The sequence below is a fragment of the Oncorhynchus kisutch genome, linkage group LG14 (genome assembly GCF_002021735.2).
Source record: "Oncorhynchus kisutch isolate 150728-3 linkage group LG14, Okis_V2, whole genome shotgun sequence".
In the NCBI taxonomy this organism is placed as follows: Eukaryota; Metazoa; Chordata; class Actinopteri; order Salmoniformes; family Salmonidae; genus Oncorhynchus; species Oncorhynchus kisutch.
This window is the reverse complement of record NC_034187.2, coordinates 42,914,214-43,202,571: the sequence shown is the minus strand read 5'-3', so window position 1 is coordinate 43,202,571 and position 288,358 is coordinate 42,914,214. Positions and strand designations below refer to the sequence as shown.

The 288,358-nt window shown below is 42.2% G+C and overlaps 2 protein-coding genes and 4 non-coding genes across 7 annotated transcripts; 3 read left to right on the top strand and 3 right to left on the bottom strand.

Moving 5' to 3' along the window:
- Window positions 1–90,491: 90,491 nt before the first annotated feature.
- Window positions 90,492–139,505, bottom strand: LOC109878139 (WD repeat-containing protein 43). The gene is made up of 17 exons (XM_020470356.2): window positions 139,262–139,505; window positions 137,917–138,051; window positions 136,968–137,089; window positions 136,226–136,346; window positions 128,833–128,951; window positions 124,288–124,390; window positions 123,810–123,874; window positions 118,795–118,954; window positions 116,807–116,893; window positions 115,066–115,188; window positions 112,433–112,573; window positions 107,976–108,094; window positions 107,568–107,631; window positions 107,219–107,332; window positions 101,663–101,726; window positions 94,764–94,822; window positions 90,492–94,552 (listed from the first exon to the last, which is right to left on the bottom strand). The coding sequence occupies exons 1-17, from the start codon at window positions 139,466–139,468 to the stop codon at window positions 94,412–94,414; spliced, it is 1,944 nt and encodes a 647-aa protein (XP_020325945.1). The 5' UTR covers window positions 139,469–139,505; the 3' UTR covers window positions 90,492–94,411.
- On the bottom strand, window positions 103,488–103,615 carry LOC116353502 (small nucleolar RNA SNORA71). Its single transcript, XR_004202935.1, has one exon. It is a non-coding gene; the product is annotated as a small nucleolar RNA SNORA71 (small nucleolar RNA).
- LOC116353519 (small nucleolar RNA SNORA15) lies at window positions 112,704–112,840 on the bottom strand. Its single transcript, XR_004202953.1, has one exon. It is a non-coding gene; the product is annotated as a small nucleolar RNA SNORA15 (small nucleolar RNA).
- Window positions 139,506–143,316: 3,811 nt separating the features above from the next.
- eprs1 (glutamyl-prolyl-tRNA synthetase 1) lies at window positions 143,317–229,757 on the top strand. 2 transcript variants are annotated; one of them, XM_031788435.1, is made up of 34 exons: window positions 143,317–143,425; window positions 151,196–151,280; window positions 152,259–152,358; window positions 154,732–154,888; window positions 155,408–155,553; window positions 155,801–155,898; window positions 155,976–156,102; window positions 156,381–156,573; window positions 161,036–161,207; window positions 165,005–165,238; window positions 165,508–165,592; window positions 167,201–167,260; window positions 186,201–186,311; window positions 194,891–195,027; window positions 195,405–195,612; window positions 195,852–195,964; window positions 204,414–204,522; window positions 205,032–205,388; window positions 209,166–209,381; window positions 209,835–210,053; window positions 210,271–210,498; window positions 210,749–211,011; window positions 214,765–214,816; window positions 222,139–222,348; window positions 222,569–222,641; window positions 222,912–222,991; window positions 223,234–223,335; window positions 226,357–226,512; window positions 227,219–227,416; window positions 227,545–227,718; window positions 228,211–228,371; window positions 228,550–228,628; window positions 228,756–228,820; window positions 228,981–229,757. In XM_031788435.1, the coding sequence occupies exons 3-34, from the start codon at window positions 152,341–152,343 to the stop codon at window positions 229,129–229,131; spliced, it is 4,752 nt and encodes a 1,583-aa protein (XP_031644295.1). In that variant the 5' UTR covers window positions 143,317–143,425; window positions 151,196–151,280; window positions 152,259–152,340; the 3' UTR covers window positions 229,132–229,757. The 2 variants fall into 2 exon arrangements, with proteins under 2 accessions (XP_031644295.1, XP_020325943.1); XM_020470354.2 differs by lacking the exon at window positions 143,317–143,425 and adding an exon at window positions 149,155–149,305.
- Window positions 226,695–226,832, top strand: LOC116353517 (small nucleolar RNA SNORA5). Its single transcript, XR_004202951.1, has one exon. It is a non-coding gene; the product is annotated as a small nucleolar RNA SNORA5 (small nucleolar RNA).
- On the top strand, window positions 227,938–228,074 carry LOC116353516 (small nucleolar RNA SNORA5). The gene has a single exon (XR_004202950.1). It is a non-coding gene; the product is annotated as a small nucleolar RNA SNORA5 (small nucleolar RNA).
- Window positions 229,758–288,358: the final 58,601 nt, after the last annotated feature.

Here is a 288,358-nt window from a genome sequence, read left to right as displayed (position 1 = left end):
AGAGAGGCTTTATTACTGTGAGTTTGGTACACATCCGGTGGATATTGAGCCGTTTATTATGTTCAACATAGGAGGGCCAAGCACAGGAAGCAGCTCTTTCAGTAGTTTAGTTGGAATAGGGTCTAGAATGCAGCTTGAAGTTTTAGAGGCCCATGACTATTTTCATCAATATGTCAAGAGACATAGTATTAAAAAACTTGTCTCCCTTGATCCTAGGTCCTGGCAGTGTTGTGCAGACTCAAGGCAACTGAGCTTTGGAGAAATACGCAGATTTAAAGAGGAATCAGTAATTTGCTTTCTAATGTTTGTGATCTTTTCCTCAAAGAAGTTCATGAATTTATCACAAATAATTTCCTTTCTTTGTTTTTAATAGTATTTGTAATTTACCCCTGAAAGTCATATTTTGCCATTCCATTGTGTGGGTTGTCTTACAGTTGATGTAGCTTGTGTCATTGGGGCTAATAATGATGTGTATTATTATTTCACTTTCCATCTCCATTTGTCTTTCCACAATCATCAATCTGTAATGATAGACATTTTTTTTAAATTTAACATCCACTCTGTCTGCACAGCTTCCCTGGCAACCACTGCAGCGGGAATGGCAAAGAAAGGGGTATATGCTGTGAAGTCTGCTTGACTGAAGCCTGCTTGACTGAAGCGGGATGCATGTGCCCGGCCTGCTTCAAGGAGTCACTAGAGCACGATGACATCCCGGCCGGCCAAACCCTCCCCTAACCCGGACGATGCTGGGCCAGTGTGTGCCGCCTCATGGGTCTCCCGGTCACGGCCAGCTGCCACACAGCCTGGGATTGAACCCGGGTGTGTAGTGACGCTTCTAGACCGCTGCGCCACTCTGGAAGCCCAATGGATTCACTTTTACATGATATCACATTGTGTTACTTTGTATTGTTATTTTTAAAGAATTCGGACAGGAGATGAGTGTTACAAATTGAACGAATCAATGCGTCCTTCACTCTGTAGGGTGGCCGTGTAACTATATTAGGCTTATGATGTCTCAACATTATTTCTCAACTTTATTTTTCATGAGTGAACATGTTGATCAATATTTTGGCTAGGCTGCCAAATTGTAAATGATCAAATACATTTCTGATCAATACATACTATTCGAGACATCTTGTCATTTAAAATGCAGAGGCACCAATAAATTGTCCAGTACTCCTATTGTATGCTGTTTTCATGTACATTCCCTTATTCCCTAAGCTTTTAAGGCTTTATTCCCTAAGCTTTTAAGGCTTTACTAATTATTGTGAAGTGTATCAGCAAACTGTATTCTGTAATTACTTACAAAACAATAGAAATGCAATTGTGCATTGCTGCTGTTTGTCTGATATCCAACAGTCCATGGTCAGCTCTGGTGACCATGACATAATGTTGCTGAGAAAATGGATTGAGTCATACTATTTAGGCTTGTTGTTTACCTTTTAATCAATGACATGTGGCCCATTATTTACCATGTTACCTGGCAACGATCACAGGGGTGCTTCAAAGAGCTGTCATTCAAGGTGAGCTCATGAATATAAGCTCCCCGCCCACTCAGCCTGTTCTTTCGGGCTTCCTGATTGTTAGAGATTAGATTAAGGCCAATATCATAAATTCTGAGCATTTTAATAGTGTAGAAATATAATGGGTGGTGTTGTGGTCATTCAAAGGTTATTTTTTTACTTGGGACATACATGTAGGAACACTGTGCGGGACCTTTAAAATGGGATAACTAAATTAATTTCTGGTTTCAAACAGTAGACAGGAGTAGACAGTGCTTCAATCAACCAAAATATAATATAAGTGAAAAATCTAAGGAACATCAAGAAAAATAGGTGCAACTCTCACTCACAATTTATATTTATTGGGATAGGCAGTTATGACAGAGAGGGAGAGAAAGGTAGATTGAATGGGACACATATATGAGCAGTGCTAACACATACTGAATATGTGCTGCAGGTTGCATTACCCACTAGATCAGCCTCGGGCACTGAAATGTCATGCTTTCAACCAAAAAAGTATAATAAAATAATCAGCTATTGTCCTGTATGGTTAAAAATGCTAGCCATTTTTTGGGAAATGCAAGAATCCCCCGTAAAAATTACTTGCACCCAGTTTCAGACCCCCAGGGGGTGTTTGTGGTGGGCCCACGCGGCTGTGTTTGACTGTGTGACTGGTCATCTTATTTCTCTGTTCAGGCTCTGAAAATAATAGAAAATGAAATGAAAAGACTGGCCAAGAGGGACATCAGAACAGAATGAGGCTGGTTGGATTTCTGTTAGGACTTTTACAGTGACTTGCGAAAGTATTCACCCCCCTTGGCATTTTTCCTATTTTGTTGCCTTACAACATGGAATTAAAATGGATTTTTAGAGGGTTTGTATTACATGATTTACACAACATGCCTACAACAATTTGATGATGCAAAACATTTTTTATTAGATAATACCAAAAAAATGAAAACTTGAGCATGCATAACTATTCACCCCACCCCCACAAAGTCAATATTTGTAGAGGCACCTTTTGCAGTAATTACAGCTACAAGTCTCTTGGGGTGTCTCTATAAGCTTGGCAAATCTAGCCACTGGGATTTTTGCCGATTCAAGGCAAAACTGCTCCAGCTCCTTCAAGTTGGATGGTTTCCGCTGGTGTACAGCAATCTTTAGGTCATACCCCAGATTCTCAATTAGTTTGAGGTCTGGGCTTTGACTAGGCCATTCCAAGACATTTAAATGTTTCCCCTTAAACTACCCATGTGTTGCTTTAGCAGTATGCTTAGGGTCATTGTCCTGCTGGATGGTGAACCTCCATCCCAGTCTCAAATCTCTGGAAGACTGAAACAGGTTTCCCTCAAGAATTTCCCTGTATTTAGCGCCATCCATCATTCCTTCAATTCTGACCAGTTTCCCAGTTCCTGCCGATGGAAAAACATCCCCACAGCATGATGCTGCCACCACCATGTTTCACTGTGGTGATGGTGTTCTCAGGATGTTGAGGTGTTGGGTTTGCGCCAGACATAGCATTTTCCTTGATGGCCAAAAAGCTCCATTTTAGTCTCTTCTGACCAGAGTACCTTCTTCCATATGTTTGGGGAGTCTCCCACATTCCTTTTGGCGAACACCAAACATGTTTGCTTATTTTTTTCTTTAAGCAATTACTTTTCTTCTGGCCACTGTTCCATAAAGCCTAGCTCTGTGGAGTGTACGGCTTAAAGTGGCCCTATGGCCAGATACTCCAATATCCGCTGTGGAGCTTTGCAGCTCCTTCAGGATTATCTTTCGTCTCTTTGTTGCCTCTCTGATTAATGCCCTCCTTTCCTGGTCCGTGAGTTTTGGTGGGTGACCTTCTCTTGGCAGGTTTGTTGTGGTGCCAAATTCTTTCCATTTTTCAATAATGGATTTAACGGTGCTCCGTGGGATGTTCGAAGTTTCTGATATTTTTTTATAACCCAACCGTGATCTCTATTTCTCCACAACTTTGTCCCTGACCTGTTCCTTGGTCTTCATGGTGCAGCTTCTGTGTTGGTTCTCCTTGCTTAGTGGTGTTGCAGACTCTGGGGCCTTTCAGAACAGGTGTGTGTAAATATACACTGAGATCATGTGACACTTAGATTGCACACAGGTGGACTTTATTTAACTAATTATGTGACTTCTGAAGGTAATTGGTTGCATCAGATCTAATTTAGGGGCTTCATAGCAAAGGGGGTGAAAACATATGCACTCACCACTTTAACATTTTACATTTTTTTAAACAAGTAATTTTTTTCATTTCACTTTACCAATTTGCACTATTTTGTGTATTACATGAAATCCAAATTAAAAATCCATTTAAATTACAGGTTGTAATGCAACAATATCCAAAAAACGCCAAGGGGGATGAATACTTTTGCAAAGCACTGTATGCTCTTTGCAATTCAATCGCTGGGCATTATGCAAAAAAATTATAACTTCACTCACTCTCTATTGAAATTCAGAAAGATATCATAGCCAGATTTCCAGAAAAAAGCAATTGCACATGTTAATTTTTTATTTCATTTTTTTTTTTCATAATCTCCAAATTTCAGCCCCTACCCATCTACTCCCCAGCCTATAATTGTTTTCGCTTCCAGTCATCGATTCATCCATCTTAAAAGGGGACACACCCACCTACACCATTCCTGTCTGCATTCCGCCATTCTTCTGTTGTACCAGTAAGGCCATGAACAATTCATTAGCTCCCTGACAACCTGGCATGTCAGATCCTTGAGTGCCGTAACCAAGGTGAAAGAGTGGGAATGAGAAGGGAAGGAGATAGAGAAAACATCTAGATAAGTGGAGATGGTGCAAGATACTTAAATGAATAGTCTAATTGCCTTATTAACTTCTCTGGCCCAAACATGCTAACATTAGAGGTCATCTAAATTGTTTAAGTTGAAGGTGAGGGAGAGCTGCCACAAAAATTAGGATAAACGAATATCTATATCTACATATAGTTCTCTGTATCACTGTTTCTGCGTTATGTTTCTGTATTCTGTTTGCAACGTGTTCCATGGCATGTGAAATGACCTGATTTAGGAACAAGAAATGCACTCCAAACAAACTATTCAGGTGTTACTGAAAGTGAAGACGGATGGAATGCATTTTTTACTTTTTACAATTAAATTTGTTACAATGAAAACAAATAATGTATGATTTATTGTATATCTAAGTACATTTCCAGAAGGAAGCTCAAGTCAGACAAAACAGTATTGGTATGTACGTGATGGCCATCACTCCACCTGTAACGGCCGTTGGTGGAAGAAGGTGAGGACCAAGGTGCAGCGTCGTACATGTTCATCTTTTATTCGTTGAACTGAACAGCCAAACAATAAAGAGAACAACCGAATCAGTTCTGTCTGGTGCAGATACAAAAACAGAAAGCAATTACCCACAAAAACCCAGTGGGAAAAGGCTACCTAAGTATGGTTCTCAATCAGAGACAACGATAGACAGCTGCCTCTGATTGAGAACCACACGGCCAAACAACAAAGAAATATAAAACCTAGAAAATGAACATAGAATACCCACCCTAGTCACACTCTGTCCTAACCAAAATAGAGAATAAAAACCTCTCTATGGCCAGGGCGTGACAGCACCATCTGGGCAGACCAATGCTTTTGACAGTGACGCAACACTAACGTATGTCGATGGTGTTACTAAATTATCTCAATGACATAACACTTACCTAAACTGAATGTACAAAACATTATGAACACCTGCTATTTCCATGACAGACTGACCAGGTGAATGCTTTGTTCCCTTATCGATGTCACTTGTTAAATCCACTTCAATCAGTGTAGATGAAAGGGAGGAGACAGGACAAAAAAATTGTTTTTAAGCCTTGAGACAATTGAGACATGGATGGTGTATGTATTCAGAGTGTGAATGGACAAGACAAACAATGTAACTGCCTTTGAATGGTAGTTGGTAGTTGGTGCCAGGCGCGCCAGTTTGAGTCAAGAACTGCAACGCTGCTGTTCTTTTCACACTCAACAATGTCCCGTGTGTGTCAAGAATGGTCTACCACCCACAGGTCAACCAGCCAACTTGACGCAACTGTAGGAACCATTGGAGTCAACATGGGCCAGCATGCCTTTGGAACGCTTTCGTCACCTTGTAGAGACCATGCCCTGACGAGGTTTGTTCTCAGGGCAAAAGGCTGGGAGTGCAACTCAATATGAGAAAGGTGTTCTTAATGTTTTCTACACTCAGTGTATGTCAATGGCGTTACCAAATAATTGTTTTGCGATTATATGGTAATCCATCGAAATTCACTGTTGAATTAATAGTATATGTGACACAACTGTGAAATACTGTGACCCACCAATTAGGCAGCGTGAATGGTCATCATAGCCAATCATGTTTCCCTTGCTAACCATTTCCCAGGCAATATGACAAGACTTTCTGAATTTTTTAAAATATTCTTTCTTCTCTCTTTCAGACGCACACATCAAGTCCAATTGTTCTCGGTACTGACTCCATATCTTGATTTCTGTCACAGGAACCTTCAACCTTATTTTCTCCTTCTTCTTTCCGTTACACAAGGGAAAACCTCATTTGAGAGCCACTGAAGGGATGAGTTGTGGACTATTTTCCTCCATAAAGCAGAGTCAAAACTACACAGTGGTCTCTCTTGTTGGTGAGATAAAGCCTGTACTCCAGTTCGTGATACAAGGAAATGTTGATAATGGCTTTCTTTTGATCTGTGGTAGAGCCTTACAAAATGGCCCAAATGGAAAATGTTCAATACTGTATACAGCACATTGATATGGATTGAATACACCAAGAAATGTAGTAATCATTTAACAGTGGCTATCGAATATGAATATGTATAGGTAACCCTTAATTACATTACTCGTTGCTGTTATGTACAGTATGTTAAAGTTTGTATCCCTCAAACTCAACTCTGGACCTCAAAGCCGGCAGGCCCAGACCTCGTAGGTTAAGAGTTGAATACCCATGGTCTATATGGTAAAAGCAACATATGCCTACCCTCAAATGTATATCTAATAAGCAGGAATTCAAGCATTACTAGATGATGGTATAGAACAGTGCTAAAGTTGACATAATACTCATAATTACAACTGAAGTGAAAATAAATATCAGATTTAAAATGTTCTTTACTGAGGGAGCACTGACGGCTCACACTCTGTTCTGGGTAGTTCTCTATCCTGTTCCACCCAACGCCACTCGCCTCCAGGTGTATCATTGTGTACTTTCCTCAATACTTTACTAAAAAACAAACCACAGACCTTAGACCTAGGATGTATCCCAAATGGCACCCTATTCCCTTTATAGTACACTACTTTTGACCAGAGCACTATGGGGCTATAGCAAACGAATACATTGGGGATGATTCCAAATGGTAACTAACATACAGTGGGGAGAACAAGTATTTGATACACTGCCGATTTCGCAGGTTTTCCTACTTACAAAGCATGTAGAGGTCTGTAATCTTTATCATAGGTACACTTCAACTGTGAGAGACGGATTCTAAAACAAAAATCCAGAAAATCACATTGTATGATTTAAGTAATTAATTTGCATGACATAAGTATTTGATACATCAGAAAAGCAGAACTTAATATTTGGTACAGAAACCTTTGTTTGCAATTACAGAAATCATACGTTTCCTGTAGCTCTTGACCAGGTTTGCACACACTGCAGCAGGGATTTTGGCCCACTCCTCTATACAGACCTTCTCCAGATCCTTCAGGTTTCGGGGCTCCAGGACCTTGAGTTGCTTCTTACGGAGCCACTCCTTAGTTGCCCTGGCTGTGTGTTTCGGGATGTTGTCATGCTGGAAGACCCAACCACGACCCATCTTCAATGCTCTTACTGAGGGAAGGAAGTTGTTGGCCAAGATCTCGCGATACATGGCCCCATCCATCCTCCCCTCAATACGGTGAAGTCGTCCTGTCCCCTTTGCAGAAAAGCATCCCCAAAGAATGATGTTTCCACCTCCATGCTTCACGGCTGGGATGGTGTTCTTGGGGTCGGACTCATCCTTCTTCTTCCTCCAAACACGGCGGGTGGAGTTTAGAACAAAAAGCTCTATTTTTGTCTGGATCATCCAGATGGTCATTGGCAAACTTCAGACAGGACTGGACATGCGCTGGCTTGAGCAGGGGGACCTTGTGTGCGATGCAGGATTTTAATCCATGATGGTGTAGTGTGTTACTAATGGTTTTCTTTGAGACTGTGGTCCCAGCTCTCTTCAGGTCATTAACCAGGTCCTGCCGTGTAGTTCTGGGCTGATCGCTCACCTTCCTCATGATCATTGATGCCCCACGAGGTGAGCCCCAGACCGAGGGTGATTAACCGTCATCTTGATCTTGACCGTCATCTTGATCTTGTCATCTTGTCCTGTAGCCCATCCCAGCAGTGTGCAGGTCTACAATTTTATCCCCGATGTCCTTACACAGCTCTCTGGTCTTGGCCATTGTGGAGAGGTTGGAGTCTGTTTGATTGAGTGTGTGGACAGGTGTCTTTTATACAGGTAACGAGTTCAAACAAGTGCAGTTATTACAGGTAATGAGTGGACAACAGGAGGGCTTCTTAAAGAAAAACTAACAGGTCTGTGAGAGCCGGAATTCTTACTGGTTGGTAGGTGATCAAATACTTATGTCATGCAATAAAATGCAAATGAATTACTTAAAAATCATACAATGTGATTGTCTGGATTTTTGTTTTAGATTCCGTCTCTCACAGTTGAAGTGTACCAATGATAAAAATTACAGACCTCTTCATGCTTTGTAAGTAGGAAAACCTGCAAAATCGGCAGTGTATCAAATACTTGCTCTACCCACTGTATATCAAAACTCACAGTCAGAAAGCATCGCCCTGCCGTCCAACACCAGCCTTGCCCAGTATAGTCTCTTCTTACTACTCCTCAGGGCACTTGCCGTTTGTCCGGTGTTGCCCAAAGTTTGTTCGCCAGGGCAGCCATCTCCTTCCTCTCCTTCTCCATCTGAAAGTGGAGTCGAAGGAGCACAGCAAGAGGGGCATGCCAATCAACAATGCTCACGTCACGAGCCATGGAAGCCGAAGACAGCGGCCTCCCGCAATGCAGGCTACACTCCCAACGAGAGGCCAAGAGCGGATACAAACAGCAAATAGTTTTGCCTCCCTGGAGCCTGATCTCTCTCCACCTACACCTTCGACGCTGGGGGTACCTGTGGCTACGGCGCGCTGTGCCTACTTCTGGATCAAGCAAGGATTTCCTCGTCCTTATCGTCAGCCATGATTTTGGGAAGCTCCATGGTAAGAAATGTGACTGTCCCTGGTGCAAAACAATGTGCTATCCTGGAACTTGAGTAAATTAAATTACTAAGCTGCTCAACACCAGGACATGGAAATCGATTATATCGTAGTCCATGTGGGTGTTAAAGACATTATGGGGAAGCTCTAAACAGTTGAAACTCAATTTTAAAGAGCTGATTGATTGTCTGCAAGGCACTAATAAAATACTTATCATATCTGGCCCTGTGCCCTCTCTGAATTGTGGCATTGAACGCTTTAGCAGGATTCTTTCTCTTCACAACTGGCTACTTGATTATTGCAGCTCAATGGGTATAATTTTTGTTGACAATTTCGATGCATTTTGGAAACAAAACACATTTTATAAGGAGGATGGGATCCACCCCAACAATTTGGGTTCCTGGATCCTTTCACAGCATTTGAAGGCTGCATTGAGACAATGACTTATCGATGACCCTAGCCCAGTTCAGATAATACCTAAGAATGTGCCGCCGAGTTGTAATAATGCTTCAGCAAATGTACATTATGTGACGTGGTGAGGTTGGACCCAGGTGCAGAGACGAGACCAGACGAGGAATCAGCGGTTAAGGATAAACAGAAATACTTTACTGATAAACAGTAGCCGCAGGATCACAGTACACAGGGGAAAAAAAATCATAAACACGAAGTCAATTCAACAATTCAAAGGAAACCAGAAAACACATATTTTAATAGGGAAATCATAATGAGTAATAGGACACACCTGAGTGTCATTAATGTCTCCAGGACGGTCTCTGCCACCCTCTGGTGACAGGTGGAACCATGACACATTATCCCAGGGACGTTGGCAGACACAATTTAAGTAACCTCATTTATGTACCTCTAACTGCTCAATTGCCTCTGTTGATCCTACAGCTATTGTATGCAGTAATCACGTACCTACGAACCAGAGTTATACTGTTAGCACTGAGGCGATGTGCCCTAGTAGGAAGTCCAGTGTTCAGCTCAAATATAAATAAATTCAGTATGTCTACCTCTGCTAAGCTTCCCAGTAAAGCAAAGAAGCATCCCAGAAAAGTGCAGAAAATAGATATTAACATAAGAAACAAGGTTCATATAATCAATAACTTGCTAGCAACAGATTATATTCATATTTTGACTCTGAAACGAATTTACATAATACCTTTGATACAGTGGTAGCAAAACATGGTTATAACATCTACAGAAAATACAGAAATGCCAACGCTGGAGGTGTTGTTGTTCATATTCAGAACCACATTCCTGTAAAGAGTAGAGAGGATCTCATGTTAAATGCTGCTGAAGTAATATGGCTGCAGGTTCATCTGCCTCACCTAAAGACCATTCTTGTGGGAAGCTGCTATAGACCACCAACTGCTAACAGTCAGTATCTGGATAATGTGTGAAATGCTTAATAATGTATGTGATAACAACAGAGGTATACTTTCTGGGTGATTTAAATATTAACTGGCTTTCATCAAGCTGCCCACTCAAGGAAAAGCATCAAACTGTAAACAGTGCCTGCAACCTGGTTCAGGTTATCAGTCATCCTACCAGGGTAGTTACAAACAGCACAGGAATGAAATCATCAACATATATTGATCACATCTTTACTAATGCTGTAGAAATGTGGTTTAACGCACTCTCCAAATCCATTGGATGTAGCGATCCCAATATACAGTGGTTCTTCCTTTAAAAGTTGCGTCATACTGCAGCACAGCTTGTGGGGTGCCGCAGATTACTATGGCACGTTATAAGGCTAGGCTTCCCGTTAGCGGGACAACTTCCGGTGAAACTGGAGGGCGCTCAATTCAAATAAATAATCATAAATATTATTGATTTTAAACATTTAGGTACATAGTACAAGTGTCTTATATCGGTTAAAAGCTTACATTCTTGTTAATCTAACTGTCTGATTTACAGTAGGCTTTACAGCGAAAGCATGGCATGCGATTGTTTGAGGACGGCGGCCCACATGAAAATATTTTTCCACCGGCACAGGTCTCATAAATTCACAAATAGCAATTAAATATTCACTTACTTTTTGAAAATCTTCCTCTGATTTGTCATCCCCGTACTGTTTCTATTTATTTACTTTTCTGCTCTTCTGCACACCAATATCTCTACCTGTACATGACCATCTGATCTTTTATCACTCCAGTGTTAATCTGCAAAATTGTAATTATTTGCCTACCTCCTCATGCCTTTTGCACACATTGTATATAGACCCCCCTTTGTTTTCTACTGTGTTATTGACTTGTTAATTGTTTACTCCATGTGTAACTCTTTGTTGTATGCTCACACTGCTATGCTTTATCTTGGCCAGGTCGCAGTTGCAAATGAGAACTTGTTCTCAACTAGCCTACCTGGTTAAATAAAGGTGAAATAAATCAAATAAAATAAAAAATCCAAAGGGTCCCAAGTACAACATGTACAGTCATGGCCAAAAGTTTTGAGAATGACACAAATATAAATTTTCACAAAGTCTGCTGCCTCAGTATCTTTAGATATTTTTGTCAGATGTTACTATGGAATACCGAAGTATAAATACATGCATTTCATAAGTGTCAAAGGCTTTTATTGACAATTACATGAAGTTGATGCAAAGAGTCAATATTTGCAGTGTTGACCCTTCTTTTTCAAGACCTCTGGAATCCGCCCTGGCATGCTGTCAATTAATTTCTGGGCCACATCCTGACTGATGGCAGCCCATTCTTGCAGAATCAATGCTTGGAGTTTGTCAGAATTTGTGGGGTTTTGTTTGTCTATCCGCCTCTTGAGGATTGACCACAAATTCTCAATGGGATTAAGTTCTGGGGAGTTTCCTGGCCATGGACCCAAAATATCGATGTTTTGTTCCCCGAGCCACTTAGTTATCACTTTTGCCTTATGGCAAGGTGCTCCATCATGCTGGAAAAGGATGCTTTACCGTTGGCATGACACAGGACTGATGGTAGCGCTCACCTTGTCTTCTCCGGACAAGCTTTTTTTCAGGATGCCCCAAACAATCGGAACGGAGATTTGTCAGGATTCACCTAACAGTCATGATTTGGGGCTGTACAAATGTTTGATGTATTAGAATAATTGTTTATGCTTATGTTATATTAATAGAAGGGGAGGGGTAATAAGACCCCTCCCTCCTTACATTTATAGGGTCCTGGACTATAGATTAACAATATATATATATATTCATTATATAGTTTTAGAATTGTTCCACGGTTGTTTGTTCTCTCTCTCTCTCTCTCTCTCTCTCTCTCTCTCTCTCTCTCTCTCTCTCTCTCTCTCATATATATAATGTGTGACTGAGACAGAACTCTGCAGGGAAGTGTGGGAGATAAGAGACTAGTTAGACATTCCACAATAAATCAGCTTTGGGGAGTGGATGTTTACTGCTTAGTTTAACACTAAAAGCCATTGTTTATATAGGGTTTTGGTCTCAGGAGTAAAAAGGTAATTACGTAGTCAGTGACATCACTAAGGCGGGACTTGAGTTTAATAAAACAACTTAAGAACTTTTGTTTGATGTAGAACTTACTCGGAAACATGCGTGCTATCTTCCTGATTGTCAACTTATGTCTGCAATTGCATTAATAAAGGCTTTTGAATTATTTAATTAAATATATTGTCATAATGCTAATTTCACCAATGAGCCAATGATGAAACGAATCCCAACAGATTCAGCAGAGAAATTGACTTTACCCCAGTCCTCAGCAGTCCAATCCCTGTACCTTTTGGAAAATATCAGTCTTTTCCTAATGTTTTTCTGGGAGAGAAGAGGCTTCTTTGCCTCCCTTCTTGACACCAGGCCATCTTCCAAAAGTCTTCGCCTCACTGTGCGTGCAGATGCACTCACACCTGAATGCTGCCATTTCTGAGCATGCTCTGTACTGGTGGTGCCCCGATCCTGCAGCTGAATCAACTTTAGGAGATGGTCCTGGTGCTTGCTGGACTTTCTTGGGCGCCCTGGAGCCTTTTTCCCAACAATTGAACCGCTCTCCTTGAAGTTCTTGATGAACCGATAAATGGATGATTTGGGTGCAATATTACTGGCAGCAATATCCTTGCCTGTGAAGCCCTTTTTGTGCAAAGCAATGATGACGGCACGTGTTTCCTTGCAGGTAACCATGTTTGACAGAGGAGAACAATGATTCCAAGCACCACCCTCCTTTTGAAGCTTCCAGTCTGTTATTCAAACTCAATCAGCATGACAGAATGATCTCCAGCCTTGTCCTCGTCAACACTCACACCTGTGTTAATGAGAGAATCACTGACATGATGTCAGCTGGTCCTTTTGTGGCAGGGCTGAAATGCAGTGGAAATGTTTTGGGGGGGTTCAGTTCATTTGCATGGCAAAAACGGACTTTGCAATTAATTGCAATTCATCTGATACTCTCCATAACATTCTGGAGTATATGCAAATTGCCATCATACAAACTGAGGCAGCAGACTTTGTGAAAATGTATCTTTGTGTCATTCTCAAAAGTTTTTGGCCACAACTGTAGTGTCATTTTGTTAGATAAAATCCTTCTTTATTCCCCAAAAAGTCTGTTTAGTTGGCACCATTGATTTGAGTAAACCACTCATTCAAAATGCAGAGAAAGGAATCCTTGTTAAAACAAGTCAAAATATTTAATCCTCAGATACCGTCACGCCCTGACCTTAGAGAGCCGTTATATTTCTCTATTTGGTTAGGTCAGGGTGTGATTTGGGTGGGCATTCTATGTTTTCTATTTCTTTGTTTTTGGCCAAGTGTGGTTCCCAGTCATAGACAGCTGTCTATCGTTGTCTCTGATTGGGAATCATACTTAGGCAGCCTTTATCCCACCTAATGTTGTGGATAATTATTTATTTTCTGTGTGTGCCACGGTTGCGTCACGTTCGGTTTCTGTTTACCTGTTTTGTTTGTGAAAGTGACACTTTATTCAAAGATGTGGTATTACATGCACGATGCGCCTTGGCTCATCTATAACAGGGAGTTTGAAGACAGTGAACGTGACAGATACCCTAAAATGTAATTAAACTATAATATTTCATACAGAAAGAAGTATGTTCAATAGGAAAACGATATTTGCAGGTGCGTGTCCTCTTCGTCGCGCACGCATACACGAATTTCCAAGTCTGTGTCGTTGTAGTAAAACTAATTTCTTCTTCGTTTTGGAAGAAACAAGCATGAAAAATTGAACAACAACTACTGATACCCATTGGAAGCCATAGGAATTGCATACTGGGAGCTAGATGACATTTTTTCCCTATACTTTCCATTGGAAGAGCATGGGCTCTCAAAAAAATAATTCTGGTTGGTTTTTCTTTGGATTTTCTCCTACCATATCTATTGTGTTATAGTCTCCTACATTATTTTTACATTTCTACAAACTTCAGAGTGTTTTCTTTGCAATGGTACCGATTTATATGCATATCTTAACTTCAGTGCCTAATCACACAGCACACTATCATGTCTACTCCCGCTCTTTCCCCTCTGGCACTCGAGGGCACCAGGCTGCCCTGCATCACGCACTCCTGCCATCAATTACGCACACCTGTCTTCCCTCGTCAAGCGCATCAGAGATATTGTATTCACCTGGACTCACTCATCACCTGTTTATTACCTCCCCAACATTTGTCAGTTCCCTGCTCTGTTTCCTGTGAATGCATTAATTGTTTTTTGTCTGTATTACTCGTTTGCTGATGCTGTTCCTGTCTCGTTCCATGTCCGTTCCTTATTAAATGTTTGACTCCCCGTACGCCTTTCGTCTCTCCAGCGTCAATTCATGTGACACATACAAGTCATCCATGTCTTTAAATACTGTCATGGAAAATCAGTACTGAAAGAGACTTTGTCATATCTTCAAACAATCATCGTTATTTAATATCGATTCATTTTTGCAATAATGAAACAGTCAACTGTTGGGCCGAGAGCCTAACTGAAAATGAAAATACAGATATTATATAAGACCTAAAAATGCTTAGTCAGACTGGTAAATTCCCATAAGCCACCTTGGTTATCTTCACAAAGGATTTATATCTTAAGACCAATGAGCATACTACATACTAAAATTACTTCACAAATAGTACATTACGCTAACATCAATAGGCTGGTGTATTGAGCTAATGATTCTTCTTTTATATCATTGTGCCAAGTCACAATTGCATCCCTGAATTCTCTACTGGATTGGAATTTTCCTGTCAGCAGGGAAATGCTGCCAAATTTGATCCATGATTTGATTTTTTCATATTCATGCCGAATTGGTAGAATGCTCGTATGCTTCTATTACTGTGAAAATCACATTTTCAGGCCTTAGGGGCAGTTTTCTCTAAATGTATTACCCTGACAGGAAAATCTGATAAGCGTTTAGACAGTCACATAATTATGTTACCTTATCTCTATCAAATGATCCATAAAGAGATCACCCTGAACCTACCTACATATATGTATGGGTTGTTTATCTCATTAAATTCACAGTATTACTTTTTCAGATCTCTAGTGATTGATGTTTACACACACATGTTTATTTCACATTCATTTTTTTATATCTTCACAGAATCAATATATAATGAAGGACATCTTATAGGTACTCACATTAATTAATCACGACGACTCTTCATCCATACACTCCCAGCGGAACCCAAAAACGTAAGTTTCCCGTACGCTTCCCTATGGGAATAATGCTCAACGGTTCTCTTGTCTTCCAGAAATTATAGACTAACATCAAGCACTTAATTAATAATCCCACCCCGTGATATCCTATCATGAACAGTGTTGAACGGAACCCCAAGATAACGCTACATATCAAAACCTATTATCCAACATTTAAATCAGCATATTATACACATTTCTATATCTTATCATCCAAATTTAAGATTAACACTTATTTTTACCCTGACAGAGTCTCTAATCACATTCACAAACATGGTACACACAGGGGAAATGAGACAGCGCTGTTTTTAGATTTGAAAACCCTGTCTATATAAACAGGGAAACCCATACCATTATCAAAATATTGTCACTCCCTGACCATAGAGAGCCATTGTTTCTCTATGGTATAGTACTGGGGTGTTCTAGTTTATTATTTCTATGTGGCGTTCTAGTTTTCATATTTCTATGTTGCTGTGCTTGATATGGTTCCCAATTAGAGGCAGCTGGTTATCGTTGTCTCCAATTTGGGATCATATTTAGGTAGCCTTTTTTCCACCTGTGTCTTGTGGGATATTGAATTTAGTTTTTTGAGTTAGTGTATGTAGCACCTCTGTATTCACGGTTCGTTGTTTGTTTCTTGTTTTGTTTTATAGTTTCACTTTAATAAATGATGTGGAACTGTAATCACGTTGCACCTTGGTCCTTCTCTACAAACAATCATGACAAATATTGCCTAATTAGTGGTCCCACAATGGGGAATTGTATCCACACTGGGATATCACCTACTACAAATTCTATGTTATAGATCATTTTATGTCTATCCAAATGTGCAAAACTACCTACAGAGTACCCATGTCTCCTATCTAATTATTTAACCTTTTTGGCATGGGGGGAGCATTTTCACTTTCGGATAAATTGCGTGCCCAGAGTGAACTGCCTCCTACTCTATCCCAGATGCTAATATATGCATGTTATTAGTAGTGTTGGATAGAAAACACTCTGAAGTTTCTAAACCTGTTTGAATTATGTCTGTGAGTATAACAGAACTCAAATGGCAGGCGAAAACCTGAGAAAAATCCAACCAGGAAGTGGGACATCTGAGGTTTGTAGTTATTCAAAGCTTGGCCTACCGAATACACTTTGAGATATGGTTAAAGTTGCACTTCCTACGGCTTCTACTAGATGTCAGCCGTCTTTAGAAACTTGAATGAGGATTCTACTATGAAAGAGGGGCTCATGAGACCTCTTTGTGTCAGGTGTCTGGCAGAGTGTCTTGGTCTCATGACGCGCGCTCCCGACAGAGTTACCTCTCATTCCAGTGCTTTTCTTCAGACAAAGGAATTCTCCGGTTGGAACATTATTGATGTTTTATGTTAAAAACATCCTAAAGATTGATTCCATACATCGTTTGACATGTTTCTAAAGGACTGTAACAGAACTTTTGAGTTTTTGTCTGGACGAAGTGCCTGCGCCTCATGAAGATGGATTACTGGGCTGAACACGCTAACATCAAGTGGCTATTTGGACATAAATGATGGACTTTATGGAACAAGTCAGTCATTTATTGTCGAACTGGGATTCCTGGGAGTGACTTCTGATGAAGATCATCAAAGGTAAGTCAATATTTATGGTGTTGTTTCTAACTTTGTTGACTCCAAAATGGCGGATATTCCTCTGGCTGTTTTGAGTACTGAGTGCTCTTCTCAGATGATGCTTTTTCCGTGAAGTTTTTATAAAATCTGACACAGCGGATGCATTAATAAGGAGAAGTCCATCTTTAATTCTGTGAATAACAGTTGTATCTTTTATCAATGTTTATTATGAGTATTTGAAAAAAAAAAAAATGAAAAATCACCGGATGTTTTGGAATCAAAACATTACTGCACGTAACGCGCCAATGTAAACTGAGAATTTTGCATATAAATATGCACATTATCGGAAAAAAAACATACATGCATTGTGTAACATGATGTCCTATGAGTGTCATCTGATGAAGATCATCAAAGGTTCGTTTTTAGTTTTATCTATATTTCTGCTTTTTGTGACTCCTTTCTTTGGCTGGAAAACTGGCTGTGTGTTTTTTGGACTTGGCTATGACCTAACATAATCATATGTTGTGCTTTCGCTGTAAAGCTTTTTTGAAATCGGACACGATGGGAGGATTAACATAGTGATATACAGTGGGACAAAAAAGTATTTAGTCAGCCACAAATTGTGCAAGTTCTCCCACTTAAAAAGATGAGGCCTGTAATTTTCATCATAGGTACGCTTCAACTATGACAGACAAAATAAATTTTTTCATTAATTTATTTGCAAATTATGGTGGAAATAAGTATTAGACTAGACTAACATAGGCATGTGAACAATTTCCCCCCTATCAAATAAACCCCCCCAATGAAAGAAAAAGACAAAAAATGCAGACAAGACTAAGATATAACAAATTCCAAACAGAAAATAGGCAGGTTAAAAGCAACATCCTATCAAAAAATATACATATAAAAAACAGTGCTTTCAAGAATTATAAGTGACACCTCCACACTCTTCCCTTGAAAATCAAATCAAATGTTATTTGTCACATACACTTGTTTAGTAGATGTTATTGCGGGTGTAGCAAAATGCTTGTGCAGTAAACGGTGCAGTAAAATCTAACAACTCGACAACAACACACAAATCTAACGTAAAGGAATGGAATTAAGATATTTTTTTCCCACCTTTATTGAACCAGGTAGGCTAGTTGAGAACAAGTTCTCATTTGCAACTGCGACCTGGCCAAGATAAAGCATAACAATTTGACACATACAAGAACACAGAGTTACACATAGAATAAACAAAACATAGCCAATAATACAGTAGAACAAAATAAAACAAAAAGTTTATATACAGTGAGTGCAAATGAGGTAAGAGAGTTAAGGCAATAAATAGGCCATGGTGGCGAAGTAATTACAATATAGCAATTAAACACTGGAATGGTAGATATGCAGAAGATGAATGTGCAAGTAGAGATACTGGGGTGCAAAGGAGCAAGATAAATAAATACTGTATTGGGATGAGATAGGTAGATAGATGGTCTGTTTACAGATGGACTTATGTACAGGTGCAGTGATCTGTGAGCTGCTCTGACAGCTGGTGCTTAAAGCTAGTGAGTCTCCAGCTTCAGAGATTTTTGCAGTTCGTTCCAGTCATTGGCAGCAGAGAACTGGAAGGAAAGACGACCAAAGGAGGAATTGGCTTTGGGGGTGACCAGTGAGACATACCTGCTGGAACGCGAGCTACGAGTGGGTGCTGCTATGGTGACTAGTGAGCGGGGCTTTACCTAGCAGAGACTTGTAGATAACCTGTAGCCAGTGGGTTTGGCGACAAGTATGAAGCGAGGGCCAACCAACTGGAGCGTACAGGTCGCAATGGTGGGTAGTGTATGGGGCTTTGGTGACAAAACGGATGGCACTGTGATAGACTGCATCTGTTGAGTAGAGTTTTGGAGGCAATTTTATAGATGACATCACCGAAGTCGAGGATCGGTAGGATGGTCAGTTTTACGAGAGTATGTTTGGCAGAATGAGTGAAGGATGCTTTTGTCACGTTCTGACCTTAGTTCCTTTGTTTTGTCTTTTGTTTTAGTATGAACAGGGTGTGAGTTGGGTGGGTTGTCTATGTTAGTTTTTCTATGATTTTCTATTTTTGTGTTTGGCCTGGTATGGTTCTCAATCAGAGGCAGCCGTCAATCATTGTCCCTGATTGAGAACCATATTTAGGTAGCCTGTTTTCGATTGTGTTTGGTGGGTGGTTGTTTTCAGTCTTTGTGTGTCTGCACCAGACAGAACTGTTTCGGTTGTTTCTTTGTTGTTTTGTTATTCAGTGTTCAGTTTACTTTATTAAAAAGATGAACACGTACGACGCTGCGCATTGGTCCTCACCTTCTTCCCACAACAGCCATTACAGAACCACCCACCAAGAAAGGACCAAGCAGCGTGGTAACGGGCAGCAGCAGCAGCGAGATCTGGAATATATTACAACAAGGGACGAAATAGAGAGGTGGTCGGTCGACCCAGAGAGAGTGACGGAGCCCACCTGGGATTCTCTGGAACAATGCGATGAGGGATACCGGCGAATGGAGTTGGCACGGCGATCAAGGAAGCCCGAGAGACAGCCCCAAAAATGTATTGGAGGGGGGCACCTGGGGAGTGTGGTGAAGTCAGGTAGGAGACCTGCGCCAACTCCCCGTGCTTACCGTGGAGAGAGGGACCGGGCAGGCACCGTGTTATGCCGTGAGGTGCACGGTGTCCCCGGTGCGTGTGCATAGCCCGGTGCGGTACATTGCAGCGCCTCGTATCGGCCGGGCTAGAGCCCCCCGCACCAGGCTGTCTCTCCGTCTCCTCCCTACAGGTGCTCCTGCCTGCCCAGCGCTGCCAGAGTCTTCCTCCTGCCCAGCGCTGCCAGAGTCTCCCGTCTGTCCTGAGCTGCAAGAGTCTCCCGTCTGTCCTGAGCTGCCAGAGTCACCCATCTGTCAAATCAAATCAAATTTATTTATATAGCCCTTCGTACATCAGCTGATATCTCAAAGTGCTGTACAGAAACCCAGCCTAAAACCCCAAACAGCAAGCAATGCAGGTGTAGAAGCACGGTGGCTAGGAAAAACTCCCTAGAAAGGCCAAAACCTAGGAAGAAACCAGGCTATGTGGGGTGGCCAGTCCTCTTCTGGCTGTGCCAGGTGGAGATTATAACAGAACATGGCCAAGATGTTCAAATGTTCATAAATGACCAGCATGGTCGAATAATAATAAGGCAGAACAGTTGAAACTGGAGCAGCAGCACAGTCAGGTGGAAGTTGAAACTGGAGCAGCAGCATGGCCAGGTGGACTGGGGACAGCAAGGAGTCATCATGTCAGTTAGTCCTGGGGCATGGTCCTAGGGCTCAGGTCCTCCGAGAGAGAGAAAGAAAGAGAGAAGGAAATAATTAGAGAACGCACACTTAGATCCACACAGGACACCGAATAGGACAGGAGAAGTACTCCAGATATAACAAACTGACCTGACCAAACAAATCTGTCCTGAGCTGCCAGAGTCTCCCGCCTGTCCTGAGCTGCCAGAGTCTCCCGCCTGTCCTGAGCTGCCAGAGTGGCCCGTCTGTCCTGAGCTGCCAGAGTGGCCCGTCTGTCCTGAGCTGCCAGAGTGGCCCGTCTGTCCTGAGCTGCCAGAGTGGCCCGTCTGTCCTGAGCTGCCGGAGACGCCGGTCAGCCAGGAGCTGCCGGAGCCGTCGGTCAGCCAGGAGCTGCCGGAGCCGTCGGTCAGCCAGGAGCTGCCGGAGCCGTCGGTCAGCCAGGAGCTGCCGGAGCCGTCGGTCAGCCAGGAGCTGCCGGAGCCGTCGGTCAGCCAGGAGCTGCCGGAGCCGTCGGTCAGCCAGGAGCTGCCGGAGCCGTCCGTCATGCCGGCGCTGCCGGAATCGCCCTTCACTCCGGAGCTGCCGGAGTCTCCCGTCCATCCGGTGCTGCCGGAATCTCCCATCCATTCGGGACCCGTGGCTTGCGTCCTCAATCCGAGGTCGGCGGCGAGGGTCACCGAGTTAAAGAGGGCACGGAGGCAGGTAGAGAGGCGGAGAAGGACTATGGTAGAGTGGGGTCCACGTCCCACACCAGAGCCACCGCGGACAGACACCCACCCAGGCCCTCCCCTATAGGTTTAAGTTTTGCGGCCGGAGTCCGCACCTTTGGGGGAGGTACTGTCACGTTCTGACCTTAGTTCCTTTGTTTTGTCTTTTGTTTTAGTATGGTCAGGGAGTGAGTTGGGTGGGTTGTCTATGTTAGTTTTTCTATGATTTTCTATTTCTGTGTTTGGCCTAGTATGGTTCTCAATCAGAGGCAGCTGTCAATCGTTGTCCCTGATTGAGAACCATATTTAGGTAGCCTGTTTTCGATTGTGTGTCTGCACCAGACAGAACTGTTTCGGATGTTTCTTTGTTGTTTTGTTATTCAGTGTTCAGTTTACTTTATTAATAAGATGAACCGTACCACGCTGCGCATTGGTCTCGCCTTCTTCCCACGACAACCGTTATAGCTTTGTTTGCGAAATAGGAAGCCAATTCTAGATTTAATTCTGGATTGGAGATGCTTAATGTGAGTCTGGAAGGAGAGTGTACAGTCTAACCAGACACCTAGGTATTTGTAGTTGTCAGAGCCGTCAGGCTGAACTGGCGAGGAGGTGCGGGCAGTGATGGGTTGAATAGCATGCATTTAGTTTTACTTGCGTATAAGAGCAGTTGGAGGCCACAGAAGGAGAGTTGTATGGCATTGAAGCTCGTCTGGAGGTTAGTTAAAGGTAATCTTGTTTTTAATCCCACCAAAGTGTCCGATTTTCAAATAGGCTTTACAGCAAAAGCACCACAAACGATTATGTCAGGTCAGAGCCAAGCCACAGAAAAATACAGCCATTTTCCCATCCAAAGAGAGAAGTCACAAATAGCACAAATAGAGATAAATGAATCACTAACCTTTGATGATCTTCATCAGATGACACTTATAGGACTTCATGTTACACAATACATGTATGTTTTGTTCGATAAAGTTCATACTTATATTAAAAAAAATCTCAGTATACATTGGCGCATTATGTTCACTAGTTCCAAAAACATCCAGTAACATTGCAGAGAGCCACAACATTTGACAGAAATACTCATTATAAATGTCGATTAAAATACAATTGTTAGACATGGAAACATAGATACACTTCTCCTTAATGCAAACGCTATGTCAGATTTCAAAAAAGCTTTACGGAAAAGGCAAACCATGCAATAATCTGAGAACGGCGCTCAGAAAACAAATAGAGATACCCGCCATGTTGTAGTCAACAGAAATCAGAAATAACATTATAAATATTCACTTGCCTTTGATGATCTTCATCAGAATGCACTCCCAGGAATCACAGTTCCACATTAACTTCCCTAGGGTAGGGGGCAGCATTCAGAATTTTGGATGAAAAGTATGCCCAAATTAAACGGCCTGCTCCTCGGGCCCAGAAGATATTATATGCTATAACTGGTAGATTTGGATAGAAAACAGTCTAAAGTTTCCAAAACAGTTAAAATAGTGTCTGTGAGTATAGCAGAACTGATTTGGCAGGCGAAAACCAGATAAAAATCCATTCGGGAAGTATTTTTGGGGGGGGTTTTCTAGTTTTCTATTCAATGTCATTACAGTATCCATTGATTTAGGACTCAATTTGAAGTTCCTATGCCTTCCACTAGATGTCAACAGTCTTCAGAAATTGTTTCAGACTTGTATTCTTATGAATGAGGGAGTAAGACCAGTCTGAATGAGTGGACCCTGAAGTGTCACAGAGCTTTTTCATGCGCAATCCCGAGAGAGTGTATTTCTTGTTTACCTTTTATATTGACAACGTTTTATTTTATTTCACCTTTATTTAACCAGGTAGGCAAGTTGAGTTCTCATTTACAATTGCGACCTGGCCAAGATAAAGCAAAGCAGTTCGACACATACAACGACAGAGTTACACATGGAGTAAAACGAACATACAGTCAGTTATTGTCAGATTTAATTATTTAGGCTAAAAACAACCTGGGGATTGAATATAAACATCATTTGACATGTTTCTATGAACTTTACGGTTACATTTTGGATTTTTTGTCTGCCTGTTTTGACTGTGTTTGAGCCTGTGGATTACTGAAGAAAACGTGTGAACAAGACAGAGGTTTTTGGATATAAAGAGACTTTGTCGAACAAAAGGAACATTTATTGAGTAAATTAATGTCTTCTGAGTGCAACCATTTGAAGATCATCAAAGGTAAGGGATTAATTTTATCTCTATTTCTGAGTTTTGTAACGCTTCTGCTTGTAATAATTTGTCAACTGGGCTATGTTCTCAAATAATCGTACGGTATGCTTTCGCCGTAAAGCATTTTAAAAATCTGACACCGTGTATATTCCAACCGGAGAATTCTTTTGTCTTCAGAAAAGCAAAGGAACGCAGCTACCTGTCATGTGAAATGCGCATGACCAGCGCGTGACTGCTGGCAGACCTCTGACTCATTCCTTTCTCAATCGGTCCCGCTTCACAGTAGAATCCTCAAACAAGTTTCTAAAGACGGTTGACATCTAGTGGAAGCCTTAGGAAGTGCAACATAACCAATATCCCACTGTGTATTCAATAGGGGCTGGGTTAAAAATCGACCAACCTCAGACTTCCTGTTTGGATTTCTTCTCAGCTTTTTGCCTGCCATATGAGTTCTGTTAAACTCACCAACATAATTCAAACAGTTTTAGAAACTTCAGAGTGTTTTCTATCCAAACATACTAATAATATGCATATATTAGCAACTGGGACTGAGGAGCAGGCAGTTTACTCTCGCACCTTTCATCCAACCTACTCAATACTGCCCCTGCAGCCATAAGAAGTTTTAATATGTATTTACCCTCATTGAATGAAATATCTCTTACACATTCAGAGAGAGAGAGAGCGAGAACCAGGCCCCAAAGCCTTTCTATGAACAAAATACATTTAAAAAACAGTCTTTCCTACACCAAAATAATTACATATAAACATGTATTATGTAGTAATGTGTACTAATTTGTTTAATAATGGGAATAAATTATATAAATGTTTAGTAAAGAAAAACAAAAACATTAGGTTTATAGTTTCATATTGTATAGTTAACGTTTTAATAATAGTTGAAATGGCTGCACTAAAGATTTAGAATAAAATAAAGCGGTTTAAAATTGTATTTACTGTTTTAATGATATCTCTGTCTCTCTCTGTATGTCTCCCCGATCTGTTTGTCTCTTTCTCTCTACACAAGAGCGCTTGGGTCTGAGGGGGAGGTGTGTGAGCGTGTGTGTGTGTGCATGCACGTGTGTGGAGGGTATTTGAAACTGGGCTGGGTCCAGGATGTCTCTAGCGGGGACCCAGCAACTCTTCTCTGGGCCATAACCCTCCCAGTCAACCAGGTACTGGAAACCCCTGCCCCGTGGTTGAACCCTCAGGAGGCATCTCACCGTGTACGCCGTATGGTCATCGATGTCACGGGGAGGAGGGGTGGGCATGGAAGTGGGACACGGGGACTGTGAGACACGGGCTTGATATGGGACACATGAAAGGTGGGGTGTATACGAAGGGTAATGACCTTGGAGATGGGGAAAGGGCCGATAAACCGGGGAGAGAGTTTTTGCGAGACTCCACCCGGAGGGGCAGATGCCGGGTGGAGAGCCATACCTTATGCCTGAGACAATACCGGGAAGCCGGGGTCTGATGGCGATCCGCTTGTCGTCGATACCTGGAGGTGGTCTTGAGGAGGGCCGACCGGGCTCTCCTCCAGGTATAACGACAGCGGTGGACAAACATCTGGGCAGAAGGTATGGCGACCTCCTCTTCCTGCTCAGGGAAGCTGTCTAAGGGAGATTGGCCGGTGGCAGAGCAGGGTACAGTGTTGCAGGCATATTCAACCCACACAAGCTGCTGACTCCAGGTGCAGGATGGTCTCGAGGTCCTGGTTGGCTCGCTCCGACTGGCCTTTGGACTCGGGGTGCAACCCAGAGGACAGGCTGGCCGACAACCCAATGAGGATGCCTTCCGAACCGGGATGAGAACTGAGGGCCACAGTCGGAGACCATGTCCACGGGCAGTCCATGGTTCAGGAAGACGTGAGCTGGGCTGTCTCTTTGGCAGAGGGTAGTTTGGGGAGAGGAATGAAGAGGGCTGCTTTTGAGAACCAATCCACCACGGTCAGGATGGCAGTGTTGCCATCAGATGGGGTAAGAGCCGTGACAAAGTCCAGGGAGATGTGAGACCAGGAATTGTGGGGGACAGGCAGACGTTGAAGGAGACCAGCCAGCCTCTAACGTCCATAGGAATGGAGAAGGGCCGAGTGGGGATGCTCAGCTAGGGTAGCGTCCAAAAAAACTCCCGTCGGCCCCAGAGTCAATGAGAACTGGTCTCCCCGCAGAAGAACGGCATGAAAAGGGGTGCGAGCAGGGGAAGCAGGAACGTTCTGCATATGGCCCACCAGAGGCATTGCTCCTATCAGTGAGCCTGGCTTCTTTAGAGGACAAGAGGACACAAAATAACCAGGGGTCCCGCAATAGAGACAACTTTGTGTCGATCCTGTATTGCCGTTCCGCTGGCGACAGCCCAGCTCTGCCTAGTGGCATAGGCTCAGGAAGCGTTGACTCGGCCGTCTTTGGCAGCCCTCGGGGCAGGTCGGGAAGCCTCGGGTCCTCTCAGCAACGAGACATCAGGAGCTTCTGGGTTGACTCAGAGGCAATGTGAGATCCCTGGGCGTGTTCCCGTAGTCGCCCATCGATTTGGATTATCAAAGCGATGAGGGAATTGAGATCTGTAGGTTACTCCCGAGCAGCAAGCTCGCCCGTGACCTCCTCCGAGACGCTGTGCAGGAACATATCAAACAGTGCTTCATGGTTCCAAGCACTCTCCGTTGCTAATATGCAGAAATCCACTGCATTCTCAGCCACACTTTATGAGCCCTGCCGAAGCTGGATTAGCCTCTGGCAGCTTCTCTCCCGGAGAACGGGGCGTAAAAAAAGATATCTTCATCTCTGCCACATATCCCACCAGACTAATGCATATGGCCAGCTGCAGTATGAACAGCAGTAGCCCAGGTGAGAGCCCTCCCGGATATCAGATGAGATTGGATTGCTCCAAGAAGGAGGATTGCTCTAAGGGAAGGAGGAATGTTAGCTCTCCGTGTACATTTAAGGGACAGCCGTGCTGCCCTGTTCTGAGCAAATTGTAATTTTCCGTGGTCCCCCTTTGTGGCACATGACCACACGACTGAACAGTAGTCCAGGTTGTGACAAAACTAGGGCCTGTTGGACCTGCCTTGTTGATAGTGTTGTTAAAACCTCTTAGGGATAGTGAGACGCTAGCGTCTCAAGTGGCCAATAGCCTCGGGAAATGCATAGCGCCAAATTCAAATAAAACGCGATAAAACTCAAACTTTCATTAAATCACACATGCAGGGTACTCAATTAAAGCTACACTCGTTGTGAATCCAGCCAACATGTCAGATTTTAAAAATGCTTTTCGGCGAAAGCATGAGAAGCTATTTTCTGATAGCATGCACCCCACCTGAACCACCTGAACGAGTTGTAAACATAAGAATTAGCGTAGCCTTGCGCTACACAAAACGCTGGAAAAAAATACAAAACATGCATTACCTTTGACGGGCTTCTTTGTTGGCACTCCAAAATGTCCCATAAACATCACAATTGGTCCTTTTTTTCGATTAATTCTGTCCATGTATACCCAAAATGTCCATTTATAAAGCAGGTTTGATCCGGAAACAAAAACAGCTTTCCAAAACACAACGTCACTACAAAACATTTCAAAAGTTGCCTATAAACTTTGCCAAACTATTTCAAACTACTTTTGTAATACAACTTTAGGTATTTTTAAACGTTAATAATCGATCAAATTGTAGACGGGGCAAACTGTATTTGATAGAGAAAGTAAACAAAACATGCTCCTTTTTCCCTCTTGCGTAACTATCAAAAGTGTAGTGTTGTTCCAGGATGTGCCTCTTCTTCGTTTCACCAATGATTAACTTCAACCCAATTCCAAAGACTGGTGACATCCTGTGGAAGTCGTAGGAACTGTAAAATGGGCACTATCTAATTTCCCTTGGCAAAGACAATTGAGGGAACTGTCAGAGGGGGAAAAAATATTCTGAACAGTTTTTCCTTGGGGCTTTGCCTGCTACATAAGTTCTGTTATAGTCACAGACATGATTGAACCAGTTTTAGAAACTTCAGAGTGTTTTCTATCCACACCTACTAATCATATACATATAATATATTCCTGGCATGAGCAGCAGGAAGTTGAAATTGTGCACGCTATTTATCAAAAAGTGGAAATGCTGCCCCCTATCTCTAAGAAGTTAAGAAGGCAGAGCAGCGCTCCCCATTTTAGCTACTGTTGTATCAATATGTTTTGACCAAGACAGTTTTACAATCCAGGGTTAATCCAAGCAGTTTAGTCACATCAACTTGCTCAATTTCCACATTATTCATTACGAGATTTAGTTGAGGTTTAGGATTTAGTGAATGATTTGTCCGAAATACAATGCTTTTAGCTTTTGAATTATTTAGGTTGAATTTATTCCTTGCCACTCATTCTGAAACTAACTGCAGCTCTTTAAGTGTAGTAGCTGACGTGTATAGTGTTGCATCATCTGCTTCAAAGCCAGTGGCAAGTCATTAGTAAAGATTGAAAAAAGTAAAGGGCCTACACAGCTGCTCTGGGGAATTCCTGATTCTACCTGGATTATGATGGAGAAGCTTCCACAAAATAACACCCTCTGTGTTCTGTTAGACAGGTAACTCTTTATCCACTCTATAGCAGGGGGTGTAAAGCCATAACACAAGTTTTTCCAGCTGCAGACTATGACAAATAATGTCAAAAGCTGCACTGAAGTCTAACAAGACCACCCCCACAATCTTTTTATCATCACTTTATCTCAGCCAATCATCAGTCATTTGTGTAAGTGCTGTGCTTGTTGAATGTCCTTCCCTATAAGCGTGCTGAAAGTGTGTCAATTTCTTTACAGAAAAATAGCATTGCATCTGGTCAAACAATTTTTTTCAAACGTTTACTAAAGGTTGGTAACAGGCTGATTGGTCGGATATTTGGGCCAGTAAAGGGGGTTTTACTATTCTTGGGTAGCGGAATTACTATTGCTCCCCTCCAGGCCTGAGGGCACACACTTTCTAGTAGGCTTAGATTGAAGATGTTGCAAATAGGAGTGGCAATATCATCTGCTATTATCCTCAGTAATTTTCCATCCAAGTTGTCAGACCCCTGTGGATTGTCATTGTTGATAGACAACAATACTTTTTTCACCTCTTCGACACTCACTCATGGAATTCAAAATTACAATGCTTGTCTTTCATAATTTACGCGAATGTGTGGTGTAAGCGTTTGTTGCTGGAATGTCATGCCTAAATTTGCTAATCTTGACAATGAAAAAAGCATCAAGTAATTGGCAATATCAGTGGGTTTTGTAATGAATGAGCCATCTGATTCAATGAATGATGGAGCTGAGTTAGCCTTTTTGCCCAAAATGTCATTTAAGGTGCTCCAAAGCTTTATATTATGATTCTTTATATAATTTCTTTGTTTCATAGTATAGTTTTCTTTTTATTCAATTCAGTCACATGATTTCTCAGTTTGCAGTATGTTTACCAATTGGTTGTGCAGCCAGACTTATTTGCCATTCCTTTTGCATCATCCCACACCGTACACATTTTCAAATCCACATCAATCCACAGGGACTTAACAGTTTTAACAGTCATTTTCTTAACCTCTCGAGGGTACGTGGGACGCTAGCGTCCCATCTGGCCAACATCCAGTGAGGTTGCAGAGCGCCAAATTCAATTACAGAAATGCTCATTATAAAAATTCAGAAAACAAAACATATTTTACATAGGTTTAAAGATTAACTTCTTGTTAAACCAACCACAGTGTCATATTTATGAAATGCTTTTCGGAGAAAGCATACCCAGCCCAGAACATACCTAGCCAAGCAGAAGCATTACAAAACTCAGAAATAGAGATACAATTAATCCCTTACCTCTGATGATCTTCACATGGTGTTAATCAGAAGACATTCATTTACTCAATAAATGTTCCTTTTGTTCGATGAATTCTCTTTATATCCAAAAACCTCAATTTTGTTAGTGCCGTTTTCTTCCGTTATCCACACGGATAATGGAATCCACAGGCTCAAACTCAGTCAAAAATCCTAATTGTAGCCGTAAAGTTCATTGAAACATGTCAAACGATGTTTATATTGAACTCTCAGGTAGTTTTTTAGCCTAAATGATCTATAATACTTCCCTACCCTAGAGAGGTTAATGGGTGCATGCTTAATAGTAACTGGAATAAGCTATTTCATACTGTAAATGTGTCAAGTGCAGCATCTGGTTGCTTCTCATTACACACCACAGACCAGCAAATATTTTTTATATCATCAACATAGGAATCACTACAAAATATATTGTATGACACATTTTATTAGGCCCAGCCTTTGAAACTTTGGTTTTCCTGGATATGGCTACACAGTGGTTCTTCCTTTAAAGGTTTTGAGCTTATGCCGCGACCGTTTGTGGTAGTTGGTGGCAGATTGCTCGTTCTGTCATTGTCAAATGTTAGAATGCTGACCTATCGGTAGTCTAAACTATGGCACAAATTCACTATCTTTTCGTAAATTAGTGGAGGTGTTTTCAGTTTGAGAGTCTCTCTTCTCTGAAACTAGAGTCCTGCATCAAGTAAAAAATTATGCTGGTTCTGGAATTGAGAGATATTTGGGTAAATACAATGGGGGAATTACACTTGACATGTGGAGTGAGGATTTTCTAAGAACAGGCACAGTGGGCTTTTGGTTTCTCTCTCTCTAAAGCCAGAAATAAATCATTCTAAATAACAAACTTTATTTACCACAGTGTGAAAGAGTGATAGCCCCTCTATATAAAGGGAGTTTCTGAAACACGGGGTCCTTCTTTGCTGATGTGAAGAAGAAACTAAATGAAAGAGTTCAGCGAGGATTTGTCAGCATAAAGCTGTGACTCCCTCATTCATGGCTTTGGATCAAAGTACCAACATTCTTTCTGATAGTCTTTAATAAAATAAATGTTTTGACTGTTCTGACCAAGTTAATCTGCTCATGTTGTGTGTGTTGAATTATTTGTGACATTGTGGTTACAATGAAGAATGTAAACAAGGTAAATAAAATAAATCCTATTCATAATGAATAATCAGATGTTTGCAAGCTAGATTTTTTTTTACTTACTACATTACGTATTGGATCACAAAAAAATATAACTTTTACATTACCATGTAGTTTACCAATAAAATGGACTGATGGGGATGTGGAAATTCTCGGTCTACATATCCCGAAAGAAAGAAATGATCTCACTCAAATACATTTTTATAGAAAGTTAGCAAAAATAGTTAAGATCTTGCTACCATGGAAAGGAAAATACAGGTCTATTTGTGGAAAAATCACCCTGATTAACTCTTTAGTCATATTCCAGTTGACCTATTTGCTTATGGTTTTGCCTACATCTAGCGACCTGTTTAAATTATATGAGCAAAAAATCTGACATTTGGAATGGCAAGGCAGCCAAATTAAAAGGGTCTATTTATATAATGAATTTGGGGTGCAGAAATGATTAAATATTAAAGCATTAGACCTCTCACTAAAGGCGTCAGTCTGTAACGGGATTCTTCCTGGGAAGGAGAGTCGGGTGGTTGAAGTTCATGTTTTTTAATAAGAACTAAACATGAACATAATACAAAACAATAAACAGGGAAAAACCGAAACAGCCCTATCTGGTGCAACAAACACAAAGACAGGAAACAATCACCCACAAAACCCAACACCAAACAGGTGTGTATGGTTCCGAATCAGAGACAATGACTAACACCTGCCTCTGATTGAGAACTATATCAGGCCAAACACAGAAACAGACAAACTAGACACACAACATAGAATGCCCACTCAGATCACACCCTGACCAACCAAAACATAGAAACATACAAAGCAAACTATGGTCAGGGTGTGACACAGTCATACAAAAGTTATACTTAAATCCGAACTGGTTCTCTAGCAAATTAGTAACAATGTCTCACCCCATGTTCAAGAATGGCCTTTTCCCTATTATTCAGATTACAACCACTCACTTTCTGTAAGGATCGACGCTGGAGATGAGAAGCAGGTACAGGGAGGGCACATTTAATGAAACAACGGACATGAAACAGGACAGGACAGCGCTTGGACTAGAAACACATAATGACATTAATGCTGACACCGGGAACAAACGGGGGAGCAGACAGAAATAGGAAAGGCGATCAACAAAGTGAATGAGTCCAGGTGAGTCCAGTGGGCGCTAATGCGTGTAATGATGGTGACAGGTGTGTGTAATGAAGGGCAGCCTGGCGACTTCGATCACCAGAGAGGGAGAGCGGGAGCAGGCGTAACACTTTCGCTTATTTGAAAATTAAATCATCCAAAATATCATTATTTTTAAACAAGCCATAGAAAGTTGGTTGCAATCTTAATTTAATCCACCAGAAAAGACAGAACAAATAATACAACAAATATTGCGGTTAAAGCTCTTTAGTGGAGATCAGACAGTTTTCATTTACAGGGACATTTGTGCGTTTTTGACCAAATGTAGGTCAGAACAAATAATTATTTCACTTTTATAATATTACTGTTGCTATTGTTATATGTAAATACAAGAAATGTGCATGTAGAGGGGTAACTTTCTTCACCAGTTCTCTTACCATTTTGTACAATTGTGTGATTAGCTTACCAGGTGGTGTAACTGTAATGTTAATTCTCTTGAGAGGAACTATGGTGTGTTATTTTTCTCTTATTGTCAATTGGGTATAGAGATTGTTAACATTATTGTTTAATGTAATATTGTCTATTGGATTTACATTGTAGTCATTTCTTTTATTGTATTCTTCTATTACTTTTATCCCGTTTCCCTCTGTACACACACAACATGTACAGTTGATGTCGTAAGTTTACATACACCTTAGCCAAAAACATTTAAACTCAGTTTCACAATTCCTGACATATACTCCCAATAAAAATTCCCTGTCTTAGGTCAGTTAGGATCACCACTTTATATTAAGAATGTGAAATGTCAGAATAATAGTAGAGAGAATGATTTATTTCAGCTTTTATTTCTTTCATCACATTCCCAGTGGGTCAGAAGTTTAAAACACTCAATTAGTATTTGGTAGCATTGCCTTTAAATTGTTTAACTTGGGTCAAAAGTTTTGGATAGCCTTCCACAAGCTTCCCACAATAAGTTGGGTGAATTTTGGCCCATTCCTCCTGACAGAGCTGGTGCATCTGAGTCAGGGTTGTAGGCCTCCTTGCTCGCAAACGCTTTTTCAGTTCTGCCCACAAATGTTCTACAGGATTGAGATCAAGGCTTTGTGATGGCCACTCCAATACCTTGACTTTGTTGTCCTTAAGCCATTTTGCTACAACTTTGGAAGTATGCTTGGGGTCATTGTCCATTTGGAAGACCCATTTGCGACCAAGCTTTAAACTTTCTGACTGATGACTTGAGATGTTGCTTCCATATATCCACATCATTTTCCATCCTCTTGATGCCATCTATTTTGTGAAGTGCACCAGTCCCTCCTGCAGCAAACCACCCCCACATCATGATGCTGCCACCCCCACATCATGATGCTGCCACCCCGTGCTTCACGGTTGGGATGGTATTCTTCGGCTTGCAAGCCTCCCCCTTTTCCTCCAAATATAACGATGGTCATTATGGCCAAACTGTTCTATTTTTGTTTCATCAGACCTGAGGACAATTCTCCAAAAAGTACAATCTTTGTCCCCATGTGCAGTTGCAAACCGTAGTCTGGCTTTTTTTAATGGTGGTTTTGGAGCAGTGGCTTCTTCCTTGCTGAGTGTCGATATAGGACTCGTTTCACTATGGATATAAATACTTTTATACCTGTTTCCTCCAGAATCTTCACAAGGTCCTTTGCTGTTGTTCTGGGATTGATTTGCACTTTTCGCACCAAAGTACATTCATCTCGAGGAGACAGAACCTGTCTCCTTCCTGAGAAGTACGACGGATGCGTGGTCCCATGGTGTTTATACTTGCGTACAATTGTTTGTACAGATGATCGTGGTATCTTCAGGCATTTGGAAATTGCTCCCAAGGATGAACCAGACTTGTGGAGGTCTACAATTCTTTTTCTGAGGTCTTGGCTGATTTCTTTTGATTTTCCCATTAGGTCAAGCAAAGAGGCACTGAGTTTGAAGGTAGGCATTGAAATACATCCACAGGTACACCTCCAATTGACTCCAAATGATGTCAGTTAGCCTATCAGAAGATTCTAAAGCCATGACATAATTTTGGGGATTTTTCCAAGCTGTTTAAAGGCACAGTCAACTTAGTGTATGTAAACTTCTAACCCACTGGAATTGTGATTCAGTGAATTATAAGTGAAATAATCTGTCTGTAAACAATTGTTGGAAAAATGACTTGTGTCATGCACTAACTGTCTTGCCAAAACTATACTTTGTTAACAAGAAATTAGTGGAGTGGTTAAAAAACTAGTTTTAGTGATTCCAACCTAAGTGTATGTAAACTTCCGACTTCCACTGTATTCTCTGGTTCATCATTAAACTCCTAGACTAGGCTTCTGTGTCTGTCATCACTTTTTGACCAGAGTCCGGTATCTGTTAATTTATGGCTAGGAGTCCCCCAAAAGGAACACCCCCTCCCATTCAGCTGAAAAGGTGGCGCGGGAAATTCAAAAAATATTTTTTTGAAATATTTAACTTTCACACATTAACTCCCAGTGGCCTATCCACAAATTAGAGAGCACCAGACTCCGTTTAAATAATATAACTTATTTTGAACGAAAGCCAGGAATGTGTAAGTCACTCAGCCCTATGCTGTTCCTGCTTCTGTTGCCTCATCATTGTCCTGTTGGTTATGTCAGACTGCACAATAATAAACATATACATTTAAAACCGTTTAAAAAAAATCCAATTCAATAATATATTTGTACCACTGTAGATGCTGTGGTTTTATTTTTAGAATATGGTTCTCAGTTTACATTAGTGATAGACAGCTGGAGGCATTTAAAAAACATGTTTTCACAAGTGTAGTACACTGTGAACTCTGCAAACAAACGTTTCCACTCCGAGAATGATAAATGACTGTAATTAATACATTAATTAAATATATTAGAATACAAAAGAAGCCATCCACCCATGATGGGCTATTAGCAGGACAATAGGAAAGGAGGGTAGGGGGAGCATTGTCTTTAAAGTCACTGCACAGTAGCCTAATGAACATGCATTTTGAAATAGTATTATAAAAAATCGAATTCAATAACATATTTCTACTACGGTAGATGCTGTTTTTGGTTGATGGCCAATATTATAAACAGTCAAATGCATTCGTGAATTCAATAGTTTTAGCTGACATGTTTTGGTTTATTCATTGTTGAATTTTTAAGGTTCCTTTCTCTTCTCTGTGCTGGAGTTCTTTTAAGAATATAAAAGAAGCCTTCGACAATAGACTCTTGCCGAGTTTAGGGACTTTAAATGTATTCATCAGTGTTTGCGAGGCATGTCACTTCTTCCATCTCTTTTGCATAGCCCACCACATGCACTGTTTTCTAACCACATCTGGATGGATCCATAGCGAATTACTAGGGGAATAAATATCACTGAATGACAGACATTTTGGAATAAAGTAGGGTAATGAAAGCAAGAAATTGTTAAGCATGCTATTAAAATTTTGGGATGAAAAACGTTCCCGTTTTAAACAAGATATTTTGTCACGAAAAGATGCTCGACTATGCATATAATTGACAGCTTTGGATAGAAAACACTCTGACGTTTCCAAAACTGCAAAGATATTGTCTGTGAGTGCAACAGAACTGATGTTACAGGCGAAACTCAGATAAAAAACCGCCTCATGCCAATGACTCCTTATATGGCTGTGAATGAGCTACGAATGAGCTTACGTTTTCCACGTATTCCCCAAGGTGTCTACAGCATTGTGACGTCTTTTTACGCATTTCCATTGAAGAATAGCCGTAAGGGACCATATATAGCAAGTGGTCACATGGTGTCTCCCGCAGAAAATCTTGCGTAAAATACTGAGGTAGCCATTTTTCCAATCGCTCCTTATAAGAAACCAATTGCCTCAACGAATATATTATCGAATATATATGTTAAAAACACCTTGAGGGTGGATCCTAAACAACGTTTGCAGTGTTTCTGTCGATATTATGGAGCTAATTTTGAAAAAAGTTTGGTGTTGTAGTGGTAGCATTTTCCGGTCGATTTCTCAGCCAAGCATGATGAACAAACGGGAGCTATTTCGCCTACAAAAATAATATTTTTGGAAAAAGGGAACATTTGCTATCTAACTGAGTGAAAGCTTCCGAAGTTCTTCAAAGGTAAATTATTTAATTTGGTTGCTTTTCTTATTTTTGTGAAAATGTTGCCTGCTGACAGCAGAGCCTAGCATAGCATTATGCCATGATAAACTTACACAAATGCTTGTCTAGCGTTGGCTGTAACGCATATTTTGAAAATCTGAGATGACAGTGTGATTAACAAAAGGCTAAGCTTGTGTTTGAATATATTTCATTTGCGATTTTCATGAATAGGAAAAGTTTCTAGGGTATTTATATCCGCAGCGTTATGCTAATTCGTTTGAGGCTATGATTACGCTCCCGGATCCGGGATTGCTAGTCGCAAGAAGTTAATGAAACTCCCAAAGTCATCCAATTGTTATAATAGGATTTGAAACAATAGCCTACCCGTGTGTGGTCAACTATTTCAGCACCTTTTTGTGCTGCTCTGAGACAAGCATGGGGACTGATCTTCATAAATCAATGAGATTTTTATATCCAATTAATCTCCTTTTGGGTATTTGTTAGTCTACAATTAGGGTGTGGAAATGTTAGGATTATTTTGCTCTTCCCTCACAGTCACCTAGGCCTACTCCCAACCGGTCACATTGTACAGTGGCATATATTCCTATTATTAAAAATGGTCAAATGAATTCCTCAATTCAATCGCTTTAGCTGACAGTTTGAGGTTTATTCATTGTTTAAATATTCAAGGCTTGAATGTATGTATTGTGGTAGCGTAATTACAATATTGTTATGTTTATGGACCAAAAGTTTGTTTTATGAAATAGAGTAAGGTTCTTAGGACTCTCTCTCCCTTTCAAAGTTGATTAAGTGATGGCTAGGCAAAAAAACCTGCAGCTGGCATTCCATAGATAAGATGTGGTGGGTGTCACCGAGAGCCTGGTAGAGTTGAGAACAATACCTCATTGTCTTATCTTCCTGGCATCTGGGAAACTATGCCGGGTTGGGGGTAAAACCAAGGTGGCTTATGGGAGTTTGGAACCAGTCTGACTAAGCATTTTTAGGTCCTATATAAAAAATAAATAAAAAATTCAGTTAGACTCTCAGTTGACGGTTTCATTAATGCAATAATTAATTGATATTAAATAAAGATGATTGTTTGAAGATATGACAAAGTCTATTTCAGTACTGAATTTCCACAAAATGTTTGGCGATGAGGAGATGATCTGCAATTTGACCGCTCATGAAGATCTATTTAACTTCTTAGAACTACCCCTCCCGGATCCGGGAGAATTGTCATCAACTACACTCATTTTCATAACGCAACGGACAAAAATTCTTACTAGAAAATATTCATGAAATCACAAGTGAAATATATTGAAACACAGCTTAGCCTTTTGTTAATCACCCTGTCATCTCAGATTTTGAAATTATGCTTTACAGCCAAAGCAAGACAAGCATTTGTGTAAGTTTATCAATAGCCTAGCATAACATTATGTCCAGCTAGCAGCAGGCAGCTTGGTTACGAAAATCAGAAAAGCAATCAAATTAAATCGTTTACCTTTGATGAGCATCAGATGTTTTCACTCACGAGACTCCCAGTTAGACAGCAAATATTCATTTTGTTCCATAAAGATTATTTTTTATAGCCGAAATACCTCTGTTTGTTCTTCACGTTTTGTTGAGAAATCCACCGGAAATTGCGGTCACGACAACGCCGGAAAATATTCCAAATTAGATCCATAATATCAACAGAAACATGGCAAACGTTTTTTATAATCAATTCTCAAGGTGTTTTTCAAATATCTATTCAATAATATATCAACCGGGACAATTGGCTTCTTAGTAGGAGCGAGAGGAGCAATGGCCGCCTTTGTCTATTATTTTTATGTTTGGAAAAATAACGTTCCCAAAGTAAACGGCCTATTTCTCAGGACCAGATGCTAGAATATGCATATAATTGGCAGATTAGGATAGAAAACACTCTAAAGTTTCCAAAACTGTCAAATTATTGTCTGTGAGTATAACAGAACTGATATTGCAGGCGAAACCCTGAGAAAAATCAAACCAGGAAGTGGCTTCTATTTTTAAAACTCCATGTTCCATAGCCCCCCATTGCTCCATTTAACACCATGTGTCTCACACACACACACAACCTTTGAGGGAAAGACAGAGGAACAGAGATTTCATTCATTGAAAGGTAAATACAATTTTCTTTAAAAATATTTAGTACATAAATGCATACATATTACAATTATTAAACAATACTACACTTTAGTACACTATACATGTTTATATACATAATTATTTTTTAATTGCTTTCTTCCAAATCCCAATCTTGAAGCTGTGAGCGCCACAGACAATGTCTCTTCCACGCTGGATCGTCAGGGCCTTCCAGGTTTTGTATGTTTTCTTTTCCATGATAGATCAACCTTCTTGCCATTAAGCCCAAGTTATGTCTTGAGGACAGAAGGGCTCATCTTCGTAAATGTTCACGATAGTAGAAAAACTGCTGTACTTGTTTCATCATATCAAGCACTTTAAAAAGAATCTCCCCACCTGAAGCTAAAGGCAAGCACAAAATAGTTGACCTCTGTGCATGCTTTGGAAGTTACATACTAACAGATTTGGTGGCATTGTCACTTTTGAGCCTGTACTATATGCGACTGAAGAGATTCTTATGGCTTACAAATCACCTCGCCCGCAAACTTCCCCTTCCAATAGGTATGCAGGCTGGGATGTTCCACCCAGGGCCTGTTTGATCTGACACAGAGCAAGTCTTATCTTAAGCCATTCTCTCATGCGAAACGCAGGAGAAAATTGCTTAAGATGGTTTGCCATTATGTCCCAGACATGAAGTACACAATACACCTAAAATTGGTCTAGGAGAAATGTTTTCTGTAGTTTATCTGTGTTAGACTCGGCATAGGGCAAGTCTAACACTTACTTATACTCAGGCAGACCTACCCCGGAAATTACTTTTTCATTATACAAGTGGTCACAAGATACACAGCAGCTCCATAAGTTCACTACAAAAAATCCCAACCGTTTCACATTTTTCAAACATATTTTCTTTCAGTTCAACAAGGTCACCACACATCAATCATCAGGCCATTACTTTTTTTTGCAAACATTTGCTTTACTTCGAAGAACAGCTGCACTATCACAGGACACAGATACAGATCATCAATCACTTTTTGACACATACCATCTACTATATCCTCTCTTGTAATGGTATTAAACATACCTGCATAGTGAGGTCCAAAAGTATTTTATATGATATATAAGGTTAAAGTGACTATAAGGTTAAAGTGCAGACTGTCAGCTTTAATTTGAGGGTATTTTTTGTACATAGTCCCACCATTTTACAGAACCAAAAGTCTGGACAAATTAACTTACATTATACAGCATGTGTATTGAAGTGGTCAAAAGTTTAGTATTTGGTCCCATGTTCCTAGCATGCAGTGACTACATTAAGCTTGTTACTATACGAACTTGTTGGATGCAAATGGTTTTGGTTGTGTTTCAAATGAATTTGTCCCCAATAGAAATGAATGGTAAATAATGTATTATGTCACTTTTATTGTAAATAAGAATATAATATGTTTCTAAACACTTCTACATTTATGTGGATGGTACCATGATTAAGGACAATCATGAATGAATCATGAATAATGATGAGTGAGACAATTAGAGGCACAAAGATCATGAACATCAGACTGGGAAGTTTGGAAGGGATATGAAAAGCCATTTCCTGGAATCTAATTGAAAATATCAAATGACCTTGAACTCGCCCCTCGAGATGTACAGTATGTCTGACAAAACACATCTCATGTTCGTCATTCACCAATTACATCTATTATCCAAGGTAACAGCATCCTTGGTACTACAACCTTTAGTAAGAGTATTAGTAATAGTAATTATTATACATTTTTTTATCATATCCATAAGGCACTCAGAAACGGAAAACAGTAGCGGTTGTGCAGAGGCTGTGTACAGAAGCACAAGTTCAGAGCTTGCCTATACTGTAGGAACAAAACTCAACCCTCTGCCCCTCTGCCCCTCTACCAGATAACAACTACTGTTTACTGTGGAATGGCCTTAAAGGGATAGTTCACCCTAATGAAAAAAAATATGTATTGGGTTTCCAAAGCAGGTAAACAAAACCAAAGCATGGATTGCTTACAGGATATGGACATTTAATTTCAAATGTTTTATTTTGGGTGAACTATTCCTATATTACTACTTAGTTAAAGTGTTAATATGCAAATACATGTGCTTTTTGTGTCACTATGGGTAGAGCTATGGTCTAGATGGGTGTATGTTCCAGGAAGCTATTAAAATGTGTAATGAAGGTTGATGAGAAATGAATGGGTGTTAATGGAGAAACCGAGCAACGGGGGTCAGGAAGGTAATCACATGGATATATCGCTCTGTTGTACAGAGAGGGGAAGTCTTATAAGTGAGATGGGGAATCCAGTATCTGTTCCGGAGGTGTTAGTGCCAGTGAAAGTGCAGGGCGCCAAATTCAAAATAACAGAAATCTCATAATTAAAATTCCTCAAACATAGAAGTATTTTACACCATTTTAAAGATAAACTAGACTAGTCAAGGATCATATCCACCTCTAACTTACCTGACACCCTAGAGCCACTTCAAATTTGCTTATCGCCCCCATAGATTCACAGACGATGCAATCGCCATCACACTGCCCTATTCCAACTGGACAAGAGGAATACCTATGTAAGAGTGCTGTTCATTGACTATAGCTCAGCATTCAACACCATAGTACCCTCCAAGCTCATCATTAAGCTCGAGGCCCTGTGTAACTGGACCCTGGACTGCCTGGCGGGCCGCCCGTAGGTGGTGAAGGTAGGAAACAACACCTCCACTTCGCTGATCCTCAACACCGGGGCCCCACAAGGATGTGTGCACAGCCCCCTCCTGTACTCCCTGTTCACCAATGACTGCGTGGCCACGCACGCCTCCAAGTCAATTATCAAGTTTGCAGAAAACAACAGTAGTGGCCTGATTATCAACAATGACGAGACAGCCTACAGGGAGGAGGTGAGTGCCCAGCATACAGGGAGGAGGTGAGTGCCCTGGGAGTGTGGTGCCAGGACATTAACCTCTCACCCAACATCAACAAACAGAGGAGCTGATTGTGGACTTCAGAAAACAGCAGAAGAAGTACCACCCCTATCCACATCGACAGGACCGCAGTGGAGAAGGTGGAAAGATTCAAGTTCCTCGGCATACACATCACAAAAAAACTGAAATGGTCCACCCACACAGACAGTGTGGTAAAGAAAGCGCAACAACGCATCACCGGGGGCAAATTACCTGCCCTCCAGGACACCTACAGCACCCGATGTCACAGGAAGGCCAAAAAATTATCATCAAGGACAACAACCACCCGAGCCGCTGCCTGTTCAACCCACTATCATCCAGAAGGTGAGGTCAGCACAGGTGCATCAAAGCTGGGACCGAGAGACTGAAAAACAGATTCTCTCTCAAGGCAATCAGATTGTTAAGTAGTCATCACTAGCACATTAGAGGCTGCTGCCCTATATACATAGACTTGAAATCACTGGCCACTTTAATAATGTTTACATATTTTGCATTGCTCATCAGATGTATGTGTTGTATTCTATTGTATCTTAGTCTATGCCGCTCTGACATTGCTCGTCCAAATATTTATTTGCCTGCCCCGGTCTGCTAACTGCTAGCCCCTGCTAACTGCTTGCTTGCTAGCCCCGGTCTGCTAACTGCTAGCTTGTTTAACCCCGGCCTACTAACTGTCAGCATCGGCCTGCTAACTGTCTGAATCGCAATGTTCCCAGTCAGTCCAACCACTCACTGGACCCATATGTTCACTTGGCTACGCATGCCTCTCTCTAATATCAATATGCTTCATTTGCTTTATTTCACTGTAGAGCCTCTAGCACTGCTCAATATGCCTTAACCAACCATGTTGTTCCACCTCCTACATATGCGATGACATCACCTGGTTTAAACATCCGTAGAGACTATATCTCTCTCATCATTACTCAATGACTAGGTTTACCTCCAATGTACTCACATCCTACCTTACCTTTGTCTTTACACTATGCCTTGAATCTATGCTATCGTGCCCAGAAACCTGCTCCTTTACTCTCTGTTCCGAACGTGCTAGACGGCCAGTTCTTATAGCATTTAGTCATTCCCTTATCCTACTTCTCCTCTGTTCCTCTGGTATCCCGGATGTCCTGTCTTAGGAAAACCACCAAAAACCCTGAAATCTCCATCGCTAACTATAACATTTTCCGCCAAGATAGAACTGCCAAAGTGGGTGGTGTTGCAAACTACTGCAAAGATAGTAATACAGAACTCTGCAGGCTATCGAAGTCTGTACCCAAACAATTCGAGCTTCAACTTCTAAAAATTCACCTTTCCAGAAACAAGTCTCTCACTGTTGCCGCTTGCTTTAGACCTCCCTCTGCCCCCAGCTGTGCCCTCAATACCATATGTGAATTGATTGCCACCCATCTATCTTCTGAGCTCGTGCTACTAGGTGACCTAAACTGGGACATGCTTAACACCCCGGCCATCCTACAATCCAAGCTTGATGCCCTCAATCTCACACAAATTGTCAATGAACCTACCAGGTACAACTCCAAATCAGTAAACACGGGCACCCTCATAGACGTCATCCTAACTAACTCGCCTTCCAAATACACCTCTGCTGTTTTCAATCAAGATCCCAGTGACCACTGCCTCACTGCCTGCATCCGTAATGTGTCTGCAACCAAACGACTTTCCTCATCACTGTCAAACGCCCCTAAAACACTTTTGCGAGCAGGCATTTCTAATCGACCTGGCCGGGGTATCCTGGAATGACATTGACCTCATCCCGTCAGTAGATGATGCCTGGCTATTCTTTAAAAGTGCCTTCCTCACCATCTTAAATAAGCATGCCCCATTCAAACAATTTAGAACTAGGAATAGATATAGTCCTTGGTTCACTCCAGACCTGTCTGCCCTTGACCTGCACAAAAACATCCTGTGGCGTTCTGCATTAGCATCAAACAGCCCCCGTGATACGCAACTTTTCAGAGAAGTTAGGAACAAATATACACAGGCAGTTAGGAAAGCCAAGGCTAGCTTTTTCAAACAGAAATTTGCATCCTGTGGTACTAACTCAAAAAAGTTCTGGGACACTGGAAAGTCCATGGATGTAACGGGGTTCTTCCGTCGAAGGAGAGGCGGACCAATACGCAGCGTGGTTGAAGTTCATGGTTTTTTAATAAGAAAAACTATACATGAACAAACTACAAAACAATAAATGTGAAAACCCGAAACCAGTCCCGTGTGGTACAAACACTGACACAGGAGACAATCACCCACAAAACCCAACACCAAACAGGCTACCTAAATATGGTTCCCAATCAGAGACAATGACTAACACCTGCCTCTGATTGAGAACCATATCAGGCCAAACACAGAAACAGACAAACTAGACACACAACATAGAATGCCCACTCAGATCACACCCTGACCAAACAAAACATAGAAACATACAAAGCAAACTATGGTCAGGGTGTGACAATGGAGAATAACAACACCTCCTCCCAGCTACCCACTGCTCTGAGGGTAGGAAACACAGACACTACTGATAAATCCAATATAATTGAGATTTTCAATAAGCATTTCTCTACGGCTGGCCATGCTTTCCACCTGGCTACCCCTACCCGGGCAACCCCCCGGCACCCTCCACAGCAACCCGCTAAAGCCCCCACCATTTCTCCTTTACCCAAATCCAGATAGCTGATGTTCTGAAAGAGCTGTCAAATCTGGACCCCTAAAAATCAGCCGGCTCGACTATCTGGACCCTCTCTTTCTGAAATGATCTGTCAACATTTTTGCAACCCCTATTACTAGTCTGTTCAACCTCTCTTTCGTATTGTCTGAGATTCCCAATGATTGTAAAGCTGCCACGGTCATCTCCCTCTTCAAAGGGGGAGACACTCTAGACCCAGACTATATCTGTCCTTCTAAGGTCTTCGAAAGCCAAGTTAACAAACAGATTACCGACCATTTAGAATCCCACCATACCTTCTCTGCCATGCAATCTGGTTTCAGAGCTGGTCATGGGTGCACCTCAGCCACGCTCAAGGTCCTAAACGACATCATAACCGCCATCGATAAGAGACATTACTGTGCAGCCGTATTCATCGACCTGGCCAAGGCTTTTGACTCTGTCAATCACCACATTCTTATTGGCAGACTCGACAGCCTTGGTTTCTCAAATGATTGCCTCGCCTGGTTTACCAACTACTTCTCTGATAGAGTTCAGTGTGTCAAATCGGAGGGCCTGTTGTCCGGACCTCTGGCAGTCTCTATGGGGGTGCCATAGGGTTCAAGTAAAATGAAATGCATGCTATTCAACCGATCACTGCCTGCACCTGCTCACCCGTCCAGCATCACTACTCTGGACGACTCAGAATACGTGGACAACTACAAATACCTAGGTGTCTGGTTAGACTGTAAACTCTCCTTCCAGACTCACATTAAGCATCTCCAATCCAAAATTAAATCTAGAATTGGCTTCCTATATCGCAACAAAGCATCCTTCACTCATGCTGCCAAACATATCCTTGTAAAACTGACCATCCTACCGATCCTCGACTTCGGTGATGTCATCTATAAAATTGCCTCCAACACTCTACTCAACAAACTGGATGCAGTCTATCACAGTGCCATCCGTTTTGTCACCAACGCCCCATACACTACCCACCATTGTGACCTGTACGCTCTTTTTGGTTGTCCCTCGCCTCATACTCGTCGCCAAACCCACTGGCTACAGGTTATCTACAAGTCTCTGCTAGGTAAAGCCCCGCCTTATCTCAGCTCACTGGTCACCATAGCAGCACTCACTCGTAGCACACGCTCCAGCAGGTATATCTCAATGGTCACCCCCAAAGCCAAATTCCTCCTTTGGTCGTCTTTCCTTCCAGTTCTCTGCTGCCAATGGCTGGAACGAACTGCAAAAATCTCTGAAGCTGGAGACTCATATCTCCCTCACTAGCTTTAAGCTCATGGATCACTGCACCTGTACATAGCCCATCTGTAAACAGCCCATCTATCTACCTACTTCATCCCCATACTGTATTTATTTATTTATCCTGCTCCTTTGCACCCCAGTATCTCTACTTGCACATTCATCTTCTGCACATGTACCATTCCAGTGTTTAATTGCAAAATTGTAATTACTTCACCACCATGGCCTATTTATTGCCTTAACTCCCTTATCTTACCTCATTTGCACTCACTGTATATAGACTTTTTCTTTTCTTTTGTTCTACTGTTTTATTGACTATGTGTAACTCTGTGTTGTTGTATGTGTCGATTTGCTATGCTTTATCTTGGCCAGGTCATACCTTGTCATACCTTGTGGGATTGGTAATAATCTGAGAAAGATGTAGGGAGTCCCATTCCTTTAGGACTTGGTCTGGTGGTTTAAGCATGTCCCATTTTAGGTCACCTAGCAGGGCAAATTCAGACTAAGAGGCCAGGAGAGAGCTTGGGCAGGTAGGGTACAGGCCGGTACCTTTGGAATATCTTTCTTGCCAAAAAAGGTTATAATCAGAAAGGTTAACATCAGTATTCAAAACACTCTTCCTGAACCATGTCTCAGTAATGACCAACACATCTGGATTGGAGCTGTGAACCCACACTTTCAATTGATCCATTTTCAGGTAATAAGCTTCTCATGTTAATGTGCAAAATATCCAGGCTTTTACGAGAGCAGAAATCAGTGAAGCAGATATAAGAGCACAGAATTGGAGCTAGCAACAGTAGATGGGCCAGGGTGTACATGCACATTTCCTGATATCATCAACAGTAATACAATCAAGGCAAGGCACAGAACAGGGAGAGCTCTGGTGTGTTGATTTATGACATCTGAATGTGCATCAGATGGCAACAAGATCATATGAAACAGCAATTTCATCAGGTAACATGAATACAAAGCCGGCGAGAAGTGGTGAGAATGGGATGGGAGGCCAAAAGTTAGTGTAACCAATAGAAGAGTCCCGAGTGGGGGAACAAACAGTGTGTCCCACAGTTGGGTAAATAAAGTTTGTAGTCAACATAGCATGCAGGAATCATGAGGAGTGAGGAGTCATGAGGAAAATATAAAAAATTAAAAAAGACATATTATTATATATATATATATAACAACTCGGGGCTAGCTATTGTAAGATCAGAGTCACCCGCCCCAACAGTGCCTGTGTGCTGGAGGTAAGCAAAAGCCTGGGTGTTTTCAGATTTCTGTTTGTTTGCCAGAGCATTTGCTAGATTGTTTGGGAATAACAATCCTTGGGTTTAGGAACCCGTCGCAAGACCCACTGGTTGATGCTTATTTATAAAACCCTCTTAGGCCTTACTCTCTTCTATCTGAGATAGGCATTGTAGACCACACTATTTGCCAAGATAGTTTATCTATATTTTTTGTGACTATTTATTTACCACCACAGAAGGATGCTGGTACTAAGACCACACTCAGTCAGCTGTACAAGGAAATAACCAAACAGGAAACCGCTCACCCAGAGGCGGCATACAAAGTTCTCCTTCGCCCTCCATTTTGTAAATCTGACCAAAATTCTATCCTCCTGATTCCTGCTTACAAGCAAAAATTAAAGCAGGAAGCACCAGTGACTCGGTCTATAAAAAAGTGGTCAGATGATGCAGATCCTAAACTATAGGACTGTTTTGCTAGCACAGACTGGAACATGTTTCGGGATTCTTCCGATGGCATTGAGGAGTACACTACATCAGTCACTGGCTTTATCAATAAGTGCATAGAGGACGTCGTCCCCACAGTGACTGTACGTACTGTGGCAGACCAAGGGGGTGGGTCAAAACGTTTACACAGATCAGACACGGACAGAGTAGGATTAGCTCAGTTTCAAAGGTGTTTATTAAAATAATAGTCTAATAGAAAAGAATATGTCTCCCCCAAGAGACCCTCTCCGGGATACCGTCTACTGGGCTCCGGGTCTTGCTGTATCCTCTGGGGATCAAAACTGAACTCCCTCCTGTTACCTCTGGCACTGTCCCCAACTATACGAGAGTCCTTTCCTCCCCCCATTCTCTCTCCTGTGTGTGGCCCATCTGGCAGCTTTATGGGACTTGTACAGCTGGTGAGCAATCGGCCCTTGATTACTCACCAATCCCCAATCAGCCCCAATTAGCCCTGGCCTGAGATCCCGTTGGGACCTGGCACGTCCAGCAGATGGAGCCATCACCTTGTGAGGTATACTCTGTCTGTCACCAGGCCTCAACAAGTCTCCCCATGGTGGCTGACCTGCTGTACACCACGGTACATACCCCAACCAGAAGCCATGGATTACAGGCAACATTCACACTGAGCTAAAGGCTAGAACCGCCGCTTTCAAGGTGCGAGAATCTAACCCGGAAGCTTATAAGAAATCCTGCTATGACCTCCGACGAACCAACAAACAGGCAAAGCGCCAATACAGGGCTCAGATTGAATCATACGGCTCTAATACTTGTCTTATGTGGCAGGACCTGAAAACTATTACAGACTACAAAGGGAAGCACCGCCGCGAGCTACCCAGTGACACGAGCCTACCAGAAGAGCAAAATCACTTCTATGTTTAATATTTTTTTTTTTTACCTTTATTTAACTAGGCATGTCAGTTAAGAACAAATTCTTATTTTCAATGACGGCCTAGGAACAGTGGGTTAACTGCCTGATCAGGGGCAGAACGACAGATGTGTACCTTGTCAGCTTAGGGGTTTGAACTTGCAAACTTCCGGTTACTAGTCCAACGCTCTAACCACTAGGCTACCCTGCCGCCCCTTGAGGCAAGCAACACTGAGGCATGCATGACAGCATCAGCTGCTCCTGGCGACTGTGTGATCACGTTCTCCATAGCCGACGTGAGTTAGACCTTTAACTTCTTTGGGACTGGGGGGCAGTATTGAGTAGCTTGGATGAATAAGGTGCCCAGAATAAACTGCCTGCTACTCAGGCTCAAAAGCTAGAATATGCATATAATTAGTAGATTTGGATAGAAAACACTCGGAAGTTTCTGAAACTGTTTGAATGATGTCTGTGAGTATAACAGAACTCATATGGCAGTCAAAAACTTGAGAAAAAATCCAACCAGGAAGTGGGAAATCTGAGGTTTGTAGTTTAATTGATTGCCTATCCAATCTACAGTGTCTATGTGGTCAAATTGCACTTCCTAAGGCTTCCACTAGATGTCATCAGTCTTTAGAACCTTTCTTCAGGCTTCTACTATGAAGGGGGAGCGAGTAAGGGCTGTTTGAACTAGGGGTCCGGAAGAATGCCATGAGCAAAGTGACGTGTGCGGCCGTGAGAGCGAGCTCAGTTCCTTTTCATTTCTAAAAACAAAGGAATTGTCCGGTTGGAAAATGATTGAAGATTTATGATAAAAACTTCGTAAAGATTGATTATATACATCGTTTGACATGTTTCTACGAAGTGTCATGGAAATGTTTTGACTTTTCGCCTGAACTAAGTGCCTGCGCCTTGTGAATTTGTGAACTAAACGAGCTAACAAAAAGGAGGTATTTGGACATAAATTATGGACTTTTTCGAACAAAACAAACATTTATTGTGGAACTGGGATTCCTGGGAGTGAATTCCGATGAAGATCATCAAAGGTAAGTGAATATTTATAACCCTATTTCAGAGTTTTGTGACACCTCTCCTTGGTTGAAAAATGGCTGTATGTTTTTCTGTGGCGCTGACCTAACATAATTGCATGGTGTGCTTTTACCTGAAAACCTTTTTGAAATCTGACACAGCGGTTGCATTAAGGAGAAGTTTATCATTAATTGTGTGATTAGCACGTGTATCTTTCATCAATGTTTATGATGACTATTTCTGTAATTTGATGTGGCTCTCTGCACTTTCACCAGATGTTTGTTTGAAACAATGCATTTCTGAACATAACGCACCAATTTCAAATGAGGCTTTTTCACATAAAGATGAACGTTATCGAATAAAACACACATTTATTGTCTAACATGGAGTCCTGGGAGTGCCATCCGGTGAAGATCATCAAAAGTTAGTGATTCATTTTAACGCTATTTCTGCCTTTTTTGCCCCCTCTACTTCTTTGAAAAATGGCTGTATGTTTTTCTGTGGCTAGGCGCTGACCTAACATAATCGTGAGGTGTGCTTCGCAGTAAAGCCTTTTTGAAATCAGACACTGTGGCTTGATTAACGAGAAGTTTATCTTTAAAACGGTTTGTAGTACTTGTATGTTTGAGGAATTTTAATTATGAGATTTCTGTTGTTTTGAATTTGGTGCCCTGCAATTTCACTGGCTGTTGGCGAGGTGGGACGCTACCTTCCCACAAATCCTAGAGAAGTTAAACAGCTTAACATTCACAAGGATGCGGGGCCAGACAGATTACCAGGACGTGTGCTCCGGGCATGTGCTGACCAACTGGCAGGTGTCGTCACTAACATTTTCAACATGTCCCTGATTAAGTCTGTAATACCAACATGTTTCAAGCAGACCACCATAGTCCCTGTGCCCAAGAACACTAAGGCAACCTGCCTAAATGACTACAGACCCGTAGCCATTAAGTGCTTTGAAAGGCTGGTAATGGCTCACATCCCAGAAACTCTAGACCCACTCCAATTTGCATACAACCCAGATCCACCGATGATGCAATCTCTATTGCACTCCACACTACCCTTTCCCACCTGGACAAAAGGAACACCTACGTGAGAATGCTATTCATTGACTACAGCTCAGCTTTCAACACCATAGTACCCTCAAAGCTCATCACTAAGCTAAGGATCCTGGGACTTATCACCTCTCTCTGCAACCGGATCCTGGACTTCCTTACGGGCCACCCCCAGGTGGTGAGGGTAGGTAGCAACACATCCGCCACACTGATCCTCAACATTGGAGCCCCTCGGGGGAACATGCTCAGTCCCCTCCTGTACTCCCTGTTCACCCACGACTGCATGGCCAGGCACAACTCCAACACCATCATTACGTTTGCAGATAACACAACTGTGGTAGGCGTGATCACCGACAACGACGAGACAGCCTATAGTTCGGAGGTCAGAGACCTGGCCGGGTGGTGCCAGAATAACAACCTATCCCTTAACGTAATCAAGACAAAGGAGATGATTGTGGACTACAGGAAAAGGAGGACCGAGCACGCCCCCATTCTCATCTACGAGGCTGTAGTGAGGCAGGTTGAGAGTTTCAAGGTCCTTGGTGTCCACATCACCAACAAACTAGAATGATCCAAACACACCAAGACAGTTGTGAAGAGGGCACGACAAAGCCTATTGGAAACTAACAAGATTTGGCATGGGTCCTCAGATCCTCAAAAGGTTCTACAGTTGCAACATTGAGAGCATCATGACTGGTTGCATCACTGCCTGGTAAGGCAACTGCTCGGGTCTCCGACCACAAGGCAATACAGTGGGTAGTGAGTACGGCCCAGTACATCACTGGGCTAAGCTGCCTGTCATTCAAGATCTCTACACCAGGTGGTGTCAGAGGAAGGCCCTAAAAATTCTCAAAGACCCCAGCCATTGTCTGTTCCCTCTACTACCGCATTGCAAGCGGTACCAGAGCGCCTTGTCTAGGACCAAAAGGCTTCTCAACAGCTTTAACCCCCCAAGTCATAAGACTCCTGAACAGGTATTCAAATAGCCACTGCTACTCTCTGTTCATCATATATGCATAGTCACTTTAACCATACCTACATGTACATACTACCTCAATTAGCCCGACTAACCGGTGCCTGTATATAGCCTCGCTACTGTTATAGCCTCGCTACTGTTGTTTTTCACTGTCTTTTTACTGTTTTTATTTCTTTACTTATCTATTGTTCACCTAATAACTATTTTTAACTTAAACATTGCACTGTTGGTTAGGGCCTGTGATTAAGCATTTCACTGTAAGGTGTACACCTGTTGTATTCGGCGCACGTGACAAATACACTTTGATTTGATTTGAAATCACTAAATTTGAACCTAATGTATTTATTTAAATGTATTGATTTCCTTGTATGAACTGTATTTTTGTTCAGTATAGGTAGTGCTGTGTTCTGCCGTGGCTGTAGGCGTTATAAATTAGAGTGAATTGGGTTTGTGTGGGTGTTGTTTGTGATTGATGTTTATATCATATGATGTAATGTTAGGTGGAACCTGATCTTGGATTCTTGATTTATGACCACAGATGTTAAATCTGGGATTAGGGACTGATTTCTATAGAAGGGGATTTGTAATACAAGAAGATTATGTTGCACATATTAACATATTTAAGCCGTACAATATTAATAGATAAAATATGCAAGATCATTGAAGATCTCTTGCACATATAAACATAATTCTGTCAACTGACACTGCAGAAAACAGTTTTTAAGAAGTTACATTGGTGATGGGAAAAGTTCTGAATTCCAAGACATACACCATCAAATGAACTGTCACTTTGCAGCTAGTCAAGCTTATGTTAGGAACAAATGCATAAAGGTCAAATGCTTAAAGGGGTATGGTTCCACACAAATACCAGTAGGTGCTATGAAAATATTACATTGTAAATATTATTAGATCAGTTTTGTAAGATCACAAAGGATATCTTACACACACAATTATATCCACCAATGCTGAATACATCAGTTTTCTAGAATTACATTTTACATCCCATACATATACTAGTAATTTAAATACAGTTTGCAGTAGCTTGGTGGTAGTTGAATTAAATTCAAATCTTGGTAGTGTTTTCAGCAGTTCACTACTTTTTTCCCCATGTAGCTGTGTAGATAACTACTGAAACTACTAATTACTTTGTTTGTTGCTAAAATAAAATATGTGTGAAGTAGGAAAGAATTAACTTTACCTTTCGGCATCAGAGCTGCCTAATTTTCACTTGACTTGAGACTCTGTTCCTGCAATTTGTGGTCTATTACATTTCAGATTTACAAATGATAATATTTCACAAAGTAGTTTGGATGTAATGAACTACCTTTTCAAAGTAACTTTAGTTAAGTCAAACATATTTTTCTTAAGGTTAGCTTAGTGGAGCTTAACTTCTTCCAGCGTGAAGTAATTGGTAGTTTGGTCAAATATGTTTTCAAAGTAGCTCCCACTAACTCTGACTATATATTAGATGACTCTTTCACAGACCTTCTCAAAGGCTCTCAACTTAGCATACCTTGTCTGGTGATGGTTGATGGGCTCCTCATTGTATTCAAACTGGTTGGGTATGTTAAGGCCCCAGAGCATTCACACAGTTTTCGGAATTTCACAGAGCCTGGGAAGTTAACAGAAAAGGAAAACAGATGCAATGTTATTTATGAAACTGTTATTTATAAAACTGATATGACATTGTTGTTACATCCGGCGCTGACAGAGATGACCGCCAGAGATGGTCCCATCGCTTCGCGTTCCTAGGAAACTATGCCAACCACCCAACCCGGGTGGTTGGCAAAACACAGGATCCGCTTCGGGAAAGTGGTATTCCTGGTCGTAATGATGGTGAGTTGACGTTGCTCTTATATCCAGTAGTTCCTCCTGACTGTATGTAATAAAACCTAAGATTACCTGGGGTACCAATGTAATAAGTAACACGTTCCCAGCCGGCGAACCAATACAACGACGCTGTAAAAGGGGCAGACGAAGCGGTCTTCTGGTCAGGCTCCGGAGACAGGCACATCGCGCGCCGCTCCCGAGCATACTACTCGCCAATGTCCAGTCTCTTGACAACAAGGTTGATGAAATCCGAGCAAGGGTATCAATCCAGCTTCACGGAAACATGGCTCACTCGAGACACGCTATCAGAGTTGGTACAGCCAGCTGGTTTCTTCACGCATCGCACTGACACAAACAAACATATTTCTGGTAAGAAGAGGGGCGCGGGGGGGGGGTATGCCTTATGATTAACGAGACGTGGTGTGATCATAACAACATACAGGAACTCAAGTCCTTCTGTTCACCTGACTTAGAATTCCTCACCGTCAAATGTCAACCGAATTATCTTAGATTATAATCACAGAATTCTCTTCGATTATAATCACAGCCGCATATATTTCCCCCCAAGCAAACACATCCATGGCCCTGAACTAACTTTATTTGACTTTATGTAAACTGGAAACAACATATCCTGAGGCTGCATTCATTGTAGCTGGGGAATTGAACAAGGCTAATCTAAAAACAAGACTCCCTAAATTCTATCAGCATATCGATTGTGCTACCAGGGTTGGTAAAACCCTGGATCATTGTTATTCTAACTTCCGCGACACATATAAGCCCCTCCCCCGCACCTCTTTTCGGAAAAGCTGACCAGCCAATAGACAGAAAACTGACCAGCCTATAGACAGAAAACTAAAACAGGAAGCTCCCGCTCTCAGGTCTATTCAACGCTGGTCCGACCAATCTGATTCCACGCTTCAAGATTGCTTCGATCACATGTATTATGATATGTTCCGCATTGCGTCAAACAACAACATTGACGAATACGCTGATTCGGTGAGCGAGTTCATTAGCAAGTGCATTGGCGATGTCGTACCTACAGCAACTATTAAAACATTCCCCAACCAGAAACAGTGGATCGATGGCAGCATTCCAGTGAAACTGAAAGCGCAAACCACTGCTTTTAACCAGGGCAAGGTGACCGGAAACATGACTGAATACAAACAGTGTAACTATTCCCTCCGCAAGGTAATCAAACAAGCTAAGCGTCAGTATAGATACAAAGTAGAGTCGCAATTCAACGGCTCCGACACAAGAGGTATGTGGCAGGGTCTACAGTCAATCACGGATTACAAAAAGAATACCAGCCCCATCACGGACCAGGATGTCTTGCTCCCAGACAGACTAAACAACTTCTTTGCTTTGAGGACAATACAGTGCCACGGACACGGCCTGCTACCAAAACCTGCGGACTCTCCCTCACTGCAGCCGACATGAGTAAAACATTTAAACGTGTTAACCCTTGCAAGGCTGCGGGCCCAGACGGCATCCCAGCCGCGTCCTCAGAGCATGCACAGACCAGCTGGCTGGTGTGTTTACGGACAAATTCAATCAACCCTTATCCCAGTCTGCTGTTCCCACATGCTTCAAGAGGGCCACCATTGTTCCTGTTCCCAAGAAAGCTAAGGTAACTGAGCTAAACGACTACCGCCCCGTAGCAATCACTGCCGTCATCATGAAGTGCTTTGAGAGACTAGTCAAGCACCATATCACCTCCACCCTACCTGACACTCTAGACCCAATCCAATTTGCTTACCGCCCCAATAGGTCCACAGACGACGCAATCGCAACCACACTGCCCTAACCCATCTGGACAGGAGGAACACCTATGTGAGAATGCTGTTCATCGACTACAGCTCAGCATTTTAACACCATAGTACCCTCCAAACTCTCCATCAAGCTCGAGACCCTAGGTCTCGACCCCGCCCTGTGCAACTGGGCACTGGACTTCCTGACGGGCCGCCCCCAGGTGGTGAGGGTAGGTAACAACATCTCCACCCCGCTGATCCTCAACACTGGGGCCCCACAAGGGTGCATTCTGAGCCCTCTCCTGTACTCCCTGTTCACCCACGACTGCGTGACCATGCACACCTCCAACTCAATCATCAAGTTTGCAGACGACACTACAGTGGTAGGCTTGATTACCAACAACGACGAGACGGCCTACAGGGAGGAGGTGACGGCCCTCAGAGTGTGGTGTCAGGAAAATAACCTTACACTCAACGTCAATAAAACAAAGGAGATGATCGTGTACTTCAGGAAACAGCAGAGGGAGCACCCCCCTATCCACATTAATGGGACAGTAGTGGAGAGGGTAGAAAGTTTTAAGTTCCTCAGCTTACACATCACGGACAAACTGAATTGGTCCACCCACACAGACAAGGTGGTGAAAAAGGCGCAGCAGTACCTCTTCAACCTCAGGAGGCTGAAAAATGGCTGTTGAATTGTTGCATGGCTGCAGCACCTCTTCAACCTCAGGAGGCTGAAGAAATTCGGCTTGTCACCAAAATCACTCACAAACCTTTACAGATGCACAATCAGAGCAGAGGTAGATGGCCTTCAGTAACTTGATAGTATTTAAAAACATTCACATCAAAACATTGGACCTTATTTTGTAGTGTAGTGCATCCTGTCGGGCCCCCCGGGACACCTACACCACCCAATCTCACAGGAAGGCCAAAAAGATCATCAAGGACAACAACCACCCGAGCCACTGCCTGCTCACCCGCTATCATCCAGAAGGCGAGGTCAGTACAGGTGCATCAAAGCTGGGACCGAGAGACTGAAAAACAGCTTCTATCTCAAGGCCATTTGTCACAAAGCCTGGAGTGGTGGGTGCGGAGACAAGAGCAGACAGCAGAGGATAATGGGGAAACCGGACTTTATTACGGCCTCCAATATTAACGCCCAAAAGAACAGGCGAATAATAAAAAATTGTCCAACCCAACACAGGGCACAAACAGACAGGAACACTACACGCAACAACCTCGAAACAGAAAACAAGCCTGCACAAAAACAGGCGGGCCTAACAGGCTTAAATAGTCCTGAAGCAAAACAAAATAAGAGACAGGTGCAACTAATAAGACATAACAAGGAGAAAAGGAAAAGGGGATTGGTGGCAGCCAGTAGACCGGCGACGACAACCGCCGAGCGCCACCCGAACAGGCAGGGGAGCCACAGTAAGAGAGGGGGAGGGGAGTCGTGACAGTAACCCCCCCCCCCCCCCCCCCCCGATGCGCGGCTCCTGCAGCGCGCCACCACCGGCCTCGAAGGCGACCCGGGGGGCAAGGCGCAGGGCGATCCGGATAGAGGCGGTGGAACTCCCTCAGTAGTGATGGATCCAAGATGTCCCCCACCGGTACCCAGCACCTCTCTTCCGGACCGTACCCCCCCCAGTCCACAAGGTACTGTAGGCCCCTCACCCGTCTAGAGTCCAGAATGGAACGTACGGTGTATGCCGGGAACCCCTTGATGTCCAGAGGGGGCGGCGGGGGACCTCACCTTCCTGCAGGGGACCAGCCACCACCGGCCTGAGGAGAGACACACCTTGTTTATCCTCCTCAGGACTTTAAGTGGCCCCACACACTGCGGCCCCAGCTTCCGGCAGGGCAGGCGGAGGGGCAGGTTTCGGGTCGATAGCCAGACCCGGTCCCCCGGTGCGAAAACGGGGACCTCACTGCGGTGCCTGTCAGCGCTCCTCTCCTGCTGTCCACCAGCTTGTTTTAGTGATTCCTGGACGGCTCTCCAGGTCTCTTTCGAGCGCTGCACCCACTCCTCCAGAAGTGGTACTAAACGCGGTCTTCCACTCATGTCCCTCCCGGATACACACCAAATTATACACACTCCTAAGGTCCAGTTTTGTGGAAAAAACGCACCCAGTGAAATGATTCCACCGCCGTGGCAAAGGGAGGTAGCGGGTAACTAAACCCCACTGTGATGGAATTTAGAATTCTATAATCAATGCACGGACGCAGACCTCCCTCCTGAGATCCCCAAAAATTTGAAAGCTGCCACGGTCATCCCCCTCTTCAAAGGTGGAGACACTCTAGACCCAAACTGTTACAGACCTATATTCATCCTGCACTGCATTTCTGAAATCTTCGAAAGCCAAGTTAACAAACAGATCACTGACTATTTCAAATCCCACCGTACCTTCTCCACAATGCAGTCTGCTTTCCGAGCTTGTTTAGGATATTGTTTAGGACCAACAAATGAGAGCGACTGGGGAATGGGAGTGGTGCTGGGGGCTACAGGGTCTGGGATAACCTCTACATCACCAGTGGAACAGAGGAGGAGTAGGATAAGGGTTCGGCTGAAGGCTATAAGAACTGGTCATCTAGTAAGTTCGGAACAGAGAGTAAAAGGAGCAGATTTCTGAGCGTGGAAGAATAGATTCAAGGCATCATGTACAGACAAGGGTAAGGTAGGATCTGAGTACAGTGGAGGTAAACCTAGGCACTGAGTGACAATGAGAGAGGTTTTGTCTCTAGAGGCACCAGTTAACTTCTTCAGAATGTGAAGGTCCCAAGCAGTACGACTGAGCTAACGTAGGCTAATGCGATTAGCATGAGGTTGTAAGTAATAAGAACATTTCCCAGAACATAGACATATCTGATATTGGCAGAAAGCTTAAATTCTTGTTAATCTAACTGCACTCTCCAATTTACAGTAGCTATTACAGTGAAATAATGCCATGCTATTGTTTGAAGAGAGTGCACAGTTTTGAGCATGAAAAGTTTTTAATTAACAAATTAGGCACATTTGGTCAGTCTGATACAACATTTTGAACAGAAATGCAATGGTTCATTTGATCAGTCTAAAACGTTGCACATCCACTGCTGCCATCTAGTGGCCAAAATCTAAATTGCACCTGGGCTGGAATAATACATTATGGCCTTTTTCTTGCGTTTCAAAGATGATGGTACAAAAAAAACTTTAAAAAATTCTGTGTTTATCTTTTACCAGATCTAATGTGTTAAATTCTCCTACATTCTTTTCACATTTCCACAAACGTCAAAGTGTTTCCTTTCAAATGGTACCAAGAATATGCATATCCTTGCTTCAGGGCCTGAGCTACAGGTAGTTAGATTTAGGTCATTTAAGCCAAAAATATAAAAAAGGGGCCAATTGAGGTCACCGCATGTGTGGGGGTGGAACAAAGGGGCTATCTGAGGCATATTGGGCAGAGCTGGGGGCTCTACAGTGAAATAAGACAATAATCACTAACCAAATAGGCAATAGACAAGGCATATTGACATTTGGGAGAGGCATGTGTAGCCGAGTGATCATAGGGTCCAATGAGTAGCAATAGTTGGAAAGTCAGGGAGCTAATTCAGCAGTCGCTTCTACGCTAGGCGAGCTGCAGACATGGCGATTCAGACATCTAGCAGGCTGATTACGTCGGCAGACCAGTCGTGATGGATCGGTGGACGGTCCAGGCTAATTGTCAAAATAGGTATTATAGGTCAAGAATTGGCTGGTGGACCTCTTCGCCTAGCCTGTAGATTGGCCTAACTCGAGGTTTGCTCAAGACTAACTGGTCCTTGCTTCCGGACAGAGACGTTAGCCAGGAGTAGCCACTCGGATTGTAGCTAGCTAGCTGCGGTGATCCGGTGTAAAGGTTCAGAGCTTGCGGTAGGAATCCGGAGATGTGGTAGAGAAAAAGCAGTCCGATATGCTCTGGGTTGATATCACGTTGTGCAGACTGGCAGGTATTGACCGAGCTGAGGCTTGCTAGTGTCTGAGTTAACGGTGAAGACCGCTAGCAATGACTAACTGACTACTAGCTAGTTGGCTGGCTAACTTCTGATGGGGGTTCCGGTTCTAAAGTATAAAAATAGCAGATCCATACCACATTGGGTGAGGTGGGTTGCAGGAGAGTTTATTCAGTCCATAGTTGGAAAGTGAGATTAAAATATATACGAAATATATACAGAAAAAAACGAGGAAGAAAACTATATTTACATGGGACAAGACAAAACACATGTCTGACTGCTACCCCATCTTGGATACTCGGTGGAGGTGGAATTGGTGGAAGAGGAATCATTTTCTGGGGCTGTTTTTCATGGTTTGGGCTAGGCCCCTTCGTTCCAGTGAAGGGAAATCTTCACGCTACAGTATACAAAGACATTCTAGACGATTCTCTACTTCCAACTTGGTGGCAACCGTTTGGGGAAAGCCCTTTCCTGTTTCAGCATGACAATGCCCCCGTGCACAAAGCGAGATCGGTGTGGAATAACTTGATTGGCCTGCACAGAGCCCTGACCTCAACCCCATCGAACAACTTTGGGATGAATTGGAACACCGACTGTGTCCAACATCAGTGCCCGACCTCACTAATGGTCTAGTTGAAAGCCTTCCCAGAAGAGCGGAGGCTATAATAGCAGCGAAGGGGAGAACAACTCCATATTAATGACTGTGATATTGGAATGAGTTCATCGACGAGCAGGTGTTCACATACTTTTGGTCATGTAGTGTACTTTCACAAGCTGTTTTGACTGGAACTAAGCGTATATGTAAGGTCATTTTGATTTTGAACATAAGTCACATGGTATAGAAAAGTACAATCTTAGGAGAGTACATGGAGAGCAATATCTCTGCAGATGATCTTTCTATAATGACCCACCCCACCGTACCTCTAATGGTATGGATAACTTATTATGTCTCCAGAGAAACCAAGATAAACTTTTTTTCCCTATTTATCAAATTACTATAGGCGAAATTAGGTGTTTTTGGATGGGGTCAGAATGACCCCAAAGCAGTTTATTTTGTTTATATTGATACAGAGATATTAAACAATGATTTGTATATCTGTTAATAACAAGTGGATTGGGTGCCTGAACATTTTGAAGAATTGAATAGTCCAAACTACACTACCCAAAATATCATTTTTTTTGTCCATTAAAATAACATCAAATTGATCTTAAATACAGTGTAGACATTGTTAGTGTTGTAAATGACTGTTGTAGCTGGAAACGGCTGATTTTTTATGGAATATCTAAATAGGCGTACAGAGGCCCATTATCAGCAACCATCACTCCTGTGTTCCAATGGCACGTTGTGTTAGCTAATCCAAGTTTTTCATTTAAAAAGGCTAATTGATCATGATAAAACCATTTTGCAATTATGTCAAGCACAGCTTAAAACTGGCCTTCTTTAGACTAGTTGAACTTCTGGAGCATCAGCATTTGTGGGTTCGATTACAGGCTCAAAATTGCCAGAAACAAAGACCTTTCTTCTGAAACTCGTCAGTCTATTCTGAAGATCTCGTACAACGCTGTGTACTACTCCCTTCACAGAACAGCGCAACCTTTCAGTTCCACCACCCACACATGCAATGCCATCACCTGGTTTAAATTATGTTTCTAGAGACAATATCTCTCTCATCATCACTCAATACCTAGGTTTGCCTCCACTGTATTCACATCCTACCATACCTTTGTCTGTACATTATACCTTGAAGCTATTTTATCGCCCCCAGAAATCTCCTTTTACTCTCTGTTCCGGATGTTCTAGATGACCAATTCAAATAGCTTTTAGCCGTACCCTTATCCTACTCCTCCTCTGTACCTCTGGTGATGTAGAGGTGAAACCAGGCCCTGCAGTGCCTAGCTCCACTCCTATTCCCCAGTCACTCTCTTTTGATGACGTCTGTAAACGTAATAGCCCTGGTTTCATGCATGTTAACATTAGAAGCCTCCTCTCTAAGTATGTTTAATTCACTGCTTTAGCACATTCTGCCAACCCGGATGTTCTAGCCGTGTCTGAATCCTGGCTTAGGAAGACCACCAAAAATTCTGAAATCTTCATCCCTAACTACAACATTTTCAGACAAGATAGAACGGCCAAAGGGGGCGGTGTTGCAATCTACTGCAGAGATAGCCTGCAGAGTTCTGTCCTACTATCCAGGTCTGTACCCAAACAAATTGAACTTCTACTTTTAAAAATCCACCTCTCTAAAAACAAGTCTCTCACCATTTGCCACCAGCTATGCTCTGGACACCATATGTGAACTGGTTGCCCCCCATCTATCTTCAGAGCTCGTGATGCTAGGCGATCTAAACTGGAACACGCTTAACACCCCAGCCATCCTACAATCTAAGCTTGATGCCATCAATCTCACACAAATTATCAATTAACCTAACAGGTACCATCCCAAAGTAGTAAACACGGGCACCCTCATAGATATCATCCTAACCAACTTACCCTCAAAATACACCTCTGCTGTTTTCAACCAATATCTCAGCGATCACTGCCTCATTGCCTGCATTCGTAATGGGTCAGTGGTCAAACGACCTCCACTCATCACTGTCAAATGCTCCCTGAAACACTTCAGCGAGCAGGCCTTCTAATTGACCTGGCCGGGGTATCCTGGAAGGATATTGACCTCATCCCGTCAGTAGAGGATGCCTGGTTGTTTGTTTTAAATGCCTCACCATCCTCACCATCTTAAATAAGCATGCCCCATTCAAGAAATTAAGAACCAGGAACAGATATAGCCCTTGGTTTTCTCCAGACCTGACTGCCCTTAACCAACACAAAAACATCCTATGGCGTTCTGCATTAGCATCTAACAGCCCCCGTGATATGCAACTTTTCAGGGAAACTAGAAACCAATATACACAGGCAGTTGCATCATGCAACACAAACTCAAAAACGTTTTGGGACACTGTAAAGTCCATGGAGAATAAGAACACCTCCTCCCAGCTGCCCACTGCACTGAGGATAGGAAACACTGTCACCACCGATAAATCCACTATAATTGAGAATTTCAATACGGATTTTTCTACGGCTGGCCATGCTTTCCACCTGGCTACCCCTACCCCGGTCAACAGCACTGCACCCCCCACAGCAACTCGCCCAAGCCTTCCCCATTTTTACTTCTCCCAAATCCAGTCAGCTGATGTTCTGAAAGAGCTGCAAAATCTGGACCCCTACAAATCAGCCGGGCTAGACAATCTGGACCCTTTCTTTCTAAAATTATCAGCCAAAATTGTTGCAACCCCTATACTAGCCTGTTCAACCTCTCTTTCGTGTCGTCTGAGATTCCCAAAGATTGGAAAGCAGCTGCGGTCATCCCCCTCTTCAAAGGGGGGACACTCTTCACCCAAACTGCTACAGGCCTATATCTATCCTACCATACCATTCTAAGGTCTTTGAAAGCCAAGTCAACAAACAGATTACCGACCATTTAGAATCCCACCATACCTTCTCCGCTATGCAATCTGGTTTCAGAGCAATACTCTACTCAATAAATTGGATGCAGTCTATCACAGTGCCATCCGTTTTGTCACCAAAGCCCCATATACTACCCACCACTGCGACCTGTACGCTCTCATTGGCTGGCCCTCGCTTCATACTCGTCGCCAAACCCACTGGCTCCAGGTCATCTACAAGACCCTGCTAGGTAAAGTCCCCCCTTATCTCAGCTCGCTGGTCACCATAGCAGCACCCACCTCTAGCATGCGCTCCAGCAGGTATATCTCTCTGGCCACCCCCAAAACCAATTCTTCCTTTGGCTGCCTCTCCTTCCAGTTCTCTGCTGCCAATGACTGGAACGAACTACAAAAATCTCTGAAACTGGAAACACATCTCCGTCACTAGCTTTAAGCACCAGCTGTCAGAGCAGCTCACAGATTACTGCACCTGTACATAGCCCATCTATAATTTAGCCCAAACAACTACCGCTCCCCCTACTGTATTTATTTATTTTGATCCTTTGCACCCCATTATTTCTATCTCTACCTTGCACATTCTTTAACTGCAAATCTACTATTCCAGTGTTTTACTTGCTATATTGTGTTTACTTTGCCACCATGGCCCTTTTTTGCCTTTACATCCTTTAACTCACCTCATTTGCTCACATTGTATATAGACTTTTTTCTACTGTATTATTGACTTTGTTTGTTTTACTCCATGTGTTGTTGTATGTGTCGAACTGATTTTCTTTATCTTGGCCAGGTCACAATTGTAAATGAGAACTTGTTCTCAACTTGCCTACCTGGTTAATAAGTACAGGTGAAATAAAAAAATAAAAAATAAAAACTGTCTCTAACCAGAATAGAAAGAGGAGTGGGAGGCCCCAGAGCACAACTGAGCAAGAGGACAAGTACATTTGTGTCTAGTTTGAAAAACAGATGCCTCACAAGTCCTCAACTGGAGGCTTCATGAAATAGTACCCACAAAACACCAGTCTCAGCATCAACAGTGAAGAGGCGACTCCGGGATGCTGACTCCAGGATACCTGAGAGGATCTGCAGAGAAGAATCGGAGAATCCCCAAATAAAGGTGTGCCACGCTTGTAGTGTCATACCCAAGAAGACACGAGGCTGTAATCGCTGCAAGAGGTGCTTCAACAATGTACTGAGTAAAGGGTCTGAATACTTGTGTAAATGTGATATTTCTGTTTTCTATTTTTCATCAATTTGCAAAATTTTCTAAAAACCTTCTTTTACATTGTTATTATGGGTTATTATGTGTAGATTGATGTGAGGTGGAAAAGGTGGAAAAAAGGTGGAAAAAACTATTTTATAAATTTTTGAATACGGCTGTGGGAAAAGTCAATGGGTCTGAATACTTTCCGAATGCACTGTATATAGTCAGTGTTAGGGGGAAAAATACTCCGAAAATATAGTTGACCAAACTACGAATGACTTCACGCTGGAAGAAGTTAAGCTACACTAAAGCTAACCTTAAAAACTAAAATTACTTTGAATGCAGTGAACCATTTTTTCAAACTACTTTGTGATAATGTATCATATCTATATCTGAAATGTCATAGACTACAAATTGATTGTGTTGAACTCGTATATTTAGAACAAAAGAAGTAGTGTGTAGTTTCAGTAGTTATCTACACTGCCACATTGGCAAAAAAAGTAATTAACTATTGAAAACACTACAAAGATTTTTGATTTAGTTCAACTACCACCAAGCTACTGCAAATGTATTTAACTTCCTAGTATTAGTGTTTGGGATGTAAAATGTAATCCTTAATTATAGAATACTGATGTATGCAGCATCAGTGGATATAACTGTGTGTGTGTGTGTGTGTGTGTGTGTGTGTGTGTGTGAGCGAGTGAGATCCTTTGTGATCTTAAAAATCTGATCTAATACAATTTTAAATGTAGTATGTTCATAGTACTTGCTGGTATTTGTGTATATACATACCTTTTTATATACAGTTGAAGTCAGAAGTTTACATACACCTTAGCCAAATACAGTTAAACTCAGTTTTTCACAATTCCTGACGTTTAATCCTAGTAAAAATGCACTGTCTTAGGTCAGTTAGGATCACCACTTTATTTTAAGAATGTGAAATGTCAGAATAATAGCAGAGTGAATTATTTATTTCAGCTTTTATTTCTTTCATCACATTCCCAGTGGGTCAGAAGTTTACATACACTCAATTAGTATTTGGTAGCATTGCCTTTAAATTGCTTAACTTGGGTCAAATGTTTCAGGTAGCCTTCCACAAGCTTCCCACAATAAGTTGGGTGAATTTTGGTCCATTCCTCCTGACAGAGCTGGTGTAACTGAGACAGGTTTCTAGGCCTCCTTGCTCGCACAAGCTTTTTCAGTTCTGCCAACAAATTTTCCATAGGCTTTGTGATGGCCACTCCAATACATTGTCCAATACATTGTCTTTGTTGTCCTTAAGCCATTTTGCCACAACTTTGGAAGTATGCTTGGGGTCATTGTCCATTTGGAAGACCCATTTGCGACTAAGCTTTAACATTGTCTTGAGATGTTGCTTCAATATATCCACATAATTTTCCATCCCTCATGATGCCATCTATTTTGTGAAGTGCACCAGTCCCTCCTGCAGCAAAGCACCCCCACAACATGATGCTGCCACCCCCGTGCTTCACGGTTGGGGTGGTGTTCTTCAGCTTGCAAGCCTCCCCATTTTTCCTCCAAACATGACAATGGTCATTATGGCCAAACAGTTCTATTTTTGTTTCATCAGACCAGAGGACATTTCTCCAAAAAGTACAATCTTTATCCCCATGTGCAGTTGCAAACCGTAGTATGGCTTTTTTATGGCGGTTTTGGAGTAGTGGATTCTTCCTTTCTGAGCGGCCTTTCAGGTTATGTCGATATAGGACTCGTTTTACTGTGGATACAGATACTTTTGGACCTGTTTCTTCCAGCATCTTCACAAGGTCCTTTGCTGTTGTTCTGGGATTGATTTGCACTTTTCACACCAAAATACGTTCATCTCTAGGAGACAGAACGCGTCTCCTTCCTGAGCGGTATGATGGCTACGTGGTCCCATGGTGTTTATACTTGCGTACTATTGTTTGTACAGGTGAACGTGGTACCTTCAGGCATTTGGAAATTGCTCCCAAGGATGATCCAGACATGTGGAGATATTGGCTGATTTATTTAGATTTTCCCATTATGTCAAGCAAAGAGGCACTGAGTTTGAAGGTAGGCCTTGAAATACATCCACAGGTACTCCTCCAATTGACTCAAATTATGTAAATTAGCCTATCAGAAGCTGTGTGATTTTCCAAGCTTTTTAAAGTCACAGTCAACTTAGTGTATGTAAACTTCTGACCCACTGGAATTGTGATACAGTGAATTATAAGTGAAATAATCTGTCTGTAAACAATTGTTAGAAAAATGACTTGTGTCATGCACACAGTAGATGTCCTAACTGACTTGCCAAAACTATAGTTTATTATCAAGAATTTTGTGGAGTGGTTGAAAAAGTTTAATGATTCCAACCTAAGTGTATGTAAACTTCCGACTTCAACTGTACATTTTACCTTTTTGAGGTTACATCATTAATCAAAATCCACTTCAACATGTCACCTCCTTTTTCCCATTAACAAAGGGGTCTAGAGAGGGCCTTTCTTGTCTTAACACAACAGCGAATCAACAATGTTTTTTACAGATTTAACCATTGCAAAGGCTTCTGGGGGTGATCTACTGTGTCCCATGAGTGAAAAGACCGTACAAAAACAGTACAACAATCTCCCCTATACTAATCACCCACAAACTGTCCCCTCCACTTCTGTTGAGTTGAGTGGTGTATTAATTTGCTTGTTAACTTGGAATTATGTTGTAGTAAGACCTGTCAATTACTGGCATGACTGAGTTCTTCACTGACTGCTATGTAACAGATTGGACATGTGATGGTGTACAGTATATATTTTAACATCAGAAATATTCCATCGCCAATTTAAATTCTTGAAACCTATGAAGAAATTATCAGAGCGGACCTTGTACTAACAGTTGTCTGGGTTCAGGTCGTGACGGACAAAAACGTTTCTTCGCTTTTCTGACAGTTCTTCAGTCTTATCTCCTTGGTATTTCATGATTGTCTTTCCTGCCTTGTTAGAGAAGCCAAATACTGCACAGAAAACAACCATGGTGATGAATCAACTAGTTTTAAGCACTGTTATCATGCAGTTTGGGGTAGCCACTCAGCTATTGTTGTCGGAAGAATTACTGTGACGTTCTTCCAACATGGCTGCCAGAAGGCATCGTACATCAACTGGCAACCCTCTAAAGCAGGGATGGGCAACTGCCGGCCCACTTTTGAAGGCCCTCATGGCAAAATGAGTAGAATTGCATTAAATTATTTATAAAATTGCAAAATCTTCTCTCTGCCCCATGACAAAATGTGTATAATTGCACAAAATGTAAATCTAAAACGTAAAAATGTTTTCTCCACTGTCAAGACGAGGGCCACTAAAATGTTTTGCTCACATGATGAATTCATGCCCCCACCCCCACCAAAGTTGCCAATCCCTGCTCTATACTGTTCAGAATCATTGTACCAGCCGCTGTGAAATATATTTTCAATAACCCAAAATATTGTATTTTTAGCTGTTTGAAGCTGATGTACAAAACCGAAAGTAAAATGTAACTTTAACTTAAGAATGTGAAGCATAGAAATATTGCACTTTTGAACAGATCTACCGCTTCTTTGACTTGCTTTCAATGACAATGATCTATAACTCACATTTCTATGTCAATTTGGTCGGGTCATCCAAAAAGTTACATATTGCAGTTTTAAAGGGCAATTCTGCCTCTATAGCGCCAAACCAGTGTCTACATATGTGAAAACAGCATGTTTCTATGAACTGTAGTTAAAACTTGTGGATGTCATGGAATATAACTTTTTATCTTTATATGTTTTACTACAACATGTAGAAACGCGCCATTTTCACATATGTAGACACTGGTATTGTGCTGGAGATAATGAAATTGAGGTTGAAAAGTTTCCTTTAAGAGTTGAGATGGGAAGCCAAATTGGTTAAATTCTAACAGATAATTTTCCAGAAACAGTCGATGTCACTGGCTGCAGTGGGAGGCCTGCCAAATCACTTAGATAAAGCTTTCAGAAGCTCTCCTTCAGCTCCCTGCTGGTCATCAGAAAAGGTGGACATTCCCATGCACTAGTCTCCAATGGAGTGTGCTACAATGTGACAGTGTAGTGCTAAGCTATACCCAGCGGGGAAAAACTGGTTGAATAGGTGCAGTTTTGCCCTCTGGGTAGTCTGCAAGCAGTAGCATCAATACCCCTCTTTAGAACTCAAATACTGTGGCGGTCTAGCGGTGCCAGCATGGATTTAAATCCCATTTATCTTTCAGCAAAAACTCTGTCTGATTTGGGGAAGTGACAATGAGACAAGAGATTCATTGAATATCACACAATTAAAAAGTAGGTGTCAAATGTAAACGTTCACAAAGGCGAGAATTTGATCATTGAGTTGGTCACCATCTGGCACCGGTGAGGATAATGTTTTGCGACTAAGGGCCAGTCGAACAGGCATAAACACCCACCTTGGATCTTGGAGAGGAGAGTCAAACGATTTAAATGAGGGGACAGGAGGAGAAGGAGGAGGGGAAGCATGGGTGAGCGGCTTGATGATAAAACATTATATTTATTGGAGGGAACAGGCATTAATCACTCCCCGCCAGGGCCCAGGGGCCAATAACGCGAGAATGCAACCCAGCGCCAAGGTACTCCAGCTCTGAATAGGAGGCGTGCGTGTTTGGTGTGGATGGGATTAAATCCAATGATTAGCATGCCGGGATTCTTATCAGCTAATTTAGAGGAGTGACACGCAAGCGTCGAGTGACTTCCTCCTCAGAGATGCATTCAAGCCTGTAGCCAACGGTGAAAGTAGACAATATCACACAAGGGGAAATAGACTGGAGATGAGAGGGTGTCAATGTCACTTCCTGTGCCATGTCCCCCATCCGTGGGCCACGGTTTCCCATCTCCGGCTGGCTAATTATCACATTCTTCTGTTATGTTATCATCTGCAAAGGTTGAAGGCGGTATTTGAAATTTGGCCCTCCGGTTAGGAACTCCAGAAGTGATGCTGTGTTATGCTGGCCTAGAGACAAATCCCTAAATAGCTGTGTAGGAAGTACAGTAAAATAAGACACTTTTTTTTAATAAAAGCCCCCAAAATGTTATTGACACCCTAGGAGGGAGATTTGTCAACTTCCTGAGGCGATCAAGCTGTCTCTTCATGAATAAGGAGAGAAACAGAGTAGCTTTGCCAGCACAAACATTTCTCTCCACTCCAAATCAAAAGGTGTCATCTGGCCCTAGAGCTTGATGTCAGCAGTTTTAGAGGTATCACGCCGTCCCTCAGACACCCTAGATCAAGACACAGCTTTTCCTACAGAAAGATACACCCTCGAAACGAAGGCGAGAGGGAAAGCAGTGGGAGGAGATATTTGCTATCCTTGCACCCTTTGATGTGAACCACAAGGTGTCTGTCTGCTTACTGAAGACTGTAATGACGTTCCTTCTTCTTTTTCTGTTGTTTTGTTCCGTGTTGCACAGGCTCACTGTGGCAAGCCATCAATGTAATAAGTACTCGGATTCTTGGGTAAATGATGCGTCTTGACATAGAGATCTGGCATTTACAAAATTACACTGATTGGCCCAAAGAGGGAGCTATAGTAATTAACCCGAGACACCCTAGACAGATCCATCTTGGCCCCACATTGTGTTTTTGTCACTCAAGCTGAAGGATAGACAGCAACCCGGTTCCCCCAAGGCAAAATATGACTCGGCTAGAACATAATGAAGACTCCTGAATCGAAGAGTTAACACTGTGTGTTCTCTCGTTCTCAGCCCCAACCTCAGCAATTATGTCAGGAACAGAGGGAGGAGGTGGGTGCCAGGTTCTGAACTAACTCCTCTGGGGGTAACCCTAAATCGCAGCAGTTAATCCTGTCAGAACCATTCAGGGTTCATTTTAAAATTCATTTCAGTCCATGAAAGAAATTTCTAAATCTCTTCACAGGTTTCTGTTAAAGATACCTAACAAGAGCACCTTTGGAAATGTCTCGTGATGATGGTGGAGATAGCTCGGGAATACTTTAATACAATTAGCTGCACAAAAAGCAGTGCAACCGTAAAGTGAAGTGTTCTCCACCTCCACCATTAGTCACTGAAGGTAGGCCTTGAGGGTTATCTAGAGTGGCTATCAACTCCACTTTTTCTCTTCACTCACATGTTTTGTGCAGACGATAACCTTTTCTCCACTTGAACACTCCGATCTATTCTGTTTTTCATCGAATGCAATAATACAAGTCAAGAAACTATTGGTTCTCTTGTTGCCTTGTGAAACTGCACTGTTGTACTGTATTGTGAATTGAACCAGAACTTTTCCTGTCAATAAGAGGAAGCATCACAAAAGTGACTTCAAAAACAGTCTAAGCAGTCTAATGTCAAGATGAGTCTCAATCCCACACTATCGGTTATGTAGATCCAGCCTTCAGAAAGTATTCATACCCCTTGACTTATTCCACATTTTGCTGTTACAGACTGAATTCAACATTTTCAGCGACTACAGCTGTGAGTCTTTTTGGGTAAGTCTCTAAGAGCTTTCCACGCCTGGATTGTGCAACATTTGTCTTCTTGGTAAGCGACTCGTGTAGATTTGGCTTTGAGTTTTAGGTTATTGTCCTGCTGAAAGGTGAATTTGTCTCCCAGTGTCTGGTGGAACGCAGACTGAACCAGGTTTTCCTCTATGATTTAGCCTCATCTTAGTTCCATTACATTTGTTTTTATCCTGAAATACTCCCCAGTCATTAACATTTAAAAAAAATACCCACAACATGATGCAACCACCACTATGCTTGAAAATATAGAGAGTGGTACTCAGTAATGTTTTGCATTGGATTTGCCGCAAACATAACACTTTATATTGAGGACAAAAAGTGAATTGCTTTGCCAAATTGTTTGCAGTATTACTTTAGTGCCTTGTTGTCAAACAGGATGAATGTTATGGAATATTTGTATTCTGTACAGGCTTCCTTCTTTTTACTCTTTCAAATAGGTTAGTATTGTGGAGTAACTACAATGTTGTTGAGCCATCCTTAGTTTTCTCATCTGACAGCCATTAAACTCATTGTTTTAAAGTCACCCAGCATTGGCCTCATGAAAGAAATCCCTGAGCAGTTTTCTTCCTCTCAGGCAACTGAGTTAGGAAGGATGCCTTATCTTTGTAGTGACTGGGTGTATTGATACGCCATCCAAAATGTAATTAATAACTTCACCATGTTCAAAGGGATATTCAATATCTGCTTTTTGTTGTTGTTGTTGCCATCAGGCATTGGAAAACCTCCTTGGTCTTTGTGATTGAATCCATGTTTGAAATTCACTGCTCGACTGAGCGACCTTACAGACAATTGTATGTGGGGGGTACAGAGAAGAGGTAGTCTTTAAAAAATCCATGCGACTTAAGTAACTTGTTAAGCACATTTTTACTCCTGAACTTGCTATACCAAAGGGGTTGAATACTTATTGACTCAAGACATTTCAGCTTTCAATTTTGTATTAATTTAATACAAATTAGAAAAACATAATTCAGGCTGTAACACAACAAAATGCAATTTAGCATGTACAATTTTTTCCCCCTCTGTTATCCTCCACAGGCAGCAGCGGTAAGACACCTTCTCTCCTCAGAAGTTATTTGCTGGAACTAATGAGCGCAGTTCGATTACAGGCTCAAAATGGCCAGAAACAAAGACCTTTCTTCTGAAACTCGAGAGAGCAAAAAAGTGGCTTGGCGTTTAGTTTTTAAATGGCTTTGATGAATGACTCATGCCCCAGTGGCTTCCACTGTCATTAGTTTGACCCCACATAGAAGTGAAGTCTTAAGAAAATGGAAAATGTATTTAAATCCTTTTTCATCAATGAGCAAATTGTTCATTCCCTGTAATCCTGCGTGCCGGGTCGATTAAATAAAATGCAACCTGGCGTGGTTAGGGCCGCAGGCATGTAGAAAGACACTTCAGATGTGTCTTGTGAGTCCTGTGGGTGTCCTAGAGAAAAAACACTGACATGTTCTAGATAGTCTCACCTTTGAACAGAGGGTCGTATTAGTGTGTAGCCCAAACTGTTCGGATGCTACAGACGATTTTGTGAGAAGACCTCTGTCACCTTTCACCGCAGATGCAGAAGTGTTACATAGGCGGAACCGGTGGATTGAGACTCATCCAATGCAGAAAAATCTCTAGCTTAAACTGACAGATTTTGATGTTTTTTTTGTATTATGCTAATTTGTTTTCCTGCGGGGTCGCGAACATTTACCTTATTAATGCGATTCAGCTAATAGAGTTAAACACTGTTCCCAGTATCCACTTCATTGGGTCTGAGTTTGTCGTTCCCAACTCAAGACCAATTACAACTGGGTCGTATTAATTTGGGCAAACCGTAGCAAAAAGATTTGCAACGCAAAACAAAAACGAGAATGAATATGAATGACCCTGCTGTCTGCAAAACTAGATGGTATAGCTCTATTTTCATGTTTGCATTAGATTGCTATAACAATAGCTCCAGGATTTACATTAGTTACAACTTGACCTTTATCTTATATGCAATTATTCCTTTGGGGAAAATCAAAATAGTCTACCTTAAATCTCTTATTTTTTTAAGTAATACTATAGATTTGTTCAAGTTTCAAAGTGATCCTTCTATTCATTTTAAGAATGAAACAACATTGACACCCAGTGGTTACTGTCAAAAACAATCATCCAATAAGTAACATCTCTGTACTGTAAACTACTTATTGTATTTGCCCTTGGCCTCCTCGAAACGTATTTAATGCAAATGGGTTTGACGTTATTAGAATGCAGGTCCAAAATTCAATCTCTCTCCTTTGCCTGGATGTGAAACTGAAAACCAGAAAGAGTGACAAAGTGAGTGACTTTAATGAATCAAGTGAAAACACCCAATGATTAAAAACATTGTTCAATGTGCCTGAGGATGGCACATACAATTCCTGTGCCTGGGTATGAATCCCAGGTCCTACCAATCCTACTCTGTCTCTCCTTGATTTCACAGGTGTCTGTAGAAAAAAACGTTATAATATGGAAGGAGAATGTGTGTCTACTCAACTCCTGCTGTATCCTACCAGGCAAAAGCCTCAATTACACTGAAGTACACATCATAAAGTCCAACAGTTGAGGGAGTGAGGAATTAAATCACAGAGCAATGGGCAACACACCCCTGCTGGGAAAGACATCCATACTAATGTCTTCAAATATCAACTCTAACACCCTGAAGAATAAGCAGGGAACAATCCTTTTAAATTTACATTTTGGGTTTAAAATAAAATCCCATCCCCTCACATGGAGGAGCATTTTTGTGGAACTTTGCATAGCAACTAAAATGTCCTGTGTGTCAGAAGAGTGCGTTAGCCTGCTAAGCCAAAGTCTAGACATTACCTTTGGGATTCAATGCAATTGTTCAGTAGTCTGGCTAACACCAAACTCAAAGTCTTCATGACTTCATAGTCTGGAAAGGCTGTTTTATGTTGTCGGCACGATATGTCGATAATGAAGGGGGCTGTGCTTTTTTAGTGATTGGTTCTCCTGTATGTATTTTTCACTCAAACACCCACATAGACAACTACACACAGCCACTGATCGCCGCTCCCTTTCAAGACAACTGTTGAATTTTCAAATCCAAACAACGTGAGGTCTCAACCCCCAGGAAAGGAAAAAAAATGTTTCAGAGAAGCAATCAAAGTTCAGCCCATTTCTCTGTGAATACTGCATTTACAATGGACTCCTGTCCAGACCAGTGTGTCACAGCTCTCTCTCGCTGTGTACCATGTGAGCTGCATCAGCCAGGCTAATTGTTTAGGTCTCAGGCTTGCAATGTTACTCATCACACCAGCATGCATGGTCACCGAACCACCTTGTTACACTAAATTCCCCTTTGACCTCTTCTCGTAGAAAGCCATCCAGGTCACGGCAGCAATGTGACTAACCTCTATTACACAATGGTTGTGGCAGATCAGTACTGATATTTTGCCCAATTATTGATAAAATATCAGATCTGATTGGTCAACAGGCCAATCAGTACTGATACTTTGCTCAATTATTGTAAAATATCAGATATGATTGGTCAACAGACCAATTAGTGGCAAAAGATCAGAATTGGGCTGCCTGTGCAAAGCTTAATAACTTTGCCTGTTAATCGGTTTCACAGCAATCTGAGCATGGAACGAGAATTATAGAATATGTTGATGTAAACAATGCTTTGACTATGCACATTTGTAGATAATTGTGTTTTGTTTGTCCAATGTCAAGACACTGTACGCATAGATCAGGGGCAGACTGGGACAAGAATCCACACCAGCCCACATCACTGCGCGCACCTCCAGTTTTATCCATAGTAACCAACCATTTGATCTCAATCAGTTTCATACAGTGTTGTTTCAAAGTAGCCTACATTGTTGTTTTGAATGATGTTCAATTATCACATTTTAGAGCAGCTGGTAATAACTGTAGCATACCTGTGTATTTTGCCTAGTGGCATGGCTGTTTTGGCCACCACATATAGTGGTGTTGTCTTACCGTAACGTTATACTATGCTATTATATTCGGTTCTGTTATGTAGAATAGACAGTGGAAAACACATTTTGTATTAAAACTACTCTGGTCATGGTGCTGACATTTTTGGAGTTAAAATGTAAGCATCCAACTCTCGGAGAGTTCTTTAAATGTAACTCCAATTGCCCATTTATTATCAACGTCATTTTGAATCAACTCCCTTGCCATTTTAAACTTTTCTGTGTTGTTTTGAATTCACAATCATTTACAGCAGAGTACATTTCTCTTTAAATGTACTTCTTTTGAGATATAATGTGTTACATTATGGTGGCTTGCAATGCGATATCCAATCTCTTTTGAAAGCGAACTTGCAGGAAGATATCCAGCACTCTTACATCACTTACAACTTGCATTGAGAGTGCCTATCAGAGTGGGAAGCAAATGCAGTGTATGAAGACTACCTACACCATGTGTACCACTATTAAGTCCAACAGCTTACAGATTGGATTCGTTTAGGAGATCTATGTGTTTTATCTTTGTCTATCATAAGATCAAAAACAATTGTTTAATTGTAGGCTAACTCTGCAAGCCTCCCTGCACAATCAATGAACAAACAGCATCGGCCCAGACTATATTGATAGAACATTTAGAATATAGCATAAGGTAACAATTCTATCCAGTATGCATAATAATACAGTCCACAATCAAAGGCCATTACTAGAATATGTTTAATTTTGGAGTATAGGCTAGACCAATGATTTTTTAAAGTTTATCTACCAAGCGTAATATGCAGTAGGCTACAAGGCTATGTAATGGATAACAGCACAATTATTATTTTAATTCAGTATATATAGGCCTATGCGTAAACTCTAATATGGGTATGGGTGTTCTACATGCAACGTCTGTTTTGAATGAATCATCACCTTTGAAAGCGCTCTCCATTTCGTTATGTTAGACTTTGAAACATCCACAAAAGCCATGCTTTCCACTCAGTTTCAACCTGTTGTTGAATTTCTTTCTTCAAATGTATCGATCACAGTGAGACAATGTAGCCTAACAGTGTGTTTTAAAACGCATTAAACAGATTTTCAAATGTATTTGCATTAATGTCTGAGTGGTTAGAGGGACAGAGGAGTGGGAGGCCCCGGTGCACAACTGAGCAAGAGGACAAGTACATTAGTGTCTAGTTTGAGAAACAGACGCCTCACAAATCCTCAATTGGCAGCTTCATTAACCTCTCTAGAGTAGGGGGCAGTATTTTCACATCCGGATGAAAAGCGTGCCCAAAGTAAACTGCCTGCTACTCAGGCCCAGAAGCTAGGATATGCATATTATTAGTCGATTTGGATCGAAAACACTCTGAAGTTTCTAAAACTGTTTGAATGATGTCTGTGAGTATAACAGAACTTATTTGACAGGCGTCACTCTCTTTTCAAAGGGTTTTCTATCTAAATTTCTAAGGCACTTGCTTGCAGTTCCTATCGCTTCCACTGGATGTCAACAGTCTTTAGAAATTGGTTGATGTTTTTCCTTTGAGAAATGAAGAAGTAGGGCTGTTCAGAAAGAGGGTCGAGTCTAGTGTACTGTTGTGGTTGGGGCACACAACCTGAAAGCTCGCTCCACTTTGTTTTCGTCCAGTATTGAACGCAGTTTTTCCCGTCTTAAATTTTATTGATTATTTACATTACAAATACCTAAAGTTGTATTAGGAAAGTTGTTTGCAATGTTTGGACAAAGATTACAGGTAACTTATTAGATATATTGTAGCGCGCATGTTGCGCGAGTTGGAACCAGTGTTTTTCTGGATCAAACGCGCCAAATAAATGGACATTTTGGAGCTATAACGACGGAATTAATCGAACAAAGGGACCATTTGTGATGTTTATGGGACATATTGGAGTGCCAAGAGAAGAAGCTCTTCAAAGGGTAAGGCATGAATTATATCGTTATGTCTGAGTTTTGTGTCGCGCCTGGCGGGATGAAATATGATTGTCTGTGTATGTATGATGGGGTGCTGTCCTCAGATAATCGCATGGTTTGCTTTCGCCTTTTTGAAATCTAACACCGTGGCTGGATTAACAAGAAGTTAAGCTTTATTTTGACATATTGCATGTGTATTTTCAAGAATAAATATTTACAATTCTGTAGCTTGAATTTGGCGCCCTGCACTTTCGCCCTGCACACCCTGCACTTTCACTGGATGTTGGTCAGGTGGGACGGTAGCGTCCCATCTAGCCTATCGAGGTTAAATAGTACCATCAGTCTCAACGTCAACAGTGAAGAGGCGACTCCGGGATGCTGGTCTTCTAGGCAGAGTTCCTCTGTCCAGTGTCTGTTTTCTTTTGCCCGTCTTAATATTTTATTGGCCAGTCTGAGATATGGCTTTTTCTTTGCAACTCTGCCTAGAAGGCCAGCATCCCGGAGTCACATCTTCACCGTTGATGTTGAAACTGGTGTTTCGTGGGTACTATTTAATGAAGCTGCCAGTTGAGGACTTGTGAAGCGTCTGTTTCTCAAACTAGACACTCTAATGTACTTGTTCTCTTGCTTAGATGTGCACCGGGGCCTCCCACTCCTCTTTCTATTCTGGTTAGAGCCAGTTTGCTCTGTTCTGTGAAGAGAGTTCGATTACAGGCTCATTTCTTTTTTTAATGTGAATCACATTTTCATTTGGTGTACCCCCGACGGCATTGCGTACCCCAGTTTGGGAATACCTGCTCCAGACAAAGCGAGTGCAACACTATCCGTAGGCTAGTTATTGGTTTCATAACAATACCTTGGAGGATCACATCTCCTCCAATGTGTTTTGAGAAGGTGAGGAAAGGGGATGTGAGGAATCAAGGAAATACAATCTAGATTCAACCTTGGACTCGAGACAGTGAATGACTCAAATTTCCAGGTGTTAATACACATAATACCACCATCCTGCCCTCGGGCCCAGCATTTAAATGGAGCTCCAGCAGTGCTAATTATATGTAAAAATGTAAACCATGGGCTCTCATTTTGCTTGTCACACCGGCGCCATTATGACCATAACCTCATCAATTTAGCTCCATCAGGATTTGAGGAAAAGGGATATTCAGCTCTCTGGTTAATATGCATGATATTTCTCTGAGTCATGTCCTTCCTCTCTGTGTCTCAAGGTGAAGGATAAGGAGGGGTGGGGGTGGGGGGAGTGAGTGTGCAATCACAGTGAAACTATATAATTTTAGTGTCATGCCACCAGATGGTCCATTTCAAAATGTCAAGTGGCGCTGCATGGAAAATGTCAGTTACACAGGCCAATTTATCTGGCATGACTACTTTCAAAGAGAAACAGGTGTTATTTTATTTTCTGGAAATGTGCTGTTATATCAGGGTAAAATTTCAAAGATTTTGCTGAGTTACAGTTCATAAAAGGAAATCAGTCAATTGAATTAAATGCATTAGGCCCAATCTATGGATTTCACGACTGGGCAGGGGCGCAGCCATCGGTGGGCATGGGAGGGCATAGGTTCACCCACTTGGGAGCCAGGCCGACCCACTTGGGGAGCTAGACCCAGCCAATTTGTTTTTTACTCCACAAAAGGGCTTTATTACAGACCGAAATACTCCTCCACACCCCCACCCCCCCTCTAACGATCCCGCAGGTGAAGAAGCAGCGCCTCTTCAACCTCAGGCTGAAGAAATTTGGCTTGTCACCAAAATCACTCACAAACTTTTACTTTTTCACCGCCTGGTACGGCAACTGCTCCACCCATAACCGTAAGACTCTCCAGAGGGTAGTGAGGTCTCCACAACGCATCACCGGGGGCAAACTACCTGCCCTCCAGGACACCTACACCAACCGATAAAAAATATAAAAACTTTATTTACCTAGGCAAGTCAGTTAAGAACAAATTCTTATTTTCAATGACGGCCTAGGAACAGTGGGTTAACTGCCTGTTCAGGGGCAGAACGACAGAGTTGTACCTTGTCAGCTCGGGGGTTTGAACTTGCAACCTTCTGGTTACTAGTCCAACACTCTAACCACTAGATGTTAGGGCAAAAAGATCATCAAGGACCACAACCACCCGATCCACTGCCTGTTCACCCCGCTATCATCCAGAAGGCGAGGTCAGTACAGGTGCATCAAAGCGGAGACCGAGAGACTGAAAAACAGCTTCTATCTCAAGGCCATCAGACTGCTCAACAGTCATCACTGCTATCTTTAAACGCCGTGTCTCCAGCGTGTTAGCGTAGCAACGACGACCCCACGGCTTCCCTGTTGTACACTGGACCCTATGATAACTTGGCTACATAGCTGCTGCCTGCTGGACTGTTCATTTAGCACGGTACTCCACTTTGTTTACCTTTGTTTATCTGTCGGCCCTAGCCCCGAACTCAGACCGTGTGTAGTTAGCCAACCCTCTCTGCCCATTCATTGCCATTTTACCTGTTGTTGTTGTCTTACCCATTGTTGACTAAGCTAGCTCTCCCAATCAACACCTGTGATTGCTTTATACCTCGCTTTATGTCTCTCTCAAATATCAATATGCCTTGTATACTGTTTAGGATAATTATCATTGTTTTAGTTTACTGCGGAGCCCCAAGTCCCACTGTACATGCCTTAGATACCTTCTATGTCCCACCTCCCACAGGGGGTTGAGGGGAGGTTGGGATGCATAGGTCACATCAGGATTAATATCATCAGAGGTCAAACATAAGACACCCAGTATAACCAGCGTGTCCAAAGATGCAACCTCTCTTATCACTCAGTGCCTGGGCTTACCTCAACTGTACCCACACCCCACCATACCCCTGTCTGCACATTATGCCCTGAATCTATTCTACCACTCCCAGAAATCTGCTCCTTTTATTCTCTGTCCACAACCCACTAGACGACCAGTTTTGCTAGCCTTTAGCCGTACCCTCATCCTACTCCTCCTCTGTTCCTCGGGTGATGTGGAGGTTAACCCAGGCCCTGCGTGTCCCCAGGCACTCTCATTTGTTGACTTCTGTAATCGAAAAAGCCTTGATTTCATGCATGTTAACATCAGAAGCCTCCTCCCTAAGTTTGTTTTACTCACTGCTTTAGCACACTCCGCCAACCCTGATGTCCTTGCCGTGGTTTAGGAAGGCCACCAAAAAAACAACTACAACATTATCCATTAAGATAGAACTGCCAAAGGGGGAGGAGTTTCAATCTACTGCAGAGAGCTTGCAAAGTTCTGTCATACTTTCCAGGTCTATACCCAAACGGTTCAAGCTTCTAATTTTCAAAATTAATCTCTCCAGAAATAAATCTCTCACTGTTGCCGCCTGTTATAGACCCCCAACACTGACATCTGTTAGTTATGCTATGGTTATAGTACCAACACAACTCTGTCATCTGTTAGTTATGCTATGGTTATAGTACCAACACAACACTATCATCTGTTAGTTATGCTATGGTTATAGGACCAACACTGTCATCTGTTAGTTATGCTATGGTTATAAGACCAACACAACACTATCATCTGTTAGTTATGCTATGGTTATAGGACCAACACAACTCTGTCATCTGTTAGTTATGCTATGGTTATAGGAGGACCAACACAACACTATCATCTGTTAGTTATGCTATTGTTATAGGACCAACACTGTCATCTGTTAGTTATGCTATGGTTATAGTACCAACACAACTCTGTCAACTGGGATATACTTAACACCCCAGCAGTCCTACAATCTAAACTAGATGCCCTCAATCTCACACAAATGATCAAGGAAACCACCAGGTACAACCCTAAATCCGTAAACATGGCCACCCTCATAGATATTATCCTGATAAACTTGCCCTCCAAATACACCTCTGCTGTTTTCAATCAGGATCTCAGTGATCACTGCTTCATTGCCTGCATCCGCTATGGGTCCACGGTCAAACGACCACCCCTCATCACTGTCAAATGCTCCCAAAAACACTTCCGCGAGCAGGCCTTTCTAATTAACCTGGCCCAGGTATCCTGGAAGGATATTGACCTAATCCCGTCAGTCGAGGATGCCTGGTCGTTCTTCAAAAGTAATTTCCTCACCAGCTTAAATAAGCATGCCCCTTTCAAAAAATGTAGAGCTAAGAACAGATATAGCCCTTGTTTCACTCCAGACCTGACTGCCCTTGACCAGCACAAAAACATCCTGTGGCGGACTGCAATAGCATCGAATATTCCCAGAGCTATGCAACTGTTCAGGGAATTCAGGAACCAATACACACAGTCAGTCAGGAAAGCAAAGGCTAGCTTTTTCAAATAGAAATTTGCATCCTGTAGCTCTAACTCCAAAATGTTTTGGGACACTGTAAAGTCCTTGGAGAACAAGAGCACCTCTTCCCAGCTGCCCACTGCACTGAGGCTAGGTAACACGGTCACCACCGATAAATCCATGATAAATCGAAAATTTCAATAAGCATCTCTCTACGGCTGGCCATGCTTTCCTCCTGGCTACCCCAACCCTGGCCAACAGCTCCGCACCGCTCGCAGCTACTTGCCCGAGCCTCCCCAGATTCTCCTTCACCCAAATCCAGATCGCAGATGTTCTGAAAGAGCTGCAAAACCTGGAACGGTACAAATCAGCTGGGCTAGACAATCTGGACCCTCTCTTTCTAAAACTATCCGCCGCCATTGTTGCAACCCCTATTACCAGTCTGTTCAACCTCTCGTTTTGTCTGAGATCCCTAAAGATTGGAAAGCTGCCACAGTCATCCCCCTCTTCAAAGGGGGTGACATTCTAGACCCAAACTGTTACAGACCTATCTATATCCATCCTGTCCTGCCTTTCTAAAGTCTTTGAAAGCCAAGTTAATAAACAGATCACTGACCATTTCGAATTCCACCGTACCTTCTCCGCTGTGCAATCCGGTTTCCAAGCTGGTCACGGGTCACGGGTGCACCTCAGCCATGCTCAAGGTACTAAACGATATCATAACCGCCACCGATAAAAGACAGTACTGTGCAGCTGTCTTCATCGACCTGGCCAAGCCTTTCGACTCTGTCAATCACCGTATTCTTATCCTTGGTTTCTCAAATGACTGCCTCGCCTGGTTCACCAACTACTTCGCAGACAGAGTTCAGTGTGTAAAATCGGAGGGCCTGTTGTCCAGACCTCTGGCAGTCTCTATGGGTGTACCACAGGGTTTAATTCTCAGGTCTACTCTTTTCTCTGTATATATCAACAATGTTGCTCTTGCTGCTGTTGATTCCCTGATTCACCTATACACAGACGACACCATTCTGTATACATCTGGCCCTTCTTTGGACACTGTGTTAATTAACCTCCAAACGAGCTTCAATGCCATACAACTCTCCTTCCGTGGCCTTCAACTGCTCATAAACACTAGCAAAACCAAATGCATGCTTTTGAACCGTTCGCTGCCCGCACCCGCCCGCCCGACTAGCATCACTACTCTGGACGGTTCTGACCTAGAATACGTGGACAACTAAAAATACCTAGGTGTCTGGCTAGACTGTAAACTCTCCTTCCAGACTCATATCAAACATCCCCAATCCAAAATCAAATCTAGAATCGCCTTTCTATTCTATTCTATTTATTTTTATTCACTCACGCCGACAAACTTACCCTAGTAAAACTGACTATCCTACCGATCCTCGACTTCGGCGATGTCATCTACAAAATAGCTTCCAATACTCTACTCAGCAAATTGGATGTAGTCTATCACAGTGCTATACGTTTTGTTACCAAAGCGCCTTATACCACCCACCACTGCGACCTGTATGCTCCAGTCGGCTGGCCCTCACTACATATTCGTCGCCAGACCCACTGGCTCCAGGTCATCTATAAGTCTATGCTAGGTAAAGCTCCGCCTTATCTCTGCTCACAATAACAATACCCACCCGTAGCACGCGCTCCAGCAGGTATTTCTCACTGGTCATCCCCAAAGCCAACACCTCCTTTGGTCGCCATTCCTTCCAGTTCTCTGCTGCCGGTGACTGGAATGAATTGCAAAAATCACTGAAGCTGGAGACTTACACTTCCCTCACTAACTTTAAACATCAGCTGTCTGCGCAGCTAACCGATCGCTGCAGCTGTACATATTCCATCTCTAAATAGCCCACCCAATCTACCTACCTCAGCCCCATATTGTTTTTATTTACTTTGCTGCTCTTTTGCACACCAGTATCACTACTTACACACAATCATCTGCTTATCTATCACTCCAGTGTTAATCTGCTCAATTGTAATTACTTTGCTGCTATGGCCTATTTATTGCCTTATCTCCTCATGCCATTTGCACGCACAGTAAAAAACTTTATTTCTGTCTATTGTGTTGACTGTAGGCTTGTTTATTCCATGTGTAACTCTGTTGTTGTTTCTGACACACTGCTTTACTTTATTTTGGCCAGGTCGTAGTTGTAAATGAGAACTTGTTCTCAACTAGCTTACCTGGTTAAATACATTTTTAATAAAATAAAATAAAAAATCACCTACAGAGGCTGCTGCCTACAATGGAGACCCAATCACTGGACACTAGTAAATGGATCACTAGTCACTTTAAACAATGCCACTTTTATAATGTTTACATTTTCTCATATCACATGTATATTCTGTATTTTATACCATCTACTGCACCTTGCCTATGCTGCTCGGCCATCGCTCACCCATATACTACATGTACATATTCTCATCCACCCCTTTAGATTTGTATGCGCATAAGGTAGTTGTTGGGGAATTGTTAGATATTACTGCACTGTTGGAACTAGAAGCACAAGCATTTCGCTACACTCGCATTAACATCTGCTAACCATGTGTATGTGACCAATAAAATTTGATTTTGATTTGAACGACAGATTTTTACATCAGCTCAGGGATTCGATCCAGCAACCTTTCGGTTACTGGCCCAACGCTTGAACCACTATCAAGTGACTCAAAATGTATTCACGTAGATTCTAACCATGGCGGGACCTGGACAATTTATATATAGCCTAGTTCTGAATTTGTAACATGGGTGGGATATAATCACTGGTGTGGCTTTGTGACAACCACAAGAGCGGCCGCTCACCGATTTGACAGCTCCACCTCAGTTACACCTCTGACATCGCCCCAGATGAAGACATTGATATGCTATGCAATTGTCGGTTACCGCTGGTTATCACTGATCTGCTTTAATCTTCGCCTTATGCCACGTTAGCGTGCTAGTCAGAACTAGGAAACTCTGAAATGTCCAACTGGTTGTTTACACGTGCCGCATTCAACCAGTTAGCAAGTCAGACATTTTTTTTCTTTCTAGTTCCGATTAGTTTGTGCCTGCATTAGTCTTTCAAAGATTGTCATTCATTGCACAGGGAAACAAAACCACACCTACCAATGGGAGGGATCCATTGACAGATGCTGGACAGCGGACAATGATCCACACAAAAATAATTCTGTGGGATGGGGCTGAAGAAATGTAACTACTGACCATCCATGATATCAAAATTATAGCGTTAACCATGTTGAAGCTATAGGGCATTCTAATTTGTGACAATTTCACAGTATTATTCCAACCTGTGTGGAAATATACAAAACAAAAGGAAAATCACATTTGACTGCACTGGGCCTTTGAAAAGGACAATCAGAAATAGATAAAATAGGCTGCATTGGACCTTTAAATGGGTAAAACTATGCATTATACATTACTTCAAGTTAATCACACAGGGGATCGAGTTTGATCACTTTGTAAAAGGAGTCTAGCTCATTATATATACTGTATATATACTGTATATATATATATATACACGTGTGTAAATAAAAATCTTACATATAGGCCTAGTTCACTTCATTTCACGTTACAAAAGGAATTTGGGATACCACCACATATGATGAATGACACACAGTTGAAGCACATTCAGATTTGCACTCCGCCTCCAGAGGTTTGCTCAGCTAAAAGGCCTTACAGGAATACATCAAGGTGCTCTTTAGAAAGCATCAATCTTCAGGTTTCTAGGTGGTATAATATGGCGCCGTGGGAGTTGAATCCCCACCAATGTGCTTTTCAGCCTTGTGGTATGAACGCTCGAAAAATCGTAGCTAGGTTTCCATCCAACTGGCAGAGATTTCTATCCAAATATTCAAAAATCTGCATAAAGAAAATCGGCACATTTAACCACCAAACGGACTTGATGCAGATCCAAAAAAAATTGTGTGCGATGTAGTGCACACAAGTTTTCCATATACTGAATCCAATCTGAAGTTCAATGTGTTTCCAACTAATCTTCAACTCCACCAATTATGCAAAAACTTGCATTAAATAGCAAATGTGCCCACTCTGGTCTTGGAATGGACGCTCTAGCAAACAGCTGGCAGATGTAGACCAGCCTACCCGCACTATATGAGATTGATAAATAAAACAGCAGTCAAGCATCAATCATGACAACAGAATAAGACCCTCAATATTTATTGGAAAGGAGCACCAAGATCAGATCAGTGCGCACTTTCAATTCATGCTAACTTATTTCATCTGTAGCCTAATAAACTGTACGATTTCCCAAGTCATAGTGGGAGGACTAAACACCATGTAAATCAAATCAAAATGTATGTCACATACACATGGTTAGCAGATGTTAATGCGAGTGTAGCGAAATGCATGTGCTTCTAGTTCCGACAATGCCGTAATAACCAACGAGTAATCTAACCTAACAATTTCACAACAGCTACCTTATACACACAAGTGTAAAGGGATGAAGAATATGCACGTAAAAATATATGAATGAGTGATGGTACAGAAAGGCATAGGCAAGATACAGTAGATGGTATAGAGTACAGTATATACATAAGATGAGTAATGTAGGGTATGTAAACATAAGTGGCATTGTTTAAAGTGGCTAGTGATACATGTATTACATAAAGATGGCAAGATGCAGTAGATGGTATAGGGTACAGTATATACATATGAGATGGGGAATGTAGGGTATGTAAACATTATATTAAGTGGCATTGTTTAAAGTGGCTAGTGATACATTTATGTACAAATGTTTCCATTATTAAAGTGGCTGGAGTTGAGTCAGTATGTTGGCAGCAGCCACTCAATGTTAGTGGTGGCTGTTTAACAGTCTGATGGCCTTGAGATAGAAGCTGTTTTTCAGTCTCTCGGTCCGTGCTTTGATGCACCTGTTTTGACCTCGCCTTCTGGATGATAGCGGGGTGAACAGGCAGTGGCTCAGGTGGTTGTTGTCCTTGATGATCTTTATGGCCATCCTGTGACATCGGGTGGTGTAGGTGTCCTGGAGGGCAGGTAGTTTGCCCCCGGTGATGCGTTGTGCAGACCTCACTACCCTCTGGAGAGCCTTACGGTTGTGGACGGAGCAGTTGACGTACTAGGCGGTGATACAGCCCGACAGGATGCTCTCGATTGTGCATCTGTAGAAGTTTGTGAGTGCTTTTGGTGACAAGCCAAATTTCTTCAGTCTCCTGAGGTTGAAGAGGCGCTGCTACGCCTTCTTCACCACGCTGTCTGTGTGGGTGGACCAATTCATTTTGTCCGTGATGTGTACGCCGAGAAACTTACTACCCTCTCCACTACTGTCCCATCGATGTGGATAGGGGGGTGCTCCCTCTGCTGTTTCCTGAAGTCCACGATCATCTCCTTTGTTTTGTTGACGTTGAGTTGGAGGTTATTTTCCTGACACCACACTCCGAGGGTCCTCACTTCCTCCCTGTAGGCTGTCTCGTCGTTGTTGGTAATCAAGCCTACCACTGTAGTGTCGTCCGCAAACTTGAGGATTAAGCTGGAGGCGTGCATGGCCACGCAGTCGTGGGTGAACAGGGAGTACAGGAGAGGGCTCAGAACGCACCCCTGTGGGGCTCCAGTTTTGAGGATCAGCGGGGTGGAGATGTTACCTACCCTCACCACCTGGGGGAGGCCCATCAGGAAGTCCAGTACCCAGTGTTAGGTTAGAGATTGTTAAGTTCATGTTTTAAGTATCCCTATATTTCTGTTATTACGGGGCTATCAAGCAGTCAAGAGTGCGCCTGCGCAGGGACTCTTGTTGTTGATGGACCTAGCCTTGAGTGTAATTGCTACCTTTGAGTGTGTTAATATGGTATAGTAAACTTTGTTCAACTGGAACCTTGTCGTTGTGTCATTTCGAGTTAACATTGGTAGCAGACGATGGCTAATAACTACAATGTGCCACCTCGCTTCGACGTGAAGAGGTCGTATGAAAGTTGGAAAAATTAACTTGGAATCTGGACACGCGTTACTAATCTGGACATGCAAAAGCAAGCACTTGTGGTGGTATTATCGCTCCAGGGAAGAGCGAGAGATACAGCACTGGAAATATCCGTTGAGGATTTGAACAAGGATGACGGTATGGGAACTTTGATCAGAGCACTGGATTCTGTATTTCTTAAAGAAGAGAAAGGCCATGCCTACAAGGCATATTCAAACTTTGACAGTGTTACGAGAGATATTTTGGTTGCAATGACGGACTACATTATTGATTTCGAACAGAGGTACAATAGGATGTGCAAGTACGACATGGTTCTCCGGGATGCAGTGTTAGCCTTCAAGTTGCTAGATACTGCCTGTCTAGATGGTAGGGAGAAACAGTTGGCTTTGACCGCTTGTACTGTGCTGACTTTTGCATCCATGAAGTCGGCACTAAAAATAATTTTTTGTGAAAAGACGTCTGCCGCGCCAATAACAGAATGCAAGTGAGTGATGCAGCATATTACACTGAGCAGCAGAGAAAAGTCGCTAACAAGTCACGTTCTCAAGACAACCAGAAGAGTGCGACATGTCCCGGCACAAATCCACTGGACAAATATGGAAGGAGATCAAAATGTGCTATTTGTCAAAGCACTTACCATTGGGTTAAAGACTGTCCTCATAAAAATGAACAAGTTAAACTAACAGAGGGAAATGTAAACACAGAGATAGAGCAGTGTAACATTACACTGTTTTCAAATGAATCTGCTTCTGATACTGAGATTTTTATAGTTGAATCCTTAGGATCTGCTGCGATTGACACTGCATGCACACGGACAGTGTGTGGTGCAAAATGGCTTGATAGCTATGTCAGTGAACTAAATATGAAAGAAGAACAAAATATGATTGACACACCAAGCAACAGAGCTTTCAAATTTGGAGATGGGAAAATTGTCCATTCTACCAAGAGAGTTAAGATACCAGCAAAAATTGGTCAGACTAAGTGTCCCGTTGACACAGAGGAGGTCCCTACAGATATCCCCTTACTATTAAGCAACGCTTCCCTCAAGAAGGCAGGGGCTGCACTAGACATTAAAAATGACATGGCAGTGATGTTTAAACAACCAGTGACTCTTGAACTTACTACCTCGGGCCACTATTGTGTAAACATTTGACAAAGACATCACACAGAGTCCATGCAAAAATGAGATTCTGACTGACACAGAGCACATGGAGATTCTGACAGTCACAGAGAACATGAACACAAAAGAAAAACACAAAGTCTTGTTAAAGCTTCACAAACAGTTTGGACATGCTACAGTTGACAAACTTCAGAAGTTACTCAGCAGTTCAGGGAATGATGAGAGAATTTCCATTCTACAGCAGGTAGTTAACAGTTGTGAGACATGTCAAAAATACAGTAAACCTAAGCCCAGACCAGCTGTTGGTTAGCCACTGGCTTCCAAGTACAATGAAACAGTGGCTGTAGATCTACATGAGTTAGGACCAAGTATGTGGTACCTTCACATAATCGACCACTTCACACACTTTAGTGCTGGAAGCATTGTGAATACAAAGAAACCCAGTGAAATTGTCAAGCACTTCATTCATTCCTGGATATGTGTGCATGGCCCGCCGCAGAAATTGTACAGTGACAATGGAGGAGAATTCAATAATAAGAAAATAAGAAATGGCAGAGAACTTCAACATGGAAGTAAAGACAACTGCTGCATACAGTCCATGGAGCAAAGGACTTCTGGAGAGACACAATCAAACACTCAGAGATCATGCTGAATGTGAAGCAAGACAATGGATGTGACTGGAACACAGCCCTAGATTGGGCTTTGATGGCAAAAAAATGTATGCAATGTTCATGGTTACAGCCCATACCAACTAGTGTTCGGGTAGAACCCTCATCTTCCCTCAGTACTGGTTGACAAGCCACCAGCACTAGAAGGGACCAGTGTGAGTGCATGGGTGGGACAGCACCTTTCAGAACTACATGCAGCGAGAAAAGCATTCACTGAAGCAGAGTGCTCAGGAAGAATTCGCAGGGCTCTGCGGAAACAGCTTCGACCCACCGATGAGAAGTACGAGACTGGAAACAAAGTGTACTACGAACGATTTGACTGTCAAGAGTAGAAAGGACCAGGAGTAGTCATTGGCCAAGATGGTGTGGTGATATTTGTGAGGCATCATTGTCAGGGTGCATCACTCAAGATTGCGGAAAGTAAATTATCAACAAGATGGAGGGGCGTTGCTGAATCAGTCTCCTAATGAAAATGACAAAAAGGACACAGTAACAGACAAACCTACCATATGTCGCATCCAATGATATGAACACTGAAACTGACACAGGAAATGAAGCTGAGACCTTCAACCATGCCACAGATAATACTGTTGAGCGTTCAAATGAGGAAAACAATCAACAACAGCTACATGTGTTATGACAACATGGTTGTTCCAATCTGAAAACTGGACAAACTGTTAAATACATGGACAGAGAAAGTAGTATTCCACATACAGCAACAGTCATTGGACGAGCAGGAAAAGCCAAAGGAAAACACCAGAACTGGTTCAACTTGCAGTACTCTGAACCAGCTACACTTTCTAGTACAACAGGGTCAGCTGACCTGTCACTTGTAGATAATCTCAGAATTGAACCAATGGAAAATCGAGAAAAACAGAATGACATTCAAAATGATGATGTACTTGAAACAAAGGACGTGTCATTTGACTCAGCTAAGCTAGGTGAGCTAAGTAAATTGGAGGAAAAATGGAGTGTTTGAGGAAGTCAAAGACATTGGCCCAAATTGTGTCTCAACAAGGTGGGTGTGTACCCTTAAGGATTCTTTAACTGGAATAGTGCCTAAAGCACGTCTAGTGGCTAGAGGTTTAGAGGAGGAGCTGGCTGCTACAGAACTCCCAAAAGACTCACCGACATGCGCCTCAGATTGCTGATGTCAGTGATCTGCCAGAAAAAAATGGAAACTTAATTCTATAGACATCAAATCTGCATTTTTTTGCACGGAACAGAGCTGTCAAGGGACATTCACATCCGACCTCCGCCCGAAGCGAAGGAACACTGTGGAAACTAAAAAAGTGTGTGTATGGCCTGGCAGATGCATTACTCTACTGGTACAACAACGTCAAGGCAACAATGCTGAATACAGGTGGAAGAATGTCACAAGTGGATCCTGCAGTCTTCTATTGGCTTGATCAAGGCTGCAATGTGACTGGAGTACTTGCCTGTCATGTTGACTTTATCTGGGGTGGCTCACAGACCTTTGCTACAACTGTGATTCCACATCTCAAAGCTGTTTTCCAGGTCGGCCGTGAGGAGCATGATAATGTTTATGTTGGCAGAGTTTATTACAGTTGATGGAACAATACTGATGCAACAGGAGAGCTATATCTTCAAGAGCTGTACAAAGGAATTCCCCTCTCTGTGGAATTGAAGCTGATCAATTGAGGTCAAAGATAGGACACATTTTATGGGTTGCTAGACAGAGTAGACCTGATGTAATGTTTGATGATTGCAACTTGGAATCTAACACAAAACACGCCACTGTACAAACCATTCATGAGGCAAACAAAGTGTGTGTAAACTGAAATCACAACAAGTGACTTCAAAGTTTTAGCATGTTGGAAAAGATGACTCTTTGAAACTAGTTGTCTTCAGTGATGCTTCGCTAGGGAACCTTATAGATGGAGGAGGCACACAAGGTGGACATCTAATCGTTTTAATGGGTGAAGGAGGAAGATTCTCACCTATCTGTCGGCAGTCAAAAAGGATCAGAAGGGTTGTCCGAAGCACACTTGCTGAAGAAACATTTGCTCTTGCGGATGGAATTGACAATGCGATCTTTCTTGCAACTCGGTTCTCAGAGCTTACCACTGGTGAGACAAAACGGCACATTCTACCTGTAGTTTGTGCCACTGACAACTACTCATTAGTTGATGCTGTGAAGTCAACCAAGTCTGTCACAGAGAAAAGACTTCATCTTGAGATCAGCAGCATCAAGGAACTTAATCAAGCACAGATAATCTAGCTTGTTGACTGTCTTGACTAAAAAGGAGCATCTGGTCTTGTGCTCCTACAGGCTCTCAGTAATGGAAAGTGGCAGCTTGAGTAATACAAATAAAAACTGTCACACAACCCATTTGTAATGGGGATCTTGAATAATACTTGGAAATTTAATTATGTTGTTTTAATTTGTCTTTAAAGAAAAGGGGAGATTGTTAAGTTCATGTTTTAAGTATCCCTATATATTTCTGTTATTACGGGGCTATCAAGCAGTCAAGAGTGCGCCTGCGCAGGGAGTCTTGTTGTTGATGGACCTAGCCTTGAGTGTAATGGCTACCTTTGAGTGTGCTCATACGGTATAGTAAACTTTGTTCAACTGGAACCTTGTCGTTGTGTCATTTCGAGTTAACACCCAGTTGCACAGGGCGGGGTCTACCCTCTGGAGAGCCTTACGGTTGTGGGCGGAGCAGTTGCCGTACCAGGCGGTGATACAGCCCGCCAGGATGCTCTCGATTGTGCATCTGTAGAAGTTTGTGAGGGCTTTTGTGAGTGCCCTCACCACCTGGGGGCGGGCCGTCAGGAAGTCCAGTACCCAGTTGCACAGGGCGGTGTCGAGACCCAGGGTCTCAAACTTGATGAAGAGTTTGGAGGGTACTATGGTGTTAAATGCTGAGCTGTAGTCTATGAACAGCATTCTCACATAGGTATTCCTCTTGTCCAGATGGGTTAGGGCAGTGTGCAGTGTGTTTGCTTCATCTGTGGACCTATTGGGGCGGTAAGTAAATTGGAGTGGGTCTAGGGTGTCAGGTAGGGTGGAGGTGATATGGTCCCTGACTAGTCTCTCAAAGCACTTCATGATGACGGAATTGAGTGCTACGAGGCGGTAGTCGTTTACCTCAGTTACCTTAGCTTTCTTGGGAACAGGAACAATGGTGGCCCTCTTGAAGCATGTGGGACCAGCAGACTGGGATAAGGATTGATTGAATATGTCCGTAAACACACCAGCCAGCTGCTCTGCGCATGCTCTGAGGACGCGGCTGGGGATGCCATCTGGGCATGCAACCTTGCGAGGGTTAACACGTTTAAATGTTTTACTCACAGTCGGCTGCAGTGAAGGAGAGTCCACAGGTTTTGGTAGCGGGCCGTGTCAGTGGCATTGTATTGTCCTCAAAGCAAGCAAAGAAGTTGTTTAGTCTCTGTCTGGGAGCAAGACATCCTGGTACGCAACGGGTCTGGTTTTCTTTTTGTAATCCATGATTGACTGTAGACCCTGCCACATACCTCTCGTGTCTGAGGCGTTGAATTGCGACTCTACTTTGTCTCTTTACTGACGCTTAGCTTGTTTGATTGCCTTGCGGAGGGAATAGCTACACTGTTTGTATCCGGTCACCTTGCCCTGGTTAAAAGCAGTGGTTTGCGCTTTTAGTTTTGCGCGAATGCTGCCATCAATCCACGGTTTCTGGATTGGTAATGTTTTAATAGTTGCTGTGGGTACGATGTCGCTGATGCTCTTGTTAATAAACTCGCTTGTAATAACATGACTCCCAAGTTTATGTCGATATGGTTATCAATATCTGCACATGGGCATTTCCACCAACACTTCTCGCATAATTACATTTTACTAACACAAAAAGATCCAACCAAGTCAGACAAATGATCTGTCCGCATTTATAAAATTGTACAAAAACACTTTACATTACAGCTGTCATGATTTAGTTTTTGTTTTAAATACGGTATTGTTTTACTTGCATGGAAACATTGCTATTGACAGTAATGCCCTGCAGGCTCTATCTTGAATCTTTTGTTAGTTCTATTTTCTGTGCCTTTCATCAGATTATCCTACATTGTAACGTGTGAAGAGATTTAAACTTTCCCACCTTTTAGTAGATTCAACTGTTGTAGTTTTCCACCTTCTGTCCTAATGGAGTATTTTTTAAATCTTGCTTTAGGTTATCTGCTCTGTAGATGACTAATGTTTCTCCTTATACACGTGCAACCCTGCTCATCTCAGCCCCAAATAGTACCCCTGTCAGGTTGTTTCTATTGTATAACTAACCCAAGGTTGCATTTTTTTAAATAACCAACCAGTAAATAGGAGGTCCAAAGAGCATAATTTATATCAATTCAACTTTTAGTCTGCCCACAAAGTGCAAAACTATGTCAAGGAACATTCAGTCAGTTGTATCTTCCTCTCAAGAAAAAGTAAAGTAGCAAACAGCTGAGTACAAGGAGAGTGATTTTCAATCAAATTTGTTGACCGATGTGTAAATGAACAAAATGAGCTGCAACCATTTTGAAAACCAATTAATTCACCTAATCGAGCAAAGTTAATTATTTTCTCTGGTCACCCTACAAGCTATGATTTTAAGCCGTGGAATGATCTCCATGCCCTGAAAAACTCATTGGACAAAAGGAGTGAAGGACAAACAGAAGAGGGTTGGGAGAAAAACGGTTAAGTTGGAGACTGAACTTAATTCAAGGATTCTGGTGGGTAGCTGGGGACGCCTACAAACACTGCAGCTTTCATACAGATTTACATTGCAAGGGGACATTATCTATTAGTCATGGTTGCATCCAAAATGGCACCGTATATAGTTCACTAATTTTGACCTGAGCACTACGGGCCAGAGGAAGTAGTGAGCTACAGTTTAAGTCAGAAGTACAAATATATTTGGCCAAGGTGTATTTCAACTCAGTTTTTCACAATTCCTGACATTTAATCCTAATAGAAATTCCCTGTTTTAGGTCAGTTAGGATCAGCACTTTATTATAAGAAAGTGAAATGTCAGAATAATAGTAGAGAGAATGATTTATTTCAGCTTTTATTTCTTTCATCACATTCCCCAGTGGGTCAGAAGAATACATACACTCAATAAGTATTTGGTAGCCTTCCACAAATTTCCCACAAAAAGAAATTGGGTGCATTTTGGCATATTCATCCTGAATCGCTGGTGTAACTGAATAAGGTTTGTAGGCCTCCTTGCTCGCACACAATTTCAGTTCTGCCCACAAATTCTCTATAAGGTTGAAGTCAGGGCTTTGTGATGGCCACTCCAATAACTTGACTTCGTTGTCCTTAAGCCATTTTGCTACAACTTTGGAAGTATGCTTGGGGTCATTGTCCATTTGGAAGACCCATTTGGGACCAAGCTCTAACTTCCTGACTGATGTCTTGAGATGTTGCTTCAATATAGCCACATAATGTTCCTTCCTCATGAAGCCATCTATTTTGTGAAGTGCACCAGTCCCTCCTGCAGCAAAGCACCCCCACAACATGATGCTGCCACCCCTGTGCTTCACGGTTGGGATGGTTTTCCCTTTTCCTCCAAACATAACGATGGCCATTATGGCCGAACAGTTCTATTTTTGTTTCATCAGACCAGAAGACATTTCAGCAGTGGCTTCTTCCTTGCTGAGCGGCCTTTCAGATAGATTTTCCCATAATGTCAAACAAAGAGGCACTGAGTTTGAAGGTAGGCCTTGAAATACATCCACAGGTACACCTACAATTGACTCAAATGATCAGAAGCTTCTAAAGCCATGATATCATTTTCTGGAATTTTCCAAGCTGTTTAAAGGCACAGTCAACTTAGTGTAAACTTCTGACCCACTGGAATTGTGATACAGTAAATTATAAGTGAAATAATCTGTCTGTAAACAATTGTTGAAAAAAATGACTTGTGTCATGCAAAGTAGATGTCCTAACCGACTTGCCAAAACTATAGTTTGTTAACTTTTTTGGGATAGGGGGCAGCATTTTCACTTTTGGATGAATAGCATGCCCAGAGTGAACTGCCTCCTACTCAGTCCCAGATGCTAACATTATTATTGAATAGAAAACACCCCAAAGTTTCACCCCAAAATGGTTTGAATGATGTCTGCGAGTATAACAGAACTCATATAGCAGGCAAAAACCTGAGAAAAAATCCAAACAGGAAGTGGGAAATCTGGAGGTTTGTAGTTTTTGAACTCACCCCTATTAAATACATAGTGGGATATTGGTTATGTTGCACTTCCTAAGGCTTCCACTAGACGTCAACCGTCTTTAGAAACTTGAATGAGGATTCTACTGTGATGTGGAGCCGGATGGGAGCTCTTTTGAGTCAGTGGTCTGCCTTCAGCCTCGTTCTCAGTCACGCGCTTTCACTTGAGAGGTAGCTGTCGTTCCATTGCTTCTCTACAGACATAGGAATTCTCCGGTTGGAACATTATTGAACTTTTATGATAAAAAAATCCTAAAGATTGATTCTATAACTTAGTTTGACAAGTTCCTTCGACCTGTAATATAACCTTTTGAACGTCTTGTCCGAAAGGACCAGATCGCGCATTTGGATTTGTTTACCAAACGACCTAACAAAAGAAGCTATTGGACATAAATGGACATTATCGAACAAACAGGCATTTATTGTGGAACTGCGATCCTGGGAGTGCATTCTGATGAAGATCAACGGTAAGTGAATATTTATAATACTGTTTATGAATAATGTTGACTACCCAACATGGCGGATATTTCTCTGGCTGGTTTGGGCTGAGCTCCGTTCTCAGATTATGCTTTTTCCGTAAAGTTTTATTAAAATCAAACACAGCGGTTGCAATTAAGGAGAAGTGTATCTATATTTCCATGTCTAAAAATTGTATTTTCATCGACATTTATAATGGGTATTTCTGTGAATTAATGTGGCTCTCTGCAATATCACTGCATGTTTTGGAACTATTGAACGTAACACGCCAATGTAAATTAAGATTTTTGGATATAAATATGAACTTTACCGAACAAAACATACATGCATTGCGTAACATGAATTCCTATGAGTGTCGTCTGATAAAGATCAAAGGTTGGTGATTAATTGCCATCTCTTTTTGTGCCTCCTCTCTTTGGCTGGAAAAATGCTAGGTTTTTCTGTGAGTTGGTGGTGACCTAAAAATTGTTTGTGGAGCTTTCCCTCTAAAGCATTTTTGAAATCAGACACTGGCTGGATTAACAAGAATTTTATCTTTAAAATGGTGCCTAATACTTGTATTTATGAGATTTGTATTTGGCGCCCTGCAATTTCATTGGCTGTTGCCGAGGGGTTCCGGACAGTCCTAGACAGGTTAACAAGAAATTTGTGGAGCGGTTGAAAAATGAGTTTTAATGACTCCAACCTAAGTGTATGTAAACTTCCGACATCAACTGTACGTAGGGAATATGGAGCCATTTGGATGCATCCCATGTCAGGCAACAAGGCCACCATTTCTCTGGAATAAGCAGTGGGGGGGGGGGGTCACACTTGATTTACACCCAGAACCACAGACAAAGTAGAGAAAGGAGGAGATTGGGACAGAAGCATGGGTCTTGAATCTCTGGAAAATATACAGCTTGGTTGTGGGGATAACACGTTCCCGCCTTTGTTGGCTGTCCCAGGAAAAGAATAGGCCTCTTTCACAGCCGGTCACACGCACCCACTGCCTGTCCATGTTTTTTGTAGAACCATTTATGTTCTGATACAATAAAAACAAAGCATGAAAATAAAAGTACAATCTCAGGTCCATTTTTGTGTGTTCATTTTGAGATTGTTTCCTTTGAAGAGCATCACTCTTCCTCGCTCTCGTTTCCCGGTTCCATGTCGGAATCACCGTTAGCTTTGGATTCCGTCCTCATGCCTTCCTCCGTCTCTTCTTCTCTATGCTCGTCTTCCATAGTCTCATTCTCTATGCCATCCTCCTCCCAGTTCTGCACAGACAAATTCCCAGGTCAACCCAACAACTCAGTAAAAGACCGCAGTTCACAAGTCAAACTAACAAACATAATGATCTGTGAGAATGTGTTTGTTCAAGAGCAAAAGCCTGCTTTACAACACCGCCATATAAACTTGAGTAGGCGTTTCACAACCCACCTGCATTCCTTCCCCCACCCACAGCCCCTTTGTCTCAGTACCACTTACATCAGAATCTTCGTCTGGAAGACCTTCATCGCCTGAAGCCTTGTCTTCATCAGAGGACGCTGTAGAGCGGAGGGACAAGACAAAAACCAGTCATTCACAAAGCCACAGTCGAGACACTTTACAGAAACACTTGACAGCTTTATTACATCAGAGAGACATGAATCATACCACAGAAAAGGGGGAGAGATGGCCAGAGAAATGGAACAGACCAGAGAGGTGAGGGAACTAAACTGTAAAAAAGCCCCTTTCTCTTAAATACTGTTGGGTGAAAAGTACATATTCGCATTTGAATTAGTTGACATTCAGGTCCTGTTCGCTTTGACAGCACAATTGAGCTAAAAACTCAGAGGCTGTGACGGGGGATCTCGACTGGGATATTAACATTTATAACAAAAAAAATCACTAAAAGACCACAAAATCAAAAGTGCTGGTCCCTACCATTAACAGGTCCTGATTATAAAAGGGATACAAAAATAATATATACCAGTGTTTTCCATTTGTGCCAGCTCCGTCTGTTACACACATTTTCAGCCGGCTACAGAAAAGTGATCAATTTCAGTAATACCCTTGACTACTTTGCTTTAAAATGTCAGCATGTCGATTTTTTTTTTAACCAAAAACACAACAGAGAACCTGGCCTACAAGAGTGATTTTTATCACCATCTCTTGAGTCGGAGGGTCCGGAGACTAGCACTTTACCCGAGGGTCCTGAGACTAGCACTTTACCCGGGGGTGCGGCTTTGCCTGGTGGCACTGAAATGAACATTTGAGGCCATCAAGCTACTATGCTCAGAGATAGTTGAAATGAAAACAAGGGTAGTTGCTACAATTGAGACTCGAATACATAAAGTTTCTGATACTTTAAAAGCAGATTTAACTATCCTACAAAACGAGACGGTCACAGCTATCACGTCACTCAAAACAGTTGCACACCATGACGATTGCAGCACTGGAGACCTCCGCTACCAGTGTCTCCGACCTGACTACCTCACTGGAGGCTGACATGAAACGCCTGGCTGTGGATCTGGGAAAAAAAAGGTACAGCAGGGCTGTGTGAGGTTAGAGGGATTTTCTCATCACAATAACCTGAGACTGGTATCGGTCCCAGAGTCGACAGAAATGCCTTGCGCCACGGATTTAGTCACTGGGCAACTGAAGGATGTTCTTGCCATGTACGAGACGCCCCTGATTGATCGTGCCCACCGGTCACTGCATCCAAGCCCCGGGACGGTGAGAGGCCCCCTGATATTCGAGTGCACTTTTTCCATGAGAAGATGGAGAATCTCGGACGAGGGAGCTGCTTCCTCACTTTAAAGTGCGGGACAGTGGGTTTAACGCCGCACTCTCAAAATGAGAAAACATGTTCTATTTAGGCTTGTACCTCTTTTGGGGAGGTATTGTCTGGGGTGAGGGGCAGGAGGTTGAATTGTTCAGTTTTAATGCCATTGTCTTTTCAGTGTTTTTCCCCCTATACCTTTTCCAAATACATTATTACTCTGAGACAAGTTATCCTGGGGTTTTTGGGTATTCATTGCTTTTCCACGCTATGCTCTAATGAAAGGATTGTATAACGGGAGTGCTCAGGGTTCCCGGAATAATACCATCAAGTACATTTCGTGAAACATCAAAGGGGCTAACAACCCTGTGACAGAAAAGCAGGTGATGACACATTTAAAGGGTTTGAAAGCAAATCTGGCATTTCTACAAGAGACTCACTTGAGGACTGGTGAGCACTTTCGGATTTGCAGGGACTGGGTTGGTAAACTGTTCAACTTAAATCAAGAGGTGCTGAAATTTTGGATGATGAATCTAACCCCTTTGTATCTTCTGAGGTAATTGCTGATCCTAAGGGACGATACATCATAGTAATTGGTTAACTATTTTCTATCCCTCGATTTGGCAAGTTTGAAACAATCGTTTACTTTTTGGAAGTGTCGATGTCATTAAAATGAATATGTTGGCCAAAGTTATATATTTATGTTAAAAACTGTTGGGATGGGGGGCAGTATTTTCATGTCCGGATGTTTCTCAGGCCCAGAAGCTAGGATATGCATATAATTGGCAGATTTGGATAGAAAACACTCCACATTTTCTAAAACTGTGACAATTATGTCTGAGATTAACAGAACTGATATGGCAGGCGAAACCCCGAGGACAAACCATCCCCACCAAACATTCAGCATAACACTGATTTCAACGGCTAATACTATAATTATAAGCCCAAGTTCTCCCAAATTGCAGTTCCTAGGGCTTCCACTAGATGTCAAGTCTTCAGAAAGAATTTCAGGCTGGTTTTTGGAAAAATGACCCAGAAATTGTAGTATTTCTTGGTGGCTCCCATTTTGGCTGTAGTGTTTCCAAGCGGGTGGAGGAAAGCGCGTTCTTTCTTATTTATTTATCTCCGTTAATGAACATACTATTCTCCGCCTTAAATGTTATAGTTTATTTGTGTATTAGGATACCTAAGGTTTGATTATAAATGTTGTTTGACTTGTTTTTGGATAAGTTTATTAGTAACGTTTGGGATTCATTTTGATGGAGGGAAACTGAGTGGATTATTGACTGAAGCGCGCCAGCTAAACTGAGTTTTTATGGATATATAAAAAGGACATTATCGAACAAAAAGGACCATTGTGATGTAACTGGGACCTTTTGGAGTGCCAACAGAAGATCATATCTGGCCCTCTAGGGGTCAGCACCATTCTCTCTTCACAACTGAAGGATTCTCTCTTCACAACTAGCTAAGTGATTATTGCAGCGCAATGGGTGAAACTTTTGTTGACAATTTCAATTCCTTTGGGAAAAAACACGTTTTACACGGATTGGATCCACCCAAATAATTTGGGTTCCTGGCTCCTTTCACAGCATTATAAGGCTGCATTGAGACAATGACTTATCAATGACTCAAGCCCAGCTCAGGTAACCCCTACCATTGTGACGCTGAGTTGTCATAATGCTTCAGCAATTGTACATTATACCAGGGGTGTTGGTGGACAATGTAAGTAACCAAATGTATGTCCCTTTACCTGTACCGAATGCCTCTGCTGATCCTACAGCTATTGTATGCAGTAATCATGTACCTATGAACCAGATTTATACTGTTAGCACTAAGCTGGTGTGCCCTATGAGGAAGTACACTGTGAGCAGCTCGCCCTGCACTAACAAATAACATATCTACTTCTGCTAAGCTTCCCAGCAAAGCAATGAAAATAATCAAGCATCCCATAAGAAAAGCGCTCAAAACAGTCCACGTTAAACATATGTAGCTCAATAATTTGCTAGTAACAGATAAAATTCATATTCTGCCTGTCTCTGAAACTCACTAAGATAATACCTTTGATGATGCAGTGGTAGCAATACAAGGTTATAACATTTACAGAAAATATAGAAATGCCAATTGTGGAGGTTGTGGTTCTGTTTCTATTCAGAACCACATTCCTGTAGCTAAGAGACGATCTCATATTAAATAATGTTGATATAATATGGCTACAGGTTAATCTGCCTCACCCAAAACCCATTCTGGTGGGATACTGCTATAGACCACCAAGTGCTAACAGTCAGTATATGGATAACATGTGTGAAATGCTTGATAATGTATGTGATATCAACAGAGGGGTAGACTTTCAGGGGATGATTTAAATATTGACTAGCTTTCATCAAGCTGCCCGCTCAAGAAAAAGCTTCAAACTGTAACCAGTGCCTGCAGCCTGGTTCAGGTTATCAGTCAACCTACCAGGGTAGTTACAAACAGCACAGGAACAAAATCATCAACATGTATTGATCACATCTTTACTAATATGACAGAAATGTGCTTGAAAGCAGTATCTAGATCCATTGGCTGTAGTGATCATAATATATAGTAGTAGACATATCTAGGAAAAGCAAAGTTACAAAGGCTGGGCCTAATATAGTGTATAAGAGGTCATAGAAGTGTTGTAGTCATTCCTATGTTGTTGATGTAAATAATATTTGTTGGTCTGTGGTGGGTAATGAGGAACAAACACACTGCACTTAACACATTTATGAAATTGCTTATTCCAGTTACTAATAAGCATGCACCCATTAAGAAAATGACTATAAAAACAGATATCCCTGTGGATTGATGAGGAACAGAAGAATGTTAAGGTTGAGAGGGATGAGGCAAAAGGAAAATAAGTCTGGCTGCAAAAGGAATAGGCAGAAACTTTATGCAAATTGACAAATCATGTGACTAAACTACACTATGAAACAAAGATAAATGACAAAGAATGACAGTAAAACGCGTTGGAGCGCCTTAAATAAAATTTTGGGGAAAAGGGCAAACTCGGTTCTATCATTCGTTGAATCAGATGGCTCATTCATTACAAAACCAACTGATAATTCTAACTACTTAAATCATTTTTTCATTTGCACAATTAGCTAACTTCGACATGACAGCAACAAACGCTGACACAACACATCCAAGTAAATCTGGACAAATTATGAAATACAATTATTCCTCCATCAACAATGACAACCGACCGAGGTGGATGGAAAATTAGTGAGGATACTAGCAGATGATATTGCCACTCCTAATCAGCCGGTTACCAAACTCAATGCTATTTTATAGTAAAATTGACAAACTTTTAGCATGCTTAAAGGAAAGGACATTCAACAAGCACAGCACTTACACAAATGACTGATTGGCTGAGAGAAATTGATGGTAAAAAGATTGTGGGGGTTGTTTTGTTTGCTTTGAGTAAAGCCAGTGTGTCCATGTATGCCGATGACTCAAGACTATACATGTCAGCTACTACAGTGAATGAAACACTTAAAGAGCTGCAGTTAGTTTCAGAGCAGGTGGCAAGGAATAAGTTAGTCCTGAATGTCTTAAACTAAACGTATTGGATTTGGGACAAAGCCTTCACTAAACTCCAAACCTCAACTAAATATTGTAATAAATCATGGAAATTGAGCAAGTTAAGGTGACAAACCTGCTTGGCGTAACCCTGTGTTGTAAACTGTCAAGGTCAAAACATATTTATACAAAAGTAGCTAAGATGGGGAGAAGTCCGGCTGCTCTACCTTCTTAACAGCACTATCAACAAGGCTGGTACTACAAGCCCTAGTTTTGTCTCACCTAGACTACTGTTCAGTCACCACAAAGAGGGACTTAGGAAAATTACAATTGGCTCAGAACAGGACTCTGGCTCAAAGTATAGGAGAGATAGACTTCATCACTACTTGTATTTGTGCGAGGTATAGACATGTTGAATGCACCGAGCTGTTTGGTTGAACTACTGGCAGACAGCTCGGACACCCACGCATACACCACAAGACATCTCTTCACAGTCCAAGTCCAGAACAGATAATATATACTTTTTAAAACTGATAAAAATACGCCTTATGGAACAGCAGGGACTGAAGCAACAAACATAGGCACAGACGCACACACACACACGATAACATACGCACTATACACACCATTTTTTTTTACTGTAGATGTGTGCCTTCATTAAGGCACACAGTGTGTTAAATCTGTGAATGTAATGTTTTTTAAAATTGTATAAACTGCCTTTGATGGACCCCAGGAAGAATAGCTACTTCCCTGGTAGGAACTAATGGGGATCCATTATACAAATAAACAAGGTTTTAGGGATGTTTTACGCTTGTTCGAAGGAAGAACACGATTGGCTCTGGAGCAGCATGTGTAGGCTACACGCTGTGTCTGTGTGGAGTCACTAGGGCAACGGGTCTGACGCCTGCTCTGAGAAAACTGTCGCAGGAGGGAGGGGGGGGGGGGGGGGCATCTTGTTAATTCAGCCACTAGCAGGTCAAACTGCGGGTCGAGTTAGATCGGAATTCTGCGTTTCTCACAGGATTTTTCCCCCTGCTCGGCATCACCGTAATGTTGTGCTTCAGTGTCATTCCACTCGGATGACAGTTCATGAACGGGCATTCTGTGCTCTGACTGATGTGTAGCTACTTCTCAGTGTAGCCAGCCGACTTTTCACCGGTAAAACGCAAGATTAACTTCAAGCAAAACATTAGGAACTGTATATAATACAGTTTATGATAAACATGCATAGTTTTTTTTTTTTTTTTAAGTGCTTTTTCATTGTAAGCTCATTTACCTGTGGCTGCCATACCAAATAGAATTGCACTTCTGTTGTCATTTGATGAAAATTAAGCAATTTTCTGCCGAATGAATTGACCTACTGTATTTTCTGTGAAGAAAAACTATAGTTGCATGTCCCAGATCACAATATTGAAGAAGGAAAAAAAAGTTGACTTTCAATATAAATCGCATCCCATGCCAAACAGCTGGACTCAGCAGCTCCCGCTCCCCCATTGTGCAATTTACAAACACCTGACTGGCTCAACTGTTCTGGGGAACTACGGTAAGCTTCATAATGTAAAATAATGTGGTAGGGGAAATGAATGTGATCTGCTTTAGCACCTAACCTTCCGTTCAAGTTGACTGCAGGTATTTACTCAAGTAGCTACAAACACTAAAATGCATTGAAAAACGGTCAGCAATAGTTCCAAAGGTATTGAAAAATCATCCCGTGGCTATTTCCAAATATACAGAATACCACCCAAGCCTACTACTCAAACCATATTTAGAAAATGTATTGTTCAGAAACATAAAATACTGCTAAATAGCCGACAAACATTAAAACATTGATATTTTGGCCATATTCCCGAGCCCTAATAGGAAATAGCTACCGGCCCTAATTATTTAATCAAAAGCCAATTTCTTATGCAGTTTTATACAGTGCCATAATGAGTAAGTTCGCTGGCTGCCCAGCAAAAGCTGTAGTCGTGATTTGGCATGCTGGTCAGGGTATGCAAATCCTAACACACCACCCCCCCAAATGCTCTCCTGCTTATCCGTTTTCAAATCATTGTTAACCAAGCAATATACAGTGAGACCTTACCGTCCTCGTAGACAAGCTTGGCCTTATGGTCCACGTCTGTGACACCACTGTCACCTGTCACCACCTGGGAGAGAAACACACTTTAGGAGGCAGCTGAATGGACAGTTTCATTTGTCCAATGAAGGCATTGTCCTGTTGAGCACAGGACTGCAGATTATCATGGGAAACACTGGCCTTGGCAACAATGCACCAGCACACAGAAATACTTGGTATATACTTCTAACCCTGGCAGTTGACCGGTCATTTCACGGGAACACTCGCAATGGCTGCCTGGTATTGTGATGCAATCTTTTTCAAGACAATATAGAAAGTTCATTCAAATGTTGTTAACTGAAGTGGCAATGCAAGCCTTTTTTGTAATGTTAGTTAAGTTGAATAAGAACACAGCATATTTTAAACACATATAGTGCATTCTGAAAGTAATCCGACAGCTTGACATTTTTTTACATTACAGCTTTATTTTAAAATGAAAACGTTTATTCCCCTCAATCTATACCCAATAGCCCATAACAACAACTGGGTTCAAAAATATTGCTCATGTATAAAATATCACATTTACGTAAGTATTCACACCCCTTTACTCAGTACTTTGTTTAAGCACCTTCGGCAGCAAGTGTAGCCTCGCATCTTCTTGGGTACAAGCTTGGCACACCTGTTTCTCCCATTCTTCTCTACAGATCCACTCAAAATCTGTCAGGTTGGATGGGGAGCATAGCTGCACAGCTATTTTCAGGTCTCCAGAGAGATGTTTGTCCAGCCCTCAAGGACATTGACACTTGTCCCAAAGCCAATCCTGCATTGTCTTGGCTGTGTGCTTAGGATCGTTGTCCTGTTTTAAGGTGAACCTTCGCCCCAGTCTGAGGTCCTGAGCAGGTTTTCATCATAGAACCCTCTGTACTTTGCGCCGTTAATCTCGTCTCCCAGTCCCCGCCGCTGAAAAAACCGTTGCTTTAGGGATAGTGCCAGGTTTCTTAGAAACATGACACTTGGCATGCAGACCAATGAGTTCAATCTTGGTTTCATCAGACCAGAGAATCTTGTTTCTCATGATCAGAGTCCTTTATGTGCCTTTTAGGAAACTCCAAGCGGGCTGTCAAGTGCTTTACTTCTGGGCACTACACAAAATGGCCTGGTTGGTGGAGCGCTGCAGAGATGGTTATCTTCTGGAAGGTTCTCTCATCCCCACAGAGAAGCTCTGTCAGCGTGACCATCAGGTTCTTGGTCACCTCCCTGACCAAGGCCCTTCTCCCGATTGTTCAGTTTGGCCGGGCTGCCAGCTCTAGGAAGAGTCTTCGTGGTTCCAAACTGTTTCCATTTAAGAATGATGTAGACCACTGTGTTCTTGGGGACCTTCAATGCTGCAGAAGTGTTTTGGTAACCTTTCCCGGATCTGTGACTCGACAAAACTCTGTCTTGGAGCACTTTGGACAATTCCTTCGATCTCATGGCTTAGTTTTCGCTCTGACATGCACTGTTTACATTTTTAAACATTTGCAAACATTTCTCAAAACCTGTTTTCACTTTGTTTCCTAAATCCCCCCACACACACACAACACCCCATAATGACAAATGTTATCAATTTTAGAATAAGGCTATAATGTAACTAAGATGTGGAAAAAGTGAATGGGTATGAATACTTGCAGAATGCATTGTATTTTACTTCCTGCTCTTATGGGTACACTCGCAATAGCCACCGGCCTACACATTATGCCATCATTGGCTTGAATAGGGACACCCGTTCTATTCATTCAATGGCAGCATATGCAGTCAGGTGCTGCAGTGTGTCAAATAAACTAGACAAATCATCAAATATCCTCTAAAAAGATGTATGAGAGAACCAGGGTTTGGTAGGGACAAAGGGCCCATCAAACACGGGAAAGGCTCTCATTTCACTGTTCCTGTACTATCAATGACCTGGCCACCAAAAAGGCCACAGTCACTTTCGACACAGGGTAGAAGTGACCTCACTGTCTTATCCATCTTAAGACGTTTCCCGAACATCTCCCTAGCCAGTTCCACTTATTTGAGCTATTGCAGTACTAACATCTTATTCAACTAGACAACCTATCATCAAAACCTTGATAGACTAGCAGTTGGAACACCCGTACTATTTGTAAAGTAAAATGAGTACGTAGAGTATGCTTACTGGTATGGATATAGTTAGTATGCCAAAAGTTCCCAGGTGTCGTACGAAAACAAGCAGTGTACACTACTGCCATGCTTTTGGATCCCAAAATACAATTCTCCAGGAAATGGGCATGGCTTCATAATTTTCTTTTTTTTTCTTTTTTAATGGAGGAAAATATGCAGCTGAAGTCCGACGAGAGCGGATACAAATTCGTTGCTTTAATTAACGACAAATGCTAAAATGTTGAGCAATGTAATAAATAACTTCTCAATTAAGTTACACGTTATGTTGGCTGACAAATGGTTAGCTACGCTAGTCTTACGAACCGCATAGCCCATCATTACAGCAGCTGCATGTAAACTCAGACAAAACAAAGTCCCCTTTTCAGGACCCTGTCGTTCAAAGATAATTCTTAAAAATCAAAATAACTTCACAGATCTTCATTGTAAATGGTTTTAAACACTGTTTCCCATGCTTGTTCAATGAACCATAAATAATTAATGAACATGCACCTGGGGAACGGGCATTATGACACTAGCAGCTTACAGACGGTAGGCAATTAAAGGTCACAGTAATGAAAACTAAGGGCACTAAAGAGGCCTTTCTACGGACTCAGAAAAACACCAAAAGAAAAATGCCCAGGGTCCCTGCTAATCTGCGTGAATGTGCCTTAGGCATGCTGCAAGAAGGCATGAGGACTGCAGCTGTGGCCAGGGCAATAAATTGTACTGTCCGTACTGTGAGGCGCCTAAGTCAGCACAACAGGACGGACAGCTGATCGTCCTCGCCGTGCCAGACCACGTGTAACAACACCTGCACAGGATTGGTACATCCGAACATCACACCTGCGGGACAGGTACAGGATGGCAACAACTGCCCGAGTAACACCAGGAACGCACAATCCCTCCATCAGTGCTCAGACTGTCCTCAATGGGCTGAGATGCTGGATTGAGGGCTTGCTGTAAGGCAAGTCCTCACCAGACATCACCGGCAACAACGTCTCCTATGGGCACAAACCCACCGTCGCTGGACCAGACAGGACTGGCAAAAAGTGCTTTTCACTGACGAGTCACGGTTTTGTCTCACCGGGGGTGATGGTTGGATAGGCGTTTATTGTCGAAGAAATGAGCGTTACACCGGGGCCTGTACTCTGGGGTGGGATCAGTTTGGAGGTGGAGGGTCCGTCATGGTCTGGGGCAGTGTGTCACAGCATCATCGGACTGAGCTTGTTGTCATTGCAGGCAATCTCAACGCTGTGCGTTACAGGGAAGACCTCCTCCTCCCTCACGTGGTACCCTTCCTGCAGGCTCATCCTGACATGACCCTCCAGCATGACAATGCCACCAGCCATACTGCTTGTTCTGTGCGTGATTTCTTGCAAGACAATAAGGTCAGTGTTCTGCCATGGCCAGCGAAGAACCCTGATCTCGATCCCATTGAGAACGTCTGGGACCTGTCGGATCGGAGGGTGAGGGCTAGGGCCATTGCCCCCAGAAACATCCGGGAACTTGCAGGTGCCTTGGAGGAAGAGTGGGGTAACATGTCAGAGCAAGAACTGGCAAATCTGGTGCAGTCCACGAGGAGGAGATGCACTGCAGTACTTAACTTCTTGGTGACAGGGGGGCAGTATTTTCACATCTGGATGAAATGCACGCCCAAATTCAACTTCCTGCTACTCATCCCTTCACGGGGAGAGGAGTTTATGTACGGGTTTGTTACTTGGCTACTAATGCAGCGAACTTGCCAGTATAGCATATTTAATATGTTGACTTGATTATTCACGTACGGTGTTCTTTGCTTAGCTAAGTGGTATTGTCATTGTGCGTTCTCAATGGACTTTGTTAAAGAAGTCTTAAAATGTATAGCTAGTAATTTGTTAGCTATGCTAACAAGCTATGCTAACAAGCTAACAAGAAGTCGCAAAGCAACAGCATGAACTTCCGGGAGGCAGGCGATGCGCCAGAACACTCAACTTAAAGAAAACTGTTTACAGTATACTAAAATGCACTAATAGTATGTTGTACAATTGAAGTCGGAAGTTTACATAGACTAAGTTGACTGTGCCTTTTAACAGCTTGGAAAATCCTAGAAAATGTCATGTCTTTAGAAGCTTCTGATTGACTCAAATTATGTCAATTAGACTACTGGAGGTGTGCCTGTGGATGTATTTCAAGGCCTACCTTCAAACTCAGTGCCACTTTGCTGGACATCATGGGAAAATCTAAAGAAAATCAGCCAAGACCCCCCAAAAAATTGTAGAGCTCCACAAGTCTGGTTCATCCTTGAGAGCAAATTCCAAACGCCTGAAGGAACCACGTTGTTCTGTACAAACAATAGTACGCAAGTATAAACACCATGAGACCACGCAGCTGTCATACTGCTCAGGAAGGAGACGCGTTCTGTCTCCTAGAGATGAAAAACGCTAATCAATCCCAGAACAGCAGCAAAAGACCTTGTGAAGATGCTGGAGGAAACCGGTATAAAAGTATCTATATTCACAGTAAAACGAGTCCTATATAGACGTAAGCTGAAAGGCTGTTCAGCAAGGAAGAAGCCACTGCTTCAAAACTGCCATAAAAAAGCCAGATGGCCTGGCCTGATGAAACAAAAATAGTACTGTTTGGCCATAATGACCATCGTCATGTTTGGAGGAAAAGGCGGAGGCTTGCAAGCCAAAGAACACCTTCCCAACCGTGAAGCACGGCGGTGGCAGAATCATTGTGGCAGCATCATTGTGGTGGCATTTCACAAAATAGATGGCTTAATGAGGAAGGAAAATGATGTGGATATAATGAAGCAACATCTCAAGACATCAGTCAGGAAGTTAAAGCTTGGTCGCAAATGGGTCTTCCAAATGCACAATGACCCCCAAGCATACTTCCAAAGTTGTGGCAAAATGGCTTAAGGACAAAAAAGTAAAGGTATTGGAGTGGCCATCACAAAGCCCTGACCTCAACCCTATAGAGAATTTGTGGGCAGAACAAAAAAAGCGTCTGCGAGCAAGGAGGCCTACAAACCTGAATTCACCCAACTTTTTGTGGAAAGCTTGTGGAAGGCTACCAAATACTAATTGAGTGTGTATTCTTCTGACCCACTGGAAATGTGATGAAATAAATAAAAATCACTCTACTATTATTCTATCACTCTACATTTCACATTCTTAAAATAAAGTGGTAATCCTAACTGAATTTTTACTAGGATTAAATGTCAGGAATTGTGAACAACTGAGTTGAAATATATTTGGCCAAGGTGTATGTGAACTTCTGACTTCAACTGTATATACTCATTAAGTATGTAATATACACTACGTTAGTATGGTTATTCAAACACAGCTTAGGTTTTTCTCTGGACCTGGTTTCCCGTGTAGAGTATTTGGTAGTAGCACTTGAATTAACTGTGCAGTGAAAACAACTAGTGCCAAGACGTACCTGTGTCATGAGCAGATAGAGCTTGCCGTGCAGCTTGGTCAGTTTGTGGAACATTTTGACTCTGCTCTCAATCATGTGGTACAACACTCCCAGCTGAGACACCAGGTCTGGCAACTGGTACGGAGATAGAACAAAAGCATAGATCAGTTTTTTTTTTAATCACTCCTCGTTTTGAGGAGGTATAAACATTGGTCCTGGGTCAATAATCTGACTGTATAAACTGTTGAACAAAAACAAAACTTAACTCTACAAATGTTTGTGAGCTAATGAGCTGATACATTCCCCAGAACAAACCATGTTTCAGGTTTGTAGTTAGCAGCTAGCTGAAGACACCCAAGGATAGACTCACCGAGGACAGGTAGGAGGTGTGCTGCATGAGAACAGCCTTGAGCCATCGCACCATCAGCACTGCCCTGTAGTACAAATGGGAAAAGGAGAAACTAGTTGAGTTGGGGTGAAGTTAGGTTCCCTTCAGGCAACAATATCAGGGTGAAGGGTTTAGGAATGATGCCTTCTACTAGATTTAACTAAAAACAATTGGGCCAGTAATGGTTCGAATCCTTGAGCGGACTTGGTTAAAAATCTACTAAGGTGCCCTTGAACAAAGCATTTAACCCTTATTGCTCCTGTAAATCGCTCTGGATAAGAACTTCTGCTAAATGACTCAAGGTAAATATAGTTGGGCTTTGTCTTGCATCAACGGGAATGTGAATATCATCAACATCTGATCATATCTGATCCGGGGGTGTTCACTTACGTGTATGGATGCCCTTGCATTCTCTTGGTGAGCTCTTCCACCAATGGCAAGACGGCAGGGATGGGTAACCGGGAAACGGTTTTCTTTATTAAGTTATCCTTCCGGGTCTGAAACACATTCTGTGGGGCAGAGGAGAGACCAATGTCAATGAACAGATTTCAGAGAAACCAAAAGTTGGAAGTGCTATCAAGTATGACAATTGTAAATGTATGTCACTGACAAAAAGCAGAAGGGTCAGGGATCTTACTGACCAAAAAACTCCATACCAATTTACCTTTATTCTATAAACTACAAATAAAGCGGAAGATCAAGATTGGATGGCTGAAACGCCACAAAAATGATGCGATGGGGGCGGTAGACATGCTTTTATGATTCTGAATGTCAGATACCAATTAGCGATGTGACAAATTTTAAAAAGGTTCAATATTTCAAAGTACCATTGTCATTTAAACATTTTTTAAATAACATTTACATGCATTCACAATTCAGATATGGTCCTGTGTATGACCACTACGTGGCAATGCAGTTGGATCTACAGCAGTCCTGGCAACCTACCAGTTGGTGCTCTCCTTACTGCTGTCCCCCACCCACTCAGCAACGATGGTATATTTTAGGATCTCTGTTGTGTGCCTCTCCTTGAAGTTCTCAGTAAATTGGGACTTCAAGTCCCACTTCTTAATGTGATGGATCACTGCAGTGATGCATGTCGGCATATTCATCAACGTCCAACAATGTGTTGTCACATCATTGTACAATTACTCCATCAGGGCCGTCACGTTTTTCTCAACATGGCATTTGTAGTCCGGTTCTAGATATACCATTAGGGTATTGAAGCGGACATCCTCAACCCATTGACGACGGCTATCAACTGCAATTCTGTAATCAGCACTATGATTTCTCACTCAGTCCCTTATCGGTCAGCAATGGTTTGTACAGCATTGCACCTGTACTGCCAATGTAGCTCATTTCGACTTCAAAAAGTTGGCATTTTCTTATTATAGTATTGTCATAAAGGACTTTGCTGCTATCGCTTTGCTGTCTCATTGCCATGTTTCAACTCAACGATAACGTGCAGAGTGCTTGATCTCCGTTGCAAACTATTTTAAAGATGCACATCTACTTACAGCATGGAGAATTAAGTACACTTGAAGTCAGAGGATTACATGCACCTTAACCAAATACATTTAATCCTAGTAAAAAATTCCCTATCTAGATCAGTTAGGATCAACACTATTTTTAGAATGTGAATTGTCAATAATAGTAGAGTGAATTATTTCAACTTTAATTTCTTTCACCACATTCCCAGTGTCAGAAGGTTACGTACACTCAATTAGTATTTGGTAGCGATGTTTAACTTGGGTCAAACGTGTCGGGTAGCCTTCCACAAGCTTCCCACAATAAGTTGGGTGAATTTTAGCCCATTCCTCCTCCTGACAGAGCTGGTGTAACTGAGTCAGGTTTGAGGTCCTCCTTGCTCGCAGACGCTTTTTCAGTTCTGCCCACAAATTTTCTATAGGATTGAGGTCAGGGCTTTGTGATGGTCACTCCAATACCTTGACTTTGTTGTCCTTAAGCCATTTTGACACAACTTTGGAAGTATGCTTGGGGTCATTGCCAATTTGGAAGACCCATTTGCATCCAATCTATAACTGATGTCTTGAGATGTTGCTTCAATATCTCAACATTATTTTTCTTCCTCATGAAGCCACCTATTTTGTTAAGTCCACCAGTCCCTCCTGCAGCAAAGCACCCCCACAACATGATGCTGCCACCCCCGTGCTTCACGGTTGGGATGGTGTTCTTCAGCTTGCAAGAATCCCCCTTTTTCCTCCAAACATGACGATGGTTATTATGGCCAAACAGTAGTTTTTTTTCTTCATCAGACCAAGGGACATTTCTCCAAAAAGTACAATCTTTGTCCCCATGTGTAGTTGCAAACCGTAGTCTGGCTTTTTTTAATGGCGGTTTTGAAGCAGTGGCTTCTTCCTTGCTGAGCGGCCTATCAGGTTGTCGATAAAGGACTCGTTTTTACTGTGGATATAAATACTTTTGCACTTGTTTCCTCCAGCATCTTCACAAGGTCCTTTGCTGCTGTTCTGGGATTGATTTGCACTTTGCGCACCAAAGTACATTCATCTCGAGGAGACAGAACGAGTCTCCTTCCTGAGAAGTATGACGGATGCGTGGTCCCATGGTATTTATACTTGCGTACTATTGTTTGTACAGATGAACATGGTATCTTCAGGCATTTGGAAATTGCTCCCAAGGATGAACCAGAAATGTGGAGGTCTACATTTTTTTCTGAGGTCTGGCTGATTTCTTTTGATTTCCCATGATGTCAAGCAAAGGGGCACCGAGTTTGAAGGTAGGCCTTGAAATACATCCACAGGTACACCTCCAATTGACTCAAATTATGTCAATTAGCCTATCAGAAGCTTCTAAAGCCATGACATCATTTTCTGGAATTTTCCATGCTGTTTAAAAGGCACAGTCAACTTAGTGTAGGTAAACTTCTGACCCATTGGAATTGTGATGTAGTGATTTATAAGTGAAATAATTATCTGTAAACAATTATTGGAAAAATTACTTGTGTCATGCACAAAGTAGATGCCCTAACAGACTTGCCAAAATGATAGCTTGTTAACAAGAAATTTGTGGAGTGGTTGAAAAAGTAGTTTTCATGACTCCAACCTAAGTGTATGTAAACTTCAAGTGTATTGGTGAAATTGTGCCGTTTCATTAGGATGGGGACCTGTTGGTGCAACGTTTCCCAAACACCTATTCAGCTGATTCAAATTCAAACTCATTATCCAGCATTGATCATTTGAATCAGCTGTGTAGTGCTAGAGCAAAACCAAAAATGTATACCCCAGGACAGTTTGGGAAACACTATGTTAGTGGTAGTTTTGTTTTGCACCGCGGGAAAAAATTATGATCCCAACATTAACATTTAAACATCACTAGCAACAATGACAAGAAGCTGCCGTGTGTGGAATCGTAGGTGGCTCATTTCAGCAAGTTCTTGTTACCATGTAATGTTGACTGACTTCATGTTAATGCTAAGATGGCAAAACTCCACTAGCTAGCTAACCAACAACTGAAGCATTTGAAAGACAGGTGCTCATTGTGCAAATGTCTTTACGTTCAATACGCATTGAGACTAAACACAGTGAATTTGGAAACCATTCAGACCACTTCACTTTTTCCACTTTGTTACGGTATAGCCTTATTCTAAAATGTATTAAATTAATTGTGTTCCTCAACCTACACACAATACCACAAAATGACAAAGCGAACATTTATAAAAACCACAGAAATAACTTAGACCTTTCGCTATGAGACTTGAAATTGAGCTCAGGTGCGAACTGTTTCCATTGATCATCCTTCAGATGTTTCTACAACTTGATTTGAGTCCACCTGTGGTAAATTCAATTGATTGGAAATTATTTGTAAAGGCACACCCGTCTACACAAGGTCCCACAGTTGACAGTGCATGTCAGAGCAAAAAACAAGCCATGAGGTCGAAGGAATCCTCCATAGAGGTCCGAGACAGGATTGTGTCGAGCCACAGATCTGGGGAAGGATGCCAAAAAATTGCAGCATTTTAGATCCCCAAGAAGAGGCCTCCATCATTCTTATAAGGAAGTAGTTTGGAACCACCAATAGACTCTTCCTAGAGCTGGCAGCCCAGCCAAACTGAGCAATCGGGGAAGTCCCTTGGTCAGGGAGAAGACGAAGAACCTAAATGGTCACTAACAGAGCTCGCCTTCCAACAGGACAACGACCAAAACAAAGCAGGACTGGCCTCGGAATGTCCTTGGAGTTGCTCAGCCAGAGGCCGGACTTGAACATAGATGTGCTTCGACACTCTCCATTCAACCTGACAGCTTAAGAGGATCTGCAGAGAATGGAAGAAACTCCCCAAATACAGATGTGCCAAGCTTGTAGCGTCATACCCAAGTAGACTCGAGGCTGTAATTGTTACCAAAGGTGCTTCAACAAAGTCCTGAGTCAAGGGTCTGAATACTTACCATGTTTATGTATCAGTTTCTACATTTGCAAAAATATCTAAACCTATTTTTGCTTTGCCATTATGGTGTATATTAATGAGGGGAGAAAAAAACAATGTATTAATTTAATCAATTTTAGATTAAGGCTGTTACGTAACAAAAGTTAAGGGGTCTGAATACTTTCCGAATGCACTGTAGTTTACATCTGTTTTGACCCCTAGTTGAGCACGCGTCGGTTTTGTTGCTCAAAGCATTCACTATAGTGACAAAAAATTATGTTTTGACATAACATGATCACTGGAGACTTGGGATATTACTAACCACCAAATCAGGGAGAGAAATATTTCATAGATCTTTCTTAACACTACAGGGATCTTGTGGTGTGTTGCAAGTGCCTTATCTGGCATATCGGAGCCCATATATTCACAAATAAAAGGGTCCGCTCACATTGAGGATGTTGGCGTCCTTGCTCTCCAGACCCTGCACCAGTAGCACCGCGAAGTTGTCCGTCTGCAGAGAGGGGGTTTCCTTGACTCCGCCCTTCTTAAGTGACAAGTCGATCTCTCCCAGTCGCTCCTCTATGGACATCTGGGGAGGAAAAAGTTGGAGTAGCAGTGGTTGGGTTAACAGCGAAGTAAATGACGCAAAGCACAAGCAGTTTGCTGTTAACAGATACAACTTGAGAGAAGGGCGATAGAGTATTTTATTTGCTGTGCTACAGTGTGTTCACTCCTCCGTTGACTGGCTAAGACACAGGATAGCACTCGGCCTTAATAAGAGAGGAGTGAAACAATACTTTTGCATGGTGTCTGACTGCATTTACTACTGACAGAGTAACACAGAATTCGTCCATGCCTAATGGCAGCAACAGGTCCTCTGTTGCTCAGTTAGTAGAGCATACTGCTTGCAACCAATGTTCCCTCTAAACAGTGAGCGGGCACGCAGCTCCCCTGAGACTTCCACAGAATAAATATCAGCCCGCACAGAGAAGCACAAGATGAGAGTTTCACCCCTCAGCTAACACAAGCAACATTTCCCTTGACTATGGGAAGTATGATCGAGGCAACAAGCCACTTTTCGGAGTAGGATTGTATTGCATTGACATGCAGGATACTGCAGGACGTGCAGTCTGTACTCTACACACCAGTGCCGCAAAGCCAAATCAGAGCTGCAGTAGGCCTATATGCAAACAGACCATTGCCATTCACTTTGAACTGGACTGTGTTCACAGAATGAGTGGTCATAAATAGATGGGCTTCTTTTGAGATCAGTGAGAGCTTTATTTAGCCACGTGTGCGCATTTGTTCATATCCTTTGCTAGTTAGCGAGTTATTAGCTTTATAGTCAGAAATGAGAAGTGATTGCTTACTACAAGAGCACAAAAAGACATATTTGAAAAGAGTCGGGTAAAGAGCTTTGTCTAAGGGGCAGTGTTGAATTTTGAATAAGGTAAGTAGCCAATAGGCAAAGGATAGAACAATTTGTCTGATTCTCATTAATATGTTGAGGAATTTTTTTATTTTACCTTTATTTTACTAGGCAAGTCAGTTAAGAACAAATTCTTATTTTCAATGACGGCCTAGGAACAGTGGGTTAACTGCCTGTTCAGGGGCAGAATGACAGATTTGTACCTTGTCAGCTCTTGCAACCTTTCGGTTACTAGTCCAACGCTCTAACCACTAGGCTACCCTGCCGCCCTCTCCCATAACCTTTTGACTTTATAGTGTTCCCAGAAAGCATGGATTGAGTCATTCTTAGTTTTACACTTAAGACATGACTCTGCTGTTGTTCTGTATAATTTGTTTATTTTGCCTCTTGTATAACACATTCAAAGTGATGTTTATTTGGATCGGTGAGGGAGAAATAACTTGTATTATTGGTCACCACCTGGATTATGGATGTCGCCATGACATTCCAATTAGCAAGCACAACGTCATGCCGGTGTAAATGACCAGTGCAATGGGGTTGTATCAAAGTGCATCCCACAGGGTAGCAGTCGCTTCACCAGGCATTTAATTCATATGTCGCTGGTGGCAGTGCTTAATTTATAAATCGTGAGATGCCGGAACAAACAGTGACCACAAGAGGGGGGTGACCTGGGGTGTGATATTATGGAGTTAATTTGGGAAAATGTTTGCCGTTGTAATGACTGAATTTTCGGGATTTTTTCTTAGCCAAACGTGATGAACAAAACGGAGCGATTTCTCCTACACAAATAATATTTGGGGAAAAACTGAACATTTGCTATCTAACTGAGTCTCCTCATTGAAAACATCCGAAGTTCTTCAAAGGTAAATGATTTTATTTGAATGCTTTTCTTGTTTTTGTGAAAATGTTGCCTGCTGAATGCTAGGCTTAATGCTATGCTAGCTATCAATACTCTTACACAAATGCTTGTGTAGCTATGAAAATCTGAGATGACAGTGTTGTTAACAAAAGGATCAGGCTTGTGAGCCAATATATTTATTTAATTTCATTTGCGATTTTCATGAATAGTTAGCTTGAGCTTGAGGCTATAATTACGCTCCCGGATACGGGATTGCTCAGGTTAAGCAGAGCGGTAGTTCCACTCTTGTCAGCAACTTACTTTGCCTATGCCTGCTGTTTATTGTATTTTAGTTTGTATTGCCATTTTTTTAAATTTGAATGTGAGTTTCTCACAATTCAGCATGCGGACGACATTTGTACAATATTCAGTAAAAAAAAAAGAAATAAAAATTCTCCTTATTCTACCATCTTCTCTAACAGTCTGCCCCCAGAACTAAGTCGTGCATCTGGGGCAACAGGTTGCCTAGTAATTAGAGAGTTGGGCCAGTAACCGAAAGGTTGCTAGATCGAATCCCCGTGCTGACATGGTAAGTCTGTCATTCTGCCCTTTAACAAGGCAGTTAATCCACTGTTCCTAGGCCGTCACAGTAAAAAAGAATTTGTTCTTAACTGACTAGCCTAGTTAAAAAATTATTATAAAATGAAATCTGCCACAACTAGACAATATTCATGTTCTGGGTTTCCAAGACAAATCTTCAAAAAGTAAAAGCGCCAACAGAGTTGAGAAGGGCAGGTTGAAAAGGTCAACATACCTCTTTGGTGTCTGTGCCCTTTTTCCTCTTCTCGGATCCTAAAGCTGCTTTGACCGGCGCTTGGTGACCGGGAAGACCAGGGACAATAACTTTGCTCTTGGCGTTAACTACTGGGGTTTTCACCTGAAAGACAAGAGCATGTATATTGAACAAAAATAAACAGGGCAACACTCAACAATTTAAGATTTTACTGACTTACAATTCATTTAAGGAAATAGGTCAATTTGAAATAAATGTATTAAGCACTTATCTATGGATTTCACATGACTGGGTATATTTGTCATACCTTCTAAAAAGAAAAGTTAAGTTTATTTAGCTAGGTTGTGGATTAGAAAATCAGTCAGAATCTATTGTGATCATTTGTCAAGGGAATCCCTGTGCATTCAAATTGCAATTGGTAAAATGCAATTGTGTTCGTTGCCTGTAGCTTAACCCTACCGCAATAATGGGGCACTCAGCAAACTGCTCGCCCACACGACGCCATACACGTGGTCCGCGGTGGTGAAGCCGGTTCGACATACTGTCAAATTCTCTAACAAGATGTTGGAGGCGGCTCATGGTAGAGAAATTAACAATAAATTCTCTGGAAAGAGGTCTGGTGGATATTCCTGCAGTCAGCATGCCAATTGCACGCTCCCTCAAAACTTCAGACTTCTGTGGCATTGTGAAAAAACTGCACATTTTAACCTCGTGACTAGGGGGCAGTATTTTCATTTTGGTAAAATAACGTTCCCAAAGTAAACGGGATATTTTGTCAGGACAAGATGCTAGAATATGCATATAATTTGACAGCTTAGGATAGAAAACACTAAAGTTTCCAAAACTGTAAAAATATTGTCTGTGAGTATAACAGAACTGATATTGCAGGCGAAAGCCTGAGAAAAATCCAATCCGGAAGTGCCTCATGTTTTGAAAGCTCTGCGTTCCAATGCGTCCCTATTGAGCAGTTAATGGGCTATCAACGAGATTACTTTTTCTACGTATTCCCCAAGGTGTCTACAGCATTGTGACGTAGTTTTTCGCCTTTATGCTGAAGAATACCCGTAAGCGGCTACATTGTGTAAGTGGTCACCTGATGGCTCTCAGAGTGATTCTCACGTAAAATACAGAGGTGCCCATTTTTCCAATCGGTCCTACTGAAAAACCAATTGTCCCGGTGGATATATTATCGAATAGATGTGAAAAACACCTTGAGGGTTGATTATAAACAACGTTTGCCGTGTTTCTGTCGATATTAAGGAGCTAATTTGGAATATTTTGAGGCGAAATTTGCGGTCGATTTCTCAGCCAAACGTGAAGAACAAACGGAGCTATTTCGCCTACAAAAACAATCTTTTTGGAAAAAAGGAACATTGGCTATCTAACTGCGAGTCTCGTGAGTGAAAACATCCGAAGCTCAAAGGTAAACAATTTAATTTGATTGCTTTTCTGATTTGTGACCAAGTTACCTGCTGCTAGCTGGACATAATGCTATGCTAGGCTATCGATAAACTTACACAAATGCTTGTCTTGCTTTGGCTGTAAAGCATATTTTGAACATCTGAGATGACAGGGTGATTAACAAAAGGCTAAGCTGTCTCTCAATATATTTCAAGCACAAGATGCACTTGTGTAATGATCATACAGTTTAGTTGGATTATCGTGAAACAAACACTTTCCATGTTGCATTTATACCAGAAACGAGCCCATGTCATTTAGACCAGACTAAAAGGCTGAAATGGCATCAACAGGGCATTACTACCTTGGAAACAGTAGTTTCCATGGCGATGGTGAGGGTGGTGTGGACATTGCGGGTTAGGCAGACGTGTCTCTCTGCTGTGTTCACATCCTATATGGGGGACAAGGGAAGGAACAAAATGTCAGTAACTGTATAAACATGTGGGTTTAAAAATAAAAAAAATCTATATACAGTACATTCGGAAGGTATTCAGACACCTACTTTTTCCACAGTTCAATTATAGCCTTATTCCAAAAGGGATAATATTGTTTTTTTACTCAAATCAACACAATAGCCCATAATGAGAGTGAACAGGTTTAGATTATTATTAAATGTTTTAAACAGAAATCACATTTACATTAGTATTCAGACCCTTTACTCAGTACTTTGAAGCAGCTTTGGCTACGATTACAGCCTCGAGTCCTCTTGGGTATGATGCTACAAGCTTGGCACATCTGTATTTGGGGAGTTTCTTCCATTCTTGTCTGCAGATCCTCTCAAGCTGTCAGGTTGGATGGGGAGAGCTGCTGCACAGCTATTTTCAGGACTCTCCAGAGATGTTCGATCGGGTTCAAGCACCAGTTCTGGCTGGGCCACTCAAGGACACTTCTGGAGCAAGTTCTCATCAAGGATCTATGTACTTTCCTCGATTCTGACAAGTCTTCCAGTATCTGCCACTGAAAAACAACCCTGCCACCACCATGCTTCACCGTAGGGATGATGCCAGATTTCCTCCAGATGTGACGCTTGGCATTCAGGACAAAAAGTTCAATCTGTTTCTCATGGTCTGACTGTCTTTAGATACCCTTTGGCAAACTCCAAGTGGGCTGTCATGTGGCTTTTACTGACGAGTGGCTTCCATCTGGCCACGCTACCATAAAGGCCTGATGGGTGGAGTGCTGCAGAGATGGGTGTCCATCTGGAAGATTCTCCCATCTCCACAGAGGAACTCTGGAACTGTGACCATTGGGTTCTTGGTCTTCCCCGATTGCTCAGTTTGGCTGGGCGGCCAGCTCCAGGAAGGGTCTTGGTGGTTCCAATCTTCTTCCATTTAAGAATGGAGGCCACTGTGTTCTTGTGGAACTTCAATGCTGCAGAAATTTTTTGGTACCCCTTCCCCAAATCTGTGCCTCCACACAATCCTGTCTCGGAGCTCTACGACAATTCCTTCGACATGGCTTGGTGTTTGCTCTAAAATGCACTGTCAACTGTGGCACCTTCTATAGACAGCTGTGTGCCTTTCCAAATCATGTCCAATCAATTGAATTTACCATAGGTGGAATCCAATCCAGTTGTGGAAACATCTTAAGGATGATAAATGGAATCAGGATGCATCGGAGCACAATTTCGAGTCTCATAGTAGAGGGTATGAATACTTATGTAAATAAGGTATATTTTTTGTATTTAAAATGTGTGTAGATTGAGATTTTTTGTATCCATTTTAGAATAAGGTTGAAATGTAACAAAATGTGAAGTGTCAAGGTACCTAAATACTTCCCGAATGCACCGAACAATAAAAATGTAGTATTTTATCTTCTGTGCTAAAAAATAATTTCTTGACTGGGTGAGGCACAGGACAGCATGTGCCATTAGCAAGGGAGCATGGTGTCTGACTGATTTACTGTCAGAATAACACAGGTAACATGTTTTCTGAACAGTCCATCATTGTGGTCGCAATTCATCTACGTCCATATTTCCTCTTGCATTCATTTTTCCCCCCGAATGTTCACATTTTCTAACTGGGTAGAAAGTAAAGTGTTCTGCTGAAACCAACGCAAAAACCAAAGTGAGACCAGGTCAAAGTGAGACCTGTACATTGACGAGCCACGGCTCAAACGACATTCAAGTCAGGAATATTGCTCGCCTAGTATCATCAGCCTAGACTTAATAAATAAAGAAGACAATCCTTTATTAGCTACCTGCACTACAACCTTGAGCTGTAAACGTCTACTTGACGGGTTACAGTTGAGTGTTGGAGAAAACACTATTCAATTGAACTGTGCACCACTCACCAATCTCTCCATGACGGGCTGCAGGTAGCTGCCATAGGCAAGCAGGAGGCTGCGTGTGTCTGCAGTGAGGGCCGCGGCCAACAGAGGAACGGGCACGGGGATGTCCTCAAGCCCAGACATCTGGACTGTACAGGAGGGGGACAGCGGCTTCTTACAAGGCCTACATAAAAGTAAAGGCGGAGAAGGGCATTTAAATAAACAGGGTCTTGTAAGTAGGGCACACCGTAACAAACTGGTGGGCAACAGAAAAACAAAATGGTTTCTTATTGGACAGGTTCCCCTTTCCTTCAATTTCATGCCTACTGAACACGACCTAGGTATCGGAAGTGTACCAGTGTTTTCCTACTAGCCAGCTATACAGTCAATTACAGAAATCGTGTTCAACTGGGTACCTTTTCCACGTAAATTAAGCAGGCTACTTTGCAATTCGCTAGTCAGAGAAGTCTGCCGAGCCCTCTCCAGCTAGAATGAACCTGCTGCCTCAGTTTGTATGATGGCAATTTGCATATACTCCAGAATGTTATGAAGAGTGATCAGATGAATAGCAATTAATTGCAAAGTCCCTCATTTCCATGCAAAGGAACTGAATCCCCCAAAACATTTCCACTGCATTTCAGCCCTGCCACAAAAGCACCAGCTGACATTATGTCAGTGATTCTCTCGTTAACACAGGCGTGAGTGTTGACGAGGACAAGGCTGGAGATCACTCTGTCATGCTGATTGAGTTTGAAGAACAGACTGGAAGCTTCAAAGGGAGGGTGGTGCTTGGAAACATTGTTCTTCCTCTGTCAATCATGGTCACTGGCAAGGAAACTCATCCGGAAAAAAGCTACCATCAGTCCTGTGTCATGCCAACAGTAAAGCACCCTGAGACCATTCATGTGTAGGGTTGCTTCTCAGCCAAGGGGGTGGGCTCACTCACAATTTTGCCTGAGAACACAGCCATGAATAAAGAATGGTACCAACACATCCTCCGAGTGCAACTTTTTCCAAACATCCAGGAACAGTTTGGTGACGAACGATGCCTTTTCCAGCATGATGGAGCACCTTGCCATAAGCCAAAAGTGATAACTAATTGGCTCGGGGAACAAAACATCAATATTTTGGGTCCATGGCCAGGAAACTCCCCAGACCTTAATCCCATTGAGAACTTGTGGTCAATCCTCAAGAGGCGGGTGGACAAAATCTAACAAATAACTACACAATGCGCAACGATAGCATGGCTATATAAATGAGGTGCCCGTGGGCCTCCAGAGTGGCGCAGTGGTCTAAGAAACTGCATCGAGGTGCTAGCTGTGCCACACTTTTTGCTAATTTATTACAAATGTAAATATTTACTTATGTAAATAAGTTATCAGCACCTTTGCTATGAGATTCAAAATTGAGCTCAGGTGCATTCCTGTTTCCATTGATCATCCTTGAGATGCTTCTACAACTTGGAGTCCACCTGTGGTAAATTCAATTGATTGGACATGATTTGGAAAGGCACACACCTGTCTATATAAAGGTCCCACAGTTGACAGTGCAAGTCAGAGCAAAAACTAAGCCATGAGGTCGAAGGAATTGTCCGTAGAGCTCCGAGACACGATTGTGTTGTGCCACAGATCTAGGGAAGAGTATCAAAACATTCCTTCAGCTTTGATGGTACCTAACAACACAGTCGCCATTATTAAATTGGAAGAACTTTGGAACCACCAAGACTTCTTAGAGCTGGCAACTCGGCCAAACTGAGCAATCATGGGAAAAGGGCCTTGGTGAGGGAGGTGACCAAGAACCCAATGGTCACATTGACAGAGTTCCTCTGGAGATGGGAGAACATTCCAGGACGACAACCATCTCTGCAGAACTCCACCAATCAGGCCTTTATGGTCGTGGCGAGACAGAAGCTACTCTTCAGTAAAAGGCACGAAAGGACTGATCAAGAAACAAGATCCTCTGGTCTGATGAAATCAAGATTGAACTCTTTGGCCTGAATATCAAGCTTCACGTCTGGAGGAAAACTGGCACCACCCCTACAGTGAAGCATGGTGGTTGCAGCATCAAGCTGTGGGGATGTTTCTCAGTGGCAGGGACTGGATAGACTGGTCAGAATTGACTGAAAGTGGCCCAGCCAGAGCCCGGACATGAACCCGATCGACAATCTCTGGAGAGACCTGAAAATAGCTGTGCAGCAACACTCCCCATCCAACCTGACAGAGCATGAGGATCTGCAGAGAAGAATGGGAGAAACTCCCTCAAATACAGGTGTGCCAAGCTTGTAGCGTCCTACCAAAAAAAGACTTGAGGCTATAATCTCTGCCAAAGTATTTGCTTTGCCATTATGGGGTGTGGCATAGTCAAAAAGAGGGTGCAAAAAGGGTCACTGCAGTCCTCATAGCCATTTAGCAGCCTTATGGCTTGGGGGTAGAAGCTGTTCAGAGCTTTTTGGTCCCAGACTTCGTGCTCCGGTAGCATTTGCCATATGGGTGGCTGGACTCTTCCTGACACCGCATGGTATAGAGGTCCTGGATGTACTGAGCCGTACACTACTCTGTAGAGCCTTGTGGTCGAATGCCGAGGAGTTGCTATGCCAAACGGGGATGCAGCCAGCCAAGATGCTCTCAATGGTGCAGCTGTAGAAGATCCGAGGGCACATGACAAAATGTTCAGCCTGAGGGGGAAGAGGTGTTGTCATTCCAACCATGTTGGTGTGTTTGGACCATGATAGGGCCTTAGACGTGGACGCCGAGGAACTTGAAGCTCTCGACCTGCTCCACTACAGCCCTGTCGAAGTGAATGGGGGTGGGTTCGACCCTCAGTTTCCTGTATTCCATTATAACCATATTTTGTCTTGTTCATATTGAGGGAGAGGTTGTAGTCCTGTCACAACACTGCCAGGTCTCTAACCTTCCTATAAGCAGTTTCATCGTTGTTCAGGCCAACCACCACCGTGTTATTGGCAAACATGGTGTTGGGAGTCGTGCACAGCCACTCAGTCGTAGTAGGTGAACGGAGTGCAGGAGGAGATTACGCATGCACCCGAGGGGCCTCATCCCTCCCTTTACAATTGGATCCTGTACTTCCTGATGGGCTGCCGCCAGGTGTTGAGGGTGGGTAACACATCCGCCACACTGCCCCTCAATACCTAGTGGCAGCCCATCAGGAAGTACAGGATCCAATTGTAGAGGGAGGGATTCAGTACCATGCACCTTAGTGATGAGCTTGGAGGGCACATTGGAGTTGAATGCTGAGCTGTAGTCAATGATGAGCATTCAGTTTTCCTTTTGTCCAGGTGGGAAAGGGCAGCGTGGAGTGCAATAGAGATTGCATCTGTAGATCTGTTTGAGCGGTATACTAATTGAAGTGGGTCCAGGGTTTCTAGGATGATGGTGTGAGCCATGACAAGCCTTGAGGCATTTCATGGCTACAGATGTGAGTGCACGGTGCAATAGGTTACCTTGGCAAAAGTACTGTCTTTCTTGGGCACAGACACTACTATGGTGGTCTGCTTAAAACATGCTGGTATTAGACACGGACAGGGAGAGGTTGAAAATGTCAGTGAAGCCACTTGCTAGCGCATTTGCAAAGTAAGTGTCCTGGTAATCCGTCTGGCCCTGCAGCCTTGTGAATGTTAACCTGTTTAAAAAGGTCTTACTCACATCCGCTAAGTAGAGCATGATCTCCGTCGTCCGGAACAGCTGGTGCTCTCACGTATGGTTCAGTGTTGCTTGCTTCAAAGCTAGCATAGAAGGCATTTAGTTAATCTTTTAGGCTCGAGTTACTGGACAGCTCTCGCCTGGATTTCCCTTTGTCATCACTGATAGTTTGTAAGCCTTGCCACATCCGACGAGGGTCGGAGCCGGTGTAGTTGGATTCGATCTTAGTCCTGTATTGATGCTTTGCCGGTTCAGGAATCAGGAAGATAGCATTATTGTCAGATTTGATAAACAGAGGGCAAGGCAAAGCTTTGTGTAGAGTAAAGGTGATCTTGAGTTGTTTTGCCTCTTGTTGAACAGGTGACATGCTGGTAGAAATGAGCCCAAACTGATTTTAGTATACCTACATAAAATCACTGGCCACTAGGAGGGCTGAGGAAAATATGTTCAGCGGGACCTTTAAGGGACAGGCCGTTACCGTCATAATATGGGCACACGCTTGTGTGATAAAAAAAAAAATCTCAGATTGCAACTGTCTGCTGCTGAGACGACATTGCAAGCTCAAACATTGAAAAGCAACCTAGCATGTGAACAGAACTATGTAACTGGCCAGGAAACAAGATAATGTCACACTAATAGTCTTTGTCAATTCAACCAAATACACCATGTGAGATTTGGACATTTTCTGTTTAACCACCTGCCAACGTGGCTGGAAATATACATTCTTAGCCTCCAATTACAAAACCTACCCACATTTGTAGGGTGTTCATTTCAAACCCTGGTTGCTAGTTGAAAATACCAATCTAGCAATAGAATGTACCAAAGGCCACCAAAATCAAGCTTGTTCGGCAAACATTTTGGGAATCTGGCTGGCTACTTTTTCTATTTGTCTGGCTACTCCATGCATTTGTGGAAAACACTGGTTTACCATGTAATAATGTGTACCAGCACTATAATTAGAGTAAATAAAATGTCAGCTGTCAGTACTATATAACAATCTAACTACTACACCAATTACGCTGTCTAACTACGATGTAACAATTTTATGGTCACTTGATGCCAAAGGATTTTCTTTACCCTACTATGAACATCACTCCTTTCCTGAAATTGGCAATTGTCATACCACTATAAGTGGTGGTGTGCCCATAGCAGGAACCAGCCTTTCCCTCTTTGAACGTTCTTTCTTTCCCTGCCAGATAATGTATAAGACTCAGTGCCATTAAAGTACTCCGCCTTGCCCAGTGACAGGGGAAAGGTGTGTTGGTATTGACTGCTAAATGGCTGTAAATTAATATGAGGATATGATCCTTGTTGTGCTAGAGGAATAAGAAGAGTCCGCCTTGCACAGTGACAGGAAGGGACAAGGTTTTAGAGACTAACCCGTTCAGAAAGTGCTCAAAGAGATGAAGTTGCCCATCCTTACACACAACCGCCAGCCTCACCGCCTAGGAGAAGGAGAAATAGCATTAGGCATGTGTCAGATGTCCAGTCCCAAATCACCCACCACAACCTTGCCTTAGACCCCAAACGCACACCCACAGTTTCTAAGGAATGTCTTGAACAAAGGTAGGCACTTATCAGTGAATCAATTTCGGTCAACAGCCCCTTTATTATTTTACAGAGGATACGCTCCATCCCCTCAGATCTCAATCTCACGGCCATTAGGTCAGGGCACAGTGTGGTAAGAAGGGAGTAGACGATGACGATTGAGAGAGCAGGGTGGAGAGTGAGCGAGTGATATAGATTAACTTCCACAGCCAGTGCTCCTGGGTCCTTCACTGGGGGACGTTTGGTAAACTGAAACTTGTTAGGTAAAACGGATCCCTACCCTACCTCCAGTGAGGCAAGGTCGACTCACCTCTTCCTTGCTGTTGGAAGTGAAGAGGTCAATGTGCTGGGGGTCGTCCGTCAGGGTGAAGGACACCACCGAGTTCTTGTCATTGCTATCCTTCTGGACTTGCCTGAGGGGTGGATAGACAGACATGAAGATGAAGCACACACACACCAGCCCAAAGACGAGCCATTTGGCTTTGCTTTTTTCAATTGTAAACTTAACCTTGAGTTCTTGGCAGCAAGTGACCAATACAAATCAACTGAAGACAAAAACATTTGTTAATTAGGGATGTAAAAATTAACGTTAATAACAATAGGGAAGAAAATATTCACCTTTTTAATTGGTACCTTTATGGGGTGCACTCAAATTCGCAACGGTTTAATAAAAATATCAAATGTCATTGCCTATCCTTGCAGGGGTCGCATTGCTCAAACAGAAAAGGAAAGAAACGCAGATCTAAAAAGTATTTTAGTGTAAATTCTGCTCGGCTTCACTCAGGGTTTGCTCCAAATGATGAATGTAAAAGGTCTAATTCCGTGCTTCAGTTGCACTTCTCCACTTGGAAAAAATATTTGCTCTCGTCATTGGATCACGAGATTCTGCTCCAGTACTTTCCAAAATGCAAGATTAACTTCAAGCAAAACATAAGGAAATGTAGCTGGCCCCATTCCTTCTACTATAAACTGTAGAAATATGGCCATGTATCATTTTGGCAAAAAATCAATTGCCTTTTCATTGTACGCCTATTTATGTGCGGTTGCTATCCAAATAGTGTTGCACTTTAGTTGTCATCTGATGAAGTACTTTCTGTCAAATGTGTAGCACTAATGTATTCTGTGTGAATAAAATCTAGTGACATGCCCCTAAACACTATTGAAGCAAAAAATAACATGACGATTGTTTTTTAGGTCTGCTTTTTGAAAGCTAAATGTGACAGCTGACTTATATGTAGCAATTTCACAGATTTACATTTTAGACAAAGCCTCATTAAAAGTAGGCTTATTTCTCCAATTAATACTACCGCAACTAATCGAATACTAACGTCCGTTTGGATAACCATGCCCATCCCTAGGCTGTAGTAGCATTGTGGCTAGGCTATAGATGTCTAAAGCATGGGGTTGGCAATATGCATGTGTTGAGGCTACCCTAAGGAGCTAATCAAAAACACATTTCAGAATTTGGGTTTCAATATCAATACTAGCTTAGTACTGACACAATACGATAAAGATAACACTACGAAAAATTTCATAGTAATATATACTGCACTTAATGTACAGAACATTATGAAAACCTGCTCTTTCAATGACAGACTGACCAGGTTAATCCAGATGCAAGACACCATACTTGTCACTTGTTAAATACACTTCAAAAATCAGTGTAGATTAAGGGGAGGAGACAGGTTAAAGGATTTTAAAGCCTTGAGACAATTTCAGATATGGATTGTGTATGTGTGCCATTCAGAGGGTGAACGGGCAAGACAAAAGTTAAGCACCTTTGAACGGTTGTAGGTGCCAGGCACACCGGGTTGATTTAAGACCTGCAACACTGCTGGGTTTGTCACCCAACCGTTTCTCGTGTGTATCAAGAATAGTCCACCCCCCAAAGGACATCCCGCCAACTTGACAACTGTGGGAAGCATTGGATTCAACATGGGCCACCGTCCCACTTGACACCTTGTAGAGTCCATGCCCCAACAAATTGAGGGCAAAGGTGGGGTGAACTCAATATTAGGAAGGTGTTCTTAATTTTTTGTACACGCAGTGTATCAAATATATGGGCAACTGGCCATCTGGAGAGCTAGGCCGCTGTCTAAGAGTCTAAGGCAATGCATCTCAGTGATAGAGGCGTCACTACAGACACCCTGGTTTGAATCCAGGCTGTATTACAACCAGCCATGATTGGGCGCCCCATAGGGCGGCACTATTAGCCCATCGTCGTCCAGGTTTGGCCCGTGTAGCCCATCTTTGTAAAAAAATTTTTTTTTATGTGATTACATTTTATCAATTTGAAAACATTTCTAAAAACATGTTTTGGTTTGTCATTATAAGGTAAGTGTGTGTAGATTGATGAGGGGGAAGACGATGTAATTGTTTTTAGAATAAGGCTTTAACGTAACAAAATGTGGAAAAAGTTGAAAGGTCTGAATACTTCCGAATGCACTGAAAAGGCTACTAGATTCACCGTAAATACCGTGCACGGCTCAGTTCCGCTAGCGCTTCATCTCAAATATATATTCTTTAGTGGTATCATTGTCTCTATACTCAAAGCTGACTAACTTCATTGGGATTGGGGCAGCATTTTCACTTTTGGATGAAAAGCGTGCTCAGAGTAAATGGCCTGCTCCTCAGTCCCAGATGCTAATATATGCATATTATAAGTAGTATTGGATAGAAAACACTCTGAAGTTTCTAAAACTGTTTGAATGATGTCTGTGAGTATAACAGAACTCGTATGGCAGGCAAAAACCCGGCTTGAAGATACAGTGGGAGATTGGTCATCCTACGGCTTCCACTAGATGGCAACAGTCTTTAGAATGTTGTTTCAGGCTTCTACTGTGAAGGGGGGCTGAATGAGAGGGGAATGAGTCAGAGGTCTGCCAGCAGCCACGAGCTCGTGATGCGTGGTAATGTGAAAGTTACCTCGCGTTCCATTGCTTTTCTACAGACAAAGGAATTCTCCGGTTGGGACATTGAAGATTTATGATAAAAACATCCTAAAGATTGATTCTATACTTTGTTATGTTTCTACGACCAGTAATAACTTTTTGGACTTTTCGTCCGACCTTTCCGCTGGACTTGCACGCGCATTTGGATTTGTTTACCAGGCGCCCTAACAAAAGTAGCTATTTGGACATAAATGATGGACATTATCGAACAAATCAAACATTTGTGGAACTGGGATTCCTGGGAGTGCATTCTGATGAAGATCAAAGTGAATATTTATAATGCTATTTCTGACTTTTTTTTAAAAATCCGACACAGCGGTTGCATTAAGGAGAAGTCTCTTTAATTCTGTGAATAACATTTGTATCTTTTATCAATGTTTATTATGAGTATGTCTGTAAATTGACATGGCTCTCTGCAAAATCACTGCATGTTTTGGAACTACTGAACATAACACACCAATGTAAATTAGAATTTTGGATATAAATTTGCACTTTATCGAACAAAACATACATGTATTGTGTAACATGAAGTCCTATGAGTGTCATCTGATGAAGATCAAAGGTTAGTGGTTAATTTTCATCTCTATTTGTGCTTTTTGTGACTCCTCTCTTTAGCTGGAAAAAATGGCTGTGTTTTTCTGTGAGTTGGTGGTGACCTAGCATAATCGTTTGTGGAGCTTTCGCTGTAAAGTCTATTTGAAATCAGACACTGTGGCTGGATTAACGAGAATGTTATCTTTAATGGTGTCAAATACTTTTATGTTTAAGAAATTTGATTTATGAGATGTCTGTTGATTTGTATTCGGCGCCCTGCAATTTCATTGGCTGTTGGCGAGAACTCCGTTCCCAGACAGGTTAACAGTACTTGTTTTAATAACTGTCTTCCCAACAATTATACTGAACAAAAATATAAATACAACACTTAGTAAAATTGTTGTGAGTTACAGTACAATCAGTCAATTTAAGTAAACTCATTAGGCCCCAATCAATAGACTTCACATAACTGGGCAGGGGTGCAGTCATGGGTGAAAAGGGTAGCAAGAGTGAGAGCCAGCAGAGCAACAGGGACAGGGCAGATATTGTCATTGCAGAAAACAGGTTAATGCACATTAATGTCGACCAAAAAATGGTTTTAAAAGCCAAAAAACTACAGGAACGTTGTGAAGCCTAATCACTGACATAAGCAAAATTGCTTCCGAAAAAGGGAGATGTAGGTCTTTGTAGGTCATTTTCACTTTATCAACCCAGCTGTAGTTAGTGTTGTCTATCAAACTGTATAGGCCACCGTGTTCTCTCCTCTGGCAACAGCCTGACTCACACCGACACACGCACTTGACGTAAACAGAGGCGCACATGTCGATAGCTCTAACATCTTCATAGTGCGCCGCAAGTATTACTTTGTTAAATTTTGTTGATTTTTTTTGCCGCAGGAGCAACAGTTAAGATGAGGCACAATATAATGGAAGCACTAATTATCTCTGCCATATGTTTAAATACCTTTGAAAGTGAAATGTAAGACTTAAGGCCTCTAAATCAGAGTTTAAGAAAGACTTTAAGGACCTGCAGACTTAAACTTTGATACAGATGATTGTTTCTATGTCCCTTACAAAGCATGCCTGTAACCCAATGCACTGCTTTTCAAATCTTTTAGTCCAAATTTGAGCAGATTCATAGCGATTAATATCGATTAAATACAGAAAGTCAAGCAATTATTTGTGACTAATTATTTTTAGATCATTTGACAGCCCTATTCTTTAAAGAATCAGGCTGTCGAGACAAATGACAGGTCTCATTTACAAAGGAGCTCCTTCAAACAAGTCACTTCAAATCACATGCAACACAATAAAACAACCCCCGTGTATAAAGGATCTACTGAGGAAAGCATTATGGCGGTCCGTTCTCACCACACGCTGATGAGTCTGTCGTGGGCCGCCCCGGACAGGAAGTAGAGGCCATTGCTGTCCGGGGGACGCGTGGTGGCGAAGCGCAGGTTCGTCACGGCTGTGGAGTGACCTGTGAACTTCTGATGAAAACAAGTGGGAGTTAGACATCTTAAAGACAGGGGGGCGTTTAAATAATTTCCTCCTCCTTGAGGTAATCACTGTTCTGGAACGTGTTCATTAGGACACAACAGAAAATGTTCTGCAACGAAGAGGCTTTGTTATCGGCCAAGTCCAGGTACTACCTCTGCATTTCTGTTTTGTTACCTACTGAACACACCCCAAATCTGACACTGCTGGAACAGTACTAGGGTGATAACACTCCCACAATTTGTCAACCAAGACTCTACAGTTCTTTCGGCCAATGGGTTGGTTGAAATTTTAAAACATGTATTTTTCCAAGTATAGACAACCTGTTTGAATAAAACCAACTCTATGTACCGTAATTTCTGGACTATTAAGCGCACCTGAATATAAACCGCACCAACTGATAAAAAAATATATATGTATTTTGTACATAAATAAGCCGCACATGTCTATAAGCCGCAGGTGCCTACCGGTACATTGAAACAAATGAACTTTACACAGCCTTTAAACAGAACACGGCTTGAAACAAAAATAAAGAGGCTTTCACAAAACACGGCTTGTAACAAAAATTCAACCGTAGCCTACCAAGAAAGTCATTGGTCACCATCTTCCTCCTCCTCCTCCTGTGCACTGAAACCACTGAGGTCATCTCCTTCGGTGTCGGAGTTGAATAGCCTCAGAATTGCTTCATCCGATGTTGGATCGTTTTCATTGTCGCTCTCGTCACTTTCATCCGGAGGCAAATTCCCCGCTGAACTGCCCTCAACAACACGCAGCAGTCCAGCCTTTCGAAGCCCGTTGATGATAGCGGATTTCTTTGACAATGCTCCACGCTGTCAGGACCCACTGGCAGACTTGACCATAAGTGGCTCTTCGCATGCGGCCCGTTTTAGTGAAGGATTTCTCCCCACTTGTCATCCAAGCCTCCCACTGAACACGGAGCGCCACCTTAAATGCACGATTTACACTGATGTCGAGTGGCTGCAAATACTTTGTTGTGCCCCCAGGAATCACAGCTGGAATTGAGTTTGTCCTCTAGATGGCTTCTTTCACAGAATCTGTTATGCGGGCCCTCATGCTGTCCAACACGAGCAATGCCTTGTTCTTGTGAAAGAATCCTCCCGGTCGCTTGCCGTAACACTCCGTCTGCCATTCATGCATTAGGCCTTCCATCATCCATCCTTTCTTGTTGACTTTCATAACAATTCCTCTCTGGAATTTTTCTTTTGGCATTGTCATGCGTTTAAAAATCAACATCGGTGGAAGCTTTTCTCCCGATGCCGTGCAGCTCAGAACACAGGTGAAGTGCGTTTTTTCATGTCCAGTTGTTTTCAGCGTGACGGATGATTCGCCTTTCCTGTTGACAGTTCGTGAGAGAGGCAGGTCAAACGTCAGAGGAACCTCATCCATATTTATGATGTCGTGCGGGCCGATGGAATGCTCCATCTTTGCATCAGTGAATTTGCGGAAGTTTGAAACTTTTTCCTCGTAGTCGGTAGGGAGCTGCTGACACAGAGTCAGTTCCTCACGCTGCTGTTTCCAACGTCTTATCGTTGACTCAAAGGCCAAGCTCCCGTGCAACAGCTCTATTTCCTTTTCCAACAGCCAGATCGATCGCCTTCAACTTGAAAGCTGCATCATATGCATTTCTCCGTGTCTTTGCCATGATGAGGGTGACAAAATGACTACCGTAATCAGAATGATGGGATGTTTGAGCGCGCTCGATTTACGTCACATTATGTGACAGTGCTCAGTCTTTTGGCGGCATGAATCTTGTGAAAGCGGGAAAAATCCATAAATTAGCCGCGTCATTGTATAAACCGCAAGGTTCAAGGCGTGGGACAAAAGTAGCGGCTTATAGTCCGGAAATTACGATAGGCTACTGAGGTTGTATGATGCTTTAAGCACTGCAATTCAAAGTGACAAATTAATCAAAAAGGAGCCTGAGATCAATATAACCTAACCAGAAGAAAAACGTGCTCCCGACCCAAACCACCTCCCGCTGCTGGTCTTAGCACACTGCCATTACGCTCCTGAAGTTGCCGATAATTGGTTATAGCAGCAGTTCGCAACCATGTCCATTCGGAATGCTAAGATATCTTACCATTTATACTGATCTGCGTGCCAGCACGAGGATCAATAAAAAAAATGTAATCTCAAAAATCCATTTCATATGGAGCAGTGGAGTAAACAACTGGTTAAACAATTCTAAATTAAAATGATTTAAAAAAAAATGCTCAACAGCTCATTGGTGATGTGAGTTAAATCAGAAATAGTATCAGATCCTTACTCTAGATGGACAGGAGCACTCCAAAACAACACATTGCTGCCACCCCCATGGCATAAGCAATTGTTTACTCCACTGCTCAAAAAAATAAAGGGAACACTTAAACAACACAATGTAACTCCAAGTCAATCACACTTCTGTGAAATCAAACTGTCCACTTAGGAAGCAACACTGATTGACAATAAATGTCACATGCTGTTGTGCAAATGGAATAGACAACAGGTGGAAATTATAGGCAATTAGCAAGACACCTCCAATAAAGGAGCGGTTCTGCAGGTGGTGACCACAGACCACTCAGTTCCTATGCTTCCTGGCTGATGTTTTGGTCACTTTTGAATGCTGGCGGTGCTTTCACTCTAGTGGTAGCATGAGACGGAGTCTACAACCCACACAAGTGGCTCAGGTAGTGCAGCTCATCCAGGATGGCACATCAATGCGAGCTGTGGCAAGAAGGTTTGCTATGTCTGTCAGCGTAGTGTCCAGAGCATGGAGGCGCTACCAGGAGACAGGCCAATACATCAGGAGACATGGCGGAGGCCGTAGGAGGGCAACAACCCAGCAGCAGGACCGCTACCTCCGCCTTTGTGAAAGGAGGAGCACTGCCAGAGCCCTGCAAAATGACCTCCAGCAGGCCAAAAATGTGCATGTGTCTGCTCAAACGGTCAGAAACAGACTCCATGAGGGTGGTATGAGGGCCCGACGTCCACGGGGGGAGGGGGTCGTGCTTACAGCCCAACACCGTTCAAGACGTTTGTCATTTGCCAGAGAACACCAAGATTGGCAAATTCGCCACTGGAGCCCTGTGCTCTTCACAGATGAAAGCAGGTTCACACTGAGCACATGTGACAGAGTCTGGATACGCAGTGGGGAACGTTCTGCTGCCTGCAACATCCTCCAGCATGACCCATTTGGTGGTGGGTCAGTCATGGTGTGGGGTGGCATTTCTTTGGGGGGCCGCACAGCCCTCCATGTGCTCGCCAGAGGTAGCCTGACTGCCATTAGGTACCGAGATGAGCTCCTCAGACCCTTTGTGAGACCATATGCTGTGGTTAGCCCTGGGTTCCTCCTAATGCAAGACAATGCTAGACCTCATGTGGCTGGAGTGTCAGCATTTCCTGCAAGAGGAAGGCATTGATGCTATGGACTGGCCCGCCCGTTCCCCAGACCTGAATCCAATAGAGCACATCTGGGACATCATGTCTTGCTCCATCCACCAACGCCACGTTGCACCACAGACTGTCCAGGAGTTGGCGGATGTAGGGAGGTCATACAGGCACGTGGAGGCCACACACACTACTGAGCCTCATTTCAACTTGTTTTAAGGACATTACATCAAAGTTGGATCAGCCTGCAGTGTGGTTTTCCACTTTAATTTTGAGTGTTACTCCAAATCCAGACCCCCATAGGTTGAAAAATTTGGTTTCCATTGATCATTTTTGTGTGATTTTGTTGTCAGCACATTCAACTTTGTAAAGAAAAAAAGTATTTAATAATATTTCACTCATTCAGATCTAGGATGTGCTATTTTAGTGTTCCCTTTATTTTTTTGAGCAGTATATATGTATATATGTATATATATATATGCCACTGCACCGCAATTTGTTTTTACATACAGTACCAGTCAAAGTTGACAAGTACTCATTTTTACTATTTTCTACATTGTGGAATAATAGTGAAGACATCAAAACTGAACACATAGAATCATGTAGTAACCCAAAAAAATGGCGTTAAATCAAAATATATATTTTATGTTTGAGATCATTCTTAGTAGACACCCTTTGCCTTGATGACAGCTTTGCACACTCTTGGCACTCTCAACCAGCTTCATGAGGTCGTCATCTGGAATGCATTTCCAACAGTCTTGAAGGAGTGCCAACAGGAGTGCAAACACGCTAAGCACTTGTTGGCTGTTTTTTATTCACTCCGCGGTCCAACTTATCCCAAACTGTTTAAATTGGGTTGAGGTCGGGTGATTGTGGAGGCCAGGTCATCTGATGCAGCACTCCATCACTCTCCTTCTTGGTCAAATAGCCCTTACACAACATGGAGGTGTTAGGTCATTGTCCTGTTGAAAAACAAATGATAGGATGGCATATCGTTGCAGAATGCTGTGGTTGCCATGCTGGTTAACCGTGACTTGAATTCTAAATAAATCACTGACTGTCACCAGCAAAGCACCCCCACACCACCTGCTCCATGCTTCACGGTGGAAACCACATATACGGAGATCATCTTTTCACCTATAGAGTTTCACAAAGACAGCGGTGGAACCATACATTTTTTTACATTTCTCCACCTGTCTAATAGCCATAGCCTGTGTTTCTTGGCCCAAGCAAGTCGTCTTATTGGTGTCCTTTAGTGGTTTCTTTGCAGTCATTTGACCGTGAAGGCCTGATTCACACAGTCTCCTCTAAACAGTTGATGTTGAGATGTGTCTGTTACTTGAACTCTGAAGCATTTCTTTGTTCATGTCTTAAAGTAATGGACTGCCATTTATTTATGTTTGCTTATTTGTGTTCTTGCCATAATATGGACTTTGTAACCAAAAAGGAGACTTACATTTCAAAACAATCTTTATTTAATTACTGCAGTAATGGAGCTTGTCAACAAACCACCCATAAATGATTAGTTGAGAGCCCAACGACAAGAGATACCATGGCCTTTTATAACAAAAACACCCCCTTCAGTCTACATGACAGATGTATGGAATGGGTAACAGGGTTAGGATTTGTATATTACTATCTGCTGTGAATTGTTAAGAATCTGCTGTACAAATGGTCCTTATTGTGTAGAGACCAGGGTCTGGCCCCAGAATCATCTCTTCCTGGCACTCAAGTAGAGAAAATGTAACTTAAGGCACACCTGTAAATTGAAATGTAGTCCAGGTTGAGGACTACCTCATGAAGCTGGTATTAAATATATTTGGATTTGCTTTACACTTTTTTACTTACTACATGATCCCATGTGTTATTTCATGGTTGTGATGTCTTCACTATTATTAAACAATGTAGTAAACAACCAAAATAAAGAAAAAACCCTGGAATGGGTACTGTAACTATTAAGGTACGTCATGGTCTGGAGAGGTGTGTCACAGCATCATCGGACTGGGCTTGTTGTCATTGCAGGCAATCTCAACGCTGTGTGTTACAGGGAAGACATCCTCTTCCCTCATATGGTACCCTTCCCGCAGGCTCATCCTGACATGATAATGCCACCAGCCATACTGCTCGTTCGTGATTTCCTGCAAGACAGGAAGGTCGGTGTTCTGCCATGGCCAGCGAAGAGCTCAGATCTCATTGAGCAGGTCTGGGATCTGTTGAATCGGAGGGTGAGGGCTAGGGCCATTCCCCCCAGAAACTTGCCTTGGTGGAAGAGTGGGGTAACAGTTCACACTGGTATATCTGGTGCAGTCAATGAGGAAGAGATGCACTGCAGTACTTAATGCAGCTGGTGGCCACACCAGATACTAACTGTTACTTTTGATTTTGACCTCGAACTTGTTCAGTTTGTCTCAGTTGTTGAATCTTGTATTCATATGAATATTTACACTTTTGCTGAAAACAAACCGTTGACATAGAGGACGTTTTTTTTGCCGAGTTCATACACAAACAACCTTATTTACAAAACTATCCTGACCATTTTCTCTGAAACTCAAAATCGGGTGCATCTTGTTTCCCATTGATCTGTCATAAGTTGACAGTGCATGTCAGAGCAAAAACCAAGCCATGGTGTTTAAGGAATTGTCCGTACATCTCCGAGACAGGATTGTGTCAAAACATCTGGGCAAGGGAAATATTTTTTTCTTCAGCATTGAAAGTCCTCACGAACAGTGGCCTCCATTCTTACACGGAAGAAGTTTGGAACCACCAAGACTCTTCATAGAGCTGGCCACCCAGCCAAACTGAGCAATCGGGGGAGAAGGGCCTCGGTCAGAAAGGTGACCAAGAACCCGAGGGTCCAGAGTTCCTCTGTGGAGATGGGAGAACCTTCCAGAAGGACAACCATCTGTGGCACTCCACCAATCAGGCCTTTATGATGGAGTGGCCAAGTGGAAGCCACTCCTCAGTAAAAGGAACACGACAGCCCACTTGGAGTTTGCCAAAAGAGACCAAATGGACTATCACACTATGAAACAAAATGCTCTTGTCTGATGAAACCAAGATTGCACTTTTTGGACAGAAAGCCAAAAGTCACATCTGGAAGAAACCTGGCACCCTCCCTACAGTGAAGCATGGGTGGCAGCATCATGCTGTGGAGATGTTTTTCAGCGGCAGAGACTGGGAGACTAGTCAGGATCGAGAAAAAGATGAACGGAGCAAAGTACAAAAATCCTTGATGAAAACCTGCTCAGTAGCACTCAGGACCTCAGACAGGGGCGAAGGTTCGCCTTCCAACAGGACACCGACCCTAAGAACACAGCATAGACAACGCAGAAGGATTCAGGACTTGTCAATGAAAGTCCTTGAGTGGCCTTGCCAGAGCCTGGACTTGAACCCGATCGAACATCTCTGGAAAGACCTGAAAATAGCTGTGTAGCAGCGCTCCCCATCCAACCTGACAGAGCTTGGGGGGTGGGATCTGCAGAGAAGAATGGAAGAAACTCCCCAAATACAGGTGTGCCAAGCTTGTCGTCATACCCAAAGCAGACTTGAGGCTGTAATCACTGCCAAAGTACTGAGTAAAGGGTCTGAAAATATGTACATTTGAACATTTTTTACATTTGCAAAAATATCTAACCCCCGTTATTCCTTTGTCATTATGAGGTATTGTATGTAGATTAACAGGGGGAAAAACAATTGCCCATTTTTGAAGGATGTAAAGAAAAATGTGGATAAAGTGTAGCTGTTTGAATACTGTCCAAATGCACTGTAAATGAACTAAAAGGTGAGGGTAGACCCTTGGTGTCAGTTCCCCTGGACAGTATCATGATGAATTCATGTGAATGAGGGCCATGTCACTGCTGGACAGGTCCCACTAACTTACCCGGTACACCTCCTTGGTCTTGAGGTCCCACATCTTGATGGTCTGTCCCGCTGAGAGCAGCAGTTTGCCATCAGGACTCACACACAGACTGGTCACTGACGCACGGTCCGCCTTCCACTTACTGTTGAGGAAAGTGACAATTAATGGGTCTTCCATAAAATAAAGAAACCATTCCTTCCGCCATATTGTTTATTGACGAGAGTGGGAGAGAGAAAATATAGAATTGGGGTGTCAATGGGCAGGTTTGCTGGGGGGCGGCGGCAATTACAGCTACACCACCCAAGGCAAAGGTTTACGAAATTCTAAATCAGCAAGTGCATTGATACAGATGCACAACTTATCTATTCTTCCCGATGCTTTGATTCCTCTGGGACATTTGCCTTTGTAAGCAGTCTGTTACCCACTGTTCTATACTCTACACCAAGTTCCACCTGACCTAACCAGGTCTAATGGCCTTTGAGTGGCTAGACCAATATTTTTCTTATTCTCCTGGATATATAAATTTACACAAGTTAGAAATATTAGGTTGATGCACCATAAGATTTCAAATACACTTTGATTGTGAATGTAGTCTGGTATTAACTGATTCCTACAGCGAGGGAAACCTCTGGTGGAGGACAGCCCTTTCAACTCCTAAAAAGGTGTTACTGCTAAGCCATAGACTATCGCAGAGAAATAACTTCTGAATTTAGACCACTTTGAGTGACTGATTTCTACAATCACAGAAGGGGAAGGTACCCACCAGCGGGTCTTGCTTGTCTGCAGGTCCCACTCTACGATGTAGGAGTCGTCTGAGCCGCTGTAGAGCAGGCCGTCCTCGGGGTGCCACTCAACACAGTTCACTCCCCCATTGTGACCTCCATCCTGGGAAGGAGCAGAGGTCAAATATGAGCTTTAATAATGCGAGAGAACATTTCACACCAAATAAATTCATACGGTTTACAGTTTGGACAGTATCAGACATTTCAATAATAATTATATATTACCTGAGATGCAAGGTTGATGACAAAAAAGTAATTGTGAAGTTACAAAACAAATCCCATGACTGTAAATGAACACATCATACAGGGACATATTTTCAAATAAATATCTCTTGAAAAGTTAAGGGCTGACAAGCTAAACAATTAGGGACTGTGTCAACAATGGACAAATACTAGGCTTTTCTTGCTTGGAATTTTCTTTAAGTCGATCTCAGCTCAATTGTCTGGGGCCAAGTTAATCTCCCCATTCATGTAAGAAAGTCATGGCCATCATGATTTTAGGGGAAATTATGATTTTGTACATGTATTAAACTGAGTGTGACCAATTCCAGTCCCCTTGCTTAGAAGATGTGGGGTCCTCCCTGGGATAATTGATATGTTGAAGGACTGAGAAGCTAAGTTCTGGTTACTTAGACATTACTCAAGTTTCCAATCAGACCCTGATTTTAAGGGAACAATGAAATTGTCGCCAATCTACACTGACATAAAAAAATAACCTCTCCAAAATGCATTTCATAGAAATCCATCGCAGTAACAGAACTTTAACCCGTGACTTGTCACTGCAGTCTTCTATAATACATATTTTTCAAGTACCATGTTCAACCACAAAGTCAACCATTTAGTTGCATTGCGCAAGCAACATTGAACTGAATACGATTTTTGGTACTTCCCAAATTGGCAATGAAAGTCATGCTACATCCCAGTCCTTACCAGTGTGCAGTGCAGTGCCCCCTTCACTGCGCTGTAAATTATAATGCTGCCCGCCACCGTTCCCAGAGCCAACAGATCCGCCAAATCCTCCACATGCCCTGCCTCTGATTTCCTCTTCTTCCTCCGAGGTCCCTCCTGAAGTAAAATAACACAGTTTAAGTCAAACAGGTTTTATTGACTTTGACACAGGACTTCAGTTTTCCTTTTCTGTTTCTAAGGCCTCGTCTATGGGTGGTCTGAATTTCCATAGCGTCGAAGTTTAAACCTTGAATTAACAAGAATCCGAAATAATGAGACAAGACTACAACATCAAAAGCATCTGCTAAATCACAAAAGTATATTGTTGTCAAAGACGTATGGTCACAAATCCCACAATGATACGTATGGTCACAAATCCCACAATGACACATGTAGACAATTGGCTAGCATCTAGCTACACTTTTTAGATGTAAAAATGTATCCTACCTAGAACTACAATGGGTTATTTGGTTCTTTCCGGTTCCAGGAACACTTCTCACCAAATAATTAGTTGGATTTAAAGGTTGAAAAACGAACCAAAAGGTGTTTTCCTACCGGTTGTTCTTAGAGTTGTGACAATTTAAGACTAGGAACATTGGCCGTGGAATGCTGATTGGGGGTACAATGCACTTTGTCATGCATACTTAAGCTAAATTTTCAGTGCTTAAAGAAATTGTCAATCAAATGTATTTACAAGGCCCGTTTTACACGTAGAGTCAAACTTATTTTGTAAAACTCAATGCTATTAAAATAATTACGTCAACCGTAAACACAGAACAATACACGACTAACTTCTATAAAGTAAACCATTGAGGTGGTAAAAATGAGGATTTGGAAGTCTTCATCTGCGTCATATACGGTGAATAGCTAACTAGAGGAGCTAACCTAACTAGGTACAGTTACCCTTTACGGTTCGCTAACGAGATAGCTAGCTACATTTAACGTGTTCGTATTTGAAATAAATTCCTCATTACTGGTGGTCCCTATATACATTTGTTATCCTGAAAAGTCCCTTTTAGGTAAGAATCATGACACCTTCAAAAAGAGACCTGTGGTAAATTTTTTGGGCGACCACCACGTGCGAAAAACATGTGCGTCCTACAGTACGGTTGCTGTAACGGACTTTAGCTCGTTGCTAACGAAGCTAACATGGTAAGTACTTTGCTACGCAGTCCACACAACATAATGGTAAACGACTAAAGATGATACTTCATAAGTATACATCTAATAAAGTAAATATTTTCATAAATACATTTTATCAAGTTATTACAAAGTGATCTCCTAGCAGGCTCACCCGGGCCTATGGCTATGCATCGCCCAAACATACCTTGGCGATTCGGCATGGTCCCCAAACTATGCAAGTACAAGTGGCACTCAAGTGGGCTGAAGGCACGTATTCTTGATGAAGTATTTTACTATCTGTGTTCCATATACGGAGTCTGCCATCTTGGGCAAATGAAGCTAGGTATTGGCGTGATTTTGGCGAGAAAACGCAGGGTAGACGCAACGAAGAATTGCATCCACCGTCCGCCATTATTGAAGCAATGCAGGCGTCTGCGTTACTTGCCAAGAACCACGTGTTATCATCCGCCGAGCAGGCGCGTTGGCGCATCAGTTTCATTGGTTACTTGAGATAATTGGGGCGTGGTTAAAATGATAGAAATTGGAACATTGGAACCACTAACCATGGCAATTTGACTGTTAAACTCATGGGTACGTTCTCAATGGCTGCCTGGTAATGTAGATTGTTAATTCAATGGACGCTAACTGATGTGGCTCATGCAATGGGATGTATTTTTTGTAACGGCAATTGAGTTCATTCAACAAATCACATTACAGGTTGATGGGTGTACTTCCTGCTTTTAGTTCTATGGTTCTTCGATATTACTTCCTGCTTTGCTTCTATGGGTACATGATAATAATAGACCTGCATTCCGGTCTGCAGCTAATTGTTAAATTACACTTTCCATCCTTACCTTTTTTTTTTTTCTTTTTTTTTTCTTTTTTATTATTAACAGCAAATCAATACATAAAGCACATGAGGGAACACAAGCATACATAGATTACAAATAATAGACAATCGAGCTAGGGGGTACAATATCACATTACAATTACACAAGGACCTTAAGGGACATGCATATACTTACAATTCTAACAGCTTTTTTGTTAGTAGAGCATTTAACCGTCTTAAAATACAGTTCAATTTCTTTTTGTAGGGTACGAAAATGTGGTTTTCTGTTTGTAAATTTACATTTGTGTATATGAAATTTGGCCAAAAGAATAATGAAATTAATTACATAAAAATGATTCCGCTTATTTCTATTGTATGTAAAGAATCCAAACAGTACATCTCTCCACAATAGTGTAAAATCTTCATAAATGTGTTCAATTATAAACCTACTGATGTCTTGCCACAGTTTTCTTACATGCATACAATGCCAAAAAAGATGCACAACTGTTTCTGGGTGGTCATTACAAAAGGAGCAATTTGAGTTGATGTTTTCCTTAAACTTCTTCATATAGTGGTTGGCAGGATAATATTTATGAATAATTTTAAAGGAAATTTCCTTAATTTTGTTAACAAGTAGGTATGTTTGTGGCAACATCCAAACTTTTTTCCAACAGATATTATCAATAAATCCATTCCAATAAGGCATGACATAAGGTATAGATACAACATCCTGCTGAAACAAGGATCGTATCGCTCTGTTGTTGAATGGACCAAAAGAGAAACAAATCTTTCCTACTGATGAGTCAACAGGGTCAATAGAAGGTAGGCTCTGAGGGTCAGGTCTTGACATGTTCCTGAATAACATAGCAACACCTGAGGGAATGGCATCTAAAACAATTGCAAAATCTTTAGGTGTTACAGGGACCTTGTAAAGTGATAAGAATTCTTTATAACTGAGTAAAAAACCCTCCATCCTTACCTTGGAAGGCCACTGTCTCTGCGCTGATGCCTGAGTGAGACAACGCTAGCTAGCCAATAGGAGCGAAGTATAACCGCCCTCTGAATAACGGGGCGTGGTTTTGGCTAAACTGCGAATGAAGAAAAAAGACAGACACAGTTCACCGATTATGCCATTTCTATTAATTATATATTTTTGGTTAGAATCTAAATTATGAAAAATAGGCTGAGATATGTGTTCAATGTGAAAGAAAGAACAGTGTTTTCAAAACTTTCATTTTATTATTTTAATAAACAGCAAATTAATACAGGAAGTACATGTGGGAACACAAGTACAGTTGAAGTCGGAAGGTTACATACACCTTAGCCAAATACAGTTAAACTCAGTTTCACAATTTCTGACATTTAATCCTAGTAAAAATTCCCTGTTTTGGGTGAGTTAGGATCACCACTTTAATGTAAGAATGTGAAGTCTCAGAATAATGGAGAATGATTTCTTTCATTTCTTTCATCACGTTCCCAGTGGGTCAGAAGTTTACAAACACTCAAATAGTATTTGGTAGCATTGCCTTTAAATTGTTTAATTTGGGTGAAACCTTTTGCGTGGCCTTCCACAAGCTTCCCACAAAAAGTTGGGTGAATTTTGGCCCATTCCTCCTGACAGAGCTGGTGTAATTGAGTTGGGTTTGTAGGCCTCCTTGCTCACACACGCTTTTTCAGTTCTGCCCACAAATGTTCTGTAGGATTGAGGTCAGGGCTTTGTGATGGCCACTCCAATACCTTGACTTTGCTGTCCTTAAGCCATTTTGCCACAACTTTGGAAGTATGCTTGGGGTCATTGTCCATTTGGAAGTCCCATTTGCGACCAAGCTTTAACTTTCTGACTGATGTCTTGTGATGTTGCTTCAATATATCCACAAAATTGTACTACCTCATGATGCCATCTATTTTGTGAAGTGCAGCAGTCCCTTCTGCAGCAAAGCATCCCCACAACATGATGCTGCCACCCCTGGGCTTCACGGTTGGGATGGTGTTCTTCGGCTTGTAAACCTCCTCCCATTTTCCTCCAAACATAACAATGGTCAGTATAGCCAAACAGTTATATTTTTGTTTCATCAGACCAGAGGACATTTGTCCAAAAAGTACAATCTTTATCCTCATGTGCAGTTGCAAACTGTAGTATGGCTTTTTTATGGCGGTTTTGGAGCAGTGGCTTCTTCCTTGCTGAGCAGCCTTTCAGGTTATGTCGATATAGGACTCGTTTTACTGTGGGTATAAATACTTTTGTACCCGTTTCCTCCAGCATCTTCAAAGTCCTTTGCTGTTATTCTGGGATAGATTTGCATTTTTCACACCAAAGTACGTTAATCTCTAGGAGACAGAACGCGTCTCCTTCCTGAGCGGTATAATGGCTGCGTGGTCCCATGGTGTTTATACTTGCGTACTATTGTTTGTACAGATGAAAGTGGTACCTTCAGGCATTTGGAAATTGCTCCCAAGGATGAACCAGACTTGTAGAGGCCAAATGTTTTTCTGAGGTCTTGGCTGATTTCTTTTTTTCCCATGATGTCAAGCAAAGAGGCACTGAGTTTGAAGGTAGGCCTTGAAATACATCCACAGGTACACCTCCAATTGACTCAAATGATGTCAATTAGCCTATCAGAAGCTTCTAACGCCATGACATCATTTTCTGGAATTTTCCAAGCTGTTTAAAGGCAGTCAACTTAGTGTATGTAACCTTCTGACCCATTGGAATTGTGATACCGTGAATTATTGGTGAAATAATCTGTCTGTAAACAAATGTAGGAAAAATTACTTATGTCATGCACAAAGTAGATGTCCAACCTACTTGGCAAAACTTTAGTTTGTTAACAAGAAATTTGTGGAGTGGTTGGATTTTTTTTTTTAATGACTCCAAACTAAGTGTATGTAAACTTCCGACTTCAACTGTATATGTTTGGGATGGCTGTGTGAGAATCGCATCAGTATTTCTCACATAACTAGAATGAGATTAACTTGTGATCTCACCCCCGCTCTGCTCTGATAGACATGAGCCTGAACTCTAAAGCGTTGCACTGAATCATTTATGTAGACTCTATGCTGTTGGCCACCAACATATTTGATCAACTTCCAAATTTTGTTTTACAAAAGAGAGAGAGTATCAGGAATCAAGGTAAGACCCAGATGCAGACCGTGTCGAAGTAACAATGTTTAATTCAGCCACAGGGTCAAAGGAACAGGGCAGACACAGGGTCAGTTCAGGCAGAGGTCGGAAGTCCAGAGGTGGGGCAAAGGTGCAGGCAGAGTGGTCAGGTGGGTGGGTCCAGGGTCCAAAACCAGGCAAGGGTCCAAAACCAGGATGATGAGAAATGCTGGTTGGCTTGACAAACAAGATGAACTGGCAACAGACAAACAGAACACAGGTGTAAATACACAGGGGATAATGGGGAAGATGAGCTACACCTGGAGGGGGGTGGAGACCATCACAAAGACAGGTGAAACAGATCAGGTTGTGACAGAGAGAGAGAGGCTTTTTGCACGAGTGCATAGGCCATCACCAACGAGTGAGCTGAGCATTATTGGGTGAGTCAGTGAAACTGGAATGCATTTTTAGGACTATAATTTCCTTCTCATTTTGTAGCTGACAATATGTCTCCACACACCTCGGCCTAGGCTAGTGATTGATTCAAGACAATATCGTTTTTACTGATCTTCGATTCTCAATTTGTCAGTTTCAAAGTAGCCTGCCATTTTGGTCATTGTGTGGTATGAACAAAAATTCTGCCAAAGTCTCCAGTCATGTTAAATTACATAAAATGCGTTAATAAAAGGCCAACATTTTCCCAGATATTATGCTACAAAAAAATGTACGCCCCGTGCAACTTCTGTCAGTGCCTCGCCTCTACTGCTCTATGCCTCAACGCAAATGCGATGATATGACTGCAATACTTGAATATAAATTTAAAGCATTTCAGAACACCCCAGGTCACCCCCCTCTTGTGGTCACTGTTTGTTCCTGCATCTCACGATTTATAAATTAAGCACTGCCACCAGCGACATATGAATTAGATGCCTGGTGAAGCGACTGCTACCCTGTGGGATGCACTTTGATACAACCCCATTGCACTGGTCATTTACACCGGCTTGACGTTGTGCTTGCTAATTGGAATGTCATGGCGACATCCATAATCCAGGTGGTGACCAATAATACAAGTTATTTCTCCCTCACCGATCCAAATAAACATCACTTTGAATGTGTTATACAAGAGGCAAAATAAACAAATTATACAGAACAACAGCAGAGTCATGTCTTAAGTGTAAAACTAAGAATGACTCAATCCATGCTTTCTGGGAACACTATAAAGTCAAAAGGTTATGGGAGAGGGCGGCAGGGTAACCTAGTGGTTAGAGTGTTGGACTAGTAACCGAAAGGTTGCAAGAGCTGACAAGGTACAAATCTGTCATTCTGCCCCTGAACAGGCAGCTAACCCACTGTTCCTAGGCCATCATTGAAAATAAGAATTTGTTCTTAACTGACTTGCCTAGTTAAATAAAGGTAAAATAAATCAAATATGGCAGTCATAACATTTTGTCAGCTGGTAATTTACAATTAACGTAAACAGGTTCAGCATCTCCTGGCTTCCCTGCATAGCTAACAAGTCACTGATGCAGACCTTTGGAACTTATAAATATTAAAATGTCTAAATACATTTAATATAGCCTACACCATCACAATAAACCCATTAGTTATTTTAGACAGGTCTAAAGAAACATGATATGAAGAAAATGTAGTCTATGTCACTAGAATAGCTTACTCTGAGTTATCCTTATGTTAGGCCCTGATCTGGCTATGCCATATGGCTGTGGGCTACACTAGTTAATTTAGCAGACAAGATTTGCTGAGAATTCCGTAGCAGTCCTGAATGGTGCAGCTGTCTAAGGCACTGCATCTCAGTGCTAGAAGCGTCACTACAGACACCCTGGTTCAATCCTGGGCTGTATCACAACCGGCCGTGATTGGGAGTCCCATAGGGCTGCGCACAATATGTCCAGAGTTATCTGCATTAGGGTTTGGCCGGGGTAGGCCGTCATCGTAAATAAGAATGTATTCTTAACTGACTTGCCTAGTTAAATTAAGGTTAAATATATTTAAAAAAAAAAAGTATAGTATGAGGAACACAATTAAACATAGCTAAATGAAACGATTTCTGAGGGAGTGCGCACATGCGGCTATTCTGTGTTAAGCGTTTAACAAATAAAGGTCCTTCTATATGCTTAATTTAGAGTTATTTATGCAACTTTAGTTGTGATACAAACATTGGGCAATATGTTTAGATATTTTATACATTCTAAGGCTGTATGATGAAACTCTTAATGATGATTTGAAAAAAGTTGCAATGGAGGGGAAAGGCAGTGGAGGGGCAAGCGGAGCGCTTCAACATAGTCCTTTGACTCCTTTCCATTCGGAAACTCCTGGTTGCCGCATCAAAAGTGCCTTTCATCTCGAAGTCTTCCTCCACAAAATGCTGGGTGCTAGCTCGAGCTTCCAGCAGCAGAATATCATTGATACTGTCAAAAGCCTCACTGAAGTCTAAGAAAACAGCACCCACAACCTTGTTATCAACTATTTCTCCCAGCCAATAATTTGTGTAAGTGCTGTGCTTGTTGAATGTCCTTCCCTATGAGCGTACTGAAAGTCTGTCAATTTGTTTACTGTAAAATAGCATTGTATCTGGTCAAACACTATTTTTTCCAAAAGTTTACTATGGGTTGGTAACAGGCTGATTGGTCGGGGGCACAAAATTAGCAAATATTTCTAAAAACATGTTTTGACTTTATCATTGAGGTATTTGTGTAGATTAATGAGAGAAAAATATATTTAATCCATTGTGAATTCAGGCTGTAACAACAAAATGTGGAATAATTTAAGGGGTATGAATACTTTCCGAAGGCACTGTATATTCCTTTCTCCTTACTCTTGTTTATATTACGGCTATATTCCCACTAATATACCTTTATGTAATTAATAATTTCTGTGTATTTTTCTGTCTTTATTATAATAATATTTAATTTGTAGATCGCATTTCCTATACTGAATGCACAAGTAAAGCTTGCTGTGGTTGTCTCCTGTGCGCAAATCTATTCACTATCAAGGCACAAGGCGAGACCCAGATGCAGATGGTTGGAGTCTTACAATGTTTATTAATCCAAAGGGGTAGGCAAGAGAATGGTCGTGGACAGGCATAAAGGTCAAAACCAGATCAGAGTCCAGGAGGTACAGAGTGGCAGACAGGCTCGTGGTCAAGGCAGGCAGAATGGTCAGGCAGGCGGGTACATAATCCAGAAAAAGGCAAGGGTCAAAACCGGGAGGACTAGCAAAAGGAATACGGGAAAAACACGCTGGTTGATTTGTCTAAACATACAATACGAACTGGCACAGGGATAAATACACTGGGGAAAATAAGCGACACCTGGAGGGGGTGGAGACAATCACATGAACAGGTGAAACAGATCAGGGCATGACATTCACGGCTGTAGTTTGAGCATATTTAATGCCTTTTATTTATGAGAATAAGCTGATACTGACCTTATTTCTGATTAATTTATGATATTGTAGCTTAATTAAATTTATTTATATTACAGTGTTTCTAATCCTAGAAAAATGAAAACACTTTTGACAGTAGCCTACCTAAAACATCCTTTTCTGCCTTTTAAGTCCTTCAAAATAAAAACGACATATCCTTATATTAGAAAGTAGAATATCAAGTAGATATAGGCTACTGTGTGTGGGGAAGGCTAAATAATTACAACAGAAAAGGCCCAATTAAAAGAATAGTGATAAGGGAAACAAAATAGAGAGAAGTCCGACATTTTAAAAAATCAACACAATTACGCTCTGCTCCTCGCTCCACACTCGCCCACTTACATGCTCTGACATTGGAAAGCAGCCATGCTTTAGGCTATCAAAGAACTGAATCATATTAATGGATGGAATCAGTGAATGAATGGTTGCAGCAACCATTACATGGTCTGACAAGCTGACAATTAATTTCTTCAAAAATTAAGAAGCAAGAGAGGGAGAGAGATTTCATTGTATTTTTTCACTTTCACTTAATCAGCTAGCGACTGCACATGGCTAGTTTAGCCTACTCAAACACCCAGCTCAACAGAGAGGATTGCTATGCTGGCTATGGCTATCCAACACTGAAACTCTTCCAAGGTAAGCTTTTGATTTGATTAATTTATTAGGGTGGCAGGGTAGCCTAGTGGTTAGAGTGTTTGACTAGTAACCAAAAAGTTGCAAGTTCAAATCCCCGAGCTGACAAGGTACAACTCTGTCGTTCTGCCCCTGAACAGGCAGTTAACCCACTGTTCCTAGGCTGTCATTGAAAATAAGAATTTGTTCTTAACTGACTTGCCTAGTAAAATAAAGGTAAAATAAAATTGCCATCGGGGCCCGCTTGTGCTTTGCACTACACTGCCTGATTGTAGTGGGTTCAGTCACACGTTAGTTCTAGTAGCTATGTTGACTTTAGCTAATATGGTGACAATGATGTAGGCTGTGTGGAGTGGTTATTGTATGAAGGTTTGGCTTGGAAAGTAGTTTTTTTTGCCTGGAAACAGGCAAAAAAATATCCACAAGCGAAGGGAAAAGGTGAGGGGAAGAGAGCGAGTAGATGCAAGAAGAAATTATACAACGAGCAAAGTGATCATGCTGTTTGCAGTGGTAACAATACTTGAAAGTACTACTTAAGTAGTTTGTTTGGGTATCTGTTTATATTTTTGACTACTTTTACTTCACTACATTCCTAAAGAAAATTATGTACTTTTTACTCCATACATTTTCTCTGACACCCAAAAGTAATTGTTACATTTTGAATGCTTAGGAGGACAGGAAAATGGTCTAATTCACACACTTACCAAAATAACATCCCTGGTCATCCCTACTGCCTCTGATCTGGTGGACTCACTAAACACTTGCATAATTTACTAATTATGTCTGAGTGTTAGAGCGTGCCCCTGGCTATCCGTAAATAGAAATATAAAATGGTGCCATATGGTTTGATTAATATCAGGAATTTGAAATAATTTATACTTTTACTTCTACTTTTGATATCTAAGTATATTTTAGCAATTACATTTACTTTTGATACTTAAGTAGATTTAAAACCAAATACTTTTTGACTTTTACTCTTGTAGGATTGTACTGGGTGACTTTTTACCTTAATAAAAATGACTAAAGTAGTCTTTATTTTTACTCAAGTATGACAATTGGGTACTTTTTCCACCTGGCTGTATATGTGGCTGCTATGAAACTGTCTGTCACCCACTCACCTTGATTACTCACATTTTTTTTTCTCTTGACCTGTGCACCTACAGTATGTTTTAAACGTGAATTTGTAGGCTAGGTTGTTGCAACCTCATGATGGGTATGGGGAAAATGTGAGTATTATGTAGTAGTCTAAACCTTTTGATGTTATATTGAGCTTGGTGAATGGAATATGGAGAACAGTTATCCAATATTTTATTTTTTGTAATTTTTATTGTACCTTTATTTTACTAGGCAAGTCAGTTAAGAACAAATTCTTATTTTCAATGACGGCCTAGGAACAGTGGGTTAACTGCCTGTTCAAGGGCAGAACGACAGATTTTGTACCTTGTCAGCTCGGGGATTTGAACTTGGAACCTTTCGGTTACTAGTCCAATGCTCTAACCACTAGGCTACACTGCCGCTGTAATAGAAATAAGGCCATGCTCATAAAAAAAAGAAGTAATCGTCCTCCCTCATCTTAAATGGCACCGACCGCAACAGAGAGTATAGCCGGCTGCATAGATTCCCTTTGGCAGTAAGATGCTTTCAATGGTAGGCTATTCCCGTGTGTTTTGTCAATAATTAGGCCTATTTGTGCAATAAATATGACTCATCACTCTTTATCACGAGCCTTGTTTTCTTTGATTTAAAATACGAACAGTAATAAAATGTGTGTAAAAATCATGACTGGATATTATACTGTCACAGATTATGTTTGGTTCTGTTTTATTGTATGCAAATTAAATATGATATGTCATTTGAATATCTTTAAACTGAAATGAGCTTTACCCAATTATTGGCTTTACCACACAATCCATGTTTTTGCTATTCTTTCATTAATAAATGTGATTTATTTATTCTGCCTCCACTTTTCTTTCTCTCCCACTATAATTTATTTATTTCCTAGGTCATGAAATAGTTGATGCATGATTTAAAGTAGTGGAACCTTTTCTTATCTAGACCAATTTCAAGGGGGTTTCAAAAGCCGTTGCATATAATCGAAAAGGCTAGGTGCTGCGTGGCCTTTGCTTGAGTTGATTGCTATCCGCGAGCAGGAAGGTTTTGAAACTGTGCGAGAACTTTCACGATCAGAAAGGGAGGAGAAAGCATGGCTTTAAACCTTACCATCAACAGCAGCAACCCTCCTTTAGGTATGCGTGGTAGTATTGTTTTTTTTTAAAGCTAAAACTAAAATAAATGGATAAGAATATTTGGCTAAAAGGAAGCTAACTTGCTAGCTTACGTTAGCATGTGCTGTCTGTAATGACCGTTTATTACAGAAGGCTGGCTAGCCAGGCTTATGTCGTCGTGGCACAAATAAGCTATCCCCAGGATGAAGAAGATGTATATTTGATGTAACCAATAGATCATAGCTAGCTAGTTATTTTAATGTATCATCGTATGTTGTAACGATATGTTGTAAATGCCAGCTGAAAAAGCCACAACAATACAGCTTATTATGTAGCTAGCTATCTGGATAATGTAATTATAACATTTGCTGCATTTATCTTGCAAGGTCTCAAAGCTAGCTACCTGGCTGCATCACTTTAGTCATTTCCCCTCATGATTCAAATGTTATTTTGTATTTTACTAAGGAGAGTTGTTGTGGCTTTGCAAGCACTGCACTCCATACCCCTGAACTCAAAAGCGCCATCCTGTGTGTCAGGCCGGTGTCACTGGCTGATGCAAGCGACATGAAAGAGTCATAAGGCAGCAGTGCTACGCTTTGAACCTTCTGTCTCCATAGTTTAATCATCCTTAAGCTAGCTGGACTGTCTTTAAACTGGTTCATGCATTCGAATCATTATTTTCTATTGCACTGTACAGTGTCTTCAGAAATGATTCAACATGTTATTAGACATTTTTGCAAATGTATTGAAAATTAAATACTAATCTAATTTACATAAGTATTCACACCCCCAACTCAATACTTTGTAAAAGCACCTTTGGCAGCGATTACAGCTGTGAGTCTTTCTGGGTAAGTCTCTAAGAGTTTTGTACATGTAGGATTGTGCAACATATGCCCATTTATTTGTAAAAAAATCGGGCTCTGACAAATTGGTTGTTGATCATTGCTAGATTACCATTTTCAGGGTTGCCATTATATTTTCAAGAAGATTTAAGTAAAAACTATAACTCGGACACTCAGGAACAGTCACTGTCTTCTTGGTAAGCAACTCCAGTGTAGATTTGTTTTAGGTTATTATCCTACTGAAAGGTGAATTAATCTCCCGGTGTCTGTTGGAAAGCAGACTGAACCAGGTTTTCCTCTATGATTTAGCCTGTTCTTCATGTCATTACATTTTGTTTTTATCCTGAAATACTCCCCAGTCTTTAATGACTACAAGCATACCCATAACATGATGCAGCCACCACTATGCTTGAAAATATGGAGAGTGGTACTCAGTAATGTCAGTTTGGATTTTCCCCAAACTTAACTTTGTCCTGAATACAAGTGTCTTGTTGCTAACAGGATTCATTTTGGGGAATATTTGTATTCTGTACAGGCTTCCAGTCTGACAATTAGGTTAGTATTGTAGAGTAACTACAAAGTTGTTGATCCATCCTCAGTTTTCTCCTATCACAGCCATTCAACTCTGTAACTGTTTTAAAGTCACTATTGGCCTCATGAAATCCCTGAGTGGTTTTCGTCCTCTCCGGCAACTGAGTTAGGAAGGACTCCTGTATCTTTGTAGTGACTTGGTGTACTGATACACCATCCAAAGCGTAATGCTCAGAGGGATATTCAGTGTCTGCTATTTTTTTACCCATCTACCAATAGGTATTTGTATTTTGTATTTATTATGGATCCCCATTAGCTGCTGGGGCTAGTAGCTTTAAATATATGCAAAAGTCAACAGACATTTGTCTATTGGTTTTGGGTGTCATCTGTATGTGAGAACATATAGTTGTGTGTGTTCAGTCTCTGGAGTATCACACATACAAACTTTGTATTTAGGGCTCTCTGTCAAGGAATGCATTGAATGCAGTGACAGGTGGGGTCATTCATTGCCAATTACATTGTGATTCCTCTCCTGCAGGGGCGCTGTTGACAGCAGAGCATGTGAAGGGCAGCGTGAACGTGTCTGTGGAGGAGGGCAAAGACAACAAGCTCTGTGTCTCACAGTGAGTACACAACAGCCACAACGTCTAGAAATGTCAGTTTCTTATCACGACAATGTGTCGTTGAGGTGTGAAGAGCTGATAAAGGAACTGTAATAGTAATACTTATTTTACTTACTTCTGTGCATGTTTCTTTACTACTATTTCATGCACTCATTTTTGTGTTCTCACTTTCAATCGTGAATGATAATTCCTCAAGTTTTACAGGCGAAATGTTCAGTCAGTTTAATGGGGTTCTGCATTATGATCTTCTTGAGCTATACAGTGTTTTGAAGTAGCCTAGATTGTTGTTTTGAATGATGTACAGTGAGCCAATTTTGAAGCAGACAGTGTTTTTTTCATTTTATATTATGTATATATATTATGTGTGTGTGTGTGTGTATATATGTATGTTTATATTAGAGGTCGACCGATTTATGATTTTTCAACGCCGATACCGATTTAATGGAGGACCAAAAACGCTTATACCGATTAATCGGCTGATTAAATCGCCCAATTTAATTATCGGCCTTTTTGGTCCTCCAATAATCAGTATCGATATCGGCGTTTAAAAATCATAATCATAATTGGTCGACCTCGTGTGTGTGTGTATGTGTATATACGTATGTATGTGTATGAGAAAGATGCGGTGATGCTTTTCTCTTACAGTAACGTTATGCTATTTTATAGTTGGATTTGTTATGGAGAATACTGTCATTATGTGGTCTTGCAGACATTGATTGGGTTTTGACATAACTTTAAACTAGCACGATTTGCCAGAGTAGCCTGTTCTCTATGAGTGGAGCAGAGACTGTGTAAAGTAGAGAATAAACACATGCGCACAACGTGATCTGCGTATGCACACAAGCTTCAGGATCTTTAGTTCAGCCAGATAAGAGTTCAGTCTGCAGCCACGCTGTAGGAAGTGTTTTTTATAAGGCTTAGCCTTTGCAACGATCAAGTGTGTTGTCTGTGGTGTTTCTCCCCATCTCGCTCCCTTAGGTCAGTGCAGTTCAGCGATTTGAACTCCATCACGCGCTACCTTGCCCGCCTGGCTCCCAGTCTGGGCCTGTACGGCTCCAACATGCTGGAACAAACTGAGGTGAGACTAGCACTGACCCCAACGCTTGGGCGTACCCAAAATGTACCCTGCATTATTAGCTTGAGCTACTGAATGGAAAACCTGAAGGGCAGAAGTAGTCCAGAGGCTGCACTCAATTCACTCAGAAAATCAACAGCTATTTAATCAATTTAAGGGACATAACACTCAAATCACAATTTGTCAGATGTTTTCCATCCTCAAATGGCACACAGTCGCATGGTGCACATTCCGAAATGCCATGAATCTAGTTACAGTGCTTTCGGAAAGTATTCAGACCCTTCCCCCATTTTGTAACGTTACAGCCTTATTCTAAAATGGATTAAATAAATAAAAATCCTCTTCACAATATCTGATAATAACAAAGCAAAAACTGTTTTTTAGACATTTTTGCAAATGTATTAAAAATGAAAACAGATACCTTTATGTACATAGGTATTCAGACCCTCTGCTATTAGACTCGAAATTGAGCTCATGTGCATTTTGTTTTCATTTAATATCCTTGAGATTTTTCTACAAGTTGATTGGAGTCTGTAGGAAACCTGGCACTATCCCTATGGTGAAGCATGGTAGTGGCAGCATCATGCTGTGGGGATGTTTTTCAGCGGCAGGGACCTGGAGACTAGTCATAGATCGAGGAAAAGATGAACAGAGCAAAGTAGAGATCCTGTATGAAAACCTTCTCCAGAGTGCTCAGGACCTCCGACTGGGGGTGAAGGTTCACCTTCAAACAGGACAACGGACCCTAAACACACAGCCTAGACAACCCAGGAGTAGCCTCGGGACAAGTCTCAGAATGTCCTTGAGTGGCCCAGGACTTGAACCTGATCGAACATCTCTGGAGAGACCTGGAAAAAAAATCTGCCTGACAGATCTTGAGAGGATCTGCAGAGAAGAATGGGAGAAACTACTCAGATACAGGGGTGCCGAGCTTGTAGCGTCATACCCAAGACCACTCGGGGTTGTAATCGCTGCAAATGGGGCTTTAACAAAGTACTGACTAAATGGTCTGAATATTTGTGTAAATGTGAGAGTTTATTTTTTAAACCTCTTAGAGCTCCCCCCTACTTTTTAAAATTTCTTTAAAAAACATTACATCAAAGTTGGATCAGCCTGTAGTGTGGTTTTCCACTTTAATTTTGAGTGTGACTCCAAATCCAGACCTCCATGAGTTGATAAATTAGATTTTCATTGATAATTTTTGTGTGATTTTGTTGTCAGCACATTCAACTATGTAAAGAAAAAAGTATTTAATAAGAATATTTCAATCATTCAGATCTAGGATGTGTTATTTTAGTGTTCCCTTTTATTTTTTTGAGCAGTGTATTGTGACAGACCAGCTAGATCTACTGTCTCCATTTCACTTTGGCCATTGTTGTGTGCCTGCCCTCCCCTCAACAGCCTCAAATAGGCTATTTCATTTCACAAATAATATTTTATATTATTAATTTCAAACAACGGCATTAGCATGAGAAGAACTTACCAGTCCAAAACTGTCCTCTCAGTTCCAAAAATATTCCTCCATTTGGGATTTGCTAAATGAATCGTCCTCGATCAATTTCTTCTAAAATTGTGTGTACATCTGTATATCTAGACTTAGATTTAGCTTTTCCTGACTTAGTCGCCATACTGATTGATATATTAACAGCTGAATATGCGCTTTACCAAAACAATGCTGTGTGCAACATGCGTTGCTCCTTCCGGTATGAATCGTCAATGGCGAATGAACCTCTTTACGCCGGAGTTTACTACATGGGTTGGTCTTCCAACACATAAACATGACATATTGCCGTTTACCTCAGCTCATTAGCTCTACCCAGCTAGATTTCAAGACGATCAGTGGTCATTGGGTTAAAATACAGTCAATCAATGAAACAGCGGGCAAATCATTGGTGCACAATGATGTCATTACTTGTTGTCTTCAAATCGGTTTCTTTCAGTCAATACGTCCCGCGAAATGACCCATCAGGTTTGTTTGTGTTACGATCTTCCTCTGTTTGCAATCCCAATGCTCATTGTTACAATGGTCTTTTGTTTGATAAAATCAATTTTTATAGCCTAACACGAAACATTTTGTGAACCGCTTGTGTCGTGAATTCCGTCTCATTCCATTTTCGCCGACACATTCGAGGTAAATACACACACAAAACGTTTCCAGTCATGTTTGGTTTCATTGCAATCAACTGGTTTGTGTTACAATTTTATTACATTTTAGAAGAAGGCTGTAACGTAACAAAATGTGGAAAAAGTCAAGGGGTCTGAATGCTTTCCAATTGCACTGTACATTTTTTTCAGTCAGAATGCAACTTTTTCTATGCCCACCCCATTCTTCCTCTGTCCCTCACTGCTTGTGTGCCTCTCTATTTTTCTTCCCAGGTGGACCACTGGCTGGAGTTCAGTGCTCAACGTGTGTGTGGCCAGTCTGGCCTGGCTGCAGCCCTGGGGGAACTGGACAAGGCTCTGGAGCTGCGCACTTTTCTCGTGGGCCACAGCTTGACCCTGGCCGACATCTGTGTGTGGGCTGCGCTCAAAGGTCAGTGTTTCTCCCACCATATCTTATGCCAGGGGAACTCAATTGATACCTTACGAGGTCTGGAACCTGCTGGTTTTATGTTCGACCTAATAAATAATTGCGCACACCTGGTGTCCCAAGTGTAAATCAGTCCCTGATTTAGAGGGGAACGATGTAGTGGAACTGGCTTCGAGGTCTAGAATTGAGTTTGAGAGTCTTAGGTAGTTTTGGCCTCCCCACTGGGCTTCTGTTGGTTTCAATTTAATGTGTTGATGTTTTCAGCCCTGAATGCTACTTTGTATACCTTCTCTTGTATGTCCTGTCATAAAAATAGATCTTGGGGAAAACTTGGCACTTTTGTCATTGTTCAGCTGATAAAATAGTCTTTTAACACTAAACTTGAAGATGGATGGGGTAGATGCAGCCAATGTTGCCTAGGCTTCTACAGTCTTGTAACCCAGATTCAAACAGAGTCCCGCACACTCTCACATTCTACTGCCCATCAGGACCTCTCTCCATCTCTCTCTCATCTGTGTATAGGTAGTAGCGAGTGGCAGTCGATGCAGACACAAGCTGGGGCCTTCTCCCATGTGGCTCGCTGGTTTGCCTTCCTGGGCTCCCAGGTGCCCTTCACCGCCGTGGGCCACAAGTACACCAACAGCAAGGCCCCCTCACGCAATTCCAATGTAAGTAACACAACTGCCAATGGTCAACTCGCTGAATGTCTCCTCCTTCCATTGAAAATACAAGATTCTGAAAATACAAAATTCTAGTTGTTTTGTGGCACAAGTAGTGAGCTAAGTGAATACACTGTTAAGAGTGGAGTCCTAATTTGAGATCTGCACACTTAACGCAAATGTTCACTTAAATCAAGCATTACTGCATTCTAATATCCCCTTGACTGTATCCCCCTCTCTATGTCCCTGTTCTCAGTCTGAGAAGGAGAAGCAGCAGGACGTGGGGAAGTTTGTGGAGCTGCCAGGAGCCGAGATGGGCAAGGTGGTGGTCCGCTTCCCCCCTGAGGCCAGCGGGTAAGGGGCAACTTCCCAAAGCAACAGTGATGTTCATTAGGAAAAACAGATATTTTGTACATGTCTCTTTTTCTCAGGTACCTGCACATTGGCCATGCCAAGGCTGCCCTGCTCAACCAGCACTATCAGGTGACCTTCAAGGGCAAGCTCATCATGCGCTTTGACGACACCAACCCTGAGAAGGAAAAGGAGGACTTTGAGAAGGTATCTCCCACACTTCAATCTTCTGAATTCATGTATAAACAATCCTGTGTGGAAACTGAGAATAGGCTACACATTAAAGAATATAAGACATTTTAGGAGAGAGAATGCTTTTATGTTCTACTATTGCCAGGAAGCATTATGTAAAAGCTGAATTACTTGTAAAAAAAGGGAAATGATTGCATGTCTGACCTACTAAAACAACCACAAGTATAAAATGGTTGGGATGAAACTTCAGAAAAGGGATCTAGCCAAATAATTTTCATTTGTGTCGGTCTCAGGTGATCCTGGAGGACGTGGCCATGCTGCAGATCAAGCCAGACCAGTTCACCTACACCAGCGACCACTTTCCCCGCATCCAGGGCATGGCGGAGCAGCTGCTGAGGGAGGGCAAGGCCTACATCGATGACACACCCCCAGAGCAGATGAAGGCAGAGAGGGAGCAGCGCACAGAGTCAAGCCACCGCAGCAACTGTAAGCGCAATATGAGTGGTGCGATAGCTGAATTCAAACTTGTCCCCTTGTCCGTATCCACCGCTTTAGATCTGAAACTGATTGGCTCTGAAGTTTCATATGCAGTGGTGGTTGGTGCCGTTTCAGATGAGGAAGGACGTTCATTTTTTTCATTATTTATCATGAGCATGGCCTTATTTCTATTACAGCATATTGGATGACTGTCATTCATATTCCATTCACAAAGTTCAATGTAACATCGATAGGTTTAGGCAACTACATAATACTCGAATTTGCCCTATAACCATCATGTTGCTACAACCTAGCCTATGAATGCAAGTTGACAACGTATGTGCTCACAAGTCGAGAGAGAAATTTGAGGTGACAGACATTGGCACCTTCAATACCTCATTGCACACGCTTGCCTGCAACTAGCTCATCTATGGTGTAATCATTAGTCCAACAGTTGCAGACAAATTTTATTGGACAAATTCTGGTATGTTTATCCCCGTTTCGTTCGCTTCCATTTTAAGAAACATTTTTTTTCAACCTAATCGGTGGCATGAATAGGAACAACCCTGATCATACATAAACACAGTTCACTTTCATAGGAGCCACATTTTATACCTTCTCCCATCTATGCACTCTCCTCTCACCTTTTCCCTTCGCTTGTGGACTTCAATGCAAAACACACATAAGCTAGGTGAAAACCTTTCCAAGCCAAACCATATCATAACCTCTACACACAGCCTATATCGTTGTCCCTATATCAGCTAAAGTAACGTTGTAGTCAACATAGCTAATAGAACTAATGCGTTAATAAACCTGCTACAATCATGCAGTACAGTGTACAGTTAGCAGTTATACCGGTGAAAGTGAAAAAAATACGAAATATCTCTTGCTTCTCCTTAACTTGTCTTTCTCTCTCCGAGTTAACTACTCACCACATGTTATGCCCTATAGCTTATTCTTTAACTTCTCTAGGGAAGGGGGCAGCATTTGGAATTTTGGATGAAAAGCATGCCCAAAGTCAGTATCCTAAGTCAGTATCCATTGACTTAGGTCTCAATTTGCAGTTCCTATGCCTTCCACTAGACGTCAACAGTCTTTAGAAATCGTTTCAGGCTTGTATTCTTATAAATGAGGGAGTAAGACCAGTCTGAATGAGTGGACCCTAAAGTGTCAAAGAGCTTTTTCAGGCGCATGTGCATTTCTTGTTTACCTTTTATATGGACAACGTTATTGTCTGGTTGAAATATTATAGATCATTTAGGCTTAAAAACAACCTGAGGATTGAATATAAACATCGTTTGACATGTTTCTATGAACTTTACGGATACAATTAGGATTTTTTTGTCTGATTGTTTTGACTGAGTTTGAGCCTGTGGATTACTGAAGAAAACACGCTAACAAAACGGAGGTTTTTGGATATAAAGAGACTTCATCGAACAAAATAAACATTTATTGAGTAAATGAATGTCTTCTGATTGCCACCATATGAAGATCATCAAAGGTAAGGGATTCATTTTCTCTATTTCTGAGTTTTGTAACGCTTCTGCTTGGCTGGTTACTGTTTGTAATAATTTGTCAACTGGGCTAGGTATGTTCTGGGCTAGGTATGCTTTCGCCGAAAAGCATTTTATACATATGACACCGGTTGGTTTAACAAGAAGTTAATCTTTAAACCTATGTAAAATATGTTTTTGTTTTCTGAATTTTTATAATGAGCATTTCTGTAATTTATTTTGGAGCTCTGCAACCTCACTGTATGTTGGCTAGATGGGACGCTAGCGTCCCACGTATCCTAGAGAGGTTAAGTACTAGGTATGTTCTCTGATGCTTTGGGGGAACAACATGTCAGTTCATGCTGCAAGAGCTATGATACTTTGGAAGACGTCCTCTGGAAGTTGTCATAATTACTGTGTAAGTCTATGAAACAGGGTGAGAACCAAGAACCTCCTAGGTTTTGTATTGAGGTCAATGTACCAAGAGGAGGACAGAAGCTAGCTGTCCTCCGGCTACACCATGGTGCTACCCTAAAGAGTGCTGTTGAGGCTACTGTAGACCTTCATTGTAAAACAGTGTCTTAATGAATTATTTGGTGACAGGTGAATATATTTAGTATTGTTTTATCTAAAAAGGATAACTTTTCAAATGTTTCAGTACTTCCTCCTCTGAGGAGCCGCCACTGTTCAGAGGGTATGTGGAAGTTATTACGACGTAACTTGCTCCATCATTCAGTCGCATTGACCCCAACATACATTTTGAGCTCTATACATTATTGAAAAGAGGTTCTAAGCTTCAAAACAATGTTTAACTTGTGCTTCAGCTCTCTAAATTGATGAAAATAAAACCTAATATAACTCAAACTGAAAGCATTTGCATTTTTGCGCAGCAAAAAAAAAAAGCACTACAGGTCATCTCTCCTCTCACTTATTCCATCATTTTTTTTAGACTGCAAGGTCTTCTCGCATTCATGGAAATGTAATGGGGGGGGGGGGCTGGAAATGAATTTATGAAAATAAATTCATTTCCAAAATCCAAAGTAACAATCAGTATCTGGTGTCGCAACCAGCTGCATTAAGTACTGTAGTGCATCTCCTCCTCATGGACTGCACCAGATTTGCCAGTTCTTGCTGTGAACTGTTACCCCACTCTTCCACCAAGGCAAGTTTCTGGGGGGAAAGACCCTAGCCATCACCCTCCGATCCAACAGGTCCCAGACGTGATCAATTGGATTGAGATTCAGGCTCTTCGCTGGCCATAGCAGAACACTGACATTCCTGTCTTGCAGGAAATCACACACAGAACAAGCATTATGGCTGGTGGCTTTGTCATACCGGAGGGTCATGTCAGGATGAGCCTGCAGGAAGGGTACCACATGAGGGAGGAGGATGTCTTCCCTGTAAAGCTCAGTGTTGAGATTGCCTGCAATGACAACAAGCTCAGTCCAATGAGGCTGTGACACTCCGCCCCAGACCCTGATGGACCCCCCCACCTCCAAATTGATCCCGCTCCAGAGTACAGGCCTCTGTGTAACACTCATTCCTTCGACGATTAACACGAACCCCTGGTGAGACAAAACCACTACTCGTATGTGAAGTGCACTTTTTGCCAGTCCTGTCTGGTCTAGCGACGGTGTGTTTGTGCCCATAGGAGACGTTGTTGCTGGTGATTGTCCGGTGAGGACCTGCCTTACAACAGGTCTGCAAGCCCTCAGTCTAGCCTCTCTCAGCCTATTGCAGACAGCCTGAGCACTGATGGAGGGGTTGTGCGTTCCTGGTGTAACTCTGGTAATTGTTGCCATCCTGTACTTGTCCTGCAGGTATGATGTTCGAATGTACCGATCCCTTGCAGGTGTTGTTACACGTGGTCTGCCACTGCGGGGACGATCGGCTGTCCGTCCTATCATCCTGTAGTGCTGTCTTAGGGGTCTCACACTACGGACATAGCAATTTATTACCCTGGCCACAGCTGCAGTCCTCATGCCTCCTTGCAGCATGCATGCCTAAGGCACATTCACGCAGATGAGCATGAATGTGCTTTCTTTTGGTGTTTTTCAGGCCTCTTTAGTGTCCTAAGTGTTCATAACTGTGACCTTAATTGCCTACCTTCTGTAAGCTGTTAGTGTCTTAATGACCGTTCCACAGGTGCTTGTGCATGAATTGTTTATGGTTCATTGAACAAGCATGGGAAACTGTGTTTAAACCCTTTACAATGAAGATCTGTGAAGTTGTTTGGATTTTTACGAATGATCTTTGAAAGACCGGGTTCTGAAATAAGGACGTTTTCTTTTTTTGCTCAGTTGATGAGCTCGTCCTTCCCAGTTAAGGGAGCCACCAACCTCCTGTGCTTTATATAGACTGGTGTGTTTCTAAGTCATGTCCAAACAATTGGATTGGCCACAGGTGTACTCATATCAAGTTGTAATGGACGATCAAAGGAAATTGGATGCACCTGAGCTCAATTTGGAGTCTCCTAGCAAAGGGGTGTCAATGCTTATATAAATGAGATTTCTTTTTCAATAATTTGGCAAAAATGTCTTAACATGTTTTCACTTCGTCATTATGTGTTGAGAATTTGTTTGTAAACCATTTTGAATTCAGGCTGTAACATAATAAAATGTGCAGTAAGTAAAGGGGTAAGAAAGCACTTGTTCCTTTGATCGTAGTTTGCTAGCTTGTCAGTTGACTTAGCAAGCCATGTACTTGTTTTGAAAGTTGGATCTCATCAGAGGATTTAAAATTGTACTTACACTTTGATGTTCAAATTAATTGGGTGGTTAGAAAACGTGGTGTTCTAGTGAATTCTGTTTTAATCCAAAAACAGACCATACTTTTTTAAATAATTCACTTTGCTTCTTCGTATCTAGGGTCCATTTGGAATTCAGTTGATGATGACTGTGATACTTAAAACCGCTCGCAGTCTTCACTCATCGCCTTTCCTCCTCTTTCTCCCATGCCTTTCTCCACCCCTCCCCCAGCGGTGGAGCAGAACCTAAAGATGTGGGAGGAGATGAAGGCAGGCACGGAGTACGGCCAGACTTGCTGTATGCGGGCCAAGATTGACATGGCCTCCAACAACGGCTGCATGCGCGACCCCACCTTCTACCGCTGCAAGAATGCCCCCCACCCCCGAACTGGCACCACCTACAGGTAGGGGGACACGGCACACTACGAAAAAATGTAGCAATTTATTACATTCATCCTCTATTTAAAATGTTTTATTTAAGTTTTATATAATCAGTCATGCTAAGTCATGCTGAGACCATGATTTCGTTTGCAGATGGGCCCTGCATGAACACATAATTTAACAATAATTACATTATACATTCGGAAAGTATTCAGACCCCTTGACTTGTTACATTACAGCCTTATTCTAAAATGGATAAAATAAAAAAATCCTCATCAATCTACACACCATTCCCCATAATGACAGTGAAAACCAGTTTTGACATTTTTGAAGATGTATTAAAAATAAAAACTGAAATGCATTACTTAAGTATTCAGACCCTTTGCTATGAGACTTGAAATTGAGCTCAGGTGCATCATGTTTCCATTGACCATCCTTGATGTTTCTACAACTTGATTGGAGCCCACCTGTGGTAAATTCAATTGATTGGACATGATTTGGAAAGGCACACACCTGTCTATACAAGGTCCCACAGTTGACAGTGCATGTCAGAGCAAAAACCAATCCATGAGGTTTAAGGAATTGTCCGTAGAGCTCTGAGACGGGTTGTTTCGAGGCCATCAATTGAATTTAACACAGGTGGACTTCAAGTTGTAGAAACATATCAAGGATGATCAATGGAAAAAGGATGAGCTTATTTTCAATTCTCATAGCAAAGGGTCTGAATACGTACGGAAATAAGGTATTTCTGTTCTTTATTAAATGTCTAAAAACCTGTTTTCGCCTTGTCATTATTGGGTATTGTGTGTAGATTGAGGCCATTTTTTAAATTTAGTCCATTTTAGAATAAGGCTAACAGAATGTGGAAAAAGTGCACTATATATCACCGGCTAATTTCTATTCTATAATGTTTGTTACTTTGGTTATGGTCATTTTAGTTTAATTCATTCAATATTTCAGTCTTGGACACATTGTTTGCAGAGTGCACAACCTATGCTAAACTTGAACAAGTTTAGGTTTATTTAATTCTATTTACAAGTTCTGTCAATGTTGACTAAGGACGTGCACGCATAGAAGTAGGCCTAAAGGTACATGGCCTGTGTGCAGTTGTAGGCATATAAATGTGCCCATTTGGGGATCTGATTGGCTTAACTCAACACCACTAATGACCTATGGAGCTTCTCAATGTAATGTTTTCTTCACCTCAAACAGCACGCAAACAAAGTTTGTTTTTTTACATCCATTGAGAATTACAAGAGTTCCTCAACTGGACCATGCTCTGATCATGCTTTATTTGTACTATTTTCTACATTGTAGAATAATAGTGAAGACATCAAAACTATGAAATAACACACAGTATCAAAAAAGTGTTAAACAATGTAAAATATACTTTATATTGCAGATTTTTCAAATAGCCACCCTTTGCCTTGACAGCTTTTGGCATTCTCTAAAACCAGCGTCATGAGGTCGTCACCTGGAATGCATTTCAATTAACAGGTGTGCTTTGATAAAAGTTCATTTGTGGAATTTCTTTCCTTAAAGAGTTTAAGCCAATCAGTTGTGTTGTGACAAGGAAGGGGTTGTATACAGAATATAGCCATATTTGGTAAAATACCAAATCCATATTATGGCAAGAACAGCTCAAATAAGCAAAGAGAAACAACAGTCAATCATTACTTTAAGACATGAAGGTCAGTCAATATGGAACATTTCTTGAACTTTGAAAGTTTCTTCAAGTGCAGTAGCACAAACCATCAAGCGTTATGATGAAACTGGCTCTCATGAGGACCGCCACAGGAAAGGAAGTTACCTCGGCTGCGGCGTTTAAGTTCTTTAGAGTTACCAGCCTCAGGAAATTGCAGCCCAAATAAATGCTTCACAGAGTTCAAGGAACAGCCACATCTCAACATCAACTGTTCAGAGGAGACTGTGTGACCGGCCTTCATGGTCAAATTGCTGCAAAGAAACCACCACTGCTAAAGGACACCAATAAGAAGAAGACACTTGCTTGGGCCAAGAAACACGAGCAATGGACATTAGACCGTTGGGAATCTGTTCTTTGGTCTGATGAGTCCAAATTTTTAATTTGTGTCTCCAACCGCCATGTCTTTGTAAGACGCAGAGTAGGTGAACAGATCTCCGCGTGTGTGATTCCCACTGTGACGCATGGAGGAGGAGGTGTGACGGTGAGGGGGTGCTGTGCTGGTGACACGGTCTGTGATTTATTTAGAATTCAAGGCACCCTTAACCAGCATGACTGCCACAGCATTCTGCAGCGTTACACCCTCCCGTATGGTTTGCGCTTGCTGAGACTATCCATTGTTTTTCAAAAGGACAATGACCCAAAACACACCTCCAGACTGTATAAGGGCTATTTGACCAAGAAGGAGAGTGATGGAGTGCTGCATCAGATGACCTGGCCTCCACAATCAGCCGACCTCAACCCAAATGAGAAGGTTTGGGACCACCGAGTGAAGGAAAAGCAGCCAACAAGTGCTCAGCATATGTGGGAACTCCTTCAAGACTGTTGGAAAAGCGTTCCAGGTAAAGCTGGTTGAGAGAATGCCAAGTGTGTGTGAAGCTGTCAGCAAGGCAAAGGGTGGCTAAGAATCTCAAATGTAAAATATATTTTTGATTTTAACACCCCCCCCCCAAAAAAAAAGTTGTTTCATAGTTTTGTCTTCTCTATTATTCTTCAATGTAGAAAATAGTACGTTTGCAATTTTCGAGCAATCGATTGGTCAAAAAACAGACTACTTTCAGTCCACCAAGATGATTATTTTTTGTCGGGGACAGCCCTGAACTGAAGATGGATTTCTCCTATCAGAGCCGTTAAACTGTATTAAAGTCACCACAGGCCTCATGGTGAAATCCCTGAGCGGTTTCCTTCCTCTTCGGCAAGTGTGGCTTGCTATAACAAAGGGGTCTTATCTGCTTTTAATTGTAATAAATTGGTAAATAATTCAAAAATATTATTCCACTTAGACATAATGTATTGTGTGTAGGCCAGTCACGACAAAATCTCAATTTCATTTGTTGCAAATTCAGGCTGTAATTCAACAAAATGTAGAAAATGTCAAGGGCTGTGAATAATTTCTGAAGTCGCTGTAGCGAGCTATCAAACGTAGACACAATACCAAAGTCAATATCAGTATATGAAGGAGCTAGTTGGCTTTAAAATCACCTAAACAAACTGCGCCGTCAATTTTAGGAGTCTATAATCTCTCCATGTTCAACCTGCAGATCGATGTACCCTACAGAGTGGTGTCTGATATTTACGAAGGCACCATGCAATGCACCCTAGACTGCAGTGGCAGACAAATAGGAGAAATGTGGTGGTAGGAATTTCACAAAAATATGATCAATTGCTCATTCGAGAGAAGAACACCTCTATCGTTATGACATTGGCCAATATTGAAATCTGACGTGTGATTTTTATCTAAAAGTCGTATTGCTGTTGACTTCCAGTGTAGTGATAGTGTCTTTATCGCAATACCGGCTGAATTTCTACCTGCTTGAATGACTATAGCTCAGATTAACATGAAATGACCCTGGGAATCGATGGAGCATCGCCCAGAGATGCACATACCCATTTTGATTGTTCTATTGTTTATCTCTTTCCTTTAACAGAGCTGATATACCAGGTGTGTAACATTCGCATACCAAAAGCACCCAGTTGTTCACATGGTCAGTGCAGCAGGTTACATTTAATAAAATGGTAGTGTATCACTCGCGACTCATGCCCTATTGCATGTCCTGTGTAGCAGCTCACTTAGGCGCGTAACAGGCTTCACACATTTACATTATATTTACCCCCCAGGGTGTACCCCACGTACGACTTCGCCTGCCCAATCGTGGACAGCGTAGAGGGTGTGACACACGCGCTCCGCACCACGGAGTACCACGACCGCGACGACCAGTTCTACTGGGTGATCGAGGCACTGCGCCTGCGCAAGCCCTACATCTGGGAGTATGCCCGGCTCAACCTTAACAACACGGTGCTCTCCAAACGCAAGCTCACATGGTTTGTCGACCAGGGTTACGTCGATGGCTGGTGAGTAAACCTAATACCCTTTCCATACGACAGGGTTATGTTTAGTACGGCTCACCGTAGCAACATTTTTGGCAATCCGTAAATTAATCTGTTTTTATTTGACAAGTACAGTTAGTACCATTCTGTTTTTTCCCTGCTGAAAACACCTGGAGATGATGGTCACTTCCCATTGCACTGATGGAGTAGATTTGTGATACCTGTTAGTAAAATAATCTTAATTCTTCATTGAAGCCCAGATCCAAATCAAATGTTTTTTTCTCCTGCCTCAGGGATGACCCCCGGTTCCCGACTGTCAGAGGTGTCCTGCGCAGAGGAATGACCGTCGAGGGCCTCAAGCAGTTCATTGCTGCCCAGGTGTGTGTGTTTCTACACTACATGACCATACCTGCTTGTCGAACATCTCATTCCAAAATCATGGGCAGTAAAAGTGATATCCTATGACGGGGCTACATTGAAAGTGACTGAGGTCCAGTAAGGTCATTCTACTGCCAATTTTTGTCCATGGAGATTGCATGTCTTTGTGCTCGATTTTATATACCTGTCAGCAATGGGTGTGGCTGAAATAGGCGAATCCTCTCATTTGAAGGGGTGTCCATATACTTGTATTTATAGTGTATCAAAAGGAATAAGGTTTTGAAGTGTCTGTCTTTATATCGAGGAGATATAAGAAAGCTCAGGAAATATTTAGGTTTTTCTGGACACATATAGTGCTTTCGGAAAGTGTTCAGACCCCTTGACTTTTTCCACATTGTTACGTTACAGCCTTATTCTAAAATTTATTCAATAATATTTTCTCCCTTTTTACTCATTATTCCTTGTTAATAAAACAAACGTATGCTTTCATTTTATTGAAATAACTATAATTTACCTCTCAATGACAAAGCGAAAACAGAGTTTTTGAAATGTTTACAAAGTGCATGTCCGAGCTAAAACAAGCCATGAGGTCGAAGGAATTTTCCATAGAGCTCAGAGACAGGATCATGTCGAAGGCACAGATCTGAAGGTCCCCATGAACACAGTGGCCATCATTCTTAAATGGCAGAAGTTTTTAACCTCTTAACTTTCATTAATTTGTGTGGGTTACCTTCAGATGAAGGTAGGGGGTAGTAGAGCAAAACATAGAACGCCATCGTGTTCGCGAGTGTCCCCTTTCCACGGTGGGGTCATATTAGTTTGTAACCCAAACGGTTCGGACGCTACAGACAGGAATTTGCACATCAGCACATCAGCGCCCAACTTCAGACGAGTCCCATGGGGCTTGTAGTCCAAACCGTTTGGATATAACAGATGTTTTCGTGAGAAGAATTTCTGGGATGTCTCATGGTCGAGCAAACAGCGCTGTAGCTCTGCCACCTTCCACTGTGGATGCACGACTTCAGTGTATGTGGTGGATTGAGATGCAGCCCATGCAAAAACAACTAGCTTAAACTGACAGATTTTGATGGGGATTTTTTTATTCTGTTACTTCAATAGACCCATAAGGCCCAGTGTAGTGATATTCCTGTGTTTTATATATATATATGTCCACAATGCCATTCTAGTGTAAGAGCTGTTTGAAAAGACTGCTGGAAATGTCATCCTGTTTTGGCCTGCCTTGTGTCATCACCAGGCGGTAAATTAGTTAATAGACCAATGAGAAACAGTTCCAAAGTATACTGCCAATAACAGCTAGTTTTCAGTTTTCCCCTCTCCACTCAGACCACTCCCACACAGTCCGAGCAAAATTCTTGCTTGAGAAATTTCTGTCTTATAAGAAACTATTTTTGTTTATTTTTGAGCACTTAAATTGAAAACAATCACATTCAGGGACTTGATTGTTACACAGATTTGATATGAGATTTTTTTTAAATGGCTGCGTTGGACCTTGTAATTAACTCTTATTGTCATGTATTTAGACTTTTAGACTGAACCTTTTATTTTGTGGTTGATTCCATCTTTGAAACCGTCTGTTCTTTTACCCAGGGTGGATCCAGGTCTGTGGTCAACATGGAATGGGACAAGATCTGGGCCTTTAACAAGAAGGTATGCATGCATGTATACCGATCTTCCCCTTTCTCTACACAATGATTTGGACTGATCATGATTGAAACCTGCCCCTTTGTAAATCCACTGCATGGGAGAAGCTCTTTTTAGATCAAGTCTAAGAATCCGCAAATGAAAATCAGTGGCATGCTGGCATTGCTGGTAGATTTGACAAGACTGGTGTTGTAGGTTTTAGGCATATTTATACACTATTAATGGTTTGGTTGCCTAAATTGGTTGGCGCAGAAACAAATGCACTAAATCCCTAAGGAAGCTTATAACATGCATGCACGCACGCACACACTTCGTTTCTCTGATAGCTCGCCTACTCACACCTTCTTTTTGTTTTATGCTATTCTTTTCCCGCTTTGCTTTCCCCCTTTTCCTCCCCTTGTCCCTTGCGTTCCTCCAGACCTGGGATAACTATAGTTTTAGCTATGCTTTGTGGAAAGTAACAATTTGAATACAGAGCCCCAAAAATTACAACTTTTTAAAACTATTGGAATACAGATCTCAGAAAGTGACTGCCTTTCCATACTATTTGAATACAGATCTGAGAAAGCACCTACTTTTTACAAATATTTGAATACAGATCTCAGAAACTACTGGATTGTCTGCCTTCAACTAATGGCAGGATTCTATCTGGAACTGCATGTTGAAGATAGAAATAGAATGAATAGAGCACACCTCACAAATACTATTCCAATCTCTCTGAAAGAAATGTATTGTTTAGATTAAATATGACTATATGAATATTTTGATGACCATTATCCTGAATGTCCATTGCCCTAGGTGTACATAATCAAGTTAAACCAATTATATTTTATGCCGATACATATAAATACATAGTGACACACAACTACTTAGATTCTTTTTCAACATGCCACTGAAAAGCTTGAAAGCTACAACTACTTTTATGATACACAACATGACCTAAAGTATGTGGACACATGCTCGTCGAACATCTCATTCCAAAATCTTGGGCATTAAGGGAGTTGGTCCCCCTTTGCTGCAATAACAGCCTCCAATCTTCTGGGAAGGCTTTCCACTAGATGTTTGAACATTGCTGTGGGGACTTGCTACTATTCATCCACGAGCATTCGTAAGGTCAGTCAGTGATGTTGGGGATTAGACCTGCCTCGCAGTCGGCGTTCCAATTTATCCCAAAGGTGTTCGATGGTTTTGAGGTCAGGGCTCTGTTCAGGCTGTAAGTTCTTCCACACCGATCTTGACAAACCATTTTTGTATGGACCTCGCTTTGTGCACTGGGGCATTGTCCTGCTGAAACCGTAAAGGGTGTTCCCCAAACTGTTGCCACAAAATTGGAAGTACAGAATCGTCGACTCATTGTATGCTGTAGCTTTAAGATGTTCCTTCACTGGAACGAAGGGGCCTAGCCCGAACCATGAAAAACAGCCCCAGACCATTATTCCTCCAGAGTCTAATGGTGGCGAGCTTTACACCACTAAACCCGACCCTTGGCATTCGCATTGTGGTCTTAGGCTTGTGTGTGGAAACCCATTTCATGAAGCTCCTGCTGAACAGTTCTTGTGCTGATGTTGCTTCCGGAGGCAGTTTGGAACTCAGTAGTGAGTGTTGCCACTGAGGACAGACCATTTTTACGGACTACGTGCTTCTGCGGTCCTGTTCTGTGAACTTGTGGCCCAGCACTTCGCAGCTTGTTCCTAGACGTTTCCTCTTCACAATAACCTCACTTACAGTTGACCAGGGCATAAATGTAATGACATGACTTGTTGGAAAGGTGGCATCCTATGATGGTGCCACGTTAAAAGTCACTGAGCTCTTCAGTGAAGCTTTCTACTGCCAATGTTTGTCTATGGAGATTGCGTGGTTGTGTGCTCAATTTCATACACCTGTCAGCAGAGGGTGTGGCTGAAATAGCCAATTCCTCTAATTTAAAGGGGGTTCTACCAACTTCTGTTGATATAGTGTACCTGAAAATGCTGCGGTGTTCTTGAATCAAACACACACTATATCTTTAAAGTGATAGTGGCACAAGTGAAAGTCACCCAGTAAAATACTCCTTGAGTAAAGGTATTTGGTTTTAAATATAGTTAAGTATCAAAAGTACATTTAATTGTTAAAATGTATCAAAGTATAAAGAATTTATCATTTTCCTGTCCTGCTAAACATTCAAAATGTAACGAGTACTTTTGGGTGAAAATGTATGGACTAAAAAGTACATTTCTTTTCTTTAGGAATGTAGTGATGTAAAGTTGTCAAAAATTAATAGTAAAAGTGCAGATATCCAAAACAACTACTAATGTACTATTTTAAAATATTTTTTACTTAAGTTGTTTACACCACTCCTCAGAATACAAGCTAACATGATTTTCAACCTACCTTGGCTGTAGTTGATTCAAGTGTTGGAATATTTAGTTTCTTTTCGACACTTAATATCCATATTGTGTGTATATACTGACATGTATTGTGACTGATAGATCCATACACACACGTGTTTTGAAATTAATGAAAGTTGTAAAGTATTTAGTCTGTAGGACCCCAGTAAGACTAGCTGTCTCTATTGGCGTCGGTTAACAGGGATCCTAATAAATCACATCAAATTGTTACTGTTGGCAGCATGTTGGCAGTTTTTGTTCATGTCTTATTACAACTGAAATTACTTTAAACAGTATTTTATTAGCATGTTACATAGTACTTTGGTAATTGTATCTTACTTGCGTAGTTTTTGTAAAGAGGAATAGTGACTTATTCCGCTTATATATATAATAACTCAATGTTATGCAATTTCCAAAGTCCTATGTAACAACATTGCTTTGTAATAATCGCAAAGTTACTCCACATGTATAAGAACTTCATGTCAAGTGTTTCTGTATTGCCTTTTGTCTCACTCATTATCAAAATACACACACACAGTTCAAGTTGGAAGTTTACATACAACTTAGCCAAATACATTTAAACTCAGTTTTTCACAATTCCTGACATTTAATCATAGTAAAAATTCCCTGTCTTAGACTAGTTAGGATCACTACTTTATTTTAAGAATGTGAAATGTCAGAATAATAGTAGAGAGAATGATTTATTTCAGCTTTTATTTCTTTCATCACATTCCCAGTGGGTCAGAAGTTTACATGCACTCAATTAGTATTTGATAGCATTGCCTTTAAATTGTGTAACTTGGGTCAAATGTTTCGGATAGCCTTCCACAAGCTTCCACAATAAGTTGGGTAAATTTTGGCCCATTCCTCCTGACAGAGCTGGTGTAACTGAATCAGGTTTGTAGGCCTCCTTGCTCGCTCATGCTTTTTTCATTTTCTATAGAGGGGAGGTCAGGGCTTTGATATGCCACTCCAATACCTTGACTTTGTTGTCCTTAAGCCATTTTGCCACAACTTTGTAAGTATGCTTGGGGTCATTGTCCATTTGGAAGACCCATTTGCGACCATGCTTTAACTGATGCCTTGAGATGTTGCTTCAATATATCCACGTAATTTTCATCCCTCATGATTCCATCTATTTTGAAGTGCACCAGTCCCTCCTGCAGCAAAGCACTCCCACAACATGATGCTGCCACCCACATGCTTCACGGTTGGGATGATGTTCTTCGGCTTGCAAGTCTCCCCCCTTTTCCTCCAAACATAACGATGGTCATTATGGCCAAACAGTTCTATTTTTGTTTCATCAGACCAGAGGACATTTCTCCAAAAAGTACAATCTTTGTCCCCATGTGCTATTGCAAACCGTAGTCTGGCTTTTTTGTGGCCGTTTTGGAGCAGTGGCTTCTCCCTTGCTGAGCGGCCTTTCAGGTTATGTCGATATAGGACTTGTTTTACTGTGGATATAAACACTTTTGTACCTGTTTCCTACAGCATCTTCTTAAGGTCCTTTGCTGTTGTTCTGGGATTGATTTGCACTTTTCGCACCAAAGTACGTTTATCTCTAGGAGACAGAACACATCTTCTTCCTGAGTGGTATGACGGCAGGGTGGTCCCATGGTGTTTATACTTGCGTACTATTGTTTGTACAGATGAACATGGTACCTTCAGGCGTTTGGAAATTGCTCCCAAATATGATCCAGACTTGTGAAGGTCTACAATTTTTTTCCTGAGGTCTAGGCTGATTTCCTTTCATTCTCCCATGATAAGAGGCACTGAGATTGAAGGTAGGCCTTTAAATACATCCACAGGTACACCTCCAATTGACTCAAATGATGTCAATTAGCCTATCAGAAGCTTCTAAAGCCATGACATCATTTTCTGGAATTTTCCAAGCTGTTTAAAGGTACAGTCAACTTAGTGTATGTAAACTTCTGACTCACTGGAATTGTGATACAGTGAATTGTAACTTAAATAATCTGTCTGTGAACAATTGTTGGAAAAATTACTTTTGTGATGCATGAAGTAATGTCCTAACCGACTTGCCAAAACTATAGTTTGTTAACAAGAAATTTGTGGAGTGGTTGAAAACGAGTTTTAATGACACCAACCTAAGTGTACAGTCGTGGCCAAAAGTTTTGAGAATGACACAAATATTAATTTTCACAAGTCTGCTGCCTCAGTTTATATGATGGCAGTTTGCATATACTCCAGAATGTTATGAAGAGTGATCAGATGAATTGCAATTAATTGCAAAGTCCCTCTTTGCCATGCAAATTAACTGAATCCCAAAAAAACATTCCCACTGCATTTCAGCCCTGCCACAAAAAGGACCAGCTGACATCATGTCAGTGATTCTCTCGTTAACACAGGTGTGAGTGTTGACGCGGACAAGGCTGGAGATCACTCTGTCATGCTGATTGCGTTCGAATAACAGACTGGAAGCTTCAAAAGGAGGGTGGTGCTTGGAATCATTGTTCTTCCTCTGTCAACCATGGTTACCTTCAAGGAAACACGTGCTGTCATCTTTGCTTTTCACAGGCAAGGATATTGCTGCCAGTAAGATTGCACCTAAATCAACCATTTATTGGATCATCAAGAACTTCAAGGAAAGCGGTTCAATTGTTGTGAAGAAGGCTTCCGGGCGCCCAAGAAAGTCCAGCAACCGCCAGGACCGTCTCCTAAAGTTGATTCAGCTGTGGGATTGGGGTAGCACTAGTACGGAGCTTGCTCAGGAATGGCAGCAGGCAGGTGTGAATGCTTCTGCACGCACAGTAAGGCGAAGACATTTGGAGGATGGCCTGGTGTCAGGAAGGGCAGGAAAGAAGCCACTTCTCTCCAGGAAAAACATTAAGGACAGACTACTATTCTGCAAAAGGTACAGGGATTGGACTGCTGAGGACTGGGGTAAAGTCATTGTCTCAATCCTCTTTCTGATTGTTTGGGGCATCAAGAAGTAGACAAGGTGTGCGCTACCATCAGTCCTATGTCATGCCAACATTAAAGCATCCTGAGACCATTCATATGTGGGGTTGCTTCTCAGCCAAGGGGGTGGGCTCACTCACAATTTTTCCTAAGAACACAGCCATGAATAAAGAATGGTACAAACACATCCTCAGAGAGCAACTTCTCCCAACCATCCAGGAACAGTTTGGTGACGAACGATGCCTTTTCCAGCCTGATGGAGCACCTTGCCATAAAGCAAAAGTGATAACTAGGTTGCTCGGGGAACAAAACATCGATATTTTGGGTCCATGGCCAGGAAACTCCCCAGACCTTATTCCCATTGAGAACGTGTAGTCAAGCCTCAAGAGGTGGGTGGACAAACAAAACCCCACAAATTCCAAGCATTGATTATGCAAGAATGGGCTGCCAGTAGTCAAGATGTGGCCCAGAAGTTAATTGACAGCATTCTAGGGTTGATTGCAGAGGTCTTGTACAAGAATGGTCAACACTGCAATATTGACTCTTTGCATCAACTTCATGTAATTGTCAATAAAAGCCTTTGACACTTATGAAATGCTTGTAATTATACTTCACTATTCCATAGTAACATCTGACAAAAATATCTATAGACACTGAAGCAGCAAACTTTGTGGAAATTAATATTTGTATCTTAACTTTTGGCCACGACTATATGTAAACTTCTGACTTCAAGTGTGTGTGTGTGTGTGTGTGTGTGTGTGTGTGTGTATGTATTTCAGTAACTTGAAATATTATTTGGTTTTCTGAGATGTATTCAAAATACATTGAAATATTGTTTTTTCTGAGACCTTTTATTTGAAAATCAAAGGAAATAGTTGCCTTTTAGTTAAGTTATAAATAACAGGGTAAAAACTGATGGACAACTATGAAAGCTCATACCAAGTTTATTCACCCGCTGGGTCATCCAGCTGCATAAGTCAAGCATATCCACACAGGCACGAGTATTTATGCTGAGATTCCTTCTCCTCATCTCTGAGCTGCCAATACATCTCTGTTGCTATACAGAACTTTAGTGATATCTGTTCTTCATCTAAACTGACCTCTGCCCAAGTTCCTCATTCCTCCCCAAGTCACGGCTGTCATGTTGACTTGTACCAGACTGTGGCTCTTCTCCCATATGATCCCTCATGGCTAACGATAACATACAGTGGGGCAAAAAAGTATTTAGTCAGCCACCAATTGTGCAAGTTATAAAAGTTTATTTCAATACTTTGTTATATACCCTTTGTTGGCAATGACAGAGGTCAAACATTTTCTGTAAGTCTTCACAAGGTTTTCACACACTGTTGCAGGTATTTTAGCCCATTCCTCCATGCAGATCTCCTCTAGAGCAGTGATGTTTTGGGGCTTTTGCTGGGCAACACAGACTTTCAACTCCCCCCAAAGATTTTTTATGGGGTTGAGATCTGGAGACTGGCTAGGCCACTCCAGGACCTTGAAATGCTTCTTACGAAGCCACTCCTTCGTTGCCCGGGCGGTGTGTTTGGGATCATTGTTATGCTGAAAGACCCAGCCACGTTTCATCTTCAATGCCCTTGCTGATGGTAGGCTTTGGTCCCAGCTCTCTGCAGGTCATTCACTAGGTCCCCCCGTGTGGTTCTGGGATTTTTGCTCACCGTTCTTGTGATCATTTTGACCCCACGGGGTGAGATCTTGCGTGGAGCCCCAGATCGAGAGAGATTATCAGTGGTCTTGTATGTCTTCCATTTCCTAATAATTGCTCCCACAGTTGATTTCTTCAAACCAAGCTGCTTACCTATTGCATATTCAGTCTTCCCAGCCTGGTGCAGGTCTACAATTGTGTTTCAGGTGTCCTTTGACAGCTCTTTGGTCTTGGCCATAGTGGAGTTTGGAGTGTGACTGTTTGAGGTTGTGGACAGGTGTCTTTTATACTGATAACAAGTTCAAACAGGTGCCATTAATACAGGTAACGAGTGGAGGACAGAGGAGCCTCTTAAAGAAGTTGTTACAGGTCTGTGAGAGCCAGAAATCTTGCTTGTTTGTAGGTGACCAAATACTTATTTTCCACCATAATTTGCAAATAAATTCATAAAAAATCCTACAATGTGATTTTCTGGATTTTTTTTCTCATTTTGTCTGTCATAGTTGAAGTGTACCTATGATGAAAATTACAGGCCTCATCTTTTTAAGTGGGAGAACTTGCAAAATTGGTGGCTGACTAAATACTTTTTTTGCCCCACTGTAACCTGACAGAATTTATAGGTTCAACATTCCCCTCTCTCCCTCAGTGACATGAATAAGGATTCTTCATATTTTCATGTTTAGAACTCAGAACCCATCATAGTAAATAAACTATATTCAACTACCTCAAGTATTTGAAAAGTTGGTATTTTCAAATAAACTACAAACTACAAAATCTTCTGCTAAGGTCTGCATTCTACACATCCTCTCAATTAATGATGTAGTTCTGCATAGCGCTATCAAATGTTAAATGTTTTCAGAGAAATTAACCTCAATTTTCTACTTACCTTAAAGGGCAACTCTGCCCTTTAAACATTTACACTATTATGAAGTATTTAGTGATGTCCTAGACAGTTTTAGTGTAATTTTATGATTTCATGTCTGACTGTTTAGTGATGAGCGAAATGACTTCTCTGATGTTTTCAAGTAGGATCCTTGAGATTAATAAATTTATGGACTGTCATATTCAGCTATTTACAGTGAATTCGGAAAGTATTCAGGCTCCTTGACTTTTTCCCCATTTTGTTACATTACAGCCTTATTCTAAAATGGATTTAATTGTTTTCATCATCAATCTACAAACGATACCCCATAATGACGAAACGAAAACAGGTTTTTAGAAATTTTCGCAAATGTGTTTATTTCTTCATTTAACCAGGTAGGCTTGTTGAAAACAAGTTCTCATTTACAACTGCGACCTGGCCAAGATGAAGCAAAGCAGTGCGACCAAAACAACAGACTTAAACAGGATAAACACAAGTACAGTCAATAACACAAAAAAAAATCTATAGACTGTGTGCAAATGAGGTAAGATTAGGGAGGTAAGGCAATAAATAGGCCGTATTGGCGAAGTAATTAAACACTGAAGTGATAATGTGTAGATGATGAATGTGAAAGAAGAGATACTGGGGTGCAAAGAAATTAATAACAATATGGGGATGAGGTAGTTGGATGGGCTATGTACAGGTGTAGTGATCTGTGAGCTGCTCTGACAGCTTGTGCTTAAAGTTAGTGAGGGAGATATGAGTCTCCAGCTTCAGTGATTTTTGTAATTCGTTCCAGTCATTGGCAGCAGAGAACTGGAAGGAAATGCAACCAAAGTAGGTGTTGGCTTTGGGGATGACCAGTGAAATATAACTGCTGGAGCGCATGCTACGGGTGGGTGCTGCTATTGTGACCAGTGAGCTGAGATAAGGCGAGACTTAGATGAGCTGGAGCCAGTGGGTTTGGCGACGAATATGAAGTGAGGGCCAGCCAACGAGAGCGTACATGTTGCAGTGGTGGGTAGTATATGGGGCTTTGGTGACAAAATGGATGCCACTGTGATGGACTGCATCCAATTTGCTGAGTAGAGTGTTGGAGGCTATTTTGTAAATGACATCGCTGAAGTCAAGGATCGGTAGGATGGTCAGTTTTACGAGGGTATGTTTGGCAGCATAAGTGAAGGATGCTTTGTTGTGAAATAGGAAGCCGATTCTAGATTTAATTCTGGATTGGACATGCTTAATGTGAGTCTGGAAGGAGAGTTTACAGTCTAACCAGACACCTAGGTATTTGTAGTTGTCCAGAGTAGTGATGCTGGACAGGCGGGCAGCGATCGGTTGAAGAGCATGCATTTAGTCTTACTTGCATTTAAGAGCAGTTGGAGGCCACGGAAGGAGAGTTGAATGGCATTGAAGGTCATCTGGAGGTTAGCTAACACAGTGTCCAAAGAGGGGCCAGGAGTATACAGAATGGTTTCGTCTGCGTCGAGGTGGATCAGAGAATCACCAGCAGCAAGAGCGACATCATTGATGTATACAGAGAAAAGAGTATAAAAAAACAACAGGTACCTTATTTATGTTAGTATTCAGACCCTTTGCTATGAGACTTGAAATTCAGCTCAGGTACATCCTGTTTCCATTGATCATCCTTCAGATGTTTCTACAACTTGATTGGAGTCCACCTGCGGTAAATTCAATTGATTGGACATGATTTGGAAAGGCGCACACCTGTCTATAGAAGGTCCCACAGTTGACAGTGCAAGTTAGAGCAAAAACTAAGCCATGAGGTCAAAGGAATTGTCCATAGAGCTCCGAGACAGGTTTCTGTCGAGGCACTGATCTGGGGAAGGGTACCGACATATTTCTGCCGCATTGAAGGTCCCCAGCAACACAGTGGCCTCCATTCTTATTGGATGATGCTAGGAACCACCAATACTTTTCCTAGAGCTGTCCACCTGGCCAAACTGAGCAATAGGTGAAGGGCCTAGGTCAGGGAGCTCCAGAGTTCCTCTGTGGAGATGGAAGAACCTTCCCAGAAGGACATCCGTCACTGCAGCACTCCACCGGTCAGGCCTTTGGTAGAGTGGCCAGACGGAAGCCACTCCTCAGTAAAAAGCAGCAGGGACTGGGAGACTAGTCAGGATCGAGGGAAAGATTAATGGAGCAAAGTACAGAGAGATCCTGGATGAAAACCTGCCCCAGAGCTTAGGACCTGAGACTGGGGCGAAGGTTCACCTTCCAACAGGACAATGACCCGAAGCACACAGCCAAGACAACCCAGTAGTGGCTTCGGGACACGTTTCTAAATGTCCTTCAGTGGCCCAGCCAGAGCCCGGACTTGAACCCGATCAAACATCTCTGGAGAGACCTGAAAATAGCTGTGCAGCAGCGCTCCCCATCCAACCTGACAGAGCTTGAGAGGATCTACAGAGAAGAATGGGAGAAACTCTCCAAATACAGGTGTGCCAAGCTTGTAGCATCATACCCAAGAGGACTCGATGCTGTAATCGCTGCCAAAGGTGCTTCAACAATGTACTCTGTAAATGGACGTGGCTTGATTCATGCGTCCTTCACAAAGACACATCTGCCCGATTCCAGACCTTTTTTTAAACCTTTTATTCAACTAGGCAAGTCAGTTAAAGAACAAATTCTTATTTTCAATGACGGCCTAGGAACAGTGGGTTAATTGCCTTGTTCAGGGGCAGAACAACAGATTTTTATCTTGTCAGCTCAGGGATTCGATCTTCCAACCTTTCGGTTACAAGTCCAATGCTCTAACCACTAGGCTACTTGCCGCCCCTTGCTGAAGCACCCCCAGATCATCTCCGATCCTCCACCAAATTTCACCAAATTTTGTGCGAGACCTGGAACGTCCTGCAAGCCACAGTGTCTTGCAACCACTGTGAAATTTGGTGAAGGATCGGTGATGATCTGGGCGTTCTTCAGCAAGGCTAGAATGTGTCAGTTGTCTTTTGTGAAGGACGCATGAATCAAGCCACGTACAAGGTTGTCCTGGAAGAAAACGTGCTTTCTTCTGCTCTGACAACGTTCCCCAACTTTTTCCAGCAGGACAATGTTCCATGCCACACAGCCAGGGCAATCAAGGTGTGGATGGAGGACCACCAGTTCAAGACCCTGTTATGGCCAGCCCAATCTCCAGACCTGAACCCCATTGAAAACCTCTGGAATGTGATCAAGAGGAAGATGGATGGTCACAAGCCATCAAACAATGCCGAGCTGCTTGAATCTTTGCGCCAGGCGTGGCATAAAGTCACCCAACATCATTGTGAATGACTGGTGGAGAGCATGCCAAGACCCATGAAAGCTTTAATTGAATATCAGGGTTATTCCCCCAAATATTGATTTATGAACACTTCCTAAGTTAACACAAGTATTGTGTTTAAAAATTAATATTAACTTATTTACTTTGCATTATTCGAGGTCTGACAACACTGCATTTTTTTTGTGCTATTTTGACCAGTTTATATTTTCTGCAAATAAATGTTCTAAATGGCAATATTTTTTGGGGGGAGAAATGTTGTCAGTATATAAATAAAATAATTTTAATTTTACCCAAACACATACCTATAAATAGTAAAACCAAAGAAACTGATAATTTTGCAGTGGTCTCTTAATTTTTTCCAGAGCTGTATACCCACAGTAAAACGAGTCCTATATCGACATAACCTGAAAGGTCGCTCAGCAAGGAAGAAGCCACTGCTCTAAAACGTTCGTTAAAAAAGCCAGACTACGGTTTCAACTGCACACAGGGACAAAGATCGTACTTTTTGGAGAAATGTCCTCTGGTCTCATGAAACAAAAATAGAACTGTTTGGCCATAATGACCGTGGAGGAAAAAGGGGGAGGCCAGCAAACTGAAGAACACCATCCCAACCGTGAAGCATGGGGGTGGCAGCATCATGTTGTGGGGGTGCTTTGCTGCAGGAGGGACTGGTGCTCTTCACAAAATAGATGGCTTCATGAGGAAGGAAAATAATGTGGATAATTTGAAGCAACATCTCAAGACATCAGTCAGGAAGTTAAAGCTTGGTCGCAAAGGGGTCTTCCAAATGGACAATGACCCCAAGCATACTTACAAAGTTGTGGCAAAATGGCTTAAAGACAACAAAGTCAAGGTATTGGAGTGGTCATCACAAAGCCCTGACCTCAATCCCATATAATTCTTTGGGGGCAGAACTGAAAAAGTGTGTGCGAGCAAGGAGGCCTACAAACTGGACTCACTTACACCAGCTATGTCAGGAGGAATGGGCCAAAATTCACCCAACTTATTGTGGGAAGCTTGTGGAAGGCTACACAATTTCCATGCAATGCTACCAAATACTAATTGAGTGTATTTAAACTTCTGACCCACTGGGGAATGTGATGAAAGAAAAAAAAGCTGAAATAAATCACTCTCTACTATTATTATGACATTTCACATTCTCAAAATAAAGTGGTGATCCTAACTGACCTAAGATGGGGAATTTTTACTAGCATTAAATGTTAGGACTTGTGAAAAACTGAATTTAAATGTATTTTGCTAAGGTGTATGTAAATTTACGACATCAACTGTATGTATGTCATAGCTAGGGAAAACATTTGTTCCTCCTTTAAGCTCGTGGTATCTGCGATGGGGAGAGGGTGTGTGTCGTGGGGAGGATTGACATACATGTACCCCTACCCCATCCTGCCTGAACTTTTTCTTGCCCTTGCTGAACCTCTTCTCTCTCTCGCGCTTCCTCATGTATTTGACATTGAACTGCATCTCACTCTTTCTATTTCCAAGCTGCCAATTAGCTGTATCAAGGTACTCTTCTTACTCCTCCACTCCCTTGCTTCCTCCCTCCACCACTTCATCTATGTGCTTTCTAGTGCTGCACAGTGTACCAGAACTAATGTACTTTTTCGATGTCAGAACATGAAAAATGGTTTTGTACTAGAATTGGTTTCTTTCGGTACTTTTATGAAATGTGTCAGGTTGTATACTGATTGAGTATACTGATTGAGTCAGCGCAGCTGTCCCCCTTTAGCACGAGCGCACCGCGCATATCTCTTGCCTGTTCCACTTGCTCATTGCTAGTGCTTGCTCTCTAACCTGTCCTGACAAGGAACCACTGCACTGGGATTCTGGGCTGTGTCATGTTAGCTCCACACTCCTTCTGCCTAGAAGTTAACACACTTGAGTAATGCACCTCGGCATGTAGAACTGTTATTTACTGTTCGCCAAACAATGTCCATAAAGCTAGAACACTTTATTTTCAATGCAAGAAGATACAGCTTTGGGGGCTAACTTTCCTTGCTAGCTTACAGCTAATGCTAAAATCAATTCACTACCCTAGTACTTTGATTGACCATAACGCAGAATATGCTGATTTTCATCTTTATTCACTTAGTCCCAATGAAAACTAACTCTGCCTCACATCTCCTTCACCGAACCAACTGACTCTGTGTAAAGCTTGTGAATGACATCATTCTGGGTTTGACAGTGTGTTCCCTTTTTTTGTTTGACCAAATTTGTATATATTTTTTTATTTTTTTGTTGTTGGGTGGGGGCTACAAGTACGCTACACAAACTCAAACAATCTCAAACGCAATTTGCATTGTCCTGTTGGCTGCCACTCAAAAATAAAAGTATTGATCATTATGATCATATTACCGAATAATAATAATAATAATAATAATAATAATAATAATAATAATAATTTTAAAAAAAGATAAATAAGTCTACAGTGCCTGTATAAGTATACAGAAAGTATTCACAGCCCTTTTGAAATTTTCCACAGTTTGTTGTATTTAAAATGGATTCAAGTGAGATTTTGTCACTTGCCTACACACAATACCCCTCAATGTCCAAGTGGAATTATGTTTTCAGAAATATTTATAAATTCAATCAAATGAAAAGTTGAAATGTCTTGAGTCAAAGTATTCAATCCTTTGTTATGGCAAGCCTAAAAATGTGCTTAAGTGGCATGGACTCAAAATAGTGTTTAACGTCATCTCTGTCACACATACAATTATCTGTAAGGTCCCTCTGTCAAGCAGTGATTTTAAAACAGATTCAACCCCAAAGACCAGGGAAGTGTTCCAATGCCTCACAAAGAAATGCACCTATTGGTAGATGAGTGAAACAAGCTGACGTTGAATATCCCTTCGAGCATGGTTAAGTTATTAATTATACTTTGGATGGTGTATCAATACACCCAGTCACTACAAAGAAGGCGTTACAGACTTATTCTAAAATGTATTAAATATTTTTTTCTCCATCAATCTACACACACAACCCCATAAAGACAAAGCAAAAACAGGTTTTTAGAAATGTTTGCAAATGTATTAAAAATAAAAACAGAATACATTTACATAAGTATTCAGACGCTTTACTCAGTACTTTGTTGAAGCACCTTTTGCAGTGATTCCAGCCTCAAGTCGTCTTGGGTTTGAACCAATATACTCATTCCAGGGTTTTTCTTAATTTTGTACTCTTTTCTACGTTGTAGAATAATAGTGAAGATGGCAAAACTATGAAATGTTTTTTTTTTCCGGATTGAATGACCTTCATGTCTTTTCTCTTTGCTTATTTGAGCTGTTAGTGCCATAATATGGATTTGGTCTTTTACTAAATAGGGCTATATTCTGTATACAACCCCTACCTTGTCACAACACAACTGATTTGGCTCAAACGCATTAAGAAGGAAATTCCACAAATGAACTTTTAACAAGGCACACCTGTTAATTGAAATGCATTACAGGTGACTACCTCATGAAGCTGGTTGAGAGAATGCCAAGAGTGTGCAAAGCTATCAAGGCAAAGTCAGTCAGTCAGTAACTGGTGTGTCCACCAGCTGCATTATGTACTGCAGTGCTTAAGTACTGCATCCTCCTCATGGACTGCACCAGGTTTGCCAGTTCTTGCTGTGAGATGTTACCCCACTCTTCCACCAAGACACCTGCAAGTTCCTGGACATTTCTGGGGGGAAAGACCCTAGCCATCACCCTCCGATCCAACAGGTCCCAGACGTGCTCAATTGGATTGAGATTCAGGCTCTTCGCTGGCCATAGCAGAACACTGACATTCCTGTCTTGCAGGAAATCACACACAGAACAAGCATTATGGCTGGTGGCTTTGTCATACCGGAGGGTCATGTCAGGATGAGCCTGCAGGAAGGGTACCACATGAGGGAGGAGGATGTCTTCCCTGTAACGCACAGCATTGAGATTGCCTGCAATGACAACAAGCTCAGTCCGATGATGCTGTGACACTTCGCCTCAGACCATGACGGATCCTCCACCTCCAAATCGATCCCGCTCCAGAGTACAGGCCTCAGTGTAACGCTCATTCCTTCGACGATATACACAAATCCGACCTTCACCCCTTTTGAGACAAAACCGCTACTCGTAAGTGAAGAGCACTTTTTGCCAGTCCTGTCTGGTCCAGCGACGGTGTGTTTGTGCCCATAGGCGATGTTGTTTCCGGTGATGTCTGGTGAGGACCTGCCTTACAACAGGCCTACAGGCCCCTCAATCTAGCCTCTCTCAGCTAATTGCGGACATTCTGAGCACTGATGGAGTAATTGTGTGTTCCTGGAGTAACTCGGGCAGTTGTTGCCATCCTGTACCTGTCCCGCAGGTGTGATGTTCAGATATACCGATCCTGTGCAGGTGTTGTTACACGTGGTCTGCCACTGCAAGAACGATCAGCTGTCTGTCCTGCCTCCCTGTAGCGCTGTCTTAGGTGTCTCACAGTACGGACATTGCCATTTATTGCCCTGGCCACATCTGCAGTCCTCATGCCTCCTTGCAGCATGCCTAAGGAACATTCACGCAGATGAGCAGGGACCCTGGTTATCTTCCTTTTGGTGTTTTTCAGAGTCCGTAGAAAGGCCTCTTTAGTGTCCTAAGTGTTCATAACTGTGAGCTTAATTGACTACCATCTGTAAGGTGTTAGTGTCTTAACGACCGTTCCACAGGTGTATGTTCATTAATTATTTATGCATGGGAAACAGTGTTTTAAACCCTTTACAATGAAGATCTGTGAAGTTAATTCGTAAAAATCCAAATCTTTGAAAGACCGGGTCCTGAAAAAGGGCCGATTGGGCCGATTCTTTTTTTGGGGGGGGCTGATTTTATATATGTATTTATGGGGGATTGGAAATGTTGCAGACAATTACAATACACCCCCCCCATTTTAGGTACTTACTCCACAACACTAACCTAAAAGCCTGTACAGAATTGAAAATAGTCCAAAACATGCATCCTCTTTGCAACAAGGCACTAAAGTCAACTGCAAAGAAATGTACTTTATATCCTGAAATCAAAGTGTTATGTTAGGGGCAAATACAACACATCACTGAGTACTGCTCTTCATACAGTGCATTCGGGAAAGTATTCAGACCCCTTGATTTTTTTTCCCCCCCACATTTTTTTGTTACGTTTCATCATTCTAAAAGGATTTAAATAGTTTTTTAAATTCATAAATTAGTTTGAATACTTATGTAAATATGGTGTTTCTGTTACTTTTGCTAATTTCTAAAAAATAAATAAATATCTAAACCTGTTTTTTCTTTGTCATTATGGGGTATTGTGTGTAAATTTGAGGATACATTAAAACAATTTTTAGAATAAGGCTGTTATGTACATCCTCTGCTGCCACACTCCCCATCCTAACTGTCAGAGCTTAAGGATATGTAGAGGAGAATGGGAGTAACTCCCCAAATACAGGTGTGCCAAGGTTGTAGCGTCATACCCAAGAAGACTCGAGGCTGTCGTCGCTGCCAAGTTCAACAAAGTACTGAGTAAAGGGTCCGAACACACTTCAGTTTTTTATTTATTTTTGTATATATTTTTTTGCTTTGTCATTATGGGGTATTGTGTGTAGATTGATGAGGGAAGTTTTAGAATAAATCAAATGTTATTGATCACATGGTTAGCAGATGTCAATGTGAGTGTAGCAATGCTTATGCTTCTAGTTTCGACAGTGCAGTAATCTAACAAATTCACAACGACTACCTTTTTATATACACACAAATGTAAAGATGTATTACCACTTGAGATTTTCTGGACTAAGAAATAATACATTTAAAAAATGAATTACAGCATAGTTTCCTAAGGACCTGAAGCAAGGTGACCTTCTCTGTTGGCGCCGTCTTAGCTGAGTGGGCGCCATCTTAGCAGACCGTAAGGCTGTAACATAACAAAATGTGGGAAAAGTCAAGGGGTCTGAATACTTTACGAATGCACTGCATCTGTGTGGTGGTTACACGTTTTGGGTATGCTTGTCATATGCAAGGACTAGGGATTATTTGGGGAATAAAAAAAAACAGAATAGAGCTAAGCACGAGTAAAATCGTAGATGAGAACCTGGTTTTCTGCTTTCCACCAGACACAAGTAGATTTAAGTCAAAACTGTAACTCGGTCACTCAGTAACATTCACGGTCTTCTTGGGAAGCAACACTAGAGTAGATTTGGCCTTGTGCTTCAGGTTATTGTGCTGCTGAAAGGTGAATTCATCTCTGTGTCTGGTGGAAAGCAGACTGAACCAGGTTTTCCTCTAGGATTTTGCCTGTGCTTAGCTCCATTCCGTTTATTTTTTTATCCTGGAAAAACTCCCCAGTCCTTAACAATTACAAGCATACCCATAACATTATGCAGACAGTACTCTGCTTGAAAATATGCAGTGTGTCACTTAATGTGTTGTTAACATGCTGACCAAACCGCCAGCCTTGTGTGTGCGAGCGTTGCAAAATAGATGTACACCTACATGTTATTCAAACATTTCATCCAAACTGCTCGTGTGGGTCTACAGGCTGCAAGTCCTACCTCTCCCGTCTACTAATTGGTTGTTTCGAGCATACTAAACCACGTGGGTGATTGATAGATGAATGTTGTCCGCATTCCAGTCAAGTTGGTTGCCAACCGCCGTATTAAATCCACAGAAGAAGAATGAACGAGGAGAGATTAATCAAAGAAAACTAAAAACTAAGTTTCCCCTTTTTATATGGGAATTCATTGTCGGAGTAGAGAACACGATTATGTGACTCAAGTTGGGTGAAATGTCTACCAAGAAAAAGCAAAAAACATACCGTACGCATTTCAGGTTAAATAACAACCCAACGTTTCTCCCAGGACGTATTAGATAGCAACCTCAAGCTAGCTAAATGTCCATGAATGTTTCGACCTGTCCCCCAACTAATATAGTTTGTTTAGGTATTTTAACCTGCGTCTGGTGGGGATAGACAAAATCAATGGGCCGCCCCCAGATGGTAAGTGTAGGCAACAACACATCTGCCATGCTAGTCCTCAACAAGGGTTCCCTTAAATGTACATGTTTAGTCCCCTACTGCTACTCCCTGTTCACCCACGACTGCGTGGCCAAGCACGGGGCCCCTCAGGGGTGCGTGCATGTCTCTCAACACCATCATTAAGTTTGCTGAACACACAACAGTGGTAGGCATGATCACTGACAATGAAAAGGTCTGGCATGGGTCTCCAGAGCCTCCAAGTTCTACAGCTACACCATCGAGAGCGTCCTGATCGGTTGCATCACCGCCTGGTATGGCAACTGCTCGGTATCTGACCGCAAGGCACTACATAGGGTAGTGCGTATGGCCCAGTACATCACTGGGGCCAAGCTTCCTGCCATTCAGGACCTTTATACCAGGAAGTGTCAGAAGAAGGCTCAAAACATTGTTCCCCCCCCCCCCTTTGTTTTTGCACTGTTGCTACTCGCTGTTTATTATCTATGCAGGGTCACTTTACCCCTACCTACATGACAACTAGGATCAATAAACTCCGATAAGCAAAACCTTTGGCACTGGAATATGTCTATCATGAAAGCAGGGCATTCTAAGGGTCTGTTTTGAATAGGCTACAGGATGTGAAAAATTGAAGGGACTTCACCTCCTCATGGCCATGGATGCAGATTTCCTTTCAGAATGGGTCTTCTTTTCCCCCTTGTCTGTGTTGTTGGCAATGCATACTGAAAACTGGCTTCTCAAACTACTTTCTATCCTTTTCTCTCTCATCCCTGCACTCCGGTCCAATTGAAATGTCCTGTGTTTAGTCAGGATATTGAATGAGAATTTCTGTCTCTACACAGGACACCATTGCAGTAATGAACCTCTCCCATGTGTCTGTAGGTTGTCGACCCAGTGGCGCCCAGATACACAGCCCTGTCAGGATCCTACTCTGTCCCTGTTGTCATCCCCGACGCACCAGAGGAGATGAAGATGGCCGTCAAACACCCCAAGGTACATTGACTGTTATTTCCACTCTTGTTTATGGAATGGCAACCTATTCCCTATTCCTGTACTACCAAAGCCTGGCCAAAAGTAGTGCATGGTATAGGGATTAGGGTATAATTTTCAAATCTAATTTTATTTGTCACATACACATGGTTAGCAGATGTTAATGCGAGTGTAGCGAAATGCTTGTGCTTCTAGTTCCGACAATGCAGTAATAACCAGCAAGTAATCTAACTAACAATTCCAAAACTACTGTCTTATACACACAAGTGTAAGGGGATAAAGAATATGTACGTAAAGATATATGAATGAGTGATGGTACAGAGCGGCATAGGCAAGATACAGTGGATGGTATCGAGTACAGTATATACATGTGAGATGAGCATGTAAACAAAGTGGCATAGTTAAAGTGGCTAGTGATACATGTATTACATAAAGATGCAGTAGATGATATAGAGTACAGTATATACGTATACATATGAGATGAATAATGTAGGGTATGTAAACATTATATTAGGTGGCATTGTTTAAAGTGGCTAGTGATATATTTTACATCATTTCCCATCAATTCCCATTATTAAAGTGGCTGGAGTTGAGTCAGTGTGTTGGTAGCAGCCACTCAATGTTAGTGGTGGCTGTTTAACAGTCTGATGGCCTTGAGATAGAAGCTGTTTTTCAGTCTCTCGGTCCCAGCTTTGATGCACCTGTACTGACCTCGCCTTCTGGATGATAGCGGGGTGAACAGGCAGTGTCTCGTGTGGTTGTTGTCCTTGATGATCTTTATGGCCTTCCTGTAACATCGGGTGGTGTAGGTGTCCTGGAGGGCAGGTAGTTTGCCCCGGGTGATGCGTTGTGCAGACCTCAATACCCTCTGGAGAGCCTTACGGTTGTGGGTGGAGCAGTAGCCGTACCAGGCGGTGATACATCCCGCCAGGATGCTCTCGATTGTGCATCTGTCGAAGTTTGTGAGTGCTTTTGGTGACAAGCCGAATTTCTTCAGCTTCCTGAGGTTGAAGAGGCGCTGCTGCACCTTCTTCACGATGCTGTCTGTGTGGGTGGACCAATTCAGTTTGTCTGTGATGTGTATGCCGAGGAACTTAAAACTTGCTACCCTCTCCACTACTGTTCCATCGATGTGGATAGGGGGGTGTTCCCTCTGCTGTTTCCTGAAGTCCACAATCATCTCCTTAGTGTTGTTGTCCAGATGGGTTAGGGCAGTGTGGTTGAGATTGCATCGTCTGTGGACCTATTTGGGCGGTAAGCAAATTGGAGTGGGTCTAGGGTGTCAGGTAGGGTGGAGGTGATATGGTCCTTGACTAGTCTCTCAAAGCACTTCATGATGACGGAAGTGAGTGCTACGGGGCGGTAGTTGTTTAGCTCAGTTACCTTAGCTTTCTTGGGAAATGGTGGCCCTCTTGAAGGATGTGGGAACAGCAAACTGGGATAGGGATTGATTGAATATGTCTGTAAACACACCAGCCAGCTGGTCTGCGCATGCTCTGAGGGCGCGGCTGGGGATGCCGTCTGGGCCTGCAGCCTTGCGAGGGTTAACACGTTTAAATGTTTTACTCACCTCGGCTGCAGTGAAGGAGAGGCCGCATGTTTTGGTTGCAGGCCGTGTCAGTGGCACTGTATTGTCCTCAAAGCGGGCAAAAAAGTTATTTTGTCTGCCTGGGAGCAAGACATCCTGGTCCGTGACGGGGCTGGTTTTCTTTTTGTAATCCGTGATTGACTGTAGACCCTGCCACATACCTCTTGTGTCTGAGCTGTTGAATTGAGATTCTACTTTGTCTCTATACTGACGCTTAGCTTGTTTGATTGCCTTGCGGAGGGAATAGCTGCACTGTTTGTATTTGGTCATGTTTCCGGTCACCTTGCCCTGATTAAAAGCAGTGGTTCGCGCTTTCGGTTTCACGCGAATGCTGCCATCAATCCACGGTTTCTGGTTTGGAAATGTTTTTATCGTTGCTATGGGAACGACATCTTCAACGCACGTTCTAATGAACTCGCACACCGAATCAGCGTATTCGTCAATGTTGTTGTCTGACGCAATACGAAACATATCCCAGTCCACGTGATGGAAGCAGTCTTGGAGTGTGGAATCAGATTGGTAGGACCAGCGTTGATCAGACCTCAGCGTGGGAGCTTCTTGTTTTAGTTTCTGTCTGTAGGCAGGGATCAACAAAATGGAGTCGTGGTCAGCTTTTCCGAAAGGAGGGCGGGGCAGGGCAGGGCCTTATATGGACACACCCTGACTAGATAGAAGTATTGCATTCTTATCTAGTGTTCAGCAGCCAAAGCATGATGTGTATATTACTCTGACAACGCTAAAATGGATAGTTCCCCCGCACAAGTCAAGTTGAGGTTATGTGATGAGTAGTAAATAATCAACCAACTAAATCTTACCATAATGAATAGCCTAACTGAGGGGTTTCAAAACTGCAGTCCACAATTGTATTTGTGACTCATTTCAGGAAACTAGGCGTATGTCGCGTGTCAGTGCTTCACAAGAAAGTTTTTTAAAAATCAAAACGTGTTTTTTTGAGGGGCAGAAATGCCTTCTGGAACATGTTAAATTACGAGCCTAGTTGGTTCAGCCACAGAAAAAGCCAACAACCTTCCCACTAGCCATGAGTGGCTGAGATAATGAGTGCCAAGAGATTAGTTTGGATTGGTCTACCATGTCGCACGCTTTTGTCTATTTGAACTGGTCAGTATGTGTAGGTAATCCTTTCTAACGCAGTTTTTAAAAACATATCACTTAGTAGAACTGCATACGTGTTGCTCTCTACTTTCTGCAGGACTGAGTTCTGAAATCAGTGGAATTAGAGTATGATAGCTGGAGAAAACACATGTCTCTGGATTACATCTTCAAACTAAGGGCAACCATGGCATCCGTGACAGTTTGAAGTGTCCATCCATGTTGTATAGGGGTAAGATAGTCAAGCTAGCTACATTTTCAGATATTACATGTTTCTAATTTTGTCAGTAATTTTAATTTCAGGTTGGTGTACTGTTAGCTAATGTTGGCTTGCTGGCTCGCTTGCTAATGTTACATGTATGATCTGTGTAGTCATATTATTCCTTTCTCAGAGCCATTTGCTTTGTTAGTTATATCCTAACATTAGCAAGCTAACATTGAACCAGGTTGGTTAGCTACCTGCAGATTAATGCAGGGTAATAATGTCATGAGTTGGGGTTATGGTTCTTTGTTTAGCTAGATACATGTCTAATAGACTCCACTATGCAAGTAACCATTTCAATAGATTGTTCACGATGTCACTGCAACAATTGTCGATAGACATAGCTGGTCATTTACTCTAGCTATCTACTCCGATTTCAGAGACCTTTCGCCTGAGTGTGTCAGAGCGCGTCAGAGCGCAGAATAACTGACATTGACGAACACTCAACACCAGTTGAATATGGCCGGTGTCAGTAAACGTTGGCAAAAAAGCATAATTTAATTGATGCCAGCAGCACAGTTACGGTCACCAACGCACTGGATAACATAAAAACAGCCTAACCAGCTCTGCGAGGGCAAGTAAAATGGTCAGTGAGATGTTCTCTCATTTGTGTCTTGAAGTAGCTAGCCAATGTTAGCCAGTTAGCTTGGGTGCTTGACTGCTGTTAGGACAGAACGCTCTGATCAATCCTACTACTCGGTCAGAGCGTCCAGTGTGCACTCTGAATGCTCCAAGAGTGAAACGCTCTGAGTTTTTCGAATGCCCAGAGCACACGCTGGCTGACACTCCAGATTAAATTTACGAATACACCCGAAGTATGAACCAGCTTTTATTCTTGAAATCTTTGGTTGTTTACATGGCATCACATGCAAATCCTTAGAGATAAGTGGAGCCAACGCTTAAGAGGAATAGCTCTCCAGTAGGTGTGCCAGAAATTTTTTCTCAGAATGTAGGTTATTAGTTGATCAACTTTCAAAGCAGAATTACTTTCCCATTTTTCCTCAACTGTAGTGTATGATATAAAAAAAATGTAGCTATGAGTCTCTACTTTTATCCAATTTCAAATTTTGCTGCATAAGACCAACTTGGTCGGTCACATTTTTATTTTGTGAAAAGTAATTATTTTATAAAAATCGCAAGCTGCAACAGAATACCATCGTGGATACTATTTTTATGTCTCTGCGTCCTGTATAAAGAAAGTTGGATGTAGTTTCACGAGCTAATAATAACCAGCACAACAATTGGAAGTCTTCAGGAACATTTAGAATGGTAGCCGGTCCTGTTCATCTGACTCTGGGGAAGTAGGTAAATGGCTTCATTGCCAAAATCTTAAACAATCCCTTTTAATATGGAGGAATGTTTAAAAAAAAAAAAAAAAAAGTTTTTAAATGTGTGATAAATTCTTGGGCAGGTCGTAAAAGTGGACATTTTTGGGATGGATAGGGAGCATGCAGAAAATCTATTGAACTATATACAGTGCATTCGGAAAGTATTCAGACCCCCTTTTCCACATTGTTACTTTACAGCCTTATGCTAAAATAAATGTTTTTCTCTTCTCATCAACCTACACACAATACCCCATAATGACAAAGCAAAAACACGTTTTTAGAATTTTTTGTAAAAAACTGATATCACATATACAGAAGTATTCAGACCCTTAATCAGTACTTCGTTGAAGCACCTTTGGCAGCGATTACAGCCTCGAGTCTTATTTGGTATGACACTACAAGCTTAGCAATCCTGTATTTGGGAAGTTTCTCCCATTTTTCTCTGCTGATCCTCTCAAGCTCTGTCAGGTTGGATGGGGAGCGTTGCAGCACTGCTATTTTCAGGTCTCTCCAGAGATGTTAGATCGGGTTCAAGTCCGGGCTCTGGCTGGGCCACTCAAGGACCTTCGGAGACTTGTCCCGAAGCCACTCCTGCATTGTCTTGGCTGTGTGCTTAGGGTTGTTGTCCTGTTGGAAGGTGAACCTTCGCCCCTGTCTGAGGTCCTGAGCGCTCTGGAGCAGGTTCTCATCAAGGATCTCTGTTCTTTACTCCGTTAGTCTTTCCCTCGATCCTGACGAGTCTCCCAGTACCTGCCGCTGAAAAACATCCCAGCAGAATGAAACATCCCCCACTATGCTTCACTGTAGGGATGGTGCCAGGTTTCCTCCAGATGTGACACTTGGCATTCAGGCCGAAGAGCTCAACCGTGGTTTCATCAGACCAGATAATCTTGTTTCTCATTGTCTGAGAGTCCTTTAGGTGCCTTTTGGCAAGCTCCAAGTGGGCTGTCATGTGCCTTACTGAGAAGTTGCTCCATGTGGCCACTTTCATAAAGGCCTGATTTGGTGAAGTTCTGCAGAGATGGTTGTCTTTCTGGAAGGTTCTTTTTACTTACCCTGTTTTCGCCCCAATTCCGTGGCGTTTTTGGACAATTCCTTTGAAATGGCTTGGTTTTTGCTCTGACATGCACTGTCAACCATGAGAGCTTTTTATATAGATGTATGTGCCTTTCCAAATCATGTCAAATCAATTGAATTTACCACAGGTGGACTCCAAGTTGCAGAAACAGTTCAGGGATAATCAATGGAAACAGGATGCACCTGAGCCCATTTTCAAGTCTCATAACAAGTGGTCTGGATACTTACTGTTTACATTTGCAAAAATGTCTACACCTATTTTCAATTTGCCATTATGGGTTATTGTGTGTAGATTGTTGAGGACAAACATGTAATTCATGCCTCTTAAGAAGGTCCCATCAACTGTCTGTAGGCTAGGCCTACTATATTTATTTCAGCAACTTTTCTAATATTAAGCACATTGCTTCTCTTTACAACAGCAGTATAGCCTACCAGGCTGGCATGAAAATGAACCACGGGAAAAGCGTCCTCCAATCACTATTTAACTGCATAGATGACATGTATTTTTACATGTCATCTATGATAATGGTCCATTCCAAATCAAAACAAATTTCACACATGTAAAGACGAGATTCAATCAAGAATAGTGTAATGGGTGACTATTAGCCTATCACTTGTGAATGCGCGCCGTTGCGTCCCCGATGTTTGCCGGTCACTTGTAGCCTGTGAGAGACCCGATCACTTGACAGAGAGCCATGTAAGTGAGAGGTGTCTCGGAACGCAGCCGGGAGAATGGAAAAAAGAAGAAACGCTGCTCTTGATAGTGTCACTGCATCGAATGGGGTTGAGTCGAGGGAAAACAAATAACTGCTACCAAATATAGCAATATGCATTTCATAAATATTCTAATAAAGTGTGTACCTAAAATGTATTAAACACGTCTGTAAAACCACTGAGGACATCGACCTACCAAGCAAGTTTTCATAAATTGACTGAGAATACAGTAGGAGCCTACAATAGGGAAAAACGTCAGCTTTCGTTCAGAAATGGAATGAAATCCTCAACAAATGTTATTTTTTAGATTTAATGCTATTAATTGTTGAACATGTGTCAAAGGAAATAAGAGGTTGAAGTCACACAGACTGTTTTTCTAGCCCGAAAACAAGGCTCCACAAAAGAAAATAAACGATGTAGGAGAGGCAAGTGGTCAAAGAGGGGACCAGGAACACAGGCCGTGGACACGGAGCGACAGCAGGACTCTGTTATTAACCTCTCCAAGAAAGTTCTCAGAAGCGCAAGTCTCAGTCGTATCTAAGGGCCTCTAGGACAGCTAATTCTGTCCTATAGTTAACAACTCCTCGATTAATACCTATTAGGTTAGTGGAACAAGAAGCCATGTCAGTATATATGAGAAAAACAAACCACATTCAGAAGGACCTCACTAGGACAGAAGATGAATCTTTCATTAGTTCATTGCCAAACCTGCAGACAAAAGGGGGTGCTATGGTCGTTTTAGACTACGAAAAATCCAGACACAATTCATTAATGAACGTTTCTATAGAGAACTGAGTTTTGATCCCACACAGGTGTTCAAAAAGGATAGGGCTCCAGATTAGCGCATATATTAAACAACTTTATCTCAAAACCTGAATATGAATACCTTTGTGCCATAAGTCCATGCCTGTACATTTTTCCGAAATGACACAAACCCAAGACACAAGGCAATTATCCAGACGACAGACCAGTGGTTGCAGGAATAGGCTCAATGCTAGAACCATTGTCGAACTTCATAGACTCTTTTATTAAATCTCATGTGCAAGCATTGCCGTCATATGTGAAAGACTATAAACTTCATAAACAAGATTTCACCAATAATGGGTTTAACAGAAGACTGTATTTTAGTCACATTAGATGTTGAGAGCCTATATACCAGCATTCCCCATTGGCCAAGCTTTGAAAAACTACAAACCTCAGATATCCCACTTCCTGGTTGGATTTTTCTCAGGTTTTTACCTGCCATATGAGTTCTGTTATACTCACAGACATCATTCAAACAGTTTTAGAACTTCAGTGTTTTCTATCCAATACTACTAATATTATGCATATATTAGCATCTGGGTTAGAGTAGGAGGAAGTTCACTCTGGGCATGCTATTCATCCAAAAGTGAAAATGCTGCTCCCTATCCCAAAAAGGTTAAGAACAGATTATTTTATAATGACGGCCTAACCCAGACAACGCTGGTCCAATTGTGCGCCGCCCTATGGGACTCCCGATCACGGCCGGTTGGGATGCAGCCCAGGATCGAACCAGGGTCTGTAGTGACGCCTCTAGCACTGAGATGCTGCGCCACTCGGGAGCTTTGTGGCAACAGTTTGGGGAAGGCCCTTTCCTGTTTCAGCATGATAATGCCCCTGTGCACAAAGCGAGGTCCATACAGAAATGGTTTATCAAGATCGGTGTGGAAGAACTTAAAGCCTGAGTCCTGACCTCAACCCCATCGAACACCTTTCGGATGAATTTCAACGCAGACTGCGAGCCTGTCCTAATCACCCAACATCATTGCCGGACATCACTAATGCTCTTGTGGTTGAAAGCCCCTGCATCAATGTTCCTACATCTAGTGGAAAGCGAGTAGAGGCTGTTATAGCAGCAAAGGGGGACCAACTCCATATTAATGCCCATGATTTTGGAATGAGATATTTGAGGTGCAGGTGTCCACATACGTTTGGTCATGTAGTGTGTGCATATTATAGCATATTTTATAACTAACAATCAATTAGACAGTCAGAGAATTGCAAATTCCAAAAACTGTGCATTCAGTGCACATGCCTAGTGATTTATGTTTGAGCAGAGGAACACAGCATCAGCCATGGCAAAATGCATAGAATTGCAGGAAATTAGCTTAACGCCGTTTTAATGTCCTTTATGCCACCAAGATACCTTTTCCAGCTAATACTGTTAGAATTTACACATTCTCTTCCAATGAACTATGGAATCAAAATAATGAAATTATCTTCCAAATGTATTAATTTTAAAATGTTGTTTACTTATACTTGCCATCATTTAACTGATAATAAGACGAGACATATATTTCTGCTAATTTCTATATGATGGGTGTTGCCAATTTGCCTGGGTGGGGGTCCCTGGGCAAGAAAAGTTTGAAAACCCCATGCCTTACCAATATACCCAAATAAACTGCCAAACCAACCAAATATAGTCAATCCAACATAACATCAGCAACTAAACCTGGCAAACGTATTTTTTGAACCCTCCCAGAACACAGAGGTGGGTATGAAGGCTGTGTGGTACGGACCCAGGGTGCTGGTGGAGGGGGCGGACGCAGAAACCTTCACCGAGGGAGAGACGGTCACCTTCATCAACTGGGGCAACATCATCATCACCAAGATCCACAAGTAAGTTTAATAGATTTTTGGACGTGCAACTTTTTACAGGAAGTTAATCAAGAGGGCTTGCCTTGGCAAGTGTTCACCCAGTCCTAGAAAGATACATTATCAGTGCAGCAGTGAAACACCATATTGAACTAATCTAGATAAGTTGTACTGTGGCTCTCCAGAAGATGGGATCACAACTAGGATCACTGGCATAGATACACTATGTAACTCGTCTCTCTTTCTCTCTCTGTCTTCTCGCTCTCTGTGTGTGTAACTGATGTATCGCATTAAAAAGGCTTAAGTTAAATTTTACCAAATGTAGAAGGAATAAAGAAGAAAATAAATCTCAATTCCCTAACTATTATCCCCTCATCTCTCTTTATCGCGGTATGATCCAGAGATCCCAGAGGTAAGGTCACCTCCCTGGAGGGCAAGCTGAACCTGGAAAACAAGGACTTCAAGAAGACCACCAAGATCACGTGGCTGGCCGAGACCCCCCACGCCCCCCTGCTGCCCACAGTCTGTGTCAACTACCAGCACCTCATCACCAAGCCCGTCATGGGCAAGGAGGACGACTTCAAGGAATACATCAACAAACAGAGCAAGGTGGGTGTGTGAATGTGGAATGGTCAATCCTGTGGGTGTGTATGTGGGGGGGGTTGTCTATGCAGTGTGTGTGCATGTGATGTGATGTGTGCTAAACTGTTACAAGAAGGGCTTAAGTAGTTAGTAAAGATCATTATTATGATTAGAGCAGATATCATTGACCAGTATGAAGAATCACTTGTAATCCTTCCTGAAGACTGAACAGGGTTCCCCTCTCTCCCATCCTTGCTTTTTCTCAGCTGGAGGAGAAGATGCTGGGAGACCCATGTCTGAAGGACCTGAAGAAGGGTGACATCATCCAGCTGCAAAGGCGGGGCTTCTACATCTGTGACCAGCCCTACGAGCCAATCAGGTTTGTCCTATCTTCTCTGCAAGGTCTTCATGAATCTTTACCAGTTTACCAGAGGGATGCGTGGGTGAATGGTGAGTTTAATGGATAGAAGGATGGTTGGATGCAGACCTGGGTTCAAATGCTCTTTTGAAATACTTTGAGCTTTTGCTTTACGCTTCCTGGACTCTCAGATCGGCAGGGTTTGGGGATTGTTCTATTGGTAGGGTTTTAGGTGATTCGACAAACATTGGACACTAGGAGAGAAAGAAAAAAAAGAAAAGAAACAGCTGTGATAAAATCAATTTTCACTACATGTCAATAATGTGGTCTCAAAATACATAAATCATTTGAGAACATGAATGTGGAAGTTAACTTCTTACGGATAGGCGGGACAGTTGCGTCTCACTTTGGCAAAAAACAGGGAAAATGCAGCGCGGCAAATTTAAAACAAATTATGGTATAAAATCAAACTTTCATTAAATCACACATGTAAGATACTCAATTAAAGCTACACTCCTTGTGAATCCAGCCAACATGTCAGATAAAAAAATTAAAAAAGACTTTTCGGCAAAAGCTATTATCTGATGATAGCACCAGCAGTAAACAAAGGGGATAGCATATTTCAACCCTGCAGGTGCTACACAAAACGCAGAAATAAAATATAAAACATGCATTTGATGAGCTTCTTTTGTTGGCACTCCAATATGTCCCGTAAACATCACAATTGGTCCTTTTGTTCGAATAATTCCGTCCATATATATCTAAATGTCATGCACGCTGACACAGTTGCCAGTTGGGCGGTGTTCCCTCCGACACATTGGTGCGGCAGGCTTCCGGGTTAAGCGAGCAGTGTTTCAGGAAGCAATGCGGCTTGGTTGAGTTGCGTTTCAGAGGACACACAGCTCTCGACCTGCACCTCTTCCGAGTCCGTACAGGAGTTGCAGCAATGGGACAAGACTAACTACCAATTGGATATCAAGAAATTGGGGAGGAAAAGGGGAAGATATATATATCCCAATACTGTATGTTATGATATTTACACAATATGAGGCCAAATGTAAAGCAAGTGACGTGCTAAGAACATTCAATTCTGGGGGACAGCCTTTTTTAGGAAACGTGAAATCGGTGTCTTCATATTCGAGATTAGTATTCCTCACCAGAGTAAGATCGATGTGACATTTTATTGCCAACAAGTATGGGGAAGTCCTGAGGGTAAAACCTTTTTCCTTCGCTTCTGTCCAACAGATGTTTTCAGAGACATAGAAAAACATAGGAGGTTACAAAGTAGAGCTTCGTAGCTACATTTTGGTGTGTGGCTTGTCAGGGATTGTTCTAAATTCACTGTAATGTTAATTTTCTTTTTATATATTTTTTTATTATGAACTCAAATACAAAAAAAACATAAATATACAAATAACAGTACATAAATCTAACAGACAGGGGTATTACATATCAAGATTCAATTTCAATTTGTTAAATACTTTTATGGTGCGTATTGCTTTTTTGTTTTTACATTTACTGATAATTTCAAAATAATATTTCAATTTTACCTTAAATAATGTGAAAGGGGGTTTGTTCTCTGCCCACTTCATTTTATGGACCAAGAATCTTCCATGAAAGATAAACAAGTTAACAATGAAAGTTAAATCGGGTTCCATATCATTTGGTTCAAAATAAAACATATCAGGGTGCTACATATTACCGCTTTTCTAAAAAAATGAGGTTTATTCCTCCATATGAAGTTAAATAATTTAGTATCAACCATTTTAGTTACTGACAGAGGCAAGGGAGGTATAAACTAATCTGGACAGACTTTCAGATTTTGACAAAAGTACACGTCCAGATAAAGAAAGATCTCTTAATAACCAGGAGTTAAATCTCATTCCAAATTTCTCTACAATAGGAGAGAAATTTAAGTTGACCCGTTCTGATCTTTGCTAACTGTAATACCAAGATATGTGATCACATCTTTTACAAGGATATTACATACTGAGTATCAGTTGCATCTTTTCAACTCAAATAATTTACATTTCCTAATATTCAGAGATAAACCTGATACATATGTGTATATGTGAAGGCAGTAATACACTCAATAGCTTTCTTGACTTCATTATGATCTTTCAAAAACAAATTCTGGTGTCGTCAGCCAATTGTGAACATTTTATCTCTTTGTCTTGTATCTGAATACCCCCTAAAACTATCCTTACTTATATGAAGTGCCATAACTTGTGTGACCAATAAAAATAAGGAGAAATTGGGCTCCAAATTCACATGTCACCACCCGTTTTCAAGATGAGATGCTAGTTAGCTGTGCAGGGGAGTTTTTTTTTTTTTTTTTTTACCCTTTATTTTACTAGGCAAGTCAGTTAAGAACAAATTCTTATTTTCAATGACGGCCTAGGAACAGTGGGTTAACTGCCTGTTCAGGGGCAGAAGGACAGATTTTGTACCTTGTCAGCTCGGGGATTTGAACTTGCAACCTTTCAGTTACTAGTCCAATGCTCTAACCACTAGGCTACCCTGCCGCTGTTTGCTGAGGTAACACTATTGTGCCAGCGGCAAATGTTGTGATTGATGGTTTAATTTTTTCAAGTGTAAACTACCAGAATTCAGTAGCTACAGACCTACAATCGATAACAGAAATACCAGTGAATTGAAAATGTGTCCCATCTATCTTGCTGTACAGGTGGCAGGCAAGCAGCTCAATCTAGTCTCAGCCTAGGCTAATTATTTGATGGAGATGGTGTAGTTTATCCTCTCATCAACAGCAAATATAACATTACAATGTAACACAACTCAGGTGTAGGCCTACCTTAGAAGTAATCTATGTTATTAGACTAGAGTATCCTTCTGAGTTATGTTGTATTCAGTACCAGCACAGCCTAACTGATATATAGCCTAACTGTTAATAATAGGTAAATAGTTAACCTGCTTTTTGTTCAAGATTATTTCATCCCAATTATATATACTCTATCACCCCTGGTACGTGTTCAAGGGTGTCCCCTTGCTCCATAGTGTAAACATTCTTCATTGCTTAATCATATGGCACTGTACACTTTATTTATTATATTTTCTTTATTTTCCTGTACATCAGTACAGAACCAGTCAACAGTTTGGGCATACCTACTCAAGGGATTTTATACATTGTAGAATAATAGTGAAGACATCAAAACTACAAAATAACACTTATGGAATCATGTAGTAACCGAAGAATAGTTACACAAATCAAAATATATTTTGGGTTCTTCAAAGTAGCCACCCTTTGCCTTCATGGCAGCTTTGCACACACTTGGCATTCTCTCAATGAGCTTCATGAAGAATGCTTTTTTTTCAACAGTCCTGAAGGAGTTCCCACATACTACTACTAGGGTGTATCGCTGCAGAATGCTGTGGCAGTCATGCTGGTTAAGTGTGCCTTGAATTGTAAATAAATCACTGACCGTGTCACCAGCACAGTACCATCACACCACCTCTTCCATGCTTCACGGTGGGAACCACAAATGCGGATATCATCCGTTAACCTACTCTGCCTCTCACAAAGACACAGCGGTTGGAACCAAACATCTTAAATTTGGACTCATCACACCAAAGGACCGATTTTCACCGGTCTAATGTCGAATGCTCTTTTTTCTTAGCCCAAGCAATTCTCTACTTTCTTATTGGTTTCCTTTAGTAGTGGGTTATTTGCAGCAATTTGACCATGAAGGCCAAATTCACACAGTCTTCTCTGAACAGTTGATGTTGAGATGTGTCTGTTACTTGAGCTCTGTGAAGCATTTATTTGGACTGCAATCTGAGGCTGGTAACTCCAATGAACTTATCCTCTGCAGCAGAGGTAACTCTGGGTCTTCCTTTCCTGTGGCGGTCCTCATGAGAGACAGTTCCATCATAGCACTTGATGGTTTTTGCGAGTGCACTTGAAGAAACTTTCAAGGTTCTTGACATTTCCCGGATTGACTGACCTTCATTTCTTAAAGTAATGATGGATTGTCGTTTATCGTTGCTTATTTGAGCTGTTTTTGCCATAATATAGACTTGGTCTTTTAACAAATAGGGCTATCTTCTGGATACCACCTCTACCTTGTCACAACACAACTGATTGGCTCAAATGCTTTAAGAAGGAAAGAAATTCCACAAATGAACTTTTTAACAAGGCACACCTGTTAATTGAAATGCATTCCAGGTGACTACCTCATGAAGCTGGTTGAGAGAATGCCAAAAGTGTGCAAAGCTGAACAAGGCAACAGGAGGCTACTTTGATTTTTTTTTCGCTTACTACATTTTCACAGTTTTGATGTCTTCACTATTATTCTACAATGTATAAAATAGTAAAACAAATAAAAACCCTTGAATGTCCAAACTTGACTGGTACTGTGTGTGTGTGTGTGTGTGTGTGTGTGTGTGTGTGTGTGTGTGTATAACTGTCAACACACACACAGACATCAACTGTGATAAAACACATATGGAATCATGTAGTAAGCGAAAAAGTGTATATAAAGCTTTTACCAATGCTGCTACTGCTCATGTTTGCACAGTTACTGTACACTTATGACCATATAAGTCACCCTTGCTGCACTGAGTACCATATTAATAATGCACCGAGATACTGATATTTGATTTGTGAGAGAGAGAAACGCCCCCGTTGGTGTGTGGGGAGGGCTTAATTTTTCTGGTCTTAATGCCCTGACAAAAATTAGCTGTCAACTTCCTGATGGCGATTTAAGCTAAACTCGGCAAAAAAAGAAACGTCCCCTCACTGTAACTGCGGTTATTTTCAGCAAACTTCACTTTTGTAGATATTTTTATGAACATACGATTCAACAACTGAGACATAAACTGAACAAGTTCCACAGACATGTAACTAACAGAAATTGAATAATGTGTCCATGAACAAAAGGGGGGTAAAAATATAAAGTAAGTCAGTATCTGGTGTGGCCACCAGCTGCATTAAGTACTGCAGTGCATCTCCTCATCATGGACTACACCAGATTTGCCAGTTCTTGCTGTGAGATGTTACCCCACTCTTCCACCAAGGCACCTGCAAGTTCCCTGACATTTCTGGGGGGAACGGCCCTAGCCCTCACCCGCCGATCCGACAGGTCCCAGACGTGCTCAATGGGGTTAAGATCCGGGCTCTTCGCTGGCCATGGCAGAACACTGACATTCCTGTCTTGCAGGAAATCACGCACAGAACGAGCAGTATGGCTGGTGGTATTGTCATGCTGGAGGGTCATGTCAGGATGAGTCTGCAGGTAGGATACCACATGAGGGAAGTGGATGTCTTCCCTGTAATGTACAGCGTTGAGATTGCCTGCAATGACAAGCTCAGTCCGATAATGCTGTGACACACCGCCCCAGACCATAACGGGCCCTCCACCTCAATCTATCCCACTACAGGCCCCGGTGTAATGCTCATTCCTTTGACGATAAACGCGAATCCGACTGTCACCCCTGGTGATACAAAACCGTGAAGTGAAGAACACTTTTGGCCTGTCCTGTTTGGTCCAGCGACGGTGGGTTTGTGCCCATAGGTGGCATTTTCCGGTGATGTCTGGTGAAGACCTGCCTTACAACATGTCTACAAGCACTCAGTCCAGCCTCTCTCAGCCTATTGCGGACAGTCTGTGACTGGAACGAATTGCAAAAATCGCTGAAGTTGGAGACTTTTATCTCCTCTCACCAACTTCAAACATCAGCTATCTGAGCAGCTAACCGATCGCTGTAGCTGTACATAGTCTATTGGTAAATAGCCTACCCATTTTCACCTACCTCATCCCCATACTGTTTTTATTTATTTACTTTTCTGCTCTTTTGCACACCAATATCTCTACCTGTACATGACCATCTGATCATTTATCACGCCAGTGTTAATCAAAATTGTAATTATTCGCCTACCTCCTCATGCCTTTTGCACACATTGTATATAGACTCCCCCTTTTTTTTTCTACTGTGTTATTGACTTGTTAATTGTTTACTCCATGTGTAACTCTGTTGTCTGTTCACACTGCTATGCTTTATCTTGGCCAGGTCGCAGTTGCAAATGAGAACTTGTTCTCAACTAGCCTACCTGGTTAAATAAAGGTGGGGGGGGAAAAAAGAAAAAAAAAGTCTTAGCATTGATGGAGTGATTGTGCGTTCCTGGTGTAACTCGGGCAGTTATTATTGCCATCCTGTACCTGTCCTGCAGGTGTGATGTTCGGCTGTACCGATCCTGTGCAGGTGTTGTTACACGTCGTCTGCCACTGTGAGGACAATCAGCTGTCTGTCCTTCCTCCCTGTAGCGCTGTCTTAGGTGTCTCACAGTACGGGCATTGCAATTTATAAAGTTGACTAGAATACAGTATATACATATGAAATGAGTAAAGCAGTATGTATACATTATTAAAGTCAGCAGTCATTCCATGTTTATGAATGTAGGGCAGCAGCCTTTAATGTGCAGGGTTTAGTAACTGTGGTAGCTGGCAAGTGATTGCTATTTAACCTTCTGGGATATGTGGGACGCCAAAAGCCAGGGAAAATGCAGAGCGCCAAATTCAAATAAATTACTATAAAAATCTAGCTTTCATTAAATCACACTTGCAAGATAGCAAATTAAAGCTACACTTGTTGTGAATCTAGCCAACATGTCAGATTTCAAAAAGGCTTTTCGGCGATAGCAAGCGATGCTATTATCTGAGGATAGCACCTCCGTAAACAGAGAGATATCATATTTCAACCCTGCAGGCGCGACACAAAACGCAGAAATAAAAAATATATTCATGCCTTACCTTTGACGAGCTTCTTTTGTTCGTACTCCAATATGTCCCATAAACATCACAAATGGTCCTTTTTGTTCTATTAATTCCGTCGATATATATCCAAAATGTCCATTTATTTGGCGTGTTTGATACAGAAAAACACTGGTTCCAACTTGCTCAACGTGACTACAAAATATCTCAAAGGTTACCGGTAAACTTTTCCAAAACATAATCTGTGTTCAATACAGGAAGAAAACAAACCGAAGCATTCTTTCTGGTCACGCGCCTCTATCTAACAGTACACTTCAAGTGGCCCTCGTTCAAGATGGCCGTACTTCTTCATTACACAAAGGAATAACCTCAACCAATTTCTAAAGACGGTTGACATCCAGTCAGGAACTGCAATAAGGTCCCTTAGAAATCTGGATTCCCAATGAAAACCCATTGAAAAGAGAGTGACCTCAAAAAAAAAATCTGAATGGTTTGTCCTCGGGGTTTCGCCTGCTAAATAAGTTCTGTTATACTCACAGACATGATTCAAACAGTTTTAGAAACGTTAGTGTTTTCGATCCAAATCTACTAATATTATGCATATCTTATCTTCTGGGGATGTAGCAGGCAGTTGAATTCGGGCATGCATTTCATCTGGACATGAAAATACTGCCCCCTGTCACCAAGAAGTTAACAGTCTGAAGGCCTTGAGATAAAAGCTGTTTTTCAGTCTTTCAGTCCCAGCTTTGATGCACCTGTACTGACCTCACCTTCTGGATGGTTGCAGGGTGAACAGGCCATGGCTCGGGTGGTTGATATCCTTGATGATCTTTTTGGCCTTCGAGTGACATCGGGTGGTGATACAGCCCGACAGGATACTCTCAATTGTGCATGTGTAAAAGTTTGTGAGGGTCTTAGGGGCCACGGCCTCAGCCTCCTGAGGTTGAAGAGGCTCTGTTCTGCCTTCACAACACTGTCAGTGTGGGTGGACCATTTAAGATTGTCAGTAATGTGTACGCAGAGGAACTTCAAGCTTTTCACCTTCAACACTGCGGTCCCGTTGTTGTGGATAAGGCTGTTTCCTGAAGTCCACGATCAGCGCCTTCATTTTGTTGACGTTGAGGGATAGGTTATTTTCCTGGCACCACTCCGACAGGGCCCTCACCCCATAACATAACAAGGATTTAATGATATGACTACCCTACCTTAAATTATTGGTTTTAAATTATTGTAATTATGTATACCGTACTGCCTCATTGATTGAACATTTGCATAATATTGCAATTTATTTTCATACATTTTACTTTTATTTGACTCAACTCTTATCTCCATCAGCCCTGAAAATATCATAACAATATGAAAGCCCTATCTTGAGATATTGGACATAAACGTGTTGAAATCAAGTATCCAGGCAGGTGACTTGGTGCCAATTTTCACTAGGGATTAACATTGACCAGTCCGCTGACATTTTCCGATCACTTGAAAACAAGCTATCTCAGCGTAAGTCTTGTTCTCATGAAATTAAGAACCACTGTTTCATTTTAGCCCCTAACACCCTGCTACTGGCTCAAATTCTAGTCAAGGTCAATCAAGAATATTATTATTCAAACTAAGATTTGAACCCAGGTGTGGTTGGATGCTCCTTTTCAAAATAGTTATCACAGTGACTCTGTGAAATTAAGTCCTACTACATTGTTCCAGTGTGCCTGCATGAGTAATGTTACGCTGGTGTTTTGGCCCAGTCCCTATAGCTGTAAGGAGAGTCCTTGTGTGCTGCTGTACATCCCCGACGGCCACACCAAGGAGATGCCCACCGCTGGCTCCAAGAGCAAGAGCCAGGCTGCCACCACAGTGAGTATTGTTACCTACCCGTATACTAGAGTTATACTGCATTAGGGAAGGAGAGAGGAACTAACTACAGGCTCATCTCAATAATCTAAAGTCTAGTTTTCTCCTCCCCTTCATCTGCACTGATCCAAAGATATAGGATGGCTGATGCTCACCAGACAATTTTCTATCAACTGTCACGATCTTTCTGATTAATGCAGATAGGAGTGGCAGTTGTTGGTCAAATAGAGCTTGAATCACTTTACATTTTTCAGATGCACCCTGTATTCTTATATATTAATGTAGAATTGATTATTGTACAGTAGCTTGCAAAAGAATTCACCCCCCTGGCATTTTTCCTATTTTACAACCGGCAATTAAAATTTATTTTTGGGGTTTTGTATCAGTTGATTTACACAACATGCCTACTACTTTGAAGATGCAAAATATTTTTTATTGTGAAACAAGCAAGAAATAAGACACAAAAAACTACTTGAGCGTGTATTCTAACTCCTTGTCTCCTCTCCTCTTAGCCTGCCTCCACAGCCAAGTGCAAAACCACCCCGGTCTCTGCCCCAGCCCCCCCTACCGCTAGCGACGCCAGCACCGTTTTCACCTGCATCGTGGCTCAAGGCGAGAAGGTGCGCGATTTGAAAACCACCAAGGCCCCTAAGGAGGAGGTGGACAAAGCGGTGAAGGAGCTGCTCTCACTCAAGGCCCAGTTCAAGCATCTGACTGGCCAGGACTACAAACCAGGCATGGGCCTGCCCGCTAGCTCCGCCCCTCAGAAGGCAGCATCTCCTTCTTCTGACTCCGCCTCCTGCCCCTTTGCTTGCGTCACCCAGCAGGGGGAGTTAGTGAGGAAGCTTAAATCCGAGAAGGCTCCCAAGGTTTGAGTCTATTTTTCTGTTGTTTATCATTTGGTGCAGAAACACCCCTAAAAAACTGACATGAAATGCTATTGTATCGTTGCGGTAACATTTTTCCAGATTTGTAGCTACTGTACATGTTTGGAATTTGTCTCAGTACGTACATGTGATAACAGACAATCTTAGACACCCACTGGCCTGGTTATGACGAAACTTTAGTGAATGATTCATCTTGCCATAGACCCAGAATGTTCTGAATTACACTGCTATTTTCAGGTCTCTCCAGAGGTGTTCGATCGGGTTTAAGTCCTGTCTCTGGCTGGGCCGCTCAAGGACAGTCAGAGACTTGTCCCGAAGCCACTCCTCCGTTGTTTTGGTTGTGTGCTTAGGGTCATTGTCCTGTTGGAAGGTAAACCTTCGCCCCAGTCTGATGTCCTGAGCACTCCTGAGCAGGTTTTCATCAAGGATCTCTCTGTACTTAGCTTCGTTCGTCTTCGAATGAAACACCATTATGCTTGGTAATATGGAGAGGTGGTACTCAGTAATGTGTTGTATTGGATTTGCCCCAAACACAACACTTTGTCTTGTGGGAACGTAACAATACAAACTCAATATGTTGCTCACAATCACATGGACAACCAAAACAAGAAGGGGTGAAAAAGCCACTTGTAAGGGGTTCTAAAAGACTAACTAAATGGAAATACCCTCAACTTAGGATAAGGTATAAAAATACTATTTAGCAGTTTTATTTATGGCTTGGGGGTAGAAACGCTCTCGGATCCTGTTGGTCCGAGAGCCGATGCTCTGGTACTGTTTGCTGGAGGGTAGCAGAGTGAACAGTCTATGGTTAGGGTGGCTGCAGTCTTTGGCAATTTCTCAGGCCTTCCTCTGTCACCGCCTGATATAGAGATCCTGGAAGGCAGGGAGCTCAGCCCCAGTGATGTACTGGGCTGTCCGCACCAACCTCTGTAGCACTTTGCGGTTAATGGCGATTTATTTGCTGTACCAACTCATGATGCAGCCAGTCAAGATGCTCTCTGGTGCAGCTGTACAACCTTTTGAGGATCCAAGGGCCCATGCCAAATCTTTTCAGCATCCAGAGCCTTAAGTGATGTGGACGACAAGGAACTTTCAGTTCTCGACCCGCTCCACAACAGCCCCATCAATTTGGATGGGGGCGTGCGCTACCATCGTTTCCTGTAGTCCACGATCAGCTCCTTGCACTAACTAACATTGAGGGAGAGGTTGTTGCCCTGGCACCACACTGCTAAGGCTCTGACCTCCTCCTTGTAGGCTGACTCATCACCACTGGTGATCAGGCCTACAACCGTCCTGTTGTCAGAACTTGATGATGGTGTTGGAGTCGTGCGTGGCCAAGCAGTCTTGGGTGAACAAGGAGTACAGGAGGGGACTAAGCACACACCCTGAGGGGCCCCAGTGTTGAGGATCAGTGTGACGGTGTTGGTGCCTAACCTCACCACGTTGTGCCGGCCCATCAAGAAGTCCAGGATCCAGTTGCAGAGGGAGCTGTTCAGCCCAGGGTCCCTAGCTTTGTGATGAGCTTGGAGGGGACTGGTGTTGAACGCTGAGCTGTAGTCTATGAACAGCATTCTCAGTTATTTTCCTTCTTGCATTGGGTCTGGGATGATGTTGTGTCATGAACAGCCTTTCATAATTACAGATGTGAGTCCTACAGTCGATATTAATTTTGTCAGGTTACCGTTGAGCTCTTGGGAACGGGGACAATGATGGTCAGCTTGAAACATGTTGTGATGACAGACTAGTACAAGGGGAGATTGAAAATATCTGTGACGACAGTTGCCAGCAGTTCTGTGCATGCTTTGAGAACGCACCCTGGTGTTCTGTCTGGCCCGGCTGGGCCTTGTGATTGTAAACCGGCTTAAATGTTTTGCTCACATCAGCCACAGAGTGAGATCACACTGTCATCTGGGGAAAAAATATGCTTTCGAGCAAGGCATAAAAGACATTTAGCTGGGAGTTCTGCTTGACTGTTTCCCTTTGTTATCCGTTATGGTCAGCAAGCCCTGCCACATATGACGAGCGTCTGAGCCGGTGTAATAGGATTCCGCCTTCCTCCTTTATTGTCCTTTTGCATGTTTGATGTCTCGTCGGCGGTCGTGGCAGGCTTTCTTGTATTCGTCCATGTCCTGTTCTTTGTAAGCAGTAGCTCTATTCTTTATGCCAGTGAAGATATTGCCTATAATTCATGGCTTTGGATACCTTCTTATAGTCACTTTGGAGACAACATTGTATATGCACTTACTGATGAAGCCTGTGACTGTTGTGGGAACTCTTCTATGCTATTGGTTGAATCCCGAAACATATCCCAGTATGTACTAACAAACAGTCTTACTTCATCTGACCACTTCCTTATTGATTGCATCACTGGAACTTCCTGTTTGAGCTTTTGTTTGTAACCCGGAAGCAGAAGAATGGCAGTATGGTATGGTCAGAGGTGCCGAAGGGAGGAAAAGGGACGGGTCTAGAGTGTTAGTGGCCCTAGTGGCGCAGGATACGTGTTGGAAGAAGTAAGGTAGGACAATTTACAGTCTCCCCGTGTTAGTCTCTGCCCACCAGAAACACTGCCTCTGGGTGAGCCGTTTCTTGTTTGTTTATGGCCCCATTCAAATTTCTTTGAGTGCCAGGGTGGTGTTTGTTTGTGGAGGGATGTAGACAGCGGTGATAATTATAGATGAGAGTTTACAATGGGGTATTCTATATCAGGTGAGCACAAGCTTGAGATCTCCTTCACACTGGAAGCAGCACGTCAGTTGTTATTTATGAAAATACACTCCACCTCCTTTCGACTGCCGCTTCAGTTCTTTCCTGCCTCTGCTGTCCTTTCCTGCCGTTGCATGGAAAATCCACTGAGTACTACTTGCATAGCATCATCATCCAACCACGTTTCAGTAAGACATGTAATATATCAGCTTTGCTTGAAACATGTCGGTATTACAGACTGGGCCAGGGAGCAGTTTACAATGTCAGTGAAGACCCTTGCTAGCTGGTCAGCGCATGCGCTGAGTACGCATCCTGGTAATCCGTATGGCCCTACGGGCTTGTGAATGGTAACCTGTTTTAAAGGTCTTACTTACATCGGCTACGGAGAGTGAGACCACACAGTTGTCAGGAACCGTCTAATGCATGGTTCAATGTTTGCCTCGATTAGCGTCAGAGCCGGTGTAGTCCGATTCTATGTTACTCGTGTATCGATTTATAACTTCACATAACGCACAAACAGGGGCACACCTCTTTTGCACCACATCTCCCAATAGAGCAACAAAAAAAAGATCTGGCTCCAAAATATATATTTTGTCATGATTCCTCTCGTCCATCCTGTTGCTAGCGGTCCTTTTTAGGGAGGGGGGGAGGGCGCGCCTGCAATGTTAAAAAAAATGGGGGGGGGGGTAACGATGTATCACATTGTTTTATGGGTACTTTGTCACGATTGGCTAAAAATCGCCCAACCCTATTGTGAGCTATCAAGTTTTGATTTCCAACGAGAGGAAAAACACTTTTTTTCTCTCTCATTGATCCACAGTTCAGTTTAAATAATTGTCCAGGGTTGCTGCATAATTTGTGGGGGACGACATGTTTACTGTTGGCTTGTTTTTAATTGATTACATTAGATTTAGAATCCTGAGGTGAAATAGCCGCCACAATTGTAGTTCCTCCAAGTAGAACATTGCAAATGTGTTTCTTTGTTTTGAGGTTTTCCTGCCGAAAATATATGATACATTTATTTTTTATACTCTCTCTCTCTCGTGTTCTCTCCAGGACCAGGTTGATGCTGCAGTCAAACAGCTGCTGGCTTTCAAAGCTGAGTTCAAACAGATCACAGGACAAGAGTACAATCCAGGGATGATCCCTCCTGATGCTGCCCCAACCAAGAATGCCCCCACTCCCTCATCCTCCTCTCCCTCAGGCCTATATGAAAGTGTGACCAAACAGGGAGACACTGTTAGGAAGCTTAAATCTGAGAAAGCACCCAAGGTAAGGTGGAAAAGTGTTCACTAACACTTTACTTTAACCCTGCAGGTATTGGATGTTATTATGAGGTTGTAATGGACTCGTCACTCCTATTTATTTATTTAACCTTTATTTAACTGGGCAAATCAGTTAAGAACAAATTCTTATTTTACAATGACGGCATACCCCGGCCAAACTCTCCCCTAACCGGGACGACGCTGGGTCAATTGTGCGCCACCCTATAGGACCCCCGATCGCTGCCGGTTGTGATACAGCCCGGGATCAAACCAGGGTTTGTAGTGACGCCTCTAGCACTGAGATGCTGTGCCTTAGACTGCTGCACCATTCGGGAGCCCGTTATTTATGTATTATCTCTGTATTTGCTCCAACTGTTCATAACTGCTCTATACATTTTTAGCTCCTTCATCCCTGATTTCTCCTCCCTAACCTCTGTATTTGATCAATCGCTCCACAAAGGACCAGGTTGATGCTGCCTTGAAGGAGCTCTTAGCCTTGAAGGCAGAGTACAAACAGGCGACAGGTCACGACTACAAGCCAGGAGCTGCCCTAGCCCCTGCTCATGCCCCAGTCCAGAGCAACCCAGCCCCCACAGCCACTTCTGGCTCAGGCATCTATGAGCGCGTGACTCAGCAGGGTGACCTGGTGAGGAAGTTGAAGACCGAGAAGGCCCCCAAGGTGAGACCAACAGGAAGGGATGATAGGTTGGCATACATTAGGCACGCGTTGGATAAAATGCTTCATAAAATATTGAATGGACATCATGCCTGCTCTATTGAAACATTTCTATCGGCAAAATTCTTTATTTTATAATATGAACAGCTTTATTAATTCATTTTTGGTAGTTTAAAAGAAAGTGACATGAACCCTTTTATCTTTGTCCCCTCCCTCTCAGGACCAGTTGGACACCGCTGTCAAGCAGCTGCTGTCACTCAAAGCTGAGTACAAGCAGGCGACTGGCCAGGACTACAAACCAGGCGTGGCCCCAGCTGTCAGCCCTGCCCCTGTTCAGGCTAGCCCCGCCCCCCAGGACCAGTCTGGTTCCTCCCCTCAGGCACTCTTCACCCAGGTTGTCCAAAAGGGGGAGCTAGTGAGGAAGCTGAAATCAGAGAAGGCTCCAAAGGTAAGTGGGATTTCGTTTCACTTTGCAAACCTTTGACCAAAAATGCTGAAAACGTGTTGGCGAGAAGCTATTCAGATGAGGAATACTGGAGTTTTTGTGCAGGTACCTAGTACAGCTAACTATAAATAATAACAACAATTATTAATCAGATTTAAGTCTTTATATTGTGATTTAGGGATAACCCTAATTGCTAGTAGATTGATGAAAATGCCACAGGCAGACCTCATAACGCAATATAAAATGCCACCAGGACCAGGTGGACTGTGCCGTGAAGCAGCTGCTGGCCCTGAAGACTCAGTACAAGGCCCTCACCGGAGAGGACTACAAACCTGTGGCTGCCACTGGAGCCTCGAGCAGAGAGGACAAGAACCGCAAGGACCGAGAGAACAAGTCTGAGAAACAGGCAGGAGGAGGAGGAGGGGGGAAGAAGCAGCCAAAGGGAGAAAAGGGCAAGGAGGCCTCGTTGGGAGGCACAGGGGGAGGAGGAGATAGTGGTCCCAAGAAACAGACAAGGTGAGAGAGCGGGATGGATGGATGGAGGGGAGGGCACAGGGATGGATGAATAGAAATCATTGGTACTTTAATGGAGTGAAGATTTGAAGATGGCGGGATAGATGACAGAGATGGAGAGAGAGAGTGTTGAACATAGGTGGTGTACTGCTGAATGGATGTGGTCCTGTATGATCAGTTGGTAGAGCTTGGCACTTGTAACATCAGTGTAGTGGGTTCGAATCCTGCTGAGGTCACCAGTAAGAAAATGTATGGCAGCAAACATAATATTCTTACCTGTATGATTTGACCTGCTGCACAATAAGCTCAAAACATTGCTCCTATAAATGTTTCAAATTGTTATCGCACACAGTGGAATACCGTCAAGGCCTTCAATGCATTCAGAGGAGGCCTAATAATATTTTAAATTGCGTTATTGAAAATTACTTGTGAAAATTCATTACTTTGTCTGATGTGGAAGGGAAAATGAAAAGTGGAATAGCTATTCAATCAGGATCTGGGGAGAAGGCAGAATTTTGGAATGACAGCATGATTAGCCAAGCCAACTTTTTGTTTTGTATTATATATATATTTTTTGTGCTTGCTCCGGGATGGAAACGCTAGCCAGGAGTGGTCACCCGGGATTGCGGTTAGCTAGTTGCGAAGATCCAGATGAAAATGTTTGTGCTTAGTGGGACTATCATTGGCTTTTCAACAAGACAATGACCCAACACACCTCCAGGCTGTGTAAGGGCTATTTGACCAAGAAGGAGAGTGATGGAGTGCTGCATCAGATGACCTGTACTCCACAATCACCCGACCTCAACCCAATTGAGACGGTTTGGGATGAGTTGGACCGCAGTGTAGACATTGTTAATGTTGTAAATTACTATTGTAGCTGGAAACGGCTGATGTTTCGTGGAATATTTATATTTAATATATTATCGAATAGATATTTGAAAAACACCTTGAGGATTGATTATAAACAACGTTTGCCATGTTTCTGTCGATATTATGGAGCTAATTTGGAATATTTTTCGGCGCTTTCGTGACTGCAATTTCCGGGCGATTTCTCAGCCAAACGTGAAGAACAAACGGAGCTATTTCGCCTACAAAAATAATATTTTTGGAAAAAAGGAACATTGGCTAACTAACTGGGAGTCTCGTGAGTGAAAACATCCGAAGCTCATCAAAGGTAAAATATATATTTCTGATTTCCGTGACCAAGTTACCTGCTGCTAGCTGGACAAAATGCTATGCTAGGCTATCGATAAACTTACACAAATGCTTGTCTAGCTTAGGCTGTAAAGCATATTTGGAAAATCTGAGATGACAGGGTGATTAACAAAAGGCTAAGCTGTGTCTCAATATATTTCACTTGTGATTTTCATGAATAGGAATATTTTCTAGTAATATTTATGTCCGTTGCGTTATGCTAATTAGTGTCAGTCGATGATTACGCTCCCTCATGCGGGATGGGTAGTTACTAGAGGTTAACAATGTCTACACTGTATTTCTGATCAATTGTATGTTATTTTAAATGGACAAAAAATGTGCTTTTCTTTCAAAAACAAGGACATTTCTAAGTCACCCCAAACTTTTGAAAGGTAGTTTGTGGGAACTCCTTCAAGACTGTTGGAAAAGCATTCCAGGTGAAGCTGGTTGAGGAATTCCAAGTGTGTGCACAGCTGTCAAGGCAAAGGGTGGCTATTTGAAGAATCTACAATTTTTTAACACTTTCTTTGGTTACTACATGATTCCATATGTTATTTCATAGTTTTGATTTTTTTGTCTACACTGTTATTCTACAAGGTAGAACATTTTAAAAACAATAAAGTAAAACCCTTGATTGAGTAGGTGTGTTGCCAAGAAAACTCAAATGTATTAGTCTAAAACTAACTTTGAGTTATCGATTAGACTCCCCTAGCAAACAAACTAATCGAATCAGTTGCACTCATCACTGATGTTCTGTTTTTTATGTTTTATTGCAGCTTGAATGCTGTGAAAATTGTTAAGTTAAGTTAGCTAGCTAAAAGTTTGGCCTTCAACCTTTTTGGCTCAATTATGAAAAGTTAACAACGCATTACAAAGTGTATCGATAGTTTTTTTGCTTTAGCTGATATTAATTAAGTGCTGTAATTGCGTGGTTGAATGAGCTGGGAGTGTAGTGCATTTTAAAGAATGATCTCATGCATGTAATGGTGGTTTGGGATGGCAGGCTGTGGCCAGATGAGGTTGTCGCGTGCGTGTGAACGCTAAAGAAAATTGGACTAGACTCTACCACACTATCTACCAAGAGTTTCAGGTGACCTGTTCATTGACTACAGCTCAGTGTTCAACACCATAGTGCCCACAAAGCTCATCACTAAGCTATGGACCCTGGTACTAAACACCTCCCTCTGCACCTGGATCCAGGATTTCCTGACGGGCCGGCCCCCAGGTTGTAAGGGTAGGCAATAACATATCTGCACCCTGATCCTCAACTCAGGGACTCCTCAGGGGTGCGTGCTTAGTCCCTTCCTGTACTCCCTGTTCACCCACGACCGTGTGGCCAAGCATGACTCCAAAACCAAGTTTGCTGAAGACACAACAGTGGTAGGCCTGATCCCGACAACGATGAGACAGCCTATAAGGAGGAGGTCAGATACCGGGCAATGTGGTGCCAGGACAACAACCTCTTCCTGTGAGCAAGACAAAGGAGCCGATCCTGGACTACAGCAAAAGGAGGGCCGATGACACCCCAATTCACGTTGAAGGGGCTGTAGTGGAGCAGGTTGAGAGTTTCAAGTTCCTTGGTGTCCACATCACCAACAAACTAACATGGTCCAAACACACCAAGTCAGAGGGCACGACAACACCTTTTCCCTCTCAGGAGACTGAAAAGATTTGGCATGGGTCCCTAGATCCTTAAAAAGTTATACAGCTGCACCATTGAGAGCATCTTAACGGTTGCATCACCGCCTGGTATGGTAACTGCTCGGGATCTGACCGTTAGGCGCTACAGAGGGTAGTGCGTACTGCCCAGTACACCACTGGGGCCAATCTTCCTGCCATCCAGGACCTATAGACTACTACACTGCTGCTACTTGCTGTTTATTATCTATGCATAGTCACTTTTACCCCTACCTACACATTGACTCGGTACCGCTAAACCCTGTATATAGCCTCGTTATTGTTATTTTATTGTAACTTTCTATTACATATTTTACTTTAGTTTATTTATTAAATATTTTCTTTGCTATATTTATTGAACTGCATTGTTGGTTAAGGGCTTGTAAGTAAGCATTTCACGGTTAGGTCTACACCTGTTGTATTTGGCGCATGTGACAAATAAAATGTGGTTTGATTTGAGCCGGGCAATATGGAGTTGTGCCAGAGAGGGCTTTGGCTTTGTAAATGTAATGAATTACATAGGCTATTTGGCATGATGATTAACTTAGGAGCCATGCTTCTGAAGGCCAAGGCCCAATAGGCACAGTCCGCTACTGATCACACAAAGTAAGCCAAATGCAAAAAAGCACAGATCAGAGAAGACTTAAAACTCACTATAATCTGCACTGTGATTTAATTTGAAAATGTACTTGGGTAACATTGTAGGTTCTAAGGAGCTGATTATTTAACCTGGGTTAAGTAAAATGAACAATGCAAGGCATTGGATAACATGCCTTCCCATCGATTTCACATTTATTGGTTATTTATTGGTTATTTATTTATTTATTGGTCATTTGCTCATGCAAAATATCACCCTAATGATGTATGTGTCTTTTCCTAATTCAGACTGGGGCTGGAGGCTAAGAAGGAGGAGAACCTCGCTGATTGGTACTCTCAGGTGAGTGTGTATGCGTGTACCGTACATACAGTGCCTTCAGATAGTATTCACATCCCTTAAACTTTTCTACATTTAGTGGTTACAAAGGGGGATTAAAATGGATTTATTTGTCATTTTCTGTCAATGATCTATCCAAAATCCCTATCAAAGTGGAAGAAAAATTAATGTTAGAATCACCATTGGCAGCAATTACAGCTGTAATCTTTACAGTCTTTCCACACCTGGATTGTGCATCATTTGCCCAGTTTTCTTTAAAAAATTATTTGAGCTCTGTCACCATTGGTTGTTGATCATTGCTAGACAACCATTTTCAGGTTTTGCCATAGATTTTCAAGCAGATTTAAGTCAGAACTGTAACTCTGCCACTCAGGAACATCCACTGTCTTCTTCAACTCCAGTGTAGATTTGGCCTTGTGTTTTAGGTTATTGTCCTGCTGAAAGTTGAATTCTTCTCCCAGCGGCTGGTGCAAAGCGGTCTGAATCAGGTGTTCTGAGCATATCTATTTTATCCTGAACAATTCCCCAGTTAATGATTACAAGTATACCCATAACATGACGCATCCACCACTATGCTTGTAAATATGGAGAGGAGTACTAGTAAGGTTTTGAATTGGGTTTTCCCCAAACATAACATTGAGGACAATCAGGGGAGAAGGGCCTTGATCAGGAAGGTGACCAAACATAACCTTGAGGACAAAAAGTAATTTGCTTTGCCAAATTTTTTGCAGTATTACTTTAGTGCCTTGTTTTGCAACAAGGATGCATGTTTTGGAATATTTGTTTTCTGTACATGCTTCCTTCTTTTCACTTGGTCATTTAGTTTAGTATTGTGGAGTAACTACAATGTTGATCCATCCTCAGTTTTCTCCTATCACAGAGATTCAACTCTATTGTTTTAAAGTCACCATTGCTCTCATCGTGAAATCCCTGAGCGGTTTCCTTACAGACACCTGTGTCTTTGTAGTGACTGGGTGTATTGATATTTATTTCTGATCCAAAGTGTAATGTTAAATTCCTGATTTAAGTTTCCCTATTTCTGTTATTACGGTGCTATTACTCAGTTATTAGTGCGCCTGCGCGGGTGTCTCTGTTAATGTACTTCCGGCGCCGACAGAGATGGCCGCCTCGCTTCGCGTTCCTAGGAAACTATGCAGTTTTTTTACGTGTTATTTCTTACATTAGTACCCCAGGTCATCTTAGGTTTCATTACATACAGTCGAGAAGAACTACTGAATATAAGAGCAGCGTTAACTCATCATCAGTACGACCAAGAATATGACTTTCGCGAAGCGGATCCTGTGTTCTGCCTTTCACCCAGGACAACGGAATGGATCCCAGCCGGCGACCCAAAAAACGACTTCGTAAAAGAGGGAAACGTAGCGGTCTTCTGGTCAGACTCCGGAGACGGGCACATCATGCACCACTCCCCAGTATACTTCTCGCCAATGTCCAGTCTCTTGACAACAAGGTTGATGAAATCCGAGCAAGGGTAGCATTCCAGAGGGACATCAGAGACGGTAACGTTCTTTGCTTCACGGAAACATGGCTCACTGGAGAGACGCTATCGGAGTCGGTGCAGCCAGCTGGTTTCTCCACGCATCGCGCCGACAGAAACAAACATCTTTCTGGTAAGAAGAAGGGCGGGGGCGTATGCCTTATGGCTAACGAGACGTGGTGTGGTCACAAAAGCATACAGGAACTCAAGTCCTTCTGTTCACCTGATTTAGAATTCCTCACAATCAAATGTCGACCGCATTATCTACCAAGGGAATTCTCTTCGATTATAATCACAGCCGTATATATTCCCCCCCAAGCAGACACATCGATGGCTCTGAACGAACTTTATTTGACTCTTTGCAAACTGGAATCTATACATCCTGAGGCTGCATTCATTGTAGCTGGGGATTTTAACAAGGCTAATCTGAAAACAAGACTCCCTAAATTTTATCAGCATATCGATTGCGCAACCAGGGCTGGCAAAACCTTGGATCACTGCTATTCTAACTTCCGTGACGCGTATAAGGCCCTGCCCCGCCCTCCTTTCTGAAAAGCTGACCACGACTCCATTTTGTTGATCCCTGCCTACAGACAGAAACTAAAACAAGAATCTCCCACGCTGAGGTCTGTTCAACGCTGGTCCGACCAATCTGATTCCACACTCCAAGACTGCTTCCATCACGTGGACTGGGATATGTTTCGTATTGCGTCAGACAACAACATTGACAAATATGCTGATTTTGTGTGCGAGTTCATTAGAACGTGTGTTGAAGATGTCGTTCCCATAGCAACGATTAATAGCGTCCCCTGAGACGTCTGCGTCCCACCCAGCCATCTGGAAATGCAATTGCGCTACGCTAAATGCTAATAGCACTCGTTAAAACTCAAACGTTCATTAAAACACACATGCAGGGTACTGAATTAAAGCTACACTCGTTGTGAATCTAGCCAACAAGTCAGGTTATTAAAATGCTTTTCGGCGAAAGCATGAGAAGCTATTATCTGATAGCATGCAACACCCCGAAATACCTGAATGCGACGTAAACAAAAGAATTAGCGTAGCCGGCGCTACACAAATAGCAGAAATAAAATATAAAACTTTCATTACCTTTGACGAGCTTCTTTGTTGGCACTCCTATATGTCCCATAAACATCACTATTGGGTCTTTTTTTCGATTAAATCGGTCCATATATACCCAAAATATCCATCTATGGAAACTGTGTGATTCAGAAAAAAACATAGTTTCAATACGCAACGTCATTTTTTTTAATTAAAAAAGTTGACGATAAACTTTCACAAAACACTTCGAAATACTTTTGTCATCCAACTTTAGGTATTAGTAAACGTTAATAATCTATCAAATTGATCACGGGGCGATGTGTATTCAATAGCTCCACGTCTTCAAATCATGTTCCGAAATCTCTCTTCCAAAACTTCCTGTCGGAGACCGGTTGGAAAGTGGTCTCTCTTCTTCGTTTGACCAAGAAACAACGTCCAGGCAATTGACAAGACTGGCGACATCGTGTGGAAGCTGTAGGACTTGCAATCTCAGCCCCATTTAATTTGGTCTCCCATAGACAATACATGCAAGTGGCGCATTGATATTTTTTCCAGTTTTCAGTGATCAGTTTTTCTTGCGCTTTTCGATGAAACACACGCTCTGTTATAGTCACAGCCGTGATTTAACCGGTTTTAGAAACGTGAGTGTTTTCTATCCACACATACTAATCATATGCATATACTATATTCCTGGCATGAGTAGCAGGACGCTGAAATGTTGCGCGATTTTTAACAGAATGTTCGAAAAAGTAGGGGGTAGGCTTAACAGGTTTTAAAACATTCCCAAACCAGAAACCGTGGATTGATGGCAGCATTCGCGTGAAACTGAAAGCGCGAACCACTGCTTTTAATAAGGGCAAAGTGACCGGAAACATGACCGAATACAAACAGTGTAGCTATTCCCTCCGCAAGGCAATCAAACAAGCTAAGCGTCAGTATAGAGACAAAGTAGAATCTCAATTCAACGGCTCAGACACGAGGTATGTGGCAGGGTCTACAGTCAATCACGGATTACAAAAAGAAAACCAGCCCTGTCACGGACCAGGATATCTTGCTCCCAGGCATACTAAGTAACTTTTTTGCCCGCTTTGAGGACAATACAGTGCCACTGACACGGCCTGCAACCAAAACATGCGGCCTCTCCTTCACTGCAGCCGAGGTGAGTAAAACATTTAAACGTGTTAACCCTCGCAAGGCTGCAGGCCCAGACGGCATCCCCAGCCGCGCCCTCAGAGCATGCGCAGACCAGCTGGCTGGTGTGTTTACGGACATATTCAATCAATCCCTATCCCAGTCTGCTGTTCCCACATGCTTCAAGAGGGCCACCATTGTTCCTGTTCCCAAGAAAGCTAAGGTAACTGAGCTAAACGACTACCGCCCCGTAGCACTCACTTCCGTCATCATGAAGTGCTTTGAGAGACTAGTCAAGGACCATGTCACCTCCACCCTACCTGACACCCTAGACCCACTCCAATTTGCTTACCGCCCAAATAGGTCCACAGATGATGCAATCTCAACCACACTGCACACTGCCCTAACCCATCTGGACAAGAGGAATACCTATGTGAGAATGCTGTTCATCGACTACAGCTCAGCATTTAACACCATAGTACCCTCCAAGCTCGTCATCAAGCTCGAGACCCTGGGTCTCGACCCCGCCCTGTGCAACTGGGTACTGGACTTCCTGACGGGCCGCCCCCAGGTGGTGAGGGTAGGCAACAACATCTCCACCCCGCTGATCCTCAACACTGGGGCCCCACAAGGGTGCGTTCTGAGCCCTCTCCTGTACTCCCTGTTCACCCACGACTGCGTGGCCACGCACGCCTCCAACTCAATCATCAAGTTTGCGGACGACACAACAGTGGTAGGCTTGATTACCAACAACGACGAGGCGGCCTACAGGGAGGAGGTGAGGGCCCTCGGAGTGTGGTGTCAGGAAAATAACATCACACTCAACGTCAACAAAACTAAGGAGATGATTGTGGACTTCAGGAAACAGCAGAGGGAACACCCCCCTATCCACATCGATGGAACAGTAGTGGAGAGGGTAGCAAGTTTTAAGTTCCTCGGCATACACATCACAGACAAACTGAATTGGTCCACCCACACAGACAGCATCGTGAAGAAGGCGCAGCAGCGCCTCTTCAACCTCAGGCGGCTGAAGAAATTTGGCTTGTCACCAAAAGCACTCACAAACTTCTACAGATGCACAATCGAGAGAATCCTGGCGGGCTGTATCACCGCCTGGTACGGCAACTGCTCCGCCCACAACCGTAAGGCTCTCCAGAGGGTAGTGAGGTCTGCACAACGCATCACCGGGGGCAAACTACCTGCCCTCCAGGACACCTACACCACCCGATGTTACAGGAAGGCCATAAAGATCATCAAGGACAACAACCACCCGAGCCACTGCCTGTTCACCCCGCTATCATCCAGAAGGTGCATCAAAGCTGGGACCGAGAGACTGAAAAACAGCTTCTATCTCAAGGCCATCAGACTGTTAAACAGCCACCACTAACATTGAGTGGCTGCTGCCAACACACTGACTCAACTCCAGCCACTTTAATAATGGGAATTGATGGGAAATGATGTAAAATATATCACTAGACACTTTAAACAATGCTACCTAATATAATGTTTACATACCCTACATTATTCATCTCATATGTATACGTATATACTGTACTCTATCATCTACTGCATCTTTATGTAATACATGTATCACTAGCCACTTTGTTTACATACTCATCTGATATGTATATACTGTACTCGATACCATCTACTGTATCTTGCCTATGCCGCTCTGTACCATCACTCATTCATATATCTTTATGTACATATTCTTTATCCCCTTACACTTGTGTGTATAAGACAGTAGTTTTGGAATTGTTAGTTAAATTACTTGTTGGTTATTACTGCATTGTCGGAACTAGAAGCACAAGCATTTCGCTACACTCGCATTAACATCTGCTAACCATGTGTATGTGACAAATTAAATTTGATTTGATGGACCTGGCCTGAGTGCAATGGCAACCATGTATTGTGGAAATACGGTTTAGTAAATGTTGTTAAACTGAAAACTAGTCGTTGTCATAACTTCATCATGCTCAAAGGTATATTCAATGTCTATTTTTATTATTATTTATATGTACCCATCTACAAATGTACCCATCTACAAATACAGTGCATTCGGAAAGTATTCAGACCCCTTGACTTTTCCACATTTTAAGTTACAGCCTTATTCTAAAATGGATAGACTTTTTCCCCCTCATTAATCTACACACAAACATCTTTGGCAGCGATTACAGCCACAAGTCTTTTTGGGTATGACGCTACAACCTTGACACACCTCTATTTGGAGTTTTCTCCCATTCTTCTCTGCAGATCCTCTCAAGCTCTGTCAGATTGGATGGGGAGCGTTGCTGCACAGCTATTTTCAGGTCTCTCCAGAGATGTTCGATCTCGTTCAAGTCCGGGCTCTGGCTCGGACATTCATAGACTTGTCCCGAAGCCTCTCCTGCTTTGTCTAAGCTGTGTGCATAGGGTCCTTTGTCCTGTTAGAAGCTGAACCTTAGCCCCAGTCTGAGGTCCTGAATGCTCTGGAGCAGGTTTTCATCAAGGATCTTGCTGTACTTTGCGCCGTTCATCTTTCCCTTGACCCTGACTAGTCTCCAGTCCCTGCCTCAAAAAAACATCCCCACAGCATGACGCTGCCACCACAATGCTTCACCGTAGGGATGTTCCAGGTTTACTCCAGATGTTACGCTTGGCATTCAATCCAAATGCTTATCTTAATTTCATCAGACAAGAGAATCTTGTTTCTCATGGTCTGATAGTCCTTTAGGTGCCTTTTGGCAAACTCCAAGCGGGCTGTCATGTGCCTTTTTACTGAGGAGTGGCTTCCATCTGGCTACTCTACCAAAAGGCATGATTGGTGGAGTGCTGCAGAGATGATTGTCCTTCTTGAAGGTTCTCCCATCTACACAGAGAAACTCTGGAGCTCTGTAAGTGACTATTGGGTTCTTGGTCCAAGGCTTGGTTCCCTGTCCAAGGCTCTTCTCCACCGATTGTTTTGTTTCGCCAGGCGGCCAGCTCTAGGAAAAGATTTGGTGGTTGCAAACTTCTTCCATTTAAGAATGATGGAGGCCACTGTGTTCTTGGGGACCTTCAATGCTACAGAAATGTTTTGGTTCCGTTCCCCAGATCTGTGTCTTGACACAATCCTGACTCAAAGCTCTACAGATGATTCCTTCGACCTCATGGCTTGGTTTTTGCTCTGACATGCACGGTCTTGAATCTGTGTTTGAAATTCACTGCTCAACTGAGGGACCTTACAGATAATTTTATTTGTGGGGTACAGAGATGAGGTAATCATTCAAAATCTTGTTGAACATTACTATTGTGTCCGTGCAACTTATTATGCAACTTTTTAAGCACATTTTTACTCCTGAACTTATATAGGCTTGCCATAACAAAGGGGTTGAATACTTATTGCCATTTCAGCTTTTAATTTTTTATACATTTTTATTTTATTTTTTAATTTTTCAAAACATTATTCCACTTTGACATCATGGGGTATTGTGTGTAGGCCAGTGGCAAAACAATCTAAATTAAATCCATTTTAAATTCAGGGGGGGGGGGGGATCAAGGCCTGTAAATACTTTCTGAAGGCACTGTATATGAAAGTGATGTTTTTTGTTTGTTTACCAGTCAATGTTTCCCTTCACCACCTCACCCTTAACTCCGCCCTCCACCTTCCCTCCAGGTGATCACCAAGGCAGAGATGATTGAGTACTATGACGTGAGCGGCTGCTATGTGCTGCGACCCTGGTCCTACTCTATCTGGGAGTCTATCAAGGAGTTCTTTGACCGCGAGATCAAGAAGCTGGGTGTGGAGAACTGCTACTTCCCCATGTTCGTCTCGCAGGCTGCCCTGGAGAAAGAGAAGTCCCACATAGCTGATTTTGCCCCAGAGGTGTGTGTATTGGGGGGGGTGATGGGTGTTCTGACATCTTGTGGTGAGATGTGTTTTCAGTGTGTATCGAGCCCTATTGGAAATCCTGGTCCTCGCTTCTCCAGTGATTTTGTGTGTGTGTGACACCACCATTTTGTCTTTTTGGAAAGCTCAAGAAGATCTTCTTTTAAAATCATTTGACACATTTGTAGTTAACTGTGTTTGTGTCTTCTGGCCTCAGGTTGCCTGGGTAACACGGTCAGGGAACACTGAGCTTGCCGAGCCCATCGCTGTCCGACCCACTAGTGAAACTGGTAAGAGACACACACCTTCCCACCTTCTGTCAGTCCGTAAGGTTAAACTTGATGCATTGAATTTCCAGATGCTTTTCTCTGTCTCAAAAGCTTTATTGTATGGGTGTATATCATGACTATATTTTTATCCATGATGCTCACCACTTCTACCCGGTCTTTCTTCCATACAGTTCTAAATGTACGAATTGACACTGACCCATAGGGTTGGGCGGTATCCAGATTTGAATCCTGTCATAAAGTTCCTGTACCACCTCTCTCTTCTTTTTACAGTGATGTACCCTGCCTACGCCAAATGGGTCCAGTCCCACAGAGACCTACCGATCAAACTCAACCAGTGGTGCAACGTTGTGGTCAGTGTCCACTCCACTAATGATAATTGTCATATTCACCATCATCATTTGGGGTCAATTCCAGAAAGAAAAATCTTCATTGGACGAGCCCAAATGTACTTAAAAATGGAAGACGCCTAACCATGGCCAGTGTTTCCACTGTCTTTTGGCAGAACCCTTTAGGATACCTTAACAGAATGGATCCAGAGTTTTACTCCTTCTCTCGTTTTCTCATTTATTTAATTTTTCATTTTCTTCCTCAGAGGTGGGAGTTCAAGCACCCCCAGCCCTTCCTAAGGACCAGAGAGTTCCTGTGGCAGGAAGGACACACAGCGTTTGCCACCAAGGAGGAGGCCGCGGAAGAGGTAACCAGGTCAATTTATTTTCAACTGTCCATGAGACTAGATCTTACTTTTCTGTCTTGAATGTTGAGTTTGGACTTGTCATGTCTGGGGAGTGCATTCAAACAATGGTAAATGTAACATCCAATAGGAAAGCACTTAGCCCGCTAGCAACTCTGCAAAGTTTGCATGAATGTTTATTTGGCTGTAGGCTAATCACCCACCTATTTGCAAGCAATGCGTGGGTGGAACTAATGGAATCTGTTTGCTAGCCAGCAAAACTAGCTAGCTAGCTTGCTTCACCTACCAGTAGTAGACAGAGCTGGCTTTCGTTATTATTATCCGCTCAACTAGCAAGGAAATATTCTCAATCCCTTGCTGAATGAAAATCCGTCACAATTCCAATTTTCATTTAGAAGTTCAAGCTAGCAACATCAAATCCTGCACATCATCAGCTGTTGCACACAGACAGACGGATTGACAGCCAGGAGCCAATATTATTAACCGTTCCAACATGCATTTGTCAGCTAAATAACACTTTTATTCTTTATCACTCTAATTTAAAATGAGTCTCGTTTGTAATTCTAGGGATATAGCTAGATATATGTATTGTTGAGTGTTGCTGTGGTCGTGGATGGATCAGAAGAAAAGAGAACGTGCAACAGAGAAATGATCAATAGGCCTATGTGTCATAGGAAACACTGTCACCACTGATAAATCCACCATAATTGAGAATTTCAATAAGCATTTTTCTACGGCTGGCCATGCTTTCCACCTGGCTACTCCTACCCCGGACAACAGCACTGCACCCCCAACAGCAACTCGCTCAAGCCTTCCCCATTTCTCCTTCTCCCAAATCCATTCAGCTGATGTTCTGAAAGAGCTGCAAAATCTGGACCCCTACAAATCAGCCGGGCTAGACAATCTGGACCCGTTCTTTCTAAAATTATCTGCCGAAATTGTTGCCACCCCTATCACTAGCCTGTTCAACCTCTCTTTCGTGTCGTCTGAGATTCCCAAAGATTGGAAAGCAGCTGCGGTCATCCCCCTCTTCAAAGGGGGGGACACTCTTGACCCAAACTGCTACAGACCTATATCTATCCTACCGTGCCTTTCTAAGGTCTTCGAAAGCCAAGTCAACCAACAGATTACCGACCATTTCGAATCTCACCATACCTTCTCTGCTATGCAATCCGGTTTCAGAGCTGGTCATGGGTGCACCTCAGCCACGCTCAAGGTCCTAAACGATATCTTAACCGCCATCGATAAGAAACATTACTGTGCAGCCGTATTCATTGATCTGGCCAAGGCTTTCGACTCTGTCAATCACCATATCCTCATCGGCAGACTCGACAGCCTTGGTTTCTCAAATGATTGCCTCGCCTGGTTCACCAACTACTTCTCTGATAGAGTTCAGTGTGTCAAATCGGAGGGTCTGCTGTCCGGACCTCTGGCAGTCTCTATGGGGGTGCCACAGGGTTCAATTCTTGGACCGACTCTCTTCTCTGTATACATCAATGAGGTCGCTCTTGCTGCTGGTGAGTCCCTGATCCACCTCTACGCAGACGACACCATTCTGTATACTTCCGGCCCTTCTTTGGACACTGTGTTAACAACCCTCCAGGCAAGCTTCAATGCCATACAACTCTCCTTCCGTGGCCTCCAATTGCTCTTAAATACAAGTAAAACTAAATGCATGCTCTTCAACCGATCGCTACCTGCACCTACCCGCCTGTCCAACATCACTACTCTGGACGGCTCTGACTTAGAATACGTGGACAACTACAAATACTTAGGTGTCTGGTTAGACTGTAAACTCTCCTTCCAGACCCATATCAAACATCTCCAATCCAAAGTTAAATCTAGAATTGGCTTCCTATTTCGCAACAAAGCATCCTTCACTCATGCTGCCAAACATACCCTTGTAAAACTGACCATCCTACCAATCCTCGACTTTGGCGATGTCATTTACAAAATAGCCTCCAATACCCTACTCAACAAATTGGATGCAGTCTATCACAGTGCAATCCGTTTTATCACCAAAGCCCCATATACTACCCACCATTGCGACCTGTACGCTCTCGTTGGCTGGCCCTCGCTTCATACTCGTCGCAAAACCCACTGACTCCATGTCATCTACAAGACCCTGCTAGGTAAAGTCCCCCCTTATCTCAGCTCGCTGGTCACCATAGCATCTCCCACCTGTAGCACACGCTCCAGCAGGTATATCTCTCTAGTCACCCCCAAAACCAATTCTTTCTTTGGCCGCCTCTCCTTCCAGTTCTCTGCTGCCAATGACTGGAACGAACTACAAAAATCTCTGAAACTGGAAACACTTATCTCCCTCACTAGCTTTAAGCACCAACTGTCAGAGCAGCTCACAGATTACTGCACCTGTACATAGCCCACCTATAATTTAGCCCAAACAACTACCTCTTTCCCAACTGTATTTAATTTTAATTTATTTATTTATTTTGCTCCTTTGCACCCCATTATTTTTTTATTTCTACTTTGCACATTCTTCCATTGCAAAACTACCATTCCAGTATTTTACTTGCTATATTGTATTTACTTTGCCATCATGGCCTTTTTTGCCTTTACCTCCCTTCTCACCTCATTTGCTCACATTGTATATAGACTTGTTTATACTGCATTATTGACTGTATGTTTGTTTTTACTCCATGTGTAACTCTGTGTCGTTTTATCTGTCGAACTGCTTTGCTTTATCTTGGCCAGGTCGCAATTGTAAATGAGAACTTGTTCTCAACTTGCCTACCTGGTTAAATAAAGGTAAATAAATAAATAAATAAAGACTTGGAGAAATCTGACCTGCGATCTGTGAACAAAGCTACTGCACTTATCATTTGTAAAACTGTCATTTGAATCACTTTGAAGTGACCCAAATGGCAAATCTTTCATCTCTACATTTATAGATGTATAAAACCATTTTTCTCCCTCAACATACCTTTTGACCCCCCCCCCCCCCCCCCCTTAGTCTTTTAATAAATACTGACTCATCTTCTCCCCGTCTGTGCATCTGTCCAGGTGTTACAGATCCTTGACTTGTACGCACGGGTCTACGAGGAGCTGATGGCCATCCCTGTGGTAAAGGGCAGAAAGACAGAGAAGGAGAAGTTTGCAGGAGGAGACTACACTACCACTGTGGAGGCCTTCATCTCTGCCAGTGGCAGAGCCATCCAGGTATAGGCTGCCGCCACATTTGGATTTTGTACCACAAAATTCTGGATTGAGACAGTTGTTTAATGGGTGTAGGTGTAAGCAAAATGTATGAAGGTGCTATAAAATTGCTGGAGACTTCATCCATAAGTGCTTATATCCATCACGTTAATTGAATTAAAACCCACCTCAAGTATTTGAAAGTCTACAGCTTTGTCAAATTCAGCGCTTCCTTTATAATGGACCGCACTGGCCAAAATGTCTGCCACAGTGAACCTGTAGTTAATGGGCCTCACATCCCATTTTCCATGGATGATGGGGATAAATTTGTACTACGGACAATAGGGCCTATTCGTTGATTTCAGATTTTTCCTGTCTCTTTTCCTAGCCCTTTGTAAGCAATCTATAGGAAGTTCTCCTAAAATGGCTAGAGCCTTCAACAGTTCTTGTCCATGGTTAATTCTGGCCTAATAGAAGACCTGGGGAAACTTGGCCTCTTAGTCGAAAAACCAAACCAAAGACACTAGCTTGTAATGCAGTTTTATAAAGAACAGTGAAATACTCTATCAGCAAAACAACCTCTTAGGCACACATTTATTGATGCTTAAGTAAATGTTTCCTCTTCCTCTCAGGGTGCCACCACCTTTCTATCATCAATTCATCTGAATGTAAAAATATGATTCATAAAATATATATAAAAAAACAAGTTGAATGGTTCTCTTCCTCTCAGGGTGCCACATCCCACCACCTGGGCCAAAACTTCTCCCGGATGTTTAACATCGAGTTCGAGGACCCCAGAAAGCCGGGTGAGAAGCAGCTAGCCTACCAGAACTCGTGGGGCATCACCACCCGCACTATCGGCGTGCTCACCATGGTACATGGGGACAACATGGGCCTGGTGCTGCCCCCCAGAGTTGCCTGTCTCCAGGTATGTTTTGATCTACATTTTGATTCCACCTTAATAACGACTGCCTGGCAAAAGGTAAAGAATTTCACCTTTTATTGGCCCTAGTCAAATTTTAGAACCCTGCAATTTCTCCTGCTCTCATCTTCCAGGTGATCATCATCCCGTGTGGCATCACAGCCTCCCTGCCTGAGGCTGAGAAGGAGTCTCTGCTGGCCCAGTGCTCCAAGTACCTGGCCCGGCTGCAGAGGGGAGAGACCCGGGTAAAGGCCGACCTCCGAGACAATTACTCTCCCGGCTGGAAGTTCAACCACTGGGAACTCAAGGTAAAGCCACCACTCACGGTCTTGTGTGGCTCAGTTTGTAAGAACTGGCTCCACAACGTCAGGGTCGTGGTTTCGGTTGTCACTGGAGTCATACACTAAACATTTTGCACTCACTGTACTGTATGTCTCTTTGGATAAAAGTAGATCTTAAATGGTGTATATTATGATTATTATTGTTGCAATAATCCCCAGAACCCTTTCTAGGGGCATTAGAAAGTTTGCAGCCTTGTCTCATTCAGTGCTTCCTCTAAAATGGACCGCACTGGCCAAAATGGCTGCCACAGTGAACCTGTAGTTCATGGGCCTCATGTACATTTTCCATGGATGTTGGGGATAAATTTGTACTACTGACAATTGGTTGATTTCAGGGATAAACTTCTCATCATTCCAATTGAAAGGAAATGTCTGCATCTCTATACTCTCTCTCTCTTCTTCGCTTTCTTTCTTGCTCTCCATCCTCTCTCCACCCCTCCTTCCATCCCTCTCTCTCAGGGCGTGCCCATTCGCCTTGAGGTGGGTCCTAAGGATCTGAAGCAGGGTCAGTGTGTGGCCGTGAGGAGAGACACGGGGGAGAAGATCATCCTGCCCGAGGCAGACACCGAGAAGAGACTCATACAGCTACTGGAGGACATCCAGACCAACCTCTTCAAGAGGTATGCATATGCTGATCCACACACACACCAACTGGAGGAAATCAAGGGCAATATCTTGTAACACCCACAATCCCTCTCATTCTCACTCTCTCGCGCTCTCTGAGCTACTGCACAGGTGCTAACATGCACGCGCACACACACATAGTGTGACTAATATGCCTCTTCCTCTGTGTTGCAGGGCATCGGACGACCTGAACAAACACATGGTGGTAGCAGACTCTATGGAACTGTTCCAGAAAGACCTGGACCAGGGCAGGGTGTGTTACGTTGAAGTTTGTTTCTGTTAGATTCCCAATCATCAGATGAATCGTGTCCATGTCTGGCTGGCTTAAGTAATATAAATGAACTGACTTACATGTATTTGTTTTATGTTGATAACCACAGATTGTCCAGATCCCCTTCTGTGGAGGCATCGAGTGTGAAGACTGGATCAAGAAGACCACTGCCAAGTAAGACTCACTCAAGTACCACTCAATGACTGAGATGCATGCTAACATTCACTGACTATACCAAACATTAGGAACTCCTCCCTAACACCTTCACATCAAGATGCGTTATCTGCTCTAAGTGAAGTGTTACCGGTGCCCCTCTCTCTCTCCCCCTCTGCAGGGACCAGGATCTGGAGCCCGGTGCCCCCTCCATGGGTGCAAAGAGCCTGTGTATCCCCTTCAATCCCCTCAAGCCCCTGCAGCCGGGTCAGATGTGCGTCAGCGGCAAGGAGGCCGCACAGTATTACACCCTGTTTGGCCGCAGCTACTAAATACAGTCTTAAGTGGCTTTCTCTCCTCGATCTGGGATATGAGAAAGAAGCGGATAGGTGAAAGAAAATACTTGTGAACAAAGATTTGTTTTCACCTATCATGCGCTTTCAAATCAGCAGAGATGGAGAAGAGACGAGGAGATGACGTCTCTTTAGACTATTGAGATATACCCAGAGTCAACACCTTGTAGTGTGTTCCTTTCCTTTTGACCCTAACCTTGCAATGGTGGCCCAACCCCTCAAGATTGACAAGACACTCTCCATAGTCAGCTATTTTCTCCCACTAGCCCCAAATGTAACAAAAATGACCCTTTATACCCAATGACACAATCTTTATATTTTTGTCCCTTTCTCACTCCCACCCTACCTTATCTCAGGACCTTTCCCAGGTAGAAAGATGACATGGTACTCAGGCAAGATGTTTCCCACCAACTGAACTGATATCGTAGCTATTGGGTGTGTACTATAGGTGGGTGGTGGGTGGTGACATTTGTCCCCAGTACAAACTCATAGGAATACTGCATACAACATGGAATAAGGAACTATCACATGTAATTACCTGTACTCTTGAGTTCCTCTAACGCAATTCTAAAACTTTTCTATAATAAAGGGATTCTCAAATTCCACTGTATAGGCATTATCATTTGAGAGCTGTTTTTACCTGTACATTATCTGCACTTAATCTGTAAAGGGGGGATTGTGTTGATGATCGTCCAAGCGAGTGCACACATCAGGAGGAAGAGGGACTTGTTCAGGTGCGGACAGGACAGAAATATTTGTTTTATGTTCAGGTGTGGAAAGTGAAACTGTCCACTTTCCCAGGGTTTTTATTCACATTACAAATGAATCAGTGATTCAAAAGTCAGGCAATCAATTGAGTTTTATTTTACTATTGTAGGATACAGTAATTTTTACCTCCAATATAATTGATCATGCACAATGATGTGCCAAATATGATTTACTGCATTGTTATAGATCAGGTATTCCCAAACTGGGATACACGCAATGCCGTCGGGGGTACGCCAAATAAAAATATGATTCACATTTAAAAATATTTTTTATTAGAATAATTCTAAACATTTTCAAACAGTCCAATTACATTTTTGAACGGGGCTGGCTATACATTTGGGTGAGGTTTTTTTCTCGCCCGAGTAGCCTTGTTTCACTGCGAAAAATAAAATGAAACCATGTAGTGCAGAGAGAAATAACAACACTATGTCAAATACAGGTAGCCTAGTCAAATAATTAACATCCAATCACATTAACTGTTACTCTCGCGGGAATTCCACTAACGGTACATATGTAGCCAAACGTAGCCACTGCTCATTCCGTTTGCTCGAAAATGAATAAATGGTTAAAAACTAAAATAGGCCCGCGTCCATAGACACATACCAGCTCTACTGCTACTACCGGCAGAATATAATAATACCTGCATCTGTCGACGACACAAGTTGTTCTGCTTCCACGAGCACATCCAATGCTAGCATCAGTAATTCTAAATGTGTTGTTAGCCCAGCTAGCATAGACACTGACAGTTGTGAATCTGATGCAGCTGAAGAGATACTGCCCCCTTTCCCGGCAAAGCACCGAACAACAGACGGGGACGTTGGACCATCAAAGAGGCACAAATATGATGAGAAATAAACTCAGCAAAAAAAGCACCGTCCTCTAACTGTCGACTGCGTTTATTTCAGCAAACTTAACGTGTAAATAGTATGAACATAAGATTCAACAACAGACATAAACTGAACATGTTCCACAGACATGTGACTAACACAAATGGAATAATGTGTCCCTGACCAAAGGGGGGTTCAAAATCAAAACTTAACAGGCAGTATCTGGTGTGGCCACCAAGTGCATCTCCTCATGGACTGCACCAGATTTGCCAGTTCTTGCTGTGAGATGTTACCCCACTCTTCCACCAAGGTACCTGCAAGTTCCCAGACATTTCTGGGGGGAGCGGCCCTGTCCCTAGCCCTCACCTTCCTATCCAACAGGTCCCAGACGTGCTCATTGAGATCCAGGCTCTTCGATGGCCGTGGCAGAGCAGTGATATTCCTGTCTTGCAGGAAATCACGCACAGAACGAGCAGTATGGCTGGTATTGTCATGCTGGAAGGTCATGTCAGGATGAGCCTGCAGGAACGGTACCACATGAGGGAGGTGGATGTCTTCCCTGTAATGCACAGCCTTGAGATTGCCTGCAATGACAACAAGCTCAGTCCGATGATGCTGTGACACACCGCCCCAGACCATGACGGACCCTCCAAATCGATCCGACTCCAGAGTACAGGCCTCGGTGTAACAGTCTGAGCATTGGAGGGATTGTGCGTTCCTGGTGTAACTCGGGCAGTTATTGTTGCCATCCTGTACCTGTCCTGCAGGTGTGATGTTCGGCTGTACTGATCCTGTGCAGGTGTTGTTACACGTGGTCTGCCACTGTGAGGACAATCAGCTGTCTGTCCTGTCTCCCTGTAGTGCTGTCTTAGGCGTCTCACAGTACGGACATAGCAATTTATTGCCCTGGCCACATCTGCAGTCCTCATGCCTCCTTGCAGCATGCCTAAGGCACATTCACGCAGATGAGCAGGGACCCTGGGCATCTTTCTTTTGGTGTTTTTCAGAGTCAGTAGAAAGGCCTCTTTAGTGTCCTAAGTTTTCATAACTGTGACCTTAATTGCCTACAGTCTGTAAGCTGTTAGTGACTTAACGACCTTTCCACAGGTGCATGTTCATTAATTGTTTATGGTTCATTGAACAAGCATGGGAAACAGTGTTTAAACCCTTTACAATGAAGATCTGTGAAGTTATTTGGATTTTTTTTTTTTTTTTTTGCTGAGTTTATCGACTACATATACTAGTTAAATATAAAATCCTCCCTTGGCATAATCAGACTTACAATATTATCGATACATAAGCCTAAATTACTTGCACTGCTGTCTCAGTGTCTAATCCTCCCAACATAGCTGCATAGCAATAAACAGATCTGTCCTCTGTGTTAGCTAGCTGATCAACTTCACGATTAAGTAATAAAAGTATTTAAAAATAATCAACCTTGTTAACGTGGACTGAAGGGCATCAAGTCCAGGATTATCAGAGTTCAGAAGCCAAGCGCAGTCATTTAGGGTCTGTTTGCAGCAGATAAGGAAGTTCCTTCTCTCCGTCTTCATTTGTGGTGTTGTTGCTTCAAATTGACTGAACACTGATTATTGAAAGGAGGAGCTAGGGAAATTGGCAGTTAAATTCGCATTTTAAACAGTGCGTTAAGTTGGCGCGTGTAGGTGTATATTTAGTAGCTGTAGGTGTTTAATGTGACGTGTGCAGGACCGCTTGCAGCCGTTTATTTAGCACATGTTGGACCGCATGCCAGCACATTTGCACGAGCTTATTTGACGCGTGTAGGCGTTAACTTAGCGCGTGAAGTTAATTTTGCGCCTGCACCTGTTTACTTTACACACATAGCATTAAAAAGATCGCGTTTTGACTACGTGCTTTATGACCCAAATGTCGTTCCATAGTTAACGTGCGTGCAAGCAGTTGCTCCCGATGTGCCACTTGAGTACACTGCAGCATCCACCGAGAGGCTCTTGCTGCCAAGAGAATGCCTGACAGCTTGAAAGACATTTTGGGCACTACAGTGAAAATGGTTAACTTTGTTAAAGCAAGGCCCATTAAACTCTCGTGTATTTTCTACACTATGCAATGATATGGGCAGCGACCATGTAACGGTTTTACAACAGCAGCGCTGGTTATCAAAGGGAAATTGAGAGACGAGCTTAGTTTTTTTACTGACCATCATTTTCACTTGTCTGACCGCTTGCATGATGACGAGTTTCTCACACGACCTGCCTATCTGGGTGATGTTTTTTCTCGCCTGAATGATCTGAATTTAGGATTGCAGGGACTGTCCGCAACTATATTCAATGTGCGACAGAATTGAGGTTATGATTAAGAAGATGGAGCTCTTTGTCTGCATTAACAAGGACAACACACAGGTCTTTCTTACTGACAATGTCAAATGTGATATAGCGAAGCACCTGAGTGAGTTGGGTGAGCAATTACGCAGGTACTTTCCCTGAACGGATGAAACTAACAACTGGACTCATTATCCCTTTCATGCCCTGCCTCCAGTCCACTTACCGATATCTGAACAAGAGAGCCTCATCGAAATTGCAGCAAGTGGTTTTGTGAATATTTAATTTAATCAGAAGCCGCTGCCAGATTTCTGGATTGGTCTGCGCTCAGTATCCTGCATTGGCAAATCGTGCTGTTAAGACACTGATGCCCTTTGCAACCACGTACCTATGTGAGAGTGGAATCTCGGCCCTCACTAGCATGAAAACGAAATGCAGGCTCAGAAAAGGTGTGTAGAAAAGGATTTAAGACAGACTCTCCAATACAACCCAACAATGCAGCGTTATGTGCATCCTTTCAAATATGCCCTTCTCATTAACCTGGGGTGAGTTATTCACAATTTAATGAACAAATAAAGTTTTATATGTAAGATGGCTAAATAAAGAGCAAAATTATTGATTATTATTTGTGCTCTGGTCCTATAAGAGCTTTGTTTACTTCCCAAGAGCTGGGTTGTGACAACTCGCACTCATTCTTGTGTTTAATAAATGTGTTGTGTTTGTGTGTGTGGCAGGCTTACAATGATGGCAACAAAAAAAACATTTGAGTGCATTGACCCTGGTGCTAGAGGGGGTATGCAGCTGGAGGTTGAATGTTTGAAGGGGTACAGGACTAAGTTTGGTTACCACTGTTATCGGCAATAATTGTCTATCCAGCAGCTGATCTGTCGTCAGTATTGTATGTTCATGCTGTTGAACACACAACACACATTTTTTTTTTTTTTACCAGATGCAGTACTTTTGAGATGTTTGTTTTTGTCACTCCTTGAAGTGATGTAACGTCATAAAGCACTTGGCGGAAAGTTCTGTGTGTTTTGTCTCATATTCTGAACAATATGAAAGCTCAATGTGATTCCTTGTCTCATATTCTGAATCCACATGTTTCCTTGTCTCATATTCTGAACGATATGAAAGCTCCACGTGTTTTCTTGTCTCATTCTGAACTATATTAGAGTGAAGACACTTGTCTACAGATCACTATTATATTCTCTACAGATCAAAGCCACACAATGGTATGTTATTGTACTATTTTAATAAGATATTTGAGTAGAACATTTCAAGGTAGTCTTTCTTATCACATAGGGAAATGTGTTTGCATGCAGGCTTAAAATGAAAAAACACACTCTAAAAACAATCATTAAAAGACTGGGCCGGTTTCCAGGACAAATTAAACCTAATTCTGAGCTAAAATGCTTGGTCAAGGACTACGTAGGTTTAATCTGTCCAGGAAACATTAAGCCCAATGTGTTTATCTTCACAATAGAAAGCTTTAATGGTGCCACGAGTAGTCAGTGGTGTAAAGCACTTAAGTATAAATACTTTCAGGTACTACTTAAGTTATTTTTTGGGGTGTCTACCTTACTATTGATATTTTAGAAAACTTTTACTCCACTATATTCCTAAAGGAAATACTGTATGTAAAGGTTAGACATGTTAGTAACAAGTACTCTCAGAAAAAAAGGTGGTTCTTCGGCTGTCCCCATAGAAGAACCCCTTTTGGTTCCAGGTGAAGGTTAAATAAATAAAAATGTAACTGCAAACTGGGTTTCACTGCACTCTGTATCGGCATACAGAAAACATCACAAAGAAACAGTGGATGTTTCATAATACCCATAAAACCTAGTAGTCAATCATGGAAATGGTTTTAATATTTTTTTCCCTTGGATTTTGAAACCACTTCAAATAAGATCTGTGTTTCATGTAGGCTTTCCCTGGAGTGACGTTTTGATAACCGTGAAAATATTAGACAAGGTGACTTTTGGCTCGATTTACTCTGATTCTAAAATGCTAATTCGCTTCAAAGTACAATTCCCTGTTCGTGCATGTCCTCTCCAGCTGACACCTTTGGTGGCAGCTGGGCCTGTTCCATGCATAAGCAACAAAGGCGGTTGCTTAGGGCTCCCAGCCGCTAGGGGAACTCAGTCTGGATCTCAATTTACTATTGAGAGAAAGAATAGTTGATAAAATACACTAGGTGCAATTTCAAAATGTAGTTGTGCATCAAAAGTTTTTATCTTGTTTTTGTCAGTCACAGACATGTCAGTTACAATACCATCAGTCCATTTATATTTTCCAATGGGGATATACATTTGGATTTTTTCTCGCCTGAGTAGACTTGTTTCACTGGCATTTTTTTTTACAAATTGGGATTTAAATGGATTTTAATTGTATTTATTTTCATGATCTACACAAAATACTCAATTTTTGTTTGTCTTTTTAAGATTAATAAAAATAAATAAAAAACACTATCTTCATTAGATAAGTAGTCAACCCCTGAGTGAATACATGTTAGAATCACCCTTGGCAGCGATTACAGCTCTGAGTGTTTTTGGGTAAGTCTAAGAGCTTTGCACAACTGGATTGTACAATATTTGCCCATTTTTTTTGTATTTTTTTTTTACTCTTCAAGCTCTGTCAATTTGGTTATTGATCATTGCTTGACAGCCGTTTTCAAGTCTTGCCATAGATTTAAGCCAATTTTAAGTTACAACTGTAACTACAGTAGGCTCCTCAGGAACATTCAATGTCGTCTTGGTAAGCTAGTCCAGTGTATATTTGGCCTTGAGTTTTAGGTTATTGTCCAGATGAAAGGTGAATTTGTCTGTTGGAAAGAAGACTGAGCCAGGTTTTCCTCTAGGATTTTGCCTGCACTTATTTTCAGGAAGGAACCATGGTTACGTACCAAGGGTTGTGTGGGTGGGTGGTCAAAAGTAGGGGCAAAACAAACAGCCATCAATCTACTGTAATACACTCGTTCAAACAGGCGTCGCTGCGTACTCACGCTTATAAATCGAATAATTCGCACACACCACGTTTCCCCCTGGAAATTTCAGACTATAGGCGGCATACTCTCTTCTAACGGCCGTGGTGCGCAATGAGTACAAACAAAAATACTTTCGTGGCACTGTCACAACATAAGAGAACTGGGGTTGTTTGAGTCCCTGTCAGTCTACCCCCCTATTTCGCTCCAATGTTCTGCTGCGTAGCCTAAATCGGTGTATAATGGCAACTATTGAATACAGGGGCGCAACGTTGGTTTTAGAAGTGGGGGAACCTAATTATTTGTTTCAGTCAGATAAACGCTTCATACAGCCTACCCGACCGCTCGGAGGCATCCGCATGGTCCTAAAGCACACCGTTGCCTGGTTTTGGGGGTGAACACTAGGGGGAACAAACATTTAATTTCAGGACATGTTCGTTTTGATATTTCAACATGCGTGTGTCCTTATCGCGTCTGGTGGGGATGGAAAAAATCAATGTGTAAGTTGGCGCACGCGAATGGATGCGTGTGCCCGTTCTAGTCACCATGTGAGGTAGGTTTAATATGAAATACTTGGTCAACTCCAGCAGATTGATACAACTCAAACTCAAAACAAGGAAGCCATGCCTAAATGTAGCTAAATCTGACCCTTGTCAATTTTACTTGGCTCATCGCGCTCTAACAACTCCTTGTGGCGGGCCTAGCACCTGCAGGCTGACTTCGATCATCAGTTGCACCATGGGATGCTGGCCTTATGGCTTTTTCTTTGAAACTGCCTACATCTGACTGGTCAATAAAAATAAATGATTAATGGGCAGATTGATGGGCAAAATAACACAGACACTGGACAGAGGAACTCTGCCTAGAAGGCTAGCATCCCGGAGTCGCCTCTACACTTGACGTTGAGACTGGTGTTTTGCGGGAACTGTTTAATGAAGCTGCCAGTTTAGGACTTGAGGTGTCTGTTTCTCAAACTAGACACTAATGTACTTGTCCTCTTGCTTAGTTGTGCACCGGGGCCTCCCACTGCTCTTTCTATTCTGGTTAGAGACGCTGTTCATTGAAGTAGTACACAGCGTTGTACGAGATCTTCAGTTTCTGGCAGTTTCTCGCATGGAATAGCCTTCATTTCTCAGAATAAGAATAGACTGATGAGTTTCAGAAGAAAGTAATTTGTTTCTGGCCATCTTGAGCATGTAATTGAACCCACACATGCTGATGCTCCAGATACTCAACTAGTTTAAAGAAGGCCAGATGTATTGCTTCTTTAATCAGAACAACAGTTTTCAGCTGTGCTAACATAATCGCGAAAGGGTTTTCTAATGTCAATTAGCCTTTTAAAATGATAAACTTTGGCTAACACAACGTGCCATTGGAACACAGGAGTGATGGTTGCTGATAATGGGCCTCTGTACGCCTATGTAGATATTCCATTAAAAAAATCTGCAGTTTCCAGCTACAATAGTCATTTATAACATTAACAATGTCTACACTGTTTCTGATCAATTTGATGTTATTTTAAAGGGCAAAAAAAATGTGTTTTTCTTTCAAAAACAAGGACATTTCTAAGTGACCCCAAACTTTTGAAAGGTAGTGTATAATATTACAAAAGCGGAAGGTAATTAAAGTGCAGCTTAACTTGATTGTGTTTGGCAAAGAACCCAATATTAAACATATGAAGACGTGCGCTTCAGCTCAACTCAAGCCATGGTGGAGCTAAAACTGGGTTTGATGGACAACTTCACAGCGGTTGGCATCCAATAAATGTTGCATTAAAACCACCTACTAGACTGGAGAGTAACTCCCTTTTCTGGAAAAAAGGAAAATAAATCACCACACAACTCCACTATTTAAACATACACCACCGGTCAAAAGTTTTAGAACACCTACTCATTCAAGGGTTTTTCTTTATTTTTAAAAAACTATTTTCTACATTGTAGAATAATCGTGCAGACATCAAAACAAAGGGTTGTCATCAAGGCAAAGGGTGGCTGTTTTGAAAAATCTAAAATATATTTTGATTTAACACATTTTTGGTTACTACATGATTTCAAATGTCTTCACTATTATTCTACAATGTAAAAATAAGAAAAACCCTGGATTGAGTAGGTGTGTCCACACTTTTGACTGGTACTGTATGTAATGTGTTTTGAATTGAAATGAATGTTTAGCAGATATGTTTTATCCTGTTTTGGTGTCCCACACCTGGGACCTGTGTAATCCAAGATGGTGTAGCAGTGGTTTGTCGTCCTCTCGTTGACTTTTTGTGTCTTTTGTGTATATTTCAATCTAATTTCTATTTTTATACGAAATATACCTTCCAGTAACCTGCCTCACTCAATGTGACACGGATCCGCTATTTAAAATTTAAAAAATTAAAAAAGATATAACCAGAACCCCCATCAGAAGCTAGCCAACAGAGGCTAACCAGCTAATTAGCTACTAGCTATTTAGTCATTGTTAGCCACTGCTAGCGGCCTTTACCTTCTGCACAGGCACCAACCATTGTTTTTTGCCTGGATAATACCTAACAGCCTCGGACTGTTTTTCTTCACTACAACGCCGGATTCCTGCCGTAAACCCTGGACCATTACTCCTGATCATCACAGCTAGCTAGCTGCCACCGAGTGACCCAGCCCCGAAGCTAGCCGTGCCACCACGACTGGTCCGCAGACGTAATTCCATCCGCTGTGCCCTCTACCGGCTGTTGCCGGACGTCGGAACAGACGCTTCTACTTTCCCAGGCTCCGAACTTTAAACGCTGTGTCTCCCGCGTGCTAGCATAGTAACGACTATCCCGCGGCTTTCCTGTTCCATCTATTGCTGTTCACTGGACCCTATGACCACTTAACTACATAGCTGATGCCTGCTGGACTGTTCATTTATCAGAGTACTCCATTTTGTTTATTGTTTTTGTTCATCTGTCGGCCCTAGCCCCGAACGCAGGCCTTGTGTGTAGTTACCCGACCCCCTCTGCCCATTCATTGCCATTTTACCTGTTGTTGTTGTCTTAGCTGATTAGCTGTTGTTGTCTTACCTGTTGTTGTCTTAGCTAGCTCTCCCAATCTACACCTGTGATTCCTTTATGCCTCACTTTGTCTCTCTCAAATGTCTATGCCTTGTATGCTGTTGTTTAGGATAGTTACCATTGTTTTAGTTTACAGTGGAGCCCCAAGTCCCACTCTACATGTCTCAGATTCCTCCTTTGTCCCACCCCCCACATATGCGGTGACCTCACCCAGTATAACCAGCACGTCCAGAGATGCAACCTCTCTTATCACTCAGTGCCTGGGATTACCGCCACTGTGCCTGCACCCCACCATACCCGTCTGCACATTATGCCCTGAATCTATTCTACCACGCCCATCTGCTCCTTTTATTCTCTGTCCCCAACGCACTAGACAACCAGTTTTGATAGCCTTTAGCCGTACCATCATCCTACTCCTCCTCTGTTCCTCAGGTGATGTGGAGGTTAACCCAGGCCCTGCGTGCCCCCAGGCACTCTCATTTGTTGACTTCTGTAATCGAAAAAGCCTTGGTTTCATGGATGTCAACATCAGAATCCTCCTCCCTAAGTTTGTTTTACTCACTGCTTTAGCAAACTCCGCCAACACTGATGTCCTTGCCGTGTCTGAATCCTGGTTCAGGAAGGCCACCAAAAATTCGGAGATTTCCACACCCAACTACAACATTATCTGTCAAGACAGAACTGCCAAAGGGGGAGGAGTTGCGATCTACTGCAGAGAGAGCCTGCAAAGTAATGTCATACTTTCCAGGTCCATACCCAAACAGTTCGAACTTCTAATTTAAAAAATGTATCTCTCCAGAAATAAGTCTCACTGTTCCCGCCTGCTACCGATCCCCCTCAGCTGCCAGCTGTGCCCTGGATATTATTAGTAGATTTGGATAGAAAACACTCTGAAGTTTCTAAAACTGTTTCAATCATGTCTGTGAGTATAACAGAACTTATGTAGCAGGCAAAACCCCGAGGACTAACCATTCAGAATTTTTTGTTGTTGTTGATGTTACTGTCTATTCAATGAGTCTCATTGGGAAACGAGATTTCTAAGGTGCTTGTTTGCAGTTCCTACCGCTTCCACTGGATGTCACCAGTCTTTGGAATTTGGTTGAGGTTATTCCTTTGTGCAATGAAGAAGTACAGCCATCTTGGAACAGGGTAACGTTATGTGTACTGTTTGAGAGTTGCGCAAGACTTGAAAAGTAGCGTTAGTTTGTGATCCTCTATTGAAAACATACTCATCTTCAATTTGATCGATTTATTAATGTTTAAAAATATGTAACGTTTATTACAAAAGTAGTTTGAAATGTTTTGGCAAAGTTTACAGGTAACTTTTGAGATTTTTTAGTGACGTTACGCAAATTGGAAGCTGTTTTTTTTCTGGATCAAACATTTTGGATATGTATCGATGGAATTAAACGAACAGAAGTACCATTTGTGATGTTTATGGGACATATTGGAGTGCCAACAAAAGAAGCTCGTCAAAGGTAAGGCATGATTTATATTTCTGCGTTTTGTGTGGTGCCTGCAGGGTTGAAATATGCTATTCTCTCTTTGTTTACTGTTGTGCTATCATCAGATAATAGCTTCTTATGCTTTTGCCGAAAAGCCTTTTTGAAATCTGACATGTTGGCTGGATTCACAACGAGTGTAGCTTTAATTTGGTATTTTACATGGGTAATTTAATGAAAGTTTGAATTTTATAGCATTTTATTTGAAATTGGCACTCTGCATTTTCCCTGGCAATTGGCCAGGTGGGACATTTGCGTCCCCCCTATCCCAGAGAGGTTTTAACTAACCTCCAAACGAGCTTCAATGCCATACAACACTCCTTCCATGGCCTCCAAGTGCTCTTAAACGCTAGTAAAACCAAATGCATGCTTTTCAACCTTTCGCTGCCCGCACCCGCCCGCCCGACTAGCATCACTACTCTGGACGGTTCTGATACGTGGACAACTACAAATACCTAGGTGTCTGGCTAGACTGTAAACTCTCCTTCCAGACTCATATTTAACATCTCCAATCCAAAATAAAATCTAGAATCGGCTTTCTATTTCGCAAAACAAAGCGTCCTTCACTCACGCCGCCAAGCTTACCCTAGTAAAACTGACTATCCTACCGATCCTCGACTTTGGCAATGTCATCTACAAAATAGCTTCCAATACTCTACTTAGCAAACTGGATGTAGTCTATCACAGTGCAATCTGTTTTGTTACCAAAGCCCCTTATACCACCCACCACTGCGACCTGTATGCTCTAGTCGGCTGGCCCTCGCTACATATTTGTCACCAGACCCACCTATAAGTCTATGCTAGGTAAAGCTCTGCCTTATCTCAGCTCACTGGTCATGATAATAACACCCACCCATAGCACGTGCTCCAGCAGGTATATCTCACTGGTCATCCCCAAAGCCAACATCCCCTTTGGCCGCCTTTCCTTCCAGTTCTCTGTTGCCAGTGACTGGAACGAATTGCAAAAATCGCTGAAGACTTATTTCCCTCACTAACTTTAACTTCTCTGGGATATGTGGGACGTGTCCCACCTTGCCAACAGCCAGTGAAATTGCAGGGGGCCAAATTCAAAACAACAGAAATCCCATAATTAAAAGGCTTTACGACGAAAGCACACAAAACGATTGTTAGGTCAGCGCCTTATCACAGAAAAACACAGCCATTTTTCGAGCCAAAGAGAGGAGTTACAAAAAGCAGAAATAGAGAGAAAATGAATCACTAAACTTTGATGATCTTCATTAGATGACACTTCTAGGACTTCAACTTCTGGCGCCGAAAGAGATGGCCGCCTCGCTTTGCGTTCCTAGGAAACTATGCCGTTTTTTTTTTTTTTTACAAAACAAAACAAGAAGCTCCCGCGCTCAGGTCTGTTCAACGCTGGTCCGACCAATCTGATACCACGCTTCAAGACTGCTTCGATCAACATTGACAAATGCGCTGATTCGGTGAGCGAGTTCATTAGAAAGTGCATCGGCGACATTATACCCACAGCAATGATTAAAACATTCCCAAACCAGAAACCGTGGATTGATGGCAGCATTCGCGCGAACCACTGCTTTTAACCAGGGCAAGGTGACCGGAAACATGACCGAATACAAACAGTGTAGCTATTCCCTCCGCAAAGCAATCAAACAAGCTAAGTGTCAGTATTGAGACAAAGTAGAGTTGCAATTCAATGGCTCAGACACGAGGTATGTGGCAGGGTCTACAGTCAATCACGGATTACAAAAAGAAAACCAGACCCGTCGCGGACCAGGATGTCTTGCTCCCAGACAGACTAAACAACTTCTTTGCTCGCTTTGAGGACAATACAGTGCCACTGACGCGGCCCGGTACCAAAACCTGCGGGCTAGCCTTCACTGCAGCCGACGTGAGTAAAACATTTAAATGTGTTAACCCTCTGTCAGGAGAATTCTATACTCCTGTTCATTTACCAATTCAATTAAGTTACCCTTAGTCTGTTATATCAGGATTTGTAAGATACTGATAGAAAAGGAAACGGACAGAGGCCCAGTCTACCAAAGTTAAATGTTTATTCACGGGAACGTTCTGAAGTCAAGAATACAAATCAATTCATTTTATACTGACTTCTTACGCCCACACATACACACAAACATACATACACACAAACATACGCACACACATACACACAAACATACGCACACACATGTCCTGATACACACATACTGTCTTTCTCACTTCCCAGCCGACAGAGATAGTGACTTGAGACGTACTCCCCGTTCTCTCACAAATCTCTAGTCAGGTCGGCACCAAGCTCAGACAGTCTGTGTTTAGAATACCATAAAGGCATATTGTTTCACCCTAATTCTGACTAGGACTACACATTTATTGATGATGATTTCATACATTATAATCAATTCCATACAATTATTTGTTTCAGGGCGGAATATTCTAATCATTCAATTAACAGACAATTATCATCTATCACTTTATCCTTGCAGGTGGAACTGAGAAGCTGTGAACTGTCAGCGCTCTCTGAGTGGAGGGAGGTCGTGAAAGGGGTGTGATGGATCTCTCATGTCTTCGAGGAGTAAAATGATGGCTTCCTATCTACATTCTGTTAAGGTCACCAACCATGGCCAAAAATGTGAGGGTAGAGCTGGAGAGCAGAATGTCAAAATATAGCCATCGGCATTGTGCTCACTCAAGCTCCTTCTCTAGCTCTTTGGTGCTACTGACAAGCTGAACATCACCATACACCAGCACAGCGTACTTGAATACATGAGCCCTTGTAATATTCTTATAATATTCTTATAATTCACATACTGTAAATCAGCACCATGTCACCAGGTCAAATTTCTGGTACATGTAAATGTTCTTGGTGAAGCTTGTTCTGATTTTACGGCCCATTGTTACAAAGTTATTTACAAATAGAAGCAACACAGCAACATAACAATAGTGTACCGCATCAGCCTACATATCATGGAAATGACCTCACTAGGAAGTCATAGCAATAATCAGTGGAGTAGGTTTTTAGTGTGTTACTGGCTAAGGGTGTGAAGCTTATACTGAAACATGCCTTGGCTGGATGGGAATAATGTTAAGTCAGTATCATCTGCCATGGGCCTTGCCTTGCATGTAATCTTGTATTATGCCTTAGTGATTTCTTAGCTGTTTATGGTACACTTCTCATATGAATTCTGTGAAATGTATACTGATCCATAGATAACACTGAATTAGGATGTGTCCTAACCTCTCTAGGGTAGGGGGCAGCATTCAGAATTTTGGATGAAAAGCATGCCCAAATGTAATGGCCTGCTACTCGGGCCCAGAAGATATGATATGCATATAACCGGTAGATGTGGATAGAAAACACTCTAAAGTTTCCAACTGTTAAAATAGTGTCTGTGAGTATAACAGAACTGATTTATCAGGCAAAAACCTGAGAAAAATACATTCAGGAAGTAGTTTTTTTATTATTGGTTTTGTAGTTTTCTATTCAATGCCATTACAGTATCCATTGACTTAGGTCTCAATTTGCAGTTCCTATGCCTTCCACTAGATGTCAACAGTCTTTAGAAATCGTTTCAGGCTTGTATTCTTATAAATGAGGGAGTAAGACCAGTCTGAATGAGTGGACCCTAACTTGACTAGTTTTTTTCAGGCGCATATGCATTTCTTGTTTACCTTTTTATATTGACGACGTTATTGTCCGGTTGAAATATTATAGATCATTTAGGCTTAAAAACAACCTGAGGATTGAATATAAACATCGTTTGACATGTTTCTATGAACTTTACAGATACAATTAGGATTTTTTGTCTGATTGTTTTGACTGAGTTTGAGCCTGTGGATTACTGAAGAAAACACGCTAACAAAACGGAGGTTTTTGGATATAAAGAGACTTCACCGAACAAAAGGAACATTTATTGAGTAAATGAATGTCTTCTGATTGCCACCATATGAAGATCATCAAAGGTAACGGATTAATTTTATCTCTATTTCTGAGTTTTGTAACGCTTCTGCTTGGCTGGTTACTGTTTGTAATAATTTGTCAACTCTGCTATGTTCTGGGCTAGGTATGTTCTGGGCTACGTATGCTTTCGCCGAAAAGCATTTTATAAATATGACACTGTGGTTGGTTTAACAAGAAGTTAATCTTTAAACCTTTGTAAAATATGTTTTGTTTTCTGAATTTTTATAATGAGCATTTCTGTAATTGAATTTGGAGCTCTGCAACCTCACTGGATGTTGGCCAGATGGGACGCTAGCGTCCCACATACCCTAGAGAGGTTTTAACAAGTGTCATTCTGTTCTTTGGACAAAGAAAATCATGAATTCTTCCTGATCAAAGAGAGGTTTATTGGAAAAGGGAATGACCAGGAGAGGGTCGCCTCCGTTGTCTGAGGCAGCCACCAGAACTGGACTGTCGGAGAGTGTGGAGGAGGTAAGGGTCATTTAATGTTCTGTTTTGTATTCTGTGAACATAAGAAAGGGTTTTGTCTCTTTTTGTAATATCTCTCTGGGTTTTGGGCAAAACATTTGGCTTCGAACTACTTCTGAAACTTCCTATGGCCTTAATGATGATTCACCTTTTACAACAGCCTACGTCATCAGAGTGCGCAGCTGAACAATGTATGCTGGAAACACTCAGTTTGTTATTTTTGACTAACATTCTGCGATGTGGAAACCTGCACCTTCATCATTGGGAGTACATGTGTCTGTGGTCGCAGGGCCTACTCCTACGATTTCAAAGTTGCCAACCTTCCGTCCCTGCTGTGGATCGAACAGGGCTTCTCCATCTGTCGGAGGCCTGCACCAGGTGCCGGGAGCAACGAGCTCAAGTTATCCTGCCTCTCGCTCGTCCATAAAGGGTTCCCCAAATCATGTGAAGCGTGGGAGTGGGCGCATTTCCTCGTCCTTCTTGCCAGCTGTGATTTTGGGCAGCTCCATGGTAAGCAATGTGACTGTTTTAGCATCAGGAACAATGTCCTATCCCGTAGCTCAAGTAAATTACATTACTAAACTGCTCCCCAATGTACTACAACAGGACATCGATTCTATCGTAGTCCATGTGGGTTTTAATGACATTTTGAAAGGCAGCTCTGAACAGTTGAAACTGGATTTTAAAGAGCTGATTGTTGGACACTAATAAAAGACCCATCATATCTGGCTCTGTGCCCTCTTTGAATCGTGGCATTGAACGCTTTAGCAGGATTCTTTCTCTTCACAAGTTTTTGATGACAATTTCGATAGCTTTTGGAAACAAAACACATTTTATGAGGAGGATTGGATCCACCCAAATAATTTGGGTTCCTGGATCCTTTCACAGCATTATAAGGCTGCATTGAGACAATGACTTATTAATGATCCAAGCCCAGCTCAGTTAATCCCTACCATTGTGACGCTGAGTTGTCATTCTTCAGCAAATGTACATTATACCAAGGGCGTTGATAGACACAATGTAAGTAGTCAGATGTATGTTCCTCTAACTGCCCTGAATGCCTCTGCTGATCCCACAGCTATTGTATGCTGTAATCATGTGCTTATGAACCAGATTTATACTGTTAGCACTGAGGCGTTGTGCACTAGTAAGTCCAATGTGTGCAGCTCATCCTGCACTAACATAAATAACATGAGCATATCTACTTCTGTTAAGCTTCCCAGTAAAGCAATGAAAATAATCAAGCATCCCAGAAGAAAAGAGCTCAAAATAGCCCACGTTAACATATGTAGCTTAAGAAACAATGTTCATGAAATCAATAATTTGCTAGTAACAGATGACATTCATATTCTGACTTCTGACTTCATATCTCTGACACTGACTTAAATAATACATTTTAATGCTACAGTGGTAGCAATACAAGTTTTTAACATTTACAGAAAAGAGAAATGTCAATGGTGGAGTTGTTTATATTCACATTCCTGTAAAGCTTAGAGAGGATCTCATGTTAAATACTTTCCGTGTGATTATAAATGTTGGCTGGCTTTCATCAAGCTGCCCACTCAAGAAAAAGCTTCAAACTGTAACCAGTGCTTGCAACCTGGTTCAGGTTATCAGACAACCTACCAGGGTAATTACAAACAGCACAGGAATAAAATCATCAACATGTATTGATCACATCTTTGCTAATACTGCAGAAATGTGCTTGAAAGCAGTATCTAGATCCATCGGATGCAGTGATAATAATATAGTAGCCATATCTAGGATAACCAAAGTTCCGAAGGCTGGGCCTAATGTAGTGTATAAGAGGTCATACAAGAAGGGTTGTAGTAATTCCTATGTTGTTGATGTAAAGAATATTTGTTGGTCTGTGGTGGGTAATGAGGAAGAAACAGACTACGCTTGACACATTTATGAAATTGCTTATTCCAGTTACTAATAAGCATGCACCCATTAAGAAAATCACAAATGAATAAAACCCTGTGGAAAATTGTATGGTTTAGGGATGAATCAAAATGAATGGCAAATAAGTTGGGTTGCACAACCAATTGGCAAACGTAATGCAAATTGACAATTATGTGACAACTGAATAAAAATAAGAAGAAACTACACTATGAAACAAAGATAAACGACATAAAAAATGAAAGTAAAAAGCTTTTGGAGCACCTTCGATTACATTTGGGGATAAAAGGCAAGCTCAGCTCCATCATTCATTGAATCAGATGGCTCATTCATCACAAAACCGACTGATATTGCCAAGTGCTTTGCTAATCTTGCCAATTAAAGAATTATTAAACTTAGGCATGACATGCCAGCAACAAACGCTGACACTACACATCCAAGTAAATCTGACCAGATTATGAAAGACAAGAATTGTAATTTTGAATTCTCTAAAGTGAGTGTGGAAGAGGTGAGAGAAATTGTTGTCTATCAACAATGACAAGCCACCGTGGTCTGACAACTTAGATGCAGAATTACTGAGGATAATAGTGGACGATATTGCGCCTCCTATTTGCGATATTTTAAATTTAAGCCTACTAGAAAGTGTGTACCCCCAAGCCTGGAGGGAAGCAAAAGTCTTTCCGAATAATAAAGCCTTTTTTTCTGGCTCAAATGGTGGACCAATCAGCCTGTTACCAACCGTTAGTAAACTTTTGAAATTGACAGACTTTCAGCATGCTTTTAAGGAAGGTCATTCAACAAGCACAGCACTTACACAAATGACTGAATATTGGCTGGGAGAAATTGATGATACAAATATTGGGGGGCTGTTTTGTTAGTCTTCTGTGCGGCTTTTGACATTATCAATCATAGTCTGCTGCTGGAAAAATTTATGTGTTATGGCTTTACACCCCCTGCTATATTGTGTATAAAGAGTTACCTGTCTAACAGAACACATAGAGTGTTCTTTAATGGAAACCTCTCCAACATAATCCAGGTACAGTCAGGAATTCCCCATGGCAGCTGTCTAGGCCCTTTCTTTTTTCCCAGACTTTACTAACGTCATGCTTTGAGTAAAGCCAGTGTGTTTATGTATGCGGATGACTCAACACTGTAAACGTCAGCTACTACAGCAACTGAAATGACTGCAACACTTATCAAAGAGCTGCAGTTAGTTTCAGAGTGCGTGGCAAGGACTAAGTTATCCCTACAAACCCTAAACATCAACTAAATATTGTAATAAATAAAGTGGAAATTGAGCACGTGGAGTTGGCTAAACTGCTTGGAGTAACTCAGGATTGTAAACTGTCATGGTCAAAACATATTGATACAGCAGTAGCTAAGATGGGGAGATGTCTGTCCATAATAAAGAGCTGCTCTACCTTAACACTATCAAAAAGGCAGGTCCTACAGTCCCTGATTTTGTCACACCTGGACTACTGTTCAGTCATGTGGTCAGATGCCACAAAAAGGGACTTGGCTCAGAACAGAACAGCACAGGTGGCCCTTGGATGTACACAGAGTGCTAATATTAATAATATGCATGTCAATCTCTCCTGGCTCAAAGTAGAGGAGAGATTGACTTCATCACTACTTGTATTTGTGAGAGGAGCTGTCTGTTGAATGCACGGAGCTGTCTGTTTGAACTACTGGCAGACAGCTCGGACACACATGCATACCCCACAAGACATTCCACAAGAGCTCGCTTCAGTCCCCAAGTCCAGAACAGACTATGGAAAGCGCACAGTACGACATAGAGCCATGACTACATGGAACTCTATTCCACATCAAGTAACTGATGCAAGCATTAGAATCAGATAAAAAAAAAAGATAAAACAGCGGGACTGTTACGCAACACAAACATAGGCACAGACACATGCATAAACACACACACGATAACATGCGCACTATACACACGAGCGCACATAGATTTTGTAATATAGATAAAACATAAATGGGGATCCATAATTAATACAAATATAAGACATTCATTGAAAGCATCCTAACCTTCTGCTTCCTTGTGTGGTATGGTTCGGCAGCTTCAAGTCTCAAAGCATACCATCACTCTACAAAACAAGAACCATCCATAAATCCAGACAATTTTACTAAGACACACCCACTACCAACTGCTGCTGTCAAGTCGAAGGTTCAAAACCTCACTCTGTAGAACAAACAGGGCACACAAGTCATTCATATCAACCAGCATCAGGTTTCTAAATCCAGTAAGAGTAAAACCGTTACCTACCACTACAGTATACCTCTATCTATTTGTCTGTCTGACCTTGTCTTGTGAAGTATGTCCTGTGATATTCGGACTATTGGATTCCCTTACCTGGTCCCAATGCACCTGGTCCCAATCACTTCCCCTTGGCTAGCTATCAGAGGGTCATGACTTAAAATTCCTGAAAAAATAACATGCAATCTGAATCTTATCCTCTGCTATTGTGATAATAATGATTCTTGTGTTATTTAAACTTTTTCCACTTGTTATTTGTTTTTTTGCCTCTAGTTTCATATTGTGACACAATACAGACAATTCATAGTATGTAAGGGCTCCTTTTCCAATCATCTGTTCGATAAAAAGCTAAGTTGGTGGAGCGATATTTTTGTGTCTACTCTTAAGACATTTATATGCAAGTACTCTGATTTGAAAATGTGATGCAGTATTGCTTACTATTATCTTCCTATTGTTTCCCCTATAATTGGTTATGGAAGGAAAGAACTGGGCCAAAGTCAAGCTGTCCCTTAAAATAAGCTCCACAAATGCAATGTGTCAGCTTACAACCTGTTTGAGGGACCACCTTAAAGCAAAAGGTTTGTGCAGGTTTGGCATTATTTACCTGTTTGCAATTACAAGAGCAAGGCGGGGATTCAAGTATTGTGGACTGTATGCATTTCTTATTATTTCTAGATGAATTATCAGAGGGGTTTCTCTTCAGAACTTTATGGGTCTAACAACAAATTCTGAAGTCTACTGACTCCATCTAATATTTTTTACTTTGTTTCAACAACTAAATGTTTTGTTGTTTTAATACCTTGATAGACTAGATCGATAAAACAATGTCACTGACATTGTCATGCTTTCTGTTGGATGTCAGGAGATATGTCAGGTACACAGGGCAAATGGCAGGCATTCCCACCACCCTCAAAAGCCCATTACAGTGAGGAGGCAGACAAGCAACAGGCAGGAGGTCAGGAGTTGAAGGGGAACCTGAAGGCATTAAAAGTCAGATTATTTAAGATGAAATCAATGGTGGCAATATATAGGGTCACAAAAGTAAGTCATGACATTTTTTAACTTTAAAAAAAGTTATGTATTTGAATTTGTTAGTTACAGGCATTTTTCTTATGGAAGGATTTCAGTCTTTCGCTTACTCTTTTCATATAAGCATTTTAACTTTCCTCTTCAGTCTATACTTCAGTCAAAGCATCCTTCACTCATTTTTATTTTATTTATTTATTTCACCTTTATTTAACCAGGTAGGCTAGTTGAGAACAAGTTCTCATTTGCAACTGCGACAACACAGAGTTACACATGGAGTAAACAATGAACAATAAACAAGTCAATAACATAGTAGAATAAAAATGTATATACATTGTGTGCAAAAGGCATGAGGTAGGCAATAAATAGGCCATAGGAGTGAATAATTACAATTTAGCAGATTAACACTGGAGTGATAAATTATCAGATGAACATGTGCAGGTAGAGATTCTGGTGTGCAAAAGAGCGGAAAAGTAAATAAAATAAAAACAGTATGGGGATGAGGTAGGTAAATTGGGTGGGCTATATACCGATGGACTATGTACAGCTGCAGTGATCGATTAGCTGCTCAGATAGCAGATGTTTAAAGTTTGTGAGGGAGATATGTCTCCAACTTCAGAGATTTTTACAATTCGTTCCAGTCGCAGGCAGCAGAGAACTGGAAGGAATGACGGCCAAATGAGGTTTTGGCTTTAGGGATGATCAGTGAGATACACTTGCGTGCTACGGGTGGGTGTTGCCATCGTGACCAGTGAACTGAGATAAGGCGGAGCTTTACCTAGCATAGACTTGTAGATGAACTGGAGCCAGTGGGTCTGGCGACGAACATCTAGCGAGGGCCAACCGACTAGAGCATACAGGTCGCAGTGGTGGGTGGTATAAGGTGCTTTAGTAACAAAACGGATGGCACTGTGATAAACTACATCCAGTTTGCTGAGTAGCGTATTGGAAGCTATTTTGTAGATGACATCGCCGAAGTCGAGGATCGGTAGGATAGTCAGTTTTACTAGGGTAAGTTTTGCGGCGTGAGTGAAGGAGGCTTTGTTGCGAAAATAGAAAGCCGACTCTAGATTTGATTTTGGATTGGAGATGTTTGATATGAGTCTGGATGGAGAGTTTGCAGTCTAGCCAGACACCTAGGTACCTATAGATGTCCACATATTCTAGGTCGGAACCATCCAGGGTGGTGATGCTAGTCGGGCGTGCGGGTGCAGGCAGCGAACGGTTGAAAAGCATGCATTTGGTTTTACTAGCGTTTAAGAGCAGTTGGAGGCCACGGAAGGAGTGTTGTATGGCATTGAAGCTCGTTTGGAGGTTAGATAGCACAGTGTCCAAGGAAGGGACAGAAGTATACAGAATGGTGTCGTCTGAGTAGAGGTGGACCAGGGAATCGCCCGCAGCAAGAGCAACATCATTGATATATACAGAGAAAAGAGTCAGCCCGAGAATTGAACCCTGTGGTACCCCCATAGAGACTGCCAGAGGACCGGACAACATGCCCTCCGATTTGACACACTGAACGCTGTCTGCAAAGTAGTTGGTGAACCAGGCAAGGCAGTCATTAGAAAACCGAGCCTACTGAGTCTGTCAATAAGAATATGGTGATTGACAGAGTCGAAAGCCTTGGCCAAGTCGATGAAGACAGCTGCACAGTACTGTCTTTTATCAATGGCGGTTATGATATCGTTTAGTACCTTGAGCGTGGCTGAGGTGCACCCGTGACCGGCTCGGAAACCGGATTGCACAGCGGCGAAGGTACGGTGGGATTCGAGATGGTCAGTGATCTGTTTGTTGACTTGGCTTTCGAAGACCTTAGATAGGCAGAGCAGGATGGATATAGGTCTGTAACAGTTTGGGTCCAGGGTGTCTCCTCCTTTGAAGAGGGGGATGACCGCGGCAGCTTTCCAATCCTTGGGGATCTCAGATGATACGAACATACCCTCGTAAAACTGACCATCCTACCGATCCTCGACTTCGGCGATGTCATCTACAAAATAGCCTCCAATACCCTACTCAATAAATTGGATTCAGTCTATCACAGTGCCATCCGTTTGGTCACCAAAGCCCCATATACTACCCACCACTGCGACCTGTATGCTCTCGTTGGCTGGCTCACGCTTCATACTCGTCGCCGAACCCACTGGCTCCAGGTCATCTACAAGACCCTGCTAGGTAAAGTCCCCCCTTATCTCAGCTCGCTGGTCACCATAGCAGTACCCACCTGTAGCACGCGCTCCAGCAGGGATATCTCTCTGGTCACCCCCAAAACCAATTCTTCCTTTGGCCGCCTCTCTTTCCAATGAAACATGGAACACGGTGAAGCCCCAAAATTGACCTCGCGAGAAGCCTATGTTTCAGACCCAAGGAAGTGGATGGCTGCAAACTTTCTACTTTTAAACTTGGACAAAACAGAGATGCTTGTTCTAGGTCCCAAGAAACAAAGAGATCTTCTGTTGAATCTGACAATTAATCTTGGTGGTTGTACAGTCGTCTCAAATAAAACTGTGAAGGACCTCGGCGTTACTCTGGACCCTGATATCTCTTTTGATGAACATATCAAGGCTGTTTCAAGGACAGCTTTTTTCCATCTACGTAACATTGCAAAAATCTGAAACTTTCTGTCCATAAATGATGCAGAAGAATTAATCCATGCTTTTGTTACTTCTAGGTTAGACTACTGCAAAGCTCTACTTTCCGGCTACCCGGACAAAGCACTCAATTAACTTCAGTTAGTGCTAAATACGACTGCTAGAATCCTGACTAGAACCAAAAAATTTAATCATATTACTCCAGTGCTAGCCTCCCTACACTGGCTTCCTGTTAAGTCCAGGGCTGATTTCAAGGTTTTACTGCTAACCTACAAAGCATTACATGGGCTTGCTCCTACCTTTCTGTCTGATTTGGTCCTGCATACCTACATGTACGCTATGCTCACAAGACGCAGGCCTCCTAATCGTCCCTAGAATTTCTATGCAAACAGCTGGAGGCAGGACTTTCTCCTATAGAGCTCAATTTTTATGGAATGGTCTGCCTACCCATGTGAGAGACGCAGACTCCTCTGTCTCAACCTTTAAGTCTTTACTGAAGACTCATCTCTTCAGTGGGTCATATGATTGAGTGTAGTCTGGCCCAGGAGTGTGAAGGTGAACGGAAAGGCTCTGGAGCAACACACCACCCTTGCTGTCTCTGCCTGGCCGGTTCCCCTCTCTCCACTGGGATTCTCTGCCTCTAACCCTATTACAGGGGTTGAGTCTCTGGCTTACTGGTGCTCTTTCATGCCGTCCCTAGGAGGGGTGCATCACTTGAGTGGGTTGAGTCACTGACGTGATCTTCCTGTCTGGGTTGACGCCCCCCTTGGGTTGTGCCGTGGCGGAGATCTTTGTGGGCTATACTCGGCAGTGTCTCAGGATGGTAAGTTGATGGTTGAAGATATCCCTCTAGTGGTGTGGGAGCTGTGCTTTAGCAAAGTGGGTGGGGTTATATCCTTCCTGTTTGGCCCTGTCCGGGGGGTATCATCGGATGGGGCCACAGTGTCTCCTGACCCCTCCTGTCTCAGCCTCCAGTATTTATGCTGCAGTAGTTTGTGTCGGGGGGCTAGGGTTTGTTATATCTGGAGTACTTCTGTCTTATCCGGTGTCCTGTGTGAATTTAAGTATGCTCTCTCTAATTCTCCCATCTTTCTCTCGGAGGACCTGAGACCTAGGACCATGCCTCAGGACTACCTGGCATGATGAGTCCTTGCTGTCCCCAGTCCACCTGGCCGTGCTGCTGCTCCAGTTTCAACTGTTCTGCCTGCGGCTATGGAATCCTGACCGGACATGCTGTTTTCAACTCTCTAGAGACAGCAGGAGTGGTAGAGATACTCTTAATGATCGGCTATGAAAAGCCAACTGACATTTACTCCTGAGGTGCTGACTTGCTGCACCCTCGACAACTACTGTGATTATTATTATTTGACCATGCTGGTCATTTATGAACATTTGAACATCTTGGCTATGTTCTGTTATAATCTCCACCCGGCACAGCCAGAAGAGGACTGGCCACCCCTCATAGCCTGGTTCCTCTCTAGGTTTCTTCCTAGGTTTGGGCCTTTCTAGGGTCTTTTTCCTAGCCACCGTGCTTCTACACCTGCATTGCTTGCTGTTTGGGGTTTTAGACTGGGTTTCTGTACAGCACTTTGAGAAATCAGCTGATGTACGACAGGCTATATAAATACATTTGATATGGATTTTGATTTGAATGACTGGAACGAACTACAAAAATCTCTGAAACTGGAAACACTTCTCTCTCACTAGCTTTAAGCACCAGCTGTCAGAGCAGCTCACAGATTACTGCACCTGTACATTGCCCATCTATAATTTAGCCCAAACAACTAGCTCTTCCCCTACTGTATTTATTTATTTTGCTCCTTTGCACCCCATTATTCTACTTTGCACATTCTTCCACTGCAAATCTACCATTCCAGTGTTTTACTTGCTATATTGTAATTACTTCGCCACCATGGCCTTTTTTTTGCCTTTACCTCCCTTATCTCACCTCATTTGCTCATATTATAAATAGACATATTTTTCTATTGTATTATTGACTGTATGTTTGTTTTACTCCACGTGTAACTCTGTGTTGTATGTGTCGAACTGCTTTGCTTTATCTTGGCCAGATCGCAATTGTTCTCTGGCAAATGCCAAATGTCCTGCACGGCGTTGGGCTGTAAGCGCAACCCCCACCTGTGGACGTCGGGCCCCCTTTCCACCCTCATGGAGTCTGTTTCTGACCGTTTGAGCAGACACATGCACATTTGTGGCCTGCTGGAGGTCATTTTGCAGGGCTCTGGCAGTGCTCCTCCTGCTCCTCCTTGCACAAAGGCAGATGTAGCGGTCCTGCTGCTGGGTTGTTGCCCTCCAACGGCCTCCTCCACGTCTCCTGATGTACTGGCCTGTCTCCTGGTAGTGCCTCCATGCTCTGGACACTACGCTGACAGACACAGTTAACCTTCTTGCCACAGCTCGCATTGATGTGCCGCACTACCTGAGCCACTTGTGTGGGTTGTAGACTCCGTCTCATGCTACCACTAGAGTGAAAGCACCGCCAGCATTCAAAAGTGACCAAAACATCAGCCAGGAAGCATAGGAACTGAGAAGTGGTCTGGTCACCACCTGCAGAACCACTCCTTTATTGGGGGTGTCTTGCTAATTGCCTATAATTTCCACCTGTTGTCTATTCCATTTGCACAACAGCATGTGAAATTTGTCAATCAGTGTTGCTTCCTAAGTGGACAGTTTGATTTCACAGAAGTGTGATTGACTTGGAGTTACATTGTGTTGTTTCAGTGTTCCTTTATTTTTTTGAGCAGTGTATATAGTTAAAGGAAAACATGGCAGTTAAGAAGAAATTTAGTCTCAGGAAGGTTTTGTGAATCTGGCCCCTGATCTTTCCATGACATAGACTGACCAGGTGAATCCAGGTGAAAGCTAGGATCCTTCATTGATGTCACTTGTTAAATCCACTTCAATTAGTGTAGATGAAGGGGAGGAGACTGGTTAAAGAAGGATTTCTAAGCCTTGAGACAATTGAGCCACGGATTGTGTATGTGTGCCATTCAGAGAGTGAATGGGCAAGATAAAAGATGTGAGTGCCTTGGAACGGCATATGGTAGTAGGTGCCAGACACAACAGTTGTGTCAAGAACTGCAACGCTGCTAGGTTTTTCACGCTCAAATGTTTGCTGTGTGTGTCAAGAATGAACTGTGGGAAACATTGGAGTCAATATGGACTAGCATCCCTGTGGAATGCTTTTGACACCTTGTCGGGTCCATGCCCTGATGAATTGAGGCTGTTCTGAGGGCAAAAGGGAGCAAGCCATTTGGCTATATGGAGAAATCATGTGGCACATTGGAACGAGTCACAATTGAAAGTTATGGTGTAGTTTCAATGCACTGCTGGAATGGGTTAAGTGTATATTCGATTCATTAAATAATTTATCGATACACTGGGTCACATTTATTTGGATAGGTTCTCTACAGATGGTCATACTATTAATAAACGATGTGTTAATAAGCAACTGCTGGCTACAGTTCGAGTTAGGTTTGTATGCTGAATCCTTTCAGCAAGTTAATGAAGCAATATCGTCTGTCTGTCACGCCCTGATCTGTTTCACCTGTCTTTGTGATTGTCTCCATCCACCTCCAGGGTGTCACCTGTTTTCCACATTAGTCCCTGGGTAATTTGTCCTGTGTTCCCTGTTTGTCTGTTGCCAGTTCGTCTTGTTTGTCAAGTCAACCAGTGTGTTTTTCCATGCTCCCCCCCCTCCTCCTCCTCCCAGTTTTGACCCCTACCTGCCTCTACTCTGAACCTGCCACCCTGACCATACTGCCTGCCCTGACCTCGAGCCTGCCTGCCATACTGTATCTACTGGACTCTGATCTTGTTATGATCTTTTGCCCGTCCAGGACCAATATATTTTTTTATGTAATTGTATTATTGGAAACGTGAGAACTTGTCTGGGAATGTTTTATGTTTTTGTCTCTTTGGGTTGGGGGGTGTATGGGCGGAATTTTTTTCTGTAATTGTTGATTGTCCTGTATTGTTGTGAAATTGTTAGATATTATTGCACTGTTGGATCTAGAAACAAGCATTCTGCTACACCCGCAATAATATCTGCTAAACATGTGTATGTGACTAATAACATTTGATTTGATTTGAATGGTTAATATAAATAGTGAAAAGAACTGGAGCAATAATCGAACCCTGTGGGACACCTATTGCTATGTCTAGAAATCCTGATTTAACACCAAGAAGTACACACTATGTTCTGTCTTTTAAATAATTCTCAGACCATCTACAAGCAGCCTGATCTGAGCCAATCGTAGAGAGTTTCTGAATTACTAAGGTGTGATCCACAGTGTCGAATGCCTTGGACATGTCAATGAAGAGGGCAGCACAGTGTTTCTTCGTATCTAAACAATTCATGACATAATTTAAAACCATAGAAGTCTCAGAGATGGTACTATGACCTGGTCTGAACCCTGACTGTTTTACATTGAGAAAATATGTAGCAGTTAAAAGGGATAAAGCTGAGTATTAATCAATGATTCCAGGATTTTGGCTAGGGAAGAGAGTTTGGAAAAAGGACAATAATTATTTAGATCACTCGGGTCGCCACCTATGTATATGTAGAGGAAGCACCTGGGACGCACGCCTTCCAAACTCTAGGGATAGTACTTAATATAATTGTCAAGTTAAAAATACAGTGGGGCAAAAAAGTATTTAGTCAGCCACCAATTGTGCAAGTTCTTCCACTTAAAAAGATGAGGCCTGTAATTTATCATAGGTACACTTCAACTATGACAGACAAAATGAGAAAAAAATATCCAGAAAATCAAATTGTAGGATTTTAAAAAACTACATTTGCATTATGGTGGAAAATAAGTATTTAGCGCCTTAACTGTTTTCCAAAATTTAGATGGATCACCAGCAGAGTCAGTGATAGAACGTAGGAAGTAGCTTGATTTAGACTTACTTTTTACTAAGGACGTGCATGTATTTCTCAGTTGCCTGAAAAGCTGCCAGTTCATAACAGCATCAGTTAGTCTAGCCTTGGCCAAGGCATGCTTTCTTGTTCTAAAGCTATCTGAGAGTTCTGAAGAAAACCAGGGATTTTATCTATTTTTTTAGTCTATAGCGTTTAAAAGAACCATGTTTAACTACCATTGATTAAAAAAATAGATGAAAATGATAGGGGGCTAATTCAGGGCCAGGTATACACTTGGAGGAAGGTTCAGAAAAGTACAAGTCATGCTTAAACACTTGGGGAGAAACATTTTTAAAATGTCCCTTCCTGATAATACAGGGATCAGAATTATGTTGTCTAGTATCTCTAATACAGGCCATAAGACAATGATCACTAAGGTCACTTGCAAACACACCAAAAGACATAGACATGTACAGTGGCTTGTGAAAGTATTCACCCCCTTGTAGAGCCACATTTTGCAGCAATTATAGCTGAAAATCTCTTGGGGTATGTCTCTATAAGCTTGGCACATCTAGCCACTGGGATTTTTGCTCATTCTTCAAGGTAAAACTGCTCCAGATCCTTCAAGTTGGATGGGTTCTGCTGGTGTACAGCAATATTTAAGTCCTACCACGGATTCTCTTTTGGATTGAGGTGTGGGCTTTGACTAGGCCATTCCAAGACATTTAAATGTTTCCCCTTAAACCACTTGAGTGTTGTTTAGCAGTATGTTTAGGGTCATTGTCCTGCTGGAAGGTGAACCTCTGTCCCAGTCTCAAATCTCTGGAAGACTGAGGCAGGTTTCCCTCAAGAATGTCCCTGTATTTAACGCCATCCATCATTCCTTCAATTCTGACCAGTTTCCCAGTCCCTGCCGGTGAAAAACATCCCCACAGCATGAGGCTGATGGCGTTAAATACAGGGAACACGGATGGTGTTCTCAGAGTGATGAGAGGTGTTGGGTTTGCACCAGACATAGCGTTTATCTTGATGGCCAAAAAGCTACATTTTAGTCTCATCTGACCAGAGTACCTTCTTCCATATGTTTGGGGAGTCTCCCACATGCCCTTTGGTGAACACCAAACAAGTTTGCTTATTATTTTCTTTCAGCAATGGCTTTTTTTCTGGCCACTCTTTTGTAAAGCCCAGCTCTGTGGGGTGTGTCCTATGGACAGATACTCCAATCTCCGCTGAGGAGCTTTGCAGCTCCTTCAGGGTTATATTTGGTCTCTTTGTTGCCTCTGATTAATGCCCTCCTTGCCTGGTCTGTGAGTTTTGGTGGGTGGCCCTCTCTTGGCAGGTTTGTTGGGATGACATATTCTTTCAAATTTTTTAATAATGGATATAAATGGTGCTCTGTGGGATGTTCAAAGATTTTGATATTTTTTTATAACCCAACCCGGATCTGTACTTCTCTACAAATTTGTCCCTGATCTGTTTGGAGAGCTCATTGGTCTTCATGGTGCCCCTTGCTTAGTGGTGTTGCAGACTCTGGGGCCTTTCAGAACAGGTGTATATATACTGAGATCATGTGACACTTAGATTGCACACAGGTGGACTTTATTTAACTAATATTGTGACTTCTGAAGGTAATTGGTTGCACCAGATATTAATTACGGGTTTCATAGCAAAGGGGGTGAATACGTATGCAAGCTCTACTTTTCCATGTAATATATATATATATATATATATATATATATATATATATATATATATATATATATATATATTTTTTTTAAACAAGTTATTATTTTTTCCATTTCACTTCGCCAATTTGGACTATTTTGTGTATGTCCATTACATGAAATACAAATAAATGTCAATTTAAATTACAGGTTGTAATGCAACAAAATAGGAAAAACACCAAGGGGGATGAATACTTTTGCAAGGCACTGTACTTATTGGGGTTATTTGTGAGAATTAAATCTAATAATGAGGATCTATCTTGATTTTTCATATTTAACCAAGTGGATTTGGTAATTCGCCGGGTTAGGATCAAAACAAATGTTCTTAAGGTTATCTGAGATCGATGTCAGCCAGTCCAGGTTAAAGTCACCTAAGCCCAACAGTTCAGATAATAGAAAAGGTTTTAAATGCTACTAGTCACATCAACTAAAGCATCAGGAGGCCTATACACTCCAGCAACAAACACATGCCTAAGTGTTACTGTTTATTTGTTTTCTCCAATTAGGTAAGGGGTAGTAGAGTTTGTAGGAAATAATAAAGTAAAAGATATTTTAAAAACTTGTGTATATATATATATATATAACTGTAACTAACATACATTTGTGCATCGCACTATTCCGTACAATTTACCTTATTTTAACGCTCAAAAACGTAATACTAATTTGAATACCATTGTAAATGTCACGGATCCCTCGAACTTTCATTATGCACACCTGCCCCTATTCCCACTGATTAGAACTTGTATATGTGTGCCCTTTGGTTTCCATTGGGCTGTCCATTGTTGTTACAATGTCCGTTGGTGCTGGGAGTTTTGGCTTTCATGCCTTTGTGGATTGAACAGATGATTACGGGTCTCGTCCCGTGTGTTAATCATTGTGTGCATGTGTTATTTATTCGAGGTACTCCTCAATCTTTTGTTTTGGGTTTCTACCCTGTGGTTTGGTCTTCGTCCCTTTACACGGCACACTGTAATTTGGGCTTAATAAAAACCCATATTAAGCATTCCTGTGCCTGTCTCCCGAATCATTCTTACCAACGTGACAGTAAAGCACAATTTCCCCCCTTTCCAGCAAAATCAATGACGAGACCTTCATGCTGCCAGTCTCTGCATGATTGAAGAAGGCAATCTTTAAAAAAAAATGATGGGTGGGGAAGCGAAACCTACTGCGTGATAGTGAAAGGGGAGATATGTTGTGTGGGGAAATAGCTTTTTTTCACCTGATCTGTCCAACTTATCACCTCTAAAATGTAAAGAAAACACTATAAAGAGTTTATATAATGTGTCATTGCATGCCTATTTAAAGGTTTGTGTCGAATCAGGTTTTTAGGGCGGCGCTAAAGTTATATTCAGAAATTAACAGCGGCTGTAGCGGCTTTTGAGAGTCAAGATGGCTTGCAGTGGTGACACAAAAAATGAATGCATTCAGTTGTACAATTGACTAGGTGTCCCCCGTATCCTGTCCCTTTCTTGTTTATAATCTGCGAGAGAAGTGCTCCACCTGGTGGAAAGAGTCTGTATGACACAGAATGAGTAGCATAATGCATACGTTACGTCATGACACATCACAATTTAACGTACATCGTCAGAGGGATCAGAATTTTCAACTTTTCTCCAATACTATCGCACCATTACCATGTCAATCAACGATTGAATAGAAACGTAGTTCACACCCCGGATTTTGATGCCAACACAGTCGCTACAGTCCCATTTAGTTTTCATTGCTGCCTTGTTTGAATGACGCGGTTGCGCAAATTTGTACAGAATGGGGTTAGTCACCGTTGTATATACAGTTGAAGTCAGAAGTTTACATACACTTAGGTTGGAGTCATTAAAACTCATTTTCAACCACTCCACAAATTTCGTTAACAAACTATCGTTTTGGCAAGTTGGTTAGGACATCTACTTTGTGCATGACAAAGTAATTTTTCCAACAATTGTTTACAGACAGATTATTTCACTTATAATTCACTGTATCACAATTCCAGTGGGTCAGAAGTTTACATACACTAAGTTGACTGTGCCTTTAAACAGCTTGGAAAATTCCAGGTAGTCATGTCATGGCTTTGGAAGCTTCTGATAGGCTAATTTGAAATCCTTTGAGTCAATTGGAGGTGTACCTGTGGATGTATTTCAAGGCCTACCTTCAAACTCAGTGCCTCTTTGCTTGACATCATGGGAAAATCAAAAGAAATCAGCCAAGACCTCAGAAAAAAATGTGTAGACCTCCACAAGTCTGGTTCGTCCGAGTTGAGGGAGACCCGTGATCTTTACACCAGCAAAACAAAATAGTTTGCACTACACAACAAGGAAATTGTGGATTTACTAAACCATAAATGAATAGGTTATTAGTAGGTTAAAATATTCTAGTCACAAACAAACGACTTGACATTTCAGCATCTGTGTACCCGGTGTCTGAACACCCTGAGGAAAACAGCGTCAGTGTAGAAGCTACAGCATCTACGTACCCGGTGTCTGTACGCCCTGAGGAACATCGGGGACAGTGGCTCAAAATGATTTGAGAGTTTAATATAACGCTGCAAAAAAAATACGTAATTCTGGGGTGCGGGTCTCTTCCTCCTCCTGGATCCAAACACACCTCATTCAGGCCCGCCAAGGGTAGAGCTGATAGCATCCGACTTTTGGCTAGGTTCAGAAGGCCATAAGGTGGGGAAATGCTCAAAATCCATTACAGTCATCTCTTTGAAAAGAAGCATCAACAAATTCCTTATTCAAAATTAAACCCTCATCCAGATGTTTAATTTCCTCAAGTAAAGTAATGATCATCTTCTTGGCAGAATTTAGTTTGTGGCATTTGACACAGATTAAGTTTTCAGAAAAGTCCTTCACTGGGATGACTGTGAACATGACCTTATGGTCGGTAATAGAGTCAAAGTAGTTTTCACTGCTTTGTGTAGAAGCAGGAGAACACCCTTTACTCAAATCAGCCATTTTGCTTGCTAGCCAATAGGCTACTAAAAGGATCCAGGGACTAAATCTAGCGGTCCCACCACTGTGGCTAGCCACGTCACTGGGTCAAAAATAAATAATAAAAACTGTATATAAAATACTAGATATAAAATAATTACAGTTGAAGTCATAAGTTTAGATACACCTTCGCCAAGTACATTTAAACTCAGTTTTTCACAATTCCTGACATTGGAGTAAGAATTCCCTGTTTTAGGTCAGTTAGGATCACCACTTTATTTAAGAATGTGAAATGTCAGAATACAATTAGTGATTTATTTCAGCTTTTATTTCAATATTCCCACATATCCACAAGCTTTAACTTCCTGACTGATGTCTTGAGATGTTGCTTCAATATATCCACATAATTGTCCTACCTCATTATACCATCTATTTTGTGAAGTGCAACAGTCCCTCCTGCAGCAAAGCACCCCCACAACATGATGCTGCCACCCCCGTGCTTCAAAGTTGGGATGGTTTTCTTCGGCTTGCAAGCCTCCCCCTTTTCCCTCCAAACATAACGATGGTCATTATGGCCAAACAGTTTTATTTTGTTTTATCAGACCATAGGACATTTCTCCAAAAAGTACAATTTTTGTCCCAATGAGCAGTTGCAAACCGTAGTCTGGCTTTTTTATGGCAGTTTTGGAGCAGTGGCTTCTTCCTTGCTGATAGGCCTTTCAGGTTATGTCGATATAGGACTCGTTTTATTGTGGGTATAGATACTTTTGTACCCGTTTCCTCCAGCATCTTCACAAGGTCCTTTGCTGTTGTTCTGGGATTGATTTGCACTTTTCGCACCAAATACGTTCCTCTCCTTCCTGAGAGGTATGACGGCTGCGTGGTCCCATGGTGTTTATACTTGCATACTATTGTTTGTACAGATGAATGTGGAAGGTAGGGTTTGGGTTAGGTAGGCCTTGAAATACATCCACAGGTCTCTAATGATGTCAATTAGCCTATCAGAAGCTTCTAAAGCCATGACATAATTTTCTGGAATTTTCCAAGCTGTTTGAAGGCACAGTCAATTTAGTGTCTGTAAACTTCTGACCCACTGGAATTGTGATTAAGTTAAATAATCTGTCTGTAAACAATTGTTGGAAAAATTACTTGTGTCATGCACAAAGTAGATGCTAGTTTGTTAACAAGAAATTTGTGGTTGAAAAATGTTGTGGTTGAAAAACGAGTAAATGACTCCAACCTAAGTGTATGTAAACTTCCAAATTCAACTGTATATAATTATCAGATAATTAAAGTTATTCACTAAAACCGTTTGTCAGAGAACCACCATGGCAGCATTTATCAGCTGTTTGAATATGTTCTGCAATTTATTTCGGAGCAGCACAGACGCACCCAGGTGAAAAGCGTGTTGGCTCAGCCTCACACTGCCCAAGAGAAGCATGTCCACTTCAAAAAGCCCCAGCTCTCGCTGGCAATACAAAATACCATTTTGTAGGTCGGCCTGTACAAGGTGCCTCTCCTCCACTGCCCTAAGGCACATGTTATGCAGCATCATTGCACACTGCCTTGCCCAGAGCAGACTGTCCCCCAATATGTTGGACACCTGGCATCAGACTCGATGGTCTTGCAGGAGAACGTGAGGCGATTTGTTCCTTCCATAGTAGGTGTTGATCTGCTGTTTTATTCTCTCCGACGTCCGCTTGATTTTACTGGAGAGCCACACGCACAGCAATGGTTTTCCATCTGAAAAACAATTTTACGAAATGGTAATGAAAATCTTGAAGTTTGATAGAAATCTTTCATATAGTTCAAAACACCTGGGTGAGTAAGACTTGGATAACAACAGCAGTGTGATGCCAGGGTGTGATGCAGTGTTCAACAACACTGAATTGGCTGCAGTACCTGCATACTTTCTGCCACAATAGAATGAGCGCACCAGGACCAGCCTATGGATTGTAGCCAGCAGACAGAGTCATCTTAGTCTGCAGACATTCCAAAATTGCTGCACAATGTTGAAGAAACCAGCATACAATCCAGTTTCTCTTGTCCATGGCCTTCAACCTTTTCTCCAGGCTGAAACAGATTTGGCAAATCTGACCATAATTCTATCCTCCTGATTCCTGCTTACAAGCAAAACATTTAAGCAGGAAGCACCAGTGTCTGGATCAATAAAAAAAAACAGTTGCCATACCAGGCAGTGATATAACCCATCAGGATGCTCTCGATGGTGCAGCTGTAAAACCTTTAAGGATCTGAGGACCCATGCCAAATCTTTTCAGTCTCCTGAGGGGGAACAGGTTTTGTCGTGCCTCCTTCACGACTGTCTTGGTGTGCTTGGACCATGTTAGATTGTTGGTGATGTGGACGCCAAGGAACTTGAATCTCAACATGCTCCACTACAACCCTGTCGATAAGAATGGGAGCATGCCCCGTCCTCCTGTTCCTGTAGTCCACAATCATCTCCTTAGTCTTCAACATGTTGAGGAAGAGGTTGTTGTCCTGGCACCACACGGTCAGTTCTCTGACCTCCTCCCTATAGGCTGTCTCATCGTTGTTGGTGATCAGGCCTACCACTGTTGTGTCGTCAGCAAACTTAATGATGGTGTTAGAGTTGGGAGTAAAGGAGGGGACTGAGCACGCACCTCTGAGGGGCCCCCGTGTTGAGGATCAGCGTGGCGGATGTGTTGTAAACTAACCTTACAATCTGGGGGTAAACCATCTGGAAGTCCAGGATTCAGTTGCAGAGGGAGGTGTTTGGTCCCAGGCTCCTTTGCTTAGTGATAAGCTTTGAGGGCACTATGCTGTTGAACGCTGAGCTGTGGTCAATGAATAGCATTCTCACATAGGTGTTCCTTTTGTCCAGGTGGGAAAGGGCAGTGTGGAGTGCAATAGAGATTGGATCATCTGTGGATCTGTTGGTGTGGTATGCAAATTGGAGTGTGTCTAGGGTTTCTGGGATAATGGTGTTGATGTGAGCCATGACCAGCCTTTCCCATGCATTTCATGGCTACAGACGTGAGTGCTACGGGTCGGTAGTCATTTAGGCAGGCTACCTTAGTGTTCTTGGGCACAGGGACTATGGTGGTTTGCTTGAAACATGTTGGTATTACAGACTCAGACAGGGAGATGTTGAAAATGTCAGTGAAGACACTTGCCAGTTGGTCAGCGCATGCTCGTTGTACACGTCCTGGTAATCCATCTGGCCCAGGGGCCTTGTGAATGTTGACCTATTTAAAGGTCTTACTCACAGCGGCTGCGGAGAGCTTGATCCCACAGTCGCCCGGAACAGCTGATGCTCTCATGCATGTTTTAGTGTGACTTGACTCGAGGCGAGCATAGAAGTAGTTTAGCTCTTCTGGTAGGCTTGTGTCACTGGGCAACTCTCGACTGTGCTTCCCTTTGTAGTCTGTAATCGTTTGCAAGCCCTGCCACATCCGACAAGCATCGGAGCTGGTGTAGTATGATTCGATCTTAGTCCTGTATTTATGCTTTGCCTGCTTGATGGTTCTTCAGAGGGCATAGCAGGATTTCTTATAAGCTTTTGGGTTAGAGTCCCGCTCATTGAAAGCGGCAACTCTACCCTTTAGCTCAGTGTGAATTTTGCCTGTAATCCATGGCTTCTCGTTGCTGTATGTATGTACAGTCACTGTAGGGACGATGTCCTCAATGCACTTATTGATAAAGCCAGTACTTGTCAATGCCTTATGAAGAATCCCGGAACAAATTCCAATCTGCGCTAGCAAAACAGTCCTGTAGTTTAGCATCTGCTTCATCTGACCACTTTTTTTTTATAGACCGAGCCACTTGTGTTTCCTGCTTAAATTTTAGCTTGAAAAGGCAGGAATCAGGAGGACAGAGTTATGGTCAGATTTACCAAATGGAGGGTGAGGGAGAGCTTTGTACACGTCTCTGTGTGTGGAGTAAAGGTGGTCTAGATTTGTTTCTCCATCTGGTGGTACATTTAACATGCTGATAGAATTTAGGTAAAACTGATTTAAGTTTCCCTGCATTAAAGTCCCTGGCCACTAGGAGCGCCGCCTCTGGACGAATGTGTTCCCATGTGCTTATGGCGGAATAACGTTTGAGTGTTTTAGTTGCCAAACCAAATTTCTTTAGTCTCTAGGTTGAGGAGGCGCTGTTGTGCCTTTTTCACCACACTGATTGTGTGGGTGGACCATTTCAGTTTGTCAGTAATGTGTATGCAGAGAACTTGAAGCTTTCCACCTTCTCCACTGCGGTCCCGTCGATGTAGATAAGGGCGTGTTCCCTCTGAGTTCCTGAAGTTCACACTAATCTCCTTTGTTTTGTTGATGTTGAGTGAGAGGTTATTTTCCTGCACCACACTCTGAGCCCTCTCCTCCTCCCTGTTGGCTTTCTCGTCATTGTTGGTAATCAGGCCTACAACTTGTTGTGTTGTCTGAAAACTTGATGATTGAGTTGGAGGCATGAGTAGCCACACAGTCATGGGTGAACAGGGAGGACAAGAGGGGCTAAGTACGCACAATTGTGGGGCCTCAGTGTTGAGGATCAGCGAAGTGGAGGTGTTTCCTACCTTCTCTACCTGGGGGCGGCCCGTCAGGAAGACCAGGACCCAGTTGCACAGGGTGGGGTTCAGACCCAGGGCCTCAACCTTAATGATGAGCTTGGAGGGTACTATGGTGAGGAATGCTGAGCTATCGTCAATGAACCGCATTCTTACATAGGTATTCCTCTTGTCCAGATGGGATAGGGCAGTGTGCAGTGCAATTGCGATTGCATCATCTGTGGATCTATTGGGGCGGTAAGCAAATTGAAAGGGGTCTAGCCTCTTTTGGATCCCTTAAGCGCGAATACCGCTCGAATCCCGTTAGCGAGATTGATTTGACAACATCCAGTGAAATTGTAGCGCGCCAAATTCAAACTACAGATATATCAAGTGTAATACATCAAAATTAAGCTTAACTTCTTGTTAATCCAGCTGCTGTGTCAGATTTCAAAAATGCTTTACGGCGAAAACAAACCTTGTGATTATCTGAGGACAGCACCCCGCATACAAACACATGAAAAAAGTTTTCAACCAGGCAGGTGCGACACAAAAGTCAGAAATAGCCATATAATAAATGCCTTAACTTTTGAAGATCTTCGTTTTGCAATCTCAAATGTCTCAGTGACACAATGAATGTTCGTTTTGTTCGATAAATTCCTACTTTTACTCAATTTATTTGGCCCGTTTGATTCAGAAATACACCGGTTCCAGCATGACTACAAAGTATCAAATAAGTTACCTGTAAATTTGGTCCAAACATTTCAAACAACGTTCCTAATCCAACCTCCGGTATCCTAAAATGTAAATAAACGATAAAATTTAAGACTGAATAAACTATTTCTAATACAGGATAAAAACAACGTGAAGCGCACTCCGGTTCATGCGCAACAAAAGCCCTTCAGAGTGACACCTACAAAGAACAGCCCTACTTCAAACAATTTCTAAAGTCTGACATCTAGTGGAAGCCATAGGAACTGCAATCTGGGCCGTAATAAATCAGGTCTCCCATAGAAATCCATTGGAAAACAGTGACCCCAAAAAAATAATTCCCTGGATGGATTGTGCTCAGGGTTTCTCCTGCCAAATCAGTTCTGTTATACTCAGACATTATTCTAACAGTTTTAGAAACTTGAGTGTTTTCTATCCAAATATACAAATTATATGCATATCCTAGCTTCTGGGCCTGAGTAGCAGGCAGTTTACTTTGGGCACGCTTTTCATCCGGACTTGAAAATACTGCCCCTTATCCCAGAGGCTAGAGTGACAGTTAAGGTAGAAGTGATATGATCCTTGACTAGTCTCTCTAAGCACTTCATGATGACAGAAGTGAGTGTTACGGGCGATAGTCATTTAGTTCAGTTAACTTTGCTTTCTTGGGTACAGGAACTATGGCGGCCGTCTTGAAACGTGGGGACAGCAGACTGTGATAGGGAGAGATTGAATATGTACATAAACACACCAGCCAGCTTGTCTACGTATGCTCTGAAGTTTGCGGTTAAGAATGCCGCCTGTGAGGGTTAACAAGATTTAATGTCTTACTCACTTTGGACAACGGAGAAGGAGAGCCCACAGTTGTTGGTAGCGGGCCGCGTCGGTGGCACTGTGTTATCCTCAGTGGGCGAAGGTGTTAGTTTGTCCGGAAGCAAGACGGTGTCTGGTTTTCATTTTGTAATCAGTGATTGTCTGTAGACTGTGCCACATATGGTTTGTGTCTGAGCCGTTGAATTGTGACTCCACTTTGTCTCTATACTCACATTTTGCCTGTTTGATTGCCTTGCGGAGGGAATAACTACTATGTTTGTTTTCTACCATATTCCCAGTCACTTTGCCATGGATAAATGTGGTGGTTCGCGCTTTCAGTTTTGCTGGAATGTTGCCATCTATCCACGGTTTCTGGTTTTAACAGTGGGTACAACATCTCCTATACGCTTCCTGATAAACGTATAATTGGAGGCTACCCGGAGCATATCCCAGTCCGCTTTTATCAAAACAATCTTGAAGTGTGGATTCCGATTGGTCAGACCAGCATTGAATGGTTCTTAGCACGGGTACTTCCTGTTTGAGTTTCTGCCTATAGAAATGGAGGAGCAAAAGGGAGTCGTGGTCAGATTTGCCAGGAGGAGAGGGGGAGGACCTTGTATGCGTCCCGGAAATTGGAGTAGCAGTTGTCAATGTGTTGATAGAACTTCGGCAGCCTATAGAGGCCATGCAATTCAATACTCATCTTTAAAACAAAAGTAATTTAGCTCAAAATAATTCATATTAACAAAGTAAAGAGGGACTAACAGTACAGATAGACAGCTATAAAATATGTACCATAGAGCCACATAATACAGAGGAAAAACTAAAAGAAATGGAGGAAATTATTCAAGAAAGATTAAGTGTAATATATTATGAAAATAAAGTGATCTGGATGGAATATGGGGAAAAAGGCACCAAATAACCCTCTGGATTACAGTCAAATTATGATAAATGTGCTATATTACATATTAGATCACAAAAAAATACAACTTTTACATTGTGTAGTTTACCCAAAAAATTATCACAGTAAAGTGGACATGGAATTCATATCCCCAAAGAAAGAAAATTATCTCACTGCAATACATTTTAATAGAAAGTTATCGAAAATAGATAACACCTGTCTATTTGTGGAAAAATCACCCTGATTAGTCATATCCCAGTTTACCTATGAGCAAAATATATTCAGTTTTATTTGGAACTGCAAACCAGACAAAACAGGCCTATTGATATAATGAATATGAATGCGGAGGACAGACATGATTAAATATTAAAGCATTACACCGCTCACTAAAGGCATCAGTCATACAAAAGTTATACTGAAATCAGAACTGGTATTCTAGCAGATTAGTAAGAATGTCTCAAACCATGTTCAAGAATGGCCTTTTTCCATTTATTCAGATTACATCCTCTCAATTTCAGTTATTTGAAAATGAAATAATCTCCAATAATCGCTATTATTAAACAAGCCATAGAAAGTTGGTTGCAATTTCAGTTGAATCCACTAGAAAAGACAGGACAAATATATCAAATACTATGGTTGAACTCAAATATACTAATTGATTTAAAAAAAGGTTGGAGAGGCCACCTGTTACCCAGACTGATACGAGATGTCAGCATCCCAAATGGCATCCTATTCCCTACATAGTGCACTACCAGGGCCCATACATTCTTAGAATTAGTGGCGACTAGATGAACCCTGGAGAGCCTCAAGGAAACATTGCTAGTCAATGGTTCATATCTTCACCTTTGGTTAGTTGAGGGGTTCATGGAGGAACCTTTAATGGATTTATGTAGCAATGGTTTCCTGGAGGAGTCTTTATGATAAATATTTTTTGGGCCACCTGTTAACAGATGAACAGGAATGAATGACATTTACTTTGTTATCACATGTCAAGGTTGAACACTGACAGTTTTGTAGAGTTCTCTAAGGGAAGCCATGGCGAGTCTCTGCGTCGCTTTACTCAGATTGGTTTGCTCTTATTTGTAACTGACTGTTACAGTCCCCATTGATGGCTGAGGCATTATGTTAGACGCCTCTGAAGAGGGAACGCAACACCCTGCTACAACTCAATTCTCCGTGAAGCGAAAGAGTTATGGACTGTAGGTGTGAGTAAGGATGACAAAAGGCAGAGAATTTACCGTTTACAAGGAATTTATTTCTTCACACGGTAATATGGGGAAAAGGGTCTGGACGGAACCAAAGCAAAGAAAGTAAATCTCAAAGCCCCCTCTCCTACCTTACTACCCACTACTTACCTAATTTAGCACCACCTGGTGCACTAACCAAAATACAGGGGGTGGTCCGCCCAGGTCTTACCTAGTGTGCCTAGACAGTGAATATACTACGGGAAAATGTATGCCCGCTGGCCTCGTGCCTAAGCACTCCCTAGGTGCCTTCCCCTTCCCCCCTGGGAACAAATGAAACAGAATATCAAACAATCCACTTCACAACAAAACTGAGAAAAAACTAAATCAGGCCATTAAAGAAGCTCTAACAAAGCAACAAACACAGAACATACCAAAGCTGCTACCAACAACAACTAACATAGTACAAGACCAACACGCTATACCCCTCAGCCATCAACCTCCTCTCTCTCAGCAATGATCTATATCACAATCAATGTCTCTCCCCTGAACAACAGAACACTGGCTTTTATAGCTTCAGAAGGCATTGGAAATTGGAGACAGCTGCGTCCTGACGAGGGGGCGGGGTCAGCTCCAATTAATCGTGGAGTCGACCAATCAGCTGCTGGGGGATTTCAGGAAGCCATCTCCTGAAACACTCAAATACACAAACTTCAACACAGAAACTGGGGAATGTAATACTGACTGCTCATGATTTCCTGGTCTCTTGGGGATATATTGATCTATTGATTTTAAAGGATCAATTTAAACTATGTTGTCTGTCTTCTACATGTAATTACAGTTTTGACGGTACAAAACGGAACTACTATCTCCCTACGCGCCCTATAGGTATGCAAATACGCCTCCTAGTACCTTTTGATCGCCAAAAAACATTTGACCGCTAGTGGGTGCATGCTATTGTTGTTTCTGACACATTAACATATTTTGAGGCATGCCTTGCAAGCAGCTATATTTGTTGTACTTATGAATGAGAAAGCTATACAAATTGAACTCCTATGTGGTTATTAAAGTGCCCCATCAACCTGTATAGGGGACAGATTGTAGAGGCAGTCAGTCTAAGTCCTCAAATAGTTGAGAATTTTGCCATGTCCTTCAGGTCTGTTTTGCCCTGTAGTTGCTGCCAGTATGGAAGCCTTTGCGAAGGCCTCTAGAACTGCAAGTGATATAAAACAACAAATATTCATTATTAATGTATTGTAATGTGTAAACAGTGTGTAAACTGTGTTACCTAGCAGCCAACCTGCATGCACCAATCGCTTGTAAAGTAAAATACTGTGAGATACAAACCCCTTTCCTCAATTAAATGTATTCCTCCATTCATAACGATTACAGTAGCGGCGATTTTTTTTTTTTTTTTACAGTATAAAACAGTCCATTTTAAGGTATTGTACTGTGTCATTACACAGTACTGGCTTTGATACCATATTTATATTACAGTAGGTGTACTGTTACTTGTCACTGAGCTGCCTGTAAACTGTTGTCAAATTCACAGAAACCTCTTGACAGTGTGGGGCCACAGCTCTAACCTTTGGACCCTGTTGTCTTTTTAATTCTAATGAGGTCAACTTTGTACATTTTTTTACAGATTTTTAACAGATTTATACATGTTAAGTAACATTGATGCACTGCCATTAGACAAGGTTAGCTATCACACTTATGTTGTGCATTAAAGTGCATAATGCAAAGCTCAGTACTCATAATATTGTGTTTATAATGCATTATGAAGAGGGTATTCATAGGACGTGTTACCTCAAGTTTAGTTAACTTTTAGAGGACTCTCCTTGTTAGCGGCATGGAATTTCTGCTTTGTTTTCTGCTCTCATCTCTCGGTTGTAGCATGTCAATAAAATCCCACAAATCACGTATTGGATATATGGCGAGTAGATTTGCCCTAGATTTGCAGTAATCAAGTATCACTCAATTTTCAGGCTCTATGCCAACACAATCTCTACTTAATTAGGTTTAATTGTTAACAGCGGTGTCGTTTCACTATAAAAGGAGCCACCTGTAGCAGCATGAGTGTTGCCTTATTATGTGTATGAGAGCTAGGTACTTGAGTCCACACACTTAAATATCAAAGGTGTTTTTCAAAGGAAGGACATTCCTTGAGGACAGGATCAAAGTATTTGCCTCAGGGCACCTGTAATTATTACGTTATACTTTTCAGAGATGATCAAAGATAAATACCTAGCCTACTGACAAAACTAACAGAACAATATAAAATCAAACTTTATTTGTCACCAAATACATCAAATCTAGACCTTACAGTGAAATGCTTACTTACAAGGCCTTAACCAACAGTGCAGTTCAAGAAGAGTTAAGAAAATATTTACCAAATAAACTAAAGTAACACAATAAAATAACAATAACGAGGCTATATACATGGGGTACCGGTACCAAGTCAGTGTGTGGGAGTACAGGTTAGTTGAGGTAATTTGTACAAAGTTAAGTGACTTTGCATCGATAATAAACAGCGAGTAGCAGTAGTGTACAAAACAAATGGGAGGGTGTCAATGTCAATAGACCGGTGGTCATTTGATTAATTGTTCAGCAGTCTTATGGCTTGGGGTAGAAGCTGTTAAGGAGCCTTTTGGTCCTAGACTTGGTGCTCTGGTACCACTTGCTGTCCGGTAGCAGAGAAAACAGTCTATAACTTAGGTGACTGGAGTCTCTAACAATTTGGCTTGGCCCCAGTGATGTACTGGGCCATACGCACTACCCTCTGTAGCACCTTACGGTCAGATGCCGAGCATTTGCCATACCAGGCAGTGATTCAACCGGTCAGGATGCTCTCGATGGTGCAGCTGTAGAACTTTTGGAGGATCTGGGGACCCATGCCAAATCTTTTCAGTCTCCTGAGGGGAAAAAGGTTTTGTTGTGCCCTCTTCAAAACTGTCTGGTGTGTTTGGACCATGATAGATGGTTGGTGATGTGGACACCAAGGAACTTGAAACTCTCGACCTGCTCCACTACAGCCCTGTCGATGTTAATGGTGAGCTGTTCTTTGTCTTGCTCACATTGGGCGAGAGGTTGTTGTCCTGGCACCACACTGCCAGTTCTCTGACCTCCTCCCTATAGGCTGTCTCATCATTGTCGGTGATCAGGCCTACCATTGCTGTGTCATCAGCAAAGTTAATGATGGTGTTGGAGTCGTGTTTGGCCACGCAGTCGTGGATGAACAGGGAATACAGGAGGGGACTAAGTACACACCCCTGAGGGGCCCCAGTGATGTTTATTTTTTATATGTTTTTATTTCACCTTTAACCAGGTAGGCTAGTTGAGAACAAGTTCTCATTTACAACTGCAACCTGGCCAAGATCAAGCAAAGCAGTGTGACACAAACAACAACACAGAGTTACACATGGAATAAACAAACATACAGTAAATAATACAGACCCTCCAATTTGACACACTGAACTCTGTCTGAGAAGTAGTTGGTGAACCAGGCGTGGCAGTCATTTGAGAAACCAAGGCTCTTGAGTCTGCCAATAAGAATGTGGTGATTGACAGAGTCGAAAGCCATGGCCAGGTCGCCAGGTTGATAGCGGTTATGATATCATTTTGGACCTTGAGCGTGGCTGAGGTGCACCCATGACCAGCTCGGAAACCAGATTGCATAGCGGAGAAGGTTTGGTGGGATTCTAAATGGTCGGCTATCTGTTTGTTAACTTGGCTTTCGAAGACCTTAGAAAGGCAGGGTAGGATATATATACAGTGGGGCAAAAAAGTATTTAGTCAGCCACCAATTGTGCAAGTTCTCCCACTTAAAAAGATGAGAGAGGCCTGTAATTTTCATCATAGGTACACTTCAACTATGACAGACAAAATGAGAAAAAAAATCCTGAAAATCACATTGTATGATTTTTTTTAATGAATTTATTTGCAAATTATGGTGGAAAATAAGCATTTGGTCAATAACAAAAGTTTATCTCAATACTTTGCTATATACCCTTTGTTGGCAATGACAGAGGTCAAATGTTTTCTGTAAGTCTTCACAAGGTTTTCACACACTGTTGCTGGTATTTTGGCCCATTCCTCCATGCAGATCTCCTCTAGAGCAGTGATGTTTTGGGGCTGTTGCTGGGCAACGCAGACTTTCAACTCCCTCCAAAGATTTTCTATGGGGTTGAGATCTGGAGACTAGCTAGGCCACTCCAGGACCTTGAAATGCTTCGTACAGGCTAGTAATAGGGGTTGCAACAATTTCGGCGGATCATTTTAGAAAGAGAGGGTCCAGATTGTCTAGCCCGACTGATTTGTAGGGGTCCAGATTTTGCAGCGCTTTCAGAACCTCAGCTATCTGGATTTGGGTGAAGGAGAAATGGGAAGGCTTGGGCAAGTTCAAATCAAATCAAATCAAATTTTATTTGTCACATACACATGGTTAGCAGATGTTAATGCGAGTGTAGCGAAATGCTTGTGCTTCTAGTTCCGACAATGCAGTAATAACCAACAAGTAATCTAACTAACAATTCCAAAACTACTGTCTTATACACAGTGTAAGGGGATAAAGAATATGTACATAAGGATATATGAATGAGTGATGGTACAGAGCAGCATAGGCAAGATACAGTAGATGATATAGAGTACAGTATATACATATGAGATGAGTATGTAAACAAAGTGGCATAGTTAAAGTGGCTAGTGATACATGTATTACATAAGGATGCAGTCGATGATATAGAGTACAGTATATACGTATGCATATGAGATGAATAATGTAGGGTAAGTAACATTATATAAGGTAGCATTGTTTAAAGTGGCTAGTGATATATTTACATCATTTCCTATCAATTCCCATTATTAAAGTGGCTGGAGTTGAGTCATTGTCAGTGTGTTGGCAGCAGCCACTCCATGTTAGTGGTGGCTGTTTAACAGTCTGATGGCCTTGAGATAGAAGCTGTTTTTCAGTCTCTCGGTCCCAGCTTTGATGCACCTGTACTGACCTCGCCTTCTGGATGATAGCGGGGTGAACAGGCAGTGGTTCGGGTGGTTGATGTCCTTGATGATCTTTATGGCCTTCCTGTAACATCGGGTGGTGTAGGTGTCCTGGAGGGCAGGTAGTTTGCCCCCGGTGATGCGTTGTGCAGACCTCACTACCCTCTGGAGAGCCTTACGGTTGAGGGCGGAGCAGTTGCCGTACCAGGCGGTGATACAGCCCGACAGGATGCTCTCGATTGTACATCTGTAGAGGTTTGTGAGTGCTTTTGGTGACAAGCCGAATTTCTTCAGCCTCCTGAGGTTGAAGAGGCGCTGCTGCGCCTTCTTCACGATGCTGTCTGTGTGAGTGGACCAATTCAGTTTGTCTGTGATGTGTATGCCGAGGAACTTAAAACTTGCTACCCTCTCCACTACTGTTCCATCGATGTGGATAGGGGGGTGTTCCCTCTGCTGTTTCCTGAAGTCCACAATCATCTCCTTAGTTTTGTTGACGTTGAGTGTGAGGTTATTTTCCTGACACCACACTCCGAGGGCCCTCACCTCCAAGTTGCTGTGGGGGGTGCAGGGCTGTTGACCGGGGTAGGGGTAGCCAGGTGGAAAGCATGGCCAGCCGTAGAAAAATGTGTTTCCTCAGTGTAGTGGGCCGCTGAGAGGAGGTGCTCTTTTTCTCTATGGACTTTACAGTGTCCCAGAACGTTTTGGAGTTTGTGCTACAGGATGCAAATTTCTGTTTGAAAAAGCTAACCTTTTGCTTTCCTAACTGCCTGTGTATATTGGTTCCCTGAAAAGGTTTGAGGATCAGCGTGGCAGACGTGTTGTTGCCTACCCTTACCACCTTGGGGCGGTCAGTCAGGAAGTCTAGGATCCAGTTGCAGAGGGAGGTGTTTAATCCCAGGGTCCTTAACTTCGTAATGAGCTTCGTGGGCACTATGGTGTTGAACGCTGAGCTGTCGTCAGTGAATAGCATTCTCACATAGGTGTTTCTTTTGTCCAGGTGGGAAAGGCCAGTGTGCAGTGCGATTGAGATTGCGTCATCTGTGGATCTTTTGGGGCGGTATGCGAATTGGAGTGGGTCTAGGGTATCCGGGAGGATGCTGTTGATGTGAGCCATGACCAGCCTTCAAAGCACTTCATGGCTACTGACGTGAGTGGTAGTGGGCTATTCTTTCACAGACACTGGACCTGTGTATGCAAATCCTTGTCAACGTTTGAGATATTTAACAGTAAGGCTTTTTGAAATTGGTATCTGGGGTGTGTGTGTGTGTGTGTGGGTGGGTGGGTGAAAGAGAGAGAGAGTTTGGCACATGCACAGTAAAATTCGAAAAAATAACTTTTGAAATGTTTCACGATTTTATCATTTTTAGATAAAACTATATAAAATGCAGTGTATTCACATATCACCAAATAATGGATTAAAACACTGTTTTGTAAAGAAGGTCTACAGTAGCCTCAACAGCACTCTGTAGGGTAGCACCATGGTGTAGCTTGAGGAAAGCTAGCTTCCATCCTCCTCTTGGTACATTGACTTCAATTCAAAACTTAGGAGGCTCATGGTTCTCACCCCCTTCCATAGATTTACACAGTAATTATGACAACATCCGGAGGACGTCTTCCTACCTATCAGAGCTCTTGTAGCATGAACTGACATGTTGTCCACCCAATCAAAGGATCAGAGAATAATCTAGTACTGAAAGCATAAGCTACAGCTAGCTAGCACTGCAGTAGATAAAATATGGTCAGTAGGCTCAAAGAGAGAGAAAGACAACACCAGTCTCAATGTCAACAGTGAAGAGGCGACTCCGGGATGCTGGCCTTCTAGGCAGAGTTCCTCTGCCCAGTGTCTGTGTTCTTTTGCCTATCTTACTTTTTTTTATTGGCCAATCTGAGATATGGCTTTTTCTTTGCAACTCTGCCTAGAAGGCCCGCATCCCGGAGTTGACTCTTCACTGTTGACGTTGAGATTGGTGTTTTGCGGGTACTATTTAACCTATCTAGGACTGGGGAACCCCGTACCGCTAGCCGAAACCCAACAGCTAATGAAATTGCAGGGCACCAAATACAAATTAACAGAAATCTCATTAATCAAATTTCTAAAACATACAAGTATTAGGCACCATTTTGAAGATCAATTCTTGTTAATCCAGCCACAGTGTCTGATTTAAAAAATGCTTTACAGCAAAAGCTCCACAAACGATTGTTAGGTCACCACCAAGCCACAGAAAAACCCCGCCATTTTTTCCAGCCAAAGAGAGGAGTCACAAAAAGCACAAATAGAGATAAAATTAATCACTAACCTTTCATGATCTTCATCAGATGACACTCATAGGACTTCATGTTACACATGTTCGATAAAGTGCATATTTATATCCAAAAATCTCATTTTACATTGGTGTGTTATGTTCAGTAGTTCAAAAACATGCTGTGATATTGCAGAGCCACATGAATTCACAGAAATACTCATTATAAATGTTGATGAAAATTCAAGTGTTATGCATGGAACTTTAGATACACATCTCCTTACAACAACCGCTGTGTTAGATTAAAAAAAAACTTTACGGAAAAAGCTTCATCTGAGTACGGCGCTCAGAGCCCAAACCAGCCAAAAGAAATATCCGCCATGTTGCGCAGTCAACATTAGTCATAAATAGCATTATAAATATTCACTTACCTTTGATCTTCATCAGAATGCACTCCCAGGAATCGCAGTTCCACAGTAAATGTATGTTTTGTTTGATAATGTCCATAATTTATGTCCATTCATGTCCAAATAGCTTCTTTTGTTAGAGCGTTTGGTAAACAAATCCAAAAGCGCGTTCAGGTCCAGTTGGACGAAAAGTTCAAAAAGTTATATTACAGGTTGAAGAAACTTGTCAAACTAAGTATAGAATCAATCTTTAGGATGTTTTTATCATAAATGTTCAATAATGTTCCAACCGGAGAATTCCATTGTTTGTAGAAAAGCAATGGAACGAGAGATACCTCTCATGTGAAATGCATGTGACTGAGAACGAGGCTGCTCCCAGACCCCTTAGACAAACAGCTCTCATCCGGCCCCCCTTCACAGGAGAAGCCTGAAACAACATTCTAAAGACTGTTGACATCTAGTGAAAGCCTTAGGAAGTGCAAAATAACCCGTATCCCACTGTGAATTCGATAGGGGCTGAGTTCAAAAACTACAAACCTCAGATTTCCCACTTCCTGTTTGGATGTTTTCTCAGGTTTTTGCCTGCCATATGAGTTCTGTTATACTCACAGACATCATTCAAACAGTTTTAGAAACGTCAGAGTGTTCCAATAGTAATAATAATATGCATATATTAGCATCTGGGACTGAGTAGGAAGCAGTTTACTCTGGGCATGCTATTCATCCAAAAGTGAAAATGCTGCCCCCTATTCCAAAGAAGTTAATGAAGTTGCCAGTTGAGGACTGGTGAGGCAGCTGTTTCTAAAACTAGACTCTCTAATGTACTTGTCCTCAAGAACAGACTGATGAGTTCAGGAGAAACTTGTTTCTGGCCATTTTGAGTCTGTAATCGAACCCACAAATGTGGTTGCTCCAGATACTCAACTTGTCTAAAGAAGGCCAGTTTCATTGCTTCTTTAATCAGAACAACAGTTTTTAGCTGTGCTAACATAATTGCAAAAGAGTTTTCAAATGATCAATTAGCCTTTTCAAATTATAAACTTCGATTAGCTAACACAACGTGTCATTGGAACACAGGAGTGATGGTTGCTGATAACGGGCCTCTGTACGCCTTTGTAGATATTCCATTAAAATCAGCCGTTTTCAGCTACAATAGTCATTTGCAACATTAACATTGTCTACACTGTATTTCTGATCAATGTGATGTCATTTTAATGGACAAAAAATGTTTTTTTTTCAAAAACAAGGACATTTCTATGTGACCCCCAACTCTATCAATGGGGGAGAGGTCACACTTTAAATAAAAGTAGCTAAAATACGTCGCCTTGTGGTAGCTTTGAGTAGGACTCTAAAAAGTCGATAGCACGCTGAGAGAAACTGACAGAGACAGAAATGAAAGGGAGATAGAGGGATCGAAAAGAGAGATTTTTATTTTCCCTATCTCTTTCTGATCTAATTGGCCCATCGGGAGCAGGGGCAAGTGTTCAGTAGGCAGGACCCGTTTGCAGCTGCACTGTCTATAATTGGCAATCCTCCACGAGTGAAACCACAGTCACGAAATTCGACCAAAACCACCCCAAAACAAATCAAACCCCTCAGAGCTCAAATCAAACCCCATCATGTTATATGGAGCAGGAGACGCGAACTTGGAGTTGAACTGATGTCCGACAGAGAGCGAAGCAGGAACTACATGAGCCTTTCATTGACAACCTGTTCAGTGAGACGAGCGCATCTAAGCCGTGCGTTTTTTGGCCACGGTGTCCGTCACATCGTTCTCAGTTTGTGCACATATTTCTACTGGAAAACAGTAGGATACTTAGAGACGCGAGAGGAGGAGCGGTGTAGTGTATGGAGAGCGGGGACTTATTTTGACACCTTATACAGTTTCACATGTTCGAAGATTCCAACAACCTACGTGGGACTGAGAACCGTGTAAAGCAATAAGAGGCGTAACAGAAAAGGCACAGATTCAACGCCGACGGTTGAGAAGCGGAGTGATTTTGGACTGCATGTGCTTATGAGGACTGCTTTGTGCCCTGAAGAATCGCCAACAAATGTTCCAATGCGTTAAAAGTTACCCGGTGGATTTTGATCACAGTTCTACTTTCTTTTGAGAACTGGTCAATTCGATATTTGAACTAAGAAGGCTACGAAACTGGAATACCTAAGTGGGTATACTTAAATTTACAACGCATTTATGGTGAGACATTTTTAAGCGGTCTTATAACGGAATTGGGCTATCTATCGACTCTGAGCCGTGCAAGGGTTCGAAAAATCGGGGTATAGGAGTAGTTTTAAGAAGCTCTGCTACACTTGGAGTAAGGTAAATATAATTATCAATAATGTCTGTCCGCGATCCAATTTACTGAGATTGTTAACACTTTCTTATGCATGTTAGTTCAACACAAGAACCTTGACCTGACGCTCCGTCAAAAATAGCTTAGGTATAAACTGGCATAGTGTAGGGCTAATAAAGATGATTCATATTATAAGCTTTTCGGGGCTGTAATCTGGGGGCTACTTTGAGGAGTCTCAAATGTAGAGTGTATTTTGATTGGTTTGGTAGTTTTTTGGTTGCTGCATGGTTCCATGTGTGTTGTTTTGGTGTCTTCGCTGTTCTACAATGTCGAAAATGAGTGGGTGTGTCCAAGCTTTTGACTGGGGCTGTGTGTGTGTGTGTGTACAGGGGATTTTGTGTATTTTGAGAAAAAAAAACAGGTACATGTTTCAGAATTGGTCAATAAATCTCAGCTTGACCACTTAGAGCTGTTGCATTCACTCAAAAACAAACCTTTTTTTTTGTAATCTTCATTATTTATGCAACCAACTGAGAATTTATTTGTACAATTATATTGTTTACAAACAGTGGAGTAAAACAAACTTATATTTTGGGTTGGACATTGCATCCTATTCTTACTCTTTTGGTCAATGGCATCAACATAGTGGAATACCAATGAACCAACCAATCATCCAACTCATGCAAAATCAATGAACAAATAAGTGAAAAACCAACATATATTTGGAAGATATTCTTAATGTTTTGTACACTCAGTGTGTAAGTTCAGTATCACTTTTCAGTTAAAATCAGTGGTGTAAAGTACTTAAGTAAAACTACTTTAAAGTTTTTTTGGGTATCTGTACTTTACTATTTATATTTTTGACCACTTTTACTTCACTACATTCCTGAAGAAAATGTTATTTTTACTCCATACATTTTTCCTAAGACCGAGAAGTAGTAGTTACATTTGAATGCTTATTAGGACAAGAAAATAGTCCAATTCATGCACTTAACAAGAGAACATCCCCCATCATCTCTACTGCCTCTGATCTGGGGGACTCACTTAAACAAACCTGCTTAGTTTGTAAATTATGTCTCAGTGTTGGAGTATGTCCCTGGCTATGCGTAAATTAAAAGACAAGAAAATGGTGCCGTCTGGTTTGCTTAATATAAGGAATTTGAAATGATTTTTACTTTTGAGTATATAGTATATACTTAAGTATATTTTAGAAAATGCATTTTACTTTTAATACTTAAGTATATTTAAAACCAAATAATTTTAGATTTTCACTCAATTAGTATTTTACTGGGTGACTCACTTTTACTTGTTTTTTTCTATTAAAAGATATCTTGCCTCCCAGGTGTTGCAATGGTCTAGGGCACTGCAGCGCTAGCTGTGCCACCAGAGACTCTGGGTTCGCGCTCTGTCGCAGCTGGCCGTGACTGGGAGGTCCGTGGAGGGATGCACAATTGGCCTAGCGTTGTACATTCACACAAATTACATTCACACAAATTGCTTTCATAATAACAAAGAACAAATGTGTGTGCCTGAGGGGACAATATTTTTCATAAAGCCAAAAGGGGCGAGAAACACATGAATATAGGTGAACAATTTGCACTAATGTAAATGAACATACTGTTGATGATGAAACATATTCCCTTTTGCTTATAAGATGAACCGCTATGGTGACAAATATTGACCATCTAAACCATGTGACCTCACTGGCTGTAGAAGTGTTCTCCCTAACCAGTCTCTCAACAGCTCTCTGACAGAGCTCTATCCTCACTGGGTCCTCAGAGGATAGGATGGCTGGGTAGAGATGAAGGGACGGAAGCATGAATGGATCAATCATTCAACATGTCAGTCAAATACAGAGAGCATTGATAAGTGCAAATGTACATCTCCGACCCATACAGTACATGGAGAGACCTATACAGTACATTCGGAAAGTATTCAGACCCCTTGACTTTTTCCACATTTTGTTACGTTACAACCTTATTAAATTATTTTCAATCTACCCACAATACCCCATAATGACAAAGTGAAAACAGGTTTAAAATTGTTTGCAAATGTATATAAAAAAAAAAAAACATACCTTATTTACGTATGTATTCAGACCCTTTTCTATGAAACTTGAAATTGAGCTCAGGTGCATCCTGTTTCCATTGAGCATCTTTGAGATGTTTCTACGACTTGATTGGAGTCCACCTGTGGTAAATTCAATTGATTGGACATGATTTGGAAAGGCACACACCTGTCTATACAAGGTCCCACAGTTGACAGCGCATGTCAATCTTTTTCATAAAGCCAAAAGGGGCGAGAAATACATGAATGTAGATGAACAATTTGCACTAATGTAGATGATGGAACATATTCCCTTTTGCTTACGAGATGAACCGCTATGGTGACAAATATTGACGATCTAAACCATGTTTTGTTCTATGAGATAATATTTATTATATAATCATAAAAAGCACATAAAGGGGCGGCAGGGTAGCCTAGTGGTTAGCGTGTTGGGCTAGTAACCAAAAGGTTGCAAGTTTGAATCCCCGAGCTGACAAGGTACAAATTTCTCGTTAACCCACTGTTCCTAGGCCGTCATTGAAATTAAGAATTTGTTCTTAACTGACTTGCCTAGTTAAATAATGGTATAAAAAAATAAAGGCTTCATAATTCATAAAGGTTAAGTATAAGATTTCCTAAGCCTGTGTTAACCTTCAGACCTTGTTTTCGGCATTTATCCCCATAGGAATGGCTGAACTAACCAGACGTACCTCATGTCCGTTTTTTAAGGACTAAAAGCTGCCGAGCTCTATACCATATGCCTTCTTAACTGCCCGTGGGAAGATTAATTAAGTTGTAATGATTTGAATTAAATATAAAACTTCTGTCTCACAGACAACATTATATTAATAAATGTAGTGTATAACAAAAGGTATTACAGAGTGTTAGGGGTTTTGATTATGCTATCGCTTACCTATCCAGCTCTGAGTCATCTCCTGATTTCTGGGCAACTGAATCACCCTTGCATAATACTGCCTGAGAGGGTACAGTCTGCCCTTTGACCTCTCGAGGAAGATACAATCTGTCATCATGTGGCTCCGTTTCTATGTCAATCAGTGAGAGCAGCTCCTTGATCTCCTCCTCCTGAGGGAAAGAAAGACTGAACACACATGAGAAGGCAGTCATAGCCTACTGTAGGGGTGCCCCTCAATAGTCTACAGTGGCTTCCTCTATCTCCTTTCTTTCTTTCTTTCTTGCACTGATTTGATTTTTAATTTTTTTATTTCACCTTTATATAACCAGGTAGGCTAGTTGAGAACAAGTTCTCATTTGCAGCTGCGACCTGGCCAAGATAAAGCATAGCAGTGTGAACAGACAACAGAGTTACACATGGAGTAAACAATTAACAAGTCAATAACACAGTAGAAAAAAAGGGGGAGTCTATATACAATGTGTGCAAAAGGCATGAGGAGGTAGGCGAATAATTACAATTTTGCAGATTAACACTGGAGTGATAAATGATCAGAAGGTCATGTACAGGTAGAGATATTGGTGTGCAAAAGAGCAGAAAAGTAAATGAATAAAAACAGTATGGGGATGAGGTAGGTGAAAATGGGTGGGCTATTTACCAATAGACTATGTACAGCTGCAGCGATCGGTTAGCTGCTCAGATAGCTGATGTTTGAAGTTGGTGAGGGAGATAAAAGTCTCCAACTTCAGCGATTTTTGCAATTCGTTCCAGTCACAGGCAGCAGAGTACTGGAACGAAAGGCGGCCAAATGAGGTGTTGGCTTTAGGGATGATCAGTGAGATACACCTGCTGGAGCGCGTGCTACGGATGGGTGTTGCCATCGTGACCAGTGAACTGAGATAAGGCGGAGCTTTACCTAGCATGGACTTGTAGATGACCTGGAGCCAGTGGGTCTGGCGACGAATATGTAGCGAGGGCCAGCCGACTAGAGCATACAAGTCGCAGTGGTGGGTGGTATAAGGTGCTTTAGTGACAAAACGGATGGCACTGTGATAGACTGCATCCAGTTTGCCGAGTAGAGTGTTGGAGGCCATTTTGTAGATGACATCGCCGATGTCGAGGATCGGTAGGATAGTCAGTTTTACTAGGGTAAGCTTGGCGGTGTGAGTGAAGGAGGCTTTGTTGCGGAATAGAAAGCCGACTCTTGATTTGATTTTCGATTGGAGATGTTTGATATGAGTCTGGAAGGAGAGTTTGCAGTCTAGCCAGACACCTAGGTACTTATAGATGTCCACATATTCAAGGTCGGAACCATCCAGGGTGGTGATGCTAGTCGGGCATGCGGGTGCAGGCAGCGATCGGTTGAAAAGCATGCATTTGGTTTTACTAGCGTTTAAGAGCAGTTGGAGGCCACGGAAGGAGGGTTGTATGGCATTGAAGCTCGTTTGGAGGTTAGATAGCACAGTGTCCAATGACGGGCCGAAAGTATATAGAATGGTGTCGTCTGCGTAGAGGTGGATAAGGGAATCGCCCGCAGCAAGAGCAACATCATTGATATATACAGAGAAAAGAGTCGGCCCGAGAATTGAACCCTGTGGCACCCCCATAGAGACTGCCAGAGGACCGGACAGCATGCCCTCCGATTTGACACACTGAACTCTGTCTGCAAAGTAATTGGTGAACCAGGCAAGGCAGTCATCCGAAAAACCGAGGCTACTGAGTCTGCCGATAAGAATATGGTGATTGACAGAGTCGAAAGCCTTGGCAAGGTCGATGAAGACGGCTGCACAGTACTGTCTTTTATCGATGGCGGTTATGATATCGTTTAGTACCTTGAGTGTAGCTGAGGTGCACCCGTGACCGGCTCGGAAACCAGATTGCACAGTGGAGAAGGTACGGTGGGATTCGAGATGGTCAGTGACCTGTTTGTTGACTTGGCTTTCGAAGACCTTAGATAGGCAGGGCAGGATGGATATAGGTCTGTAACAGTTTGGGTCCAGGGTGTCTCCCCCTTTGAAGAGGGGGATGACTGCGGCAGCTTTCCAATCCTTGGGGATCTCAGACGATATGAAAGAGAGGTTGAACAGGCTGGTAATAGGGGTTGCGACAATGGCGGCGGATAGTTTCAGAAATAGAGGGTCCAGATTGTCAAGCCCAGCTGATTTGTACGGGTCCAGGTTTTGAAGCTCTTTCAGAACATCTGCTATCTGGATTTGGGTAAAGGAGAACCTGGAGAGGCTTGGGCGAGGAGCTGCGGGGGGGGGCGGAGCTGTTGGCCGAGGTTGGAGTAGCCAGGCGGAAGGCATGGCCAGCCGTTGAGAAATGCTTATTGAAGTTTTCGATAATCATGGATTTATCGGTGGTGACCGTGTTACCTAGCCTCAGTGCAGTGGGCAGCTGGGAGGAGGTGCTCTTGTTCTCCATGGACTTCAGTGTCCCAGAACTTTTTGGAGTTGGAGCTACAGGATGCAAACTTCTGCCTGAAGAAGCTGGCCTTAGCTTTCCTGACTGACTGCGTGTATTGGTTCCTGACTTCCCTGAACTGTTGCATATCACTGGGACTATTCGATGCTATTGCAGTCCGCCACAGGATGTTTTTGTGCTGGTCGAGGGCAGTCAGGTCTGGAGTGAACAAAGGGCTGTATCTGTTCTTAGTTATGCATTTTTTGAACGGAGCATGCTTATCTAAAATGGTGAGGAAGTTACTTTTAAAGAATGACCAGGCATCCTCAACTGACGGGATGAGGTCAATGTCCTTCCAGGATACCCGGGCCAGGTCGATTAGAAAGGCCTGCTCACAGAAGTGTTTTAGGGAGCGTTTGACAGTGATGAGGGGTGGTCGTTTGACTGCGGCTCCGTAGCGGATACAGGCAATGAGGCAGTGATCGCTGAGATCCTGGTTGAAGACAGCGGAGGTGTATTTGGAGGGCCAGTTGGTCAGGATGACGTCTATGAGGGTGCCCTTGTTTACAGAGTTAGGGTTGTACCTGGTGGGTTCCATGATGATTTGTGTGAGATTGAGGGCATCTAGCTTAGATTGTAGGACTGCCGGGGTGTTAAGCATATCCCAGTTTAGGTCACCTAACAGAACAACCTCTGAAGCTAGATGGGGGGCGATCAATTCACAAATGGTGTCCAGGGCACAGCTGGGAGCTGAGGGGGGTCGGTAGCAGGCGGCAACAGTGAGAGACTTATTTCTGGAGAGAGTAATTTTCAACTGTTTGGGTATGGACCTGGAAAGTATGACATTACTTTGCAGGCTATCTCTGCAGTAGACTGCAACTCCTCCCCCTTTGGCAGTTCTATCTTGACGGAAGATGTTATAGTTGGGTATGGAAATCTCAGAATTTTTGGTGGCCTTCCTGAGCCAGGATTCAGACACAGCAAGGACATCAGGGTTAGCAGAGTGTGCTAAAGCAGTGAGTAAAACAAACTTAGGGAGGAGGCTTCTGATGTTGACATGCATGAAACCAAGGCTTTTTCGATCACAGAAGTCAACAAATGAGGGTGCCTGGGGACATGCAGGGCCTGGGTTTACCTCCACATCACCCGCGGAACAGAGAAGGAGTAGTATAAGGGTGCGGCTAAAGGCTATCAAAACTGGTCGCCTAGAGCGTTGGGGACAGAGAATAAGAGGAGCAGGTTTCTGGGCATGGTAGAATATATTCAGGGCATAATGCGCAGACAGGGGTATGGTGGTGTGCGGGTACAGCGGAGGTAAGCCCAGGCACTGGGTGATGATGAGAGAGGTTGTATCTCTGGACATGCTGGTTGTAATGGGTGAGGTCACCGCATGTGTGGGAGGTGGGACAAAGGAGATATCAGGGGTGTGAAGAGTGGAACTAGGGGCTCCATTGTGAACTAAAACAATGATAACTAACCTGAACAACAGTATACAAGGCATATTGACATTTGAGAGAGACATACAGCGAGGCATACAGTAGTCACAGGTGTTGAATTTGGAAAGCTAGCTAAAACAGTAGGTGAGACAACAACAGCTAATCAGCTAGCACAACAACAGCAGGTAAAATGGCATTGACTAGGCAACGGGGCCAACAGATAAAACAAACAAGCAGAATGGAGTACCGTGATTAATGGACAGTCCAGCGTGCATCAGCTATGTAGCCAAGAGATCAGTGTCCAGGGGGCAGCGGTGGATGGGGCAGGGAAGCTGGACTGGCGAGTGTTATCCAGGTAAAAAAAAACTAACAATGACTAAATAGCTTGTAGCTAGTTAGCTGGTTAGCTTCTGGAGGTTCTTGAGTGTGTTTTAAAAATAATAGCGATTCCGTATCACATTGGGTGAGGCAGGTTTCCGGAAGGTATAAACAAATTAAAAATCAAAAAGAGATAGAAAGTAAATATGGGTCCAGTGAGTGTTTGGGACGCGGCGATTCAGACGGTTAGCAGGCCTGTGCTAACAAGCTAACAGTTCGTAGGCCCGGGCTAAACAAGGTAGCAGTTAGCGGACCGGAGCTAGACAAGCTAGCAGTTAGCAGGCCGAATTAGCAAGCAGGGAGATAGCGAGGGCTAGAGAGTTAGCCTTTGGGGGATGTCGCGATGGGGTGAGTCTGTTTATTCCTCTTCATGCGGTGACATCGATAGACCGGTCGTGGGCCCGGGTATTGTAGCCCAGGAGTATGCTACGGTGGAAGCACAGGTGCTCTGGCCGGGCTAGCTTCAAGCTAAGTGGGTGGAAACGCTAGCCAGGAGTAATCATCCGGGGTTGCGGTTTAGCTAGATAGCTAGTTGTGAAGATCCAGCTGAAAAATGTTCCATTTGCGGTGGGAATCCGGGGATGAATCCGGGGATTAAAAATAAATAGGTCCGTTATGCTCTGGTTAGAGTTGCGTTGTTCGAACTGGCCAGAGCTTTCCGAGCTAAAGGTTAGCTGATGACCGGTTAGCTGAAGACCGCTAGCATAGCTGGTGGTTAGCTGGCTAGCTTCAGTTGAGGGGTTCCGGTTCTGAAGTAAACAGAATATATTGACAGTGAGCCACTTCAGACTATTGTGAGGCACCCAAAACCTTGGGTAAGGTGCCAAACTGT

Bases quoted from the DNA above. Each gene is read 5' to 3' on its own strand.
- eprs1 (XM_020470354.2), top strand. From the start codon at position 149,263: ATGGCTTTAAACCTTACCATCAACAGCAGCAACCCTCCTTTAG. The intron at 149,306-151,195 runs GTATGCGTGGTA...CCTCTCCTGCAG, and splicing joins CAGCAGCAACCCTCCTTTAG to GGGCGCTGTTGACAGCAGAG. The intron at 209,382-209,834 runs GTAAGGTGGAAA...CGCTCCACAAAG, and splicing joins AATCTGAGAAAGCACCCAAG to GACCAGGTTGATGCTGCCTT.
- LOC109878139 (XM_020470356.2), bottom strand. From the start codon at position 139,468: ATGGCGGACGGTGGATGCAATTCTTCGTTGCGTCTACCCTGCGTTTTC. The intron at 128,952-136,225 runs GTAAGTTAGTGG...TGTTTTCATCAG, and splicing joins AGACCAAGGAGGTGTACCGG to AAGTTCACAGGTCACTCCAC. The intron at 112,574-115,065 runs GTATGTTGACCT...TTTCCTCCCCAG, and splicing joins AGGGCACAGACACCAAAGAG to ATGTCCATAGAGGAGCGACT.